Below are 206,833 nucleotides of genomic sequence, written 5' to 3'. Positions count from 1 at the left end.
TTACCCTTGCTGAGGCTGGAGTCCTTAAATGCCTCCTTAAATTTTAAAGTATTAAATTGGTCTTCGTCAAATGTTACGGCTTATCTCTTGGCCATAAACTCAATACCTTGGAACCCAAAATGGGTAGCCCCTGGTGCGTTCCTGTTTTCTTATCTGTGTGACTAACCCTACTTACTAATTCTGACAAACACCTGAAGGCCTTCTTTTTCTGACCTGTCTATGATACTCACCTACTTACTAAGACTCTAGATATCACCTGGGGTGCTCTTAGGTGGCCCCTGGGTAACCCAACAACCAACCCAGACTCTCTTCACAGACTTCTTGCAGGAAGTCAGCCAGGTTTTAGAGAGATACTTGTCTGTTTCCTTTTGACTCACTGAAAAGTGAGTATGTATTTGGAACAGACCTTGCTAGGGAGGTGGGGTAATTCCTTCTTGTGGGACAGGAATTTGTGCTTTGTTTCTGGGTGCCAAAAAGGAAAATCTCCCCCTCTCCCTTTTTTTGCATTTGTGCTCAGAGCTGGACAAATTAACAGTAGGCTGGCATGAGGTACAAAAGAAATCCGGAGTTACATTTTTCCAGAGCAGACAAAAATTTCAAATTTCAGGAAACAAAGCGCAAACTGCTGCTCCACGTTCAGTTTAAGGGTGTGAAGGGTTCCCGAGACAAAACAGTTCTAGAAGGCCTGCTTTAAAATTCCTAGGAACGCTGCTGCCTGGGTCTAACAGTGCTGGACCCCACGTTCTGAGCAGGAAAAAGATTAAGAAAGGGTTTCTCCACCTCTCTGGTCAAAGGAGCTCTTTATACTCTAATATATATGTAATGAAATATTATTCAGCCATTTAGAAGGAAATCCTGCCATCTGTGACAACATGAATGAACCTAGAGGGCATTAAGCTAAGTGAAATAAGCCAAATAGAGAAAGACAAATACTGTATGATCTCACTTTCATGCGGAGTCTAGAAATGTCTATCATAGTAAGGACAACAAAATGGTGGCTACCAGAGATGGGGTGGGGAGAATGAGAGATGTCGGTCTAAGGGTACAAACTTTCAGTTATGAGTAAGTTCTGGGAATCTAATGTACAGCACGATGACTGTAGTTAATAATATGGTATTGTATACTTAAAATATGTTAAGAGAGTGAATCTTAAGTGCTCTCATCACACACATGCACATACACACACAGAATAAATTGTGTGAGATGGCCGGTGAGTTAATTAGCTTGACTGTGGTAACCATTTCATGTGGATACAGTCTATAACTGTACATTTTAGATATATAAACTTATTGATCGTCAATTATACCTCAATACAGCTGGAAATAAATATTGAGGATCTCAAATAGCTTTTGTTTATGTGGAATATTTCTACCAATGCTTACCAACTAAGAAATTGAAACAGATAAATCTTCCAATATTTATATGTTCTCTAAAATGACAAGAAGGCTATTTATTGCATGCTAACATTAAAACACTTTTTATGTAAAATAACTTTATTTCCCAAAATAAAAATAAATTCATGAGAATTGCATTGTTTTACACTTTTGCCAATATTTTTAATGTCTACTTAAAAATAAATACTTGGATTTTCATAGCTGTTCCTGCATTCAGTCTGTTGTGATATATAATTTCAGTGAAATTATAGGAATGGATCTGGTATCACACAGGTATGTAGTTGGGAAAAACAGGATTAATTGTGGATCTCTGCACCCACGAGCCAGGATCTGAAGAATTTGTATGGCATCCTTAATGGGGTGCAGTCATTCACGTATACCATCCAGGTGGTCTCAGTAATGTATCACTCTCTCAAGGCTGGATCTTCGAATGAGCCCCTAGTATGGGAACAGTAGGCAGAAGTTACATTCCAAAGACGGGAGATGGTAGAGAGCCTCTGACTGCCTGGGTCACCCAGTCTTTTCGTCTTCTTATTGACCTCCAACATTTCGTGCATTAAAATTCATTGTCCTGTTGAGCACTTTGAATAGATCTTTACCCATACAAGATATGTTCCTTCATATAGTGGTCATTTGGAAAATACTGGTTTACTGAGTTACGCAGATCTCCAATTGTTGACACATTTCATAACATTATAAATCTATAACCACACCACTACCTATCTCATCAGAACAGCCTTTCCATCCAGGGAAACTGTCAAGTGGATACACATTTCCCAAAATTCTAATTTTCATTAGAAATCTTGAATTTTATCGTTGGCAACACATGCTATCAGTTGTTTTGTTTTAAATAAAAAGCCCACTTTGCTCTTTTTTTGACACATGCTTGTCAAATACATCACAGTTTTCTTTCTAAAATGCAGAATTGATCTGCTGAAAATCATTCCGGGTCAACAGGATCAAGTTTAAGTATCTGAGCATTTAAACTCCCAGTTGAACCCTAACCTGACTCGGCTGTCTCTCTCCCTCCATTCATCCCTCCTGTATACTACACTCAGGCCAAATTCATCTATATACTGATGACATCTCCCTCACCCTTCTTTGCTAATTTCTTAGCTGTTTTTATGCCTAGAATGACTTTCTCCTGTTTCTTCATCTCTTAAAAGTTCACATTCAGACTCCAATTGAATTTTCTATCAGCCACCAGCCTTTCCTATCCCCTTTATTCAGAACCAAGTTTTCTTCTTTCTTGGTTCCTGACAACCTCAGTTAAAAAAAAAAAAATCTTTTTTTTTTTTGTATGTAGTATGGTGTGACTTGAACTGAATTATATGTAGACACTCCGCCTCTCACTTAAATGCCGTATCTCTGAAATTGTATATGTTTCCATCACAAGAGTTTAATCCTATACCTGGCAAATGAGTTCTTAAAAAGAGTTTCTAAGTGGAAATACATCTTGTAACAGTTCCACCATCTTCTCCATAGACCTGAAAAGGGTAGTGAATGTGAAATTCCATATAAGTCCTGGAATTTTTGAAATGAAGTAATCAGTGACTCCTCAAGTATTACCCAGTAAATCAATGACAAGACCGAGTGCCTCTCAGACTCCATTTGTTCCTGACTCACCCACAGGTCTCCAGGCACTGGTGGAGTTGCATAACATCCAACAATAGAAAAGCAACTCTCAACCTAAAAACAAATAAACAACAGTAAAGTGTGTGTCCCGCAGCTTCCTGGGACTCATCCACGCACCTACACATTTTATTCTCTCTTGTAAGCCAGCACTGCTGGGGTGCTGTCCTTACTGGTTTCCATTGTCCTCATGATGTGAGCATGTGGCAGACATGTCAACAATGTGTCAGCTCTGCCTGAAGGTCAGGCCACATTTGCCAGGCTTCCCCTCCAGAAGTCACTAACTCCTAGAGCCCTGCCTCCTAGTGATGGGACTGATGTCTTCTGACCCAGGCTGGATCCATGAGGCTTTCTCCCAGGGATTGGCATTCAGGGTCTAGAGGAAATAGAGAGTCTTTGCCGGTCACGTGGACTAGGGGTTCCGCGTCACTGGGGCCATTCTCTTAAATGAGCATAAAAAATGCCAATTTGCATTTGCAACTATTCATATAAAACAAAGACGCTGAGATAAGAGACCAAGAAACTGAGTCATGCGTGTAGAAAGGAGAGCTAGAAGGAGGGGTGGTAGAGAGAGAGACAGAGAGAGAGGGTGGGGAGAGAGAGATTGCTTTTATTTTCACCTTTCTCCACGTTTTGTTCTGGCCATTCATGAGCTCAGGCTGCCCTGCCCACATTTATGCCCATGAAATGCCCCTGTGCCCTCCTAATATTATCTCTTTCTCTTTTAACCTAGTTTAACTAGGTTTTTATTCCTGGCACTAGATATCTTTAAGACATATGTTTCTCCTAAGGGAGATCCTTGAGCACAGTGAACAAGTCTCAGTAACTGTACCCTCGCTGTCCCTAAAGCAGTGTCCGACAGAGTAGATGCTCAATCCGTGTTTGTTGCAGAAATGAACACCTTTGTGCGACTAATGGCTAGCACCTTAATTCAGTAAGGTGAACCAGAAGAAAGAAGTTAAGAAGTTTCTCTCTTACAACACCGAAAGGCTCAGTGAAGGGGGAAGCATTGTTCATAGGTACTTGACGTTTTCTTGTTTTAAAAAATATGCTGTATGACAGAACAAGCCAGCTGTGTGGTTCTCTGCTACTTCCCTTCCCTGGAGAACTTTTATGGTTCTGCTGAAGATCAGTTATTTCTCAAGGAGGAGAGGCGGGGATCAATGTTACTTCAACTGGCCAAACTCAAAGAATAGTGTATTGAAAGGCTCTGAGGAAATTTCAGAGAACCCCAACCCATAAACACATCCTGAGGTCAGGGACCTGAAGGGGATGCAGGAAGGACAAGAACGCGGTACAAATCGGATTGTGGAGATGGCATCAGTTCTTGGCTTTGCCTTCCTGTGTGCACCTGCATGCATGCACCTGCTTCGTTCTCCTCTCCGCGGGCCGGCTTCCTCTCTGATCACTCACCATTTCCACTGCCCCAGAATTTCAACCTGCTAAGCGCCTTGAGTTTTCCATGGCCTGCCTCTAGTCCTGATTCTCCAAGACCTCATTTTAACTCAGTGCAGCATCTTCTTCAGTCTGACACACTCGTAAGACCACTCAGGACGAGAGTTTATTTCTGAAAGTTCACTGCCAAGAACAGTCTTTGTTTGATTCCTTTTATTATTATTATTATTATTATTATTTTGGTATTTTTCTGAGGTGAGAAGAAGGGAGGCAGAGAGATAGACTCCTGCATGCGCCCGACCGGAATCCACTTGGCATGCCCACCAGGGGGCAATGTTCTGCCCATCTGGGGCGTCGCTCTGTTGGGGCTGGAGTCATTCTAGTGCCTGAAGCGGAGGTCAGGGAGCCATTCTCAGCATCTGGGCCAACTTTGCTCCAGTGGAGCCTTGACTGCTGGAGGGGAAGAGAGAGAGAGTGAGAAAAGAGAGGGGGAAAGGTGGAGAAGCAGATGGGCACTCCTCCTGTGTGTCCTGGCCAGGAATCGAACCCGGGACTTCCACACGGTGGGCTGACACTCTACCACTGAGCCAGCCAGGCATGGCTATTTGATTCTTTAGGTCGCTCCTATTCTTCCCTGAAGCCAGGATCCCCTCCTCCACTCCTCTCTCAGCAGCTGTGCAATTTAACTTCCAGTGCTTCCTATGAGTGATGCTAGCCCCTACTTTATTTGAGGTAATTTCCATTGCACCATTTAAATTGGATCTGTCCTATAAGATGGAAATGCATTTCAAGTGTTTAACATCAAAAAGTCCACCTGAGTCAATTTTGCCATTAGAATTTATTTGACTGGCAGGGGCTGTGCTTTGTTTACCCATCAGAAGCATGCAGTCGGTGAAGATGGCAGGGCCTCCAAAGGTTTTGAACTTAAGCTTGGCCAGGAATCTCAGCCTTCATCGTGACCTGAATCTCTTCTGCTCCCGTTGTCGTGCATGAGGAGGCAGAGCTTCCCCTCTTGGTTCACAGACATTAGTCTATTTCAGGGTCTTTCCAGCATCCATCTGTCTCTAAGTCTCCTGCATCATGCTCTTTAGACTTCCTACCTCTCTCTCTTTCACACACACAGATTCTTATCATTTCTCACATGCCCTTTCACTTGAATTAAGTTGAGAATCTTGCAATCACTTCATTTTTGTCATTCATTCATCCATCCATCCACTGAACACATGTCTATTTAGCATCTACCATGTGCAGAGAAACCGGTTAAGCTCTGTGGTGAGAACCAGTGTATTAACTGGCTGTACTCAGCTTGGCATCGTTACCGAATGCTGTCTTAGGCATCTTGGTCTAGCTGAAATCATGAGGCATTAGGGCAGAGAATACGGAAGTTGGTCTTATTTATGCCGTTCAAGAGAATGAAAGATCATTTAGGCACAATTTCTTGAGATGTGGTCCAAACTTTGAGAAAAGTACATGGAAGGCAATTTATACCATCAAAACCCTAAAGGTTAATCAAGATGCTTCAAGGATTACATCAGAGGGAAACTAACATTTTTTTAAAGCCCTTCAAACTGTACATTTCCTCATGAGACATCCTGGTAGTTCAGCCTACTTCCTTGTTAGAGCTATAACCCATCGACGTAGTGCCTTTCACACGTGTGTGAACAGAAACTAGTCAGCCTCGCCAGGCTCTGAGCACAGATGAGGACCCTGTTCGTGCAAATGCCCCCATGTTTTGTGCAAATCTCCGCATTGTTTTGTTACCACTTGTATGTGCAAGGCTCTCTGCCCCAGAATGACTTCTTGTATCCCTGGGCAGCTTACACACCTGAGCTCAAAGGTCAGTCCTGGCTGCTGCTGACCTCCGCTGCTGGGGGTCCTGCTCCCCACCACCAAGTGGGCGCAGGTCCTTCCATCTCCATAGCTCCTGACAACCATGCTGCTGGGTTCACCTGTGAGTCCACCTGACAGCCAGGGGGCTAACTGCCCCTCCCCTTGGAGCGGCATTCCCTTAGAGCAGGGGTCCCCAAACTACAGCATGGCCGCATGTGGCTCCCTGAGGCCATTTATCCGCCCCCCCCATCGCACTTCCGGAAGGGGCACCTCTTTCATTGGTGGTCAGTGAGAGAAGCACAGGATGCAGATGCAAAGCGCAGCGTTGCTCACGTACAGTACTACTTCCGGTGACGCGGGAAGCATGGCACGGCTCCGGCAGCCCGTCCTACCACTAGTTACAGCTACAGTGACAAATATGCAACTGAACATTGACCATCTCATTAGCCAAAAGCAGGCCCATAGTTCCCATTGAAATACTGGTCAGTTTGTTGATTTAAATTTACTTGTTCTTTATTTTAAATATTGTATTTGTTCCCATTTTGTTTTTTTACTTTAAAATAGATATGTGCAGTGTGCATAGGGATTTGTTCATAGTTTTTTTTATAGTTTGGCCCTCCAATGGTCTGAGGGACAGTGAACTGGCCCCCTGTGTAAAAAGTTTAGGGACCCCTGCCTTAGAGGGACCCCCCAGAAGGCCTGCTTATGTCCAGTGTGTTCTCTGACCCAGTGAGATCTACCTGCCACCGTCCCTCCCTCCCCACCCTCCCTCCGTCCCTCCCTCCCCACCCTCCCTCAGGGGGAATTCCTGCCTCCAGAGAAGCTGGAGGTCACAGAGCATTCAAATAAGTCACAGCACTATGTCCACACACAGTTTCCTCCTGACCTTTGGCTCTGTTTCAAACTCTGGCTCAGAATTTTTCCCACCCTTTTCCTTGCAGTTCGGTTTCTGTTCTTTTCCATGCTGCGCCTTCCGCTTCCCTAAATGCCTACTTCCCCGTGACATCCATGACTAAATCTCAGCTCCAGCGCTCACGCAAGCCCCGCTGCACAGCTACGATGTTTAAGTAAGGACTTTCAGAGTGGTTGTGTTGGTTTTGTCTTCAACAGCAGCATGGATGTATAATTGGCATATAATATCCTGTACATATTTAAGTCATTCAGTTTGATGTCTTGACATTTCATATCTATACTTTGAAGAAGTTTTTAATATGAATTAATTTTTTTTCTTTCATTTTTCTGAAGCTGGAAACAGGGAGAGACAGTCAGACAGACTCCCGCATGCGCCCGACTGGGATCCACCCAGCACGCCCACCATGGGTTGACGCTCTGCCCACCAGGGGGCGATGCTCTGCCCATCCTGGGCGTCACCATGTTGCGACCAGAGCCACTCTAGCGCCTGAGGCAGAGGCCACAGAGCCATCCCCAGCGCCCAGGCCATCTTTGCTCCAATGGAGCCTTGGCTGCGGGAGGGGAAGAGAGAGACAGAGAGGAAAGCGCGGCGGAGGGGTGGAGAAGCAAATGGGCGCTTCTCCTGTGTGCCCTGGCCGGGAATCGAACCCGGGTCCTCTGCATGCTAGGCTGATGCTCTACCCCTGAGCCAACCGGCCAGGGCAATATGAATTTATTTTTTAAGGTACAGTGCGCACATAGTGTTGTGCACGAGTGTGTGTGTGTATGTGTGTGTGTGTGTGTTTGCATATGCATAATCTGTGTGCATGGGGGTGGAGGGCAGGGAAGAAGCACTCACAGGAGGCAAGGTAATCTGAGGATGGAGACAAAGGCTACAGGGCTGGTCTGGCTGACCTACACCTCCAGCTTGGCTGTGAAACACACAGGGACAAAATTAATTTTAGCAGGGACGGAATTACTCCTAGCAGACCATCCAGGTGTGAAATTTTAATCCAAGGAACAAGAGGTTTCCAAGGGGCAAGATTGATTTTAGGAAGGCAAGGCTTCAACTCTAAATCCCAAGAAGAAAGCAGTATATTAAAATAATTACAGAGCAAAATGGTAAAATGGAGTGTCATCCCAGGGGTAGTATACAAGTTGGTGCAACATGTTGGTTGGTGAAATTATAACACAGGTGAAGTGGTGGACAATTTCCTTATTTTAGCAGATGTTACCAGAACATGAACCGGAAGAGGACTGGGGGCAAGCTAGAAGTCCCTGGAGGGGTTCACAGTACGCCACCCCAAAATACAGCTCTTTGATGTTAGGATTATTTTAAACTTCAGGCAATTGGAGAATAGCACACAGAAGAAAACCTCTCTGCCCTTCCCCCTCGCTGCCAGGACGGCCGGACAATTCTTAATACAAGAGACAACTTCTGTTACCAGCCGAGAGAGAGGGCACCTGAGAAATCTCTGTGACCAACCTCATTAACTAAGCCCTTATCTTTTTGTTCATTTCCCCATATTTAGTTACCTTTCCATAGCTGGCCGCCCTTAAACATCTAAATCTCTTTCCCTTGGTCTTGTCATTTCTCTACAAAAGTATTGTTCTTGGTTAGGACTTGGTGTTGATAAGCACCACATTTTAACCACTCCTCCTGTTGGAAGAAGTCATCAGGGGGACGTGCCTGCCAGCTGACGCTTGAGGTGGACCTGGGCATTTGGAGGCTCCTCATCCCTCCCCGGTCCTTGGAATGCATGACCTGCCCACTGTCCCCACAGCCCAAGCTGTTTGTAAGGACTCATCCTCGAGAGGGTAAGGTGTTGTTGACGCCGCCCGGATACTACATGGGACTGAATGCCACCAGGCCTCTGTGTAAGCTTCTCAGATGCTGGCAGGTGGGTATGAAGGTCTACCTGCCCTGTGGTCGCCCAAGACAAGCCTCCTACAAGTTCCCCTGCATATCAAACCTGCCACCTGCCTCTCTGGAGTCGCCGGCCTCTTTCCTTGGTCTCCTCTTGCCCTCTGTGTGTGGAGGCCAGTTTGTAAATCAACACGTTCGAGTTACTCACCGGTGAGTTTCCTGTGCATGTGCTTGATGTACATGTGAATAAGTTTCGGCTTGTTTTTATCTTGTTATTCTCTCCCTTGTCAGACGAATTCACCTCCAGAGAACCTAGGAAGGTAGAGAGAACAAGTTTTTTCCTGCCCTATACACGACCAACTTTAATAGAAACACAATTCCACCTGCCACGAGCACACATTATAAAGACAGGAGAAACAAACAGATACAAAATAATGATATCATGATCAAATCCCACCCACATGAGGGAACAGTACTCAACCCATGAAAAGGAATAAACAATTGATGGGCACAGCAACATGAAGGAATCACAAGCATGTTATGCTAAATGATAAAAAGCAGATACAGAAGGCTACATACTTTTTTTGGTGGGGGAGACAGAGACAGAGAGAGGGACAGATAGGGACAGATAGACAGGAAGAGAGAGAGATAAGAAGCATCATCTCTTCATTGTAGCACCTTAGTTGTTCATTGATTGCTTTCTCACATGTGCCTTGACCAGGGGGCTACAACAGAGCCAGTGATCCCTTGCTCAAACCAGATGAGCCCGCGCTCAAGTTGGCGACCTCCGGGTTTCGAACCTGGGTCTTTCGAGTCTCAGTCCGACGCTCTATCCACTGTGCCACCACCTGGTCAGGCAGAAGGCTACATACTTTATATGAATCCGTTGACATGACATTCTGAAAAAGTAAAACAGAAGGGACAGAAACCAGCTTGGAGGCAAAGGCTGGGCTGAGGGGAGGAAATGACCTAAAAAGGCAGGAGGAGACTTCGAGGGTGATGAGACTGTTTTATATCTTGATTGCGGTGGTGCTCATGTGACTATGCACATTTTCAAGATCTGTGCTACTGTGGCTTTGAAAAGAATAAAGGGGAAATGAATGGGAACGGAAGGAGACTGGACATGGGGTGGTGGACACAGTACAATATACAGGTAATGTATCATAGAACTATACACCTGAAACCTGTATAACTTTATTAATGCCACCCCAATACCTTCAATTAAGTAAAAAAAAAAAGGATAAACTTTGCTGTATGTACACTATACCTCCATAATCGTGACTTTAAAATATAAATTTAAAAGATAGTGTACATCTAGAGATAGGGAGCCAAGCGGGTTGAAGTCTGGGCCGCAGAAATGTCACCAGGCAAGCAGGGTAGATGGAGGTGGACCATACGTACGGTGTTATTAAAGGAAAGCCAGACACCAATATCAATGCCACAGTGTCCAGGAAAGGAAAGCAGAGAGACTAATTATTCATATTTAACCACTTCTTGAAAAGACACTCTCCCTCGGAGTACATTTGGCGGCCCTGCTGAGCCGCGGAGTACGGAGGGCGGATGCTGACCTTCACGGGGCCCGTGGGAAGGATTCTGAGGCTGGAAGCCAAGGGCCAGTGGAGGGCGAGGCTGCCCCTCCCCGAGGATGTCTGGGCCCCCTCCCCGGGCCCTTACTTCCGTGGGCTCAGGGTGCCTCCCCGACAGTGCCCTCGGTTGCGTGCCTCCAACATTTCTAGCATAACCCTGTGTTTGTCCCTCATTTTTGCCTCCAGCCAACTTTGGAATTCCATGCAGCAGGAAAGGTCCTCTCTGCATGCTCTGTAGGCGGCCCCAGTCACTGCAGTCCACGTGCACTGAGACCCTGCTGTGGTCGCGGCTGCCCAGAGAGCAGGGGGCCCATCGTGCCGCAGGCAGCATGGGGGTGAAGGGACTTGGGGACACGGGCCCCTGCTCGCTGGCGGGTTGTAGGAATTCTCTGGGGTCAGCTTGCAGGCCGGATGGAGGAGCCCCCTACATTTGTGGAGGGGACACATGGAGCAGTGGCCTGGTGTCTGCAGGAAACACCACTTTACTTACAGAAAAGTGTCCGGCCTGGCTCCTAGTCATGGTGTCAAAGAAACATTTTTTATTTTTAAGAACACTGGAATGACAGAATAAGACAGACCCAGAAGGAAAGTACAAATATTGATTGACTTACGACCTATGCAACTTACGACCATTCGACTTTACGACCACACGACTGCTCCACGTCTGGCAGCGCAAGCGTTGCCCAGCTGGGCGTACGACAGTGGGGACCAGCTCCGGCAGCACTACCATCTCTGTGTGCACCATTTCAACTGTTATCCCAGACTCGGTACAGAAATTTGTGTTTTGTGTCTTGGATATTTTTCATCAAACCCCTCCCAAGATGTCTACCAAGAGGAAATTGTCTTTGCAAATATTAAACCAGTTGTACTGCAGTGTTTTACTTAAACCTGACTAATGTAAAAATAAGAAACAAAATGGTGTAGAGATGATAAAATGGCATAAAATGAACAAAGACAATTATGATATATAACAATAATGAAAGAAAATTATGATAAAATATGACTTAAAGATTTTTATAACATCATTTCACAGTACTGTACATATAACCTACTCAACTTACGACCAAATCGTGTTATGACTGGTCTGTCAGAACCAATTGTGGTTGTAAGTCGAGCACTAGCTGTAGTCTCATCCCTCTCTCAGAAATGCGGACAGAGAGCACCCTCATGTGAGGATGCCAGCAACTCGCGGGGCTAGGAGCCCAGATGGAGGAAGAACACGCAGATACCACTTGCTCACCGCGCAGTGTAGTCATGAGCATGAGGCAGCCCTTGGGGAATTTCCAGAAAGGACTGAGTGAGACTGCGTGTGGGTCACAGAACACCCGAGGATGGTTGGAACTGTTAACGAGCCCAGTCATACCTTCAGCTGGGCGTGGAGGAGGTGCACAGGTGTAACTGCGTATGTGTGAACTCAGAATGCCACCGAGAGCCAAGGGGAGGGAGTCAGAGAAGGGTGACGCCACAGTGCGTCCTGAGTAGCACCTCCTCAGGAAAGAGAGACTGGAACTCCAGTCAGCATGTTTAACCCACAGCTCTGCAGAAAACATTCCCCAAATAACTGTGTGTGTGTGAGAGAGAGAGGCTTTTGCTCTCTCTTTAAGGGAATGATGACTGCTCTTCAGTTTTTAGATGGAAAATTATTTGCATATTGTAGATACTTAATTAGTGCCTGTTGAATAAATATTTCAATAAATAGATGATGTTTTAAAATAGTGTATGGTTTTAGAGTTTCAAAGCTTTGATGAGTCTTAGAAGGGTTCTACATAGATTCATGCAAAAATAAACTTGCAAAGGGGCAATGGTCAGGTCGACAGTATTTGAAACACAATTTGAGTGGACATGATGAATTGAATAATGCCCAGTGCCACCCAGCTTCTCTCCCTTACTTCTACCATAAAAGCTGGAAGAGATAAAACGTCCACTTCCCCTGCCGTTAGGAATGGTCATGTAACACTGTTACGACCCACAAGGCATGTGTGGGAGCCTGCCGGGAGGAAGAAATTCTGGGAAATCTTTCATGATTCTGATGATCCTTTTCAAAGGGCAAACTGGCCTCCTGCCTGTCTTCTTCCCACTTAGAGCTCACATGTTCTTCCATGTCCCCATTGAAGGACTTCATGTAAATATGCAATCTCCATTCGTGAAGATGCGGTCCATCTGAGAAGGTGACAGACTGGGCTGCTCTCAAACAAGATGACGCTAATCAAAACCTTGGCAGCGTTACCCACCTTCATGACAACAGTGTATGCGGAATGGGCAGGGAAGTGATACAGGTTTGAAAAGCGTGTGAAAATAAAAAGAATAGCAGATGACATATTCAGGTGCAAAATGGAATAGAACAGTCTGAGAGGAAAGGTGGGGGGGTGGGGGTGGAGGAACCAGGAAAATCAGCGAGTGAAACTGGGCACGTGAAAAGAGCCCTCGCCGTTTCATCCGGGCAGGTGACAGCCCTGCCTGGCTCACTTACCCCTCCACTAATTACAGCCTTGTGGCATAGTTGGTGTGCTCTTTTTGTATTTACCAGGATGAAGCATTCTCATGCGTAGCTTTGGAATAGCATTCAGGATTGTGGCATCTAAATGAATTTAATGCTACACGCATTCCATTGAAAGATACCACCACAAAAACAAAATAGCTGCCTGACCTGTGGTGGCGCAGTGGGATAAAGCGTCGACCTGGAACACTGAGGTTGCCGGTTCGAAACCCTGGGCTTGCCTGGTCAAGGCACATATGGGAGTTGATGCTTCCTGCTCCTCCCCTTTCTCTCTCTCTCTCTCTCTCTCTCTCTCTCTCTCCCTCTCTCCCTTCTCTAAAAAAAAAAAATCAATAAATAAAATATTTAAAAAACAACAACAACAACAAAAAAAAACAAAATAGCTGAGCAAAGTTCAAGACCCCACCCGAAGGTGTTCCAACGCTGCTCTTATTGATGCAAGGCAGTGCTTGCCAGTTGAGAGCTAGCTGGAGCTCTGGCACGTGACCAAGCAGCATTCACCAGGGAGGTGGCTGGCAGCCTGGCTGCCGACGGACAACGGTGCTTGCTCTATTATCTCTGCCATCAGGGCGGAACTGGATCACTGTCAGTGGAATCCGTGAATGTCAGAGACCCTATACATTGATTTAAGATGCAAGTCTCAGAGGGGGATGGCTCCATGCTACTGCTCTAATCCCCATGGAAGTTTAACTTCAGGTACAAATAAGCTCTTGAAAACATGCAGAATATCTAAGTCAACATGTTGTAAGGTGCCAAAAAACTGAAAATTGATATTGATATTCTGGGAGGAAAGGTCAGGCTTTCCTGTCCTGTCCTTCCTTTAGGAAGGAAAGGGAGAAAAATGTAGAAGTTTCTGGCTGGCAAGAACAATGGGTCACTTAGTTTTAAATCTAAAATAAAGGTTAACCGAGAAACTTCTTCTCTTTCAATAGGAGGCAGAATTTACATACCACCTTGCATTGATTGTAGTTCCTCCCCCTTCCTGGAATCTTGCGAGTAAAATACTTCTAGGCTAGTGAGGGAAGAAGAACCCTGAAAGATTTGTAAACATCTTTGATTGTGTTACCTTGAAAGTCTTATGTTTCTGTGTATTCACTAAACAAATGTTGTCAGCCTGTCAGCCATATGTGGCCGGCATATTTAATAAATCTCCTCCTTTAATAAAACTCTTTAAATCTCATCTGGACTTGGTGTCTCTATGAGAACCCACGGAATTGAGAATTGGGTACTTTATAACAAACGCAGGTATAAATTTTGGATTTCTGTATACTTGGAGGAATTGCAGGGTCTCATTTTCCCTCACAAGGTGAGCATCTGCCCTAGTCTGGAACTGCACACGTCTCGGAGCTCATTTTGTTGGCTGTAAACACAGCCAACTCCAACTTTCTGTTTGTGATGGTCAATCTTTTTCCCCACCATTTTCCTTTCAACTTCTCTGTGCCTTTGAATATTAAGGTTGTCTCTTTTAAAGGGCATATAGCTGAAGCTTATTCTTTTATCCATCTGACAACCTCTGTGCCTTTTTAATTGAGTGTTTAGACCGTTCACCTTTCATGTCTTTATTAATGTAGTGGGAGGTACATGGGCCATGTTGCTGCTTGTTTTTTATACATCTCCTGACTGTTCCTCTGTTCCCCTTCATTGGCTTCTTTTTGTAAATGCTTATAATGTAACAATGCCAGGCCTAGTTGTGATAAAGTCTTTTTTTTTTCTAGATTTGTTAATAAAAAGAATCCAGTTGGTTCTTCAGGATTAATAGGGATACAGTTGCTCTTTCTTTTTCTTTTCTTTTTTTTTTTTTTTTTTACAGGGACAGAGAGAGAATCAGAGAGAGGGATAGACAGGGACAGACAGACAGGAATGGAGAGAAATGAGAAGCATCAATCATCAGTTTTTCGTTGCAACACCTTAGTTGTTCATTGATTGCTTTCTCATATGTGCCTTGACCGTGGGCCTTCAGCAGACCGAGTAGCCAGTGACCTTGCTGGCTTGCTTCAGCCAGTGAGTGACCTTGGGACCAAGCTGGTGAGCTTTTTTTGCTCAAGCCAGATAAGCTTGTGCTCAAGCTGGTGACCTCGGGGTCTTGAACCTGGGTCCTCGGCATCCCAGTCCGACACTCTATCCACTGCGCCACCGCCTGGTCAGGCCAATTGCTATTATTTTTAATGAGATTATTTCTTCCATCTTTCCCCATCCACTCCTTGCCTGCCCTGCCTGACCCCTGCTTCAAGTTGATAATTATTTAACATCTGGAATATGTAGAATTCTGTACAGTATGTGTATATGTGTATAATGGTTATTAACTTATAGAGAATGTGGGAGGGTGTAAGAATTTGATGGTTATTACCCTTTTAACATTAAAGAGAAATTAATATATGTTAAAATGTTTGAAAGTGTAGGGTACCATGTTCCTTGTGGATTTAAGGATGTCAAAATAGAAATATATAAAAATAAACAGGTATGCCCAGAGAAAAGACAATTTAATACCAGCCACTTCTGGTGTTGATACAATGCCTGTTTTTAAATAATTTTTTGTTTGTTCTTCAAATTGGCTACAATGCATATATATTCCCTTTTGTCCTAAATGAATTTTTGTCTTATTATAAAACTGACATCTATTTTAAAACAATTCAAATTCTATAACTCTCCTATAGAAGAAAATAGAAACTACTTCCAACCTTCTTAATTAATAATCACTTCTGTTTGGTGAATAGTCTTCCTGACTTCAGCCTGTGATTATCACATTAATTTTGCAATTACAGTAAACAAAGGCACCACAAAGAAAGTACATGTTGTGTCTGTGCTCAGACCAGCGATTTTTAACCTGTGTGCTGCAAGAATTTTTTAAAACATGCAAGACCTAACTATTTAGCCAGGGGCACTGACCTCTTTCCCCTTAGATTATCAAGTAAAAAAAAATAACAATAGCCAACACAACAGTAGCAGTGGGTGTGAGTGCCCTGTATTGTGCCATAAATATTGATATATAGGTCATATAATAGAGTTGCATCTTATTGGTCACATCATATAATAAGGTTGCCTATGATTAGTTAATTCTTGGTACCAGAAATCCTTATATACAAGCATAGGCACCTGACATTTTAGAAAAGTCACTTTGGAGCAAAAAGAGTAGGTAATTACTATTATTATTACTATTTTTTTTTCTTTTTGGAAATCAATCAAAATTATACATTATTTTTTTTTTTTTTTGGTTAGATCGACAAAAAAACGTATTTTTTGGTGTGCTGTGGGATTGTAGTAATTGGTTTATGTGGGCCCTAAGACACAAAAGGTTGAAGATTGCTGGTCTATACTTAACAAATGATAAATCCTGAGGCATAGCATTGACTTTATAGTGGATATATACAGATTCTTTCTAGTACCGCCCCTACATTCCCCTCCTGGGAAAAGGGGAAGTGGAAAAGACCTGCTTGTCTCCCAGGAAGAAGAAAAAGACAGGGCACTGGGCTCATGTTCTTTGGCTACAAGGCTTTATAAACTTCGTCTGTTTCTTCTGGAAAAGTACCTTCCTCACTCACCTAACTGCATGGTTTGGGTTGAGGATGAAATAGCTTCTGCAGGATACATACATGCTACTACTGCTGCAACTTCCACCTGTGTGTTCTTCTAGCCCAGCGGTTCTCAACCTGTGGGTCGTTCGACCCCCGCCGGGGTCGCGACCCACAGGTTGAGAACCACTGTTCTAGCCCTTACTGACTGTTGTATTTCTGTAAACTATAGATTGGATAAAAAAATGTTTTTTTGTTTCTTTGTATATATTTTTTCCGTTTGTTTCATACTCCGTGGTCATAGCTATGCTTTTACAGCAGAGGATTTATTATTCAAACATCTCATCAGGAAAAGATAGGTAGTGATATGGATTCTGTGGTGTTCCTCTCAAGTTTGCTAAAAGACGAATCACATCCCTCTGTTGTGTACAGGAAACACAACAGACTTAATTTGCTTTTTTATGCCTTTTGGATTGCGAAAGTCACAACCTACTAAGGAGCTAAAAAAAGACAACTTAGAGCTTCAAGAGAAGGATCAGTCTTGGATAATATTTGTGTACTTAAAAATCACAGCAAGCACATTCTTCTTTGACTCATTTTTTTAAATTTAATGTAAAAGACAGGATGCTCATTTACTTTGACGTAAGACACACAGATGAGGCACGAGATAAGATGGAATTATACAAAAATACTAAACCTCTGACCTAAAGCAGTCCACAGGATGCACCATCCATAGCATGTCCAAACACTCTTTTGCTTGCTCAACTATTTCTAATTTTATCGGTTTAAATCACTGTCACCTGGTAACTCATTTCTTCTTAAAAATGCGTTTAAGTTAGGTACCTAATAAATGACTAGAGTCAACAAAGGCTGCGCTCCTTTGTTCTTGAATGAGATCACAACCTCTTTTTCTAATGAGTTTATTCAATAAAAAGTCTTGTAGAAATATACATACCCTTAAGCATGCATAAGTTTACTCTGAGGTAAATAATAATAATAAAATAAGCAATACGATGTCCTTTATGTTAGACCATGCAGAAAAGTTTATTGCTGTGGATACATTTTCAGGGTGGCAGTTATTAAATACAATGCTTTCCTTTTTAATAAAGTGGATACAATTCTTTACACCGTCCACTAACAATTTTACAACCTCACAGTAGTGATACACAGTGCACCATTCTCCTACAGAACAACGTTTCCTAATAAGAAACTCCAAGCAGGATGTCGCATCCCGAATAAGGGCGGGGGGTGTCTCAGAAATGAAACTCTAAGAGTTGGGATGTCCCGTGTGAAATGGTTCTGGCACAAAGAGGGTCTGCACTGCGGGTGCATCAAATTATTGTTTTTGCTGGACCCCACAGTGTGTGAAACCCCAGGGAATGAGCCCCGGTTAACAGACAGGTAAGACTGCACTTTTTGCCCTTATTTACTTATCAACAACTTAATTGTGAGAAAAGTGTATGTGTTAGTGTTGTGGGCAGGTACGGCGTGGTCTGAGGGAGTGTACAGTATTTTTAGTAGTAAAAATGTGGACATAAAAGATAAATAGCTTCATCTCTACCTCCTTTATTTCTCTCTCTCTCAAGATGCAAGATGCAGGATGCTTCAGGGGCATGATAGCAAAGCTGCCACCTGGTTCTGGACCCTTGGTGCTGACTGGGGTCTCTCAGAGAGCCACAGTGATGTCCTGTCTGGTGGCTCCCTTCGGCCTGGCAGCTCCGTGGAGGAGAGAAACAATTTTGTCACTCACCTTCCCCCATCCAGTCTCTCTCCGCCGCTTAAAAAACAAGGTGAAGACAGGTAATGTCAACAGAGACTGTTCAGGAGGACATCTGGCTTCTGTGTCATCTGGAAGGCTGCTTTTTAAAATTTAGTCCCCAATCTGTATGCATAGATCAAACTGAAGTTAAGACAGGAAAGACGGCCCTCAGACTGTCACCAGAGGGCTCCTGAAATTCTCTACTGAGTCTTTCTTTCTGTAAAGACGTGAGGTGAAATGTGGCAAAGGCAAACAGGAGTGTCACTGGTCCCTCGTTCATTGCCCTGATTTCCATGGCATGTTCAATAATTAAAGGATTTTTGAGTCTCAGCAAAGAACATGCCCCCCCCCAAGGTCCTGGAAGGGGCACATGGCTTTGCCTAGGAAGCCCCAAACCAAAGCAAAACATCCCCATGTGCAGCTGAGGAGAGACTGACCGGACCACAGAGGTTGGGGTTCTGCTGCCCAGCACTCAGGGCATTGAAATCCTTTTGCCTGTGCTGGAGGAAAACGCAAGGAAGCCTTGTGTCAAGTCCTCAACTCATTAGCGACTCATTATTTATTAAAAGGGGGAGGGGAGCTGATCTCATAGAAAGGTAGCCAACATTCGAAGGGATAACTCATCCTTGCATATTTTTTGGAATGGTAAAAATTCAGCAAGATGTGCTCATGCATGCGTCTGGTGTGGGGTCGGCCCCAGGCACCTGTGAGTTCAGGGCTTCACCTTGGGCCTGGCAGGGGCAGGAGGCTCTGTTCTCCCCAGTTAAGCACTGAACATCCCGGTGCCAGATGTTGTGGGGGACCCCAGGGCTGGGCTGAGCCCACACCTGCTCCTTTAGGCTTCCTCGAGGTGGATGTGAAAGGCTGTCCTTCGGGATTTCTAAATTCAAGGGTAAATTGTATCATGAGGATCAAAGCTACTGACTTGTCCATCAGGTTATATTAGATGCCAACTCCATTTTTTCTTGTCCTGCAGAAGACACAGCCGGCTTTAGCCTTGGTGACACGCTGCAGGGGTAACGTCGAGCTGTGGTTTCAGGGGTCTGTGCAGAAGGGACTCGGGGACAGCAGTCCGATTAGCAGGGTTGCCCAGGGAGCTCACCTGGAAGTTGTGTTTGCATTTAGAAAGTATTTACCATAAACAGGATGCATAGGATATTATTACTTTTTTAAAATGGGTTTGCTGAAGCCTCTTTATTTGAACACTCATGCGACTGCCCCGGGACACCAGCCAGGCCCTGGGTGTAGGCCTTCCCTGTTTTTCTCCGCAGTGTGCAGGGCAAGATGGTCACCTCACAGGAAGCACATTACAGCATGTGACAAAGATCATCCTGAGTGACGCACATGGCAGGACAGGTGGTGGGGCGGCCATTCAATCAAACTGAGGGCCTTGGCCCACGTGGGGGCTGGGTGGGTACTGAGAGAGATGGGCCGGGGCCCCTCCCAGCCATCACTCAAGTGTTCCGTGGCCGCCACCTTGCCTTGGGTGCAAATAATGTGTTTTTCCACGGAGCCGGGACACACCCTGGTTTTTCTATATTTCAATGTGCATTTATAGGTAAAATTATTATGGTTGAGTGAGCATCAAATTTTGTAAAATACGCCCCCCCCCCACAGCTTCACTTCAAGAACACTTATCACAAAGAAAACATCCATAGATGACACTGTCCATGAACCCAGTGCTCAGGCAAAATAATTGAGCAGATTCGGTCACCCGGATCCCTGGATTTCAAACTGCATCAAAGAAGTAAAAAACGCTGACAAAGGTGAGCTTCCCCAGTACTGCTGGGCACTGTCCCCAGAGGCGGGCTGGCAGGTCTCTGTGTCCTGGCCCGTCCTCCAGTCTGGCTTCTGGCTGCTCCCTGCGCCAGCCCGGTCACATCGTTTTGTTCATAGTGAAGGAAACCTATAGTTTCAGAAATGAAAACTGAAGAATAAGAAACTATGTAGCATTGTATCGACTGGGCCTGAGGTCAGCATGGTAAGCATCATCTGAAATGTAATTATATTGTGTTTGCATATGTATATATATGTACAGCATGGTAAATCTCTATCTATCTATCCATCCATCCATCCATCTCTCTCTCTCACCTTCTCTACCATTGTCATATACTCTCAATACTGTGCTGAAGCTAGCTCACACTGGTTCGCGAGAGCTGACAGATACATTTTCAGGAATTTAGGCTAGCTGGCTCGGGTTATGCTGGTAGTTTGACTATGACTATGGTGAGGCTGTTTAGAACGCAGAAATTGGACAATAATGCAAATCAGGGACTTTTTTTTTCCTTTTGGAGAGAAAGTTGTTAAATAAGTTACCAATATAGCAGTGTAGGTTTGGTCCGACTTAGTTCAGTTCACACGGTAAGCAATAATCAATTTTAAGAAAATACCAAAGTAAAAAAAAAAAAGTATTTTGCAATTTAATTTAGCCAATAAATTAATAAATAGGCTTACATTTCACCTACCTTTCTTATTAAATATTTTAAAATAAAATGATAAAGTTTAGTATACTTCTTAACCATTGGCCGTTAGGATATTTGTACAAAGGTATTGAATAAATTGGGATACCTGCTGCCTTCTCGTTTACATCAAAGCCTCTGCATGTCCGCGTTTCAGTTGCAGAACTGTATGCTCAAGCTATAACAATAAAAACCACATGCAAAGTGGATGAATCAAACTTTTCTTTTTGGTGTAGCTTTTCTGTGTTTATGCTTTTGTAAACTCCGTCATTTGGTGTTATTGAGGTATTCGTATTAAATGTGAGTCTGTGTGTGCGCATGTGTATTTATATGCACAAACACGTACACACACAGATGCACCCATAGACCTCAACAAGTCCTTTTATTAGGGAAAGGGGTCTCAGGTTAATGGAATGTTCTACTTAAAAACCAGAACTGGCCTGTGTTCAAGATGGTGCCAGAGGTTGAAGTAGCTACTTGATCTGGCCCAACTGTTCTTTCTCTCTTCTCTAAAAGGTTCAAAACACCATCATTTCTACCTTCCCCACTCTGTGTTAACAATGTATTTTAAAGTGCACACTCCTGGTTCAGTGTCTGCTTTGCCTACAGTCCCAGATGCTGAGGGTGAATTCCATGTTCTCCTTGATTGATTTATGAGGACAAGGTGCTGAGATCGGGGCATGCCTGTCGACTGGGGTGTGTACCGGGCTCATGCAGCAGGGTGAGTCCAGGTAAGAGAGGCCTGAGTTTTGTTGGGCAAAGAAAGGTTTATCAGGCAGAGGAATGGTTTCTGACACTGGAGACAGATCATAAGAATGAAGGACATTCCAAAGCGGGCAGTCCTGCCCAATGACAAGCCAGGAGGAGGACACCTAACCTCTGGGAAGAGGGAGAGCCTTCTCCCAGCTGCTGACGACCTCGGCACTGCCCAGGTGCACGGCTCTGACCGTCCGGATCTTGGATGTGGATGTGGGCAGCCCTCAGGTGGGCTGACTTTGAGTCCTCAGATAATTTTTTGGACATTGGTTTTAAAAAATTCATTCCAGGGCATTTCATTGCTTTATTGTTTTTTCTGCTTTTTGAGAAAAGCAGAGCCCAGACTTTCTGGACCGTTCCAGGGGCCAGTCCTGCGCTGGTCAGTTGGGTGGCGAGATGGAGTTGTTGAGGAAGTAGAAGCAAATTTTACAGCAGTAGTTCACACGTGCGGTGACTGTACATTCATCGTTATCTACCCAAGAAACACAGCGACCTAGGAGCTTAATTACAGTAGAGTCCGGGCGCCGTGATGGTGACTTCAAGAGCAAGCAGCACATGCCAAGCAGTGATGACATCTCTCTGTCAGTGCGAGGTTTCCAATCTGAAATTCTTTAAAAAAAACAATACATTTCTGGTCTTCTACTTAAATAACGAGGTGCCCCCACTCAAAAAGCAGTGGCATCCTGGTAAAAATGCAATACTGATATAGAATCCTGCCTTTTCATAAACATCAGAGGTGTGCTTGGAAAAATAAAATACCTTCAAACAATAGAAAATCAACCTGCTGTCTCAGCTTGAGGGCTGGATACTGAGCCCTGTACCAAGGAGGTGAGAAGACTCCTTCCTGCCCTTCAGTCACAGCCTGGCACTCGCCACGCCCAGAAGCTGCCCCTGAGGGTGACTTCAGCCATTCAGTGACATTTATTTAAGCTGCAATGTTCCATTCAGAATCCACTTTAATCTATCCAACACACAATGCGGCTTTTCACACCAAATCACAGTTGTGACACAAAGCTGCTCCAAGTGTTGTTTGTTTGTTTGTTTTCAGTATAGGAGAATTTTGAGCTTTAGGGGTCAGTGTCACAATTAAGCATGTTTTGCAAAAGCTTAAATTAGTCCACTCAGTGCATTTGCTTTTAAATAAGTCCATCTTGAGTTTTCCACCATCAATAGGACTTTAGCTCAATGGTGCTCTTCCCCAGACACTGTGGAAAGAACACCTCCCAAGGACAGAATCCAACACAGATACCGAGTGCATTCTCTGTGATTTCATTCTATCTCTGTCCATAGACTCCACCCAGGAAATTTTCTCATTGACTGTCTTGCTGGATGTATGTTGATCAGCAATCAACAGAAAGAGCTTAAAGCATATTGTTCTGAAGTATATGTCTCAATGAGCACAGAAATCTTTTCATGTGTTTCTTCAATACTTTGAATAGTGACTTAAGATATGAACATACTTGTAAGGGGTAGTCTTCATCTTCAAAATACTGTGGTTTTGCTTAAATACTCAACAAAAATGAGTAATTATATTTTAAAATATTGTTCATCTTTTTATAAAATATATATGGTATTGTTTTTGGATCTTGCTTGATCGGTCATTTTCCAAGTGATTAACCCTGAAGGATTATTATAAATGTATGTGACTATGTCTTTAATTATATTATAAATTTCTTGTCACATATTTGAGGCAAACCTGAGGATAGATCATTGAATAATTATCTTTTTCTCTTGTGAAGTACTTCATTTCTCCATTTTCTTCTTTAGTGGTCTTTTGAAGAATCCAATCTGTTGAGAGAACACCCAAACACCACAAAATTAATTACTTGACCTTCAATAATAAAGGCTAATCTCCTTGAATAGAACTTAATATAATAATATGTCAGCAATTTTGAGCATACACACAATTAATATAATTGAGAGGGATTTTCCATCGACCTGTTATACAATATCGAATGTCAAGAAATGACATTTGTCAGATTGCTATTTCATTTTTAACCTTTTTGTTGGTTTACTATTATATCATCTCCTAGTAAATACTGGTGCATGGAGTAAACTAACTGTAAGGGATCTGGGACAATATTTTGGGACAATAACAGTTAGCTGTCACTGTCTTTTTTTTTTTTTTTTTTTTTTTTTATTTTTCCGAAGCTGGAAACGGGGAGGCAGTCAGACAGACTCCCGCATGCGCCCAACCGGGATCTACCCAGCATGCCCACCAGGGGGCGATGCTCTGCCCATCTGGGGTGTTGCTCCGTTGCAACCAGAGCCATTCCAGCGCCCGAGGCAGAGGCCATGGAACCATCCTCAGCGCCCGGGCCAACTCTGCTCCAATGGAGCCTTGGCTGCGGGAGGGGAAGAGAGAGACAGAGAGGAAGGAGAGGGGGAGGGGGTGGAGAAGCAGATGGACACTTCTCCTGTGTGCCCTGGCCGGGAATTGAACCCAGGACTCCTGCACACCAGGCCAATGCTCTACCACTGAGCCAACTGGCCAGGGCCTGTTTCATCTTTTTGATGGCAGTTACTTGCCACCATCTTTTTTTTTTTCCTGGGATGTTGCAGAGAAATTTCCATCAGATAACTGATGATCACCCACGGAGGTCACCGGAGTTGGTGGGGAATGTGGGGGGCTCCCTGTGACTCAACGGCTGGAGAGACTTCCAGGTTATCTGCAAGAGCTCGGTGTCAGAACACATCCCCACAGGCTTGGGCATAAAATGCCCCTTGAAAATGCCCTGTATCATGTGGATATAAAAACACAGTTGCTGACAACATAAAAGCTTTCACATCAGGGTGAATGTGTGTATTTTTCATTGTGCTCTGTTGATTTGGGCATCATAAAAATGACAAGTGTTTTATCTATGCACTTCCTATTAGAATAATAAAAATTAGCGTAGGGGCTGGAAGGGACCTTTGCAATCATCTAACATAAAATGGGTATATAAAAAAATTAAGGATCCTAGTGAGGTGTTATTTTTAATCTGTACATTTACACTTTAAAAAAAATTTGGGGAGTGGATTATCAAGTTCAAGCAAGGACAGTGAGTTAATTCTCTGAAAGTGTGGTCCCTTTATATCATTTCAATCATCGAGTGATGGTAAATTATGCAAGGTAACTACATATTTTTTAAAAATAATGAACAGCTGAGGGCTTAGAGGAGATAAATGGTCACAAATAGGCAGTGTTACATTAGGGAGGCTTTCTTCAGAGTTTTATGTCCTCGCAATGCCACAGTCCAGCCGGAGGCAGATGTGGACAGGGTGCAAACAGAGCAAACGAACAGGAGAAACCAGCGAGTTCGCCCTCCAGAGAAGTCCTCCTGGCTGGCTGTCTCGCGCCTTTTCCGTGGAGCCAACAGTGAACATTCTGGACTCACGAGCACTCCAGCCCCTTCCTCAGTGCCTGAACCTCCAGAGTGGAAAATAAAGCCAAGACGGCTCTCAGGGAGCAGGTGCCGGATTCCGAAGCTTCTCCTCCCTGCCCCGCCCGCTCGTGATCCACTTCCCCTCCCAGGCCTTTGGCTTCTTTCCCACCGTCCTCTGCTCTCACGTGTTAGATGTGCTATCCTGAAACGTAACCTCTGCCATCTAAACTTGCCCACCCAACCCACTCTGTTCACACTGGGCTTTTAGTGGAAGTTGGTCAATTAAGGTGGCTGTGAGGAGAATATAGTTTATAGCTTGAAACTGGATGGGGCGAAATTTGAAACAAGTTAAGTTTGTGTCGGGCTCCCAGGCTTTTTTGGTGGAGTTAATTTTCCTTCTTTTTCTTTTTGGGTTTACTTGGTGATGGTATTGATGTGCCCAGAGTCTAAAACTCTATGGCCAAGGGTCTGATGACACAGTCTCGGGGAGAAAGTACAGGCTTCATGACAGTAATAAGGAATACACGTTGAAGGAACAAATCGATACTAATGAATAGAAGACTAAAAAGTTCCCCATCCACATCCTCCCCCCACACCCCGCCCCTCCCCTGCCCCAAGGAGATGCGTATTGAGTGAAGAACAGAGCTTTAGGATTAGTAAGTATGTGGTCAGTGCTGGAACTTCAGGCACCAGGATGAAACCAAGTTGAGAGAGAGGAAAGGTCTGCTTTCTCGGGGTCCCTCTGGGCACCGTGCCCCATTCTGTTCTAGGGTGGGGAGCTTCACACAGCTCCTGGCATAGAGCAAGCACTCACAACGTGACAGTTCCCCTGCTGTCCTCCATGGAGTCACAGTTCTGGTAGTGGGGAGATCCCCTGGAATGGCTAAACTGACGCTACCTAATGGCTGGGAAGGCCCAAAGGCTGTTGAATGACTGTCTTATGGCCCTACAGATCTAAGAAGTCATCAGACTGTGTCCACAAAACATTTACTTAATGGAAGAACATGTTTATTTTTTCATTTATGCTTTTTCAGGCTGATGATGAAAAAATAATTAGGTGGATGAAACTTACTTGTCTGTTTTAAACAGAGATCCGTGGTCCAGAGAGATCCTATTCAAACAGGAGCCCTGGCCTTCCTCTCTTCTAATACTACATGGGCAAGTGCAGTGCTCAGAAGAGCAGACCAGACTGAGAGAAATCAAGGGTAAAATGTCTTCTCTATCAGAAGTGCAGGTAACCCAAGAACCGCATTCTGTATTGAGTATAATCTTGACGCCACTAAAGCCAGGCCTCGGGCGCCACAGTGTGGCAAAGTCCGGTATTACAGACAGAGCACTGACCCCTGGAAAGGAGGGAACAGCTGGAGTGGGGGCGGGGTGGGCAGACACACTTCTGTCTTGGAGATTTTGCTAGACAAAAGCTATGGACTCTATTTACTGACCTAAAGGAAACTGACCTATATCTTTTACGTGGCTTCGTTCCTCTCCTCTGAGAGTCACCCGCCAAAAGAGGAAGATGGTCATTATTTGAGAGTCAGAAGTGATCGGAACTATTTGTAACTTGATGGAAAATTCATTCCTTAAACTATTTTATAAAGAGATGATTCTGTTGCTCAGATATTAGAAAGATGAATATGGAGGGAGAGGGGGCTGGGGTGAAGGGATTGAGAAGTACAGATTGGTGGTTACGGAACAGTCATGGGGACTAGTAGAGTCAATAATGCTGTAATAACTACGTAGGGTCCCAGGTGCGTACTGGGAATATCGGGCGGAATACTTTGTAAAGTACATGATTGTCTAACCACCGTGCTGTTCTACCTGAAACTGATACAAACTAATACTGAGAAAAAAAGAAAAATGAATATGTATCTACAATCTGTATTTTTAATATGGTTGAGCTATTTAACAAAATAATCGGTAAAATATAGGGTAATGCCAATCTGATGTTTAATTGGAAAAACATTAAATCTAACTTTTCTATGGGATTTTGTTCACTATGATATTTATCCTCAAAGCTATCATCTCAGTTCTGCTGATTTAAAAATGATATAGAGTTTTAAAAGATCTTGCATGCCCCAGTTTAAGAAAACATCTAGGTAAATATGGTGGTTTACCAGACAGAAAACAGATGTTACTCAGTTTTACAAGAGGATTTGAAATAGGACATGTGAAACTATGAGATTTCCCTTTCATCTACTAATGAATACAATTCCTGTCTCTCACCCAGGTACATAAAAGCTATTGCCTAAAATGTGGTATACTCGTGTATACATTAAATAAGTATTCGGTTTTTAGGAGGCATAGAAATATGTGATTAGGATAATAAGGCTTATTTTAACTTAACCGTGAGTCTATTGACATAGGAACTCATTCTTTCCTTTTCCCACACAAGGGAGTTTACATTCTTCTCTGCTTACAAAAGACATGTAGATTTAATTTAAAACGTCCAGTGTGACAGACGTAACTGAAATGTTCCCTATAATCCCACCTCTGGAGAGCTCCTCCATCATTTTTAGATCTATATTATTTGTCCCTTTTACAAAAACGGGATCGAGTTGTGCGCAATGTTTGAGGAATGCACGCTTATTTTTTCCTCTTGCCTCGGCCATTATTTCAATGCTTTTCATGGCTGCACGACCCTGCAGCCCACAGCACGGGTACACCGTCGCTCACTCTGCCGTCGGCTGCCGACAGCTGAGCTAGACAGCCCAGGGGACGCCAGGGCCTACCTTCCACAGCGCCAGGATGAGCAGCAGCAGCAGCAGCAAGCCCGCGAACGCGCTCAGCAGGATCACCCACAGGGGCACGCGGCCCGGCAGCCCATCCTTGGATATCTGAATGGCAAGCTGGAAAGTGTTCAACGAGACTGTTAACCCTGACAGCACTGATCAGAACCCCGTATGTTCCATTCTTACGGGCTGGGATTACCTACCAACCACGGTGCTCAGTCTCCTGGCGACACCCAGGAAGACCTTGAGTTCAAAATGACTTACGGCCCTCCATTTATTCTAAATTGCTAACCATGTCAAATGTATGATTACTTCCCACACACAGAAAATCATGATATTACCCTTCAGAAATTCATAGATAAATAGTAAACTGTTCATGAATCAGAACGCTCAAAGGCAGAGGTGAGTTTCACTCAGGAAAACCAAGATGTGTTTTAAAGACCAGGTCACAGACTTTGCCAGTGCACTCCCACCGTGCCGTAAGGGCCGGCTAGAATGTTGTCACCGGTGTTGGACATAAAACCTCGAGGAGGGCTTTTCGTTTTAATTATAACTCTAAGCTGCTTTACTGATTTGTTTTACACACGGAGGCATACTTTTCATACACTAAAGGGCACATTTTCATACACTAAAGTACACATCTCAAGTGTACCTATAAGTGAATTTTTGCAGATCTATTCACCCCAATGTGCTTTGTATGACAGACCTCACAGGTCTCTTCCCATTGACTTAGTCTTAGAATCTGTAAAGTACCGAATTCCCCCATGTATAAGATGCACCTTAATTTTGGGGCCTGAAATTTGAAAAAAAAATGTATTACATAAAATTATTGAACTCAAGTTTTACTCATCATTAAACAGTGAGCGCAGAGACAAGAAGCGTGAAAAAGCAGTCAATGCAAGTAAAAATATCTGCAACCACTGTATAAGATGCACCCAGTTTTTAGACACCAATTTTTTTGAGAAATGGTGCGTCTTATTTATTTTTAAAAATTTTTAATACATTATTTATTTATTTTTTATTTATTCATTTTAGAGAGGAGAGGGAGAGACAGAGAGAGAGAAGGGGGCAGGAGCTGGAAGCATCAACTTCCATATGTGCCTTGACCAGGCAAGCCCAGGTTTTGAATCAGCGACCTCGGCATTTCCAGGTCGACGCTTGATCCACTACGCCACCACAGGTCAGGCAAAGGGTGCATCTTATACATGGGGACGTACGGTAGGTCTGAAGTGCAGGGACACCTTCAAGGGGACAGCTTTTGGCCCTCCAGCCACTCAAGCTCTCTGAGTGTGGCACCCAAGCCTCAGTGACACCTGACTGCTCTGTGTCGCATCACTTAGGTCTCTGAGGAAAAAATAATGTGGGGCTGATCTCACTGACGAGTCATAGCTCCAGAGACTGTGTTGGCCGTCAGCAGGGAACCTCTCACTTCCTTAGCCCAGAGAGAAGACGGGGTAAAGGATCCCCTGAGCTCACAGCCGGACAGCTGAAGTCTGGATGGGACCGGTGATCTTCTCTCAGATCCCACAATCACCACAGTGATCACTTGGAGTAATTTTAGCAATTCAGGTGCACGTTTTCTTTAGGATAAAATGTGGTATAAATAGCGCCATGGGGGAATTTCAAACTGACATTTAGGGGGAATAAAACTAATTTTAAGCATTTTAACAAAATATATTTAGACATCCTATGTACGTTTTTCCAGTATACTCTATACTCGTGTTTGTTTGGTGCTAACTAGTGAAATTCTGGCTTCTCTATGTGTGGAGCAACTTTGCATTTTTAAGGCTAAGTGCTGGTTATAAAGTAGGTAAACATATGCCTATATTCTGTGTAGTATATGCATATATTCTTTAAAGGTGAACATTGACCCATGGTGACTGACATTATGATTGTTTAAAATAGGTAATGATTTGAAATAAGAAATTTTAAAACAACATCGGAATGTTAGGTAGCTTCCAAATAGAATTTTACGACTCATAATATCCACATGAGTATTCAACTTGTCCACGAGATGAGGGGAATTGTGCTGAAGTACCCACACCTATAATAAGTACTTTGGTTTTATTTTATAAGCAGGACAAGAGGAGAAAAAAATCTCAAACCATTTTATTCTTGCCAAGGACTCAAGCAGAAGCTTGTATTAGGGAGTTACTACTGCATTTTTGTTTCCAATTTCCCAATGACTAAATGAAGAAACCTTCTAAAAATGCACATGCATTACTGTCCAGTGTGCAGACACTTTCAGCACAGGAATTGTTTTCCAAACCTGCTCTTCAGCTGTCAACTGTGCTTTAAAATGTCAGTCAGTTTTGAAGGCGCAAACTGAAAACACATCATTCTTAGCCAGGTGAAGGTAAAAACAGCAGTGCACTTGCAATAGTTGGAGGCAGAGCATCAAGCACAGCCATGAGCTGTGAATACCATGGTTCAACCCGTTTCTGACAAAGAAGAACACGATTGAAATCCTCCCACCTGAGGCTCATCTGGTCTAATTTGATGGGAGAAGTGCCCATCACTCACTGAGAGCAGCACTAGTCTCTGCCTTAGGGGCTGTAAACAATTACAAAACGCTATGTCACGAATTCAGAGCAGACTGTATAATGTTTCCAAAGCTCAGAGCGGCACTTACCTGTCTCTTTTGATTGTTGGTACTTAACACCAGCGATGTGTTCTCACTCTGAAGTTCCGCCATTACCGTGAGGTTTAGGCTGGAAAACCATGCCTGGAAAGCCAACGGAATCCACTTTCAACATATTATGCTAATCGCAATGAGAGCTAGTCATGTGTGAGTAGTGTAATTTATGTGTGTGTGTGTGTGTGTGCAACTTTCTGTACATTTGATTTTATTTCCCAATAACAAATCTTTGAATTGAATGTGTTGGGGTGACTGGTTAATAACATGACATAGGTTTTAAGTGTTCAATTCTATGATACATTATCTGTATGATATGTTGCATTGTGTGCGCACCACCCAAAGTCAGATCTTCTGTCGCCATATATTTGACCCCCTTTACCCTTTCCTACCCCCACACCCCTTTTCTGACAGATTGAAGTCACTAGTTTCGCTAACACCCAAATGGAACCAATGATGACTGTGTACCCACCCGTCAGCTCTGCTCCCAAGTTCTCACTGAGACCCTTGTGAGAGAATGGAAAAGTCTTCTAAATAATTTCTATTCAGACTGATCCTTAGTGACAACAAACCTCAAACCCTGCCACCTTCAGGGCAGCTGGGTACGAAGCAGCTATACTCCCAGAATGAGGCGTGTGCAGGAGCTGGTTTAGGATTAAACCCGAAATTGCCAATATTCGACAATTTGTGACTTACAGAAAGAGCAACTTAATATGATGAAATCGAAAAATGGAAGTTTCATATCATTAACCAAATTCTTCCGAGAGAGAAACAAATAATACAAAATACAATGGATGACATTCTAAAGTAGTTGTGGTCAGACGAATGTGACTTTACTAGGTGTTTAAAGTGTCTTCATATATATGAAATATAAATGTATACATCTATTTATATAGATAAAGCTACAGATAGTCTGACCTAATACAATAAGTCCATAATATATGCTAGTTCCATTCTTGGTTGATGGTTCAAGGACTGTCTCTCTATAATTCTTTGTCTCTAAGCTGAGTTCCAAAGTATTATACTAAGATAAATGCAAACCTTGGTATCCTATAGGTGTTAATGCAAAGAAAAAGGATAAGAAAGACTGAAAAAAAAATGCCTATATCTGGAAGGGGACCTTCGCACCTACTAAGTCATAAACAGACACTTGTTAATGCAATAACTTCACAGAACAGTGTGGTCACTTACTTTTATAAAAGTTGGTTTCCATAAGATGAGCGAAACATTCACTTGGCTGACGTCGGAGGGAATCAGATTGCACGTGATGGTGGCAAATTTACACGAACGACAGTCCTGTTTAAAGGCCCAGAGGTACGGATTAGTATCTTTGACACCCGATACAAGATAAAACATGAAAACAGTCTGCGACAGTTGTTTTGAGGTCAACACTGAATTTATGTGCTTGGAAAGTATGAGGCAAAACGAGCACTTGTCTTGGTTTGTCTGCATTTACCGGCATCGCGTTCTGTTTGAGATCTTCGGATTTGAGTGTAATCGCTGTCTTCCTAGAGGTGATACCGAGGGGATCCTGGAGGTCCCTGGGTCTGCAGTTGGCATTCTAAGGAATGAAAATATGTACTTTATCAGACAACACCGATGTTGGAGGGAAAAATGATTTGGTGCAATAACATGAAGAGCCTGTGGATATGAGGAACAGAGGAAGCTCCCCTTTGTACGTGTGCCTTGTATGAGAAGACTTTGCCTTCAGCCCCAGGGACCCACCTCCAGACAATCACTGGCCACTCTGAACTGAAGTGGACAGCGGTCAGGTTGTCATGGAGAAGGAAGGTTGCTAGTAACACAAACCATTATGTAAATAAGATGCTTATTTTACATGTATTAATTTTGTGATTTGCTACTAAGAGAGAGAGAGAGAGAGAGAGAGCAAAAAACTACAACTCAATTGAGAAAAAGGGTTACATTTGTTTTATATTATGATGGCTCCCACTATGATTTATGAAACAAAAAAAGAGAGAGATTTCCTCTCTCTCTCTCTCTTCTCTCTCTCTCTCTCTATATATATATATATATCTATATATATAGATATATATATAGATAGATATATATATCCCAAAGTATTTTGGTGTCCCTCTACACCAGTGGTAATCAACCTGGTCCCTACTGCCCACTAGTGGGCATTCCAGCTTTCATGGTGGGCGGTAGCAGAGCAACCAAAGTATAAATAAAAAGATAGATTTAACTATAGTAAGTTGTTTTATAAAGATTTATTCTGCCAAACTTAGCAAAAATCTGACATAAGGTACTTGGTAAGTAATTATTATTATATAATTTAGTTTGCTGTAACTCTGCTTTATAAATTTTATAAAGTAAAGTTACTTCCCTACTTTATAAATCACCATTACTGTGGAACTGGTGGGCAGTTAGAAATTTTTACTACTAACAGAGATACAAAAGTGGGCAGTAGGTATAAAAAGGTTGACTGCCCCTGGTTTATGCCAAGGGTAAGACACTTATTTTCCAGGAGGAAGATGCAAGCCAGCAGCTTTATAGATGTGAAAATACCATGCTTATAAAACAGCTGTTCTTGGATTATTTTCCTAGACATCCTATAGTAAACCTTTTGCTTCCCCAGGACACTCTACATCCTTGATGAAAGGTAATCAGTATCAAGAAACATTCGCAAGTAGTAGAAAAAGTGTACTTTTACTCTTTGTAGATTTGCACAAACCTGCTTTTTGGGTTAGAGGGAAGGGCCACAGGTTTATTTGTTCCTTGCCTTCAGAAAAACATTGAGATATGACAAGCCAACTCCCACTGTTGCTTTGTCTTGATTTCTGAGAATACTTTAAATGTTAAGAAAAAAACAAAAAACTTCTGAAAGGAAGACATTGTGACCTTCCATGTTTTAGACTAAAGTGTAACCATTAACCACCACAACTCATTCAGTGCTGTGGAGACTGAGGGGCGCGTGTGGCTGTTGTTCGGTGTTTATTGCTGTTTCTGTCCGTAAGTAAACCGTGTTGCACCATTTTACATGGAGCTCCGTACGCTTCAGAGCAAATAAGAATTCTCTCTCTTGAGTTGTTGGAGCTCCTTAAGCAAATTAAAATATAAGACACATTTCAGGCATCAGTTAAAAATCAGTGATCTAAAAACCCACTCTAATGGATTGACTAGTGACCCCCAAAAAGATACGCTCGAGTGCTTACACCTGGCACCGGTGAACTTGACCTATTTGGAAATAGGCTCACTGCTGATGTAATTAAATTAAGAGTCTCCAAAGGAGATCATTCTGGATGGTGGGGAAGACTCTACATCCACTGGTGTGTGTGTTTATTATATGCATTCAGAAAGGAAGGTGGTGGAAACTGAGTCCGAGCGCCGTGCGCTGGCAGCGGCCACCAGATGCCGGGAGGGCGTCGGGAAGGTTCCCTCTCCATTCCTCCAGGGAGAACCAACACTGTCAACACCTTGATTTTAGACTCCGGGCCTTCAGAGCTGTGAGAGAGGAACTCTCTGTGGTCTTGAGCGACCCAGTTTGGGGCAAGTTGTTACCACAGCAGCTGCAGGTCCATCTGCTCAACAATGAATGGAAGTTATTATGATCTAAAAGATTTTCTAAATGTCTCCCCATGTGACTTTGGCAAAGCGCTTTACCACACGTGGTGTGTGGAACAGAGAGCTTTCAATGTGAACAGAAAACCACAGCGGCAGTGACAGAGTCCCAGGCACCGTGACTTACGCTGGAAGATGACCACCCGCTGGGGTACAGCACAGGATAACCATCCGATGTCAGGTTGGGGAATGAAATCGACAGCCTCAGCTCTGGCATTGGGAAATGTCCACTTTTTCTAATCTACAGAAAACAAACAAACAAATATCAGCATTGCAATCCCTTTCTCCTCTTCCAACAGCATCTTGGCTTACCGAGAACGTCAGTTCTTCCCAGATGATGAGGTTGTGTAATATTTTGAATCCTCAAAATAAATGCAGATGGTTGATGATGCTATAGAGAATTGACGTAATTAAGCCAAAGGAAAAAAAAAAAGAAAAAAGGCTGTTGATGGTTGGAGATCACGAGCATCCAACACAATCACACGTTGTTCCTGAGTGACTCTCGACTCCGTGGTTAGGATGGAGAGTCAAAAAAACCAGAATTAGTTTTCTTCCTTTGTCAGTTTTCCATCCTTTCCAACATTCCAGTCTTTTGGGAGGTGGGAAGGAGGGAGAACTGTTACCTGACCCATTCGGAACAGGTGAGCACGGTTTTGTGTGCCTCAGTTTGCTTTATTTATTTTTTTACCTTATTTTTTTTAATTTAATTAATTGTGTTTACATAGATTCTAGGGTCACCCCGAATGCTTCCCCCTCCCCCCTATTCCCCTCAACATCTCCCTTGCCCCCTCCCTACAGCGCCTTCCCCCTTCCCTTCAGGTTTATCCCCTCCTATCATCCCCCTTTCCCTCTGTCCTCTTTTCCTCTGGTCCCCTTGATCCCTCCTCTGTCTCAATTCCATTCCTCAGTTCTCATTATTCCTTGGATTCCTCAAATGAGTGAGGTCATATGATATTTTTCTTTCTCTGCCTGGCTTATTTCACTCAACATAATAGTTTCCAGGTCCCTCCATATTGTTGCAAAAGGTAATATTTCCCTCTTTTTCACGGCCCCATAGTATTACATTGTATATATGTACCACTGCTTTTTAATGCACTAATCCACTGATGGACACTTGGGCTGTTTCCAGATCTTCGCTATTGTGAACAATGCTGCCATAAACATGGGGGTGCATTTCTTTTTTTCAGTCAGTGATATGGTGTCCTTGGGATATATTCCTATAATTGGGATGGCTAGGTCAAAGGGCAGTTCCATTTCTAATTTTTTGAGGAATCTCCATCCTGTTTTCCACAGTGGCTGCACCAGTCTGCATTCCCACCAGCAGTGCAGGAGGGTTCCCCTTTCTCCACATCCTCGCCAGCACCTATTGTGTGTTGTTTTGTTAATGAGCGCCATTCTGACTGGTGTGAGGTGGTATCTCATTGTGGTTTTAATTTGCATTTCTCTAATGATTAGTGATGTGGAACATATTTTCATTTGTCTATTGGTCAGAAAACAGAGGCATTTTTATACACAATGAACTGTCAGAAAGAGAAATTAAGGAATCAATCCCCTTCACAACTGCAACAAAAAAAATAAAGTACCTAGGAGTAAATTTAACCAAGGAGGTTAAAGACTTGTACTCAGAAAATTATAAAACATAGATAAAAGAAATCAAGGAAGACACAAACAAGTGGAAGCATATACTGTGCTCATGGTTAGGAAGAATAAACATCATTAAAATGTCTATATTATGCAAAGCAATTTATAAATTCAATGCAATACCAATTAAAATACCAATGACATACTTTCAAAGATACAGAATACATATTCCAAAAATTTATATGGAACCGAAAAAGAACACGAATAGTCTCAGCAATCTTGAAAAAGAAGAATAAAGTGGGAGATATCACACTTCCTGATATCAAGTTATACTACAAGGCTGTTGTACTCAAAATAGCCTGGTACTGGCATAGAACAGGCATATAGATCAATAGAACAGAACAGAAAACCCAGAAATAAACCCACATCTTTATGGACAACTGATATTTGACAAAGGAGGTAAGAGCATACAGTAGAGTAAAGACAGTCTCTTTAATAAATGGTGTTGGGAAAACTGGACAGCTACCTGCAAAAAAATGAAACTAGATCACCAGCACAAAAATAAACTCAAAATGGATAAAGAACTTAAATGTAAATCATGAAACCATAAGTATCCTAGAAGAAAACTTAGGCAGTAAGCTCACCGACATCTATCGCAGCAATATCTTTGCTGAATTATCTCCACAGGCAAATGAAATAAAAGACAGGATAAACAAATGGGACTATATCAAACTAAAAAGCTTTTGCACAACTAAAGACAATATGAGCAGAATAAAAATTACAAATCGCACAATAGGAGAACATATTCAACATTATATCTGATAAGGGATTAATAACCAAAATTTATAAAGAACTTGTAAAACTCAACACCAGGAAGACAAACAATCCAATAAAAAATGGGCACAAGAAATGAATAGACACTTCTCCAACGAGGACACACAGATGGCCAGTTTGCTTTAAATCCACAAATCACTTTTCACCTGGGCCAGTGGTTATGCCTTCACTGGACAGGCAAGCCAGCCCTCCACCTGCCTCTCTCCATAGTCCTACCCACAGCCAGGTGTCTGTGTCCCTGGCTACTGAGACTCTAGCCTGTGAGAGGCTGCTTCTCATCTCAACCCCATCTGTTTTTGTCCACTGACACCAGATTCCCATCTGGTATGACATCAGGTCAGCAGTGCTGCGCCTTTCCTGATAGCTGGCCAGAAAACATGTCTTCTGTAATTAACATTTTTTTTTCTGGTTAGAAAACAATGCCCTTCATGGAAACCATTAAAAAGGCTGGAAATAAACAGAAAATCAACTTCCCAGCAGTCCACTGCACTTGTACCATCTGGGTGCACAAGTTCCCTGTCTTTATCATTTACAGATAAAGGTATCTCATAAAATTTGCATCATAAAATAGGAAACTTGGTGGCCCAATGGTAAAATGTATTACGCCATGGCAGTTCCCCATAAACAGAAAGATTCCTCCAGACCATGACTTATTAGTCACTTAATAACAACCACACCATCAATATTTCAATATTTATTGTTGGCTATGTTCTAAGCACTGTGATACTGTTCTTACTTGCTTTATTGACTTTCACATTGTTAACAACCCTGTGAGGTGGATTTGCTTGTTATCCCCATATTATCTATCTATCTATCTATCTATCTATCTATCTATCTATCTAAAAAACAAGGTTAGAATGAAAATATATTCCAAGTTCAAAAAGTGAGTAAATAGAGGAATTAAGGTGTTTCCCCCCAAATGATCCCTCTGAACTATGACAACCTCTTTCTTTCCACTGAATAAGTGTATGACATTTAAGCCACTTCATAGTGTAAAGATTTTAGAGTGTGCTCAGGTTTCAATACTTAAACTACTATAAATAACATTGTTAAGAATATCTCGTGAGTATCCATCTTTGTCTGTATCACCAATCATTTCCTGTGGTACATTTCTAGCCAGTATAGTTACGGAGTCTCACGTATTAAGAGTTCCTATTTTAATAAGACCCCACTACTTCAATTTTAGATTTCACTCTAGCAAAATAATCAGAGATGCAAGAGATTAATCCTCAGGGATGTTCTGAGCAGTGTTACTTATTTCAACATTATTTATAATATACTGCTCACAAAAATTAGGGGATATTTCTAAATGAATATGAAGCGATAAAAAAAAGAAGCATTTGATATGTCACTTGCTACTCAATCATGATAATTGAGTTTGCATCTCATTTACATAATCAAACAACTTTCCTTGACTTGTTTGTTTCTCTGATGTTCTTGTTCAGTAAAAATAAATCAAATGCTTCTTTTTTATCACTTCATATTCATTTAGAAATATCTCCTGGCCTGACCTGTGGTGGCGCGGTGGATAAAGCATCGACCTGGAAATGCTGAGGTTGCCGGTTCGAAACCCTGGGCTTGCCTGGTCAAGGCACATATGGGAGTTGATGCTTCCAGCTCCTCTCCCCTTCTCTCTCTCTCTGTCTCTCTCTCCTCTCTATCCCTCTCTGTCTCTCTCCCTCTCCTCTCTAAAAATGAATAAATAATAATAAAAAAAGAAATATCTCCTAATTTTTGTGAGCTGTATAGTTTGGGAATGCCTATTCCAAGTCTGGACTCTAATAAATGACAGTATATGAAGATCCACAACATCCAAAGTCCCTTCCTTTTTCCCTCCCTTTCCTCCCTCCTCCCCTTCCTTTCTTCCTTTCTTCTTTCCTCTTCCCCTCTTCTCTCTTCCTTTCTTCCTTTCTTGTGTTTGCTGTATTCTCTAATCCTAGAAAGTGAATTTGACTGGGAAAACCTGGTAATCTGAATTCCAAAAATCTATCCCAGTAGAATGATTGGCATTTACGCTAATTTCCAGGGTACAGCTTGTTAGAGGAATTTCAGCAAAGGGCACGAATAAAAACAATGAAATGCATCCTGGGAGTGCACTTGTATTTCTTTGCAAAAGAAATCGAGACTATCTTCACCTATAATCATGGTGGGTGTGTTATTTCATGTTTTTGAATATATATTGAAATCCACCCTTCGAATGAGATCTCTTTCACTTGAGTAATATTAACACGAATTGCGTCTGTGAGTAGGCATTACCTAAAATGCAGGTTTGGCTAAACTCCAGAATTGTTTGCTATCGTGGGGAGGAAGGGTCTGTTATGAACAATTCCAAAAGGAAATTGTAATAAAAACACATTACTTAATGAGGTAGTTGATGCGGTGTGTAGAGGGTGTTATACTGAGTGGGGCACTTGAAATCATGTCAACAGAATAAATTATAAAGAAAAAAGAGGTGGTAGAGTAAGAACATAAGTTCTAGTTTGATACATATAGAAGTTAGTGATAAGCAGGATGAGATCCATTTTTATTTATTGAGTAAAGGAACATATTACCAAGACAATTTTAAATAATCAATTTCTGAAATAGTCAGAATTCCTTTTTAAAAAGTGCTTTACTCAGTCATACCAAAAAAAAAAAAAAAAGTAAATATCATAGGTAGTATTTATTTGGTTTCATAGTTTCTATTTTTGAGGAAATCATTTTGATTAATTGTGTATGACTATCAGAATATTAGGTCTTTAAAACTCCTTCAATAATAATGATCAATTTAAATAAAATTATTTTAAAATATTGAAATTACACTGGGAAACAATTTCATTTTCATTTTCTGTTGCATGACGTTTTAGAACTGTTTCTATATATAATATTTCTGCATTGCTGATTCCAAATCTGAAATCTGTTTTTTGGTGCATGCTCTAGTTTTTATGCAATTTTCATTTATTTTTGTTAATGGCATACATTGGTTTTTAAATTGGAGTTAAAGGGCAACGACTCTTGGATTGAACATAACCACAAGGCAATTAATGTTTTACAAACATCACTTTTACATAATTGTAGTTGTATTTAAATGTAAAAAATTATTATTTGATAAAAACACCCTCTTATTTTATTTTAAGATTAAATCATGGCTTGTTCGAGTAGGCATAAATGTAAGAACAGTCCTGACACCATCTGTTATATATGTGGCTGTTACACACTTCAACGTCAAAGCGTGATATTTCATCATTTGTGACACATGCATATATTGCCTATTTTCAAGTGTCCCTTGGCGATCAAGACAAGAATTTGGCTCCTCATATTGTGTGTCATAATTGTGTGGAAATGCTTCATGACTGGACAAAAGGAAAATGCAAAGGAATGCCTTTTGATATTCCCATGGTTTGGCCTGAACCTAAGGACCACAGCAGTGACTCTTATTTCTGTCTGATCCATACAAAGGGCATCGGCAAGAAAAAACGGCATATAATCACATATCCTAATATTCCTTCAGCAATATGACCTATCCCACACTCTGAGACACTCCCGCTTCCAGTTTTTAATGGTTTTTCTTCTAAGGATGAAGAGAGTGAAATGGTGATCAAGTGTATTTTGATAAGATGCATGAGGAAATGGTTGTAGAATCTGAAGGGTCTTCTTCTGATGCCAAGCAGTCATTAACCCCTCAGCAGTTTAGCCAACCTGAATTGAATGACTTAGTAAGAATGACATAAAAATTGTCCTCGACTTTCTTAAGTATGAAGAGCATAACTGGATCATTTGTGTGGATCTTAAAATTGTAAATTTCCTGCTAGGACAACAGAGAGGTTTCATGAAGTATCCTTGCTTTCTGTGTTTGTGGGACAGCCGAGCTCAGGAGAAACACTGAACACAGAAGGAGTGGCTAAAACGAGAAGCTCTGGAAGTAGGGATGCAAAATATTGTGAATGAACCTATAATTAGTCAAGACAGGATCATTTTTCCCCCACTTCACATCAAACTTGGCTTAATGAAGCAGTCTGTTCAGGCTTTGAATAGAGAAAGTGAGTCCTTTCAACATATTATTTCTGCTTTTCCTGCCTTGTCTTCCGAGAAGATAAAAGCAGGTATATTTGATGGACTTCAAATTTGAACCCTCATACATGACAAAGAATTTGCCAGGAAGATAAATAAGGAGGACAAAGCAGCATGGCAGTCTCTTGTGGCAGTTACAAAGAACTTTCTTGGCAACAAAAAAGCAGAAAACTATGAACTTCTGGTTCAAAGGATGCTGTTGGCTTTCTGCGACATTGGATGTAACATGAGCATTAAGATTCACTTTCTGAGAGTGACATCAGAGAAATGGCACCGTGAAGAGTGCTCCCAATATCTCTCTCCAAAATTTCAACAACTTCTTCAACCAGTGACAGAAAAATCTATCCTTGGAGCATCTGGAAGTCCCACACACTGAACATGAAGTGCTATCAACAAAACCACCCTCAGATACCATTAAGGAAAAGGAAACAGAATATCATGGATACAAAAGGCAGAGATGTAGCACAGATAGATGAGGAAAAATCCATGGAGAAAAAATTTAATATATTGAAAACCTTGAAGCTAAATGACAGAGAATTTAAAATAGAAATCCTAAAACTACTCAGAGATATACAGGAAAACACAGAAAGGCAATTTAGGGAGTTCAAAAAACAACTCAACAAACACAAAGAATATATTACCAAGGAAATTGAAACTATAAAAACAAATCAAACAGAGATGAAAAACTCAATTCATGAACTGAAAAATGAGGTAACAAGCTTAGCTAATAGAACAGGCCAGATAGAAAGTAGGATTAGTGACATAAAAGACAAGCAACTTGAGACACAACAGAGAGAAGAAGAGACTCAAAAATTTTTAAAAAATGTGAAAGCCCTACAGGAATCGTCTGACTCCATAAAAAAGACTAACATAAGAATAATAGGTATATCAGAAAGAGAAGAGAGAGAAAATGGAATGGTTATATTCAAACAAATAATAGATGAGAACTTCCCAAGCCTGTGGAAAGAACTATAGCCTCAAATTCAAGAAGCAAACAGAACTCCGAGTTATCTTAACCCTAACAAACCTACTCCAAGCACATCATAATGAAATTGGGACAAGCCAACCACAAAGAAAAAATCTCAAGGCAGCCAGGAAAAAAATAATACAACATATAAAGGAAGGCCTATTAGATTATCATTGGATTTCTCAGCAGAAACTTTACAAGCTAGAAGAGAGTGGACCCCAATGTTTAAAGTTCTGAAAGAGAGGAACTTTCAGACAAGAATACTATACCCATCAAATCTATCCTTCAAATACAAAGGAGAAATAAAAACATTCACAGATACAGAAAAGATGAGGAAATTTATCATCAGAAAACCCCCATTCCAGGAAATACTAAAGGGGGTATTCCAACCAGATACAAAGAACAAAACAAAACCATAAGTAAAAGCTCCACCAAGAACACAATAAACCAAATTTAAACTATGACAACAAAAACAAAAACAAAAAGGTAGGGGGAGGACAAAGATTAACAGTAGCAAAGGACGATGGAGTGCAGAAGCACTCATAAGATAGTGTACTACAATGAACATGGTAGGTACCCTTTTCATTACTTAATGGTAACTACCCCTGAAAAAACCACCACAGAAGCACATGCCTTAAAAAAGGTAGCAACAGAGGAAAGAAGTATGAAATACAACCAAACAAAAACAAATGATAGAAAAACAAAAGAGAAGAATCAAACAAGATACAAAACTAACAGAAAGCAATTTATAAAATGGTAATAGGAAACCCACAAGTGTTAATAATTACATTAAATGCAAATGGATTAAACTCACCAATAAAAAGACACAGAGTAGCATACTAAATTAAAAAAGAAAATCCAACTGTATGCTGCCTACAAGAACACATCTAAGCAACAAGGATAAAAACAAATTCAAAGTGAAAGGCTGGAAAACAATACTTCAAGCAAAAAACATCCAAAAAAAGCAGGTGTAGCAATATTCATATCTAATAATGCTGACTACAAGACAACAAAAGTAATCAGAGACAAAAATGGTCATTTCATAATGATTAAGGGGACACTGAATCAAGAAGACATAACAATTCTTAATATATATGCACCAAACCAAGGAGCACCAAATATATAAGACAGCTACATATTGACCTAAAAACAAAAAGTGACAAAAATACAATCATACTTGGAGACCTCAATACATTGCTGATGGCTCTAGATCACTCATCGAAACAGAAAATCAATAAAGATATATTGGCCTTAAACAAAACACTAGAGCAATTGGATATGATAGACATCTACAGGACATTTCATCCCAAAGTGACAGAGTATACATTTTTCTCTAGTGTGCATGAAACATTCTCAAGAATTGACCATATGTTGGGCCACAAAAATAACATCAGCAAATTCAGAAAAATTGAAATTGTACCAAGCATATTTTCTGATCATAAAGCCTTGAAACTAGAATTCAACTGCAAAAAAAGAGGGAAAAAACCCCCACAAAAATGTGGAAACTAAACAACATACTTTTTTTTTTTTCTGTATTTTTCTGAAGCTGGAAACGGGGAGAGACAGTCAGACAGACTCCCGCATGCGCCCGACTGGGATCCACCCGGCACGCCCACCAGGGGCGACGCTCTGCCCACCCGGGGGCGATGCTCTGCCCCTCCGGGGCGTCGCTCTGCCGAGACCAGAGCCACTCTAGCGCCTGGGGCAGAGGCCAAGGAGCCATCCCCAGCGCCTGGGCCATCTTTGCTCCAATGGAGCCTTGGCTGTGGGAGGGGAAGAGAGAGACAGAGAGGAAGGCGGGGGTGGGGGTGGAGAAGGAAATGGGTGCTTCTCTATGTGCCCTGGCCGGGAATCGAACCCGAGTCCCCCGCACGCCAGGCCGACGCTCTACCGCTGAGCCAACCGGCCATGGCCTAAACAACATACTTTTAAAAAATGAATGGATGGGCCCTGGCTGGTTGACTCAGTGGTAGAGCGTCAGCCTGGCGTGCAGAAGTCCCGGGTTCGATTCTCGGCCAGGGCACACAGGAGAAGCGCCCATTTGCTTCTCCACCTCTCCCCCTCTCCTTCCTCTCTGTCTCTCTCTTCCCCTCCCGCAGCCAAGGCTCCACTGGAGCAAAGATGGCCCGGGCGCTGGGGATGGCTCCTTGGCCTCTGCCCTAGGTGCTAGAGTGGCTCTGGTCGCAACAGAGCGATGCCCTGGAGGGGCAGAGCATCGCCCCCTGGTGGGCAGAGTGTCACCCCTGGTGGGCGTGCTGGGTGGATCCCCATCGGGCACATGCGGGAGTCTGTCTGACTGTCTCTCCCCGTTTCCAGCTTCAGAAAAATACAAAAAAAAAAGAAAAAAAGGAATGAATGGGTCAAAGAAGAAATAAGTGCAGAGATCAAAAGATATATATAGATAAATGACAATACGACATATCAGAATCTCTGGGATGCAGCAAAAGCAGTAATAAGAGGGAAGTTCATATCACTTCAGGTCTATATGAACAAACAAGAGAGAGCCCAAGTAAACCACTTAACTTCACACCTTAAGGAACTAGAAAAGGAAGAACAAAGACAACCCAAAACCAGCTGAAGAAAGGAAATAATAAAAATCAGGGCAGAAATAAACAAAATAGAGAACAGAAAAACTATAGAAAAAATTAATAAAACAAGGAGCTGGTTCTTTGAAAAGATCAACAAAATTGACAAACCCTTGGCAAGACTCACCAAAGAAAAAAGAAAGGATTCATATAAACAAAATCCAAAATGAAAGAGGAGAAATCACCACAGACATCATAGATATACAAAGAATTATTGTAGAATACTATGAAAAATTATATGCCACCAAATTCAACAACCTAGAAGAAATGGATAAATTCCTAGAACAATACAACATTCCTAGACTGAGTCATGAAGAAGCAGAAAGCCTAAACAGACCAATAAGCAGGGAGGAAATAGAAAAACCTATTAAAAACCTCCCCCAAAATAAAGTCAGCTAACATCATATTAAATGGCATAAAACTGAGGACTTTCCCCCTTAAATCAGGAAGAAGACAGGGTTGTCCACTCTCTCCACTCTTATTTAATGTGGTGCTAAAAGTTCTAGCCCAAGCAATCAGACAAGACAAAGAAATAAAAGGCATCCATATCAGAAAAGAAGAAGTAAATGTATCACTTTTTGCAGATAATATGATCCTATACATCGAAAACCCCAGAGACTCCACAAAATGATTACTAGAAACAATAAACCAACACAGTAAGGTCGCAGGATACAAAATTAATATACAAAAGTCCATAGGTTTTCTATAGCCAACAATGAAACATTAGAAAACGAACTCAAAAAAATAATCCCGATGACGTCAGAGTAATGGCGGAGTAGGAAGCGATACCGATAAATCTCCCCCAAAACTCAACAAGATCTTCAACCAGAAACAGAAAAACCTATACTTGGAGCTTCCAGATTCTTCGCAATACACCCAAAGGTATGATTGAGTGAAAAATTGGCTAAATATATAACCAAACCCCGAAGGAAATAGGGAGTAAGAAATGCTCCGCCTTCCTCACTAACCTAAACAGGGCGGCTTTCTCTGGTAACTGTGAATTTAGAAACTGAGGCGGGCAAAGGGGGTGAATAGATCCAGGCCGCCACAGCAAAAACGGCCGAACCAGGCTGTGGCTCAGAGATCCAAGCCGAGGAAAATCTGATCCTGTGGCAACCCGGGCAATACAAGCTAACACTCGCGCCAAACCCAAACAAAGAAAGACAAGCGGATCGGCCATTTTACCCGGTCTCCTGGTCGGTGCGCAGTTAGTGGAAGAGAGATTTCTTCCTAAGCCGCGGAAGTGGGTGCCCGTGTTGCCCCACGGAGAGGCAGGGTCAGAGGCCTTTCTGTGGGCTGAGGGCAGAGTCTCTGGGCAGCCCCAGCGCCCTGGGAAAGCCACGCACGGGAGGGAGTGAGAACTAATTCAAATGGTGGAGATTTTCCGTGCTGGAGGCTGTTTCACTCAGAGGGAAACGAGGCCGGCCTCATATCCTGGTTTGCGCGCGCAGATAAGGAGTGAGCGATTCCTCCGAGTGCCTCGGCAGTGTGCGCCCGTGTTATCGCACAGAGGGGCAGAGTCAGGGGCCTTTGTGTGGGCCAAAGCGGAATCTCGGGCCGCCCCAGCGCCTTGCAAAAGCCGCACACGGGGACGGAGCGAGACTCAATTCCAACGCTGCAACTTTTCCCTGCGGTTGGGGGTTTCACTCAGAGCGTGAGACTGCTGGCCGGATATCCTGGTTGCAGACAGTGAGTGAGAGTTTTCTCCAAGCGCCCCGGAAGTGGGCGCCCGCTTGTGTTACCGGATAGAGTGGCAGAGCCAGAGGTCTTCGAGTGGGCGGAAAGCCCGCCTGATTATGCTAGCAGCTCTGACTGACTGAGCCTTACCCAGAGCCCTGTGCTGAGTGGAAATAGAGTGGGGAGTTGCCAGCAATTTGAGCCTCTTACTATCCAGGCAGAGGCAGCAGCAACCCCATACCTGGACTATCAGGCTACTAATTGAGGAAGGAAAGACTAGGAGAAAGGCTCCAGGAACACGGACTCTCTCACTGTCGGAGCCTATAAATGCTAATGAGCCTCGACTCCCAACGAGAATAAAGCACAATACATGACATTGCCATAGAGACTTATCAACTGCAAACCTCTACCTGAGCGTGCCAAAGGGGCAGAACCCGGGGTACAGAGTCACCGACCAGGAAGAGGGAGAGAAAAGAAAAAGCAAGAAGATAACCTCTCAAAATCAAGAATAATCTGCAGACTTTATAACCTATCCCATTTTATTATATTTGTTCGTTTGTTTCTCTTATCTTCATTCTTGAGACTTTTTTTTCCTCCTCCAATTTGGCCGATTAACTCTCTACCGGTCTTACTCTCTCCTCTCCCTGAACTACACTACCCATAAGTGTTACATCTCCCATTATCATTTCTCTTCTCTTCCTTTCTCTCTATGAGGGTTGCACTCCAAAACCCTTAACTCTCTCTCTCTCTCCTTTATTTTTTCTTCTTTTAGTGGTTCCCTCTTTTTTTCTCTCTCTCTCTTTCTTTTCTCCCTCTATATTAGTTTCTTCCTTTCTCCTTTACATCTCCTCTCATTCAAACCTCAATAACAAACAAATTATCTTATCTGGGACTCAAACCTATGTTTGTGGCATTTTGGGGGGTTTTTACTTCACATTTTTAACTCACTAGCAGTGCTCCCATCCCTGGCTCTCCATATTATCTAGTTCTTGTTCCACTAAATACAATAGTAAGTTTTTAATTTGTCCCCCCATTTTTCCATTTTCCTCTTATTCCTCTCATCATAACTCTTAGAAAACCAACACCTAAAAGCAAATCATTTTATTCTTGACCCAAATTTTTTCCTTATTTGCTTTTTGTGGGTCCATACGCTCTTTTTTTTTCTTTTTTCTTTTTTTTCCTTTTTTTTTTTTTTTTTCTTTCTCTCTTTTTTGCCCCTTTATTACTTTTCCCCAATTCAGGCCCTCCATCACAGGCATTGTTTGTTATAACTCACAGTCCACCACAAGATTTTCTCAAGAAAGAGGGGAGAGGAGAGGAGAGGAAAAAAAGAGGGGGGGAATAATTTCCTTTTTTAAAAAATGTTTATTTTATTTTATTTTTCTTTATTTCATTATTAATTTTTTTTTAAAAAAAACAACTTTTCGATTTGTTATTTTTTATTTTTTTTAACTTTTTATTCTTTATTAAATCTCATTAATACTATCAACAAAACCACCCTCAGATGCCATTAAGGAAGAGAAAATCGAATATCATGGATACAAAAGAAAGAGAGGTAACACAGCTAGATGAGGAAAAATCTATGGAGAAAAAATTTAATATATTGGAAACCTTGGAGCTAAATGACAGAGAATTCAAGATAGAAATCCTAAAAATCCTCCGAGATATACAAGAAAACACAGAAAGGCAATATAGGGAGCTCAGAAAACAACTCCATGAACACAAAGAATATATGTCCAAGGAAATTGAAACTATAACAACAAATCAAACAGAGATGAAAAACTCAATTCACGAGCTGAAAAACGAAGTAACAAGCTTAGCTAATAGAACAGGTCAGATAGAAGAGAGGATTAGTGAAATAGAAGACAAGCAACTTGAGGCACAACAGAGAGAAGAAGAAAGAGACTCAAAAATTAAAAAAAATGAGATAGCCCTACAAGAATTATCTGACTCCATCAAAAAGAATAACATAAGAATAATAGGTATATCAGAGGGAGAAGAGAGAGAAAATGGAATGGAGAACATACTTAAACAAATAATTGATGAGAACTTCCCAAGCCTGTGGAAAGAACTAAAGCCTCAAGTTCAAGAAGCAAACAGAACTCCAAGTTTTCTTAACCCCAACAAACCTACTCCAAGGCATATCATAATGAAATTGACACAAACCAACAGCAAAGAAAAAATTCTCAAGGCAGCCAGGGAAAAGAAGAATACAACATATAAAGGAAGGCCCATTAGATTATCATCAGATTTCTCAGCAGAAACTCTACAAGCTAGAAGAGAGTGGACCCCAATATTTAAAGTCCTGAAAGAGAGAAACTTTCAGCCACGAATACTATACCCATCAAAGCTATCCTTCAAATACGAAGGAGAAATAAAAACATTCACAGATACAGAAAAGATGAGGGAATTTATCATCAGAAAACCCCCACTCCAGGAATTACTAAAGGGGGTTCTCCAATCAGATACAAAGAACAAAAAAAAACAGAGCCACAAGTAAAAGCTCCAAGAAGAACACAATAAAACCAAATTTAAACTGTGACAACAACAAAAAGAAAGAGGGGGAGAAGACGGAGATTAACAGTAGCAAAGGACGATGGAGTGCAAAAGTACTCACAAAATAGTTCGCTACAATGAACAGGGTAGGGACCCTTTTCATTACTCAAAGGTAACCACCATTGAAAAAACCACCACAGAAGCACATGAGATAAAAAAGATAGCAACAGAGGAAAGATGTATGGAATACAACCAAATAAAAACAAAAGATAGAAAAACGAAAGAGAAGGATCAAACAAGACACAAAACTAACAGAAAGCAAGATATAAAATGGCAATAGGGAACTCACAAGTATCAATAATTACACTAAATGTAAATGGATTAAACTCACCAATAAAAAGGCACAGAGTAGCAGAATGGATTAAAAAAGAAAATCCAACTGTATGCTGCCTACAGGAAACTCATCTAAGTAACAAGGATAAAAACAAATTCAAAGTGAAAGGCTGGAAAACAATACTCCAAGCAAATAACATCCAAAAAAAAGCAGGTGTAGCAATACTCATATCGGATAATGCTGACTACAAGACAGGAAAAGTACTTAGAGTCAAAAATGGCCATTTCATAATGGCTAAGGGGACACTGAATCAAGAAGACATAACAATTCTTAATATATATGCACCAAACCAAGGAGCACCAAAATATATAAGACAGCTACTTATTGATCTTAAAACAAAAACTGACAAAAATACAATCATACTTGGAGACCTCAATACACCGCTGACGGCTCTAGATCGGTCATCCAAACAGAGAATCAACAAAGACATAGAGGCCTTAAACAAAACACTAGAGCACCTGGATATGATAGACATCTACAGGACATTTCATCCCAAAGTGACTGAGTATACATTTTTCTCCAGTGTACATGGATCATTCTCAAGAATTGACCATATGTTGGGCCACAAAAACAATATCAGCAAATTCAGAAAAATTGAAGTTGTACCAAGCATATTTTCTGATCATAAAGCCTTGAAACTAGAATTCAACTGCAAAAAAGAGGAAAAAAATCCCACAAAAATGTGGAAACTAAACAACATACTTTTAAAAAATGAATGGGTCAAAGAAGAAATAAGTGCAGAGATCAAAAGATATATACAGACTAATGAAAATGACAATACGACATATCAGAATCTATGGGATGCAGCAAAAGCAGTGATAAGAGGGAAGTTCATATCGCTTCAGGCATATATGAACAAACAAGAGAGAGCCCAAGTGAACCACTTAACTTCCCACCTTAAGGAACTAGAAAAAGAAGAACAAAGACAACCCAAAACCAGCCGAAGAAAGGAGATAATAAAAATCAGAGCAGAAATAAATGAATTAGAGAACAGAAAAACTATAGAAAAAATTAATAGAACAAGGAGCTGGTTCTTTGAAAAGATCAACAAAATTGACAAACCCTTGGCAAGACTTACCAAGGAAAAAAGAGAAAGAACTCATATAAACAAAATCCAAAATGAAAGAGGAGAAATCACCACGGACACCGTAGATATACAAAGAATTATTGTAGAATACTATGAAAAACTTTATGCCACTAAATTCAACAACCTAGAAGAAATGGATAAATTCCTAGAAAAATACAACCTTCCTAGACTGAGTCAAGAAGAAGCAGAAAGCCTAAACAGACCTATCAGTAGAGAAGAAATAGAAAAAACCATTAAAAACCTCCCCAAAAATAAAAGTCCAGGCCCTGACGGCTATACCAGCGAATTTTATCAAACATTCAAAGAAGACTTGGTTCCTATTCTACTCAAAGTCTTCCAAAAAATTGAAGAAGAAGCAATACTTCCAAACACATTTTATGAGGCCAACATAACCCTCATACCAAAACCAGGCAAGGATGGCACAAAAAAAGAAAACTACAGACCAATATCTCTAATGAATACAGATGCTAAAATACTAAACAAAATACTAGCAAATCGAATACAACAACATATTAAAAAAATAATACATCATGATCAAGTAGGATTCATCCCAGAATCTCAAGGATGGTTCAACATACGTAAAACGGTTAATGTAATACACCATATCAACAAAACAAAGAACAAAAACCACATGATCTTATCAATAGACGCAGAAAAGGCTTTCGATAAAATACAACACAATTTTATGTTTAAGACTCTCAACAAAATGGGTATAGAAGGAAAATATCTCAACATGATAAAGGCCATATATGATAAACCATCAGCTAACATCATATTAAATGGCACTAAACTGAAGGCTTTCCCCCTTAAATCAGGAACAAGACAGGGTTGTCCACTCTCTCCACTCTTATTTAATGTGGTACTAGAGGTTCTCGCCACAGCAATCAGACAAGACAAAGAAATAAAAGGCATCCATATCAGAAAAGAAGAAGTAAAGGTATCACTTTTTGCAGATGATATGATCCTATACATCGAAAACCCCAAAGAATCCACAAAAAGACTACTAGAAACAATAAGCCAATACAGTAAGGTCGCAGGATACAAAATTAACATACAGAAGTCAATAGCCTTTCTATATGCCAACAATGAAACAACTGAGAAGGAACTCAAAAGAATAATCCCCTTCACGATTGCAACAAAAAAAATAAAATACTTAGGAATAAACATAACAAAGAATGTAAAGGACTTATATAATGAAAACTATAAACCATTGTTAAGGGAAATTGAAAAAGATATAATGAGATGGAAGAATATACCTTGTTCTTGGCTAGGAAGAATAAATATAATCAAGATGGCTATATTACCCAAAGCAATATACAAATTTAATGCAATTCCCATCAAAATTCCAATGACATTTTTTAAAGAAATAGAGCAAAAAATCATCAGATTTATATGGAACTATAAAAAACCCAGAATAGCCAAAGCAATCCTAAAGAAAAAGAATGAAGCTGGGGGCATAACAATACCTGACTTCAAACTCTATTATAGGGCCACGACCATCAAAACAGCATGGTATTGGCAGAAAAATAGACACTCAGACCAATGGAACAGAATAGAAAGTCCAGAAATAAAACCACATATATATAGTCAAATAATTTTTGATAAAGGGGCCAACAACACACAATGGAGAAAAGAAAGCCTCTTCAATAAATGGTGCTGGGAAAACTGGAAAGCCACATGCAAAAGAATGAAACTGGACTACAGTCTCTCCCCCTGTACAAAAATTAACTCAAAATGGATCAAAGATCTAAACATAAGACCTGAAACAATTAAGTACATAGAAGAAGACATAGGTACTCAACTCATGGACCTGGGTTTTAAAGAGCATTTTATGAATTTGACTCCAATGGCAAGAGAAGTGAAGGCAAAAATTAATGAATGGGACTACATCAGACTAAGAAGTTTTTGCTCAGCAAGGGAAACTGATAACAAAATAAACAGAAAGCCAACTAAATGGGAAATGATATTTTCAAACAACAGCTCAGATAAGGGCCTAAAATCCAAAATATACAAAGAACTCATAAAACTCAACAACAAACAAACAAACAATCCAATAAAAAAATGGGAAGAGGATATGAATAGACACTTCTCCCAGGAAGAAATACAAATGGCCAACAGATATATGAAAAGATGCTCATCTTCTTTAGCTATTAGAGAAATGCAAATCAAAACGGCAATGAGATACCACCTCACACCTGTTCGATTAGCTGTTATTAGCAAGTCAGGTAATAGCAAATGTTGGAGAGGCTGTGGAGAAAAAGGAACCCTCATACACTGTTGGTGGGAATGTAAAGTAGTACAACCATTATGGAAGAAAGTATGGTGGTTCCTCAAAAAACTGAAAATAGAACTACCTTATGACCCAGCAATCCCTCTACTGGGTATATATCCCCAAAACTCAGAAACATTGATACGTAAAGACACATGCAGCCCCATGTTTATTGCAGCATTGTTCACAGTGGCCAGGACATGGAAACAACCAAAAAGCCCATCAATAGATGACTGGATAAAGAAGATGTGGCACATATACACTATGGAATACTACTCAGCCATAAGAAATGATGACATCGGAACATTTACAGCAAAATGGTGGGATCTTGATAACATGATACGAAGCGAAATAAGTAAATCAGAAAAAAACAGGAACTGTATTATTCCATACGTAGGTGGGACATAATAGTGAAACTAAGAGACATTGATAAGAGTGTGGTGGTTACGGTGGGGAGGGGGGAATGGGAGAGGGATAGGGGGTGGGAGGGGCACAAAGAAAACAAGATAGAAGGTGACAGAGGACAATCTGACTTTGGGTGGTGGGTATGCAACATAATTGAACGACAAGATAACCTGGACTTGTTATCTTTGAATATATGTATCCTGATTTATTGATGTCACCCCATTAAAAAAATAAAATTATAAAAAAAAAAAAAAAAAAAAAAATAATCCCCTTCATGATTGCAACAACAACAACAAAAAATACCTAGGAATAATCATAACAAAGAATGTAAAGGACCTATATAATGAAAACTACAAAGCATTGTTAAGGGAAATTGAAAAAGATACAATGAAATGGAAAAATATTCCTTGTTCTTGGATAGGAAGAATAAATGTAATCAAAATGGCCATATTACCCAAAGCAATATACAAATTTAATGCAATTTCCATCAAAATTCCAACTACATTTTTTAAAGAAATGGAACAAAAAATCAGATTTATATGGAACTATAAAAAACCCCAATAGCCAAAGCAATCCTAAGAAAAAAGAATGAAGCTGGAGGCATTACAATACCTGACTTCAAACTATATTATAGAGCCACGACAATCAAAACAGCATGGTATTGGCAGAAAAATAGACACTCAGACCAATGGAACAGAATAGAAAGTCCAGAAATAAAACCACATATATATAGTCAAATAATTTTTGATAAAGGGGCCAACAACACACAATGGAGAAAAGAAAGCCTCTTCAACAAATGGTGCGGGGAAAACTGGAAAGCCACATGCAAAAGAATGAAACTCAACTACAGTTTGTCCCCTTGTACTAAAATTAATTCAAAATGGATCAAAGACCTAAATATAAGACCTGAAACAATAAAGTACATAGAAGAAAACATAGGTACTAAACTCATGGACATTGGTTTTAAAGAGCATTTTATGAATTTGACTCCAAAGGCAAGAGAAGTGAAGGCAAAGATAAATGAATGAAACTACATCAGACTAAGAAGTTTTTGCTCAGCAAGAGAAACTGACAACAAAATAAACAGACAGCCAACTAAATGGGAAATGATATTTTCAAACAACAGCTCAGGTAAGGGCCTAATATCCAAAATATACAAAGAACTCATAAAACTCAACAATAAACAAACAAACAATCCAATCAAAAAAATGGGAAGAGGACATGAACAGACACTTCTCCCAGGAAGAAATACAAATGGTCAACAGATATATGAAAAGATGCCCATCTTCATTAGTTATTAGGGAAATTCAAATCAAAACTAAAATGAGATACCACTTCACACCTGTTAGATTAGCTATTATCAACAAGACAGGTAATAGCACATGTTGGAGAGGCTGTGGAGAAAAAGGAACCCTCATTCACTGTTGATGGGAAAGTAAAGTAGTACAACCACTATGGAAGAAATTATGGTGGTTCCTCAAAAAACTGAAAAAAGAACTACCTTATGACCCAGCAATCCCTCTACTGTGTATATACCCCCCAAACTCAGAGACATTGATACATGTAGCCCCATGTTCATTGCAGCATTGTTCACAGTGGCCAAGACATGAAAACAACCAAAAGCCCTTCAATAGATGACTGGATAAAGAAGATGTGGCACATATACACTATGGAATACTACTCAGCCATAAGAAATGATGACATTGGATCATTTACAACAAAATGGTTGAATCTTGACTACATTATATGGAGTGAAAAAAGTAAATCAGAAAAAACTAAGAACTGCATGATTCCATATATAGGTGGGACATAAAAACAAGACTAAGAGACATGGACAAGAGTGTGGTGGTTACTGAGGAGAGGGAGGGAGAGGGGAAGGGGGAGGGGGAGGGGCACAAAGAAAACCAGATAGAAGGTGATGGAGGTCAATCTGACTTTTGGGTGATGGGTATGCAACATAATTGAATGACAAGATAACCTGGAGATGTTTTCTTTGAACATATGTACCCTTATTTATTGATGCCACCCCATTAAAATATAAATAATTTATAAAAAATAAAAAGATTCACTTCCTGAACAGTCAGTCACCTTTAAGTTTCCCGAAAATCTTGGAGCTGTTACTGATGAGCAGAGTGCTGCTGGAGCATTAAACGAGATTGTCCTCAACAAGTACACAAACGCAAGAGCTACAAATGAAAATTTTTGCCTGAATAGAATTTAAATAAGTTTTGCGCAAATTTTATGACTAAAATAAGTGTTTTAATATGTTCTGTTTTGAAATTGGAGACAAATTCTGATGCAATCATATCTTTTAGTGTATGTACTGCATTATATAAATTATTACATTTTCACAAAGATGATGCCCAAGAAGACATTCTACTTCATTATGTTAAACTAAATGTTGAAAATTTTACAATAAGATGAAAACCTAAAATCTTGAATTGCAAAAAATCTGTAGCTTACAGAGAAAAACTAATGTCAGATTTGAGATCAACACTCTCGAATTAGGGAAGAACAAGTGTTTTTGTGGATGCAACAAAAATTTTGTTCCCCGGTGTTATAAAGCAAAATATACTGACAGAACTGTTGAACCAACATGTTCATACAGGTCTGTTAATACTTCACTGAATTTATAAAGATACAAATAATTTCTTACACTGTTAATTTAAATGTAACTTCTTACCAAGTAGAAGATATTAATTTCATTTCCAATGTCCTCAGTAGAATTAATAACTTCAGGGACTGTCTCATTGGCCGCAATTGAAATATGATATTCACTGGCAGAGCTTAAAAGTATTAATTGAAAAAAAAAAGAGAATTTAGTAGTAGAAAAAAAATAAAACGCAACACAATTTAACTTTTATTTTGCCGTATTCTTTTTCTTTTTTCCTACCAGGAAGCCCCTCAAAAAATAGTTACAGAGATTTTAAGTCAGAGGCAAATATTTTTACCCTGAAGCCTAAAATTAAATCTTTGAGGAGGGTAAGAAGGATTAAATATAATTTAGTTCAATAGTAACTGATATGTAGAAGGCCTTAAAATGCTAAAATATATTAAATATATAATTTTCAAATAAAAATCTCATTGTTGGCTAACCAGGTGGTGGCACAGTGGCTAGAGTGTCGACCTGGGATGCTGAGGAACCAGATTTGAAATCTCAAGGTCACTGGCTTGAGCCCAAAGTCACTGGCTTGAGCAAGGGGTCACTCACTCCACTATAGACCCCTGGTCAAGGCACATATGAAAAATCAATCAATGAACAACTAAGGAGCTGCAACTACAAGCTGATGCTTCTCATCTCTCTCCCTTCTCTAAAAAACAAAGAAAAAACCTTCCTTCAAAAACCTCATTGTTACCAAATGAAAAGCTTCCACGAATTCACTAATAAAACTTACATTTAGTGAAGTCAAGCTAAAATGTGGTATTTCAGTATTGCTGAATTTTAATGGTTTTCTAAAATTTGTGACCTGTTTAAGGTTTTTATTTACTGCTAAACTTAAAAAAAAAATTCAATCTTTCTATACAACTTCTTCATGATCTCTGGAAGAACTTAGTAGGATAAAATATAAACACATTTTCAAGCCTCATTTCAGTTAAAAGAAGACAAAAAAATATAACAATTTGCCAAAATTTGATTCTAAATAAATGAAATATTCTTGGGGAAAGAGTCAGTGTTCCCAGAGAAGTGGATATAGCAAAATAGAACATAGTTAATAAAACGTAAAGGCTAAGAAACAGAAATGCAATCTCCCCGTAGACCAGGGGTCCCCAAACTTTTTACACAAGGGGCCAGTTCACTGTCCCTCAGACTGTTGGAGGGCTGCCACATACAGTGCTCCTCTCATTGACCACCAATGAAAGAGGTGCCCCTTCCAGAAGTGCGGCAGGGGGCCGGATAAATGGCCTCAGGGGGCTGCATGCGGCCTGCAGGCTGTAGTTTGGGGACGCCTGCCGTAGACTCTGTAACCCTCTCATCTTTGTGGCCCATGACCAGCAGAGGGAAAATGCCATAGGAAATAAACTGATAACATGATAAAACTTTTAAACTGAAAGTGAATCCGACTCTTACATTTTTTTTTTTTGCATTCATTGCGCATGTTTATTTAGCCAAAGCTTGACATCCTGCTTAAACCAGGGAAAGTATAGTAGGAAAGGTGGCCAACATGACTGGTATTTGGATGGATCAGGAATTATTCAGAGAAAGGAGGGTATGTGAAAAGCCAAAGACATCAACAGCTCCTGTCCATGAGAAATATTTAATCTCGAGCATCCGGAACAGACAGATGGCTCAGACCCCACACGAGGGAAACAACAGCCTCTAAACAAGCTGGTGACCTCTGAGAACACTTCTGTGAAGGACGTCTGGGTCTTCACCTTGCACTTCGATTCAAGACTGAGCTGCTCATGCAACCCTGTATCACTATCCCCTCATAGTGTACATTGTGTAGTACGCTGGTTATCAAATTCAGAGTGCATGAGAATTACCCAACGGGCTTTACTTAACACTGATTTCTGGGCCCTTCCCCCAGAGTTTCTGAGTCGGTACGTCTGGGGTGGGGCCTCCGATGTTGTCTTTCTCATAAGTGATGAGGGCTATGGCCAGGGACCAGCGACCACCCTTCCAGAGCCCCCAAGGTCCTAGAAAGGCAGCCACATAAAAATGCAGTGCCCTCCTACCTGTAAAACTGGAGTCCAACTTCATATTTCACTGGGATGGAAATGTTCACCTCGTTGTCGGAAAGGGCTTCCGGGGGCTCCTCGCTGTCACTAGAAAATGCACAGAGCACATTCAGATAAATCGTTCAACCACTGACCAGGTGGAGGTATTTCTGAGCATTGGAAAGAGGAGCTTAAATTAGTAACTAGACAAAAGTACATTCAATGCTTGGCCTTTTAATGGGGTGGGGAGGGAGCCCAGAGATGGGTATGGTTAAAGGTCCCCGGGTTGATTCTGAAGCACAACCAGGGTTTAAGACCAGGGTTGAAGACCACATTGACTCATCCCCAAGCTTCTCAAGAGTCCATGAAGGTAATCTTAAGAATGCTTGGGTCTGTTCTTAAACACACAGATCATTGGGTTTCTCTCCTAGGAACATGGACTTGGTGGGTCCAAATTGGGGCCTGGGACTTCTGTGTTTTTAACAGGTGATTCTAACTTACTTATCAGAGATGAGGACCTTACAAAGAGATACAATGAGGGTCACACAACTGAGAACAAATCTAAAACCTTATTCTACCCTGAATAACAAGAAGTTATATACTAGTCTCAGCCCCCCATGGTAACATTCACCCATGAAGAGGTATGTGCCCTTAATAATTTTCATATTCCTACAGTGACTCATTCAATATCTTGTCCATTGTAGATTTCAAATAAGTATTCATTGAGTTCAATTGTACACAGAGAATTTATCCATCGAATTATTCTCTCATTTATTCATTCATTCTACATTTATTTAGTGATTATTAGATGCCAGGCACCATGGTAGTTACTTGAAATTAAAGCAATAAAAGATAGAACTATATTTCAGGAAGCATTTGGTCTGTTGGGTAATAGTGGTTAGAAGAAAATTAAGCCCCTGTTTAAGTTTACTTATTATCCTTTTGCTTCTTTTTAGTCTATGTAGTCTGTGTCATTTTTCAGAAGCTTTGATTGGTTTGGGAAAAAAACAATTATTAAGCCACTGAAAAGTATCATAAAACTAAATCTGTCTTGATGAGCAGCCAGAAAAAGTTTTTTAAATAAGTAGAGACTGTATAATTTTAAATAACTTTAAATGCAATTTGGCAGATAGAAGTGATGTGTGATTACATGTTCTAAAGCTCCTAGAACAAATGGTTTCATCCAGTTAGAGCACTATTCTTATAAAATAAAAATGTCTTTATTTTGCTAATTATACACACACACTCATGCACAACCATAAACCAACCTTGTTGCACTTAAGAGAATGGTCACATTTTCCATGAGATAAGACGTGTTAAATTGAAATAATACTTTGAAAGTTACCTATGAAATAAAAATATGCATCTTTAGGACCAGATAAAGAAAACTTTTCCTTAGATTACAATGCTGAGTTACAGAAATGACATGACCTAAACTCACATCATGAATTATTTAAGAAATATGATTTTACAAAATAAAAATTCATGTTTCAAAAATAAAATAAGATATCATGTACACGTCCTTTTCAAGTTGAAATGTAATATTGTTTGCATAGTAACATTGAATTTAAACAATTATTCCAATTATATTAATAAAAATAACATACTAATCAGAAACCATTAACATAAAGGTACATTGTTTGTCTTATTGTATTTCCAATAAGAAATATAATATAAGATCACAATCATAAATAATATAATTATGGAATGATCATAATTAAAGTCTCTTGAATGTATGTATATCTTCAAATATCAGCAACCAGTTATATATATATTTAATGTAAAATAGAGAAAAAGATACTTGGCTTCATGAATTTGACAGTGTAAAAAGTTTTGCACCTTTGAGGAATAACAACAACAAATAAATCAAACGAAAGACTTGGCTATTTAGAATAAACTAAACTATAAAAAAAGTACTGAGTTTTGCTTACAAAAGTGCAGTTAAAATACTGTTTTTTGTTCTACTGACTCTCTGATACAGGTAACTTAATTCTGAGAAATTCTTCCAGACACTAAAGACCTCATAGCATACGATTGGATTTTATTTATATAAAAATGTCAGAATAGGCAAATCCACAGAGAAAGGCAGCAGATTAGTGGTTGTCTGGGGTTTGGGAGGAGCTGCTGAGGGAAAAACAGCAGTACCTGGTAGAGCCTCCAGGGTTTCCTTTGGGGATGTGAGAATGTTCTAAGATGGATTGTGGTGACAGCTGCACACTTCACAATTCGTTGGGTAAACTAACACCCAATGAATTGTATTCTTTAAATGAGTGAATTGTAGGGAATCCGGATTATAGCTCAATGAGGCTTTTATTAAGAAGAGAGATGCATGAGTCCACTAAATTGTGCATCTGAACTGTATAGTTTTGTTAACCAGTGTCACTCCACAAATTCAATTTAAAAAAAAAGAGAGAGAAATGACAGCGGAGTTTTTATATAAAGTTCTAAACCAAATTGGACAAAAGAAACTTTCCTACATGTGAGCAAAGCCCACCACACAGGGGACTCTAATGCGTGCACGTTCTAGCTCCATGTGATCAGATAACATTATCCGGCATAAATTTGTCATTTTGTCTTTCGTGTCTGAATTAGGCTCATGCAACAATTGCCTTTCGATTTCAAGGGCTCAAAATTCAAACTCTCATCTTCCTCACCGACCTCACCCTGGAAAGAGTTACATGTTTGTCTTTGAGCATATTATTACTCATATCCAGTTGCTGCTTGTATTCTGTATCGTCTGCTTACCATTTCTCCTCTTCTCAGGAATGGATACCCAACTTTACATGTGATATTGTGGTTGGATTCACAGCTGTCTTTCTGGATCGCCTAGGAAGAGAATCGGAGACCCGGAATCAGAGTGGTTACGCAGGTGACTTCCTCAAGCCTGGCTTGCTAGCATCTTCCCAGCTGTGCCCTACACTCAACCTTGCTGAGATTTGTCCTTCAATTTAGTTGGGGAAGTCACAGCCTTCTAGGATCACCTGTCTCACAACCCGTGGAAATCTGAAAACACCACTGATATTCAGGGGGCTGGCAGGACAGAGTACATCATGCTCTCTGTCCAGATCTTCCTTCCACTGTAAGATGGGAGAGCTCGCAGCCCCTGCCTCACAGGTGACTGGGGGACTGGATGCAACAGTCACAGACAAGATGGGCCCAGGGAAGCCCACAGCGACTGGCAGACGAGAGGAGTTCAGTGCAGTGTGGGAGCGGGGACCGCCGGGACTGGACTCCTGACTCCATCACTGTTGGTTGCATCCTTGTCAAGACTCCTAATTTTCTGTCCAGTGGGGTTAGTTATACTCTTCCTCATTAAGTTTAAAAATGCTGCTGAATATGAGACAGCGTTATTTTATATATACGTATATACCAATAAAGAGAAAATAGAATGCTGCTAGGTTAATAAACACACCATCAAGTGCAAATGCAACTACAGAAAGGTTCAAATGTGGAGGGCAAGGGTTTGTTTTAGAATCGCTGCACCATGGGAATACCCACTTACAAAAGAATGAATGAGAATGGAACACATAAGGCCTGGCATACAATACGGCTCAAGAAAAGATGCAACCATTGTTCCTGTCACTGTTAACAGAGCAGAGGAGATGCGTCCTGTTTTTTTAAGTTGCTGTCTGTCCAAGATCATGGAGGCCCTGGCTGGTTAGCTCAGTGGTAAAGGGTCAGCCTGGCATGTGGATGTTCCAGGTTTGATTCCTGATCAGGGCACACAGAAAAAGTGACCATTTGCTTCCCCCCCGCCCAATCTCTTTTTTCCACTCCTGCATCCATGGCTCATTTAAGCAAGTTGGCCCCAGGCACTAAGGATGGCTCCATGGCCTCACCTCAGGTGCTAAAATTAGCTCGGTTGCCAAACAATGGAACAGCAGCCCCAGATGGGCAGAGCATCGCCTGGTAGGGGGCTTACCAGGTGAATCCTGGTCAAGGTTCACGCAGAAGTCTGTCTCTCTGCCTCCCCTCTTCTCGCTTAATATTAAAAAAAAATAATAGAAAGAAAAAAGACCACAGAGGCAGAGGAGGTGGATACAGCCCATGATCACAACAGTAACCCTTTCCATTGTTACTTTGTACATTGAGATTTATAATTAACACTTTTAATCAAATATATATGGCTGTAATATAAAACATTTACCAAGTCTATCTTAATCACATTACTAAAGTGATGTCTTAACAAATGGAGAAAAAAATATCAGTGACGATATAAATTTACAGAAACAAAACAATAGAATCTAATGTTCTCTATAATGAGTGTATTTGCTTTTAATATAAATGATATTAAAATTATTAATTCATGTATAATTAATTTACCTGAATACCTACAGAATTTTAACTCAAGGGGATTCATTCAGAGATCAGAAATTAGAAGCAAAGTTCAAGTTTGGAAGTATGTACCAATTACTCCTGATAAGTAACTTATGCAGCTATGTGTTATTGCCAAAATAATTTGAAAGTTTCTGCATGACAGTGAAACAGTCATTTCACATAACTCTCTGGTCTGTGTAAGGATTTTACACAGAAAGTGGGGAATAGCATCTTGATTTTTCTGCATGCAAATGTTTTTGGTTCAACACCTGCATTACTCCCTCTCTGCACGTCTGCGAAACTGTTTTGACTCTGATTACTATGTTTATTTTTTCTTGACTCAGTCTCAATTACAGCGCTTTAAAGATTTGGTGAAACATGATTTTGATAAATCAGAGATCCTCTTTTCATACTGAACCCAAGAAGAGACACACATCTCTGAAGAATTATGTCAAAACAGAAATGTTGGTATTTTCATTATTAGAGAGTACTTGTTTTGTAGAAAATGCTTTCCCTTCTTACAAAAATCAGTGTAGTAAACATAATCAGTTCAGTAGTATGAAAAGTAGGTTCAATAAATCCTTATTCCAAGTGTTGACCGGGAATCCTGAGGTCGCCGGTTCGAGGCCCTAGGCTTGCCCAGGCCACATACAAGAAACAGTTATGACTTGATGCTTCCCATTCCTCCCCTCTATCTCTCTCTCCTCTCTTTAAAAAAATCAATAAATAAAATCTATAAAATAAGTAAATAAATCCTTATTCCGAGAGTAGATAAATGAGACACTGAAAGTTTACCTCAATTCCAGCAAACACCAGATTTGGAGAATAATGCAGCATGGTTCTGGTGTTATAGGCACTGTCTCCTTTGTTTCTGACTGTGAGGCTGATGTTGAGCTTGTCGTTGTGGGACCGGACGATGAGCAGCCCCTTTTCCGCGGTGGACACGTCCAGCGTGAGGTCTGAGATACACTTGTCCTTGTTGCCACAGTCTTTGGCAAAGGGGATCTGAAATGGTCCCAGGAAAACATGTTCCAAAATGTAGCGAAGTGTTATCGAGTAAAAGGAATGACATATGGACAAGCACGCTAAGCAACTCATGAAGAAAACAGATGTCACTGCAGAAATCATACAGCATTTTATACCTGTCCCTATACATTGTAGCGGAAATGAATAAACGTTTACTTTTGGGTACAAATTCCTGCAGTCCTTTAAAGAATGCATGGTTTTCACATATATTTTTCACTGGCTTTAGTTGGCTAGATTAACATAATACTTAAAAAAATATTAAGTCAAGGATAGTAAGGTCTAAATCTATGAGAGGACAACACTTGAACACTGGTCTCCAATGATGACATTTCCTATGGAAAAGATTCCAATGTTTAGGAACATTGGATAGGTCAGTCAGGAGGGCGGAAAAGTCAGGTCACAAAACGGGGACCTTTCCTTGTTGCCTCCCCTTCAGGAAGCCCTCCCTCCTTACCCACCCACCACCCAGGACTGCCCTGTGCACCCTTCCTAGGTACCCTTCAGTTCTCTGCACCCCCTAGGTACCCCTCAAGTCCTCTGCACCCCCCTAGGTGCCCCTCAAGTCCTCTGCACCCCCCTAGGTGCCCCTCAAGTCCTCTGCACCCCTCCCTAGATTCCTTCCAGCCCAGTCATCCCCATCTCCCCTCCCTGGTCTCCCGCACCCACCGTGCCCCTGCAGTCATTCTCTACATGGCAGGTGAAACCATCCATAGCACCTGACCACTCTTCCCAAAAGCGTTACTCTGGGCCGGGCACCAGCGTGAATGCCTGGCTCCCACACCTCCCACCTCTCCCACATCCCTATCCCTTCATCTTCTGCTTGTTGAGATGAGTGAGTTCTCTTTATACCTCAGAACCTTTACTCACGTCCCCCCTCCCACCTGGAACCCTGATTCCCCCACTTCTCTGCCAAGGACGGAAGTCACCCTGTCCCTCAGGGCTCAGCTGCAGGCACTGCCAGGGGACAGCCCAGCCCAGGCAGCAGCCTCTCTGGGAGCTCTGGGTTCATTCCCCTCATGGCATGCACGCTCACGGTCGCCTCATGCCTGTGTCCGAGGCTGGACTGTGGCTCTGCTGCTTGCTGTGTCTAAAGTAGTCTGTAAACAGATTTGGAAGGAAAGAAAGAAGAAAGGAAAGAAGGAAGGAAGGGAGGGAGGGAGGGAGAAAGGGAAGGAGGGAGGGAGGGAGGGAGGGAAGGAGGGAGGAAGAAAGGAAGGAAGGAAGGAAGGAGGAAGGAAGGAGGAAGGAAAGGGGAAAGAAAGAAGGAAGGAAGGAAGGAAAGAAGGAAGGAAGGGAGGGAGGGAGGGAGGAGAAGGGAGGGAGGGAGGAAGGAAGGAAGGAAAGAAGGAAGAGGGAGGGAGGAAGAAGAGCAGAAGGTGGGGGCGTGGGGCAAACTGGTCCCTGTCCCAGAGCTCTCTGCTGGTGCCCCACTTGAGGCCCCTCCTTCTGCAGGTGCACTCCCTCCCTCAGGGCTGGGGCGGGGGCTCTGAATGCAGAGGCAGGACCTGGGGGAACACAGTTCAGTCCCTTCCCATCTCTTCTGCTTCCAGGCGGCATGGCATGCCCATGGGAAGCACACATTCTGCTCTATGCCTCCATTGTCATGAGGTGGGCCCCCATGAAGAAGGCCTGACATCGCTGGTGACCCATTTGGTTACTGTAGCCCATGTCTGGTTCAGTAGGAGAACCCCCATTCTACCTAGAATAGTTTTTAAAAAAAATAGTGTCAGCCCTGGCCGGTTGGCTCAGTGGTAGAGCATCGGCCTGGCGTGCAGAAGTCCCGGGTTCGATTCCCGGCCAGGGCACACAGGAGAAGCGCCCATCTGCTTCTCTACCCCCCCCCTCCTTCCTCTCTGTCTCTCTCTTCCCCTCCCGCAGCCGAGGCTCCACTGGAGCAAAGATGGCCCGGGCATTGGGGATGGCTCCTCGGCCTCTGCCCCAGGCGCTAGAGTGACTCTGGTCGCAACAGAGCGACGCCCCAGAGGGGCAGAGCATCACCCCCTGGTGGGCAGAGCGTTGCCCCCTGGTGGGCATGCCGGGTGGATCCCAGTCGGGTGCATGCGGGAGTCTGTCTGACTGTCTCTCTCCGTTTCCGGCTTCAGAAAAATACAGAAAAAAAAATAGTGTCAAGTTCATTAGTAAATGAGCAAAGAATGCTCCATTTCACCAAGCCATGTCTTTCTTCAATTGGCCCTGAATTTAGGAGAGGTAAAAACAGGTGTCACTTATAAGTCTACTTAAACTCCAATAATAGAAAGTTTAAAATGTTGGGAAAAGTCCATAGGAAGAGTCTAGATCTTTTTCTTTCATTTTAATATAACTGATTTAGAGTTGTTGTGTCTGTTGGAATGATGAGGTTGTTGTACCTTGCTATGCACACGTACAAATAACCCTAAGTCAATTATATGTGTGTATGTGCGTCTGTTTATGTATTTCAAGTTTTTTCTTAATAGCCACAAATAGGCATTTCAAATAAAAAAAGACTTACATATTCATGCACCGAATTTGGTAGAGAATCATCAAGAATGGGCCCATTTTCTGGATCGCTAAGATTAAAATCCAAAGTCACACGTACAGAGTCCCGAAAGTCATGCTTGTCCTAGAGGTCAAAACACAAAATATATCATGAGCATCCTATTTCCTGGGTGTTCTGGCCTTGTTATGGCTTCCTTCTTCTGTCCCTGTGGGCCAGCCTTACTGGGACCTTCCTGTGCACCTGACCTGACAGGCGACCTCATCAGACTTGCCCTTCTGGAGCCTGCCCGACCTCTGCCAGGACCTGGGCCCCAGCTGGCATGCAGAGGGGCCTGCAGGAGTGATGGCACTGGTCATACTTTGCCATGTCGGGATGAACCACTCGAAGCTACCTGCATAACAATGTCATTTCTGTTGAGACCCCGAGCTAACAACCACTGTGTAATACTTTTAGCAAAGCACCCTGAACTCAGAACAGCAAACTTCTTTTAAATTGAGTTGCATTTCATGAATATACTATCATATATATCTTTTTATTTTATTTTTTAGCGAGAGAGACAGAGAGAAAGACAGACAGGGACAGACAGACAGGAAGGGAGAGAGATGAGAAGAATCAATTCTTCACTGCAGCACCTTAGTTGTTCATTGATTTCTTTCTCATATGTGCCTTGACCCAGGGGCTCCAGCAGAGCGAGTGACCCCTTGCTCAAGACAGAGACCTTGGGCCCCTGCCAGCGACTATGGGGTCATGTCTATGATACCATGCTCAAGCCAGCGACCCCATGCTCACGCTGGTGACCTCAGGGTTTTGAACCTGGGTCCTCTGTGTCCCAGGCTGATGCTCTATCCACAGTGCCACGACCTGGTCAGGCAATATGTACTATATATCTTGCATTATAAGAACGGTATGATGTGAATGATGTATAAAAAATGCTCATATGATCATGATTGTTTAGACTGTCATTCCGTAACAACCATCTTTCATGGCCTGTCCAGAATTAGGAGTTTTGTACACAATACTGAGAAGTATTTCAGTCATCCTCCAAGATGAGTAACTACCACAGGCATTATTTTACAGATGAAAAACCGAACTTCTAAGCCATGAGACAACTTTGCCAAAATCCCTTGGATACGAATTCCAACCTGGCTGAGTCCAGGACAAATGTGAAAGTGTCCATTAAGATCCAGAAGAAATTTGGCAATTTGGAAACTAGTTCATTTCTTGCAACACCAGTGCTAGATACCTAGATACCTAAATTCTGGACAAATGTACACATGACCATGACTTTCAACAGGTGGGAGGCAGTGCCACCCTTGGCTTCACGCCCTGACCCATTTTATCCATGTTTCAACTCCTAAATGCCCAGTCCTCATGGGCTCATACGGGAGGGACAATGTCAGTCCTCATGGGCTCATACGGGAGGGACAATGTCAGTCCTCATGGGCTCATACGGGAGGGACAACGTCAGTCCTCATGGGCTCATACAGGAGGGACAACGTCAGTCCTCATGGGCTCATACGGAGGGACAATGCCAGCCCACCCCGCCCCATCCCCAAGCATAGTTTCACCTTAGTAGTGACAGAATAAGTTTATTGTGTTCGGTGTCGTGGGGAATACTGAATGAAAATCACCGAGGAATGTCTCTAAGTGTCCGTCTCAGTTACTAACGTCAGAGTTCCCTCATTGCGTGCATTCCACCCTTCTTTAAAGAGAAAATATTTAAGATACACTTGCCCTCCATCAGGATGCTCCCTACATAAACGGTGACCCAATAAACTACATTAAAATGATTCAAGCTAGCTTAACAGCTATTTCTAGAGATTAATGATTTATTTTCCAAGGTCCCCGTTCTACTCAAATAGAAAGAAATTTAGGGAGCATAAGGCTTCCAGAATATAAAGACGTATCTCTCCTTTCAATTTTAAGTCAAGGAATGAAATGCATCATTCAGGATGAGAAGAGACCTCAGAAAGCACAGGACCCAACTGTTCTGCCTCAGGACACTTAATTATGTGTCCTGAGGCGAATGAGGATGATAGAACTTAAATGTTCTCAAGTTGAAAGAATAAATGAAGAGACAGGTCTCTCATTGACCACTGCCCCGGGCCCTTCACTATTCTGTGAGGCGTGGCTGTCTGACAACACCCACCGGAAAGACCAGAGAGAGTTTGACAAAATGTTTTCTGTAATGAGATCCTACCTGTGATTTTCTGACGAAAGGGAACACGCGCAATAAAGTTTATTTTGTGATGTGCACTTTGAAATAAAACAGTAAAGATTTGACTGGCTTAAAATAAGACATCTATGCTGTGTTCTTGATTTGGAATAAGGCAGCGATAATAAATGATTTACTTGCCAACATGTAGAAGAAGTGCTTAGTGCATTTTGATTCTCGAACTGTGATGTCTCTTTGAATCTTTCTCTCTTGAGTTCCGGAGAAGAAACTTCGTGATATCTGTCTTAGTGAATCTAGGGTGACACGGTACTGCATATCTATAAAAAATGAAAGAAAAGAATGGACAGAAATGTTTTCAGGGTGATATTTTTAGGACCCAACTTATTAAATTAGCATGCTAAAAAATAATTTCTTTGGCAGTCAACAAAAAGCTTCTATTCCTCAGTATATCTACACTACCATAGAATGATGGTATTCACAGTCATGAAGATAACCTCGAGGAATTCCATAGAATTGCTTTGTGCATTCACTATGCCTTTGACATTTAATTACACTTCTTTTGTAATATATATGCGTGCACATACACCCCTATGTCTCACCTAATTTTCTGGTCATGCCTGTGTCTACTGGATTTACTTGCTTAGAATATTGATCATGTTATATTTCAACAGAGACAAACATACATACAATGACATTTATAAAAAAATGTCATTTTAGACGATGTCCAAAGCATATAATAAAATGAGCTTACTAAGTAAGTTAAATAAAATAAACATACCACAATAAGGAAAACAAGTTAAACCTTATCATTTCTAGGAGGGTGATAAGCCTTCTCATCTGATTGCTTAGTTACTATATAAACATTCACAAAGACTGAAAGAATGTTGGGTATGGAAATGTAAGTCACCCTTTTCCATTCCTGCACCTCCTTTATCGCCTAGTCAGGGGCCACGGCAGAGCATCTCTGTGCCCATAGGTGGGGCGAGCTAAGGGCAATGGATTGTGAAGGTGAATATTTCTTCTCGCCCCGGCGATGCTTGGTCTGCAGAGGGAATGGCTCTTCTGTAGCCAGCAGCCTTCACAGTTCTGACTCCAACATATTTTAATTTCAATAAAAAGCTTTAGAAAGAGCCGTGTGTGGGGAGGCGGGGGACACCGGGCTGCTGCGACATGCCTGAATGCCGGACTCAAAAATGAGAGTCACCTGAGTGCAGCAAAGGGCTGCTGGGAAGGGGGGGTGGCACAGCCCTCACATAGTCCGCAATCCCAGTCCTGCCAGGGAGGGGCCGGGAAGAGGGCATGCTTGGTGGTGAAGACGCAGAGGAATGCCCCGGGCTCCTGTGAAGCCCAGTTCCTAAACTCTCTCTCTCTCTCTCTCTCTCCTGTTGACTCTTTTAGGCACCTGATTGTTTACAGTAAGCGCAGAGCTACGGGGGCTCTGGAATGTTGCGGTCATCATGTACAGGGTCTGCTCCAGACCTACTGGGTTCCGCAACCCATTCCTTCTGCAACAGAGCTTTTTCAGGGTTCCTAGTGTTCACCAGGGCAGAGGGGACGCGCGGGTCCCTGGCGTAGGGGACCACCGCGTCTGACGGATATCATCGCACGGGACAACGGCACTGCCCTGCTGCCCCGCACCACGCACAGCGCCGGCCACCACTCACCGGCTTCATACACCGTGTCCTCTTTGGACTTCAACCTCACGTCGAAGCACAGCGTGGCGTTGATGCACACCGTCTCCTTGCCCTCCATGCGGCAGTTCTTCTTCTCGATGTTCACTTTGTTCGGTTCAAAAGTCATGGTCACTTTCACCACAGCCACATCTCGGGACCTAGAGACACAGGAACCACGGTCATGAAGGCCACCAGCCGGCGAGTAGACAGTGAGCACAGTGAGGGGTGAGTCTTTGCGGAAAGCAGGGCCCTGGCAACACCATGTCTCGGCTGGATTTAACACAGACAAGTGTGTCTGATGTTGTGAGGACACTCAGGTTGTTCTGGAATCACATTGGGCTTTTGTTTCTAGAAGGTAGAAGAATATGCCACTCCAAAATAGGATCATCAAAGTTCAGGACATGCCCCCACCCCCAACAGTCTGCACTGATACATTGTTTCCTGCTGCAGACCCTGGAAAAACAGCAAATGCAGAGGCAGGCCTTGCCTGGGCTCCCCCACCTGCCTGAGACAGAGCCTTCAAAAGGGACAAATCCGCTCCCCGGGGGTCTCGTTAGCCAGAGCATACCGACTCCTCACAGGAGAGGGGACAAGGGGTGCACACAACCCTCAGACAAGCCGCAACACAAACTTGCGCACCTCCATCGCTGCCTCTGAGGGCCATCTTTCCTAGAGATATGTACTGCCCCTAAGAGACCTACACTTTCCTATTAAAGTGGTGCTTGCCTGAAGTCCAGGGTGCCCCGAGGAGTTCCTCATTTTCCCCGGAGATACCCCATGTGTCTGTAAGGTATACATGTTAATTTTTTAAATTTGGAAGAATTCAAACAAAAACAAAATGCATGTACTCTTTGTCCCTGACACTGATGACTTCTGATTTCAGGGAGTCCCACGGTCCCAGCCTCTTGCTGACAGCCTTCTCCTTTTCTGAGCACAGCCTTTCAGTTTACTTTTCTCTCTAGTTATAAGTATAGCAACTTCATACATAGTTATATGTACAGCAACTGTAGACACCATTATGTGAATAGCAACTGTAATGCCGTCATATGTGTGGCAGCTGTCCATATTGTTATATGTATAGCAGCTGTATATATAGTTATATGTGAAGCTAAAACATGTTTTTTTTTTAACAGAATGGTTATTATCTGTGTACGATTTAGTGTACAATTTTTATTTGACTGTTAGTTTTATCTTAAATTATGACAGTCGTCAATTTCCAGGTCTCTATCTTCACCTTGGTCTCCCACAATTTTCTTTACTACTCTTCTAGGTAAATTTTTGGGAACATAACCACTGAGGTTTATTTTCACCTGAATTACATTAAGCCCATGGTCAATTTGGAAGAATCAACATGTATACTTTCCATCAAGGTCCGTATCATAAATATAACTTTTATTTGTTAAATTTTTCCTGTATAGGTCTTAATGAAGTCTGTAACATTTTAAAAAATTATCATACAAAATTCTCCATCGTGCTGTTCTTCATATATGGTTAGCCACTTTTTTCAAATAAAGTTCTTCCTGAAGTTGTTTCTCTAACTATTTAAAGCTAGAGTTATTAATGCTATCAATTAATAAATCATTTTATAAATAAGTAATTGAATACAATTACATTATTATATGTATTCAACCATCGACTAGGATTTTAAAATTAATTGAAATTAATTTTGGGATGCGGGCAATTTGAAAGGCTGAGCCAAATTACGTGTTGATTTTACTTGTTCCTTTGACATGGTCTTCCAGCTTACCAAGCTGCATCATTTTTATCTGAATAACGAAGCACAAAATGCAATACATAATTTGGTGTAATGTAAGCTTTAATCATCCTCTGACCTCTAGAACTAAAATATTTAAGATTCATTGGGTGTTATTAAAATACATACCAGAAGAGGGCAGCACCACCAAGGCCCCCGATTGTCACATCAGTCAGACCGTCACCATTTAAATCCATCTCTCCGTGAATGGACTGGCCGAAAAATTTCAGCGTCTCTCCATCTCCACCTGATGGAATACGCTGTGCAAATCGAGAGAATCGAGAGTTCTCATATCAGAAGAGTCTCTTCAAAAACCATATCAAATAAATCTGAGACCTTGGGATTGGTTAACAGGAACTTCAAAGAACTTTTGGGAAAAGTGCCCAAGAGACCCCTCATGTGGAGGGAGACAAGAGAAATTACTCAAATTTTTTTCCCTGAAGGATATTCTTTTTATAGCACAGACAAATTATTTCAGGGTTCCTGACACCGAGGGGGGGGGGATATGTGGAAATTATATAACATCATCTCGTCTGATCCTCAGGGAAAACATTTTAATGGGCTCTGTTTCTGAGTTCCGATCCACTCCCAGGACACAGAGAAGCATCAAGTGCTGGGGACCTTGAACACACACCACACAAGCAGTGGGGAAGTAGGACACTGTTTCCGGTCAGTGTGTTCACAGAACTTGGAGCTGGGTATCAGTAATACATTCCACCCAAATATCTGACCATATGTGATCTTCACTGTCTATCGAAAATGGTGCCTCTGTCATGTGCACAATAGACCCATTGCATCCACACGTGTCCACAGTCTGGGAGGGCACGGATGCAGACAGGGTTCTGGAAGGCTGAGCCGTGTGCCTCCCCGCGCGTCATGTACTTCCTCATTTAGCGTTGGTTCAAGCTGATAGTGTTTTATTAGAACCCAGTAGTAAGGAGGCAGGACAGACAGACCCCTCCCTAAACTTGGGGTTGTCCCATCGTCCTATTTTCCACTTAAAAATCATAAAATAAGAAGCCAAAGAAGGCAAAGCCAATGGGAACATTTTCCATGCTTTAATGTTTGTGGCTCATTGGGAAGTGCTGTCTTATATTTTTCCACAAATTGGGGGAGAGATCTGCCTCCTTGGTCCCGGAGGAGCTGGTTCAGTGTGCTGCTGAGACCCCCCCCCCCCCCGCCCCAGCACCTCTGGTTACTATGGAAGCAAGGGAACGCATCCCCACCGATCTGGGGGAGAGCATTTAAAGAAGCTCAACTCTAATAGTCTCTTTTAATGCTGCATCTTGATTTTCTGTCATTTTACAAAATAAATTGCTTATGACAACTCCATTCCTTTTATTAATGATGTTAAATTTTTTACTTTTTTTTTTTTTTACTGCAAATGCCACTCGCTCCATTAAATTTGCAGGGTTGATCCTAAAAGAACAGAGTGGTAGAAAGAACTCTTCCTGTAGACCCTGACCCCTCATGTCCCTGTGGCCAATGGTGTTCATTTCCAGTACAATCAGTATCATTATGATGTTTAACAGAAACAAGCCATTTGTTAAAGGGACAGGAATGTCGTCACTGGCATCCGCCCTTTCTCTGGCTCCACCGCTGTCATTGTGACATCATGAAAAGTTAAGCATGACTTCCCAATTTATCTATAGACTTATCAAATTTATTTATTAGTACATTTTGAGAATTCTCTTGATTACAGAGCCAAAAAGAAGAATCAAATATCCAAAGGAATAATCAATGTTCTAATTTTCTTTTCTTGTTATATCAGCTAGAAAATAGTAAATTCCATTTTATGGACAAGTAGTTGTCCAATGCCTAATTTAAAGATGGCTACTTAAAAACAGAAAATTATGTTAGAAGAATTTCTTTGAATTCTCCGTTTTTTAGAGTGCATTACACACTTCTGAAAATTTATATTTTTCTCACATAGAAAAATAATTATATTTGTGGATTAGAACCATTCACTGATAATAAACTTAAAACAGGAACAGAAAACCCTGACAGTTTAATTATTCAGACTTTTGTTCCAAGAGGGGTTCCTTGTGAGAAAATGATAAAGCCTTGGAAACCCAAATTCATGTGATGAAAGTACACCAATTTAATTCATAAGTATAACTGTAATGCAGTTTTATTATAACAACACGGATACTGACTATAAAACCAATAACTTCATCTCCTTTAACAGCAAAATCACGTCACCAGGGTTCCTCATTCTGAAAGTGGGCCCCTCTGGTTTGGATCAGGTGCATTGCAGGTGTTCAGTGGCAGTATTAAAAATTCTCTTTTATGTGTGTGCTTTAAAAAAATTTGTTTTAGCATTTCAAAAAATTGGGTTATGCAGGCATAGCTAACAACAGAAACACTAGATAAAAGGATGAAATACCAAGCAATTCTTCTATAAAGGCAATTTGGAAGAGAATGAAAAATCGAGTCGCTCAATAGATACAGAAGAATGAAATTAAATAAGTCTTGAAGCAAGACAGGTGAGGCCCGCCCTGGCCGCTTATCACGTGAGGGGCGGGCTGTGGGCCCGCAGGTGTGCTCACCTACGCGGAAGGTGGGTTTGGCTCACCTGCGCGTACTGTTTCCGGAGCGTGCGGCCGATGCTGCCGTGGTAAATGTACACGGCGCCCCCGTGGTCGTCCTCCAGGGGGGCCCCTATCACCACGTCATTAAACCCGTCCAGGTTGAGGTCTTTGACAGCGGCGATGGCGGTTCCGAAGCGAGCCCCGCACGGCTCGTTCTTGTTCTTCTTGGTGCAGGAGTTGTGCTTGAGCGTCGAGCAGCACGTCTGCTTCAGGGGCTGCAGGCTCATCTGGTACTCAAACCTCGTCTGGCAGGAGGAGCAAACGGGACACGGACGGGTTTCTACCGTGACTGTGGCACAGTGTGGCCTTTTTCAGTGCAGGCTAAACTGGCGCCCGTGAATACCCTCTATACATCCAGGGTCACCTTTGTACAATTCCTTGAAACCTGGGTTTATCTGAATTGGGAGATTTTAAAGCATAGATGTGTGGGCAGGAAGACAGACTGAGGATTTTAATGGGTCCTCTGTTTCTTTCTTTTTATTATTATTATTATTATTTTATTTTTTTGTATTTTTCCGAAGCTGGAAACGGGGAGAGACAGTCAGACTCCCGGAAGGGGATCCACCCAGCACGCCCACCAGGGGGCGATGCTCTGCCCCTCCGGGGCATCGCTCTGTTGCAACCAGAGCCACTCCAGCGCCTGGGGCAGAGGCGAGGAGCCATCCCCAGCGCCCGGGCCATCTTTGCTCCAATGGAGCCTCGCTGCGGGAGGGGAAGAGAGACAGAGAGGAAGGGGGGGGGGTGGAGAAGCAGATGGGCGCTTCTCCTGTGTGCCCTGGCTGGGAATTGAACCCGGGACCCCTTGCACGCCAGGCCGACGCTCTACCACTGAGCCAACTGTCCAGGGCTGGGTCCTCTGTTTCATGCAATCGAGATAGTGTGTCCCTCGCAGCATCTTTTCAAAGCAAAGGAGCTGAATCCTGAAGTTCTCAATTCACATCACTTAACCAGAGTAGTGCATCTTTGAAAAGTCTCTATAGATTCTCCCTTACAGAGAAACTTACTCTGTTCAAAAGCAAACTTTTCCCAAACCCATCTAGAGTTACAAAAAAAATAAAAAAGCAACAACTCATTACAGCTCAGAACTACTAGCAATGGACAGGAACACACTTTCTTGGGAGAAGGGGAAAAGCCAGGCAGAGCACAAAAAACTGACGGGACGAAGCCAAAACAATGATAGAGAGAAAAATACAGCATTTGCGAATTAAATAATCGACATGGAGAGACTCTTAGAATTTAGAAAACTAAGCATACTTTGCTGTAAGCAGCAAAAAACAAAACAGAAAAGCAAACAAAAAAAAAACCCCAAAAAACAAAACAAGAAAACAACAAAAAACCTTCTATTGAAGAAATTAAGAATTATTTCACTTAACAAATAATGTCTAAAGTCAGGAGTGGAGAACAAAGTCTCACCCCAGCCCAGTGAAAGCCCAAGACCACAGTAGTTTGCTGAAGATGTCTGCTGTGGCTTCCTCAGTCTGGCCCCTCCGCATGCCCCACCCCCCGTGGGTGCTCCCTGCCAAGGTTACTCACACCTCCAGACCTGCGCTCATGAATGGCTGCCTGTGATATATTTAGCAGTTGAGTGAGATTTACATTTATTTTTACCCTGTCCTGTCTAAAAAGGAATACTTCACATTTCCAAAGCAGAAAAATATCCAAGGGTTTGAACTACTTTATGAGAATGCTAATGTCCCTTGAGAGACTGAGGTGATGATGGTGGGCCCCTGGAATCTTCTCTGCTCCTTTTCCCAAGGGAGTGAAAAATTAGAATGATATTATTTACTTGAAATTAAAAAAGAAAGGAAGAGATGTTCCCGGGTTGCCCCGCTTTCGCTGCCCCCTTACCTGATTCAGTGAGTACACGTACACTTTCCCTTGTTCCTCCTTCTCTGCTCCCATGAACATGGGGGCCCCGACGAGGAGGAGGTCGGTATTGGAGTCTCTGTCAATGTCGACGGTGGTTAAAACGCTGCCAAAGTAGGAGCCGATCTAGGACACAAACACAGCCGCCCAGAGCAGTCTGATGAATGGAGAAATGCTCAAGGAATCTGCATCCCTTTCACTTGCACCCATCTAGAAGAGTCTGTGAGATTCCGATGGCGAAGGAAATGGGACCATCGACACAGAAGCTACCTGGGGGCTCTTTATCGGCTCTTCACGAGGCCAGAGACTACTTGGGACACTTCCGGAGAAGGAAGTGGCTGTTACGCATACGCCGATAAAGAGAAATTGTTTCCTTTAGATTTCACCCCAACCCTCCGCAAATCAGAAAAGATCAGTAATACTGCAATGATTTTGTTTTTTAAGAAAGGAAATGAAACGAGATAAACAATACAAGGCACTTGGAAAGGGGTTTTAGACGCAGCGATGTAAACCTGTGCGCTCAAGTTCACTATTACCACTGAATTTTTATAGGAACTCTGGGGCTGCGTCTGTCTCCTTCCTTACCATCTCAGAAGGTTGTCTCTCAACCAAATGGCTGGGTTCCGCCCCAGCTGCCAAGGGAGATGGAAAACTATGAGAGGACTGCAGGGGACCATCACCGTCCTCTCCCTGCGATACATTACCATTTTAAAAGATGGGAATGTATTTTAAGGGAATGCGGGGACTTCATTATTTAAATGTGATAACCTTCCCCAGAATTTGATGCTCTCGGTAATTCTTCATTGACACTTGCTGGCTGGGCTTCCGTGACTTTATTTCTGCCCTTTGGACTCTCTCTGCCACTGAATCACAGTGGCAGACCTGGGTTCCTTTTCCCATCCTCTTACCTGGCGTGACCAATCTTCCCAAACACTTCCATTACCACACACTGAAAACTGCCTCTCCTCCTTCTCAAAGCCCCAACTTTACATTTCTAGACTAGGCTTGATAATGGCTAGACATTGACTTTGAATATCCTTTTCACACAGGAGTATGAAGAGTTTGAGGTTGTGTGAATCGAAAAGCATGACTAAAACGTTGTAAGATCGGGTGACTTTAGGTCTCGGTTCCCCCACGGCTGCAACCTTCTGGTGCTGGCCGGCAGCTAGGCTTTTAGCGGGCATTCGGGCCGCTGGCCCATGGCCCCCACCCCTTCCCATTGCTCTCTATCTGACACTGTATTCATGTCCTTTATCTGTCTGGCACCTGTGACCATTTGAGTTGGTGCTGTTAGAATAAATGTGCCCTGAACCAATACCAACTGGGAAAATATATAAACTGCTTGAGTTGCTGACTTTCTGATCCTAGTGCCATATTTCCCCCAGATTTCAGCCTGGAAACACAAATGATTCATTATTTAGATAATTTCTGATACTGTCTTCAAACTCCCATGAGCATTTTTTCCCCCACAAAATTTTACATTTCCTGTCTTGTATGCAGTCAATAGAGTGATCACAAACCTAAGATGTCATCCAAAATGCCTCACTTGACAATCTTGTAGTTCTTCCTAATTCATGTCTACAATACTCCTTCCTTTTCCATTTCATTGTTGTTACATTGTGTCTGGTTCTCCTTGCCTCATCCTCAAGCTACAGCAATATCCCCCCTTTTATTGATGATGTGTTTTCTGGTTACAAATGTGACAAAGGGCTAAAAACTTCTTTCTACCTGGTGTTGTATATGACACTCAGACCTTTGGTTTATTGTAACTTTGTTGCCCTATAAATCTGATGAGAGTGGGATTTTAACTGTGGTAAAATTATCCTCTGATTGAGACATTGCCTTGAGGCTGTGTGGAACTATAAATCTCCAATATGGATGACATATTTTGGGCTTCCCAGGGTGCAGTACCTCTCGTAGCTGCATGCCGTTAGCAGGAACCCTGGGAGCTATGTCCATGGTGCTATAACAGATACTGGCTTCTGCACCTAAGCTGTACTATGTGCTGGGCTGGTCTCCTGAGGGGCAGGGGTGTGGGGGTAGGAGGCTGATGCTGCCCTGCCCTGACCAGTATTTTGTGTGTGTGTGGTGGGGGAGGGGAGTAAGGAGTAGTCTAGGGAGTTGGAATATGTAGGAAGCCCCAGAAACCCTCCTGGACCGTGAGGATTGCTGAATAAAGATCATCAATTCTCATTATGGAACTCTTAGAATACAAAATGTTGTAGAAAAGGAATAAAAATTACACGAAATATTATCATTCAGTAATAATCAGCAATAACATAGGTGTTTTTCCAGTTTTAAAGATAGATACTTTATTTGCATATTGTATGTATAATTTCTTAAACTACTTTTAATATTCAATATCAACTAATGAGAAGTTTCCAAGTTTACACATTACAAATAATTTCCAGTTACCTTCAGGAGGGAATTCCAATTCTCTAGTCTGTCATTCAAAATGTCACACCATTGGGGTCCACGTTCGTCTTAACTGCCTTCTTCTCCTCTCTTTGTGCCCATCTGCATTCTGGCTTTCCTTCTACACTTACCCAAATTTTGTCTCTGAACAGGACTTTCTGCATCACTCCGCGCTAAAAACAATCTTCACATCCTCCGAAGGTACTGTCTGTGCCCCACCCCCCCCATCAACCTTAGGCTTCCGAATGCTTTCCATCTCATCTCCTGTGTGTATATTTGTACACCTGCATCTGCATCCATTGCTTACAGATCTGAACTCCACCCTCATCCGAGGACACGGATACGTTCACGCCTCCAGGGGACCTAACATAGGGTTCGGCTCTCGGCCGAGGTTGACTATGGGGATTGGGGAGTTAAGTGAAATTTACACAGACAGTCTCAGTGGATTCATCTCCAACAATAACTTGCAAGCTTACCTGTTCTCCGCGGAGTGTCTGGAGAATCTTGATGTCCCCGTCCTCCATCCTGTAGATGATGACCTGGCCAGTGTGATTGTAGCGGGGTTGGCCCGCCACATACAGCACATCCCCGGGGATGGTGGCGGAGTTGACTGTGTACCCTGACAAAGGAGAGATACCACATATAACAGGTGGCATCAGATAAATTAAGATCCATTTCAGATGGTTGGGAGAGTTGTGCTTATGTTTTGACATGCACTCCTTTTTCTATGAAAATAAACATATGCACGTAAAGACAGGTAAATTGTTTGGGTGGAAGCTGTCAGCATGCTTTCTGATTACCTACTCCAAGTACTTTGCCCTGAAAATTCATTTTCCCCGCAACCTCAGTTTCCCATTGTTTTCATTTTTATTTTTTTTGGCAGAGACAGAGAGAGTCAGAGAGAGAGACAGCTAGGGACAGACAGACAGGAAGGGAGAGAGATGAGAAGCATCAATTCTTGGTTGCAGCTCTTTAGTTGTTCATTGATTCCTTTCTCATGTGTGCCTTGACTGGTGGGCTGCAGCAGACCAAGTGACCCCTTGCTCAAGCCAGTGACCTTGGGCTCAAGCCAGTAACCTTGGGCTTCAAGCCAGCAACCTTTGGGCTTCAAGCCAGCAACCTTTGGGCTTCAAGCCAGCAACCTTTGGGCTCAAGCCAGTGACCACAAGCTAGCTACCCTACACTCAAGCTGGATGAGCCTGCGCTCAAGGTGCCTACCTCAGGGTTTCGAACCTGGGTCTTCCAGGTCCCAGTGCAAAGCTCCACCCACAGAGCCACCGGCTGGTCAGGCAATTTCTCATTGTTTAAAGGCACAAATAACTTAACTGCGATGACAGAAAAAGAAAATAAAACTCACAAAAAGTCTCACAATGGCAATTAACCACTTTGTAATAAATCAATCTTAGCTCCTCTGGACACACACATGTCTCTCTGTTACAGACATTCATTAGTTTATATAGTGGCAATCATAGCAAATGTAAGACTTTCCTGAGTTGTGGCCTAGGTTTTAAATTATAGTTTTATTTTATTTATTTTTTACTTTTTAGAAAAAATTTTAATTAAATGTATTGGGGTGACACTGGTTAACAATATTATGCAGGTTTCAGGTGCTGCTTGAAGCTGACTTCTCTGACTTAAAGCATAAAGCTTGCATTTGTACCACGAGATTAGGACCTAATGAAATTGTGGAATGAAATTTTGGTATGACACTTACGCCTGGCAAGACACCTATCACTATTTCATGTTTTCCCCCTTCTTTTGGATTTTTCTTAATAATATATTTTAAGGAATAGATTACTAGATCAATTTTTTAATGGTTCCAGGGCATTGGTACTAATGAACTCCATGAACAACCAAAACAAGAGAATAATTTCATCGTCCTCTTCCAAACATTGTGTATCATAGTTATTGTTTAAATTGTGGGCGTTCCAACAGAAGCAGAGCACCATCTAATCACAGAAACTTGCTGTGATTTTACTTTGCATTTGTTTGATTAAAAATAAGCCTGAATAAGCCTGACCTGTGGTGGCGCAGTGGATAAAGCATCGACCTGGAAATGCTGAGGTCGCCGGTTCAAAACCCTGGGCTTGCCTGGTCAAGGCACATATGGGAGTTAATGCATCCAGCTCCTCCCCCCTTCTCTCTCTCTGTCTCTCTCTCTCCCTCTCTAAAAAAAAAAAAAAAAAATGAATAAAAAAAAAAAAAAGCCTGAATAGTTTCGCAGATTTAATCTTTTCCCTTTCTAAGTGGGCTCGCATGCCCTTGAGAACTATAAACGGAAGACTGAAGGGACATTAATACTAATTTCTGAATGAAGAATTAGATTTGTTCTTTGTGTTTCTACAGAACAGAGCTGTCCCTCACTGGGGAAGGAAGCAGGATGCTTTTGAAAATGCCAAGAAGAACATTTCTTACTGAGAAAGAACATACTGATGATTTTACTTACCAAGGATTTTACTATAAGGTAATAGGTCCCACTTGTTTCCCCCCCATATTCTGATAAAGAAACAGATTTCTGTACTAAAACATCTTTTATTCTTACACATGCTAACGACATAGTTCCTAAGGCCTACTTTCCTTGTGCCTATTTTTCTCACATTCTTGTTTCTTTCTCTTCCTTTGAGCTTTTAGAAATTATTACACACACTAGACTCTTTCAAACATGCAATGTGACACATTTTTATGTTACTAACTAGAGCATTACTTCCAAATACAAGCTCAGGGTCAGTACACACACACACACACACACACACACACACACACACACGGCAAGAGAGGGGGCAGTGGGACCCGGGCTGCTGTGTGCCATGTGGTCGGGCCAGGAATGGTGCCCGGGTGGGGGTGGGGGGAAGCCTGTTGGTCCACACTGGTCTCTGTGTCTCATTTTCAGACCAGAAGCACAAACTCATAAAAAGAACCTTAAAAAGAAAAGTTGGAAACTACATTTGAGGCTTGGAGTCATGTGATTATTCAGTTCATCATCTTGGATGATTCGCCTTTGACAAACCAAATGATTAGCGGGCACCGTGGCAGGGACAGTGCCCGGCAGGTAGGCAGTCCCCGGATGGAGCTGGGCACCTGGTGACATCGCAGAGGGAGGGAGAAAGGGGGCCAAGCAAAGCTCAGTGTTAACGAAAGGAAAGTTAGTAGGAACATTGACACTTAATATTGCTTTTGGACAGAGAAAAGCACAGGGTTGAAAAGGAAGGAACACTGATAGCCTAGCCCTGTGCGCAGATTTATAAAGAATAACTCCTGTCTGCTCTCACAGTCCACCTCCCGGGAAACACGCCCGAACCCCGGGAGGGGATGGCTCACGGGTGTGATCGCCTCCCATCCTTCCTTCTCCTCTGACTGTGCCTGGCCTGATAAGACATCAGCAGAGTGTGGGTGAGGAGGCCCGGAACAAGTTCTTGACGGTATTCTCACCATTAAAACCCCGTGTAAGCTCATACCGGGTAGGCAGTTAGTTACTGGGGTAGTAGGGTGGGCCCTGGCTGCACCCTGAGCAACATATGACAGCTCCCGTCCCTGCTTCCTTCTGATCACTAGTGCTCAGTACGGGATTCTGTATATGCTATTTCCCCCTGGCTTCTCCCATCAGATCTGCCATTGTCTAACAGCTTGCAGTGCATGTGGATTCAGCCATATGTTCAACCACTTCCTAACGTGTAACCCACACAAGGAAACATTTCAAAAGCCTCTTTTCAGATATAGAATACTATATGGCATAAAGAAAGCTATTTCTCTCCCTTTTCCCCCCTTCAAAGTGCTTTTCTGTTTGGAAAGAAATCTGACATACATTAAACATTATGTTGGCAACATGTCTGTGTGCGAACCCGTGACCAAGCTAATGAAAGGATTTCTGAAACAGAAAAAAATGTCATCTTAGAGTACATGGCAGACAAAATCCCCCTAGACTTCCATTTCATGCTGAGAGAGTCAAATCGTACAAATACTTGGGTCAGGGAGGAGGGTGCTCCCAGTTGTTTCTTGCTTGCCGAGATAGCTGTAAGTTGTGAATTCTCTTAAGTCTGCTTTAAGCAAGCATTAACCCAAGCTTTTGCTAACAACAGATGGAGGACTTGTGTGTGTGTGTGTGTGTGTGTGTGTGTGTGTGTGTGTCAGAGACAAAGGGAGTCAGAGAGAGGGACAGATAGGAACAGACAGACAGGAAGGGAGAGGGATGAGAAACATCAATTCTTCGTTGTAGCACCTTAGTTATTCATTGATTGCTTTCTCATATATGCCTTGACCGCGGGCCTTCAGCAGACCGAGTGACCCTTTGCTCAAGCCAGCGGCCTTGGGCTCAAGCTGGTGAGCCTTGCTCAAACCAGATGAGCCTGTGCTCAAGCTGGCGACCTTGGGGTATCGAACCTGGGTCCTCCACATCCCAGTCCGATGCTCTATCCACTGCGCTACCGCCTGGTCAGGCCAGATGGAGGACTTTTAAGGAATATATATTTTTAAAGAATGTCATCCCATAACGATAGTGCAGTATACCAAAAAATGCTGTAATGTTATTAATTAACATGTGTGCTATCTCAAATGATAATGTCACCCACATCTTTGAGGACTTTATGCATGGTCTTCATGTTTGCACACACTCGATACCAATTAATAGTAGTATTAAGATCAGCTATTGTTTGTATCACAGATAATATACACATGTACGTTGTCTAAGCTGCTGCGACAAACCACCGTAAACTTGGTGGCTTAACATGTCCTAAATTTATTATCTTACAAAGTTAAGAGTCTGACCCAGGTCTCCCTGTGCTAACTCCAGTACACCATCGGCAGGTGTGACACAATTTTTCTATTCTCCAGTTTCTAAATTTGGAACATTAGATATTTATGCTACACTCTCTCAGATCTCTTTTAATGCAAAACTCGATAGGAATTTAGATCCAATCCTTTCATTTTATATCACAACCCTCCAAATAGTTCAAAGACATAGCGGGTGTCCACTTGGTTTCCTAATGATCATTTCCTTCAAGGTTTTTGGGGAGGGACAGGGACAAGGTGCTTGTTTCCAGATCTGTGTCCTTTAGAGAATCTGCTGACGTATTTGAGTTTGGCATTGTTTTTTATAACCTGTGATGCTTAGACGAATGCATGCATAGCTTTGCTTCTTTCTGACCAGGGCTGCTCACCACGAGACCATAATATATATATGGTCTACCGGAAAGTTCTGTCCGTTTCTATCACAAGTTTCGACACGTAAGCACATGTTTATTTGGCACATGTGTGCCTCTCTATTTTTATCACTTAATGTATACATACTGATGTAGCAAATTAAAACAAAGTTGATTCACGTTAGTCTTATGTGTGAAGCGATAGTGTACCCATGGCTACTGACAAAAAGTTCATTTATGCCACTGTAATTTTTACAAATTTCAACAAGGAAGAAATGCTACAGAAGCATGTCTGTTGCATCCACCATATTCCCCGGACTTAGCACCCTCCGACTATCACTTGTTTTTGTCCTTACAGAATTTTTTGAAGGGCAAAAAATTCAAAAATGAAGAAGATATCAAAGAAGCACTGGTTCAATTTTTTGCATCAAAAGATAAAACATTTTTCAAAAATGGGATATACAAATTGCCTTCACACTGGCAAGAAATCATTAGTAATAATGGCAATTATATTACTTATATTATTATTATTATTATTTTCATTTTTTTCCGAAGCTGGAAACGGGGAGGCAGTCAGACTCCTGCATGCGCCTGACCCAGATCCACCCGGCATGCCCACCAGGGGGCGATGTTCTGCCCCTCTGGGGCATCGCTCTGTTGCATCCAAAGCCATTCTAGCGCCTGAGGCAGAGGCCACAGAGCCATCCCCAGCGCCTGGGCCATCTCTGCTCCAATGGAGCCTCGGTTGCGGGAGGGGAAGAGAGTGACAGAGAGGAAGGAGAGGGGGAGGGGTGGAGAAGCAGATGGACGCTTCTCCTGTGTGCCCTGGCCAGGAATCGAACCCGGGACTCCTGCACGCCAGGCTGACGCTCTACCGCTGAGCCAACCGGCCAGGGCCGGCAATTATATTATTTAATAAAGTTTATTGATGGTAAGAAAAATTTGTATTTTGTTTTATTCCAAAAACAGACAGAACTTTCTGGTAGACCATATATGTGTGTGTGTGTGTGTGTGTGTGTGTGTGTGTGTGTATACACACACACATATATATATATATATATCTTCTTAAGGACTTTATTCAAGTTTCAGAGAAGGGGCAGAGAGAGAGAGGGAGGAAGATGGGGGGGGGGAGCAGGAAGCATAAACTCCCATATGTGCCTTGACCAGGCAAGCCCAGGGTTTTGAACTGGCGACCTCAGTGTTCCAGGTCAACGCTTTATCCACTGCACCACCACAGGTCAGGCTTTCTTTTTTAATTTGTATATTTTCTGTTTTTAATTTTTTAAAGACTTTATTCATTTTAGAGAGGAGAGAGAGAGAGAGAGAGAGAAGGGAGGAGCAGGAAGCATCAATTTCCATATGTGCCATGACCAGGCAAGCCCAGGGTTTTGAACCGGCGATCTCAGCATTCTAGGTTGACGTTTTATCCACTGCGCCACCACAGGTCAGGCTCACCACGATATATTTTTACTTAGCTAAAAAACTCAGGCCTTTTATTCTTTTAAAGTTTTGTTGCCTCTGCCTCTTTAATATACGTCCTAGAAGAAGGAGATGTACGGACCTACCAACAAGTAGCCACCATCCTCCTCCTCAAAGAGGAAGAAACCAGGAGAGAGAACATGCTGAAGTATGAGCATTGTGAGGCCACTGTGATCTTGACCGCTGGACCCCCACCACCAAGTACCATGCCTCAGCTGAAAGAGATACAGGCAGTCCCCGGGTTACAAACGCGATAGGTTCTGTAGCTTTGTTCTTAAGTTGAACGTGTATACAAGTCGGAACAGGTACATTTACTTATTAAATGCAACTCAGACAGATGTTTGTCCTAAAATAGCATTCATTTTCACCTTTCTGTGCATGTAAGTACTGAAACATTTTCAAACCTACAGAACATATCTCGTTTATAACCTGGGGACTGCCTGTGCTGTTGAACTATCTGTTGAGTAAGTAAAGCACTGGGAAACCATATCTTGAGGATGTTTCTCATTGTAGCTCCTTCCAACTTTTTACTGAGATCCATTAGTGATAGGAGTGTCCCCTAGACAGCTCTCTGACTATTACAAATCTAGAAGATGGTGGTATCAGCCATGCACCTCCTCATCCCGGGCAAGTCTTTGGAAACTAAGATGATGTCACTGTTCTGGCTGTTTGTTTGTTTTTTACAGAAACAGAGAGAGAGTCAGAGAGAAGGATAGACAGGGACAGACAGACAGAAACAGAGAGAGATGAGAAGCATCAATCATCAGTTTTTCATTGCAACACCTTAGTTGTTCATTGATTGCTTTCTCATATGTGCCTGGACCAGGGGCCTTCAGCAGACCGAGTAACCCCTTGCTTGAGCCAGCAACCTTGGGTCCAAGCTGGTGAGCTTTGCTTAAACCAGATGAGCCTGCGCTCAAGCTGGCGACCTTGGGGTCTTGAACCTGGGTCTTCCCCATCCCAATCTGATGTTCTATCCACTGTGCCACCACCTGGTCTGGCCGCTCTGGGTTTTAAAATCAATATTTGTCTGATTGAATGGAGCTATTAAAGAAGAAGCTATCAGATAATACAAATTAAAATTTTCTTTTCCCCAATGCGGGCCCCTTAAAAGGAACTGATGATAGAGGACATTGAAGAGACTATGGATAGTCAACAATAATATGCTCTACACTTAAAAAAACTGGTTAAAAGAGTGAATGTTACAGTGTTTTCCTCACAATAAAATTAAAAGTAACATAGGAGTCTGATCTTTGGACAACCGCTGGCTCAAGTTCCCTTTCTCTAGCCTCATTTCCTGTTCACGGGGTCCAGAGCTCTTCTGGAGGTTAAAGAGAATACCAGACGCAGAGAGACCTCAAAAAGTGCTCATGTCAGTCTAAATCATTCCCAGCACCAGGCTGCCCTTCTGAGAAAGAATGACTTCCATATCCTGTTATTTTGACAAGCGCTGCTCGGATACTCGGAAGGTCCATGGGTTCCGTAAAGCTGCTGCCTCTTGGAAGTGATCTCTGTACATACTTGTAAGCAAGCCAAGATCATCATGAGCAAAGAATGCTAAGAATAAAAATTAAAAAAATAATAATAAAAATGAAACACCACCAGGAACTTTCTAGTAATGACATCCCAACTTTACCTAAATAGGAAGCAAGGGGTTCGTTCTTGGTGGTGGATTTAACGTTGAAGGTCATGTTCTGAGGGATCATGATTCGATTTGCCTTCTGCATGACGACGGTCCCATTCCAGTCATAGGCTCCAACCGCTCCAAGCATGACCCAGTCCTGACATTCCAAAAAGAAGAAACAATGATATTTAATAAAAAGTGAGAACACACACTTATCATCCAGCAATAGCAATGGGATGGGGTACTCTTCAAAGTGCTTTACACGTTTATTAATTCATGTCACCCTCGCAACAACTGCATGGGCTAGAGGCCACGATGACCATCTCCATTCCACAGAATAAGAAATGGAGGCAGGGAAGTTACCTGTCCCGGGTTCTACAGTTCTCTTGGACATTGATATGTTAATACACATGCCTTTGCAGGGACCATTACGCCTTTCCTTCCGTCCACGACAAGTGATAGATATTCTTAATGCTTAATGCTGGGTGCCAAGGACCCTAGGTCTTGAACATGGAATTCTAGCAAAACCCTTGAACTAACTATCTTAACACTGAGAAAAAGATAACATTCCCTGTCATTGGCATGAAGCATTTCATTCAGCCAGATGTCTAACTCCATGAGGCGGACCCCAAACCAATTTACAGTTATTAGGACAAGGTAGTAAGCTGTGAGAGAGACTGTGATTTCCCAGTAAGAAGCTTGCGCATGCCGTGTTCCTGTTTGGATTAGACAGGTCACCCCGGTCTCTGAATGACTGCTCAAGCCACCAACTGCAAGTTGCACTTGTGTTGCTGATGGCTGGATATTGGTTTGGGGAGGATGTCTCAAAAAAAAAATTAGATTCTTGAACTGTCTTTTCTTTAGTTTCTTGAGATTAGAAAGCTCTTTCATTTACGGGTGGACATGTACCTGTGAGTAGTGAGCGCTGAAGCCAGTCTGTGACATTTCCATCTCAAACGAGGCTGCTGACTGGTCGGCTGTGGCTGAGACACAGGAGAGAAATACTCTTTAGCACATGGATGATTCCCCGGGAACACAGACCCAGTCCCAACCGTGGGCTGTGCCGACCAGAACATCAACAACTGTCAGGCATTGTCTAGCCACATTTCTCAACCTGCTTTCCCGGGAGGGTTGGGGGGAGGCCAAGGTTGCAGTAGGATTGTGTCTTGCAGACGTGCACGTGTGCACCTGCCCCCTTGCCAGAGTGGTTGGGAAATCTCCGTTCTTACTCACCAGCATGCTAACAGGCCTCATGGTGCCCTACATCCACGCGGTCAAAGCTGAGCGTCTTGGAGTGGGAAACCTTGTCTCATGCCCTTCTCCTGGGAATTTTGCTGAGACCTGAGGCTAAACTTGCCTGACACAGGGCTGAAGAAATGTCATTCACATCTTTTTTTTCTTAAGTGAGAGGAGGAGAGGCAAAGAGACAGACTCCTGCATGTGCTCCGACCAGGATCCACCCGGGAAGCCCCCTATTGGGGGATGATCTGCCCATCTGGGGTCGTTGTTCCATTTCTCGGCAACTGAGCTATTTTAGCACCTGATGGTGAGGGTATGGAGCCATCCTCAGCACCCGGGGCCAAGTTGCTCCAACTAAGCTATGGCCACAGGAGGGGAAGAGAGAGATAGAGAGAGAGAAGGGAGAGAAGGAGGTATAAAGAAGCAGATGCACACTTCTCCTGTGTACCCTGACTGGAAATTGAACCTGGGATGTTCATAAGCTGGGCCAAAACTCTACCACTGAACCAACTGGCCAGGGCCTTGTCATTCACATTTTAATGAAGTGTCTTGATTCTACCGTCCCCACCTGTATGCCTGGTTAGCGATCCTCTCAGGATTCCATTGTTTGAAAAAGGTGGTAGGGATTCTGGGTTACGTGCTCCAGTTTCCGGCTGTGGGTAGCACTCACCACTCAGGAGGGGACATTTGAACAGGGCTCTGGGACACAGGCCTGTCTGTCCTGTGCCATGTTGAAGAGCTTTTACTACAGTGCAGAAATAATCTGGAGCGCTCTGTGGAAATGAGCTGCTCTGAAAATATCCGCCGACCCAAAGCCACAGCCCCCTGAGGAGATGGAGGGAATGTTAATTTATTGGCTTTCTGTAGGGAGTGACTGATTTATTTGGCCTTGCAGATAAGTTAAAAATAGAGCATATTTCAAGAATGTCATTCTGCCCTTTCACCGAGGCATGGGAATAATCAAACTTATTTACTAGTTATTTCCTGGCATGAATTCGTTAACGAGTACATCAGTAATTGCCATTGTTATAGGACTAGATTCAACGGGAGGGAGATCAAGAATTCAAATATATCATTTTAATCTCACAAATTGCCCTGTAATCTAAATGATGGAGAGGCCCCTTCACTTTAACTAAAACCTTTATTTTAAGCCCACGGTGCTCCGAGGTGCTTCCTCATCCACTCTTGCCAGCTCAGTTGTCAGAATGCAGCAGCCGAGGCCGGCACGGTCCAGCACAGTCCCATCGCTGCTTCGCTTGGGGTTGAGAACAAGCGCAGCAAGCTCTGGCATTCCACCTGCTGAGCGGGCATCGTGGGAAAGGCTCCCGAGCATCCTTGAACTTTGTGGTAAGCTGCTCCCGGGGCCATTGGAGATGCTGAGATCACCACTCTCAGGACTGCACAGGCTCCAGTTAGGGCATCCTGTACTTCCCCCAGTGTCTGATGGCAAAGGACAGATTAGACCGATCTCTGATTTTACTGGGCAAAAGTGGCAGGCACCCTCCCCTCGCTAGATGGTGCTGCCCTTGGCAAGCAGGAACTTCATAATTGCCACTATTTACCATCTAAAGATAAAAATAGGAAATGGAGACTTCCCATGTTAACAAGGAAATAAATCCCTGTCTGAACTCATCATGAAAGAGAACCAGAAATAACAGGCTCTTGTAAACCCTCTTCTGATTAGCCCTGAAAGAGCAGCCACTCAGATGTGGGAGACATTTTTAATCTGAGGCGTCCTTTATAAAATAATTTTGGTATTTTTTTCTTCTTCTTCTTATCTAAGTGAGAGGAAGGGAGACAGAGAGACAGACTCCTGCGTGAGCTCCAACCAGGATCCAGCTGGCAAGCCCCATCTGGGGCCGATGCTCTGCTCATCTGGGGCCATGCTCAAAACAAAGCTATTTCTGGTGCCTGATGTGGAGGCTCCAGGGAGCCATCCTCAGCACCCGGGGCCAATGCACTCAAACCAATTGAGCCATGGCTGCAGAAGAGGAAGAGAGAGAGAGAGAGAGAGAGAGAGAGAGGGGAAGGGGAGGGATGGAGAAGCTGATGGTTGCTTCTCCTGTGTGCCCTGCCCAGGAATCAAACCCAGGAAATCCACGTGCTGGGCTGATGCTCTACCACTGAGCAAACTGGCCAGGGCCATAATTTCCTTTTTAAATATAGAGATCTCTTGGAGAGTTTAGACACGCCAGTGTGTAACCTTTAACTCATGGTATGCTTAGGTTAGACACAATCTGAAAATGTCATTTAAGGACAGCTGATCCCTCCTCCTCTCAACAGCTGACACCGGCTTCATTTCTACTGTCTTAGGTTATGTTTACTACTAGCTTACTTAAGATAAGATGTGCAAATGAGACCGTACTGGGCTTAACCATCTCATGTAACTCAGGAGTTTTTCTTTTAAATGATCTTCACAGATTGCTTCTATCATATCTTGGCCCACATGAGTCAAAAGCAGAGAGTGCATGTTGCCTTGGACAACCTAATTCATTTCCTTAAGGAGGGCTAAACTCCTGACCTGGCCTGTTAGTAAACAACAGTGGACGGTTGTTGTGAGGCCACAGCCACTTAAAAGTGATTTTTCCACAGAACAGAGGACAGCCAAGTTCTTCAGAAACAGCTGTGTATGGAATGATAAATAACTCAAACATTCTGTATCTTAGAGATGCGGGGCGCTGGGTAACTCCATCCAGATGACCTCAAGTCCTCCGTCTCACCAAATCGAATTTCCTACTGACCGGCTGCGATCCAGTCGCAAAATGAACAGCACGCATCTTAACCAGCCTGTCTTTTTAAATTGAAGGAGGGCAGAATAGTATGGAAGAGATGGGAAAGTATCGCGTGTACTGCGCAGAATATGGGTTGTAATGCGAGATTTTGTTACTTTTATGCACATGGATGGGTCACAATGCAGACTATTTATTATCATGGGTCAAGTCTGAGAACCATCTCCCTAAATCATTTCCTTCCCTTTTTATACATAGGAGCGTTCTCTGTCAGTCACTTTCCTGCCTTTCCCTCATCACCTGGTGCTCAGTAGGGATGGCCTGTTCTTTCTCAGTATGTCCCCTCCCATTTCATCTTTGTGTTTCCCATCAGCCATCCCCAGCAGAGAGACTGAGAACATGTTTCTAAATTCTGATGTTCAAGAGACAAGCAGAACAGTGCCTCTATGTGTTCTCACCGGGACAGAGTCTGCTGGGTGCGGACAGAGCCCAGGAGCAGGGCACTCTGGAAGCTGCTCACACTCAGCGGAGGGAACAGTCTTGTTCTCTGAGTTGCCACATTCTCGGATGACGGGAAGAAAGAGAGGATTTTACGGTTGGCTGGCGTGACAATCTTGAAGACTTCTCTTGTGTCAGGAAAACTGACATTTCAATGTTATATTGCTCCATGACATTCTCTACCTGAGGTCATGACTCATCACCCCTAACAGCCCGTCGCCAGTGAAAAATCAAAGAAGAAGAAGAATCTATGAAGGAGTAACATGAGTTGGACAGACATGACGTGGCCCCAGAGGCTGGGTTCCACGGAGACCTTTAAAATGGGCAAGGGGCAAAAGAAGACAAAGCAGGGGAAAGAAACAGAGACCTCATGGCAAAAGGACAGTCCCCTAGGAACCCAAAAGGAGACAAATGAAAAACAAAAGAAAACAAAACCTGAGCTAGCGTCTCCATTTTCTACACCTATGCCGCAGAAAAGAAGTTGAACACGGGCGCATTTTTGTCCTTGTGTGTCTCCCTGGCCATGGTCCTCATCGGCTCTCACACCAGCACTACCCATCCTTACAGGGACAGCTTCCAGCAGACATAGCACCATCTATCTTCATGACTGAGTCATAGAAAAGGACACTGCCCCGTGCTGGCCACTGCACACAGTAGGAATACGTCAGCCGGGCGGTAGGAATAAACACCTAAAACCCATCACAACGCGTTTGAGTTGAGAGGGAGCAAGCAGCATGGGGAGAAACGGTCCTACCTTCCAGGGCAAAGATTCTTTCTCCCAGGGCTTCGACGATAGTGACGAGAGCCAGCTCATCGGAGACGTTGAAGAAGTGCTTCTCAGTGGGCTCACTGGCGATGGACTTTATTTCCTCCACAAATTTCTCAGTGCTCAAATTCCCTCGGTTATAGCTGCCCAGAATCTACGGTACAACAGAAACGGCGAGAATATATTTTAAAATTCTGTGTGTTACCTCAGGATTGCAAGCATGTTGCTAGTAAACAAGAGATTGTTTTGTATCTTAGCATAAGGCAATTTTTAGGTCCTTCCACATTCTTGGAAGAGTATCGGAACATGTAGGTTCCCTAATATTAAACTGTTGCATGCTGTCATTGGCATAGGAAAACTTAAAGGGCAATCTTGCGTGGTCACGAACGTTTCTTCGTTTGCATTCTTGCGTGCCTGTTTATTAACAGCGGTATCTTTAAAGTCTTACCATTCAGAAGAAATGCTCTAGTTTCTGAAGGTCTCTGATATTATTCTAGCCGGGGACATCACCATTTTCTGGCAAAAGCAATTAGCAAGTGAGTTGCTTGATCCTGAACCGGCTGTTCTTCCTGAAAATCTTACCAAGGGGCCATCTTCTAACACGTGTATATTTTAAACAGCTTTTGGACTAAGAAGCAATCTAACTGGGCAATCTAGAAAATAAACAATTGAAACTTCCTGTTTAAAACCAAATGCTCAAGACAGGGACATTGTTTTTTATAGAGAAGAGAGGCAGGAGTTATCTGTTATAGTTAACTATAATTATTTAGATGTTGTAGAAGTTTTTCTCGAACACTTAAGTTTATTTTTTTAAGGTAAGGTTTATCAAGATATAACTTATATACAGAAAAATTCACCCTGTTTCGACGCACTGTTCTGAGTGTTGACAAACCTATACTGTGGGTCACCACCACATTGAGACGAGACGTGAAATATTTATTTCCATCATCCCAACAGTTTCTACTTGTTCCTTTGTCTTCACCAGCTTCACCAACCTGCCTTGCCCTCAACCCCTCACAAACACTGATCTATTTTCTGCCCTGCAATTACAGCTTTGCTTTTTCCAGAATGTCACACTGAGGGACTCATATAGAGTATAGCCTTTTGTGTCTGGCTTCTTTTACTCTGTATAAGGCATCCAACAGCCACCTATTCAAGTGGCCCCCTGTGTCAGCAGCTCAGTCCTTCTGATGCTGAGTCCTTTCCATTGCACAGATGCACCACAATTGTTTGTTGAGGACGCTGGCTTTGTTTGCAGTTTCAAGCGAATATGAGTACAGCTGCAACAAATAGTCACGCAGAGGTCTCTGTGAGGACATGTGTTTTTTCCTCTCCTGATTAAATTCCTAAAAGTGAGGGTGCTGGGTGTCATGGTACGTGGATGTTTAAAGTCGTCAGAACCTGCCACACCATTTTCAAGAGTGTTTGTTCCATTTTGCCACCTCACCATTCCCACCAGCAATGACAGTCTGGGTGACCCAGCTGTCTCGCAGCCTTGTCAACACTTGGTATTATCCATTATTTTCTTTGTGTGCTTGTGTTCGTTGTTGCAATCCCACCGGTGTGTCGAGGCGAATGCAAAATGACCCTGAGACCCTGTCCTGTCCTGGTTTGCCGTGCGATTTCTTCTTTGGTGTGGTGTCTGTTCAAATCTTTTGCCAATTAAAAAAGTGGATTGTTTATTAGCCTGTTACCGAGTTCTGACAGTTTTTGTATATTTCGAATACAAAACCTTTATGTGTTTTGCAAATGTCTCTTCCCAGCCTATGGGTCATCTCAGTGTTCTTAACAGTATCGTTTGAGGAGTAGAAGTGTTTAATTTTAATGTATGCCAACAGAATTTTATTTTCTATGTAAATATGTAGTTTTAAATGTCAATACTTCTTAAAATTTAGTTTTTAATACAAAAATGTTTAAGTTAAAGTAAATGGAAAATCTTTTAAAAACTGCAAAAACATGTAAAAACAAAACCCAACATGTAAGAAGATATAGATGAATCTCATAATACTAAGTTATAAAAATTTCAAAGTATTTTATATAACAGGGCACCTTTTTTTTTAATAAAGTGAAAAACAAGGAAACCTTTTAAGAACGTATCTTTTTGGATATGGTTAGATACCAAATAATTATTTAGAGAAGGAGAGCGAGGTGCTGAGCACTGGATTCCGGCTGACGGGGACTAGGTGGAGGCGGCAGAGGGTGATCGTGAGTGCGTTACTGTTGGAGGACCGAGCCAGCTGTTTTGTGTGGCACGTCATGGATGCTGATAATGTTATTAACATAAGTCTGCAGGTGTTGCTATAAACTCAGAAACAAAGTGGGCCAGGTTCTGACACATGATGATGAACACGTCTCCTAAACCAAAAGACGGTGACTGATTCGATTCTGTGCTCCCAGAATCCAAGAGTGAAGGTCAGAGCCTGAGCTCCGTGCTGGTGCTTTGCTTGGGTTAGCAGAACAGGTGGCTCAGGACCTGCAGTGACCACGAGGACACCCAAATTTTCTAGCTTCACTTCCCATTGTCCAATAATGGCCATAGATTTGTCCGACATCTCGAAGGCAGAGAGCTCTATGCTGCCTTCCGAGTCCTGCTGCAAACACCTGGGTGGGGTTCTTAGTTGTGATGTAGGCATTGCCTGATACTCAGCGCTTTGTGTGACCAGTGGATCCGGCATGCTGGGGAAAATTCCCAAATGACACACTTAAAGAAAAAATAAAGAATGAATGCAACTCAGAAGGATCTGTTTTGAAGAAAACATAAGAGGAAAGAATGCTCAGGAATTCCTGTGACTTGCACCCAGTCTGAATGTTCTTGCATCACAAGATAAAAATAAAAATAGGAGTGTATTTTGATCCTCCATGCACGGGCTGGGTAGCTTGTAAAAACATCATTTTCTATGAATGAGAAGAGGTACACAATCACAAATTACTCCTGTTTCCCCTAATGCTACATGTCAAGCTCAGATACTTGGTCTTCTGCTAACATCTCCCTGAAATAGACACTCAGATCAGAAAGCCTCGTGCAGCAGATGTATCAGATGCAAAGTGTTCAATGCATGTACACCTAGCACAGTGTCTTTGTGTGCACATGAAAGACATCCTAAGCAGAGGTGGAGTAAGGTCGGTTGAGGCCCCCGGTGCAGAAGAAAATGTTGGGCCCCTTAAAAAAAAGAGAGACAGGGAAAATGAAAATACACGTTAACCATTTTTTTAAATAAATAAAAAAATATTATGTACTATTAATGTTAACATTGCACATATGAAACCAAACTTAGTGTCATTAGAAAAAAGTGTCAAGTTGGGGTTTTGCGGGGCCCTTCAGAAGTCAGGGCCCAGGGGTACACACCCAGTGTGCCTGTCGTTAAATCCGCCTCTGATCCTAAGGTATTTTCTAACTCCTCTCGTTTTCATCTGAAGGCTGTAGGTGGTAGAGTTTCACATCCATGACAGGCCCAACTGTTATCATTGAAGATTAGAGTTTGAATATCACAAGTCCTTGCTAGCAAAGTCTGACACTCTCAAGTGACAGGCGGAGCCTGTAATATAGAAGGCTCTAACCAGCTCAGGACCCGCATCAGATCTGAGAGTTGAAGAGAAGACGTTTGCCATTTTGTCACAGAGGGCTTATATTTTCAGTAGTTAATCTTTTTTGGGTGTTGTCTCAACCGCTCCCCAAAAGACATCTCAGTGATGTTCAAGATCAAATGGTGGGAAAAACACTTGAGGGAAGAGAAACATTCCGGGTGATACCTGGCCAGTCCTCCGGGCAGACCGGAGCAATGCCTGAAATCTTCGGTGGGTCACACCTGGCGTGGAGAGCCTGCAGCACCCTGGACACGCACCCAGCCCCCCAGTCACCCAGCCCTTGGTCACACCCGGTGTGGAGAGCCTGCAGCACCCTGGACACGCACCCAGCCCCCCAGTCACCCAGCCCTTGGTCACACCCGGTGTGGAGAGCCTACAGCACCCCGGACACGACCCCCTGTCCCTGGTCACACCTGGTGTGGAGAGCCTGCAGCACCCTGGACACGACCCCCTGTCCCCGGTCACACCTGGTGTGGAGAGCCTGCAGCACCCTGGACACGACCCCCTGTCCCTGGTCACACCTGGTGTGGAGAGCCTGCAGCACCCTGGACACGAACCCCTGTCCCCGGTCACACCCGGTGTGGAGAGCCTGCAGCACCCCGGACACGACCCCCTGTCCCTGGTCACACCTGGTGTGGAGAGCCTGCAGCACCCTGGACACGAACCCCTGTCCCCGGTCACACCCGGTGTGGAGAGCCTGCAGCACCCCGGACACGACCCCCTGTCCCCGGTCACACCCGGTGCGAAGAGCCTGCAGCACCCCGGACACGACCCCCTGTCCCCGGTCACACCCGGTGCGAAGAGCCTGTAGCACCCCGGACACGACCCCCTGCCCCCAGCCACACCCAGTGCGGAGAGCCTGCAGCACCCCGGACACGACCCTCTGGCCCCGGTCACACCCGGTGTGGAGCGCCTGCAGCACCCCGGACACGACCCCCTGTCCCTGGTCACACCCGGTGCGGAGCCTGCAGCACCCCGGACACGACCCCCTGCCCCCGGTCACACCCGGTGCGGAGAGCCTGCAGCACCCCGGACACGACACCCTGTCCCTGGTCACACCCGGTGTGGAGAGTCCCTTGCAGCCCTGGACTCACAGCTATGGAGAAGCGCTGGATGCTCTCATCCTCGCAGTCCTGGATGACCTTGCTCAGCCGATGGTTGTCATGGGACTCCCCATCGGTCACAATCACCATGACTTTCTTCACCCCCCTTCGGGCACCCCGGGCTTCGGTGAAAGCCTCCTTCCTGAAATGGTTGCAGATAGAAGAGAAGCAAGTCAAATGCCACCCCAAGGTGTGGCCCAGCCGTAAGCACAATGGAAACGCAAACCCAGGGAGCCCCGTGCTTCCCCACCACGGTCAACATTGATGCCCCCTGTGCAAGCTGGAAGGCACAGTGACCACTGTTTGCACCAGGGTTAGATTGCTTCCAGGTGCTGGATTGCTCACTCGCCGTTGTGCTAGCCACCGTGTGTGCCATGTACAAATGGGAGCAGTGTTTCACTCCTGGACACTTCAGAGGGCGGGTGTGACGGGGCGGCCACCAGCCTTAGAGAAGGTCGGGTCTGAACCACTCGCCACCACGCCTTTCTCTGTCATGCCCCCCTTCCTTCTGCTTTGGCCGGGCCCTTGCTTTGGTCCTTGCTGCCCGTGACCCACGCAGACCAGCTGGGAGGGCACTGAGTGGGGAGGGGAGACTGGAGAAAGAAGGGCTCTCTGATGGCCAGGAGAGCTGGAGAGCTGGAGGGGCTCTTGGGGACCGGAGGATGGAGCCAGATTCAGGAATGAAGACTGCAGATGGCAGGGGTCTGAGTCTGTGACACCCGAGGGTCACAGGGCGTGGAGGACTGCAGTCAGCTGCAAAAGATTAGGTTTGACCTGGGCTCTAGGACTCAGCTGCTGTGGGCAGGTAGGGGAGAGGTGGCTGGAGAGAAAGGAAAAGGCTGATACTGAGTGACTTAATTCCACAAGCATTTATGGCGTCAGGTAGAAGGTAAGGAATATTAGCCATCTTTGTTTCCTGTCTTCTACACACACACACACACACACACACACACACACACACACACACTTTTCTCCCCTATGCATTTTTCTATGCAACCACATTCCGTTCTAGGGTCTTGGGAAAGAAGAGTACATGGTACAAAGGCTGAAATGATCAAAGAACTTTATATCCTATTTTTCATATTTTGGTATACAATGCAGCAATCATTGTCATGAATGGTCCATTTAAATAGTTCACTCTGGTCATGAGGAGAAACAGCTGCAGTTTGGATTATGCCAAAGAAATATGTCCCTTAAACTAACCTTCCAAACGGTTTGTACCATAACATTAGATCTACTGCCGACATAAGTAAATGCACAAGAGTAGATCTTTTCTGAGCAAGGAGAGAGGATCCTGGTGAGGTGAGCAAAGGGACTTTATTTGTGATCATTTTTCCTTTAAAAGGGCTTAAAGCAAGTATGACACAGTATTAGCATCTATCTCGATTCCGTTTAATGCAAGCATAGATTTTCTGCTGTAGTGTTTTTGCATTTTAAATTTTTCCTAAAATTTTCAAATGAAAAAAATATATGGAAAATAAATACACTGACCATTAGGGAGCTGTGCATCTCCACCCTACACTACACATACGGATTTCCTGACATCTTTACACGTGTGAGTAAAGGTGAAAACAGATGGTCAAGGCTAGTGTTCAAATGAAGTTTGGATGGCAATACCATGAAGTTCAGTCCTTTTTACAGTTCTACTGCATTAAAGGGTCACCAAAAACTTTCCAATTCGCTGGAAGATCAAGGCTGGCATGGACCAAACGTCAGCCTAGGAAGATGACGGGGAGACCGTCATAATTAAAGAAAGTCCAGCTGCTCTGAGACCAGCTGCTGGCTTCATATGATGTGTGAGCAGCCCCTGGCTGACCCCTGAGCATGCCCTTTCTGTTTCCAATATCTTCAGCAAATTGCCCTTGACCCCAAATAACCACCTTTCAGAGTTCTTTCTTTAAGTTAAACATTGACGTCCCTGCATGCTTTTAAGCATGAAAATATGCCAGGAGAGTCCCTTTCTTTGGGATAGGAGAACCCAGTTCTTTTGCTTAAACATGTGAACCTGTGGAAAAGAAAGAAAATTTGTGATGGAGGGAAACGGGATGCAAGAATAGTTTGAACTGGGGGGGCTGGGGACCATGAAAATGGATACAAAGGATTCTAAAAAATAAAAATAAAAATAGTGTTTGACCCTGGCCCTGCCTGAAAGCAAGCAATAGCAGTTCAAAAATATGCCAAAACATGAAAAACGAATGTGCAAGAAAACTACCTCATCGGATCATACATATAGGGTTTCATTTCTAGACAAAAGTCAACCACGTCTGTGTCCCCCAGCTCGACCGCTTGTGGGAGGGACACGGAGGCCATCACCATATAGGGACATGGTATTTGGAGTGGTATTTATGCAGAAGCAAGAGCAGCCAGACGGGCTGCTCAGTCAGTTTTCAGAGATGAATATTCATTCTCCAGCGGCTGCCTTTGGAATGCGCACAGCTCCCTGCAGGCCCGGCGCTTTCAGAGAGCACCAAGATGTTCTTGCATGTGCAGTCACAGCCGGGCAGTGAGGTCAGAGGCGCACTCGGCACACCTGGACAGGGGCTGCCCGTGTGTGCGCACTGCCGGTCCTCCGGGCAGGTAATGTAAATCACCCCGTCTGTCTCTGGTTAATTTTCTTTTGGGCCCCATCTAACCAGAATCACATGTTTCTCTAATGTTTATGAGCCTACAGCTGCTTATGAAATTAAAAATTGTTGAATAGCCAACCCTTCTTTGGAGTATGTGTGTCAACTATTGTAACCCCCTTACAACACGGATCATAGCTGGTGGGCAGAGGGATGGCGTGGGTTATCCGCGCTTCAAAACCAGCTGAGGCTCCAGAAGCTGAATGCACTTCACAGAAGGACCCTTAACATCACCCGAACTACTTGTTAGATTTCCAGTGAATTCAGCGTCTTTTTTGTTTTTTAGTTTTTGTTCAGAAGCTTACTAGCTTCAATGGTGACAGGTGAGAAACAGCAAGAGATAAGAATTGAGGCAGGTTGGGAAAAATCCAGAAAAGGAAGGTTCTGCAATTGCAAGGGAAGGATGGTTCTGTGCGTTCTTGTAGAAGGAACTTCAGCTGCAGAGTAGACAATGTGCTCTCAGGGAAAGGGGACAGCAGCAGGAAGCGCAGAGGGGTGGGAATCAAGGGGCGCGGGATTTGGAGAAAGTAAGGAAGAAGAGCGAGCATGCATTGCAAAGGATGAAGCCCTTTCCACTCCCCTCAGTCTCTGCACTGAGAATGACTTCAAGTAAGACAAAGCTGAATTTGGCCACTTAAAAACTCTGCTTTGAGAGCTTCCATAACTCCAAACCAGGACCTGTAAAATTACAGACATACTAGAATATAAACAGTATTGAGTAGAAGTGGATGAACCATTTTTTTTTTAATTGAGAATCCTAGAAGCTGAAAAGAAAAAAATAAAGGAAACTATATAGTCACTCATATTATGACTTAGTACCCAAGAGCATGATGCAGTGGACTGTGACACTTAATCAATTTTTCGTCAACTGAACCCTTGGAATAAAAGGAAAGATAAAGAGGAGTGGTGAGATTGTATAATAGAAAAAGCTGATTCTGTCACTCTTAGCTAATTGGCTGGATCCAGCTTTAAACAAGATGGCTTTAAATTGGTCCTGGCCATTTGGTGCAGTGGTAGATCATTGGCCTAGTGTGTGGAAGTCCCGGGTCAGGGTACACAGGAGAAGCTCTCTCTCTCTCTCTCTCTCTCTCTCTCTCTTCCCCTCCTGCAGCCATGACTCAAATAGTCAGAGTGAGTTGGACCCCAGGTGCTGAGGATGGCTTCATGTCCTCATCTCAGGCACTAAAATAGCTCGGTTGCCAAGCAACAGAGCAGGCACCCCAGATGGGCAGAGAGAGTGTCGGCCTGGTAGGGGGCTTGCCAGGTGGATCCTGGTCCGGGCACATGTGCGAGTCTGTCTTTCTGCCTCCTTGTCTCCCACTTAATAATAATAATAATATAAAAAAGATAGCTTTAAATATTACTGAGGTAAATGTTCAATCAACACTCCAAACGGCTAACTCGAGAGTAGGTATTCCTGAACAGACTTTGACTTGATCTTTTAACCATGTACCTTGCTGTGTCTATTCCAAGGGCTGTCATCGTCTGGCGGCCACCTCTCTGAACTATTTTTTTCGCAGCCATGAGCACTTCTTCCGTTGATGGGTAGGTATTGAGGTTGAACTCATGGGTCACATTTTCTCCATACTGTACAATCCCAACCTGAAATACCAAGCCACCATGAGTTATTGATCTAACAACACACCCAGTTTCAACTCTGTTCCATCTGAACATGAGGGCCAGATGTGACTCACTGGAGTCTTTTAGACCAGCTTAAAAATCTATGGGACCGCACATCCTTCTATTTTGACAGCGATAATATTGACATGTATGGATGGTCCCAGCTCCAAGGATAAAAATGAAAGTGCTGTTATTCAACTTCTCAGGCAATCAATTTATTCTTTCCGCAGTTTTTACAGAAGACTCTGGTGGACTGTGGGGGAGCATGGGAACCTGTGGGCAGTCTCACCTTCGTTTTCACGGAGTTTCAAGACCAGAAAGAGAGATCAAACACATGATCCTTCAAACACACGTTCACTGCAGACAGCGAAAACGGCTGTCGCAGAAAAGCTGATATGGGCATGTACAACCAAGGGCCCTGAGTTAATATGGGAGCTGAGCCCTGGCCAGGTAGTTCAGTTGGTTAGAGCGTCATTCTGATATGCCAAGGTTGCGGTTTGATTCCTGGTCAGAGCACATGTAGGAGTTGGCTAATGAATGCATAAATAAGTGGAACAACAAATCAATGTTTCTCTCTCTCTCTCTCTCTCTCTCCTTACCTTTCTCTTTAAAATCAATCTCTCTATAAAAATCATTCAATAAAAAATTACAAATACATAAATAAAATGGGGGCTCTGGGAAGAGCTGTCGGAAGTGACATTTCATCTGAGATCCAGCAGGTGTGTGTGTGTGGAGGGCAGAGGCCCATCCCGGGTGGTGGCTGAGAGGGACAATGGGGTCGTGCAGGGAACTGTGGGCGGGAAGCAGCTGGGACGGGAAGGGCGGTTGAGCCCCAAGAGTAGAGGGACAGTCGGCAAGCCTGGACCAACTGGGGTGTGAAGGCAGCGTGGGGCCCGAGAGGGCTGGGTGAGCAGGCGGCGACTGTCCAGCGGGGACTGTCCAGCAGGGACCGTCCGGTGAGGGCTGCACCTGCCACATGCACCCGCCTCTGCTGTGGCTGTTTCCCTCAGTCAGCCCTTCTCCCCCACTCCTGTCTTGTGCTTTGTCTTCCCTCTCACTGTCCTCTCCTTTCTTCCCCTCCTCCCTATTGGCTGGATGATACAGGCAGACACACCATCACGTGCCATGACAAAGAAGGTCACATGCCCCAGATTTAATTTCCTGGATTCATTTTCTTCTCCCCACCACAGAGATGAATTATATTTCTTTCTTTACATCTCCTTTAAAGTGAACCAACAAACTAATCTACATCGAGATTCGTGCCTAAAGATACTTTATCTTTAGCCTTTCTTACCCCCACAATCAGGGACTCAGAGAATTCTTTACCCCAAAGGGATGTATTTTTCATGTAGGAATTCTGGGCACTTCATCTCTTGGGCAGGGGGCGTCAGTTGAGACCGGGCTGCCTTCTCTCCAAGGCAATCACCCAGTGTGCCCACTGGTAGGGTCACCTGTGGTGCTTGCTGTAGAGCCAGTCCTAGTTCCAAGTCTGACGCCATCTCTGGGTGGCACAGAGGAGCATTGCCCCTTCCGGCCTCCCCTGCGGGCATCACCGTTGTCAGAAACTTTAGGCTCAATCGCATGCCTGACTTAGAGATGCATTTCCATAGCTAGGTCTTTCTGGAAAACAGGACCTTACTCTGGCATTTGCAGAAACAAACAAGAGACTCTCTGCTTTAAAATGACCTTTATCATCTCTGAGCCACTAGTATCCTAGACATCTCGGAGCAACTGGGAAACCATGCCGAAATAAGAATACCACCCTGTATTGTCACTGCTTTTAAGATGTTCTTTTCTAATTAATTTAAATCACAGCAACAGAAACACCTCCACATTTTATAAATAAGGAAACTGAGTTTTAAAGACTCACTCGCCAGAGTCAGAGGACGGACAGGGGTCCAGTGTAAGACATGCAACCTTTGTCCCGGGCTCCTTCCATCCCTCCGCTTCCCCCACAACAAGGCAGCCCCCCTACCACGAAGTCTGTGTTCTCTGGTCAGCCCATCCTGCTAACTTCTGCTGAAGGCTGCTGCCGTTGAGGGCCCACTCAGTGAAGCCGATCAGCTAGCTAGCTAACAGAGACATGCTAGAAACTATAGGAAAGTTCATATATATTAAAAAAAGTAGAACTGGCTAAGCCTTCCTCAGAATGGCTTTGTCGGGGATGAGATACATAAGAAATAACCAGGGAATGGATGCAAGTGTAAGCTGAAGCACTCTGTAGGCTGAACGAGCTGCAGCCTTCTCAGTGTGTGTCCCAGTTAGCCCTGCTCGTCCAAACATACACCTTTGCCCTGACACCTATCGCCCTCTGACTCAAGACCATGTGCTATTAGAATCAAAATAAAGATGGCCAGAGGCCCTTTATAAATAAGGTAGGATACAACTGGCTAATCACACATAAAAATAAAATGGGTGGGCACACAGCCATGACTCCAAGTCAGATTAGTTCCCTGACAGAACTCAATGTTCTCTCTTAGTCTCTCCATAGAACTGAAATTCCTCCCCCAGTGACCCTTAGGGCTTTTCATTAGCGACCCAAGGAGACACTGAATTACTATTAAGGAAGAATCATGTAGGGTTCAGGTTGTTTTGTGTGCAGAGATGCTCAGTGTAAGTGAAATGATCTTGTTAACTGGATAATCATCACATCTCAAGGTAGGCACCACGCTAGGTCAAGGCCTATGTCAAGGCCGCTGGGGAAGTTAGTTAATTGCTTACCCATTCGGGACCTCATACAGAGCTGGGTGTGTGTTCCTTTCGCTTTGTTGTTTGCTTAAGCAGGAGGCTAATGGACTTTGGGAAGCGTTACTCCTGGGTCATTATTCGTGGGCATTTTACTACCTGGACGAGTCCACCGGATACCCTAGTCTCTCTTTGCTTCGACGTCCTTAGGCCCAGTAAACTTTTTCTCCAGCTCACCTGTGACATCGACTCCCACGATCGTACCATAGACCTTGTCACCTGGGAAAACAGGTTCACCTCGGTCTCAATTTCAAGTGTTCTCTCTGACCATTAACTTCAGCTTATTTACCTACTATATCTAATTCATTCCTGGGCCGCAGCAGGCCTTCCCATTAATTCATAGAACTTCCTTCCTTCCTTCCTTCCTTCCTTCCTTCCTTCCTTCCTTCCTTCCTTCCTTCCTTCCTTCCTTCGGCCTTCCCATTAATTCATAGAACTTCCTTCCTTCCTTCCTTCCTTCCTTCCTTCCTTCCTTCCTTCCTTCCTTCCTTCCTTCCTTCCTTCCTTCCTTCTCTCCCTCCCTCTTTCTTTCTTTCTTTCTTTCTTTCTTTCTTTCTTTCTTTCTTTCTTTCTTTCTTTCTTTCTTTCTCTCTTTCTTTCTTTTTCTTTCTTTCTTTCTTTCTTCTTCTTTTTTTCTTTTTATCTAGCCTGAATTCCAGGGTCCATCACCATAATCACTGACTTGCAAACATTTAGCTCCTTTAACCTATTTCCCCCTTCATTAACTCACTTGGCTAACTGCCAGCTCTGGCCAAGTCTAACTATTGCCTTCATGGGGTGTCCTTCTGCGAAATAAAAATCCCGCCACTTGTAGACTGGTGTCACTCTAAAGTTAGGGCTGTACAGCCCCAAAAGCCCTACGACTGTTTATTAGCATACACTTTGCTCTCATGGACTTTCAATCGAAGTCTAGTCATGTGCTGTTAACTCTCCAGGAAAAAGAGAGGGTCTGGCTCACACACAGCGAGGACTTCGTGTGAGAAGAGGGGGAAGTCAAGCCAATCACAAAGGGCTGCTCTGCCCCATAAGTCTGTATGCTGACAACACACTTCTTTGTCCTATAGAACCTACTAGGAACTAGGGGGTTATCTGGACACCTTTTCCTCACACCAGGAATAGCAAAATATTTCTGACTTGGTAAGTCATAGACCAGCGCTTTGTAGCACATCTGTCTGTCTCTGACTATCTATCTATCTATCTATCTATCTATCTATCTATCTATCTACTATCTATCTATCAACATTTCTCTCACTTCTACTGTAAGGTCGGTGGATAATGGGGAAAGGTCATGTGAGAAACCAGATCCAGGAACTTTGGCTAGAACTGCCCACAACCATGTGCGCCAAAATAAACTTCCCAGGGGTCCTTGGGAAAAGAGCAACTGTCTGCCAGCCAGTGAGATTTCGCCATGTCATAATAACTCGACCACCCCAGAGGACCCTTTAGATATCTTCCACACGGTTTAATCTGTGCGACTTCCCTGGCCCGTGTCCCCTGGACCAGGGAACGTTGTCTGGGAAGCGCTCTGTACTCAATAAAGCTTTTGCTTATCCACACTTTGTGGCTACGTCCTCCCTTCTTCCTCGGTGGGGAAAAATACCTTACATTTGGTGCTGAAACCCAGGAGGAGTTAGAAAGTCTCCTGACTCCCCTCAAAGTCACCACCTTATGATTGCCCCTCCCCACGATGCCCCTAACCAGCAGGAAGTAGCCAGATGAATAAGCGGCACCCCTATTTAACACAAAAGGTTAGAATGTAAGGTTGCTGGATAATGGGGAAAGGTCACGTGAGAAACCAGACCCGGGAACTTTGGCTAGAATCGCCCACAACCATGTGCGCCAAAAGAAACTTCCCAGGAGTCCTTGGGAAAAGAGCGACTGTCTGCCAGCCAGTGAGATTTTGCCAGGTCATAATAACTCGGCCACCGTAGAGGACCCTTTAAATATCTCCCACACAGTTTAATCCCGTGACTTCCCTGGCCCGTGTCCCCTGGACCAGGGAACATCGTCTAGGAAGTGCTCTGTATTCAATAAAGCTTTTGCTTATCCACACTTCGTGGCTACGCCCCTTCCTTCTTCCTCGGCGGGGAAAAATACCTTACATCTACAAGCTTCTTCTTTGTGAGTAATATGAAGGAAAAGAAGGCCTAATGGACTATTCTCTCACCCTTTCTCTATACTTTGCTTCTAACAACTCCACCTGGAACTGTTTACAGATGACTGTCCTTAGATAGCTAGAGCTGCTTTGCCCCAAAGGTTCAAACAGACTGAGCACCTGGGGATGTCCTTCCTCCCGCCCCTTGACAATGCTGGGGCCCCTGCCCGATCAGGCTGAGGCCTAGACGTCACCTGAAGTCACAGCCTTCTCTGTCCTCTGCGGCTACCCTGTTTTGCTCCCCCAACCCCTTACTACGTTCTGGTGGAAGCACTTCCTTCCTAAGCGACCATCACTGGGTCCCCTCTCTCAGGGCTTGCCTCTGGGTGGCCAGACCTCAGGCGGCTGGACCTCAGGTGGCTGTGTTTCCACCCCTCCTCCATCCAGGCCGATGTCACTGCCTGGGGCCTGGTCCATGGCAACAGTGGTCTCTCCACACCACGGCAACGGGGGTCTCTCCACTGCTCTCTCTCTCCCGGTCCCACCCTCCCCAAAGCCAGTCACATGCTAACGGCTGACCACCTGTCTGGAAATTCTGCTTTCATCATGTTTCCTGGTTTGATCATCTCTACTACCTCTCCACTGCCTACACCAGGGCCTCTGAAATAAACTTTCAAAGAGAATTTTTATTCTAATTAAAATAGAAGAAAAGATCAGACTTCAAGCTGCGGCCCCTTGCAAGAGGGGGCCTGGCGATTAGCATTCAGTGATCCTCCCTGATGGCAGCCTGGCCCTGCGTTCCCCATACCTCCTCACCACCGGGGCTGCCCAGGATAAACTCTTCCCCACACCCAAGGCCCTTCCTCGCCCTCAACTCAGCGGGTGCTGCTCACTCTGTAAGGTTCTTGTTCACTTTCTCTGTCGGAAGCTGCCTGCTGGGTCACCAGGGTCGCCCATGCTGGTCTTCCCTCTGCCCCGCCCCCGTGGGACTGCGTTTTCCTTGGCGCTTTGGTCTGCGTGCTCTGTCTTCCCAGCCGCACTGAGTTCTGGCTTCTGGCGGGGCCCAGAGCAGGGTGAGGAGCCAGCCGGGTATCCCAGCTCGTGGTATGCTCTTATCTCTTCCCGAGGTTTCTCACTGGGCTCACAGCTGACCTCTGGGCATTCTTACCACATGACTGTGACATTTCCCATAAGCCAGTGGGAAACTGAGATAGGAGGCAAAGAATGATAAGCAGGAGAAGAGAAGCACGAAGCAGTGTGGGAAAGGAGAACAGTGGGTTGTGGAAACTCCAACCTCAGGGAAATGGCATTTGGTGCAGGCCCCGGACTGATCCCGGACCTTAGGAACTAGGTCGAGGAAGGGCGGCTATGTCTTCCCCAGAAAAGGGCCCATTTATTATGTTCTATCCCAGGAACACAGATATATGACCAAATAAATGCGGTAATGCTTTGCCAAGAATTGGTAAAACTCGGTTCAATACAAATGGTTTCAGTCCCGTCTTCGTATCTAATTGAAAGCACAGGAGATAGGCTTGTACCAGCACAATGGGGATGTATGTACATGCAACAGAATCAGTTAGCATCAGAGCTAAATAACAAGACACCCAGCGAGCCAAGGGGTGGGTTCACAGCGCGAGGAGGAGGGAGTAGAGGAGACCACAAACATTTCACTGTCTCCCACTGAAAGGTCTAGGGCGAGGGTGGGGAGTGGAGGGGGGTGACCCAGCTTCCCAACACCCAGGGAAAGAACAGGTAGCAGGTGTTACGCAGAATAGAAGAATGCAAAGCAGCTTTGAACCTTCAAAATATGTCAGGATGACAACGAATTTAAAGCACTATAGAGATTGAGAAAAAGAAAACAACTAACAATCATCACAGTGGGCATGAAGCAGCCAACGACCCAGAAAACCAGGGGGTGGGGTTTGGTAGGGTGCTGGTGAGGACTCATGAAGGAGGGAAGGGGCCAGGCACCTTGGCTGAATGAAATCGAGCAAGCAAGGGAGACAGCGAAGGAAAGCAGCTGGCTAGCTGGGGGCTTTCTTTAGAGGAGTCTGGAAAGACATCAGCTTATGACATCAGGAAAAGAGTGGATGGATACAGTAACCATAGACCCTTAAAAAGACGGGTGTAGGTCACCAGGAGAAGGAGCAGTTACTTTTCTGAGACAAATGAAATGGATACATTGACCTCCTGGGAGACGTATTTGAACTTGTTGAATAGCAGAACAAAAAGTCAGGTATCTAATTACTGTCTAAGGCCAAAGAGACCCAGGAGAGCTGGTTCAGGCTAAGGATTCCGCTGTGTGAACAAGAGGGCTGTATCACTTGCTAGAAGCTTCCGGCTACACATAAGATTTATAACCCTTCTTCACCTAACCCCCAAACTAACATCTCCCCTCTATTTCCCAGGGAGTATGAGCACCCTTTTGTCTGTTAGCAGGTATGATTTTTTAAAATGAGTTCCATGGCCAAATACGGAAAACACAAAGTTAAACATATATCTTTGGAGCAGGACCCCTCTGTGTCTCTGTCTCTCTGTTATTTACATGAAGTAAAAAAAAAAAATCCACAAATTTGAAATGGTGCAAAAGAGCAAGTCTCCCCTTTATTCCTGTCCCAATTGCTCCACTCCAAGTCCTCAGCAAATCCTTCTGAAAATGTTCTCAGAGTTTTCAACATGAAAACATGCATCATGGATCACAGATTGGAAGATATGGTTTATTCTTATTTAAGGGAATAAGCAATACCTTGAACAACAAAGTCCAGAAAACGGTGCTTTCCAGTATTAGGAGTTACCTACTAGAAAGATGAATTCACTGGTCTTTTCATCATTATTTGCAGTTATGTATCGCAGTTATCCAAAAATAAGATTTTTACTTCATTTTCTAAGTGTGAAGTTCTTTGGAGATCCATCGAGAACAAAGTTTAAGTATTTTGTAATACCGCTCCTGACAGGTAGCATAATACTTCATCAATAAAATGTTTCATAAGCATCTACTGAATTAAGAGGAATTAATTACCTAACTGGCTTCATTTGGGGGGGTAGAGACAAAAGAGGGGACAGGGACAGTAAGGACAATGGAGGAAGGACCCTGTGAGAATCATGGGAAGGAAGGCTTTTCTTTCTTCTCTCATGAGACTTAAAGTCACAACAGAACAACAAGGGTGTTCAAGAAATAGAGTGCTTAAATCAGCTGCTCAGTCAGGTGAGTAAGTCCTGGGGAAGGATGGAAGTGTTTGCTCAGTTAGAATTATATCATTACCTTATATTGTTAAATCAGAGTTGTAACACTAGCGCCTGTATTTTAACGCCCAGCATGAGGTCAGTCTTTCAGTTTTCACTCAACAATCCCCTTTATAAAATTGATGGCTTCTTTGGGGAGGAAAGGTAGCAATAAAGAGGTTTTCTGGGTATTCCTAAGATGCACAATTGCTTAACCTGATCAGGGCTCAGGCTTTGTGTCTGGCCAACTTATCTTTTCTTTCTACCCAAATTACAGCACAACAGCCCTGCCTACAACCTGCTTCTAAGGTAATTAATTCGGGGCGTGCCTGTGGCAGGAAGACAGGCTGCCATCCAATTTAACCATCTGCACAGACCGTGTTGGGGCTGCTAGCTGAAACCAGGCTTACCCTTCGTCACTATGGGCAAGGACATACATGGGGCCGGCTCACAGGCAGATAAAATGAGGCCTCAGGAACATAAAGAAACCCGACAGATGATAGATATGGGTCCTCGGAGCAGGGTGTCTTAACTGGCCGCTTGCTTAAAGGAGGATGCTGCGATAGAATTGGTCCAGGCTCAGAAATGCAAGCCCAGGGAACATTAGAGTTCTTTTTCTTTTTTTAAAGGAACAGAGAGAGAGAGTCAGAGAAAAGAATAGATAGGAACAGACAGACAGGAATGGAGAGAGATGAGAAGCATCAATCATCAGGTTTTTGTTGTGACACCTTAGTTGTTCATTGATTGCTTTCTCATATGTGCTTTGACTGCGGGCCTTGAGCAGACCGAGTAACCCCTCGCTTGAGCCAGGGGCCTTGGGTCCAAGCTGGTGAGCTTTTCACTCAAGCCAGATAAGCCCACGCTCAAGCTAGCGACCTTGGGGTCTCGAACCTGGGTCCTCCGCATCCCAGTCTGATGCTCTATCCACTGCGCCACTGCCTGGTCAGGGAACATTAGAGTTTTATGGAGAGGGAAGAAGACAATGGGAGAATATGGACCACGGGTGAATGGGGCCAATGAGTGAACACCTATTTAGAAAAGCCTGAAACACCATGTCAAGGGGGCACGCATAGACCTCTGCGCTCCATAACTTCATGAAGCTGCGCGAGAGATGGGGCTCGTTACAATAATGGTTTGTAACACAAGGAGAAATGAAAAACCCCAGGAAGTCCATCTCCCCCACGTAACTGACTTGGCTCCCATGTACTAGGCACCGCAGAGAACTCTGACCTGAGTTTCACGAGGAAAGGATGAAGGCATGAGTTGTCGTAGGAGGATCCACACAGCCTGCCCGGGGAGACAGCAAACACGTGCAGCAGCAGGTGACACACTGAGTGACCAGGGTGATCCGTGAAGGGTGTGCAGACACCGTGGGGATGGGGAGGGGACTGGAGGGGAGGGGAGAGAGCTATTCTTGGGAAAGGCAAATGGAATGATTGCAGCAAATGGCAGAGAGTGACATCTGAACGGAGTCTAAGAAGTCCCTTCGGCACGCGAGCCTGGTCTGGAGAGAGGTAGTGGAGCAGGGGGCCCATGAGCCCAGAATGGCATGTTCAGGAACCACCTGGACAAGGGGAAGCCACGGGGAAGCAGAGAGGCAGGCACGGGGGTGGGAAGAGGCTGTGGCAATGACTGGCACCAGGTGACAAATGCCTGACAGTCCCCTGGAGAGGCCGGAGAGTATGCAGCAGGCAACAGAAGGAGATCTTTATCAAGGGAAATGCCAGGATCTGAACTTCACCTTGGAAAGGTAACTCAGGTGAGTGGTGCCTGGGGGTGAAGGACAATGGACATAAATCAGGAAGCTAGCAAGGGAGCAGACACAGCTCCCAGCCCCTCGCAGGGACAGGGACGGAGCCATGATTGGCCGGGGTCTGTCTGGCTGCCCAGCCCAGCCAGGCTTCCCGTCAGACCTCAGGGCCGTGAATCTGGCCTCATAAGCAAGGATACCAGAGAAATGGCTGTAACGTGTGCAGTAAAAGGAAAGATAAATAATGTCCCTAAAACTTAATTAATTTTTCTCCTTCATTTTGCCCGGTTTAACTTTATGCTACCCTTTTGATGGGAACAATCTAGACATTGTTCCATTAGTATATTTCACTTTTATATCAAGCCTCACGATTTACTGGTTTTATTTAGGGTAATGCACTCGTTGTTGGCATAGTTATATCCTTCTCATTCATTATTAAAAGCACTGTGATGCTTAGGTGTTGAGGATCAATAAGACCTCTATAATGTTTACACCATCATATCTTTTATGGCAAGCTCAGATGTTTCATGTTTGCTTTTTAGGTGTTTGGTTGTTTTTTTTTAAGGCAATTTTATGGCCTTTATCTGTCTTGGGTAAAAAATGGGTTGACAAAAATTCCTTGACTATGTTTGCAAAAGTTTTGACAGGACCACACTGAACCAGGGAAGAAGCTCCTAGCAACCACAGCCATCCTCAGGGGAAATACGTTCCAAGACCCACCGTGGAGGCTGACCCAGTTGATATCATGCAGAGTAGCCAACCCTATGTACACTTTGGTATTCCGATGCATACCCACCTATGATCAAGTTTAATCTGTCAGATTAACAACAATAATTAACCATAAATGAGAACTATTCAAACCATCTACTGTAATAAAAGTTACATCCGTGTGGTTTCTTTCTCAAAATATCTTCGTGTGGACATGCCAGACCCAAGGGATGATTCACGTCCTGAGTGGGATGGGGCAGAGCAGGGGCAGATTGTATCATGCTACCCAGAACAGCTCGCACTTTAACGTTTACGAATTGTTTACATCTGGAATTTTCCATCTAACATTTTCAGACCACGGTGGACCATGGTCACTATAAACACAGAAAATGAGACTGCTGATAAGGGGGGCAGATACTGTTTCTGTCTCTTGCCTTGCATTCCCACATGGGTGTCCTCACTGTCTAGGGAATGCAGGCTTTTGTATCTGCCTGCCTGCCTCCTCCTTCACTCCCTCTGCCCCCTCCCTTTTTTTCCTTTGTGGAAGTGACATTACTCCCAGGAACGTATCATGTCTCTGAGACGGCCTTTCTGTATTTGCACTTACTAACAGCACTGTGAGTGCTGGGGACAGGCATCCCAGCTGATCTTCACCTGCTGTGCCAGGTGGAGAAGTGTAACAGCATCACACACACACACACACACATGAGCATGTGGGCACGCACACACTCAGGAAATACATAGCAGTCCGCCCTCAACTGTGGATTTGCTGTCAGCAGTGTCAACTGCACTCTGGAAATATTAAAAGGAAAATGCCAGCTACAAACGAGTCATAACTTTTAAACTGTGCGCCGTTCTGATGAAATCTCCTCGCCCGCTGCTCCATCCCACCCGGGACGGATATGAATCACCCTTTTGTCCCGTTACCCACACCGTAGACACGACCTGACTATTAGTCACGTAATAGCTGTTTTGGTTATCAGATTGACTGCCCAGGTCTTGCCGGGCTTCTGTACAAGTCCTCGTTATTTTACTGAATAATAACGAACCCCAAAGCACAAGAGGAGTGACCCTGGAAATTCAGATAAGCCAAAGAGAAGCCAGAAAGTGTTTCCTTTAAGTGAAAGGCAAGTGTAGCATGGTAAGACATTGAGAGAGAGAGAGAGAGAGAGAACAATCACATAACTTTTATTACAGTATATTGTTCGATTTTATTATTGTTGTTGCTAATTTCTTATTATGCCTAATTTGTAAATTAAACTTTATCATAGGTATGTATGAATAGGAAAATCATGGTACCGTCTGTGGTTTCAGTCGTCCACTGGGGGTCTTGGAACACATCCCTCACAAATAAGTGGGAAGACAACTGTAATCTGAACTCAAAATGCTTTGGTCCATTCTCCTTTTAAAACTCACTTAGGTTTAAGTTGTTCTGTGACCCCTGGATGGAAAGAGAAATGTCTCATGATTTTTCTTATTCTTGGTTTTAAAACATCTTGTTAATGTAAATGCCCTGTATTTTAATTTAAAGTGGAACTGTTGTGTTTGTCGGTCAAAAAATGATCAGATAGCAACAATCTTACATGGTGCAGCCTAAATTAAACCAAAGCTGACCAGAGAAATGATCAGGGCTGATTTATAATTAGGTCTTTTCGCAGGAGGCGAGGAGACAGTTCAGATGGGGGACCGGCTGGCTGTCTCCTGCTTGGCTCCCTTGAGATTGCTGACTGCAGTTTGTGACCTGTCTGGGGACAGAGGCAGGGAAGAGAAAGACAGGGCATAGGAGCTCCCGTGTGGATGGCACTCTCCTAAGAAGGATCACGTGCTCACCGGTGTTTACAGCTTTCCCGCAGGTTCCTTGGGGGTCTCCCCTCACTCCTGCAGTGGCTAGGAATGGGGCTGTCTTCTGCTTCCCTTCCCACTGCAGAAGAGTCTGTGGACAGGACTTAACACAACTCTGTGACAACTCCTGGGAACCGCACATGCTTCCTGCGGACAGAAGGACTCTGGGAGGGGGGCCACCCTGGCGTAGCCGCGGCAGCTTTGACGTGCCTGTCACCGAGAGGCTACGGTCTTGCCTTTAGATACCGCAGGCAGGACTCAGGCACGAGTTGCCGTATATCCTGACGCTAGTAGACACGTCACGCTCACTGTGCCTCCCCACTGAGGTCTTTCTCACTCAGCGCTTTCGACAGAGAAATCATGCCAACTCCATTCTTAAGGCTTTTGTACCCGGGATATGAGCGAGGAATCCAAGGGACCCCTCCCCAGCTCTCTACTTTCCCTCTCCTCCCTGTGCCTGCCCCTGTCACGGAAGGAGGGGGGGACGTAACAGGGAGGAGAACTTCCAAAAGCTAACTCTGCAATCTGGTGGCAGAACTGGTGCTTTGATTGAAAACAACAACAACCACAACAACAACAACACACACACACACACACAACTATTTAAATTATGTTAGCAACCAGTCAGGGGGGAAAATGGTTAAAACACATTGTCTACTCTCTTAAGAGAGTGTTACTATAAGACCACACACAAAAAAAGAAGCATACTTTTCAGTACACAGTTTCTTTGAAGAGGAAGTTTTTTTCTGGATTTTCTATGAATGAATTCATTTTCTGAATCCACTGCAGGAAGGTCACACTGTAAATACAGTTTCCATCGTTACACTGAAAATCCCATTAAATACAGTTTAGCAAAAGCAATGGCCTGATAAATAGGTCCGTCTAACCCCATTTGTTTAGAGAATTACTTGTGAAACTTGACATTAATATACCTTAAGCAAAGAAAAAAAATAGAAAAACATTAGAAAAGAAGGTAGAAGTAACGAAAGCCTACAGTATATGAAATGCATCCTTAAGTGATTAAAAACATGCCAGCTACAGGCATTAAAATGCCAGTGATGACAAGTCTCACTACATGTCCATCCGTCAGAGAAGAATATAAAAATGCGCTTGTTGTGATCTACATGCTCATTCAGCAAGTAGTCACCGATGTCACCACAAAGCACTGGGCTGGCCCGTGACAGGGACAGAAAGATGGTGGAGGAGCCTGTAGTCTGGAGGAGAAAGCCACACACACACACACACACACACACACACACACACACACAACATAATAACAATGCCCGAGTCCAGTGTTTCCAGGTCTGGAAGTCCAGGGTGGGGGGCCAGCATCAGCTCCTCGGGGAGCAACCCTGAATGAACGAAGGGTGAGCATGGCCAAGCTCCATGGTGAAGGATACAAGCCAACTGCGACCCCAAAATCCAGCCTGTGCAGTAGCTCCATGCTCTCCAGGGGGCAGGCTCCCCCGGGGAACTCTGCAAATACGACACGTTACTTGTGTGCAGAGTTCATTCTGGGCTCTTTCTCTCTGTGGTGTGGGGTCTCAGAACAGAGGGAATGTGGCCTGCCTGCCTGCCTCAGAATGAGTCCATGTGCCCCCCCTTCACTGGGAGCATGTGGGCCCCAAGGCGAGCCCCGATCCCTCTGAATAAAGTCATTGTTCCCTCTAAGGAAGACCTAACTCCACGAAGCCCACCCTGGCGGGCTTGAATTCCTCTGGTGGGTCGGAAGAATAGCTCCTCTATTAGCCTTGCTATAGAAATGTAGCATTAATTCTGGCATGTTAGAAACATGAACAGATCAGCAGAATGGGCCGGGCATGGAAGCAGTCAGTGGTTAGTTACTCCACTGCCCAGCTGAGCCACGGTCTCAGACCCACACTGAGTTCTCAGTGTCTTGTCCATCTTCTTCCTGAAGTGGTGCAGCAGCTTCAAAAGTGTCTCAGCTGCACTGATTTCCACCAAGAGTTGCACAAAGATTAATTTTTTTCACAGTAAAATAGATAAATGAATTTAAAAGTAAAATCACACGTTCAGATGACTATAAAAGTTGAGAGATTTTAAAACGTCCCAAGATTGTTATCCGCATTGGGAACAAAGGATTGGCAAGGAAGGTAATGAAAAGGACTAGACACCTGCTATTTCGGGCCCTCAGGTGAGACCAGCTCTGAGCCTCCTGCAGAAGTAGAGCCCTCGAAAAAAAAAAAAGGACACTGGACTGTAGAACGAAGGGTTGTGTGCGCTCCTCTGCGGTCAAACAAGCAAGGAACCTTCAACAGGTCACTTAGCCTCTCGTGTCCCCTCCACAAATTGAGATTCTTGGCAAAACAACCTCGAAGATGTCTTCTGGCTTAATTTTATGGCTCTATGAAATGTTATTGAACAAGGAGAGAAAGGATAGGGGAAGAGGAAAAGGACACAGGAAGGGAGAGGGGTCTTCAGGAGAGAAAATAAAGGGGTCCGTTTGGACCGGGAGGAGGAACAAGTCACAATTCTGAAGTAGGTTTTTTTTTTTTTTTTTAGGTGAGAGGAGGGGAGATAGTGAGGCAGACTCCCTCATGTGACTAGGATCCACATGGCAATCCCATCTGGGGTCAATGCTTGAGTACCGAACTATTTTTAGCACCTGAGGCTGATGTTCTCCAGTGGAGTTATCCTCAGCACCAGGGCCATCCCCTGGAATGAACTGAGCCACTGGCTGGAACCAACTGAGCCATTGGCTGCAGGAGGGAAAGAGAGAGAGAAAGGGGAGAGTGGGGGGGGGAGAAGCAGACAACTGCTTCTCCTGTGTGCTCTGAGTGGGAATCGAACCTGGGATGTCCATATGCCAGGCCGACGCTCTATACACTGATCCACCTACCAGGGCCCTGAAGCGGCCTTTTAAAGGACATGAGCTGCCTGACAGCCTGCAGCAGGAAGACACAGACCAGCCTTTCTATGCCTCTGGTGACTCATTGGGAAAGACCAATTGCAGAGAAGCTGGCATCCAGAAAAATTTACACTTTGTGATGTGAAAAGACAATTATCCTAGAATGGTTTCACACTGAGTTCAAGTTCTTTATTCTCCCGTTGGAGAAACTCACACTTGTGCCCCACCCAGCTCTCCAGAGAGACCCACGCAGCGGGAGGACATAGCCATGTGGCATTGCACTTAGAAGGCTGAGTCTATTTCTGCAATCTTCCACTACCATCTTTTTGGGGGGAAATGTATGTTTCTGTATATGTTTACATATATTTATATGGATACGCGCACAGATATACATGCCCATGCTTTCATATCTATTTGTATGTGTATATGCACCCACGAACACGATGTACACACATGTAAGAACTTCCGTCCCAGTATTAATGTGGCTGTGACGAGCACTGGTGGGGACAGACAGCTCTCTCAGGGCCCCATTAATTTCCTCACAGCAGAGCGGTCAGAGATAGGAAAACTCCTCCCTCTCCTACCGCACGTACAGTCCCCGGTTCTCCCGCCATCCCGTGGTCCCCAAACCAGGCCACAGGGTTGACTCGGACTCTAGTGCTAATCGAGTGAACGCTCGAAGCATGGACCCTGCTTTGACATTTAATTTGCCTGTTATCCATTGTCTTCTCTCTGTTTTGAGCCCTCTGGACATAGTGGCCACATAAATGTAATAAAAATTAGATTCATTAAACCCAACCTCAGCGTCTGATGTGGGAGAGTCACATGAGAGGGTCCCCTTGTCCATCCAGTGGCAATCAAGGGGCCGTGTTTAGAAACAGACACCAAGGGGTGAAAAAAGACATAAAAAAAAATCTGTCCGCCAGCCTGCAGCTAACGCATGGAGCACTTGTTTTCTGTTTAAGGAAATAAATTATTAAATATAGGGGAAAACCAGACTGTAAGCGATGCCCGGTGGTCAATGCCTACTGTATTTTTGTGATATGAGAATGGAGGTGAAAATGTGGTGGGTGATTTGGGATGTCAGGTTAGCTCCCACAAACTCTGAAACCCTGCTCTGACTTCACCAAGGTGGCTACACACATTTCATCATTTAAATATGTTTTTACAGCAAGCTCTAGGGGACCTTTCCCAAGAGCACTGAAAATGGCAGCTTTCACAGTATTTTCTGTTAAAAAAAATCATATGGTCTGCCAATAAACAACCCCTTTATCAGGAATTTGAACCGGGTCATGTAATATAATATAAAATGTGTTCTGAACTTTAGCTTTATTAATTAATTCATTTTCAGACTATTGTGTTCTACTAAAAATATTCATACATTTTAATTTTTAAGACAACAGAGGTCAACACCCAAGGTTACATACCTGTGTCTGTTTAGGGCCGATATCCATTCTTTCCAGGAGGTTGTTCAGAAATGCCGTGACGCTCTCCCAGGGGTAAATGCTGTTGGAACCATCCAGGACAATGACAATGTCCAGCTGGGTGCTGCATTCTGTGAAAGAAGGAAGTCACCTGTAAGGATTCGGGGGTCTGTGTTTTCAGAGCTATGCGGGGTGTCTTCTTAGCTGAGAGGAGCTGACTTTTAAACCCTCACTGATGCATTACGAAGGGGAGACCTGGGCTTCTATAACCAGAAAACGTCGTTTTAGAAAAAAAGTAAACATGATACTCACTGCATACACTATCAATGGATTTTTGGAGTTTGTATCAAGTAAAGCTCATTCCCGACCTGATTTTAATGCACAATGAATGCGTGATCTCTGGAAACTCTCCATACGCATGTTAGAACGGTTCTCATTTTGTGCATATCTCAGATGAGGTTGCCAGCCTCCAAGAGACTCCCCCCTTTCAACCAAAACAACATTGGCGACAAGGTTTACACACTACTCTGTGAAGGTCATTTGCACGACTATTGAATTCCGAAGACAGCAGTGAGGTTCAGTTAGGTACTGGCAAAGCAAATGCTGACCTAACTTGGTCATGCTGATAGCTGAGAAAATACGTCCGGCATTTGGGTATGCTCCTGTGTATACACACGTCTCGTTCCCTGCTGGCACTTTCCAGCGTGAAAGGGCACGGAGAGGGGACACAACCAGTACCTTGCACGGGGGCAATGGAGTTCACGACTTGAAAGGTGGGGCTGACGTCGGAGCAGATTCCAGTTGTGTAATGCAGATGTCCACATCTGTAGGCATACAGGGGTCCACATGCCTTTTCAAAACGAAAAAAACCACTATGAGATTTAAAAAATGATGTCACCGCCTTGACCAGACCGACAAGGGCGGTTCATTACACTATTGAGACCCTTTGCGGTCTTACCAGGAAGCCTCCATTCGGGTTGGTGACGAGTGTGGCTCCGAATGTCATGTTCTCCTTTACTTCTGTGACGTTGGGAATTGATGTGTTAACTAAAAAAAAACAAAAACAAAAACCAAACAAAAAAATAGAACAAGATTTTATAAAGGTGGAAAACAGAGTGAAATTGTCCTCTAGTTAAAACTTTCTACTTGCTCCGCTCATAAGATAGCACATTCTTCCTTTTGTTTGACTGAACGGTCTTCAGAGCATCATTAAGGGAAATGATGAACCCGCTGGGGCTGCAAACATGGCATAGGTCCCAGAAACTTTGTCTGTTCTGGATCGCCGTCCCAAATAGTTTTGCTGAACTGGAAAAGAACGCAGCATTTCCTATCAGGGCTGCGAGGGTGTGGGGCTGTCTTTCACATATTTTTGTTAACTAAAACAAATAAAAGTTTTTAGTCTCGTAATATGGCACACGGGATGTCAACTTACACACTTGTCTTACATGTTATATCCACATGTTACATGTGACCAATGATGAAACGTGACTCTGGCAAGAAGAAGGAAAACGGAGAGAAGACCAGAAAAGAAAACTCAAATACAGTTTTTTTTCTGACCATTAATTTTAACATCATGGTGGGGGAGCATCATGAGGATTACAAGGAAAACTGGAGGATGATTAGACAAGTGGTCAGGAAGTGTGGATTAAAAAACAAAAAAAGACACGGTGAAGGAACTACCTTTGACATCCTAAATAGGAATGCTGGGTCTTAAAGCACACCGATGGGCAAAATTGGCAAGAAGGTCTGCTTATTCACATTAAAAAAGAAAGAAAAGAGTGGAAGGAAGGAAGGAAGGAAGGAAGGAAGGAAGGAAGGAAGGAAGGAAGGAAGGAAGGAAGGAAGGAAGGAGGGAAGGAAGGAAAAAGAGAAAGAGAAAGGGAAAGAAAGAAAGAAAGAGAAATAAAGAAAAAAAAGAATAAGAATGAAAATAAAAAAAGAAAAAGAAAAAGTTAGACAGAAAAAGCAAAAGCTTCTAATCCCTGTTTAGCAGAGCACTGATGTACTTGAATGTGGCAAAACTCAAATCCAAGAGAGATCTGTCTCACTGTTCATGCCTAGAAATTTTTCCTACCTTAAGACTATCTATATATGGATTGAAAGAAAGGAATGGAAACTCAGATTCCTGAATGGGCCACTGACGTATGAATCTAAACAGCAGTCTCTGCCCCAGAGTTTAGTCTGATTTGCTAGGAAAGCCCCTGAAACTGAGCTGAAATCTACAATGGTTTTGAATAATCCGCATTGGAGTCTGTTACTCGGGGGTGAGCATCCCTGAAGGCGTTAGGGATGACAGTAGAAACTTCCCGACTCTTCCTGATGTAGCTAGGATCTCCAGCTCACATGAAAACTCTGCTCCAGTGCCCAGTGATGGGGGAGTAGCTCCAGTCAGAACAACTGTTCTACAAATAACTACTGATATAAACACAAGGCAGTGGGGGGGGGGGGGGGCAGAAATGAGGTACAAACCAATCGTCTGCAGGCAATGGAAAGCAACTCAGAGCAGATAGGCACTGGAGGGGAGCCTATACTTGTCAGAACAGATTGGCAGGGACAAGTTTCTGGTCTGGTGTGTGTGTTTGTTTCCCTCGAGGGAAGAACCTCAGATGGAACTCTCTTAGTCTTTCTGCCTTGGAAAAAGAGAGGACAGATGTTGGGGCAATGACAGCAATGGTGAGGTCAGGGGGGTGTATCTTGGAAAGTAGAGCCTTGAAAGGAGAGTTCCAATACGCACACAGGTACTCTGTTCAAATGTCTGAATGGCCTAAACCAGTGGTCCCCAACCCTCGGGCCACAGACTGGTACCAGTCCGTGGGCCATTTGGTACCGGTCCACAGAGAAAGAATAAATAACTTACATTATTTCCGTTTTATTTATATTTAAATCTGAATGATGTTTTATTTTTAAAAAATGACCAGATTCCTTCTGTTACATCCATTTAAGACTCACTCTTGACGCTTGTCTCGGTCACGTGATACATTTATCCGTCCCACCCTACAGGCCGATCCTTGAAAATATTTTCTTACATTAAACCGGTCTGTGGCCCAAAAAAGGTTGGGGACCACTGGCCTAAACCACATATGTGCCAGGTAACCTTCAACTACCCTGGCTTCCCACTGCCGTTTGGAAACTAAGTTCAGCCAAGAAAACTGCCTGCTCAGACAAAAGGTGAGACTACTCCAAGGCATATAACATCTAGATCTCCACACTTATAACTCAAAAGTGTCATTCAGGATACTGTCCCAAATTACTAACCCTAATGAGACACAGAACAATGTGACCCAACTCCAAGAGAAAGATCATCAATAGAAAGTGATGTTGAGATAATTCCAGATGCTGGAATCATCAGTAATGGATAAGAAAGCAGCTATTATAACTATGCTTATGAACATAAAGGAAAAAATGTTCACAATAAATGAACAGATAGAAAATTTTTACACAGGAGAACTAAAAAATACAGTATCTTAAATACATCTGCAGGTTATGAGTCATTTCCACAGTACTTACTATTGTATAGAACAAGACAGGTTTCCAGTTCCTGGGTAGGTCTAGCAGGAATTTTCTAGTTGTGTTCTAACTACAGTGGTGTTTCCATCCAATATCTCTATTTCAATATAAATGTACCTGCGCTCTTCTCTTTTAAAAATTTGATTTATCTCTTCCAATCCTTCTTGTGCCATTTAAAAAACAAAACAAAACAAAAACTAAGTTGAGTTTCTTGGAGGAAATGTGATGGCAGGTATATTCGGAGCAGTTGTTTCGTGTTACCAGTGGTTTACACGAAGGATGCTGAACAACGGAGGCAGTTAAAAGTTGCAAAACTAGTGAGATCTTCTAAAGCTATGGCTATTCTCTAATGAATTTCTACAGCACATGAAGGGCAGAGGGAATGAAAATATCACTTTGTGTAAATCTGAAGAAAAACGTCTGAGAATGTTTATAGGCTACTTTTAATATTTTCTTGAGTTGGTTGAAATTTATTTTCATTTAGAATACTGGCCATAATTTAGGACCAGACTGAACATTTTGACTTTACGTACCTGGTAGGTCCAACTTTACACAAGGTAATGATTCTCCCCTCCCGACTGGACACTTATAGACGTCCCCAGTTCTGTTCTTGGGCTGGCCAACTAAAGGAGAACCAATAAGCACCCTGGAAGTTAAATAACTCAATTAACACTTTTGAACAACAAGAAACATTTTATTTTAGTTATTTTATGACTCTTCTAAGAGCACTGACAGCAGTTGCCACAGACATAATTAGTCATCCTCTATTATTAAGTTGATATTATCTAAAATACACAGTGTCTTTTCTAAATTGCAGATTGATTTGAATTTATAAAAAACCCATAAAATATATAGGAGAGAGAACTCAAAATATTTCATATTATTTTATATTACTCTATCATATTTTTTTAATTTGTGGGCCGAGATAATAATTATTGGTTAAGCCTGCTGCTGTGTTAAGTTTATAAAACACCCATGAAAGTATAAATGAATTTTTCTCATCAGAAACTGATAATTTGATAGAGACATTAGGAATAATAAACATCTGATCATCATAAAATTTAATATTAGTAGATGCTAGATGATAGGTACTTAGAAAACAAGGAAAATTGGCCCTGGCCGGTTGGCTCAGTGGTAGAGCATCGGCCTAGCGTGCGGAGGACCGGGGTTCGATTCCCGGCCAGGGCACACAGGAGAAGCGCCCATTTGCTTCTCCACCCCTCCGCCGCGCTTTCCTCTCTGTCTCTCTCTTCCCCTCCCGCAGCCAAGGCTCCATTGGAGCAAGGATGGCCCGGGCGCTGGGGATGGCTCCTTGGCCTCTGCCCCAGGCGCTAGAGTGGCTCTGGTCGCAACGTGGCGACGCCCAGGATGGGCAGAGCATCGCCCCCTGGTGGGCAGAGCGTCGCCCCCGGTGGGCGTGCCGGGTGGATCCCGGTCAGGCGCATGCGGGAGTCTGTCTGACTGTCTCTCCCTGTTTCCAGCTTCAGAAAAATGAAAAGAAAAAAAAAAAAGAAAACAAGGAAAATTAAGAGACCCAGGTTAAAATCATCTATGTGTCTTTTTAAGACAGAATTTTTAAAAAAAGAATCACTCTGTCAATAATTAATGGAAAAAATAAAATCGTGATTGATTTCAGTCCTAGCAAGCCATTAAACCAGGTGTTCTGTGAGATCTGCAGAAATGGGATGGATGAATGGGGCTGATTTTTCAGGTACTAGGGCGACTTCAGAGAGCCTGATGCTCTGCTGCAGAATTGCTACAGTCATAGACTCAGAGACCAGAGACACCGCCTGCTAGCCACCAAGGGACTCCAATTATGGACCGTACGGCTGCCTGTGGCGCTGCCTTGGCCTGCATATTTACTAACGTCTTCAATGAAGACACAAAAAGCATAAAGACACTCGTTAAGTAAATCAATATGCCCATCGGGGCCTTCGGAAGTATCTCAACATTCTGGGAAAAGAAGCTTACACAAACTAGTTAAAGTTTATGTGGAAACCTCTGTCAATAACTTCACTTAACTGCATGCTATGATCGAGATCCGTGCAGGATGTGGGAAACCCGACTAAGTGAGAGTTCGTGTGAACATGCCATAGGGGAGTGAGTTGACAGCAATTACCCACAAGCCAACAGGGTATTTTGGTGCCAAAAATGCAAATGTGACCTTCGGCTCTATAGCTGGAAATAAATGCCCCGGTCAAGAAAGGCGATAGCCCCTCTGTGCTCCCTTCTGTTAGGCCATGTCTGGAATCTCCCAATTAAGAGGGACAGGGGCACAATGGAATGCATTTAGGAGACTATGACTCAGAGTGTTAAGCGTCCAGTCATTTTGTCCAATTAGAGATGCTTGAGGGAACGGCGGGAGTGTTGAGCATGCAGGAAAACATCTGAAGGAGAGTTGAGAGATTATACAGGGGTGTGGGTGGACAAGGCATATATTTTTAAACATTTAAATATTTGAAAGTATGTCATACTGAAAAGGGATGAGATTTATTTTGTGTAGGTCCTTTGGGCGAAGCTAGTGTTAATGGAAATCAGTTTTATAACAATTGTAAACACCGAATTGTTGAACAGGCTCCCTAAGACATCGTCATGATATAAGGGCTTTGCAAAGCCATTTCTGATATGAATAAACAGCCATAAAAATGTTCCAGGCCTTCAATATACAGTTCTTACTTCTGGGAATTTCTTCTAAAAATGACCTAAATTAAGGGGGAAAACTTAATGCATAAAGATTATGCCCAAAGTGATACACAGAGTAATGAAAGATTAAAAGAAATATAATCAACAGCAAGGACTAATTAATCACTGTAAGTTCATTCAATGGGATAGTGTGCAGTCATAAAAAAATAATAGGTAATGAGACAGCATGGTAGGACTAACAATTATTTTCTTTTACGTAATGTAAAGTAAAACCTACCTCATTTAATGATAACCTATGACTTCATTTAAAGTGAAATGTAACAAATTATATTTGATGTAGCCATTATAATAGCAATGGTAATCATAGCTAGTAGTTCATGACTTTATGACATGTGCCAGACAATGTTCTAAGTGCTTTCCATGTACTATGCAATTTAATCTTCTGGAGGACATACAGTGTGAGCTTTGATGCCAGACTTCATGAGTTCAAATCATGGCTTTACCATTTCCTTCGCTGTATGGTTTAGGACAAGTCAATTCCCCCCCCTCCTGGTCCCTTAGCTTCTTCATCTGTAAAATGGAAATAATAAAGAGTGGCTATCTCACAGAATCACCAAGAAAGTCAGAGGTTAATGGATGTAAAATGCTTATAAAAGTATTTGGCTCATAGGATGTACTATCTTAATGTTAGTTCTTTGAATTATTATTATATCTTTATGTTTGTTTCTTTTTAAATGATGGAACCACTACATCTATGCAAAACATAGATTAAATGTGAGTACACCAAAAACATAACAAATTATATTAAGAAGGTTGTGGTTAGGTTTCCTCACCCCCCCCCCCCCACCCAATATGTTCAAAGCCATTTAGAATGTGGTTGATTACATTATTTTCATAGTTAAAACATTTTAAAGTATTGAGCCTCCTGTTATTATGGAAACTCTTTAATTTGAGGTTAGATAGATGGATCAACATTTATTTAGAACATTCTACAGGTTCGGCCTTTGGCCAGGCCATGGGAATATAAAATGAATAAAACACAACATTTAGGTTGTTTAAACTTAGAGGGGAAGCAGAATTAGAAATGTACCATCACAATGCTTCCATAAAGTCTCAGGAGCAAAAAAGAACACTGCTCTTTGGACAAGTTCAAGTAGCTCCCTGCAGTTGGAGTAGATGCTGCATCTGGAGAGGTAAACAGGCTCTGATCATTATCGTTCTTGTAGTCAACTTTAAAAACTTGCAGTTTATTTTATGGAGCGGGAAGGAGGTTGGTAACCATTGAAGCTTTCAAAGAGGGATGCGACAGGATGGACCCTAATTTAGAAAACATCTTTGCTTACAGTGCCATAAGTAAATTTGAGAAAGGGCCAAATTAGACTCAGATAGTGAAGGTAAAAGTTCCTAATGTCACCCAGTTGGGAAAGGAGGACTTGAATTAAGAAAGTGAAGTGAAAGGGGTCACTGATTCTAGAAATCCTTAGGATATAAGCTGTCAGAGTTTGGGTCCAAAGCAGACCCCAGACAAGGACTTGGGTGCAGGTAGCTTTTGGGGAGGCAATTCCAAGAATGCACAAGTGTGGAGAGAGGGGGGGAATGATGGAGGGAAAGAAGAAAGGCCAATAAAGAGTGCAGGTGACAATTACTTCTGTGGGCACCTTGGCTCTGTCTGTCTGGGGAACATCTGAGACAGCACAGGGAACATACACAAGCATGGCTGATACCCCAAGAATCAATGCCACCATATCAAGAAAGCAGAGTGGGAAGAGAGGAGAAAGCTGACACCCAGGGGAAATTACACAACATTTAATGAGTGAAAAGAGGGAAGAGGTGGGTGTGAATGACCTCGAGGAAGAAGGGCAGTCAGAGCCCCAGGGTGTCACAGACACCAATGAAGGCAAGAACAGTGGGGCCAGGGGCCAGGATTGTGAGGACAACCTCACTGCAGGTAATGCACTGAAAATAAGGGCGCTGGGCCTTGTCCATTCAGTGTGAACGTCTCTGTATGAAGGCGAACCAGGAAGGGTTTGAGTTGAGTTGAATTTAATACAGAGTCAACCTGGATATGATTACATGATGGCGGGAAGGAACCCGGAACGAGACTAAGGCTGATGTCTCGGGAGAGGGAGGGGGTCCCCGAGCAGGTACAAGGGGGAGGATCAGAAAGGCAAGTTTGTCTGAGAAATGAGGACGGAGCCCGGGTTCCCTAGGCAGGGCTCTGTATGGCCCGGGTCCGGGAGGTTTGTAGTGTGACAGCCAGTCTGGAGCTGGGTGCACCTGTGTGATGTCATGTTGCCTCTCCTCCCTCCTGGAGGCAGAGTCTATCTCTCCTCCTGTTGAAACTGGGATCTGCGTGATTGATGGAAGATAGCAGAAAAACTGCTGGGACTCCCGAGGCTGGGTCGTATGGCCCTGCAGTGCCCACGCCCCCATTTTGGGAAACCTGCAAACATGGGTGCAGTGAAGAAGCCGAGAGTCTAACCTAGTGGAGGATGAGAGGCCACCCGGAGGAGAGGGGGCTGGGGCCAAGGGCAGGAGCTGCCGGACCTCAGATGCTCCAGCCCCAGCTGAGGCTCCAGACAAGTGCAGCATCAGGAACAAGAATTCATGCAATTCCCTAGACAGCAGGGGCATGCCTGCTCAGTCCTCAAAATCTTGAGCAATAACAAATTATGGTGGTTTTAAGCTGCTCAGTTTTGGGGGTAATCTGTTATGCAGAAAGGGAGGATAGAGTTTTAATTCAGTAGTTTACACCCTCCCTCCCTCCTTCCTTCCTGCCTCCCTCTAGCAAATGAGCAGTGGTCATCTGGTGAGATTTGGCAGGAGGGGTGGTCTGGTGGTGGGCTTGTGCAGTGGTGGAGACTTTCACTGATGAAGCACCATAGGCTGGTCAGGCGGCCCCTCATGCCACGATGTCGTAGGTCACCTCCTCGCAGGGTGGCACTAGATAGCGTTTTCACAGCGGATGGGAGGTCAGCCTCCAAAGGCCCTTTGCATTCTAAGATCCCATCGTCAGCACAGAACAAACTGAGTGTACAGAGGAGACCTGATTGGTTGGGAAACATGTACCCTGAATTGGGGGAATGTTTTGGATAGCCAAAAAAGGGGTGTCCCAAACAGCATGTTCATGGTCCAGTGACTGTGAGCTGCAAGGCAGGAGGGACGGGAGATCGTGGACAGCTCAGGTGGGAGTGTGGAGAGAGGCCAGCGAAGGCTGACATGGAAGGAGACGAGGCAGCATGGCAGGAATGCGGGGTCGGTGTCCCCAATGCAAGTGGGGCAGGTGGGACAGGCCAGCGAGGGGCTCTGATTGAAAGGAAAGGGTCTGGAGTTTATATTAAACTTCCAGGGCAACAGAGAGGCCTAGAGCCCAGTGATCATTGGAAACAGCCAGATGGAGCACTGGACCACGGCCCGTTGTGTGCTCTGGGTCGGTAAGGACGGAGGTGCGAGAGCTCAGAGAGAGGCAGCGGTAGTCAGTCAGGACTGACACAGGGAGCCGGGAGCTGCAAGCCGGGTAAAGAATGGGTTAACAGGACGCTGCCCAGGACACAGCTCTGCCTATTTCCCTCGGGGCTATTCTGACATTAAGCACGCAGCTCTGCAAAGCACATATATCTTACCCCTTAATCCTAAGCAAGCCTTCTCTTCCCAAGCTGCGCAAAGTAACAGAATCCTAACCCTTTACCAGCACTGCATTTGTGGAGTTTCGATCGTCTCCAAGGTTCCCCATGCCCGTTATCTTGCCCTTTGTTTCCTCACAGCACTCACCCATTCTGACATGTGATCTAACCAACCTGTTCACTAAGTTTATTATTTCCTTTTTGTCTCCCCCCACCCCTTCCCCAGGAGAACATAAGCTCCATGGTAGCAGTTTTCATGTTTTATTCACTCATGTATCCTTGGTGCCAATAACAGGGCCAGGCACAAAACAGGCATTCAATAAACATTTATTGAATGAATGAATGAATGAATGAATGACTGTGTCCAATATTCTAAGAACCTAGGTAGGGCAGATCTAGGAATTTCAGGCTCATGTGACCAGCGCAGAGGTTCTAACCAGGAAGTCTTTATTTCCATGTTAGAGGCTCAGTATTTTGCTTAAGCAGAATGTCCCATGTGCCCTTGGGTAACACGGGAGGCTTCTTCACAGGTCAAGGTTGCAGGGAATCCTTGACGTCAAGGGAACTGGCTGGGAGTTAGGGGGCTGGTGTTCCACATCCTGACCCCCCTCCATACTTGCTATATTCAACCTTTGGCACTTCCTTTGCAGTTTCCTGTTTAGAAAAGGAAGATGATAAGGGTGACATCTACCCAAACACTCAGGGTCAATATAACCCAAGGACCCAAAGCCATAGATTGCTCAATGAACTACAGATAGCATTGTTTTATAACGGAATGCGAGCTCACTTTAACTCGTTACGTGTTCTTCCTATATATTAGAATCCCGTTTTTCATTTGGAATTATTGTCATGATTTTCCCAGGATGATTAAGTTGGAAGGGTGTTCTGGACCTCCTTCTGGATCTCTGGAACAGCATCGATGAACTCCAAGGTTGTGAAGGTGAGGGAAGAAATCTCCACACAAGGCTCCAGTGACGGTACAACTTGGCCCACTGAGAAGTGTGTGCTATTCATAACAGTCATTGCAGCCATTATGATGTTTATTTGAAGAGTAGCTGGTTTCTAACTGCTCTGTTTTATGTTTATGATTATTTTTTTTTCTATATATAAAAAGAAAAAAGCCCAGCTTCCTGGTGCGGGTTGTCTCATGTTTACATTGGTTCATGAACAGCCATTTTACCTAGCCTTTTGCGGATGCACAAGCCAAGTCACCCTCAGAGTGCCAACCAAGCCCCCCCTTCCCACCGCCAGCCAGGTTTTAAAAAAATAAACAGTGTAAGTGTCCGGTCCTCTCAGAGGGTGAGGCTCACAGAGGCCTGTTCGCTGCGGTGCCCTGCGCCCTGATGGGCACAAGCGGGGGAGTGGCGTGAGCCTAAGAAATGACAGGCTTGGCAAAGAGAACACTTCAACTTCAAACGATATTATAAGCAATCTAAAATAAACAGTATACTAAATATATAAGAGAAAACTTGATAGAGATGTTGGAAGATCTTTTCGCCCCAAGCTCTGAACGGGCTTTATTCAAAAACACATATACACAGGAAACAGGATATTGATCAGCCACGCCCACCAGTAAGCCTCACGTGGTGGCACACGGCAGGGCCCTCTAGGAAACGGCATGAAGCAGACAGGTTCTGATTTGGATGCCGGCTTGAGGATTGGCTAGGGAGGGGTCTGCATCATGAAAGTCTACTGTGAGAATCTCCACCCGCTGCAGCCACCCTGAATTGCTGGAACAGCAACTAACAGGGCGGGTCCCAGTGCTGGAACAGCAACTAACAGGGCGGGTCCCAGTGCTGGGGGGACACAGCCGACAACAGCAGCGTGGAGAGCCCCGCGCCAATGCCCTGTCCTCTCCCGTGTGGCCAAGACCTCGCGGTGCTACGATGACCGCCGGGTCTGAAAGGCGTGGGCAGTGCTGAGCGCATTTAAGTTTCTGCACTTTTTCAAAGCAAAATTATTAAACCCATTATACTCTGTGAATTTTTTTTTCCTGAACTACATTGTCATTTCTCGGTTGCTTCAGCTCATGCTAACCATAATGAGCCACAGCTGACATTGATTGGAGCTATAAGGCATTCTGTACCAAGAAAACAATAGGGTTTTGCAGCCAAAGATAGGAAGTAAGTCACACTTCACAGTATCCATCTGAAAGGTGACCAGGGGCATCAGGATGGGATGCCTTTTCTGTTAACTTTGGGTTCTTCCAAAATAATTAAAGCAATACTTTTCCCCATACACAGACTACACTAGCAATGGGCCAAGAACTCCTTCTTTGCGCTAATTCAGCCAAGATGCAGGATGGGTCAGGGTGATATTTTTTTTTAAAAGATCTGTGGTTGCTGAGTTTCTGAAACATGAGCAGTAAATATGATTTAGTAAGGTGCCCAGCCCTGCAGAAAAATCACAGAATCTGTGCTCCCCCCAATGTTTCAATTGGCCCACAGTTCATTTCTTAAAGTAAGTAGGCATCCTATCTGATTTGACAAAGCCTTGCAGAATACTCAAACATGTTTCCAAAGTTTATTTTGCATTAGCAGTGCCTGGGTCTCTTTGGGACAACATGCTGCTACCACGCAGCCCTGAAAAGGTGGGGCATGTAAATTTCTATTGTTTGCTTACTTCTAAACTCAGTTGGCCATGCTGTTCTTGTTGCCTTGATTTTTTTCACATCTTTTCCCATAAGGTCATTGTAAACATGGAATGTCAAAATGGAATTAAAGTAGATTTGACCTCCATATACATTCAAGTGCTCGTAAAATCTCACACACGTATTAAGAAGGAAAGTGTGATACTACAAACATAATTCCTATCAACATTTATTTTTTAGTCTAGTTCTATAAAGAAAAAGGCATTAGACGGGGAGTGGAGAGACTCAAGTTCTATTTTCAGCTCTGGCCTTAAAGAACTACATTTCTCTAGTGGTGTCACTTTTTTTTTTAACCACTTTATTGAAATAAGAATGGCAGATACAAAGCTGTACCCATTTAATGTATACAACGTGTTGTTTGGAGATTAGTAAGTCTGCAAAACCTTCATCACAGGTTATGGTCAGAAATATATCCATTACTGCCAAAGGTCTCCTCCTGCCCTCTTTAGTTATTATTATTATTATTATTTTTATGATAAGAATACAACATAAGAGAACATCCCTGTGGTTACCAGAGAGGAAGGAGGCTTGGGGTGGACAAATGGGGTAAAGGGTCAACTAGGTGGTGATGGAGGGTAACTGAACTTTTGGAAGCGATCGTTTTGTAGTATATGGATGTCACTTTATAATGTTGTACACCCAAAAGTTAGTTATACAATTAAAAGTCATAAAAATCATGCCTAGAGTGAACTGAAACAACATAACAGTGTTTAAAAGTATATAAAAGAAATTCAGTAAGCTTCCTACTAAGTAGTAGACCACACCCAACAGCTCAGTACAGCACCAAATATATCAGCCCAATATGACATTGCAGAAGCAACATTAACCCTTACAAGGACAGCACCTCATCTGCCTCCCAATCCTTGCTGCCTAATGTCAGCTACTCTAAAACTAGAACAATTAAAGAGCTCCTGCCATAATAACATAATTGCAGAATGACTATTTTGGATAAGGACCTTCTTTGAGGTCAACCCAGGCTTCCACAGACATCTCTAACCACTTCCTTTAATATTGCTAAGAAAGGTTTCTTTTTTTTACTTCGTCAGTTTCCATGACCAAATGATTAGACTGCATTTCCTATTATAAGTGATTCATGCTGTTGAACTCTCATTCATAAAAGTGTTGCCAAATGGCATTTTTCATTACCTTATACGAAAACTAAACAACAGCAGCAACAACAAAATGGGCTGGCTTACCATTTTCCTTCTTCATTTTCATACTGCTGAACAGTATACCCAAACATGTCCTCCACGGGGCCGCTGAAAGTCATGGAGTTCTTCACATCCACATTGAATGACGCACAGAAGCCTAGAACGACTGGGAGAGGGAAAACAAGGACCAGTTACACAGAGTCAGCAAAGATTCTACCATGGTTTTTTTTGTTTGTTTTGTTTTTTGTATTTTTCTGAAGTTGGAAACAGGGAGGCAGTCAGACAGACTCCTGCATGCGCCTGACCGGGATCCACCCGGCATGCCCACCAGGGGGCGATGCTCTGCCCCTCTGGGGCATTGCTCTGTTGCAACCAGGGCCATTCTAGCGCCTGAGGCAGAGGCCATGGAGCCATCCTCAGTGCCCAGGCCAACTTTGCTCCAATGGAGCCTTGGCTGCGGTAGGGGAAGAGAGAGACAGAGAGGAAGGAGAGGGAGAGGGGTGGAGAAGCAGATGGGTGCTTCTCCTGTGTGCCCTGGCCGGGAATTGAACCCAGGACTTCTGCATGCCAGGCCAACGCTCTACCACTGAGCCAACCAGCCAGGGCCTCCACCATGTTTTGAATTATGAAAGCCATTCCTGAGGTCACCACTGAAAGCTGAGCTCTTATTAAAGAGAGAAATTATGTTCAAAGATTGAAGATTCAATTAAAAAAATTAAAAAGAAAATAAAAAGGATTGGGGACTACAAGAAAGGTCTATGACATTAATGGTATTACTGACCAGAAATCAATACCATGGCTTTGAAGAGCACACGTTTTAACATTCAAACAAATTTCCATAGTAATTCAGTATCTGTATAGTTCCAAGGGATTCAGGTTTTAAAACATGTGGGGCAGCGTGCCGACTTATGCTCACAAATGATAATGCAATTGCAGAGAGGCTTCCAGTAGCATTGGCCCCACGGCAAACCACGGTCGCCCATGACTGTAAACAGTCATTCCCCTGTTTTGACTCCAGAGGATGCAAGAATCACCATTTAAACCAGTGGTCCCCAATGTTTTTTGGGCCACAGACCGGTTTAATGTCAGAAAATATTTTCACAGACCGGCCTTTAGGGTGGGACAGATAAACATATCACGTGACTGAGACAAGCGTCAAGAGTGAGTCTTAGATGGATGTAACAGAGGGAATTTGGTCATTTTTAAAAAATAAAACATCATTCAGACTTAAATATAAGTAAAACAGAAATAATGTAAGTTATTTATTCTTGCTCTGCGGACCGGTACCAAATGACCCACGGACCAGTAGCGGTCCGCTGCCCGGGGGTTGGGGACCACTGGTTTAAACCATCGGGGGAGGAAGCTTTCTCCTTGTTGCTTCCCAAGGGAAGGCAGGAGAACATCTCCACCCAGAGACAGCTTCCGGTGCAGGCCCGAGATTTGCTGTTTCCTGTCCTGAATGGAGCAGAGGATGGAAGGAAACGATACACTACAGCCTCCTTACAGTGTTGGTGGCCGTGATGACCTCACAGGTTGCTGTTGAGATGAAACCAGAGGATATAGCTCGAGTTTACTCAACACCTGGTACATACTAGACGTTCAATGAGGTTTGATTATCTTCATCTTCCTTGTAGGTCGGGTGTTGGAAACCCTCTATGAGTGAGATTCTCTATTTAATGGGTTCTGGATGGTGCCATGTCCCATGTCTGGTACTGGGTTTCAAAGTGTACTTGAGAAGTTCCAAAGTATTCCCCTCCTAGATGTAACTCAGAATTCTTCTCCAAGAGCACTCCCTTATAAAATCACAGAGCATCACAAGGTACATTTAGAAGTGGTTAAATCCACTCTCCTTTGTTAAAACCATGATATAGCTACATGTATCCTGAAAAATTCTCTCTCCTTACCTTCTGTGGACTCTTCCATGAGTAAAGTCTAAATCCAGACTCTTAATTCACTCTATGTCCTTATTCATTATCTTCAAATTTTGCTACAGTATTAACTGTTTCTTTGGTGCGTAGAATTATACATAACTTAGAGAAACTTTTGTTCCTGTTTATGAAAATATATATCCTTATGTATACCCATTTATAAAATCTTCCTTGATCTCCCTCATTTGAAAAGTAATCTTTTAAACCCTCCTCTTTTATTTAAAAAATAATTTCTCCTAGAGATAATTATTATGTTCATTTGCTGGTTTCCATAACTGTACCATGTATAGAATGTTAACATTCAAGGAAGCTGCAATTTCCCAGAGTATACTGTACCACTGCAACTTTTCTACAAGTGTAAGTGTATTTCAAAATAAGACGCCCCCCCAAAAAAAGAATATTGAATAATTCTTTCTCATATACATGCCAAAAAAACCCACAAACACTATAGGAAACAGGGAGTAGTAGAAAAATTTCAATCATAATCCTGAAGTTGAAAATAACCACTACCAAAAGGCTGAGTCTTCAAAGGATGAATTATTTAAGAAAAATTTTGCTTACTATGTGCAAAGCACCTTCCATTTGGGAATGTTCAACCTAGGTAAAACTGCAATCCACCCTTCATAAATTCATTCTTGTGATGCCTTCTCTATCTCTATTGCTTTTTTATTCATTGCATTCTCATCACCTAACATGCTATGTAATTTACAAGAAAGAGATAATTACACTGCTCACAAAAATTAGGGGATCAGGGAACATGCAGATACTCCAGTACTTTCAGCCTTTTGTCTAGTGCATTTTCACCAATGAAATACAAGTTGGTTTTGCATTTCATTTGCATAATTGGACAACTTTCTTTGACTTGTCATTTGCTTTTCTGCTATTTCTATTTAATAAAAAAGTCAAATGCTTCTTTTTTTATTGCTTCATTTTGAAATATCCCCTAATTTTTGTGAGCAGCATATTAAACACTATTTATATTGTAGTTAGCTATGTGAGATTTTTTTTCCCCCTAGATTGGAAAATTTTTATTTATTTTTATTTTTTCAATTTATTTTTCAATTACAGTTGACATACACTATTATATTAGTTTCAGGTGAACAACATAGTCATTAGACATGTACATAACTTATGAAGTGATCACCCCAATAAATAGAGTACCCACCTGGCACCACAAATAATTATTATGCTATTATTGACTGTATTCCCTCTGCTGTACTTCACATTCCCACAGCAATTTTTACAACTGACAATTTGTACTTTTTAAAATCCCCTAACATTTTTCACCCATCTGCTGCTCCTCCCATCTGGTGACCATCAATTTGTTCTCTCTCTGTATGGCTGGAAAATTTTTCAAAGCAAGGGGCTGCTTCTTATCTTTCTTATTTCCTCAGCTCCTTGTACACAGATGAGCCATCACCTTTGTAGAAGGAAAGATAACACGTTGAAGGGGCGGTGGTATGTGCCAGCTGTCGTTAGAGGTGAACTGGGGACGATTTCATCTGAGCTCGGAACAATTTTTACGGCAATGGAAACTTTCAAGTCAGGACTTGAAGGGGAGGGAGAGGTGTGATTTGGCAGCGAGAAGAAACTATGCCCCAAGGATTTGGGAGGGTCTTTGCAAACACTAAGACACAACACGGGACAAATATGGAAGCAAGATTCTGGAGAGAGTCTCCTGGCCTCCACGGAAGGCCCAGTTAAGGACGAATGGGCAGCCCAGGCCCATGTTTGTACATTTCCTGCTCGTTCTTCACGGAGGGATGAAGAACAGCTGTGAACCATCTCTGCATAATGGCCTTTCATGTATCTGAAGACAGTTTTAAACACTGTTCATTCTCTACTCCCAACTAAAGAGTTCTTGCCCCTTCCCTCCCTTTCCTCACAGCTTTATTTTTATTGTTTTTGAACACTTTCAACAAATTGTTTCTGCTATGAGGAACACACAGAATGGTACTTCTACAGCAGGGTGTCTCAACTGCGGTGCTATTGACATTTGGGGTCAGAAACGCAGCTGTTATGAGGGGCTGTTTTGTGTATTGTCAGGGGTTAACAGCAGCCCTGGCCCCTGGCTGCTGATGCCAGCAGCACCCCCTGAGTTGTGAAGATGAGAAATGTCTCCAGACAGTGCCAAATTCCCAGAAGACCCAAATCACCTGAGTAGAGAACCAACGGTCCTCTGGATAAGGACCAGAACACCCCACGGAAGATCGTGTAGAAAATGATGACTGCAAACCAAGGAAGCAGCACCCGCATCAGCCGGGAGCTCCCACGGGGTCCAGGATCCCAGGCCCCGCCCTGCTTTCCTGGATCACTGTCTACGTCCAACCCCATCCCCAGGACGTCAGACTCCTGTGCGGTGTGAGAGGCACAGACCTGTAATGCACGAGCCCTCTTTTGTGATGTGGATGCAGGAAACAGAATTTCCCTCACTGAAAAGCACTCAGCATCCTCTGGACCAAAAGAGGATCAGAACGATCTTTTGTCAAGGTCAACTGCATACGTCTGGAGGGATTTTTCCAGCACTTTGTGATCTTCAGACGGTGCCCTCCCACAGGCCTGTGGGTGCACGGGGCACTGTCCACTGAAGACCAGAGCTTTTGGTTTCCTTTTTGGGCCTCTTTGTTTATTCCACATGTTGGGTGGAATGTCCGGGGGTGTGAGCTGCACTTTTTTCATTTCCTGTCCTCAGAATTCTCCAGGCAGCGTGCCCCGGGTGACTGTAAATCAGCCCCTTTCATGTGTGCCGGGGCACCAAGGGGCCTGAACTGCAGGAGATGACATAAAAAATAGTTTACATTGTGTTCTTTTGATTTAAAGTAGTGCCTCACCCATCTAAGGGGCTCCTTGGGAGCTTTCTGTTCCATTTTGTTACACACTACCTGGTCTCAGAACGTCATGTACAAGGAGTAGAGCGAAATCATACTTATCCTCAAAGTCAAACAAAACCAAGACAAACAAAACTTGAGGTGGCTCCAGGGGCCACATCAGGTAAATATGATGGGAAATAAAACACAGACCCTAGTCCTTGGTCAAAAATAAATCCTGGTTTCACACATACCAGCAAAAAAAATAAAAAATAAAGAGAGATATAGTGTATAGGATTATCCCCTTAATAATAACAACAAAATTGTGTACTTGCTATGTGCTACTCCTCATCACATGCTCCTCCACGTCTCATGTTCCAACTGCCTATGATTAACGCCAGCCATTGCCACCTTTGTGCGGACGAGGAGAAGGAGGCTCAGGACGGCAGAGAAATTCGCCTGCATTTCCCCAGGATTCCCAACTCGCTCAGAATGAAAAAAAATGTGTCCGTTTTTTTCTAACGTGGCCCTGAACTGGGAAGATGGCGGCAGGAAGTATTCAGAAGAAAGAGGCTACGAGTAGTCCCTGTAATTCCGTCTCCTGAGAAGCAGACTTCGGGAGGAGCCTCCGCAACAGTGGCCGTGGCCGGGAAGATGCTGGGATGGGGGGGCGGTAGAGAAAGAAGTCCTGGCCACAGTCTTGAGAAAGCTACAGGAGGGGCTTCAGCTCACATGCATGTGTTTAGGTAGAAAGAAATAAAAAAGCTTGCTTCCCTTCAAGTATGTTTATGTCTGTCTATTATCTATCTTATGGCTAAACACGGAGGAGGAAGATGAGGTGGTTGGTATTGCCAAGTGTCTCTTGTGAGGGAGAGCATTTGGGGCAATTTCTTTACCCCGGGATGGAGCTTGATGTGTAAGACATCCATGTGAGAGCAAGAAAGAGAGGAAGAAATAGCCTAGAGCTCTGTTGTGTTTTCTGCTCACAAACATCTTCATGTAAAGGGTAGGACTAAACCAGTGCATAAACTGTGGGGGTTAGCAGGACAGCAGTCATTACTCTATCAGCAAGCTGGACCTCAGAGCTTGCTAATTACAGAGAGTGACGATTTGTCCAGGACCAGGCTGGGTTAGTGGCGGAGACAGGACCTCAACTTCCGTCTCCTGAGGCCAAATCATCGCCTTTCTGTGATAACAGTGCTATTGATGTAGTCAGATCAATAAAATAAAATAACCCAGGTCAACAGAACCCTCCCATGGCCCATCAGAGCTCTCCCTGTCTTATAACTTTGGCATATTTGAGCCTGGGACCCACAGGAAGACTGGAAGGAGGGGGCACATCCTGGCACCACCACAGGGCACTGACCCATTGGTGAAGGAAGGCCTCCCCCCTCCATGTCCTCCGAGTCCCAGGAAAAGTCACAGCAGCCTGTCTGATTGTTTGCTTCTCAATGACGTAAATCTGTCTCTCCCAGGTGGTCCAGAAATTCTGCTCCCATAATATCCAGACTAGAGTATTAAATCCCCAATGGAATTTTGAATATTTTAAACCCCAAGCCCATGGCCCGAGGGTGATAAATAAATGATGATGACGGGAGACACAGAGTAAAATGCTATTGCTTTCTTTCAACAACTTCCTACACATGTTTATCCCATCTAGAAATAGTAAGGTGAATTATGAAATTAACTTTATAGTTGTTATTTTTAATATGGTGAAATGATGATACAACATTAAGGTGAGAAATAATAATTGTGTTCTTATAGTTAATTAATGGTTAGAGTACTATGGTAGTAGAGAAAGATGGTAGTCTTTAGGACTCTATGAACTTTGGGCTTAAACCTAGCATTCTCACTTATTTATTTATTTATTTATATTTATTTAACCACTCCACAAATACTAATCAAATCATTACCTTGGGTTGAATATATGCTAAACCCTAGAGATTAAGAAATTATAAAAGGGCAGTTCTCTTGTTATGAGAGCTCTTACTGGGAGTCTGGCTGGGAAAGAATACAGCAAGTGATTCAACTTCCACAAGCCTCAGCTTATCTTGGTTAAAGTGAGCTCACGCACGCCTTCCAGGTATTGGCTGCTGTGAGAAATACAAGTTATGTGTTGCTGCTACAGAGAATGTTCAGTACAGGAGTTAACAGAGCTCAGACGTAAAATCCAAGGTCCACTGACCATCGGCAGTTGGATTTTATTCTGGAAGAGGATTTTCCCCCATTCTGACAACCACATGTACCATAGAGAGTGACACAGATGTGTGAGAGCCCTGGGGCGGGACAGCGGGCTCAGTGACTCAGTTCCACCACAGACTTCCTGTCTCTGCAGCCAGGTCCAGGGCTGGCTGGGAGGGGGGCACGGGCGCCTGCTCTTGCAGGCAGAGGCTCTGGAGTCTCCATTTAGTGCCTCTTCTGGGATGTCCATCCATACTAATGGGGCCACTGTCACCATCATTAGCTGCCTGGGACAGAGCGCACATCTGGGCAGGGCACCCGCTGTGGTACATAGCTGCAGAGGCCCCGCCTCCCCACACAGGGCACAGGTGCATCCTGGGCCTGCGTCCCTCCTGCTGGGCCAATGCTCCCGGTGGGAAGAGTTCACCCATTGCAGCTCAAGTGGCCATCAACTCCCAAAGTCACACAGGCTCGCCTTAATCACATTGTGATGTGTAGGTGTTCTGCATGCCTCCAAATTGATGTTTTTTTCTCCTAAAATTTAGGTGACATATATTTAACTTTGAGGCACTCTGAGGAGTCGGAAGAAAAACATTTGAATGATACAAGTCGGTGAAAGTGGGAAGCCCTCTTCCTCACCTTGCAATAAATGATGAAACCCTCTTTATAATCTCAGGGCTGTGGGTCTGAAACCCTGAGTAGTTTCATGATTCTCCATCGGCTAAGTGAGTAGGGTCTCGGTTCCAGTGTGCATGGTTGCCTTACGCCATCAAGTCTGATCAAAAGTGTAACTGAATCCGTCCAAAAACATTACAGTGCCACACCATTCTTGTTGATTTGAATTCCGAGAGGGTTAGTTTCACAGAATTGCAATCTTGAGAAGGAGAGGCCAAAGCACCACAGTGGTGAAAGTGCCGGAGATAAAAATAGAATGAAAAGAAGACAATCTTGAGCAAAGAGTGAAGGATCAACACAGGTGTTTGGAAATGACATCATCATCTCCAACACAGGAATTCATATTTTCTGGAAAAAAAGAAAAAAGTACCATATCCAACTCAGAGTCTTCTTCAAACAATGGAACTTCCCTGTGCAGTTATGTAAAAAAGAAAAAAAAGAAACCACCACCCTGGCTCAATCAGTTTCACCATTCAAAGTTCTTTCACCAAAAATGATGTAATATGTCAGCAAGATCTCTACCTCCATCAGCACGTCCAGAAAAGCCAATCCAAATAAACACCTCAGTGCTCAAGCATTTTCCAAGCTTCATCCTGAAGAGCGAGCTGCTTTGTAGCTTCAGTGTGGGGCAGTCAGTGAATTGTTTTGACTTTTAGCGCTAATGTACCATGGGCCTCCAGTCCCCACAAATGGCACGGGGACTTCAAAGTGCGCGTGCGTCTGGGTGTATCTGCCGATGGCTGGTGGGAAGATGGCGAGGGGACTTAATTCTTGGCACACAGTAGGCGTGTGGTACAAGTTCGTTAAATGGAACAGGATGGAGTCAACAGAGGGATGAAGATCTCTAGCCTAAAGGTCTCTCTGGCTGTAAGAACTGGTTCTCTCTCTTGTAAGAGCTGTCCAGAATATTAAACTCCAATAGAGTGTTTCCCAAACATCATCTTTTAAAAAGTATCCTTAAAATTTTTTTTTCTCTGCATTAGTTGTTCCAGCATTTAGTTTCCTTTTCCATATCTACAGACATCTGCTGGTTTCCCACATCCTCCGACTGCATAGAGCCCCCTGCTCCGCATGCGCCCCTCCGACTGCCCGGTCTCCTGAAACTCCTCACGTCCCCGGACCCAATGCCTCCACCCTGACCACACCAACTTCTGAGTCCGTGTCTCACAGGCTAACAGAGCTGAGAACCTCAGGTCTCCCTGGATCCCGCCGCAGGAAGCATGCCTGCGTGTTTGCGCAGCAGCGGGAATGCAGAACTCTGGGCTCCAGCTGCCCCGGCGTCCTGGGAACCCAGCTTATTAATTTTGGGGACCCCACGGCATGCAGCACTGCACAGGGGCCAGCAAACGACATTTCCAAACAGCAGGCTTGAAGCTCGCTTGAGTGTTTACCCAGAAGCACGAGACACAAAGGCTTTGGGTGTGGAAGACTCTGACAGCTGTATTTTTGTTAACGGAAAATTCTCAGTGAGTTTTATCCATTTACAGATAATCTCTTCTCAGGGAGGCAGGAACATGCTGACCGTTTTAGGGCTATTCCTGTTAGTACATCTGCAGGTGCTTCCAAGGGCCAGGAAATAAGAAAAGGTAGTAGAGTAAGCACTGGACAGTAAATGAAGGCTATGGCTGGTTGGCTCAGTGGTAGAGTGTCAGCCTGGTATGTGGATGTCCTGGGTTTGATTCCTGAACAGGGCACACAGAAGGAGTGCTCATCTGCTTCTCTACCCCTCTCCTTCCCCTTCTCCATCCATCTCCCTCTCCCTATTTTCTCTCTTACTCTCTCTCTCTCTCTCTCTCTCTTCCCCTCCTTCAGCCATGGCTTAATTGGAGTGAATTGGCCCTGGACATTGAGGATGGCTCCATGTTCTCCTCCTCAGGTGCTAAGAACAGTTTGGTTCCTGAGCAACAGAGCAACAGCCCCAGATGGGCAGAGCATTGCCCCCTAGTGGGTTTGCTGGGTGCATCCCGGTCTGGGCACATGCGGAGTCTGTCTCTGCCTCCCCCTCTCTCACTGAATAAAAATAATAATAATTACTGCCATTTTGAGTTAGCTACACTACTTTTTCAAAGAGGGATAAGCCTAGATGTTTTTAAATGTTATGATTTTTTATACAAGACATTAGAAACACAGTCATCATGTAAAATGAAGTCTACCTAGATTTCATTTAGCCAGGGACCCTGAAGGGATATTAGCTCAACCCTGCTTTACCATCTCATTTTGTTTCATTTTCCAGGTTGCTCAGAAGCGGGAGGCAAAATATACAGGTTTATAACCTTCCTTTCTGATGGAATACAGTTATCTAAATACTTTCTAGTTTAACATGCAAGTGGTCAATCATTAACATTATTGCTTTAAGGGCTTTGTGAAGCTAAAGAAATAGAATACAGTGCAAACCCCAAAAACAAAACCTATTAAAACAAACAAACCCAATGGCTCATCCTAGAGTTTCCCATGGCTTTAACTAGCCATTTCAAATTTCAGACACTAAGAGATGTCATTACTGATTCTCCTGTACCACTTAACAAGTTAATTTTTCTGGATGGCTCGGTATGACCCCTAATAATACACTACCGCTTAAAAAACAATTTTGCGTTATTTTCCTTCCTTCTTGGCTACTTATTATAGAAATTTTCCATTAGATCATTCACGACCAAACATTCTTTTCATTCAACAGCTTTTTGGTACCTCTGTTCAATTTAAACCTTGTCTAGGAAACAGTGTAAGCTAAACAAATAGAACTTGTTATTCACCTGGAAAAAAGAAATTGGAAAATGAATCAAAAAGTATTTTTAAAGAACATGGGGGCTTGTTTGTAAGAGATGAAGGAAACCCTCCGTGGCCTGGAATGTTGAACTATTTCAGAAGGCAAGGGTCAGCAGAATGCTTGTTTTCTCTTCGGGGGAAAGAGATAATTTTTTTGATGCTATCTTTTCTGTTTGGAGATCGCTCTAAACTTTGTTTTCTTAGCTATGATTGTTGTTGCTAAGACCATAATGACCTTTTAGTACTTAGAACATAAGTTGATCAGTAACATCCTTGGATCCAAATCTTATTTCTACCCAGTAGCATCATCTTCTGCATCCTTTCCACTCGCCTACTAGGGTACCCTGAAACTGAAGTAAGTACAGATGTTATAGTTAATACCCCCCTCCTCACCGATTGACTGCCAATATTTGTCTTAAATGGAAGTGCTCTTGTACTTAGCCATTGGGTATGTGTCATGTACAACAATCTTAAAATTCAGGTAGAGGTTACCTAGGGACTGGGGAGCAGGGCAGAAAGAGAAGGAAGACAATAGGATCCAAAAGGAGATAAAAAGTGTGGCTTTAACTTTATACGTTTGTGGAGGGAAAAGGCTTTCTTCTCATGCCTGCCCTCACCCTGCAGGGGGAGGGGACGTCACTAGCTGCCACACTCCTTGTCTTTGTACCTGCTCCCCCTTCACACTTAACTGATTCGTGAGTGTGGAGGGAGAAGCTGTTCAGCCACTCAGTTGTCTCTCTTACTTTCTCTTGGAAGTCAGCCTTTTCACAGGGAAAAAAAAATTCTTTGTTCTATTTTTCCCATGTCGGGCTCTCAGCTGGTGCTGGAGAGCAAGCCAGCCTTATCTCAGGGTGGATGGTGGGAATTTCATTGATCAGCCGGGCTCCACGCCCATTCTTTGTCATTTCCCAGTTGGTTCTGACCTCAAGGGAGGGACAGACTTGCTCATTACTTGACTTTCTCAAAAATCCTAATGGTGTTTTATTTCTTATGAAAAAGAAACAATGATGGGGAAATGTTTAGACTTCAGAAAGCAGAGAACCGGGCACAGTCGTGTTTGTTATGCAATTCCTTTAATTTTCTTGTTAGCTTGATGTATTTCAGGAAAAAAGAAAGCTTATCAAGGTCCTCTATCTATATCATTATTATTACATGTTTGAAAATGCATTGACATGCTCTGACTTCTATAATTTCTTTTCATTTCATTAGATGCTTTCCCTCTTTTTAAAAAACAACTCTGCCCATCTAGGGCATTGCTCTGTTGCAACCTGAGCCATTCTAGTGCCTGAGGCAGAGGCTACAGAGCCATCCTCAGTGCCTGGGCCAACTTTTGCTCCAATGGAGCCTTGGCTGTGGGAGAGGAAGAGAGAGACAGAGAGGAAGGAGAGGGGGAGGGGTGGAGAAGCAGATGGGCGCTTCTCCTGTGTGCCCTGGCTGGGAATCGAACCCAGGACTCCTGCACGCCAGGTCGATGCTCTACCACTGAGCCATAGGGCCAGGGCCTAAACATGGTCATTCTTGTTTCTTAGAGAAACAAAATAAAAGACTGTGAATGAACGGCTTTAATTATCTTTACCCATTTCCTAATTACGACAGTCTTGTGACTTTCATTGGCCTGGAGAGCTCAGCAGAAGAAGACATAGGAGGCATGACTAGGATAAGGGGGCAATGCGATGACCCCAGAGGCAGGCAGGGTGAGCAACAGCTGGGTGGAGACCCGGCCGAGGGTCGGCTGTGGGACCCGCAATCGCATACTCCCTTTCTGGTAAGCATCACTGAGGGTGAATTTGAAAGGGCAGAAATTGTCAAAGACTTTGGAAGTGAGGTTAACACTATGATTAGCCGAAGTTCTTAATTAGTTTAAACAAATAAACTGGCCTGAAAATTGACTGACTGTCAGCATTTCCCCTCATTCCTTTCAATCATTTCCTCTGTGCTTGGCCGCATTCTAATTTCTTATTTCATGTTCCAGAACCATGCTGTTTATATGGGTGGGTCATTGCCTCTTTGAAGTGCAGACACCCGGAGCCATGGAATTCAGAAAAAGAGGAACCCATAATTCCTCCTATTCTCAGAAAACTTTAACTGAGAAATATGGAAGGCAAGTAACTTACTGGCTTTCTATTGGCCATTTTTACTTTACAAACACTAGGCATTCAGGGAAGATGTAAAAACAAAACAAAAACAAAAAAACAGTTCTTCACTCAATTTATAACTGTGCAGCACACCAAAGGTGGATCAGATATCTACCTCTGAGACTATAACCATATAAAGATGGATGGATAAATGCCAAGGAGGTCTACGATTGTCAAGGTTAAACAGGAGATTGCAAGATTATGGCGGGTGAAGGAGAATGTGTATTTGACAATGTTCCTCAAGTACTGCAACTTTAGAAAGCTTGTTGACCTTAATCATTTCTCACTGTTCCATGTATTTTTGCAACTCCAACTCTTAGATTATTATTTGGATCTTCCGAGGGGCAGAAATGAGTACAACTGAATCAATGTAACAGGAAAGACCTCACCTTGTGACATCAATGGAATCTAACACCGCATTTCCTCAGAAGAGTTTCTTGTAGTAACACACACACACACACACACACACACACATTTATAAATTCATCTATGCATTTTCCTTTCTGTTGCCAAAAGTCTATGTTTAAAAATACATAACTAGTTATAACACTGTCTTATTCTTGGATGGCTCTGTAGAGCCCAATGAACACAGTAAACTCCCTAAATCACATTTTACACCCATTAAAATGAGGGCTCATTTCACCTTTCCAATCTCATGACCACTTCTGGCTAAGTTGTGCCCTCCCCCCTTTAAGACCTGCGATTCCCTGATACATCTTATATTCTCGACTGAATCACTTCTTAGCCTTAAGAACGTCCATCCATCTTTCAAAGTTTATCGCATGGTCACCCTACTCAGCTGCTCCTACTGACAACCATCCTTTCTCTGTGTTCCCGCAGGACCCTTACACACGTATCCCATAGTAGACAATATTATATTACATTACAGTAACTAGTTTACATTTTCGATTCCTTTGTTGGATTATAAACCCCTTGAAGTTAAAAACTCTCATTCTAATCTTTAATGCCTTGAGCAATTTCTTGATATGACAAAGAGGGCTTGTTGAGTCCTAGTATCTATTTGTTCCTTTTCTTTAGTAATAAAATCTTTATCCAGGGAAGCAGAACCCTAAAAGACACGTTGTAGCCGTGTGTAGTTCTGTGACTACATGCTGATCAATAAAAGAAAAGTGGAAGTTTTGGGTGAGATGTCCAGGGAGCTCCTTACGCTGACCTGGCTCACCTGAAAGACCTCTCCATTTCTGCTTCTCCATTTTATCCTTCTTTAGTCCATCTTTTGTCTCCTTCCCTCAGTTATGAATTCCTACATGACAGGAAGACCTCTGTAAGGCACTAATCTGTGCCTGTCCTAATTTAAATACTGAAGCCCTACCATGCAATGTGACTCCATGCAGAGACAAGTAATTAAGGTTACATTAGGTCACCGGAGAGAGGCCCTCATCCAACAGGACAGGTCTCCTGATAAAAGAGGAAGGGACACCAGAGACTATCTCCACACACACACACACTGAAGAAAGGCCAGGTGAGGACACGGTGACAAGCCAGCTGTCTCCAAGCCAGGAGGGGAAACGCCACCAGGAACCAACCTAGATGGCATCTTGGTCTTGGCATTCTAGCCTCAAAAACTATGGGAAAATAAAGTGTCGTGGGTTAAGCAACCCAGTTTGTGGTGGTCCATCACAGCGACCCACGTGGTCTAACGTGAGCTCCAGCCTCCACGTCGGATTCTGAGGTGAACCCGAATGGAAATGACGTGCTAGGGTGTGGAGCAAGAAAACGGAAGCAGCACAGCACTGGGGAGACGAGAGAGGCACCACACCTGCCCAAAATACCTTCATTCACTCCCTTTGTTATATGTTATTCTGCATTGTTTTCGGTTACTTCAGTTACCTAAAGTCACAGTCTTGTCAGTTTCAGGGATGCCGAATCTTAACTGATTCACTGATACGGAATAAGTGTGCAGTGCAACTTGTTGAATGAACGAAAATATAATACGAATGATAGTGTTTTTATTTTTTCTTAAGTGAGAAGTGAGGAGGCAGAGAGACAGTCTCCTGCATGCGCCAGACCAGGATCCACTTGGCAAGCCCCCAACCAGGGGGTGCTCTGTCCATCTGGGCTTATTGCTCCATTGTTTGGCAATTGAGCAATTTTAACACCCGAGGCAGAGGTTGTGGAGCCATCCTCAGTGCCTGGGACCAACTCACTCTAACCAATCCATGGCTGCTGGAGAGTAAGAGAGATAGAGAAAGATGGGAGGAGGATGGAGGAGCAGATGGTCACTTCTCCTGTGTGCACTGACCAGGAATTGAACCTGGAACGTCCATACGCCAGGCTGACGCTCTATCTCTGAACCAACTGGCCAGGGCCTAATATTACTCTTTTTAAAGTTTTCTTATTGAGTCTAATTATCACCTCATGGAAATCTGCAATTATACGCAACTTTACCCAGCTGTTGTGTTTATTTTCATTTTGTTTTGCCTTTAACGGGTACAATTCAACTAAACTAACATACCTTCATTCTAAATGGCCAAATCACAGATCTGTTACATTTTAAGTACTACATGCATTTATCCAAACAGCTTCAATTTACTGAAAAGCATACTACTTCTACATATATTCCTGCAACAAAATAAACTTGCTGTAAACCATAACTTTGCCATCACATAAAAAAGAAACCTCAGTATCTACAACACTGCCCTCCCAAAAGAATTATTAGTTGCTACTGAATAAGCTTTCAGAAAACTCTCAGCTCTGGCCAAGATCAAGGTAGCAGAGTCAGATGGCATAACTTAAGAAAAGGCTGACTGTCTGGGATACACATATTCACCAGGAAACAGTTTTGCAGAAAATATGTGGCCATAATGTTTTAGGAAGCCCATAATATATTCCATAATGTTATGTTTTCCTTTAAGACATGGAAAGTCATAGGAAGAGTGCACCTTACAAAAACAGGTAACTAATGTGACACTTAATTAGTGTCACTAGACTGGGTACACTCTTGCATGAGGCAGCGTTCAGGACCCTGAAGGTGCTATATCATAGCTCAAACCAAGGAAATGCCATTTGACTGTTTTTATTTTTATTTCAAAGATGGTCTTTTCTGTCTGTTGGTGCCACACAAAGGTAACACTCCAATTTTAAAACCTTTGACAGTTTACCAAAATCAAACAACTAAATAAAATTAAACTCTTTTGAGCAATGGCATTAGGAGAAACTATATAGAGTCATAGATGAGCTATGGATATAATTCTGTTAGACTCAAGAGAGTCTTCTCATTATGTAGAATATTTTTTAGTATTTAAATCTGCTTCCAGGTTGCTAGTGGTAGTACTCATTTTCCATTCTAATCTGGTGCGTCTGAGTTTAAGTTATAATTTCCGTAAGAGAAATCCATTTGACTCAACCTGGGTCAAATTATTGAATTGAAAAGGACCTGCATTTAGTTAATTATGACTTCCCAATATCATTGACTGGCTTAAAGATAAATCATAGAATCTTCAAGTTGGGAGGCAGGTGACACCTCACCTTATGATTTAAGTTGCCCCTCTTGTTTCACCAGAGGTCAGCAACTCCCTTCTCTGGGCGCCTCCTTGCGCTCACTGAGGGTTCAGAAGGGGCTGCCGTGTTTTCAAAGGACCCTGCCACTGAGGAAAGCTAAGAAAAACTGGTGCTACAATGACTCGACTCCATGTTTCCTTCTTCCTTTTGTCCCTTCAAAGGCTACTACAAAGATAGAAAAGACAGGTCATAAGAAAAAGTGATGGGGTGGGCCTGCTGTCTGCGTAGATTACAAATACATAAGTGCCGACCTGTGACAAAATCACGAATATGTTCTGTTCATTCAGCCCTGACGAATAAAAGTACACCACACACGAGCTACTATGGAAGAACTCTGAGGATTCAGAGGTGAAATAAGCATCAGCCCTGACCTCAAAGAACTTCAGCCACTCATGTCATGTAGGCACCATCAAATAACTACTCTCTAAGGTTAAAAAGAAAAAAAAAAAGAAAAAAATTTAAGGGTTATAAGTGATTACTCTAATTGTGATTATTGGAACTTGTATGTGACAATTTTATAAAGCCAAATAGTCCTAGTTTTGTTTTGTTTTTCTGTTTAATTATTGAAAAGGTCTGTACCATTTAAAAGAAACTTGAGAATGGTTATCTTGGGACTTAACCTGAGTGACTCCTTATGCCCTTTGAAAAGGGTGGGACATCTCTTTTAGTTGATTTGGTAGGTGATTCAATGTTTTTCAAGTCTTCCTGAGGGGACTCTACCTTCCACATTGGAAATGCTTTCAGAGTGTGACGTCTGTGTTAGAAACTGTGCCAGAAGGTTTAGAAGAAAAAAAAAAAGCATGACAAATCACAAATCATACAGGTTGTGTTTGCTAGGTCAGATGTCAAGTTGAAATCTTCCATTACGCAAGGTAAGACTACGTCATCTGATAAGAAGCAAAAGGGCAGGATGGTGACGATGTCACCACAGAACCGCTGCAGGTCTGTGTCTGACTGGTCTTACAGGGGGCAGAGCTGAAGTTCCCACCGGCTCTTCATCTAATGGTCACCCTGTCCATGGTCCAGACGGAACCACCGTCCAGGGGGACGGGTCCCTGGTGCAGCTGCGATTCAAACCCTGACGCCTAGCTTTCCTTCCTGTCTTTGGTGTAATTATATACTATTCTGTCCTTCTTATGGTGAAAATCAGTGGTACAACTTCTGTGGATACTTTATAAACCCTTGCCCTTTTCTTACTTTAAAGGCATAAAAAGAGCTTTGTGAACAATATCAAAAATTGGATTTCCTTAATTTTTAACCTCTACCAACAAGTAAGGATTTTCTGGATGCACTCCAATCAACTTAAAAAGAATTGTTAGGTTGTTTTTTTAAATACCCGTCAAATATGGAAAAGAAATTTTTTTTTTAAAGATACAAACCCTGGTGAATAATTAGGACTTATTTTAAAGCATCATACAATCCTGCATATGAAAGCCTCCAAAGGTATCTTTAAAGACATGTCTTATAGTGGTGACAATCTGAGGCTGGGGTGAATCAAAGCCTTGTCATCAATTTCTTAACAGCACTATCCAGGAAGGAGAAGAAGAAAAGATCCCAGAATAGCACAAGGGTCTAGAAAATTGGCTTCTAAGCTTTCGGTCTTCTGAATGAGGCCATTGTCCGAATTCCTAAATTTGTATGTTCTCATACTGAAACTGCTTGTCACAGAACTGCTACACCCTGTTGGCTTTAGAAACTCAACTTTTAAGATGCTGAATCAAATGTCTTTCTTGAGAGGGAAGGCTTACTTCATTTACATTATTTATCTGGTGCATGAAATGGCATCCAGCAAAATTAGTCATGAGCTAAGATTCAAAGGTGCCAGGGGTTAAGTGTCACATATAATGTTCCATTTATCACCTGAATCCTGAGCTGGGGCAAACCAGACCAAAGTTAGGATCACAATGGTCAAAAGACCCAAATCTCAACATTATAGGTAACTTAAGGATAAAAGCAAAAAAAACCCCACAATAGTTCATCATGGGTAACTATGTGAAGCATGGAAAAAAACATGCTTTCTGGACATTTTTAATACAGTCTTCTTTTTGGCAATCCAAAAAAAAAAAAAAAAAAGCGCCCAGCCAACTTTTTAGTATTTTTTTTTGTTTGTTTTTTTCTGAAGTGAGAAGCAGGGAGGCAGAGAAAAAGACACCCATATGTGCCCACCTGGGATCCACCTAGCATACCCACTAGGGGGCAATGCTCTGCCCATCTGGGGCATTGCTCTGTTGCAACCAGAGCCATTCTAGTGCCTGAAGCTGAGGCCATGGAGCCATCCTCAGCACCCGGACCAACTTTGCTCCAATGGAGCCTGGGCTGCAGGAGGGGAAGAGATAGAGAGAAAGGAAAGGGGGAGGGGTAGAGAAGCAGATGGGCACTTCTCCTGTGTCCCCTGGCTGGGAACTGAACCCAGAACTTTAACATGCCGGGCCAACCCTCTACCACTGAGCCAACCAGCCAGGGCCAACTCCTTAGTATTTCAAAAGATATTCTCTCTATATGCAAATATGGTACTGTTCTCATTAACTTCCTCAAGAAAAGAGAAAAAGACATCAGTGTCTTTTGAAAACCTTATTCGAAAAGTTCTTTTCAGAATCAAAGTTAGCGAAGCCTTTTCTCAAAAACTGATTAAGAAGTTCTCCTGTATATGAAGAAATTTCTCCCTGACCTTTAGACTCAGAAACTCAGATTGCCACCATTTTCTAAAACTTCTATTTGAGAAGTACGCCGTGGCATGTACTGTATTCAGTGTAGTGGGATGAACCTTGTCTCCTCAAAATGGTGTCCAAAGTCCCAACCCCTGGTGTTTGTGAATGTGACCTCATTTGGAAGTAGGATCTTTGCAGAGGTAATTAAGTCAAGGATCTCAGGATAAGACTGTCCTATATTTGAAGGAGGCTAAAAATCCAAAGACTGTTCTCCTTATAAAATACAGAAAAGAGATAAAACATCTCAAAGCAGACACACAAAGGAGAAGGTCACATGAAGACGGAAGTCAGCACTGGAGAGATATGGCATAAGTCAGGGACTGCCAAGAAACTCCCAAACCACCAAGAACTGGAAAGGGCACAAATTCTCCCCTAGAGCCTTCGTGGGGAGCACTGCTGTGCCAACATCTTGAATTCAGACTTCTGGCTTCCAGAACTGGGAAAGAATAACTTTCTGGGATTTTCCTATATTATTATTTTTTTAGTTCCATAGAGATATAATTTAAGGTACACAGCATAATGATTTGACATATATATCATGAAATGGTAACTACAATAAGTTTAGTTCACATCCCTTATCTCATATGTATATAAAATAAAAGAGAGGAAACATTTTTTCCTTGTGATGAGAACTCACAGGATTTAGTCTCAGCAACATTCATAGACACCACACAGCAGCGTTGACTATGGTCATCATGCCGCACATCACACCTCCAGGATTCATTTGTTTTATAACTGGAAGTTTGTACCTTTTGGCCACCTTCCTCTAATTTCCTGTCCCCCACCCTCACCTCTGGTAACCATAAATCTGATCTCCTCCTCTACAAGTTACGGTTTTCTGTTTGTTTTTTTAAGATTGTACCTGTAAGTGACATCATACAATATTTGCCTTTCTCTGACTGATTTTACTTAGCACAACACCTTCTAGGTTCATCCTTATTGTTACAAATGGCAAGATTTCCTCCTTTTTTGCGGCTGAATTATATTCCATTGTATATATATCTTCCATTGTATTTACATCTTCTTTATTTGTTCATCTGTTCATGGATATTTAGGCAGCTTCCTTGTCTTGGCTGTTGTGAATAAAACTTCAGTGAAGACGGGGCTGCAGATATCTTTTTGACATAGCGTTTTCATTTTCTCGGACATATTTCCAGAAGTGGAATGTCTGGGTCATGTGTTAGTTCTATTCTTAATTTCTGGAGGAAACTCCATACTGTTTTCCACACTGGCTGCACTAATTTACATTCCACCCACAGTGCACAAGGGTTCCCTTTTCTCCACATCCTCACCAACACTTGTTATTTCTTGTCCTTTGACGCTGGCCAAAATGTCTGTTGTTTCACGCCACTGTGTTTGTAGTAACTTAATATGGTAGCCCTAGGAAACTAATGTATTCAGTAAAGGGCACACATCTGCATTTTTGACAAAGGAACCTAAGGGTACAAAGAGAATGCCCCAGGGCAACTGCCCCCCAAGTCTAGAAAGAACATTTCCAGCAAACTAAGCCCCCTTGCATATATTTCCTTTTAAAACAAGAAACTGGACAATGAAGTGGCCAACAACCCAAATAAAAAGTGGGCAGAGGGCTTTTAGTAGACATTTCTCCAAATAAGTTACACAAGTGGCCAATAAACACAGAAAGAGATGCTCAATATCACTAATTATTAGGAAAAAGTAAATCCAAACCATAATGAGATACCATTTTACACTTAGTAGGATGGTTATAAATAAAAAAAAAAAAAAGCAAAATAGAAAATAAATTAGGCAAGCATTCGTAGTAATTGGAATCATCATCGATTGCTGGTGGGAATGCCAAATGTGCAGCCACTGTGGAAAAACAGTTCAGCAGTTCCTCAAAAAGTAAAACATAGAGTTACTCGATGACCCAGTAGTGCCAGCCCCAGGTGAACAGCCCAAAGGCATGAAAGCTTACGTTCACACAGAAACTTGTACTTGCCTGTTCATAGGAGCTCTGTTCTCCATAGTCCAAAAGTGGAAACTACCCAAACATTCATCATTTGATGATTAGATTAATAAACAAAATGTGATATATCTGTACAGTGGTATATTATTCAGTAATAAAAAGGGAGTTTTGATATAAGCTACAACCTGAATGAACCCCGGAAGCACTGTGCTAAGTGCAAGAAGCCAGTCACAAAAGGCGACCTGTTGCATGATTCCACTGATATGAACTCTAAGGAACTGGCACAGCCATAAGAACAGAAAGCATATTTGTGGTTTGCAGGGCCTGTGGGGCAGGGGCATGGGCGTGATTGCTTCACGGGTGTGGGATTTCCACTGGGGGTGGTAAGAAAGTCCTCTGACTAGACAGTTGCCATGGTTGCACAACATGGCAAATGTACTTTATGCCACTGAATTGTTAACTTGAAAATGGTTAACTGGGAAATGTTTATACATTTAATTATACAGTTTACCACAATCGAATATACAAAGCAGCTTCATTACGCTCTCTAATCCTACAACAATAGGATTTTTAAAAATTAAACTTTTCATTTTGAGGTAATTGTAGATTTCCATGCAGTTCTTATTTTTCCTATTTAAAACAATAAAATTAAAGATTTAAAAACACCTTCTCTTTGGCGGATGACATAGGGTTGGGTGATTGCACATTCTGCAAACTGACTTCCTGCCACTACCCCTGGGTAAAAGTACAAAATGTTTTACTTGGTTACTTATCAGCCCATTAAGAGAGAACAACTTCCCAGATATTGTATCATTAATGGGAGACAAAAAGAAAACACAAATTTCAGGGTAGCTATTGACATTGGGATGATTCACATATATGTATTCTGGTAAATTTTTATATGTGATACAGACACACAGATATGTATTTTAACCTGTAGAATAAGCCATGGTCAGGGCTGAAAGAAATTAAGTCACAGATCATGAAGTATGAGCATATAAAACAAACACAGCACTCTTTAAGTGAGGGGACATTTTCTCCAAGTGGTCACTCTTCAAATATCTGACATACCATCTGTCTGGGAGTGTGGAACATGGGGTGGTACTCCGTCCACACGGGGAATAAATCAGCAAGTGCTGACGGTCTGTTTAGCATCTCTGCGAGGCTACCACAAGCATAGAGAACTTACTCCCCTTTCCAAGTAGGTGAGGGAAATTAAGAAGAAAGGTTAAAAGCTCTATTCATCTCTCCCCCCTGGGTTTTTCTTCATTTTCTCCTTGTGCCGATTGACTTCTCGCCTTTCGCTTGCATTTCACCCTCTCTCCGTGGGCCTGTCAGTCTCCACTGGGACATTCAGCTGCCCAACCATGGACTAAACATTGACCAAGTAAATAAACAACTAACTGGTTGTGGGTTCTGCCTGCAGAGGGATCATGGGGTCAAAACCACCACACGACGAGCTTGCAGGGTGGCTTAGGCGAGCTCCACCTTCCCAAGACGTACAAAGACTGGGGTGTCAGACAGAACACCCTTTAACGTCCTCACTTTAAACCGCTCCACGTAAATGTTTACTTGTGATGGAATATCTTTTTTTTTTTAATTTTTTTAAAGATTTTATTTATTCATTATAAAGAGGGGAGAGAGAGAGAGAGAGAAGGGGGAGGAGCAAGAAGCATCAACTCTCATATGTGCCTTGACCAGGAAAGCCCAGGGTTTTGAACCGGCAACCTCAGCATTTCCAGGTTGACGCTTTATCCACTGCACCACCACAGGTCAGGCCATGATGGAATATCTTTAATCGAGTAGTGACTTGATAGTAATATGAATGTTACAGACTTTCTCATTAACTTTGAAAGTGATTCCCTTTTTCAATATTTTATGCATCAGCAATCATTAGAACGGGTCTCAAACATATTTGTCTTTGTTATTCATGTCTCTGTATCTTAAACAGTTCTGTCACTGTCTTTAAAAATAACTCATGATCGTTTAAAATGCTCACATACTCCATAGAAATCAGATGCTTCCATTCAATCACTCGGTCTGAGTCCAGCTTTGAGGTTTGTCTGAGATTCAGGGAGGATCTCTGGAGAATCAGAGTACCACCAAGAGACCACGCTCCCCTTAAATTTCCTTGGCTCGTGGGAGCCCCCTTGAAGCCCTTGAGAAATCTCAGAAGGCAACCGCTAGAAATGGCCTCATTTAGACCATCTAATTAGACAGTGTCTTTAAAGGAGGAGAACACTGGAGCCCGAGCTGTTGAAATATCGTGTCTGAGATACTACAGCTAGCAGGCTCACAGACGGGACCCAGAGGAGAAGACAGTTCCTGTGGCTCATCTGAGCTCCTTGTCCACGACCCACTGTGGAGACAGGAAGTGATGATGCTCCGTCCTCAGTGGGCATCCCTGAGGCGGGACTGTGGCTCCGCCAAGGCAGAAAGCCCAGAGGCGACGGGCCTTGTGCCACCTTCCAGCTCCAGTCCCACTGGGTAAACAATATCACAGGCAGAGACCTGATGGGGACTGGGCATGGGGAGGGGCAGAGTCAAGTCACAGACTTCGAGTTGGGCAACAGGCTGAGGCCCCTGGCCAGGCGCCACCCAAGTGCCCCACAGCCCTGCACAGAGCATCTGGGTACTTAGGGGCAGCTCTTCCAGCAATGCAGCAATGCTGCGGCCTCTCTGGGATGCAGGAAATCGCCTGACCTGGCCCAGGTCACTACCTCAGTGGGAGGGACAGGGGAGGAGACTGCTCGGTGGGGGACAGCTGGCTTTCACCTTAGTTATCTCTGTGTCTGCAATGTCTTGCATCAAATAGATGCTCAAAATAGATGTATTTGAAGAGACTAACTAATTAGAGCCAGCACTTTGTCACCCATCTATCGCGGGCAAAACATCTCACTCCTCAAAGCCTCAGTTTCCAAGTTTGTCAAGTAGAAATGCTAATATTCTCATGGTATTTTTCTGAGATTGAAATGAGATTCTGCCTGCAAACACCACCTGGGAACTCTAAAATACAGGATAGAGTGTCAGAAAATTGCCTCCATGTGAAATGTGCAAGGAGGTCATTTTGTTCTTGATAGTCTTCTATTCCTCAAAATATATTCCATAAAAAAATTGAGGTTGTAAGAGCACAGGCATGCCCACTCTAATGCGATACTGCCACTCTGAAGAACCCACCTCGTGTTTTTCCACAAAGGGACATGGAGAAACAAGCGAGCTAGTGCTAAAAATAGATTTGGAGCAGCGTAAGCAAACCTGCACCACGTTTTTAGCCAAAGCACACGTAACACCAATCACAGCCCAAATAAAAATACTAGCACCATTTTAAAGGCATCTTAGATTCCTAACAAATAAACACTACACTAAATATAGGACATCAACACAGGGGAGTAAGAAAACATCGAGGCTGCAGAGTTACGGGGACAAGGGGAATATAAACAGAGCGTGGGGCCGACCACGTGGTCAGCCCTTCCAAGAAATCACACATACAGCAGGATGAAGCCAAGAGGAATCTGTGGGGGAGAGTGGGCACTGTGTACACAGCGTATGCGTGCTTGCTGTGCCCAGCTTGAGGGCTGGAACTTGGTGACATAAACATTCAGGGGTTGGGGAAACTACATTCTAGTGACATCATTGCCCTATTTCCCAGTTACTATGGGCTAATTTGCTCACAGCAACATGCCCCTGAACAGAACAGACTCTATGCTTCTTTTATGGGTTTTAATCAGGTCATTTCACTCAAAGGGAGCAGCCTAAACACATAATGTTTTGACTAATGTTGGTTCACAGAACATACTTTGAGGACTACTAATCCAAATTAAATGCCCCAAGCAGTCTAAAAATGCAAACTAAGGCAGTCACCTTTAATCTTCCTGCTATTGATTAGCACTATATTTTACCAACTACAAATCTCCAAGTTCATTGGTGTATCCAAAAGTTCCTTTGTCTATTAGTCAACCATGTTTATTTCCTGAGTACACATTGATATATAATTGTTGTCCTGCAGGGATCGTAACTGGAGAAACAAGATACAAACTCACTTAGGAAGTAGGCTATCAACATGAAGGAATATATGACATGATAAAATGTTAAGGATTATGCAGTTAGATGCATGTTTTATATGTTCACTAAGTTAAAGGACACTAAGTTAATAAGTTCTGATAACCCATTACCATCGGACCAGCCAACACTAAGTTAAAGGAAAGAGAATTTTAAACACAACAACCTTAAAATGAGAAAACACGAAAAATGTAGGCAATGCCCTATTACCATATGTTCTTGTCAAAACCAGCTAAATAAAAGCAGAGATAATATTTTAAGTTTCTCATAGTTCTTATCTGTTTGATTTTTGGACTCAGCATAAGAACCAAGTTTTTAAATGTTTTTTTTTTTTTTTTTTTGGTAGCAATTCTGGCACACCAGTTATCATCAAATATCCATGTGTTTCTTCATCTATCCCAGCCTCCCTTGCAGCTAGGTGGAAGCCACGTAGCTGATTCTAGTCAATGAACGATGAGTAGAAGTGATAATGTGTTCTCTTTAGTCAAGGTACTTATGAGAAGGTGTGTTGCTTCCTACACCTCTCTCTTCCCGAAACAAGTGTTTTCAATGGCATAGTACAAGACGGAACAGGGCCATCCAACCCACACTGGACTGAGATATGGAAGGGAAACAAAGCCAGTGTTAAGCCACTGACATTGTGGCATCTTTTGCCAGTGAACCGTGTTTACCTTGTTATTACTTTTGCATGAAACTTCTGAGCCCTACTCTCAAAATACAATAGAGTTAGCATTCATAAAATCAGAATTAGAATCTCTAAATGGTGAGAGATTGGATGCCTTTTGAATGTACAAGTCAATGCCGGATGCCTTGTTAAGGCACAAGGATAGTGTTGGTGTCTTATGTCAAAAAACTGGTGCACGTAAGAAGGTGGTGTAGGTCAATGCAGTACTTTCCTCCTCCCACAATCACATAAAAATTAAAACTACACTACAGAACAACCTTCATTCAGAACTACCTGAAACCTAGCAAAATGAAAGTCCTACAACTATAGATGTACAGAAGAAGCCACACTGAGACTGAGATGCAGAACAGGTTGAGCCCACACCCATGTGTGGTGAATAAAACTTGGGAGGGATCTCTCTGCTTTAGAGGTCACCCCCTGAGGAGTGTGGTGTCCCAGCCCTACACCAGGCCCCCCAGTGCAGGGTTCCAGTGCCGGGCAGAGATGTGCCCATAACTTCTGTGAAAACAAGTAGGCCCTGAGGCCAAGTGAGAAGGAGAAGTGCTGGAGTCACGGGAGCTCCCCTTAAAGGGCCCATATGCAGACTTACTCAGACTCACCTCCTCCGAGTGCCAGTGCTGAGGCAGCCGCTGGAAAAGCACTATGGGCACGTGGGAAAGAACTGAACTATCTGGCATCAGAGCAAGAGCCGGAGGAACAGCTTTCTCCCAAATAAAAGTGCTGGCAGAGGCCACTGATCCTTTCCTGAGCCCCTCCTCAACACAGCCTACAAGGTGAGCACTATATCCGAGTCCACATCAACCTGGCTCACACTGTTCGCCCTGCACTGAGACCCAGCCTCAGCCCACCCAACATGCAGGCCCACCCAAGCTGTCTCCAGTCGTTTTTCCATACCGATGGTCTGTCTTGGCTCATGCTTCAGACTTGCCTAAAATCTCTCAAGGAAGCTGCATTTGGGCTAAGTCCCATATCTCTTGGTAAGTGGCCCCATCCCCAGAACTAGTGGCGGCTAACCTTGGTTCACAGCTTGGCCTCTCCTGGGCACCTCCAAACCCAGCACAAGTAGCAGCCATCTGCAGATCACTCTGTAGCTCACAAAGGTGGCCCCAGGCAGGGAACAGACAGTGGCTGACTTTGCATCTCCTGAGAGGCCCCAGAGCCAGTGCACCTGGTGGACAGCTTCAGACCACATCAAAGCACCACCTAACCACCTCCACAAGTGACACACTCAAAGGCCGGGAACTCAGCAGGTACAAGAGCCCCACTGAAAGTACCCCTGCTCATGGGGGTGGGCCCCTGCAGAGCTGATCCTCCACAACACTTGCAGCTAATCTTTGTGGCTGACAGACCTAGGGGTAAATTCCTCCCACTGACATGCCGACAGAAATCAAAGCCCAACTACAACAGGACACAGTGCAAATATGTACACATAGCCCACACCAGGGCACACCTGGAGTGCCCAGCTCGAGTAAATGGGGAGGCTGTGCCACTGGACCCTACAGGACGCTTACTACATTAGGCCACTCTATCAAGGTTGGGAGATGTTGCAGCTCTACCTAATGCATAGAAACAAATCCAGGGAGGCTGCCAAAATGAGGAGACAAAGAAACATGACCCAAATGAAAAAACAGAACAAAATTCCAGAAAAAGAACTAAACAAAATGGAGACAAGCAATCTACTAAATACAGAGTTTAAATCACTGGTTATAAGGATGCTCGATGAACTTAAGGGAAGAATAGATGAACTAAGAACATCAACTGCATAAAATGGGACTTGGAGACCATAAAAAAAAACAACAGTAAAAAACGAAGAATAGGGAGACAAGATGGCGCTGGAGTAGGCGAACGTACCAGCATCTACCTCCCAGAACCAATGTGGATTACAAACTAATTTTATGAACTATCAACTGGAAAAACCAACTTTGGACTAAACTAAAAGGACTCTTCAACCCAGGAACGCTGAAGAAGCCACCCAGAGACTGGTAGGAAAAGCGGAAACGCGGAGAGGGCTGCCCAGCTTCTCGGAGCGAACGCAGCAGGGAGAGACTTGCGTGGCGGGAAGTGAGTTTAGCAGAGGGGAAAGGGCCCTGAGCCCCAGGAACAAAGCCCTAGCCTGCAGCCCCAGAGCCCAGAAGAAGCATAAGGACAGTATTTAGCTGGAAACAAGTCAGGATACTGTTTGTGAGAGAGTCTGATTTCTCAGACCCAGGATCCTTCTTAAAGGGACCATGCAGAACATCTCTCTCACAAACACTCACCCGGGGCTCCTGGAGACGGAGGGAGAGGGGAGAGAACCACAGTAACAGGAAGAGAGTGCAATCTAGGAGGCATAGGGAGAAACATTTTTGGGAGATAGCCACTCTAACCCCTGGGACGAGTCACTCCCCAAAGCTGAAGTGAATATTTCCCCCAGAAACAGCAATACCAGCAAAGGGAAGCAGGAGAGCAGCCAAACAAGCTCCCCCGCGGCATTCAGAGCAGAGTCGCATAGAAGGAGGGAGCTTTTGGGTCTACGGTAGTGAGTCTTAGGGTCCGAGCTGCAACGCCCCCACCCACACGGCTGAGGGCGCACCGGAGAGCAGGCGGCAGCGGGAGACAAAAGCGCGGTTCTGCTGGCAGGGGCGGAAGCCGGCTGGCCACCAGTGGGCTCAGGTGTGAGCTCAATCTTGCCCGGCTAGGGAGAAGGGGGCGTGCAAAAGCGGCTAAGCTCAGCTGCCGGCAGCCTGTAATCCAGCCTCCGGGAGAAGGGCGGGAAACCCAGAAAGGGTAGAAACCAGCCCCGGAGCAAGGGCAGAGGAGCACATCCCTGCCCCACCCGTGCAACCCAGGCTTGCGGTCTGACTTGGTAGCAGGCCCCTCCCGCGGGGGTGGAGCCAAAAGCCCAGAAGAGGCGGAGTTCCGATACGAAGCTGAGCTTGGGCACGCAGCCTTTCCTGGTGGTAGAGCCAAGGCTAGCAGCTGTTCCTTGAGTGGAATCATCCTGCAAAGGCAGGGCGAAAGCTCGGAAACAGGCGGAGACCCGCAGCTGAGCAAAGGTGCTCGCCAGTGCCCTCAGGACCGAGCATAACATCACACACGGGGGCGGGGCAAAGGCCAAGGCCACCAACCCTTGTGCACCCAAGCACGTGATCACAGCCCCTCTCGTGAAAAGAAAATGCGGAGGCAGAGAAATACAACACAAATAAACCAAGAGAAATCCCCAGAAAAGGACCTAAGTGAATCAGATATAACCAAATTACCAGATGCAGAGTTTAAAATAACGATTGTTAGGATGCTCAAAGATATTAGAACCACCATAGATGGCCATTACGAAAACCTAAATAAAGAGATAACAAATATAAAAAAGAACATTGAAATAATAAAAAAGAATCAGACAGAAATGACAAATACAATATCTGAAATAAAGAATACAATGGAAGGAATTAAAAGCAGGATGGATGAAGCAGAGAATCGAATCAGTGAGTTAGAGGACACAATAAATAAAGGCATGGAAGCAGAGCAGAAAAAAGAAAAGACACTCAAAAAGTCTGAGGAAACTCTAAGAGAGCTCTGTGACAACATGAAGAGAAATAACATCCGCATCATAGGGGTTCCTGAAGAAGAAGAGAAAGAACAAGGGATAGAGACTTTGTTCAAACATATTATAGCGGAAAACTTCCCCCAATTAAGGCAGGAAAATATTTCACATGTTCAGGAAGCACAGAGAACTCCATTAAGGAGAAATCCAAAGAAACCAACACCAAGACACATCATAATTAAATTACCAAAGCTAAATGATAAAGAGAAAATATTAAAAGCTGCTAGAGAAAAAAAGACAATCACCTACAAAGGAGCCCCCATAAGGATGACTTCTGACTTCTCAACAGAAACACTTGAGGCCAGAAGGGAATGGCAAGAAATATTCAAAGTAATGCAGAACAAGAACCTACAACCAAGACTACTTTATCCAGCAAGGCTATCATTTAAAATTGAAGGAGAAATAAAAAGCTTTACAGACAAAAAAAAACTAAAGGATTTCACTACAACCAAACCAAGGCTGCAAGAAATGCTAAGGGACCTGTTGTAAACAGATCAAAGGAAAAAAAGAATATAGCAAAAGAGAAAAACAGTTTTAAAGAAAAAAAATGGCAATAAACAATTACATATCAGTAATAACCTTAAATGTTAATGGATTAAATGATCCGATCAAGAGACATAGGGTAGCTGCGTGGATAAGAAAACAGGACCCATACATATGCTGTCTACAAGAGACACACCTTAAATCAAAAGATGCACACAGACTGAAGATAAAAGGATGGAAAAAAATATTTCACGCAAATGGAAATGAAAAAAAAGCTGGGGTAGCAATACTTATATCAGACAAAATGGACTTTAGAACAAAGACCATAGTTAGAGATAAAGAAGGTCACTACATAATGATAAAGGGAGCAATACAAAAGGAAGATATAACCATTATAAATATCTACGCACCTAATATAGGAGCACCTAAATATATAAAGCAGACTTTGATAGACTTAAAGGGCGAGATCAACAGCAATACTATAATAGTAGGAGATTTCAATACCCCATTAACATCATTAGATAGGTCCTCAAGAAAGAAAATTAACAAAGAAACAGCAGACTTAAAGGACATATTAGATGAACTCGATTTAATAGATATCTTCAGAACCTTTCACCCTAAAAGAGCAGAATATACATTCTTTTCAAGCGCTCATGGGACATTCTCTAGAATAGACCACATGTTAGGGCACAAAAGTGGGCTCAACAAATTTAAGAAGATTGAAATCATATCGAACACTTTCTCTGATCACAATGGCATTAAACCAGAAATCAACCACAATAGAAAAATTGAAAAACATTCAAACACTTGGAAACTAAATAGCACGTTATTAAACAATGAATGGGTTAACATTGAGATCAAAGAAGAAATTTAAAAATTCCTAGAAACAAATGATAATGAGCATACATCAACTCAAAATTTATGGGACACAGCAAAAGCAGTCCTGAGAGGGAAGTTTATAGCATTACAGGCATACCTCAAGAAGCTAGAAAAAGCTCAAATTAACAACTTAACCCTGCATCTAAAAGAACTAGAAAAAGAACAGCAAGTAAAGCCCAGAGCTAGTAGAAGGAAGGAAATAATAAAGATCAGAGCAGAAATAAGTGACATAGAGGCTAAAGAAACAATACAGAGGATCAATGAAACCAGGAGCTGGTTCTTTGAAAAGGTAAACAAGATCGATGAACCTTTAACAAGACTCACCAAGAAAAAAAGAGAGAGGACTCAAATAAATAAAATTAGAAACGAGAGTGGAGAAATAACAACTGACACAACAGAAATACAAAATATTGTAAGAAAATACTATGAAGAACTGTACGCCAAAAAACTAGACAACCTAGATGAAATGGACAAATTCCTTGAATCATATAATCTCCCAAAAATCAATCTGGAAGAATCAGAAAACCTAAACAGACCAATTACAACAAATGAGATTGAAATAGCTATCAAAAAACTCCCAAAAAAGAAAAGTCCTGGGCCTGATGGCTTCACAAGTGAATTCTACCAAATATTCAAAGAAGAACTAACTCCTATCCTTCTCAAGCTATTTCAAAAAATTCAAGAGGAAGGAAGACTTCCAAACTCCTTTTATGAGGCGAGCATAATTCTGATTCCAAAACCAGGCAAAGACAACACAAAGAAAGAAAATTATAGGCCAATATCCCTGATGAACTTAGATGCAAAAATCCTCAGTAAAATATTAGCAAACCGGATCCAGCAATATATGGAAAAAATCATACACCATGATCAAGTAGGATTTATTCTTGGGAGGCAAGGCTGGTACAATATTCGCGAATCAATCAATGTGATTCATCACATAAACAAAAGAAAGGAGAAAAACCACATGATAATTTCAATAGATGCAGAAAAAGCATTTGATAAAGTCCAGCACCCATTCATGATCAAAACTCTCAGCAAAGTGGGAATACAGGGAACATACCTCAACATGATAAAGGCCATCTATGACAAACCCACAGCCAACATAATACTCAATGGGCAAAAATTAAAAGCTATCCCCTTAAGATCAGGAACAAGGCAGGGTTGCCCCCTTTCACCACTCTTATTCAACATAGTTCTGGAAGTCCTCGCCACAGCAATCAGACAAGAAAAAGAAATAAAAGGCATCCAAATTGGAAAAGAAGAAGTAAAACTATCATTATTTGCAGATGACATGATATTGTATATAGAAAACCCTAAAGTTTCAGTCAAAAAACTACTAGACTTGATAAAAGAATTTGGCAAGGTGGCAGGATATAAAATCAATACTCAGAAATCAGAGGCATTTTTATACACTAATAATGAACTGTCAGAAAGAGAAATCAGGGAATCAATCCCCTTTACCATTGCAACCAAAAAAATAAAGTACCTAGGAATAAATCTAACCAAGGAGATTAAAGACTTGTACTCAGAAAATTATAAAACATTGATAAAAGAAATCAGGGAAGATACGAATAAGTGGAGGCATATACCGTGCTCATGGTTAGGAAGAATAAACATCATTAAAATGTCTATATTACCCAAAGCAATTTATAAATTCAATGCAATACCAATGAAAATACCAATGACTTACTTCAAAGACATAGAACACATATTCCAAAAATTTATATGGAACCAAAAAAGAACACGAATAGCCTCAGCAATCCTGAAAAGGAAGAAAAAAGCGGGAGGTATCACACTTCCAGATATCAAGTTATATTATAAGGCCATTGTACTCAAAACAGCCTGGTACTGGCATAAGAACAGGCACATAGATCAATGGAACAGAACAGAGAACTCAGAAATAAACCCACAGCTTTATGGACAACTGATATTTGACAAAGGAGGTAAAGAAATACAATGGAGTAAAGACAGCCTCTTCAACAAATGGTGTTGGGAAAACTGGACAGCTACCTGCAAAAAAATGAAACTAGACCACCAACTTACACCACTCACAAAAATAAACTCAAAATGGATAAAAGACTTGAATGTAAGCCATGAAACCATAAGCATTTTAGAAGAAAACATAGGCAGAAAGCTCTCTGACATCTCTCGCAGCAATATATTTGCTGATTTGTCTCCACAGGCAGGTGAAATAAAAGACAGGATAAACAAATGGGACTTTATCAAACTAAAAAGCTTCTGCACAGCTAAAGACAATAAGAACAGAATAAAAAGACAAACTACACAATGGGAGAATATATTTGACATAGCGTCTGATAAGGGGTTAATAACCAAAATTTATAAAGAACTTGTAAAACTTAATACCAGGAAAACAAACAATCCAATCCAAAAATGGGCAAAAGAAATGAATAGACATTTCTCCAAAGAGGACACACAGATGGCCAATAGGCATATGAAAAAATGTTCAACATCATTAATGATTAGAGAAATGCAAATTAAAACCACAATGAGATATCACCTCACACCAGTCAGAATGGTGCTCATAAATAAAACAACACAGAATAAGTGCTGGCGAGGATGTGGAGAAAAGGGAACCCTCCTGCACTGCTGGTGGGAATGCAGACTGGAGCAGCCACTGTGGAAAACAGTATGGAGATACCTCAAGAAATTAAAAATCGAACTGCCTTTTGACCCAGCTATACCACTGTTAGGAATATACCCCAAGAACACCATAGCACTGTTTGAAAAGAAGAAATGCACCCCCATGTTTATGGCAGCATTGTTCACAATAGCAAAGATCTGGAAACAGCCCAAGTGTCCATCAGAGGATGATTGGATTAAAAAGCTTTGGTATATATATATACTATGGAATACTACTCAGCCATAAGAAATGATGACATAGGATCTTTTACAACAACATGGATGGGCCTTGATTACATTATACTGAGTGAAAGAAGTAAATCAGAAAAAACTAAGAACTATATGTTTCCACACATAGGTGGGACATAAAGATGAGACTCAGAGACATGAACAACAGTGTTGGGGTTACAGGGTGGGGGGAGGAGAGGGAGGGGCTTGGGGGAGGGTCGGGGCACAAAGATCATGGCTTTTCAGCATTGGCCATATTCCCCCCTTAATCTATAGACAGACAGCAAATATTTACCTATGGTGTTCCCACTATAAAGACTGCTGTCTTAGGGACAAATGCTGACAAACTATTTCAGCAGTTCCTCCTTCTTCAAAGACTTATATGTAAACATAGAGCTCCATGTTTCATAGGACATACTCAAGCTCACTCCATGCTTCCTGGTGCTTTAGCACAAGGGAATGCCCCCCCCCTTTTTTTTTTTTTTTTGTATTTTTTTTTTTGTATTTTTTCTTTTATTTATTTATTTTTTGTATATTTCTGAGGATGGGGATGGGGAGGCAAGCAGACAGACTCCTGCATGCGCCTGACTGGGATCCACCTGGCATGCCTACCGGGGGGAATGCTCTGCCCATCTGGGATGTTGCTCTGTTACAACCAGAGTCATTCTAGCAACTAGGACGGAGGCCATGGGGCCATCCTTAGTGCCCAGGGTGGATTTGCTCCGGTGGAGCCTTGGCTGTGGGCGGGAGGAGAGGGACCGGGAGGGGGGAGAGGGGGAGGGGTGGAGAGGTAGATGGGTGCTTCTCCTGTGTGCTCTGGCCGGGAATCAAACCCGGGAATCCTGCACACCAGGCCAATGACTCCGACGGGTCTACCATATCATGCTTTTTACTTAAAAAAAAAAAAAAATTTACATTTCTTTTGAAAGCTGATGAACAGGAGACACCAAATCTACCTTCTTTATTAGATCTAGCTAATAACACTGTTCTGTCTTTTTTCCAAATAGCTCCAGATATATGGAAAAGATTTATATAGGCGGATGGGGATCCTCAAACCCCTCAGCGAGATCTTCTGAGAATGGCTTTTAAGATACCTAGAGGCAGAAAAAGCCCAATAGATATCAGGGGGAACTACCAGCTTTTAGGATACACCCTTAAAGGCTCCAGCACCCCAAAGGGGTCTCATAGGATGCCATCTGGGTCATGCTTCAATAGTGGAAAGGAAGGTCATTGAGCTAAAGCCTGCCAGGCTTACACACCTCTGCTGTGAGGAAACAGGGACACTGGAAGGTGGGCTTCCCCCTCGCTCCTCTAAGGGAGGGTTCAGTCTCTTCCGGGCCTGCTCCAGCCACCTATGACCTAACCTTGCCCAGAATGCTGGGGTTTGCCACTGAAGGCTGAAGGTGCCCAGGGCCGTCGACCCCATCTACGACACTGTGGACGAGCCTAGGGTATTTCTTCCAAGAAGCAGGTAAACTGATCTCATTTGCACAAGGGCCACTTAACTATGTTTTGCCTGAATAGTCAGGTTCTTTATTCTTCCCTCAAAGATCTCTGTTGTGGGTGTTGATAGTCCTATTTTCTGCTGCTTTGCTTAATATATAGTGTTTCCTTTATTCCTCCTACCTCAATGCCCCACTCATATTTCAGGCTGGGACCTACTCTTAATTTAGAGCTCTCTTTTCTCCTTTTGCCAACTTGTATTATGAATTTACCTTTGCCACCCAGCTTAGTGTATCCCAAGGTTCTCTTTACCAGGCCACAGTCACAGAGCTCCAGGGAAAAGCAACCTGGTCTCAACTCTCCAGGCAGAGGAGAACAGAAGCTCCATATCCACGCATGCTGCAAATGGCTTTTTCCAGTCTACCTGAATCATTACCAGCTAGAAGCAGCGGTCATTGGGACTTGGACATGAGCTGCAAAGTATAGAATGGTGACAACAATTCCAGTGCCATACGGACTTTTCCTGTGGGGAACTTTCCTGGACTCCTGCTCCCTGTGACAGCTCCTAACAGACTGAACTGTGGTTGGGTTGCATTTTTCAGGGATTTGGCATGGTGAGGGGGCCAACTTGGACTTGGAGAACATGTTAAGGACACTACTCATTTATGGATTCTTGCTGTATTGGCCAAGAGTTTGCTTAAAGGCTTTTAATCACTGTAAAAAAAAATAGAGGACTAGATGAAGAAGATGGGGCACATATACACCATGGTATATTATTCAGCTAGGAGAAATGGTGACATTGGATCACTTATAGCGGAATGGTGGAGTCTTGGTAGCATTGTGCGGAGTGAAATAAGTGAATCAGAAAAAAACAGGAACTGCAGGATTCCATACATTAGTGGGACATAAAAGCAAGACTGAGAGGCATGAACAGGAGTGTGGTGGCTATGGGGGGTGGGGGGAGGGAAGGAGGGAGAGGGGGAGGGGAGGGGGAGGGGTACAGAGAGAACTGGATGGAGGGTGGCAGAGGACGATCTCTCTTTTGGTGATGGGTATGCAACATAACTAAATGACAAGATAACCTGGAAATGTTTTCTTTGAATGTATGTACCCTGATTTATTGATGTCACCCCATTAAAATAAAAATTTATTTATATATATAAAAAAAACAAACAAAAAAAAACGAAGAATACATTACCTGAAATGAAGAAAAATTTACAGGAATCTACAGCAGAGTGGATGAAGCCAAGTATCAAAACAGCAATTTGGGATATAAGAAAGCAAAAAAAACCAAACACCCATTCAGAACAGAAAAAAAATAAAATAAAATAAAATAAACGAGGATAGTTTAAAGAGCCTCAGGGACAACTTCAAGTGTATCAACATTCGCATCATGAGGTCCTGGAAGAAGAAGAAAGAGAGCAAGGAATTGAAAACCTATTTGAAATAATAATGACCAAAATCTTTCTTTTTTTAATTTTTTTTTATTTATTTATTCATTTTTAGAGAGAGAGGAGAGCGAGAAGGGGGAAGGAGCAGGAAGCATCAACTCCCATATGTGCCTTGACCAGGCAAGTCCGGGGTTTTGATCCAGCGACTTCAGCGTTCCAAGTGGATGCTTTATCCACTGCATCACCACAGGTCAGGCAACAGAAATCTTTCTTAACATGGTGAAGGCAATAGACAGACAAGGCCAGGAAGCACAGAGAGTCCCAGACAAGAGGAATCCACAGAGGCCCACACCAAGACACATCATAACTAGAGTGCAAAAGGTTAACAACAAAGAGAGAATCTTAAAAGTAGCAAGTGAAGAGCAATTAGTTACCCACAAGGGAGCTCCCATAAGCCTGTCATCTGATTTCTCAACAGAAAGTTTTCAGGCCAGAAGGGATTAGCATAACATATTCAAAGTGATGAAAAGCCAGGACCTACAACCAAGATTACTCTATCGATCAAAGCTATAATTTAGAATCAAAGGACAGATAAAGAGCTTCCCAGACAGGAAAAAGCTAAAGGAGTTCAGCACCATCAAACCAGTGTTATAAGAAATGTTAAAGGGTCTTCTTTAAGAATAAGAAGACAAAAAGGCAATAAAGTGGTAATAAATATATATCTATCAACAATTACTTTAAATGCAAATGGATTAAATGCTCCAATCAAAGGATGTACAGTGATTGAATGGATAACTAAACAAGACCATTACATGTGCTGCATACAGGAGACTCACTTCAGATTGAAAGACACACAGACTGAAAGAGAAGGGATGGAAGAAGTATTTCATAAAAATGGAAACAAACAACAAAAAAATCTGGGTGGCTCTACTTAAACCAGACAAATAGACTTTAAAACAAAGGCTGTAACAAGAGATGAAGGACCCAGCAAGTCCACTCCTGGGTATTAATTCATAGGAGCTCAAAGCACTAAATTTAAAAGACATAAACATCATTATGTTCATTGCAGCATTATGTATAATGGCAAAAATATGGAAGCAGCCTAAGTGTCCATCGGTAGATGAATGGATAAAGGAGACATGGTACTTATATACAATGGAATATTATTCAGCCATAAAAAAGAAGGAATTCTTCCCATCTGTAATGAAATAGATGGACCTCGAGGGTATTACGCTAAAACAGTATTTTTTAACCACTGGTCTGCGGATTGGTCCACCAGAACATGCCAATCTGGGAAAGAGTTAACCACCCAGATGTTGTATAAAGATTAGAAACCCAATGGTCTCAGTCAAATTCACTTGTGCTCAGGCTGATTTCTGCCTTAGCAGTCCCTGAAATAATTCTCCTAGTTCACTGGTTCCCAAGTATAAACTGGTTGAAAGCCATTGTGCTAAAGTAGAATAAGTCAGACAGAGAAAGACAAATGCCAGATGATTTCACTTACATATCATTCTAAAAAACAAAATCAACAAGCAGAAAAGAAATAAAACAATTGATACAGAGAACATTTTTAAAGTTTTTGGAGCGCAAGGGGGTTAGAGAGGTAGGTAAAAAAAGGTGAAGGAATTTAGAAGTACAAACTGGTAGTTTAAAGTACTCGTGGAGATGTACAGTACAGCCTAGGGAATATAGTCAATAATATCGTAATAACTATTTATGGTGCCAGATGGATACTGGATTTATGGGTGTGGTCACTTCATAAGTTATATAAGTGTCCAATCACAAGGTTGTATACCTGACACTAATATAATATTGTAAGTCAACTGTTAATTTAAAAATTAAAAAAAAGTTCTAAAAATTGCAGCTAACCATTACTCCTACTTCAATGTAAGGACGTCTTGCAATTAGGGACCTTCTTGAAATAATAGTCTTAGGTGACTGACTTGAGAAAGGTGATGGCCTCATTATTTTAGGTTAATAAAAAACTTATCAGCAAGGTAGACATTTATTTACATTCAACGCTATTGTTGAAAGGCTTAGATAAGTGTTTTCCCAGCACAGGAGAAGAGATGGGCCCCTCTCCACTCTTCCAACAAAGGCTCGGAAACCAGGGGCTGGACCACCCTGAGCAGGAGTCCCTTCACAAGGGGTCCTCCCGACACCCACCCCAGCTAAGATCCCCCCTGAAGCCAGTCAGGGCCAGCAGTGCTAACGAGATGAACATGAGGGTGGAGAGTTGCCACACACTAGTTAAATTTGAATTTGCTAAACAGTGAACAGTTTCTTTAGAGCAAGTATCTCCCATTCATGGATCACCCCTGTCCCCCGAACTGATAACCTTAGGGAGGTGGAAGAGAACCAGGTGTTGTATGTTTTATATTTTTAACTCTGGCTCACCTCCAAATTTTGATTCAACCGTAAGCGAGTAAAAACCCCCAGTGGGTTTTCCCGTCCTTTTGACCTTCATGCTCCCCCCCTCCCCCAGCCTCTGGTGTCCAACAGGAAACCTGGAGCTATCCCAGGCTGCTCCTCCTCCATGCTTGTAGTCTGACAGCTGCCCTGGAAAACAGCGGTTGGCCAAGGACAGGTATGTGTGGGGACGGGGAGGTGCCCATCACCTTCCTCCTTCCTGGCTTCTGCTTCCTTCCAGAAGCCAATGGCAGCTGGGGAGAAGTGGAGATAGGAGATGTGGGTGGCCTGAGGTGACCCCAAGGAGACCTGACACTGCAGAAGCCACACATTTCCTGCACTTCCGTCACACACCAGGACAAACACTGGACTTCTTGCTGAGAATTACCCACGCTGGAAATTTGGAGATTTTTTTTTTTTTTTTTTTTAGTATTTAAATGAGCCACCATTTTAAAGCAAACAATAGGACTGTCCTTAAGCTCTGGCTGGCGAATCAGACACCCATTCCAATATTGGGGGCCCATGAGCCAATTGAGGTTAAAATTTAAGGTAAGTATTCAAAGAAAAGTCAATTAGAAAGAAGATAGATAGATAGATTTGTGTCAATTAATTAACTAATTTAGATGATTAGGTCATTTTTTTCCAGCAGATATGAAGCCTGAAAGGTTTTCCTAATGGGCATCTCTGCTCCGATGAGACACGGAAGAGTTAAAAATGGTCCTACTGGACATAATGAACTAGTGATGGGATGTCAGGCCCTGGAGCCAGACAGACATGGGTCCCAGGCTCGGGACCGTTTGCTTCTCCAAGCAAGTGGCTACGCTAAGATTTGAACAATGACAGTCCAGCTACAGGCCCTGTGTCCCTCCCACCGGTATGGTGGTGGCCTTGGTCAAGGATTTAGTAAGTGTTAGATCTCTTACTTCTACTGTCTTGAAGTGGCTGGTGGACACTTTCTTTGGCTTGGGCTGTCCAGCATCCACACACTTGTAGCTGGGACACGGGGTCGAATTCCCAGGTCCATAGGACATGGACATGGGAGTACAGAATAGTCCTGCATCCTGCCTTCCGGGCTACAGACTGTGGCCTCTGACCTCTGGAGGGTCAGTCTCATGTCCCTGCTCAGTAGTCATTATTCTCAGAAGCTCCAGTTGAGCTTCAAGTCCAGTGGACTGGTGGGGTTTGTGGGGGGGGGGGGGCGGTAGCAGTTCCTGCAGCGGCACTGTCCTGCACAGGTGATTTCTGCAGCAGGGTGTGACTATGCCTCCCTCCCTCTCTCCCTACCTGAGCATTCTCATCTTCTTATAAAACACTCCCGCATTGCTCAGGTTACCACAGTTGCTTTCTGTTGTTTTCCACCAACTTAGAAACAGTAAGAGAATTGTGTGACTTACATATGGTATGGTTAAGACACCCAGATAAAGAAAGTCAAGCAGTTGAGGAATAATATTCCAATAATTATTAACAGGTACCAGAGGAATTAAGGTGATGAAATAGAGGGAAAGACAATACTGTACTCATTGTTTAAACTAAGAATTAACATTCATTAACTGGGCCAGAAGTTCAATGACGGGCCATGGCCGGTGTGCACCAGGCTCAGCATCATGGGGCAGCGGGAGCTTCCCTGGTCTCAACACATCAAGCCTGGACCTCCTCGGTGGGTGGTGAGGGTTCTCCATGTGCTTAGAGCGGTATCCTTGATGGGGTCACTGTTTCTGGCATGAATTTCACAGATGAAATGTGCAGTCTGAGCTCCTCTTCTTTATTAGTTTGTATCAGTTACAGAAATGGTGAAGATTTCCACCCCCATCCTTTGTGCAGTGAGGAGGGACACACATATGTATCTGGACAACTGAAAACAAGATGAAGGCTGACAGTATCTGGTTAGCCCGCATCTGGCTGAGGGTGACTCTAGAGGGGGTGGGCCCACTTTCCCTGGGTTTAACCCCATCTTTGACAGATGACAGGCACTGATGATAGGGAGAAGTATGAGACACTTCTTTTGCATCACACCTCTACAGCTGACCTGGTGCCCAGGTGGTACACCTGGTTGAAAGCTGCATTAGGAAAAAGGTGTAAGAATAACTAAGAGTTCAATAGAACTCTTCATATTTAGCTAAATTCATGATCATTTGTGTCTTGCGCCTCTGTGAGAAAAATGTTATCCTTTCTCCCGTGTTACAGATCGGAGCTCATAAATCTAAACTGGCGTATCATCCAAGTCACAGGAGTTGCCCAAGGACACAGCATTCATCTGTGGTAGAGTGAAGATTTTCTAGTTCACACCCAAGTTTTTCCCACTGTGGCCCCGAGGAAGGAAAAGACTAGAAGGGAGCCCAGACTCACAGGTGGTTCCAGCCAACTGTGACATCTCGCCCTGGTCAACAGCTTCAGCCTTTGCTCTTTACACCATGGACGATGGTGCTGTCTTGTTCTGTCTCACCTACTCTCGCAGCCAAGATTTATAAGCTCCATCCTTTGAGGAGTTGCAACCAATCTTTCTACCTGTCTATATCCCCCCCCACACACACCCTACAGTTTCTAGCAATATATGTGCATGTCAAAAGACATCAATAACAGATCCTGGCCAGTTGGCTCAGTGGATAGAGCATCAATCCAGCATATGGACATCTCAGGTTCAATTCCCAGTGAGGGCACACAGGAGAAGCGACTACATGCTTCTCTGCCTTCCCTCCCTCTTTCTCTCCCTCTTTCCCTCGCAGCCAGTGGCTCCATTGCTTCGAGTGTGGCCCCTGGGGTAGAGGAAAGCTCCCTCAGAGCACAACAGCCTCAAGCACTAAAAATAGCCCAGTACTCAACCTCTAATGGGGTTGCCAGGTCGATCCCCAATCAGGATCATGTGGGAGTCTGCCTCCCTTTCTCCCCTCCTCTCACTTAAAAAAAAAAAGGCATCAATAACCATTCGCAAATTGGTCAGTTAGGCCTACCTGTGATGCATACAGCAAGTCAAAGACAGGGAATATACAGACAGACACCACCCGGGGCATCAGAGCCAAAGCAGCCCATTCACCTCGTCAGTTCTAAAGCTGACTTTTCAGTAGTGAAAATCAGTTCATCTACGGTTTACAGTTTCCTTCTCTGCCTATCTCTTTTTCTTAGCCGGATAGTTGACTGGTCCAGTGGCCACAGAACACAGGCTCAGTTGGCGGTGAAGCCCATGCTTAAACCCGGCTGCGGCTGAGTGCACCTTCTCAAATGCAGATGCCTGGCCTCCTTCCCTCAGGGTTCTGACTGACAGAGAGGTGGGGCCCGGTCCTCCGTGTGATTTTAACACTCCTCAGTTGATTTTAATGTGTTGCCTGGGTTGAGAACCAGTGACTGAACTGAAAGAACATTCCAGAAAAAAATAAAGCCTGTGTTGTCTTCTTGCCTGGTTCTTCGGGACCGCAGGGTGGACAGGGGAGAAGCAGGCCGCAGAGGGACAAGGCAGGGCTGGGCAGCTTGGCACGGCCCTGGAATGTGGCACACTATTCACAAACATGTGGAAACCTCAGAGATTTTGTGCACCGACTGCCAGGGTGCTTTAAACAACCGTCTCTCCCCTAATGCTCGAGTTGAAAGGTCCCCAACGACTCTGAAAATATGGGAGTATTTGGCAAAGCATTCCAAATAAATGACCCTCAGCTGTGGAATTTGCTCCTTCCTAGCAGGCAGCCAAACCCAAAATTTGGCAGCTTTTGGAACACGGTGCAAAATAGATTCCTTTTAAAACCTGAGAGTCACTGATGATTTATTTTGCAGGGAAGCCATGACATTTAAAAAACAATAAGCAATTGTTGCTACTGCACCGAGGAGAGTCAGAGATCTGCCAGGGTGACTATGAAATCAAGGCCATGCGTCTTTCCTTATCTCCTGAGGAAGAAATGCAGGCTCACAGGACCGGAATGACTCCCCCAACCTCATGGCAGGGCCTGGGCACACCCTGGGCTCCTCACTCACAGGCCATGTCTCAGGTTTGCCCTGCCACAGCCACAAGGTCCTCTGAGACGGGCCTGGGCCATTCCTCCCCTGGCTCCTATTTGATTATTCACACTTGCAGTGTTCTTGCAAACGTTTGTACCTATATGATCTTCAGTAACTGTAGCAAATGGCATGTAGGTTACATTGTCATTCGGGTGTATAACATCCCTTCCAAAGTCTCCCACATAAAGTCTGGTTGCATTATACCCTTGATCCTGACAATGAAGGTTTCTAATTCATCTAGTAGAACATATAGGAACCCCTGCATCCAATGCAAATCACAGAGCTTTAAATCCAGGGCAAACCATCCTAAACCGTATTGTCTTTCTCTGAGTCTCCTAGCCACTCATGCCATGTCCTGAAGACATTTGGCGGCGACTCAGGGAAAGTGGAGGAGCCACGGGAAGGATGAAAAATGATTCCCAGAGAGGCAGGAACAACGCCAACACTAAGCTCTGTTAAGTTCTGGGCAAGACATTGGGCTCAGAGTGAGAAATGAACTGTCGACCTAACAGATGCATTTTCAAATAAGACATATAACTCACTGAACGATGACGAAGTTTGTCCCAGTTTGTCCCACATTCCACACATTGCTCCACTTCCCTTCCCTCTGGCACAGGAGGACACGAAGACACAGTCAGGGACCTGCTCCTGGGCTTGCCCCTCCGCACAGAATCCACTGTGCTTGTATCCCTTCTGCAGGAAACGGCCCTTCCGCCCTTCCAGCTCCAGCGCACAGTGGCCATTTGCCGCAACACACTCCTTGGGAGAAGCGGTCACTGCTTATTAAGGGTCTCTTCCTCTTACACCAAGGACAACCTGGTGGACAGTAAGAGGAAAGACCCCAGGAGGTCTCCGTAGGGCCAACCAGCTTTCTACCACCTCCTCTCACCCGGCAGTGGGCCCGGTAGGCTCCTGTCCTCTCCCTGGGGTGGTCGCCACCAGCCACTCTGTCCTGGACATCCCCTCTTCCAAGAACAGCTAAGGAGTAGGACATAATGTCCCGTGTCCCCCCTCCCGCCACTGTCCCCTTCCTGGCTACCCTGAAAAAGGCAACCAGGCTCTGGCTCTCTTTCCTGGTTTAACAAGTTTAGCATGAGAGAGAGACTCACGATGACAAAAACACGGAAACCACAAAGGTTCCAGAATCTTCCAAAGTCATTTCAGTCATGGTCCCTGGTCCAGATTTCTGATCCCCCTAACGCATCTTTTTCACGTATATCAGAGGGTGGGAGGCAATGTAGCCCCCTTTCTCCCTGATGTCTCTTCTCAGGTTTGTTGACTCTTCCTTGTAAATATTTAACATCTAGGGAACTTAGGGATGGCAGGGACCATGAGACAGAAGAAAAAATATGTTACTAAGTCAATATGAGGGGCTTCAAGCAGGAAATGCTCTGCGGGCCTTTGCCCCACCTCTCTGGAAAGCAACCCAAGATCCATGGGGGTTGGGATTCATCATTACTGTGATGCTCTGGTGGCAGCCCCGCGCGGGCCTGGGCTGGCTGAGCGCCCCTCTGGGCCTTCCTATTCCTGCCCGTTCTTGCTGCAGCGCTGGGGCCCCGTGGGTTGTCTGCTGCCCATCCCGCCCTGGGCGGCCCTGGGAGGAATGGTCTGTGATCTTCTTCTAGTCACCTCATGTCACTGGGGGCCAGCACAGTGCCTGGTAGATCATGGGCACCTACTAAATGGTAGTTGGAAGAATGAAGAAGGCAGAGTATTTTTCTAGCAGAAGATAAATACTCCTCCAAGGAATGGATGTCAGATTGCAAAGCTGAGTTTGGGTCTCAGTGATGCTGCTGAGGGAGAAATCATCTTGCCCATAAGGAAGGATTATTGGGTAAGTAAGGAAGGTTGAAGGCATTATTTCTTTAAGTGAGAGGACAGGAGATAGAGACAGACTCCTGCATGCGCCCGGACCAGGATCCACCCAGCAACCCCGGTCTGGAGTTGATGCTCCAGATGGTCTGATGCTGACACAGACCAACCAAGCCACTGGCTGCAGGAGGGGAAGAGAGACAAAGGAGAGGGAGTGAAAGAAAAGCACATGGTCGCTTCTCATGTGTGTCTGATAACAGATCAAACCCAGGACTTCTGCATGCTAGGCTGACACTCTATTCACTGAGCCAACCAGCCAGGGCCAAGTTTAAGGCATTTTAAATTCCCATTTTGTCCCTATTCCCCATCCCAACCCCCTCCCAATATACATTGGTGATGGGTAAGAAAATGGGTCAGAAACTGGAACAGGGTGAATCAGATGGGAACGTGGACCTGTGAACAAGTTCCATCGGTGTGGCTTTGCGCAAGTCGCCAACCCTCTCCGGCTTCAGTCTCATCTCTCTCCTGAAGTGAGTGGGTCAGATCATCTAGAACGTTCCTTACCGCACTCACCTTTTATGATTCTAAATGATTCAGGGCCATGAGGTGCCGTGTATTTTCAAACTGCCTCTCCTCCACCACATCCAAAAACAAAAAAGTGATTTCTACCACTGTCCACAATCCACTTGGAGAGGAAGAAACACCATAAATTATGGTCACCGCATCAACGCACCGAGATACAAGATGAAAATATGTTTTATGTCCACAGGTCCATTTTTCAAAACAGTGTCAAACAAAAAGTTCTAGTCAATGTTTACACTTCGAAGACAGAAAACTTCTGGAACTTAGACTTGAACTCAGAGGACCTCCCACCCCTGAATAAATTTTACAATGGACATCTATTGGAATTTTTTTTCTCCTTCCTATTGGGCAATGAATTTTTCTCACTGAGACCATTATGGAATAGTAAAACTCTAGCTATCTGAACTGTCACTCTAGATATGACAGCTAAAGATTTATTTATGTAGCACTATCTTTTAATGGTTTTGGAGGAAAATCATTTTGAAAGACATTGCAGTTCCTTGACTTCACAGAATGCACTGAATGGAATTCAGTCTCTTCCTCAATACGAACACGAGTTACTGTGACACAGTAAAGCCCACAGACATACGTGAGGCCCTGCACTTTCCATCTGAGGGTGCTTCAAGGTCCACTGAGCTGTGACTTCGCAAGACTGTCACCTCCTTGCTGGCTGGACCACTTGTGGTCATCTCTCTGTGATATCTAACTTTCTCATCATTGCATACCCAAGGGTAGCATAGTCCCTGCCACTTTAAGGTGCTGAGTAAATAAATGTTTGTTGAAATAATGCATGGACTAATATAGTAGGTATAAAATGTTTGTTAGACAAGCCTGCCAAAAACTAGGTGTGAATTAATAATAAATAAAAGCTGAGTGGTGTGGGTTAATACACAGCTTTGCAGGGGTTTCTGTCCATTGTCTAATTCTCAATGATATTCCAAGACAGATTAGAGTGCCAAAGGACACACTCTGATTTCTCATGACAGATGAAAACTAACGGGTAGGCAAATACAAACCACACAGAATGACAATGTTAACTTTAGCCTGTGACATAAAATACAGCCCTATCAAGTGATTCTTCTACCTCCAGACATGTGACTGACTGCAGAATGGAAATTGAGGAATAAACTGGCATTCTTATATTTTTTTAGGCAGTGGCTTGTTTGGGCACATCACACCCACTATGTATGGATCGTGGATGGAGCTACTTTTCCTGTAACGCATTGTCTGTTTCAGGAGCTGGACCATGGTGCCAATCATGGGCATGGACAGGCCACGTGACTGCACAGACATTTCTCTCTGGGATTTGCTGCCTGGTTTTTTGTTTTTGGAACCAACTGTGGCACCCTACATCAAAATAAGGTCTTAAGTCCTCTAATTCTCCTACATTACAGAAAATAGGCATTTCCATTATAAGCATTGTAAAGAATGGGGCTTTCAATGTGGGCAATGTTTTTTTTTTTTTTTTTTTTTTTTTTTTTTTTTTATTTATTCTTTTTAGAGAGGAGGGGGGAGGGGGGAGAGAGAGAGAGAGAGAGAGAGAAGGGGGAGGAGCAGGAAGCATCAACTCCCATATGTGCCTTGACCAGGCAAGCCAGGGTTTTGAACCGGCAACCTCAGTGTTTCCAGGTTGACGCTTTATCCACTGCGCCACCACAGGTCAGGCCAACAATGTGGGCAATGTTAAGGGAGGGCGGGGAGGAGGCTTCAGGAAGACTGGTGATCCAGGTCCTCATGACACACCATAACCGTAGCAACCCTCAGTGACCAGCAGCTAGAAATACAAGATCTTCCCATATTGATGCCAACTATTAGAGAATTAAAATAGTCACTGTCCAAACCAAAAAGAAGAGCCGCCAGTTCGTAGGCAGAAGTAGACTGTATGTGAGGAAACCCATTAGCTTCTCCTCAATTTAAATACACAAACTCCCAAAATCCCAGTGTCTTTTTCACACCGATTGCAACAGAATCTATGAACATGCTTCTTCATATGCAGAAATCAAACACTGCATAATAAATGGGTTATCTTACAAGTCATTACACTTGAAAATCTATTAAGAACACTATAGAGTACTGATAAGGACAGGGAGCTACTCTACTAAACAATTCCTAAAAATGAAGAATACTTCTCATGTAAAGAAAAACAACGAATGAGGTTTCAGCACCTTCACTTCAGCTGAACAAATACATTTTTCCCCTTTTTTTTTAATGATCTCTCTCTCTTCTCACTGAACTTGGCCAATTTTTTTTTTTTTTTTTTTTTTTTTATAGTTCTAGCGGAGCTGACCAGCTACTTGATGATTATGTTAGGTAACTCCTGGGATTGTTCTCCTTGCTAAATTCCAAGACCATTACTGCAGATCTTATCTTCCAACCCCCGTCATTAGCTGCATTGTTGACTTTGGAATCTTCCCCAAAGTAAGGCTTCCTGGATACACAAAACAGTATACTGGTATCTCGACCCCTTTAGAAATCACTTTGGCTGCTCTGTGAGACTTGCATACGAAACTTCTAAATTGACGACCTGTCAGTAAACCATAGAGTGCATCAAGAAAATCTAGAATTGCGCTTCCCCCAAATAACTAAGTCTCCCGGGCCGCATAAGCCGAATCACAGCGCAGCCTTTAAGCATATTTACAACAATGTGAAAAAAAGCATTTTTTGTTGGGTTGTAAAAACTAGGGAACCATGACTCTTTTCCTCACCCATCCTTTACTTCTTGGGAGAACTAACTCTTTTACTGAAAAATGTGTATCAACAAAGTTATGGGCTGATCAAAATCAAGTTTTCAAATACACAGCTCTGCAAAATGTATGACACTTGTGGTTCTGCAGGGAGGAACCGTGAGGTACCGGAAAGATGCCCGGGAGGGAGGAACAGGGAGCAGGAGGGTTGAGATCCCGCTGCCAGGTAACCGTGGGCCTGAATGAGACAGAGCTGCTAATAACTCCTGTGCTGTGGGAACCCTGAGGAAGCTTCCTAAGAAATTTAGTCACCATCCCTAATATATCTATATATATTATTCTAAACCAGAACTTTCCATGTACTAAGTTTGTACATGTACAAGACCTACTTAAAAACCATATACAAAAGTATGGCTTTTGCCTCAAAACTTAGCAAACAATTTTTTTTTATCTTAAGAACTTTAAAAACTCAACTTCTTTGAAATTAACACTACATGTACATCTCTTGTACACTGCAGAGATCGGTGAAAGAAAGTACAATGCTCCAGCCATACCAATTATTGAACTGTAAACACCTCTGCTTTGAATGACTGTAATACAGATAATGAAGGCAGTTGCATTTGCAGACATTAAATACTGCTCCTTCCCTGTGCTTCTGTGCCTGGCTGTCTTTTTTTCCCTACTTTTACTAATTCTTGTTAGAGCATTCTGTTTTGCTCTGTGATTTCAGATCTAGATTTATGCTGACGTCTCTTGTATTATTTTCCCCAGACAATGTGTTTCCTGAACTTCACATCTGCAAGCTCAGTTGCCGCCCTAAGGTACCATATGTGGATTCATTCAGGCAGTCATTCATTCAGTCAAAAATTTCTTGAGCATCTATTCTGTGCCAAGAATTAGTTCTTAGTGTTAGAGATGTAGCAATGAACCTAATGGACCATAATCCTCCACCCCCACGGAGCTTATGTTAGAGACAGATGATAAGCAAAACAAGTAGATTAAAATAAGACATTGGAAATGGATCTGGGAGAAGCTACATATATTTTTGGAAGGCTGGGTTTGGGAAGACTGTGCTGAGAAGACCTTTGCCACCAGCCTGGAGGGAACGAGGTGGTGAGAACACACAAATCTGGGGCAACAGCATGCCAGGTGCCCCACAAGCACTGCCAACCCGAGATGAAAAACTGAATGCAGTTTTAACCTGCAAGCTAGCCTCTCTTCCTATCATTTCCTATCTCTGAGTTGTGCCTTCGTCTCTTCCAGCATTCAAAAAAAATCAGAAATCTGAGATTTACGCCTAGACTCTACTCTTCCCATAACTCTGAACAGCAGTCCGCAGCCCAGGTGCTCTGATCCTGTCCCCTAATGCCCGTTCATCCGTATGGCCAGGAATGCTGGCACCACCTGTGTTGGCCATTGGCATGTCCCCCTTGGATTTCCCTGACAGGCACTCTCTGAACCAGCCTTCCTGCCTCTTCCCACTGATCCTGATGCTATCAGACAGAGATGCTTGGGAAATGCAAAGTTCATCATGTCATTCTCCTGCTTCAACTCCACAGTGCTTTCTCACCATGGCCACACCCACACTTTTTACTGGGGCATGAGGGTCTCCTGTGATCAGCACCCTGGCCCTGCCCTCCTCTGCTTAGTGAAGACCTGTCCAGGTTGCTTCTCACCATTTTAAAGACATTTACTGACCCAAGCTCAAGTTCAACTCAAAAGTGACTCTGTACAACATTGTGCGCCCTCTTAGACACTTCTATGATTATGTTTATAAAAGCAGTTTGTGTACACGTTTGTCTTTTTTACACCTAGTTCAATGCCTAGTTCAAAGCAAGCATTAAAAAAATGGATAAATTTAGATGCATTACCCTTACTGACTGGTGTAACACAAATATGGACACCCCGTCTCTGAACTCCAGCCAAAGGTGACAGGGTTCCTCTCAACTCAAACCCTCAGGATAACCTTAGAAATCCCTCTTCAGTATGCAAGTCAACATATTCTGACACTGAATGCAAATATCCAGTTGTACTTGCTTGGAAAAGATTCTGATTTTAAAGCCTAATACTCCTTCCCCAAGCAACAGCTTCTACTTGAGAAAATTATCATATACCCCATTTCATTGGTGCACTAATACTGTTGGCAACAAAGAGAATTTCAGTTCCAGAATATATGGATTGCAGGAATTAGGACTCATTTCTGTTAAAGATGGTTTGAGGTTGACAGAACTGGTCATAAGGTTTAGGAAAGAACACTCAAGTTCGCGACAGGAAGGAAGTACAGATAAAGAAAAGAGTCTGACAAAGCTAGTCTAGTGGTACCTGGGAGGAAAGAGATCCAAACTGTACACAAAGGCGTAATGAAAGTGAAGTCCAGAATCAACAATCCAGGAACCAAAAGAGCAAATGTTTAACATAAACGGAGGACCAGGAACAGCAAAATATAACTTGACATGTGTATCTAGAAACACATTTGAAAGCTTCTCTAAATTTATTGTGCCTATTGGGGGTAGCAATTCTTTGTTTACAAGCACCTGATGGGGTAAATGAAAACTCAGAGTATACAACATTGCATTCCTCTGGGAGGTATGTAACCGGCAGTGTTCCCCTTTGTTACCATGCAGTCTTTCCTTATTCATGAACAGCTGCTGGGATGAGCCTACTGAGCATGATTTCCAAAGAATTATGGTACGTTTTTGCTTTTTCAAAACTAGTATAAAACAATTATTGGAATTAATTTTTATTTTATATGCTATCACTATTTTGATAGTTCTATCTATGTATCTAGGAAGATGTCTATTCTTGATAATAGTATGAAATATAACTTCTTAAAAATAGGAATTCTTAAAGATGTTTTAGTAAACACTTCATAGACATAAAACACACTCTCATTTAAAGAAGTGTTATAGAGCAATCTTGAAAAGGAAGAATAAAGCGGGAGGTATCACATTTCTGGATATCAAGTTATATTATAAGGCCATTGTACTCAGAACAGCATGGTACTGGCATAAGAACAGGCACATAGATCAATGGAACAGAACAGAGAACCCAGAAATAAACCCACAGCTCTATGGACAACTGATATTTGACAAAGGAGGTAAGGAAATACAATGGAGTAAAGATAGCCTCTTCAACAAATGGTGTTGGGAAAATTGGACAGCTACCTGCAAAAAAATGAAACTAGACCACCAACTTACACCACTCACAAAAATAAACTCAAAATGGATAAAAGACATAAATGTAAGGTGTGAAACCATAGCATCTTAGAAGAAAACATAGGCAGTAAGCTCTGTGACATCTCTTGCAGCAATATATTTGCTGATTTGTCTCCACAGGCAAGTGAAATAAAAGACAGGATAAACAAATGGGACTTTATCAAACTAAAAATCGTCTGCACAGCTAAAGACAATAAGAACAGAATAAAAAGACAAACTACACAATGGGAGAATATACTTGACATTGCATCTGATAAGGGGTTAATAACCAAAATTTATAAAGAACTTGTAAAACTTAATACCAGGAAGACAAACAATCCAATCCAAAAATGGGCAAAAGAAATGAATAGACACTTCTCCAAAGAGGACATACAGATGGCCAATAGGCATATGAAAAAATGTTCAACATCACTAATGATTAGAGAAATGCAAATTAAAACCACAATGAGATATCACCTCACACCAGTCAGAATGGCACTCATCAATAAAACAACACAGAGTAAGTGCTGGCAAGGATGTGGAGAAAAGGGAACCCTTCTGCACTGCAGACTGGTGGGAATGCAGACTGGTGCAGCCACTGTGGAAAACAGTATGGAGATTCCTCAAGAAATTAAAAATCAAACTGCCTTTTGACTCAGCTATACCACTGTTAGGAATATACCCCAAGAACACCATAGCACTGTTTGAAAAGAAGAAATGCACCCCCATGTTTATGGCAGCATTGTTCACAATAGCAAAGATCTGGAAACAGCCCAAGTGTCCATCAGAGGATGATTGGATTAAAAAGCTTTGCTATATATATACTATGGAATACTACTCAGCCATAAGAAATGATGACATAGGATCTTTTACAACAACATGGATGGGCCTTGATAACATTATACTGAGCGAAAGAAGTAAATCAGAAAAAACTAAGAACTATATGATTCCATACATAGGTGGGACATAAAGATGAGACTCAGAGACATGGACAACAGTGTTGGGGTTACAGGGTGGGGGGAGGACAGGGAGGGGGTTTGGGGAGGGGAGGGGCACAAAGATCATGGCTTTTCAGCATTGGCCATATTCCCCTTTTAATGTATAGACAGACAGCAAATATTTACTTATGGTGTTTCCACTCTAAAGACTGCTGTCTTAGGGACAAATGCTGATGAACTATTTCAGCAGTTCCTCCTTCTTCAAAGACTTATATGTCAACATAGAGCTCCATGTTTCATAGGACATACTCAAGCTCACTCCATGCTCCCTGGAGCTTTAGCACAAGGGAATGCCCTTTTTTTTTCTTTTCTTTTCTTTTTCTCTTTTCTTTTCTTTTTTTTTTTGTTGTATTTTTTCTTTTATTTATTTATTTTTTGTATCTTTCTGGGGATGGAGATGGGAGGCAGTCGGACAGACTCCCGCATGTGCCTGACCGGGATCCACCTGGCATGCCTACCAGAGGGGGATGCTCTGCCCATCTGGGGTGTTGCTCTGTTGCAACCGGAGCCGTTCTGGTGACTGAGGCAGAGGCCATGGGGCCATCCTTAGTGCCCAGGGTGGCTTTGCTCCGGTGGAGCCTTGGCTGCGGGAGGGGAGGAGAGAGATGAAGAGGAGGGAGAGGGGGAGGGGTGGAGAAGTAGATGGGCGCTTTTTCTGTGTGCTCTGACTGGAAATCAAACCCAGGAATCCTGCACACCAGGCCAATGCTCTACCACTGAGCCAACCGGCCAGGGCCTAGGAATGCCCTTGTTGATCAAGCTACCCAAAAGAAAATTATATGGAGCAACCATGAAAGACCGAGCAAGTCAGTCTCATACTATTCATCACCAGAACGCTGCAGCCTGGTGTAAACAGTTTCAACTTTCTCGGGAAGCAGCACAGCAGATTGGGAAATCCTGCCCAAGGGGTCCTATACTGCCCCTTCATTTGGAGTTAACCCTCAAGGACCCCTACCAGGACAACTTTGGCAGATGGATATTACTCATATACCTTCATTTGGCAAACAGTCGTATGTCCACATTACAGTGGATACATATTCCGGATCTATAGTAACCTCTGTCAGAACAGGAGAGGCTGCTAAGCATGTTATAGCTCATTGTCTGTATGCATTGTTCTATTATTGGATTTCCTAAACTGGCTAAACTGAAAATGCTCATGCATATGGAGCAAAAGCATTTACTGTATTTTGTCATGCTTTCAATCTTTAAAGTTAAGGTATTATTAAAGTGTACTCAGCAAACATTTTAAGGTCAATTAAAAAAAATTTTAAAGGGGGTAGCCATATCCTGGAACTCCTATGGGTCTACCGTATCATACTTTTTACTTAAAAAAATTTTTACATTTCTTTTGAATGCTGATGAACAGGAGACACCAAATCTTTTTCGCCTGCAAACCACTACCTTCTTTATTAGATCCAGCTAATAACACTGTTTTGTCTTTTTCCAAATAGCTCCAGATATATGGAAAAGATTTATATAGGCAGAATGGGATCCTCAAACCCATCAGCGAGATCTTCTGAGCATGGCTTTTAAGATACCTAGAGGCAGAAAAAGCCCAATAGAGATCAGGGGAACTACCAGCTTTTAGGATACACCCTTAAAGGCTCCAACACCCCAAAGGGGTCTCATAGGATGCCATCTGGGTCCTGCTTCAATAGTGGAAAGGAAGGTCATTGAGCTAAAGCCTGCCAGGCTTACATGCCTCTGCTGTGAGGAAACAGGGACACTGGAAGGTAGGCTTCCCTCTCGCTCCTCTAAGGGAGGGTTCAGTCTCTTCCAGCCCTGCTCCAGCCACCTATGACCTAACCATGCCCAGAAAGCTGGGGTTTGCCACTGAAGGCTGAAGGTACCCAGGGCTGTCGGCCCCATCTATGACACTGTGGACGAGCCTAGGGTATTTCTTCCAAGAAGCAGGTAAACTGATCTATTTGCACAAGGGCCACTTAACTATGTCTTGCCTGAATAGTCAGGTTTTTTATTCTTCCCTCAAGGATCTCTGTTGTGGGTGTTGATAGTCCTATTTTCTGCTGCTTTGCTTAATATATAGTGTTTCCTTTATCCCTCCTACCTCAATGCCCAACTCACATTTCAGGCTGGGACCTACTACTAATTTAGAGCTCTCTTTCCCCCTTTTTGCCAACTTCTATTATGAATCTACCTTTGCCACCCAGCTTAGTGTATCCTAAGGTTCTCTTTACCATGCCACAGTCACAGAGCTCCAGGGAAAAGCAACCTGGTCTCATCTCTCCAGGCAGAGGAGAACAGAAGCTCCATATCCACGCATGCTGCAAATGGCTTGTCCAGTCTACCTGAATCATTACCAGCTAGAAGCAGCGGTCATTGGGACTTGGACATGAGTTGCAAAGTATAGAATGATGAGAACAATTCCAGTGCCATGTGGACTATTCCTGGATGTGGACTTCCTGGACTCCTGCTCCCTGTGACAGCTCCTAACAGACTGAACTGTGGTTGGGTTGCATTTTTCAGGGATTTGGCATGGTGATGGGGCCAACTTGGACTTGGTGAACATGTTAAGGACACTACTCTTTTATGGATTCTTGCTGTATTGGCCAAGAGTTTGCTTAAAGGCTTTTAATCACTGTAAAAAAAAATAGAAGACTGGATAAAGAAGATGTGGCACATATACACCATGGTATACTATTCAGCTAGAAGAAATGATGACATCGGATCACTTACAGCAGAATGGTGGAATCTTGGTAACATTATGTGGAGTGAAGTAAGTGAATCAGAAAAAAACAAGAACTGCAGGATTCCATACATTGGTGGGACATAAAAGCGAGACTAAGAGACATGGACAGGAGTGTGGTGGTTACGGGGGGTGGGGGGAGGGAAGGAGGGAGAAGAGGAGGGGGAGGAGGAGGGGTACAGAGAAAACTGGATAGAGGGTGACGGAGGACGATCTCTCTTTGGGTGATGGGTACGCAACAGAACTAAGTGACAGGATAACCTGGAAATGTTTTCTTTGAATATATGTACCCTGATTTATTGATGTCACCCCATTAAAATAAAAATTTATTTATATATATATAAAAAAAGAAGTGTTATAGATAGGTATGCACAGCAATCAACTGGAGATATCCTTAAAATAAATTGCAACTCAGCAGGTAGGTGTAGGGTGGAGACCTGAGTTAGAATTTCTGAAAATCTTCCAGATCTGCTGCATCATGGACCACACTTCGACTAGCAAGGCCTGAATCTCTGGTTCTCAGCTATGATGCCTACTGGAATCACCTGGAGAGCTTTGAGAAAAACAGCATTCCTAGGGGTGCAAGGTTATCTAGTCTGAGGTCCAGTCTGGTCCATGCAGCTAAATTTGAGGACGTATGGTCAAAGATGAAGTGGTTAGATTATCAGCAGGCTGTCTTCCTGTGATTTCTGTGACAGTAGATAAGAGAGCTAGGAATAACCAGCACAGCAGAGACTATGAGGAACAGATGTCCCAAGTCTCCCAATTCTTTCTGGGAATATGATTCATTATCAATAGGATCCTCAAGTTAAGAATCATGGCAGCTTCATTTACATACTTCTATCAAAATATTTCACAACATACTTTTAATATATTTTAAAGTTAAATATTCACAGAATTATAATGAAATGGCGATCGGACTTATTTTTAGATTAGGATGTAGATGTGTACAAATTTGAGTTTAAAGCCTATGGAGGTATCTCTTCCTAATTACAGATGAAAGTTCAGATACATTGGGAAGCTTATAAAAGATAATCCCCAAACTTAGTACTTGGTAGCCAAGAGACCCAGACTCAGAAAGGACAATCAAAAGTTTACTTAGTATCATCCCGACTTGAAGTAGACACCTCTGAGCCCCTAGTTACAATCACTGTTCATAAGCCTTTTGCTAATTATTGCTAAGTTGATGTTTACAAACGCTCCAGCTACAATTTTGTTCCAAGGGTCCCTCCCTAATGCTTTGAAATGCACATCAAGAAAATGTAAATAAAAAGGAGTATTTTAGCTCTCAGGTATTCGCGGCATTCCTCTAATCACAGTCAAGACTACTGGAGTACAAGCCGACTGCCACAAACTATGCAGCTTACTCCAACTTTCAGAACAGGCTCTTCACCTTGACAGAGGAGGTAGAGAAAATCTGGTAAGAACGTGCCGACACATAGGAATGAAGTGTCACTACGACAGGCCAAAAATCAACACAGTGAGGCAGTGCAAGAAAGTGAGCCCAGACTGGGGCGTCCTTCCTGCCTGGCCATCAGGTAGCCATCCAACAGTAAATCACACCCCTCAGCCTCATGTTAAAATAAGGACAACTCAAAGAGAATGCTCCTCAGGACTCAGTGACAGATCAAAGCTCCAAGATTTACAAAGAATTAACGGAGTGCCTCTCTAAGACAGACATGATCAATTTTAACCAAAGAAAACCCAAGAGTTTAATTCTCACATAATTGGTTCAACAAAGTCCCTTAAGGGAAGGGGGAAAAAAAGAAAAATTTAAACTTGTCTTTGAGAAAAGTCTATTCTTCCACTCTCATTTAAAACAGTAAATACATTTAAAAGAAAAATTTAAAATGCAGAGTAGGAGCAGTGGGGAGAAAAGGATTAAAACAGCGCAAGAGCACTGTGCAGAAATCACACAAGCAATGGAAACTGAGGATAATGAAATATTGAAAAGGTTTCCTAAGGAAAAGGACTTCAAAGCATGAACTATGGGATTTTATGATCCAGCCCAAAGACATATAGGGATTCTTATTCAATACACAAAACATTTCTAAGTACTACAAGTAACTCATAATTCCTAGATAAAATTATCCTACTAAGAAATAAAAATGGTAGTACATGGCAACTGTTTCCTTTTTAATTTATTGTTTCATTTTAAATACACATCCTGCCAGTCACAAGATGCCTAGTGTGACCGATCCCTGTCAGAATCACAGAGCGCCGCCCTTGCAGCCTCCCGTCACAAAGATGCTGAGAAGTGAGTTAAGGAGGCCTGCGGCTGTCTCTATTAAGACTTCCAATCATTCATCTTCTTCAGAACTGGACTCATCCTCTTGGTCCGATAGTTCGGGAACAGGGAAGCGGAGAATGGCCGCCACCCCAGTCAACTGGCTGAGCTGTTCTCCAGACACGTGAAGGCTGGAGAATATCCTAACAGTGCCCGCGTTCTCCTTCACGCTGTCCACCAGCCGCACGTACCGGCTCCGAGTGGCCACATCCTGATGCCTGAAGAGCTCGTCGCTGATGAGCAATGTGTCAATGGCCAGGGCCTCATTGGCCTTCTCCACCTGCTTGAGTCCATAGAAAGCCCGGTCGGGTTCATGCTGTAACATTTTGTAGAAGTCATCCAACGCTTTGACTTCCCCAGCTGCTTTAGTGTCTGAAAGGCGGCTGGCCACCGTCGGGTCACAAAGGACCTCTTTCAGGGAGTACTTGTGTCCAGAGGAGGCATGGACCTGCAACCACAATGATAAAAATTAGACAAAAGAATCTCTAAGCACAGCACCCATATTACCAGCCCATATTGACCTAAAGCCCAAGGCACCAATAAGGCTAATACATGTGCACGGACTTAAGCCATGTTTATTGTACAAACCTGCTAGCTATGCATGAGCTCTCTTTCCATTTCATCACTTACAATCCCAGTCTAACAAAGACTTCCTCTTGTGTTTTTCCAGTTCTGAAGCTTTAAGAATGGTTTGGACAAAACCCTCTGTCCCTGGGGGAGAAGACACCCTACCTGCAGGAATTTGGACCGGTTCTCCAGGAGCACCTTGTTGTCCGTCTTCACCGCCTGCTGAAACATGTAGTCGCAGAACTGCTCCCGCACAAAGCCCGGGCTGGCCACCAGGACACACTTGACCACATCGAAGTGGACGTGGCGCTGGATGGCCTGGACCACCTGCTCATAGAAGCGCTCCAGGGCCCGGTCGTGCTGGGAGCAGTTCCCTCTGCGCTTCCTGGGGATGTTCACCTCCACCTTGGCCCGAGTGAGGGTCATGCTGGGCGTGACCAGGCAGACGTGGGCGAGGCCCTCCTGCATGACCACAGCCGCCACGTCTGCGCTCCAGGCCGGGTCGCAGGCCTGCTCGATGCGCTCCAGGACCACGCTGTCCCACTGCTTCTTGGCTAGGGTGAACTGGCGGTTGGGCTCCAGCTCGATGGTGTGATAAGCGCCCATCTTGACATACTCGTTCTCCTGGATGTTGGTGCCCTTGACCCGCAGCTGGCAGGCCTGCGAGTCGAAGTCGATGGCCTCCACGCACAGCGTAAGCGTGGTGCGCACGCGGTTGCTGCCCACGCTGCCCGTGGACGACTCTGTCTGCACCTTGCGGATGGTGGAGGCGCGCAGGCTGTCACCCACCTGCACCAGGTTGTAGGTGTGCCACATATCCTCGGGCTCCTCGGGGACCAGGGTCACCTGGCCCGCGTTGTCCTTCTCAATGTCCTTCCTTACGAGCTTCATGGTGCCGGGGGACCGGGGGTCCCCACGGGAGGGGGCAGGGAGGGGAGGGGATGGGATCAGGGCAGGGGGCGGGGTCGCTCTGCCAGGTTCCTACAGGTACTTGGTAGCGGGAAGGAAAGACGAACTCCGACCCAAGCAGCCGAGGAGAACACGCCCTCCGGTCCTACCTTTCTCACTCTCGCAGTGCGCAGCGACAAAAGGGCACGAAAAACACCTTGCAGAACAAGATCACGTCCGCGACTGCAGCTGCCGCCAGCACCGAGCCAGGGGGCTGATGCAATGAGGGCGCATGCGCAGCCTGCGTCCCCTGAGCCCCCCTTGCTGCACGTCGGACTTCCGCGGGAGGGCGGGGCCTTAGCCTGTGCGTGCGCAGGCGCAGTGTGTGCAGGGGGGGAGGAGGTGCTCCTGCCCGTCAGCCCCTTAAGGGAGTCGGGCGAGATCCCTGCAGTTCTTGATTTTGATGCTCAACTCTCGCTTCCTAGCGTTTCCTCTCCATTCCTGTGCGTGGAGAATCGGGGGTCTGTGAGTGAAAATGCTTTTTTTTTTTTTTTTGAGCTGCATGCAGTTGCCACTCGCCCCTTCTCCCTGCGGGTCAGTCCGGTTTCAAAACTAATCGAAAACGGAAATGCACTGGCTCCACAGTGCCACAACACGCTTTGCGTCACCCCTCGCCGGCCCTAGGACGCCCGCAGCACGGACCTTCAGACGCGGCTGGCGGGGAGAGGAGGCAGGGCTGCGGCCACGTGCGCGGGCCCCGCCAGTTGCGCCCGCTCGGCCGGACCCACGTGCGGCCCCGGGGCCACCGCGCAGCTGCCCTGGGTCGGCCTCGCGGTCACTGGTCTCCGGGTCTGGGACCCCAGGACCCACGACGGGCAGCCTCAGCCCCCACCGCGGCTGCAGGCGACAGTTTAGGGTGGGGCTGGGTCCCCGGCGCCGGGGCGGGACCTGTGCCGCCTCCCCCAGCCTGAGATTTGGGAAGGTGGGCAACAGCTGCGCCAGCAGGACCCGCCAACCGGATCTGACAACTACGGGATGGGATTGAAAGACAATGCTAAATCACTAGACATTTCTTGGGGAAGGGCAGGTTTGAGAGTTGGGCACTGCCTCTTAAAAAGACCAGTGAAGAGAAAAAGCCCAGCAGAGCTTTCTTGAGAGTGAAAACCGGATGGAAGACAGAGGTGGCCTATGCACACTCCTCATTCTTTATCTTTCCTATCCTGTTGTGTGTGGCATTGTCACCCTGAAGTGGGGAGACAGAGCTGAGAGGGAGGAATCTGACTTTGGCACAAATCCTAATACTCAAGTGTCAGTTATCTTCCTCAGAGATTATCAGGGGACACAAAGGTCCCCTCTGAAACTCTAGCGCAAATTAGAACTGCAGTCTGCTTTGTGGCCTCTTGTCTCCCTCCCTCTTCTTTGCGGGCCTTCCTGTGTCCCTCAGTGCCCTAATCAGTTCCTAACTCACATGGCTTCTCCTTCCACTTTTGAGAGAATCTAGCTTTTCAGGAGCCAGGAACTGATCACCCTAAAGCGTGAAGATGGTCTGCCTCTCCAAAAAACAATATATCTTAGAATTCCTAAGTGGAAGAGAGAAGGAAGGAGGGAGGGAGAGAAAGTGTGGTGGTGGTGGTGGTGGTGGAGTAGGGAGTCCAGATACTTTGAGGTTCTCCTTGATCATCTTTCTAAAGACAATTCACCTCTCTCCAAAGTCAGACAGGGGTTAAAACCTGCAGAGTCACAGTGAGAGCACACAGTAGGGTCTTAATAAAATGTTAGCTTTTCACTGAAGAGCTATGTCATTCACCAGGTACTTTCCTATGCTCTTTCTACTCATCGGTAAGGCCAATATTTGTTATCCTCATTTTATAGATTCAAAAATGAACTCCAGAGCAGTTAAGAAGTGGAGTCCAAGATCACAGAACCAATGTTAAAACTCAGACCTGCCTAATGCCACACCCTCTCTGCTTTCCGCTCCTGCTGCTACCTATGGATGCTTGAATCATCTCTGCACCACAAGTCAGGTGCTGTTAACCACTGCCACTTCCCGCAACTGTCACCTTGACAGTTTGAACAAAACCACCCTAGAGGATGTGAGGCACCGTTCCCTTCTTTGCTCTTTGATCACTTTTTAAAAAGTCTTTATAGTCTTTTCAACAGTTTTCCTTTTGCCCAGCCTTGGTCACCATTACACTCCTTGAGAAAGACCCAATAGCCTGCTTTAGGAAAAGACACAAGTATTTCTACATTTTAAATGGTGGATAACATAGACAAAAGGTGGGTGGACCTCCTTTGGGTGCACCTAGTTTTTCTAAAATATCACAACTCCAATATTTTGGACCAGAGAATGGAAGGCTGGAATTAGAATTCACAGAGATAAGTGGTGGAGTGGGGGACAGGGTGTTGTGAGGATGAGGAGTCCATCTGGAATGTTCTGTGTGAGGTGACAGACTTACGTAGAGCTGTGGCCGTAGCATAGGACACTGGCTGTGGCATAGGGCCCGGAGTTCATGAGGGAAATAAGTATAGAGGTTATCAACATAGAGTTGGAATTTAAAATTAGGTAGCCAAGGAGAAATGGTCAAAGAAAAATGAGGGCACAGCTGGTTGGGTGGAAGGGGGACTATGAAAGTGGGGAGTCCTGAGAAGGCAGCAACCTACTGAGTCAGATGATGCTCAAAGGTCAAATACAAGACCTAACAAGGATCACTGATATCATTGATGGTCATGACAGAGCTGTTTTATTGGCATGATCAGACGAGTTGAAAAGGAAAGACATGCTATCCTGAAAAGGCTACATACTATATATTCCAACTATATGACATTCTAGAAACTAAGAGTGGCTATATGACCTGCATTTGCCAAAACCCATAGAAATGCACACAGATAGAAACTATGGGCTTTATTTTACAATAACGTATCACTATTGGTTCATCAGTTGTCACAAATGCACTATACTAATGCAAGGTAGTAACGTGTAGCGGAGGGTAGATTATATGGGAACTCCTTATTTTCTGCTTAACTTTTCTATAGAGTTAAAACTGCTCTTAAAAAGAAAAAAAAACCTGTGGAAAATTCACATTATCTGTTAATTCTATGGTTCCTTTTTTAAAAATGTATTTAAATTATGAGGCAAACCTCTTTGGCTCATCTTTTTAAATAGAAATGTGCTTCAGAGATTGAACATACTATTAAGTTTTTCATAGAATTACTGTTTGATCTGAAACATCTTTAACACTTTTTTTTTTCTTTTTGGTAAATGGAGCTTATTGTTGAATGATCAGATGTTTTCTCCCAGATTTTGTATTAACTTAGTATTTTTTTAAGATTTTATTTTTATTCATTTTAGAGAGGGAAGAGAGAGAGAGAGAGAGAGAGAGGGAGGGAGAGAGAGAGAGAGAGGGAGGGAGGAGAGAGAGAGAAGAGGAGGAGCAGGAACCTTCACTTCCCATAAATGCCTTGTCGGGCAAAGCCCAAGGTTTTGAACTGGTGACCTCTGCATTCCAGGTCCAGGCTTTATCCACTGCGCCACCACAGGTCAGGCATAACTTAGTATTTCTAAACCAATCATTACACTTTTATTTGAGTCCTTTGGAGTTTCCGTTCCTGTTCATTAAAATGCAGTGTCTGGCATTTAAGGCCTCCATGATCTAGCCTTCCAAGCTGTGTTCCCTGCGTGTCCTCGCTAGCACCCTCTGTTCCACTGTGGGAGAACCTTTGTTCCCAGTGCATCCTGGGAATGTTCTAATTGGCTGCCTCAGCACATGCCATTCTGTTTAAAATGTGGCTCCCTCTCACCTCTGCTTCTATAAATCCTACTTATCTTGAAGGGCCAGCTTGAATGTTATCTCTAATTTGAAACCATACATGGTAGTCATTGGAATATGTATCTTTTCTTCCTTGCTCCACTCTGAGTGGACCCCTCCACTGACCCTTGACAGGTGCCTGGCACACAGTAGGGAGTCATCTATGGATGAGCAGCTGCCTGGGTCAGGTGTAAAGTGTGGCAGCTGTGTGAACACTATCACAGGCAGTTCTTAAGGCACTGATATTGTTATCAACTACTGTTCACTGAATTTAATAGTTTAAAAAGTAATTTACTTTAGAATTGCTATAGCTACTGGCATACAGCAGCATATGTTATTTTCCTTCTTTACGGAAACAAGCAAAATCATGAGTTCACAAGGAAAAGACTATGATTTAGCTCTGGAGCTTTAAATTCTAATTTCATAGTTATTTAATGGTTCTTTGAAAACAGAAACCTTTACATGGGTAACTTTGTATCTATTTTTTTCTGTAACATTTTATTCAGATTAATCTCTCCAGAAGGAAAAAAAAAGTGTTATTACCTCCAAAATTTTCCAATTTTGCTTTTGATGTAGTTTTAGTGTTTGAAAAAAAGAATTGAGCTACAAGTCAAGCCTCTTGGATTGCAATTCTTACCTTGTCAGTTGTTTTTCTGTAACTTTTGGCAATACTTGGTCTTTTTGAAACTCAGTTTCTTTAAAAAAAAGACTCAGTTTCTTTTACTTAAGAATGAAGAAACTGAATTCAATTAACATTGTTTTAATAGTAAAAATTATGCTTCAAAGTCTTTATATATTAAAATACCCATCATCTCACCCTAACACATTTATTTTCAATTTTGATTATTACACCTTTTGATTATGAATCTTCCTAAGGCCCATTTTAACTGTAAAAGATTGATACTAAGTTTAATACTTGCCCCACAAGAGTTGGCAGACCAGAGTTCTGGTTTTTTTCTAGTTAGAGTATAGCAACTTGAAATAAATTCTTCTAACTTCTATTAACATAAAAGTTTCTATTCTGCATGGTGAGATTATTTGTGCTGCCTCTCTCATTTGACAGCCCTTATGAAGTGCTAGTACTTGTACACTGCAGAGCTGCAGAAACATGCAAGGTACTGTGGTAAATCTCTAAGAGTGCTGGACTTGAAGCTAGAAATTTGGATCACATAGCGAGGGGGAAGAGCTCCCTTTAACAGGATCATCATTATTCAGCCTTGGGAAGAAAAACAGGTTCAACAAAGTTGACTGATGGATCATCTGTTGGGTGCATTCATTTATACTAGGACCTCTTCTCCAGAGAAACCGAGGTCAGTCCTGCTGCATACAGTAGTTTGTGTATCTCACTGGTGTATTGTATTATAATCCTTCTCCCCATTACAGTATATTCAAAATGGTTTGTAAATCAGCAGCAGGGATTATGGGCTCCTGAAAGATAAAAATCTTGTTTGAATACCCTGGGCTTCACACAGTAGGTGCTGTATAAACTTTCCTGATTTTCTCGTGTATTTATTTGCAATGCTTGCTCTCCTACAGCACAAACTAATCTTTTCCTTCCTCTTCTTGGTGCTCCTTGAGCCTATTCCCAGTACAGCTTCTTTGCTTGTCCATCGCTTCCCTTGGGCTGTGAGCCTTCTAAGGGCAGGGACCAGCTTTGATTTGTGTGTGTGTCCCGGAACCCAGCACAACAACTAATACACAATCACAGTTATTCCGTGAAAATACGAGTGGTTGTTAGTTCACCTGTAATTCAGAAGTTTTAATTTGTTTATCACTGACATCTTAAAATGAGGAAATTACATTCTGCTGTATAATGTTACTAAACAGTTAAAAAGAAGATTGCTCTTATGATAAGTTTCTACAAAACTATTTCAGTTTTTGAGATATCTCTGCTTGGATAAGAAAAATGATTATTTTAGACACATTTTACTAAAGGAAAGATCTTAAAATCTTTTAAAATAATGTATAACAATTACTTTTATTATACATGGTTTGAAAAAGAAAATGATTTTTACAGAATAAGTAGCCAGAGCTCTGGTTATGAGTATTTAGCAATAAATGCAATTGTTTATTTACAGAGACTGTGCTAATCTCAGATTGTAAAAAGATGCCCATGGAACCTCTGGACGCCAAGCTAAGTGGATCCCTGGGAGGATTATTCAGCTAATTAAAAGAGAAAAAGGAAAAGGGAAAGTTTAATTTTTTAAAGGAACTTGTTGTACTCCTGTACTATCTAAATTTCCTGTGATTAAAATACGTACTTGTGGCCCTGGCCGGTTGACTCAGTGGTAGAGCGTTGGCCTGGCGTGCGGGGGACCCGGGTTCAATTCCTGGCCAGGGCACATAGGAGAAGAGCCCATTTGCTTCTCCACCCCCCCCCCTTCCTCTCTGTCTCTCTCTTCCCCTCCCGCAGCCGAGGCTCCATTGGAGCAAAGATGGCCCGGGCGCTGGGGATGGCTCCTTGGCCTCTGCCCCAGGCGCTGGAGTGGCTCTGGTCACGGCAGAGCCACACCCAGGAGGGGCAGAGCATCGCCCCCTGGTGGGCAGAGCATCACCCCTGGTGGGTGTGCCGGTGGATCCCGGCCGGGCGCATGCGGGAGTCTGTCTGACTGTCTCTCCCCGTTTCCAGCTTCAGAAAAATACAAAAAAAAAAAAAAAATACGTACTTGCAATTGTCACCAAACAATACCAAACCTCCTAGCAAATAAACAACATCTTATCAACAAAAGTGTGAGGAGGGATGTGGGCATGGGTGTGTTTCTATTTGTATGTGTCCTTGTGCATTACAGGATCATTTTACCAAAAAGATTACCATAAAATGTATAATTTTAAGGTCTGGTCAATTTCAATGTATTTTCAAGTTTTTGTATTTAGCAAACAAAGTATACCTAATAAAATAATTTTGAAAGTACACTGTAATTTGTAATTTGTATTTAGACTACTAGTGGAATTTACAATAAAATATGCAGATTTAAAAAAAATATTATTGATTTGAGAGAGAGAAATGGGGCTAGAAGTAGGAATTATCAACTCTTGCTTCTCTTATATGCCTGATTGGGCAAACCTGGGGTTTCCAACTGGTGCCTTCAGCATTGCAGGTCCATGCATTATCCACTGCACCACCACAGGTCAAACAAAATATGTGGATTTTAATCATCTTAATCATTTGACATTCTAATATGATTTAGCGCCTTATTGAAATGTAAGCATTTGCATTTATTTCAGCCAATCTCCGATAATTCATACAAAGCATGTATCTCCATTCATTTCAATATCTGAATCACAGTGATTTTTCAACTCAGACTTCTCACTTGTTCTATTTATAGAGACCTACTGTTTCAATAAAACAGTATTAATGTGTTATCGCTAAAGTGAATTCTTCACACCAACCAGCTCAGACACTTCAATCTCCTTTAAAGGCTTAGTTGACATTTTTAATTTTTTTAAATTGCAGAAGATATTAGATAAGAATTAGATCCCTTCATATATACACAGCCCTGGCCTTAAGCACTGATATGACAAAAATTAGGGTTTGCCAAAACCAGACTCACTGATCTTGTGTAAAGGGAACATTTTTGTGATTGCTTTATTGTCACCTTTTCCCGGAGGCTTCCTGTTAAAGGTATTTAGAGGAAGCTCTGTTCTTAGGATCTGTTGAGGCTGCTGGTGCCAAAGGGGCCATTAGCCCAGAATCAGAGTCAGAGTCAGAAGTTTGGCTCCGAAAAGAGAACGGAGGAGAGGGGTAATGTAGCCAGAAGCAATGTCATTTGTATCCAGAAGGAATATGTTTCAAATCTTATGATACTGTTTCTAAAAATATAAAGAACTGTGATAGAAAATGATCATGTAGGTGTCCTCTCTGTTATTGATTATTGTAATTATCAGATGCACACTGTCCCACATTTCAACATCTCTGGCGCTAGGAGGCATCTAACTGTCTTGAGGTTATAATCTGATTGGCAGCGTTTTCCTTTCTTAGCAGTGATTACATTATGGTGCATTATTCAATTGATGGTAGCTTCCATTCAATCAGATATGACTGGGTAAATATATATATTCCAGGTGCAGAACTATAATTAAAGGGGACAAGCTGATCCCTTAAGGATTTTATGAGTTTGTCTATAGTCTATTTCACGATTCATCCAATAACAAATGATTAAGTGTTATTGTTAGATGCTATGGATAATTAACAAAGGCCCTCCTCTCACAGAACATACAGCAAGCTGGAAAGACAACTAGATATTTAATTATACTATCATGTGGTATGTAGTAGAAGCAAAGGTTTTTGGGTCTCTGGGGGAGGGGGTCCAATTTAGTCCTGTAGGTTTCTTGGAAATGACATTCATGTGGGGACTTGAGGGGCAGCAGCAGTGTGAAAAACTTAAGCCAGCCATGCCCCGGCGACATCAGAGAATTGGCACAACAGAGGGGCTGATGGCCGCTCAATAATCGCGAGGACAGGACTATGTTCAGCTCATTTCCATGCCTTGATACTGTACTTGCTTTGAGAGCGAATACAGTTCTCCAGTCACGGACTGCTCTGAATAAGCAATGTAGTCTGGCTCTAGTATCATCATGGTAACCATTGCAGATATCTTTCTTCTCAAGTTTTTAACATGAGTTCAAATAACCCTATTTTGTGTTTCATACCACAGAACAGTGTAGGTTAAAAAAAAATAGCATTTTGATTTTAAACATAAGCTGCTTTATCTTATAAAATGTTTATTATAAAGGGCACATGAAAGTTCATCGAGTTTAAAATCCGGTGGGAAGTGTGTTGGATGGAGGAGGAGAAACACAGGCTGGGGAGCTTCCACCCACGAAGTCTGATCCATAGCTGCCAGCTGTGGCCCAGGAGCCCAGGCATCAGAACAGCATCAGGTAAGAAAAATAGGCCAACTAGGTCCACATGTGTATCTCATTGACATCCCCACTGCCTACTAGTTAAGGAAACAGATCAACAAAAGTCCTGTGAGTTTACCACTGCCTTTACTGATATCATCATGATGGAAGAGTTCCACCATCTTCTGTCATTCCTGACAATACATTGAAAGCCACTGGAGGTCCTATTTTTGTTACAGGGAAGTGGCTGACTCCCTCCCCTGTTCAGCCATTGTGCCCACTGGACTTCATTTCGAATAGGAAAAGAAATCTTGCCTGTGAAGGAAGTCACGACAGAAGACCCTGCCTTCTAGGCTAACTAAAATGTTTCTAGGAAGGAGAGACCTATAACTTAACTGGGGGAGGGGGGCATTCTATATTTATATTCCTAATAACCAAAGATAGTACTCTCATTTGAGTAGAGTAGTAAGAAATCATCTGATTTCACTATATACCTAAAAGCCATGAAAATAACAGACTCGCTTGCATCATTCATTTGACAGTTATCAAAGCCTTTTTAGACAACTCTTGGATTTAACGTTGAAAGGGTTGGGTGGGAAGGAAATGGACTTACATTTAGACAGCCTAGGTGGCGTATTATTTTAGAGCATGAGATTTGAGGACAAAGGTCTGAGCTGAGCATAGGATTTGCCATTTACTAGTTGTGGGAGTTTGGATAAATTAACCTCTTCGGTTTATCTCTACAATATTGATCATCATTCCAAAATTGTCCCTTTTTCTAAGATTGAAGTGAAATAACACAGTTAAAGTTCTCGGCACAGAGGCTCACACAATACTAAATATGTGCCTGCCCATCATTAAGTTGTTACATTTTCTCTGTTGTCTGTTTGACCTTGGTCCCCTGGGAGGTGAATTCTGCCACTTGGACATGACCAGTGGGAGAGCCTAACACCAAATTAAGAGAATGGGAGGAAACGGAGCATGCGTTTCCCCTGCTCCCTCCCTGCTGGGCTTCAGCTTGGGCAGGAGCTGCCTTCCTCCTCCTAGGCCAGAGCTCTAGCCCAAAGGACCCCGTCCTGCTGCTCCAGTTCTAGGTCAGGCAGACAGGGCTCCCTCCTCAGGCCAGACTCAGTAATTGCTCTTCTCCCTCCTGTCCTTAGGTGCTCTCTACCTTGTCAGTCCCTCTGTCAACAGTCCTTCTATTAAACTTTCTTTAGTTATGTCCTTTATATGTGCCACTAGTTGCTTGCTGGTACTTTGACATACAGAAAATAACAATAACGACTTTATTTGGACATCAGGGAGGATATTTTTCCTAACGAATCATTTTTAAATATTGGAAAACACTAATACAAGATAGTCCTAAACCTAATGGAAATTTATTGGGATGGTGGTAGTTTGTTGTTGAGAATGTAAACCCAGTTTTGAAAGGTAGAGAGTTTGTTTGATGGCAGTGGGTGCTGGGAAAGAAGAGTGGATTTTTTTTTTTCGTGCATAAAACAACAAGATCATATCCACCATGACAAAGTCAGTAGTAAGAGGATTGTGGGCAAAGTAAGGAAATAGGACTGCTTTCGTGGGAAGCTGATGTTCAGGGGTTTTAATACGCGGAACAATGGTCTCCCAAAGATGACCATGTCCCAGTCCCTGGAAGCTGTGAGTATGCTGCCTCACAGGGCAAAGGGGGCTCAGCACCTGTGATTGAATTGAGGGTCCTGAGATGGGGAGATGAGCCCGGATGTCTCAGGTGGGCCCAAGGTAACAAGAAGGATCCTTAGGAGAAGCAGGCAGCAGAGTTGGAGTCAGGGAAGGAACTGTGACAATTAAACTGCATCAGAGGGGGCAATCAGAAGATGCTCCTCTGCTGGCTGTGCAGCGGAGGACGGAGCCACAAGCCATGCAGTGCAGGTAGCCTCTGGAAGCCTGTCCTGGATTCTCCCCCACAGCCTCTGAAGAAACACGCCTCTGCTGACCCCCAGTTTTAGCCCGGTGGGACTTCTGACTACAGAAGGAAGGATTTCTGACTACAGTTCCAAGGAAGCTGACAATATATTGACTCACTGGAAACCAGCAAAGAAAGAGAAGAAGTCAATTTTCAGATCCTTGCATGGTGAAATAAATGGGCACACATACGGCACATATGAGGAAACTGGATTCTCACACAGTAACTTTTTAGATTTGAAATTTCAATATGATTGAGTACCATAGAGATACCGGCTAGTGAATCTGTCTTGTTTTAAACCAAATGATCTGTGACAATTTGTTACAACAGCAACAGGAAACTGATAGAAGGGTCGAAGGAGATCAAGGGTGCTAGATCAGGGCAAACCTGGAACGGTCAGTTGAAAATTCTGGGTTTTATCTAAAGACAACAAAGAACCACCAAAGTTTTTCTGACTGAAGACTAAGATATAGTGGAAACTACTTGTTAGCAAGGTAGATGAGAGGTTGGGCTCAGACTGGAGATGGGAAGAGCTCTCTCTACAGCAGTGCGCATGAGTGGGGTGAGGGGTGGACTCTCTGCCCTGGTGAGCAGGTTCCAAGGAAACTGACGATATATTGACTCACTGGAAACCAGCAAAGAAAAGGAAGAAGTCAATTTTCAGATCCTTGCATGGTGAAATAAATGGGCACACATACAGCACATATGAGGAAACTGGATTCTCACACAGTAATTTTTTAGATTTGAAATTTCAATATGATTGAGTACCATAGAGATATATGCGCATAGACACACACAAAAGGGACTTAACTGTTATAATTTTGAAATATCCCTGCACTATTTTCCTTTAAATCCCTTCCTGGCTTCAGAAAGGCACATTACCACAATGATTGCAGAAAACCCACAGGATGTAACTTGTGACAGTTTTAGGCATGGAGAAATAAAACAGCAGACCTCAAAAAACACTTCTATATTTATATGTAAATATAGAAATAATTATAGGTATACATAATAAAATTAATATAAATAATATATATGGAATTGTAACTTCTTAACCTTTATTTTTTTAAGCCTCCTTTTTGTGTTTTTAGAGGGTATGCAAATATCATTTGATCATTTCTGCATTCATTACTACTTATTTGGTAAAGTGAAAAGGAAGTAGTATGTGCATACTCAGTAGGCTATTCAGATTTTTCATAGCAAATACAGGCAAGGGACCTCCAAAAAAATTTGAGCTGAAAGAAGCATCACAGGTCAAATGTGTAAAGGGCAGTGACAGTAGCTGATAAATTAAACCACTCACTACTGTCTCTAGAGCAGTTCAGGGGTTATCACTGTTTGGGTTACTGGACATTTCCTGAGTAGTGGGAAATGTTTAGATGAAAAGTCAGTAGCTCATAATTAACTTCTTTACAGCATCTCAAAAAAACAAAACAAAACAAAAAAAACAACCCAAAAAACAAACAACTCTGCTTGCAGATAATCCATTTCTAAGTGATCTTAAAGGTTAACAATGCTTGGCCATCTAACCCTGGCTAAACCGGCTGGATCACCCCCATTGTTAGTGGTAAAATGCTAAATGAATTAACTAGTACTAATAAACTAAGCATGCCAGCACTGAAGACACTAGACAATTGAATACTGATGATATATGCTAAAGTCAACAATTACGATCAATTAAGCCATTAATCAGGTCATTAAAAAGAACCCCACAAAACTGCACCCATCTGCCTTCTATCACTATTACTACTTTTCCTTCTCATTCAATAACTGGTTAAAAACAAAACAAAATAACCCAGGGGTTAATCATTTGGAAAATCTTGGAAAACACTAGGCTCCAACCTTTTTCTAAATGAATATAATTCTGCATCTCCACTGTTTTTTAAGCCTCTCCTCAAAAACACCTATTTATACACAAATAACAATACTATTTTTGCATTTTTTAAAAGTCAGCTCTGTAATATTTACAGAGTGCATGTTCTCTATTCCTTCGTCAATTTCAAAAAGCTCCTCCTCCTGGACACACTTCAGGGCAAGGAGCAGCTTGGCCTTCTCCTTTCCCCTCTTCCTGTGCCGCAGAAAAGTCTGGGATACTTGACAGCCAGAAAGTGCAGTCCTGCCCCGCCTTGAGCAACCTGAGGGTAGGAACTTTGTCTTCAAGTCAGGCGCCCTCTAGTTACCTCCTTCCCAAAGAAGGGGTGGGGGGAAGCCCCACAGCCAAGTCTTCACAAACCGTGCAAATTGTCAAAACAACTTGAATTTGAAAAGCTAGTTTCTACCTTGTCAAGCTCTCAGCACTGCCTCCCTCCTACCGTGGGGTGGAAGGTAGTGAAACGTCTAAAAGACTAATTCCGACCAAAAGCAAGACGCAAGCACACTCCTTTCCGTCTCCCAACCTGCCCAGAGGACCCGAAGCGCCCGACAGTGGGTCCGCGCTGCCCCTGTAGTCCCGGCTACAGCTCCGCGCACCTCCCTCTCCAATCCCCGGGCCCCGCGCGCCGGAGATGCTCAAGTGGAGCGGCGGGGTCACTCACCAGTGAGGAGCCAGCCGCAGGCAACAGCCGCCCCTGGGCGGGCACCGAGCCGGGGGCCCATGGCCAGAGTGGCCGCGGCGCTGGGGGACGCGCTGGATCGCAGGGCAGGACACGACAAGACCGGGCGCGGGAGCCGCGCGCGCTGGGCCACTCAGCTCGCGCGCCTCTGTGGGTCTCAGCCGCTGCCCCGCGAGGCGGGTCGTCCAGGAGGCGCAGAGTGATTTCCCGTGTTTTCCACCAACGCCTCTAAGTTCGCTCCACGCTTGTCACATCCCAGACGCAGTGCCACGCCGCCCGCCCCTTCGCGCTTCTGCTCTCTGAAGTGCCTGGCAGCCTCCCAGGCTCTGTCCGAGACATGGACAAATAAAGCCAGCTTCGCGGGTCCGTGTTTAGGCTAAAGTCCACAGTCTGCGAGGCAAACCTTAAAGGGACATCTGCCTTTCATGGAGAGGGTGATCCCGCGGGCCGTGCCAACTCCCCAAGGTAGTAGGAAGATGGGCAAGGGCTGGACCTTCGCGAGAAAGTGCCAGCCCCGTGGCTCCGCCTTCACACCCCTCGCTTCTCCCCGGCCTCGGGCAGGGAGGGCACTTGGAAAGAGCCGGGGCTCCTGGGCCCTAAGGGGAGTCTGCTTTCTTGGGTCCGACTGCGGAGCAGGCGGCAGACCCGCTGCAGGAGTCAGCCGGTCCCGGACCCCGGTCCCTGCCCCGCGCCCCGGTCTCTGCCCTGCGCGGACTTGGATTTGACCGCAGTCGCCGCGCGCTAGGATGGGCGGATCCGGCGCGCGGAGGCACACCCACCCCGGCACGCCCACTCAGGGCTCTGCTTCCACTTAAACCCGGTTTGCTTCGTTGATGGTGATTCGTGATTAAAGGGGCGTTTGCAGATAGATACGTTTTCTTTTGGGACAACTGTGATAAGGGGGAGAAAAGGAGAAACAGGACTGGAGGGTGGGGGGGGGGGGCGGGGAAAGAACAAGCTAAAGAACGAGGTGCCAGAGAGAAGCGGGAGTGCGAACAGCCCCTGCAGCGATGGAATGTGTGTGGGCTATTTGTGTAAGCTGAATTAGGATGTTTGTACACTGGAAATTGAAGCTAATAAAGAGCTCAGGGCGCTGTTGCTGCCTTTTCTTTCTTTCTTTCTTTTTCTATTTTTTTCCTTCTTGCTACAAACTGTTGTAAGAACATGAAGTCATGTCCAAGTTACTCCCCCCACTCCCACTCACACTGTTTCAGCTGGATCTTTGGTGTCCGTCCCTGGGAGACCCAGTCTCTCCTCTGGTGAGTTATACAAGCTCCCCGAGTCAAGAGCCACATTCATAGTACCTAATACTTCCTATTTTTATTAAAGCTGCTGTGTGTGTGTGTGTGTGTGTGTGTGTGTGTGTGTGTGCGCGCGCGCGCTTTCGAGAATTTCAAAGGAAGGGAAGGAGTAGGGTCAGTGGCTTTGTGTTTACAAGTGGTGGAGGTCATGCACCGGATTCAACTCTGTTCAGTTCAATTCAACTCCTAATTGAGTCTCTCCAGCAGTTCTGGGGCCAGCAGGACAAGAGTGCCACCCAAAGGAAGATTCCTTTCCTATAACAAAATACAGGTGACACGGTACAGGTAATCCAAGGGAAAGGAGGAGAGAAGCCCACAAGAATGTTAAAATAAATCGCCAAATAGAAGATTGCCGAGGCCAAAAGTTACAGAAGACAGAAGTTAAAAAGGTTAATGAAGATCAGAAGTGGGCTGGGCCAAGTTGAGAAGTGAAGGCCATCAGCTCACAGTAAGGTGACCTGTAGAATTCCTCTTTGAATTGACATATTTGAAGTGACTCACTACCTAGTAGATACGTTGAAAAATCCTCTTTCTTCTTTTCCTTGTTTCCAGCTCTCTCTCTCTCTCTCTCCATATATATATATATATATATATACACACACACATATGTATATATGGTGTTATCTTCAGAACTGTGCAAATAGACCTCTAGCAAAATTGCATTGTGTCGGCTCATAGCTCAGTCTCCCCAGATTCTCATAGTTGAGCCTGGTTACCTAAGCTTTCTTTGCCGGCATTCAGAGCCCTCCCAGCTCAACTGTGCTCTCTGGTCTCTCTCCCATCTTTAATTTGGTAGTGTCCACCTGCCTCCTGCTGTTCCCTGAAAGGGAAGAGAAAAAAAAAAAAAAAAAAAAAAAAAAAGACCAAAAAGCTTTGCTGTGAATACATTTCCCAAACATCCCATCTCCCTGTCTCTGGTCTCACTTGGGTTTTATGCCCCTCAGGGCTTTGTACAATAATTAATAAATACTGATGACTTGATTAAGGCTTAGACATTTAAAATTATAATAAATATTTGATTTAAAATGTGGGTTTTTTCTGTTTTCTTTTTTATTGAATTTATTGGACTGACATTCGTTATCAAAATTATATAGATAGGTTTCAGGTGTGCAATCCTGTAATACATCCTCTGTATATGGTATTGTGTGTTCACCATCCCAAGTCAAGTCTCCTTCCATCACCATTTATCCCTCTTTTTGGCCCAGTTTTCAAGAATAGATTATAGTGTGCATATATCTGTGTGCATATGTATATATGTGTATGTACACATACATATGTGTATACGTATATGGACATCTAGAAAAATGCAATATATTGAAAAAATAAAAGAAATTATAAAGTTATCTCTTATTGAAATAAAGTAGGTTAAATATGATCAATGCTTTAATTACTGGAAACTTTCTCTTTCTTTTTTTGGGGTTAATGAATACTTTGACTTTGAATGTTTTGTCTCCTCTAGGACTTACAAACTAATGGTGATCAACACCACGACCACTGTTAAAGTTAACTTCATATGTGTGATGAGTCTTATGGCAATCTTTATTGATCTTCATGTCAAATCATAGCAAGTGTCAAGATGGAGAAATTAGCTATCGCTGGAGAATTACGTTTAGCATAAGTGCTCATCTTCTGAACTTCAATATATCTAAATACAAATCAATGTCAGGCAAGCTGTTCTCTTAATTTTATCCTGACTGATAGGAAGACATGCTGTTGAATAAAACTAACACTTCGAGGAGATAAAAACTAGGATCCCAAACTGGTGACTTGATGTGAAAAGTTCTCTAGACTTACTAGCATATACTCTTCTGTTTTCAGTGACGGTTAATCTGATCAGGTCCTGTTTAGGGTTTTGAGAAATGTGGGTGAAAATTAAAAGGACACTAAGAGGTTAGAGACTGCACTTCAAGTTTATGAAGTGAGGCAAAAGTAATTGGACTTATGGCCAATCACCTCAAAAATAAAAGTGTGTCTTTTGTACGAAGATATTCTCCTTAAAGGGTACCTAATTTACTACATGAAAGTACCAGAACAAAGTAAGATTCTGGAGCCGGACTGCTGGGATCTGAGCCCCGGAACCAACACGCGGCAGCTGTGTCACTCAGGAAACGTGTCTAGTGACTCAGAGCCTCAGTATTCTCAAATATAAAATGGGGGTGAAAACAATGGCCTTTCTCTGGAGATTGCTGTGGAGGTTAAATGAGACAGGGCTACAGAACATTTAGAACAATGCCAGGATTAAAAATACGTTCTTAATAGAAATGCATCATTCTTCTTGGTCAGGGGCCCCCAAACTTTTTACACAGGGGGCCAGTTCACCGTCCCTCAGACCATTGGAGGGCTGGACTACAAAAAAAACTATGAACAAATCTCTATGCACACTGCACATATCTTATTTTAAAGTAAAAAAACAAAATGGGAAGAAATACAATATTTAAAATAACAAACAAGTAAATTTAAATCAACAAACTGACCAGTATTTCAGTGGAAACTATGCTCCTCCACTGACCACCTATGAAAGAGGTGCCCCTTCCAGAAGTGCGGCGGGGGCCAGATAAATGGCCTTAGGGGGCCGCATGTGGCCCGCAGGCCGTAGTTTGGGGACCCCTGTTCTTGGTCATAGATCAGCATCAGATAGAGGAAACCGGGCAAGGCCTGTGTGTGGTGGGTCCTCTTAGAATTGATGTAATTTGCTAAGCATCAGAAGGGAACTTGATTGTTTTACTAAACACATCTCTATCAACTCCTTTTTTTTCTCCCCTGAAATCCTTACCTTTAGAATATTTACTTTGGATCTGGGAATTATCTTGAAGATATCCCTATAAAATGGGTATATGTGAAGCATCAGGACCCATTATGACATTAACAAGGATTTGCTTTTCAAATCAGCTAGCTGTCAAAGGGATATACAGTGTGTCCGTAAAGTCATGGTGCACTTTTGATCGTCACAGGAAAGCAACAAAAGATGATAGAAATGTGAAATCTGCACCAAATAAAAGGAAAACTCTCCCAGTTTCATACCTATTCAGTGCAGTTCGATGTGGGCTCATGCACAGATTTTTTAGGGCTCCTTAGGTAGCTATCCCGTATAGCCTCTATGGACTCATCACTGACTGATGGCCTACCAGAATGGGGTTTCTCCACCAAACTGCCGGTCTCCTTTAACTGCTCATCCCACCGAGTTATGTTATTCCTATGTGGTGGCGCTTCGTTATAAATGCGCCGATATTCACCTTGCACTTTGGTCACGGATTCGAATTTAGCGAGCCACAGAACACACTGAACTTTCCTCTGTACCGTCCACATCTCGACTGGCATGGCCGTGGGCTGCCCCACTGTATACACAGTGTTATGTCATTATCTGTGCATGCGCACATGCTGCCACATCATCCTACAGAAACTAGGAGGGTTTTCCTTTTATTTAGTGCAGATTTCACATTTATATCATCTTTTGTTGCTTTCCTGTGACCAGTCAAAAGTGTACCATGACTTTACGGACACACTATATATAAAAAAGGAAAGAACAATAAGAGAAGACAATTTCACTAAGGGGTCAGGACTAGAAGAAGGTCTAGAGCCCTTTAGGAGTGAGAGAATTGGTTCTCAAGGCCACAGGATAAATAAGGTTCTTCCACCAGGAGCAAGGGCAGTGTCAGTTTTACTGAACGATAAGTAATTTAAAAATTGTCTGTTAAAAAGGACAAATTTATTTACATTAAAAAAATGCAGAATGTTATATATTTTTTAACAAGTTAACTCTGAGTGTCCCAGTCCATTTGAAGATAGCATCACTTTGTGTTTGACCCTCTTCCCTGAACCTAAAGTGTTGAACGTAAGTGGTGCTGTCCGGAGCCGCTTCTGTTTTGGAAAAGATTTCAGTAAGATTGAGACTTCTAAATGTTACCATGTATTGATATGTGTTCAGGGGATGGCACTCCAAACCCCATGGTGGCAACCAGAGGGCTAACCTACACGGGCCTCTGAGTCTAGTTCAGAGGTTTTGAAATTCTTGCAATGTCTTGGACTCCGTGGCAAAAATGAGTAGGACAGTTGACTTTCTTCTGAAAATCTGCGGTCCATTAACTTCTTTCACTCGTAATTAGGAACAGGAAATGAGCAGTTCTGTCCTCACTTCTAACATTGACGCATTTCATTTGAAGCCTGTCAAAGTCAGCAGATTAGTACTCTATTCGTGGTACTACCAGAACCTGAGATTGCTTCTTCTGTAACCAAAATAAAGGCACAGTGATGTGGTGCTTGACCTTCAGCACCAACCAACCATTTTTTTTTATTTCTGGGGGTGGGGGGAGTGGGGGGGGTTATTGCATAATGTTCTTGGGAATGTTTTTTCACTTAAAATGTAAAATAGGCCTGACCTGTGGTGGCGCAGTGGATAAAGCGTCGACCTGGAAATGCTGAGGTCGCCGGTTCGAAAC

General features: G+C 43.4%; 2 protein-coding genes across 2 annotated transcripts; both read right to left on the bottom strand.

Annotated features, from left to right (window-relative positions):
- Positions 1 to 17,620: 17,620 nt before the first annotated feature.
- Positions 17,621 to 201,214, bottom strand: ITGA1 (integrin subunit alpha 1). Its single transcript, XM_066240685.1, has 29 exons — positions 201,079 to 201,214; positions 129,857 to 129,977; positions 120,278 to 120,390; positions 117,196 to 117,284; positions 116,976 to 117,087; positions 116,241 to 116,368; positions 99,416 to 99,564; positions 95,330 to 95,480; positions 90,639 to 90,804; positions 86,328 to 86,401; positions 85,431 to 85,575; positions 77,657 to 77,799; positions 74,748 to 74,891; positions 72,884 to 73,144; positions 70,438 to 70,568; positions 68,547 to 68,713; positions 67,063 to 67,199; positions 64,719 to 64,829; positions 62,000 to 62,209; positions 59,633 to 59,713; positions 58,156 to 58,232; positions 56,906 to 56,995; positions 54,912 to 55,014; positions 34,011 to 34,124; positions 31,761 to 31,865; positions 31,496 to 31,600; positions 30,302 to 30,394; positions 27,670 to 27,786; positions 17,621 to 23,363 (listed from the first exon to the last, which is right to left on the bottom strand). Exons 1-29 carry the CDS (start codon positions 201,137 to 201,139, stop codon positions 23,319 to 23,321), a joined length of 3,543 nt encoding a protein of 1,180 aa, XP_066096782.1. The 5' UTR covers positions 201,140 to 201,214; the 3' UTR covers positions 17,621 to 23,318.
- Positions 186,343 to 188,221, bottom strand: PELO (pelota mRNA surveillance and ribosome rescue factor). The gene is made up of 2 exons (XM_066240700.1): positions 187,232 to 188,221; positions 186,343 to 186,947 (listed from the first exon to the last, which is right to left on the bottom strand). Exons 1-2 carry the CDS (start codon positions 187,955 to 187,957, stop codon positions 186,513 to 186,515), a joined length of 1,161 nt encoding a protein of 386 aa, XP_066096797.1. The 5' UTR covers positions 187,958 to 188,221; the 3' UTR covers positions 186,343 to 186,512.
- Positions 201,215 to 206,833: the final 5,619 nt, after the last annotated feature.

The sequence above is a fragment of the Saccopteryx bilineata genome, chromosome 1 (genome assembly GCF_036850765.1).
Source record: "Saccopteryx bilineata isolate mSacBil1 chromosome 1, mSacBil1_pri_phased_curated, whole genome shotgun sequence".
Lineage (NCBI taxonomy): Eukaryota > Metazoa > Chordata > Mammalia > Chiroptera > Emballonuridae > Saccopteryx > Saccopteryx bilineata.
The sequence above is the reverse complement of the archived record's forward strand: the minus strand, read 5'-3'. Positions and strand labels throughout refer to the sequence as shown.

Bases quoted from the DNA above. Each gene is read 5' to 3' on its own strand.
- PELO (XM_066240700.1), bottom strand. From the start codon at position 187,957: ATGAAGCTCGTAAGGAAGGACATTGAGAAGGACAACGCGGGCCAGGTG. The intron at 186,948-187,231 runs GTAGGGTGTCTT...TTGTGGTTGCAG, and splicing joins ACCGGTCCAAATTCCTGCAG to GTCCATGCCTCCTCTGGACA.
- ITGA1 (XM_066240685.1), bottom strand. From the start codon at position 201,139: ATGGGCCCCCGGCTCGGTGCCCGCCCAGGGGCGGCTGTTGCCTGCGGC. The intron at 62,210-64,718 runs GTAAGTCTTTTT...GGACCATTTCAG, and splicing joins CAAATTCGGTGCATGAATAT to ATCCCCTTTGCCAAAGACTG. The intron at 56,996-58,155 runs GTTGGTTTATGG...TGCATTTTCTAG, and splicing joins ATTCTCTTAAGTGCAACAAG to TGACAGCGAGGAGCCCCCGG.